Genomic DNA, 271,167 nt, shown 5'->3' on the forward strand with positions numbered 1-271,167 from the left:
GTCCCTTTTTACCATAAATCTCCACTTTCACCCCCCCCCCCCCCCCCAACACACACACACACTCACATTCTGAAAGTGAAAGTGGAGATTTATAGTAAAAAAGGATTATTGAAATATTGATCTGTTTCTCACCCAAAGGGACTGCATCGCTTAAGAATACATACTGTAAATTGAATCTCTGGAGTCATATGGATTAATTTTTATGTGATTTTTGGAGCTTCAAAGGTCTGTCCAACCATTCACTTGAAATGAAAGTATCGATAAACAACATGCAACATAGGCTATAAAATAATCAACAGTATTTGTCTAGAATGCATTTTACAACTCCTCCTCCTCCTCCTCCTCCTCCTACAAAGAAAAACAAAAAAATATTTTTTTAAAATTAAAAATGCTGTGGGGAAAAATGGAAAAGTTTCTGCAATGGTTGTTTTAGCAAAGAACCCTCTTTTAGCAAAGAGCCATTTTTAGCTGTATAGGGTTCTTGAGATAAAAAAGCTTTTGATGTTTCATTATAGGTTCTTCAGATCAGTGTATTGGTTTCTGGGTTCTTTAGAATAGCTACATAGAAGGTTTTCTAAAAAGCCAAACAATAAAAAGTTATTTGTGGAATTTCAAAAAGTAAAACCAACATTGGCATCAGATTGTACCACCAGTTGGCACCAAGAGTAGTACAGTGGTGAGTGACAACTCAAAAGAATCAATGAATCGTTTAAAAAACTGATTCATAGAAACGTACCGTCCGAATGAATCGATTCGCTAAAATGACTCGGACATCCCAATGCTAGTTAAAGGGATAGTTCACCCAAAAATGAAAATTCTCTCATCATTTACTCACCCTCATGCCATCCCAGATGTGTTTGAATTTCCCTTTAAAAGTGGATTTAATAAAAGAGCTCAAAGGGGGTTCAGCGCTACCATAGGCCAGAGGTTGGAGACACGAAGAACCTGTTATTACCCAGACAATACCATTTTGTATAGCATTATGAGTAGCTAGAATAGAATAGAATAGAATAGAATAGATCATCTACAGGATATACAGTCATGTACAACCATGTATTCTATATTGAAATATGGGGCCGGATTTAAAAAAATAAAATAAATAAAAACAAATTCATTGGAAGTTTATAAACTGATACATACAAAAATATCATAATTTTAAAGGTGACCATAAGGGGCTTTAAAATGAAATTCATCAGAGTCATTTCAGTCTCATAAAAAATAAGAAGGTTTAATTTGCAAGCAAACAAATAAATACAACATGCAGGTTAACAGCTATTGCCGCTCTTAAAGAACCTTTTAAAAAGAGCAATTTCATCTTTCTGAAATCTCTAATGTAAAAATTAAATCCCCAATTGGAATTTTTTTTACAAGATTGAGTTCAATACATATTTTACAGGCTACACGTAGCCTTTCAGTATTGATTTTCATTACCTGAAAACCATCATATTAACCTTTTCAACTCTGGTGCATTTTTTTGGCTGCCGCCTGCAATTTTTCACTCCAAAATTTAGAAGCTCCCCATACACACAGTGGACTAATTGCATAAAATTGGTCTCATTTTAAAGAAAACCCACCAAATTTTAAGAAAAGCTTCATAGGCAAGTAATTCTGGTTCTGTTTGCTCTATCATCCTGCAAAAAGTCTTATTTCATTCCACTAGATGGTAGCAAGTACTAGGAGAAAAAAAAAAAACATTTTCATTTATCACTTTCCATCACAATATACAGATCCGAAAAGTAGGTGGTGCTCTAACGCAGCTGAGCTCTCACACCAGCCAGTAATTTTGAATCACATGCATGTTTCCCACTGTTTTGTCATATATTTCGGCCTCTGAATGGACTAGAAGCTCAATCTAGGGGTCAGCTATGCAATGATATATAACATTTCATAAGCAATAGTTAATAACATACTTTGCCAATGATTTATCATGCATTTACTGCTGGACAGCAATTTTTTTTCAGGACATCTGAGATATAACACTAGGTTATTGTACCAAGCAAGCTCACAGACAAGTAAAAAATGGATAATTTTGACAACCTAAGGTAAAAGCTGATATAGAGTTTGTGGTTATTTGGGGCTTAAACCCAAAGTATGTTTCGGTCAGATGCGAAATCTGAGCGTTTGTCCCAACACCTATCAGAACACCATTGTGGTTATACTTATAATGACGACTACTAGGTTGGGAGTTTTTGTCAGAAATGTAATAACACTAGTACAGTAATGTGATGTGTTTAAAATAAAAACACTATGTAACAAATAGGCTAACCGTTAAATAACATTCTTAATGCAGCATACCCTAAATATCTTTGATATTAAAATATACTGTGAGGCTATTTAATCATTTATTGGTCTTGTGGCATGATTGATCGCATGCAGTCCCCAAAGTTCAAATGAACCTACACAACTGACTGGATCTGTAAGATGATTTTTTTTTTCTTTGAATGATGGACTTAAAAAAATAGAATAAACTGCAAATTTATCAGAACCAGTTTACTGAGTTTTACTGCTACACACTATTGTACAGCACTGCAGAAAAACTGTGAAAATGTTTGATGTGCTTGAGTTGTAAACTTGAGGACTGAGATAATCTAAGGCTGTTGGTAGCACTTTAAATTAATGTTCCATTTGTTAAGGGTTTATAAAGTGTTCATTAATAAATAATAAGCAATTTACATATGTATTATAAATAATTGATATGCGGTTAAAGCAACATGAATAAAAAGGGTGACTTTCATGCTAAACTTGCCTAATAGTGAGCATTTTAACTTACATGTTATAAATGCTTAATAAATACACTAATTCATACTTGTATTAAAAGTGCACTCAGTAACTTTTTGTTTGTAGTATAGTTTTCAGTTTTGGATGCGGTTTAAGTTTGTAATGTTGGCAACTCCTTAATTCAAATGTGTCCATTTTACAAGGTCCATTTTCGGTGCCTGGGTAGCTCAGCGAGAATTGACGCTGACTACCACCCCTAGAGTCGCGAGTTCGGATCCAGGGTGTGCTGAGTGACTCCAGCCAGGTCTCCTAAGCAACCAAATTGGCCTGGTTGCTAGGGTGGGTAGAGTCACATGGGATAACCTCCTCGTGGTCACTATAATGTGGTTCTCGCTCTCGGTGGGGTGCGTAGTGAGTTGTGCTTGGATGCCGTGGAGAATAGCGTGGGCCTCCACACGCGCTACGTCTCCACGGTTACGCGATCAACATGCCACGTGATAAGATGTGCGGATTTACTCAACTGAGATCCATCCTCCGCCACCCGGATTGAGGATATTGGGAATTGGGCATTTCAAATTGGGGAGAAAAGGGGAAAAAATTTTTTTTGTAAAATAATGTATATTTTCATAGGTTATTAATGTTGAATAATCGTTATTAAGCATTTATAACATGGGAGGTAAAACGGCTTAATTACTATTTGGCAAGTATTGCATGAAAGTCTACATTTTTATTCATGTTGTTATAACTGCATATCAATGATTTATAATGCATTTGGAAATGGCAAATAATATATTAATTAACCCCTGTATAAACCCTTAATAAAAGGAATATAATGTAAAGTGTTTCCAGGCTGTTATTTAAAAAAAGAGTTTAATGAGTGGTACCGTCAAATAAATAATTTGAAGAAAATATGCTCTATTCACTTTTTTATTAACAAGCAATTGCAATGTTCCAAGCACACAGACCCTTCCTAAATAATCCTTGTAGTAATAATGTCATTTTTTATGACGTGTCATATGTAATTGTGAGTGATAGTCCTGCAGTCTTCATTTAGGTCTTGTTGATCTGAATAATGCTGATAACGATGATTCAGGCATACCTGAGAAAGACAGAGAGAGATCACATTGCTTTAGCAGTTTTTGGGCTAACAGCTCTGAAAACATTTACAGCTTCATCTTAAATATATAAGTGATGTGAGTAATTTATGTTAAAATATTTCCTCCTACCCAAGGTTAATTGACAACTCTAAGTTGTAGAGACAACAATATGTAAGCTATTCATAGGCTGATTTTATCGAAAAGTGTAAACACTGTGTCACTTTCAGAATTACTCTATTTGAGCATCCTGACCAGCCAACATAGCAAAAAATATTTTTTACCCAAGTAATTATTTGATTCCTCAAGTTTCAGAGCTGCCTTGCTGTACTGTCTAAATAAGCAGCTGCCTTCTTCTTAGGCACCATCCTAACTGAAATGGAACCTCATAAGCGACCGATTTTGAGCGCTCTCTACATAGGGAGCAACTCTCCACGTCATACAAACAGCACTCCTCACCACAAAATGCACCAGGGACTTGACTTTCAATTGATTTCAATTATGCTTGGTGTCTGCAGATTGCTGTCAAGGATACATGCAATACTGCCTTAAGGCCGATTTATACTTCTGCGACGAACCTACACCGTGCATACAGTGCATCCGGAAAGTATTCACAGCGCTTCACTTTTTCCACATTTTATGTTACAGCCTTATTTCAAAATGGATTAAATTCATTATTTTCCTCAAAATTCTACAAACAATACCCCATAATGACAACGTGAAAGAAGTTTGTTTGAAATCTTTGCAAATTTATTAAATGTAAAAAACTGAAAAAAAAATCACATGTACATAAGTATTCACAGCCTTTGCTCAATACTTTGTTGAAGCACCTTTGGCACCAATTACAGCCTCAAGTCTTTTTGAGTATGATGCTACAAGCTTGGCACACCTATTTTTGGGCAGTTTCTCCCATTCTTCTTTGCAGGACCTCTCAAGCTCCATTGGGTTGGATGGGGAGCATCGGTGCGCAGCCATTTTCAGATCTCTCCAGAGATGGTCAATCGGGTTCAAGTCTGGGCTCTGGCTGGGCCACTCAAGGACATTCATAGAGTTGTCCCGTAGCCACACATTTGTTATCTTGGCTGTGTGCTTAGGGTCGTTGTCCTGTTGGAAGATGAACCTTCACCCCAGTCTGAGGTCCAGAGCGCTCTGGAGCAGGTTTTCATCAAGGATGTCTCTGTACATTGCTGCATTCATCTTTCCCTTGATGCTGACTAGTCTCCCAGTTCCTGCCCCTGAAAAACATCCCCACAGCATGATGCTGCCACCACCATGCTTCACTGTAGGGATGGTATTGGCCAGGTGATGAGCGGTGCCTGGTTTCCTCCAGGCATGACGCTTGCCATTCAGGCCAAAGAGTTCAATCTTTGTTTCTCATGCTCTGAGAGTCCTTCAGGTGCCTTTTGGCAAACTCCAGGCAGGCTGTCATGTGCCTTTTACTGAGGAGTGGCTTCCGTTTGGCCACTCTACCATACAGGCCTGATTGGTGGTGTGCTGCAGAGATGGTTGTTCTTCTGGAAGGTTCTCCTCTCTCCACAGAGAAACGCTGGAGCTCTGTCAGAGTGACCATCGGGTTCTTGGTCACCTCCCTGACTAAGGCCCTTCTCCCCCGATCGCTCAGTTTGGCCGGGTGGCCAGCTCTAGGAAGAGTCCTGGTGGTTCCAAACTTCTTCCATTTATGGATGATGGAGGCCATTGTGCTCATTGGGACCTTCAGTGCTGCAGAAATTTTTCTGTACCCTCCCCCAGATCTGTGCCTCGATACAATCCTGTCTCGGTGCTCTACAGACAATTCCTTGGACTTCATGGCTTGGTTTGTGCTCTGACATGCACTGTTAACTGTGGGACCTTATATAGACAGGTGTGTGCCTTTCCAAATCATGTCCAATCAACTGAAATTACCACAGGTGGACTCCAATCAAGTTGTAGAAACATCTCAAGGATGATCAGTGGAAACAGGATGCACCTGAGCTCAATTTTGAGTGTCATGGCAAAGGCTGTGAATACTTATGTACATGTGATTTTTTTCGTTTTTTATTTTTAATAAATTTGCAAAGATTTCAAACAAACTTCTTTCACGTTGTCATTATGGGGTATTTTTTGTAGAATTTTGAGGAAAATAATGAATTTAATCCATTTTGGAATAAGGCTGTAACATAACAAAATGTGGAAAAAGTGAAGCGCTGTGAATACTTTCCGGATGCACTGTATCTACAGTTACTATAGTTACAGCATAGCCTACGCCGTAGCCTAACGTGCACCTCTCCAAAAATGTAACGATGCGTAGCGTCGACGCAGGCCACAACTGCTATGATTGGTCTGCTTTGTAACCAGAGCTATCTGAGGTAGAATCAAATTTTCTCTAAGATCATTTTAAGACCTATACATCATATCACATTGTATTTGGACTTGGAATCATTGTTTTAATCGGGAGCATGTTTTTATATTCTGTTTGTCTCATGAAGTTACAAGCAAAAACACGAAAAAAAAAGCACATCTGTTTACAACTTGTAAACAGGGTTTGAGTTGAGGGGGGATGCGAGGGGATGCCATCCCCCTTGTTGCAAGAAATACCAAAAAGCATCACCCATGTAAAACCACCATTCCCCCTTACCATCCCCTTTAGATCAATTTTGTCATGTATTACTTAGTACTAATCTTGCAAGTAAAATATTAATTATTTAATTTTAATACGTTTGATAAATAATAGACTTTAAATAAGGGCGATTAGCCGGTCAGAATTAGATTTCGACATGTGTGAGTTTATCAGATTTCTATAGGTGAAATCCCCCAATCAGATCTGGACATTTGTACAATTTGGATATATGCTGGCAGGATGACGCTTTAGTCACGCAATCTGGCAACCTTGAATGCGCGAGCTCTCTCTCCACTGCGAAAAGACGCAGGTTATCTGAAAACACTGTAAAACATGTCGGAGTTGATTGGTCCTTCCTAGTGTTCACATGAAGCTCATTTCTGTCCAGATCTATTAAATAATAATAATAAAAAAAAAATGCAACTCACGCAATCCATTTACTTGAATACACCTCTTCTATGATGAACATTTTTCAATTGCTGAGTTTAAAGTCATATTAATATTTTTTCTGGGGCTTAAGTAAAAAATTTGATGTGGTGTCCAAAATCAAAGTCTCAAGCTGAAATTCCTGAAAAAATAAATGTTGGCATGACTGGTGCAGAATAATCTTTTATTGTTATTTCTTTAAAAAATAAGCAGTGAAACAATTGTGTTTTAAAATATGATTAAAAACGCTTTTGTCCACCAAATCAAAGTTATTGGGTGTAACCAACATGTAGGTTATTATTTTGTTGTTTATGTTGACCATAAAAACCATAAAACAAAGCGGACAACTTTAGACCCTCAAGACTGAGCGTGAAGTTTTAAAAACATCTGATAATTATTTTGACATCTTTATGAAAAGGCACATTTTGTTCAAGTCATGTGGTGTAACCCTGAGAAAACTTCTTGATATTTTTGACTTAAAAATTCATAATATTTATATAAAATATATTTGACCTTGAAAAATGTGTTTAAAAACTTTTTGGAAATTAAAGATTAAGTTGTTTATACTCTCATGTGTTCAAGGTGCAAATAAAGTATCATAATACATTTACTTAATGGTTACACTACATGACAATTTTAAATGTAGATTTGTTTTTATTTTATTTATTTTTTTGTAGAAAATGCTATAAAGGTTTTTCAAAAATGTATGAAACCAAATTGGACACAAAGATTACATTTCTGAGAACATGACAAGTGTTTTAAACTAGATTTTTTTAAAGAATTCTCATTATAACACCTTGTACAGCGTTATTTGTCAGTGACCCATAAGACCCAAAAACACTTTGACTACACCATCCCCCTTGAATTTGTTTTTACAAATTGACCACTGCTTGTAAGCTCTGTGCTTTTTTCTCAGGGCTTCTTCTTTATATATATTTGTTAAGTGAGTGACACAATAGGCATATTTGTTATATTCTACTTGAGAACTTTCCGATCTACATGATGTTTTAACCATATTTTTGACAGTATGGTGTACAGTAAAAAATAATAATATTTTATAAGTAATGAAATTGGAACAATTCTAATTTCTCAGCTAATTAAAACGCACTTGTTCAGAGTTGGTTATTTTACCTATATGCATTTTAAAATCCAGCTTTTATGCTTTAAAACAACACACATTTTATGTTGGTCAAGTGAGTTATTACTTAATTTGATGAATGAAGCTGGATGACATTTGTTTTCAGCATGGAGCCTCAAAAGTAGGCCAAAATATTTATTTATAATTTTTTTAAGTGACCCAAAAGCAAACATACAGTATATTGTCTGATTTATTTTCGCTCTGCATAGCGGACAACATATAACGGATAGTAAATAATATATATGTAAATCTGAACATATACATTGCTTTTGTTTATTTATGAAATGCATAATTATTTCAGAAATGAAGGCATTTTCTCTCAATACATTTTGGCTGTGTACTCGCAAAACAACGCAGACACACCAACGCAGAACTATAAACGCAAACCACCGTGTAGGTCACAATGCCATAGGTTCAACACAGAAGTACACAGATGAGCCAAAACATTATGACCACCTGCCTAATATGCTGTTTGTCCTCATGTCGCCAAAACAATGCCGACCCGCCAAGGCATGGACTCTACAAGACCCCTGAAGGTGTCCTGTGATATCTGGGACTAAGACATTAGCAGCAGATCCTTCAAGTCTTGTAAGTTGTGAGGTGGAGCATCTGTGGTATCATCCCACAGATGCTCAAATGGATTGAGATCTGGGGAATTTTGAGGCCAGGGCAACACCATGAACTCTTCATCATGTTCCTCAGACCATTCCAGAACAATGTGTGCAGTGTGGTAGTGTGCATTATCCTGCTGAAAGAGGCCACTGCCATCAGGGAATACCATTGCCATGAAGGGGTGTACCTGGTCTCCAATGATGTTTAGGTTGATGGCACATTGACATCCACATGAATAGCCAGGGTTATACAGCAGAACATTGCCCAGAGCATCACACTCCCTCCGCCGGCTTGTTATCTACCCAAAGTGCATCCAGGTGCCATCACTTCCCCAGGTAAACGGTGTGGTGGTGGCGTAGTGGGCTAAAGCATATAACTGGTAATCAGAAGGTTGCTAGTTCAATCCCCACAACCACCACCATTGTGTCCTTGAGCAAGGCACTTAACTCCAGGTTGCTCCAGGGGGATTGTCCCTGTAATAAGTGCACTGTAAGTCGGTTTGGATAAAAGCGTCTGCCAAATGCATAAATGTAAACGGTGCACACATACATGGCTGTCTACATGATGTAAAAAAAAAAAAAAAAACAGAACTCATCGGACCAGGCAACCTTCTTCCACTGCTCCAAGGTCCAGTTCTGATGCTTGCATGCCCATTGTAGGCCTTTTGACAATGGAGAGGGGTCCTCATGGTCACTCAGACCGGTCTGAGGTTGCGATGCACTGTGTTATGTGACAAATTTCTCCCGTAACCATCATTAAAATTTTCTGTGACTTGTGCCACAGTAGACCTTTCTTTGATTCATACCAGATGGATCGCCTTTGTTGCCCTTGCGCATCAATGAGCCTTGGGCGGCCAACACTCTGTCGTACCAGAGTTTGTGGTTTGTTCCTCCTCAGACCACTGTCGGTAGGTACTCACCACTGCTGACTGGGAGCACCCCACAAGCCTTGCCATTTCAGAGATGCTCTGACCCAGTCGTCTGGCCATAACAATTTGTCCCTTGTCAAAGTCACTCAGGTCTTTACTCCTGGCCACTTCTCCTGCATTCAACATGTTGACTACAAGAACTGATTGTTTGCTTACCATCTGATCTACCCCGACCTTGACATTTGGCCTTGTCAGGTGATGATCAACGTTATTCGCTTCACCTGTGAATGGTCATAATGTTTTGTCTCATCAGTGTATAAACCGACATTTAGAAGACAGCATTATTATGCTGCCTACCATGTGCAACAGCCTTTGCATCAGGAGTGCGCTTATGATGCCTTAAAATATGCCTTCTTTTAAGCTAAAAACTGCTGCGACATATGGCAGGTGTACTTTACCAAGCCTATAGTCCAAGGATGTCTTGTTTCCAGTGTTTGTGGCTCTGACTACACTTTACTTCCTTTTCCTGTTACATCTGCAGCCAAGCAGGCACCCTAAATAAGCACACACAAAAGACCAGAGGCCAGGAACACTCGCTTAGACAAGCAACAGCAGACTCTCTTTCTTACTTTCTCTGGATGCACCGACGATCTACATTAAAATGTGTTTTCAGGGTCTTCAAATAAACTTAAATGCACTGAAAGATATATATATATATATATATATATATATATATATATATATATATATATATATATATATATATATATACACACACACACACACACACACACACACACACACACACACCGATCAGCCACAACATTAAAACCACCAGCCTAATATTGTATAGGTCCCCCTGGTGCTTGCCAAAACAGCACCAACCTGCATCTCAGAATAGCATTCTGAGAAGCTATTCTTCTCAACACAATTGTACAGAGTGGTTATCTGAGTTACCGTAGACTCTGTCAGCTCGAACCAGTCTTCCATCCACAGAACTGGATGTTTTTTGTGTTTGTCACCATTCTGAGTAAATTCTAGAAACTGTTGTGCGTGAAAATCCCAGGAGCTTCAAACCAGCCCATCTGGCACCAACAATCATGCCACGGTTCAAATCACTGAGATCAAATTTTTTCCCCATTCTGATGGTTGATGTGAACATTAACTGAAGACCTGTATCTGCATGATTTTATGCACTGCTGCCACACGATAGGTTGATTAGATAAAAGCATGGATGATTGTTGGTGCCAGATGGGCTGGTTTGAGTATTTCTGTAACTGCTGATCTCCTGGGATTTTCTCACACAACAGTCTCTACAATTTACTCAGAATGGTGCCAAAAACATCCAGTGACAACAGTTCTGTGGACGGAAATGCCTGGTTGATGCGAGAGTTCAACATAGAATGACCAGAATGGTTTGAACTGACAAAGTCTACGGTAACTCAGATAACTGCTCTGTACAATTGTGGTAAGAAGAATGCTATTCTGAGATGCGGGTTGGTGCTGTTTTGGTGGCACGAGGGGGACCTACACAATATTAGGCAGGTGGTTTTAATGTTGTGGCTGATCAGTATGCATATATTAACTGAGTTGACACATGTTCTTAACACTCATAACTAACAATTTACATTACATCAATGTAAGACTGAATATTCTTGTTTTATCAGTCTTTGACAGCTACAGATGACTTTTTATGTTTTTGCAGATTTCTGTGGTGCTTACCGGAAAAAAAGATTTTTCAAATCCAGTGTGTTCCCAGATTTAAATCCAGACTGATCAACCACAGCGCTTATGTGAATGTCATAGCTCTGTCTGTGATGCAATACATAACAGATCTTAGGAACAAAATATTTTTACAATAAAGATTTGCTTTCAAAGGTTAAAAATGTGTCATAAACAATACTTTGTAAGTCATACCTCTTGTTGGCTATCAGTTGGACATGTCCAGATAATGTCTGTCCTTTTTTGGCAAACAGGGGCGTTTGCAGAAGACAGCGCACCTGATACCAATGAGTCAGAGGTTCATTAGGTGCAGTGGACAGCCATACTGTCATTCTGTACAAAAGGAGAACATGAGTTGAATAAAACAACAGAAAAACTAGCTTTGCATTTCATAAAGAAAAAAAGTGCTTGGGATAAAAGAATAGTGTTTAAGTTAAGTTTAGAGTTTGACTGAGGTGTAAATAAAATGCCGCTTCAGAGCTGCTTTGCAGTTGTGCATGAAAATTAATATATAAACATGACTTGTGTGACTTCTTTACATGGTTAAATTGATGCAAGAAAAAACAGACTAATAACAGTTCAGTATGCAAATAAATGCAAGAAGAAAGACCAATAGCAATTGAACACAACAGTCTGATTCCAGAAGTAAAAGTACCATTCATTTATTTCAATAGGGGAATTGATTTTAAACAACAACTTATAAACAGACCGACTGTGAGCTCCAAAATTGTTAATTAATGGTATATGCTTCTGTTGAAGCCATCAGTCTGCATTATTTCCATGTCTTTTAAAAAAATCTTGGTTACTTGTGGAATATCTGGTAAGAAACTACACTTCCCATGATTCTGAAGAGAAAGATCCACCAGTCAGGAAACTGCAACCAACAAAGCACTCCAAACAAGCTCAGAAGTGACCACAGCGACCATAAATGATGCAATCAAGTCTGTCTCCTTACACTACTTACAAATATCGAGATTTAATGGCAAATTTGTTCTTCTGGAACCAAACTTGCTGTAAATTCGCCACTGAATATTTTCACATACAAATGACACTTGCAGCAAACTGTCCATTGTTGCCAAAGGTTTGCTGCAGGTTCACCACTACAGGTGAAGAGCTGCAAACTTCTGGTGATCATTTGTGGTAAATCATAAGCTCATTTGCAGGTTAAAATAATGAGTGGCAAATTTGCGGCAAATTTTTTCGCAAGTTTGCAACTAGTTTGCCAGAACTCAGTCCACTTATATATTTGTTTATACAACAGTTAGTTCTGGTCTTCGAATCTCGAATCTTAACGGGAGGCGTTCCAAGAGTGCTGATGGCTCACACCATCAGCACTGGGACAATTTACTGTTTGTATCACTCCGCTTGTGTTCATGGCGTTCCAAACTAACGTGTAAGAGCAATGCAGATGTGTAAGAGCAGTTAGATGTTTACATTTTCATTCATCACAGTGGCGTTAAAGATTTGACAAAAGACTGTCTTGTGTGTGTTATGAGTGAGTTGAGCTGACGTTGACAAACTGTGTTGTCAGTCAGTGCGGAATCATCCGGAATTGTCTTTTAATCCATGATCCCTCTGATTTCTACTACACTATACAGTAACTGAAAAATAAGTTTCAGTTTAGTTAAAATCAGCAGTACTGCCAGTCACAACTGAGAGTTGCAACAGAATGACTAATCAAACACACTCAGGGCGCCTATCTGATACAAGTTTCTGAGGTGGGAGAAGATGTAAAATTTCAACATGGCAGAGGAGAAAACACTTTTTGTACCAGTGCCAAAATAAGAGTTCCCCAAGAAATATTCAAGAATGAAGCTGCCGTCTTGATGTTTTCTCTCCGACAACAAAACACTTGAACGTACTTAATAATACGTACTTAAGAAATACTTATAGGATAATTCCATTAGCACATATGGCAGTATCACTCCACGATCGAAGCGGATTACTATTACACTACAGCTGAGGAATAGAGTTAAACTAAAAGATGCAGGTAATCACACGCTCAGTCTCTCTCCCTCTGTCTCATACATACACACACGTCCTTGTTTCTCCAATAACTTGTTAGTAACAGCCCAAGCTGTCATTACTAGTTCTAAAGTGTGGTTATTTTAATTAGTAACGGAGGCTTGGTTGCATCTTTCGAACTAGCAGAGCAGTTCCACAAACAAGAGCTTTTTTTTGTGACAGTCCTACTTATTTATTTACTTGTTTGTAGAACTATTATATAAAAGCAATATCACACTCCAAATTGTGCTATATTGTCCATCTATCAGCACGGCTGTGATTACCTAAGGCACTCAGCCCACAGCCGTGTTGATAGCTGGACATACAGCACTCTTGCTCCTGCAATATTGCTTTAATAAATCTGAATAATTTGCTTTAAATTTAAAGTATATTGTTTCTATACTTTAATCAACAACTTAAAATCAATAGTTGTTTATTTCTTCTATAATTTTTTATTCGCTTACATCATTTGCAATGCTTCATGGGATTGTAGTTCATTCCCTTATTAAAGACGTTAAGTATTCAGTCTTGTACCTTCGTCTTTTGATTTTCAAATATTTTTTTGCTTCAAATCTAAGCTTGTAATCCTATGATTCACCTTAGAACTGATTGGTTTGGTTCATTGATTTTATGAAATCCCTATGGGAAAAAAATGAACGGGAAAAACATTTCTGGAACAAGGACGGCTGAAAAAGTGGCAGTGTTGCACTCTATTCAGCATGCATATACAGTATAATCATGTCATCGCTGTCGGTTAGATTTTGAATGGCGAAAATTCTAGCAGTGTTATAGACACCCTGTCTAAAAGCATCATTAATTATAATGGGAGCGATTTGCTTTTGTCGCGTAACATCTGTAGACAGGGTGTAAGTCAAGTGGAGATTTTAAAACTTTAAAGTTTACAATAAAAAACAATAGTGTTGACTTGCAAGCACTGTAGTTAAATGTGCTGTAAGTGATTTAAGACACACAGACACACAGAAGTGACACTTCTGCCATTTTGCTAACATCAGCCCACACGCCCTCTCTCCAAACCCTGCCCCTCAAAGACATTTCAAACAATCAACCTGATGTGAGAAAACTCAACGCATAAAATGAGCCACAAACAGGGAGCATTTCTGATTGGCTGGTTTCCTTGTAGCAGGCCACAATCAGAAGTGTTGTCACAGAGACAAGTGGGATTTCTCAAGACACATATTTTAGTGATATCTGTCAGGTAACTGGGATATTTTTATGTGTGGTATTTAAAAACAATCGCCTTTAATACATATTGCACTTTCTATCAGCATGTTGGAACAATTATTTATTTATTTATTTATTTATTTATTATTATTATATTTTTTTTATTTTTATTTTTTAAGTATTTTAGATTCTCACCTTGAGCCAACAAATGCCACATCAAACCAGAATACAAGTCCATGAATCAGTCCGGACTGCCGCATTTTGAACACAAAGGGAATTTCTATCCTGGAAATGTAAATAATATAAACTATAAATATCAATTCTATAACTGACTATTCTATTGTGAAAATCTGTTGTGTACTATATTTCTTCTAAAATCATGTGATAGCTTTGTGTGACAAACAGACCAAAATCTTTGTTATTATTATACAGTTGATGTTGAGTTATTATTATACAGAAAATCATCATACCTCTTTGGAATAACCACTTTTTTTGTCTTACAGCCTGAAATCAAAACCCACTACATTTTTTTTTTTTTCTTCCAAAAATGTATAAAAGATGAAAAACTAGGGTAACAGGGTTTGAAAAATGTTCATACCCCTGAATTTAATACTTCGTAGAGCTACCTTTTGCTTTAATGACAGCCATCAGTCTGTTTGGATATGTCTCTATTAGCTTTGCGCACCTAGATTGGGGAGTATTTGCCCATTCTTCCTTGCAGAATTGTTCGAGTTTAGTCAAATTGTGGGGTGAGCTGCGATTGACTTCTCCCTTCAAGTCCATCTACCAGTTTTCTATTGGATGCAGGTCAAGGCTCCGACTTGGCCACTCAAGGACTTTGGCCATCCTATCCTTAAGCCACTACACTGTTTTTCTGGCAGTATGTTAAGAGTCACTGTTGTGCTGAAAGTTGAACCCATCTTCAGTTGTCGAGCAGAGGGCCACAGATTTTCCTCAATAATTTGGGTGTACATGGCAGCATCCATTTTTTTGCCCAGTCCCTGCTGAAGAGAAACACCCCCACAACATAATGTTGCCACCACCATGCTTCATAGTAGGTATGGTATGTTCTGGGTGGTGTGATGTGTTTGGTTTTCTCCAAATATAGCACTTGAAGTTCTGTCCAAAACATTAAATTTTTGTCTCATCAGACCATAAAACCGTTTTCCACATGGCATCAGAATCCAGAAACTAAAAAGTGTTTTTATAGCAAAGTGGAAACGAGACTTAGTGTGCCACTTTTTCAGAAGAGGCTTCTTTCTTACCACCCTGCCACACAGGCCAGCTTTGTGTAAAGATTGGGAAATTGTTGTCACATTCACAGAACAATCAATCTCAGCCATAAGGGCTTGTAAATCCTTCAAAGTTGCCTTTGGCCTCTACATAGCTTCCCTGATCAATATCCTCCTGGCATGGTCATCCAATCTGGAGGGATGGCCCAATCTTGGCAAGGTTTTGGTGGTGCCATGCACTTTCAACTTCTTTATAATGCTCTGAATGGTACTCAAAGGGATAGTAGCATTTGAAATCTTTTTCTACCCTTCTCTTAACCTGTGCCACACCTGGGCAAGTTTTTTATTTTGATTAGTTATCTAAACCAATTTTTTTTTTTTTTGTATAATTGTTCAGAATTTTTTTTTACATATTATTTTCACTTTGATGCTGAAGGTAATAATGTATAAAGATTAGGATAAGGACTTTGACAAGGTATGATGACTTTCTATAGGCACTGACATCCGATCTAGCTCTTCTTGGCACATTCGTGAGAGTTCATGAGAGAAATAGTGATGTTTTATTCAAAAATTCAATCATTCTTTTGAGTCAGATCTTTTTAATGAAAAGGTTCACACTGAATCCAACTGATCTGTTCAACTAATTGACTTCATGATCCAGGTACAGCAGTTCTTAAATTAACAGCTCACTGGAGGGGAAGATTTTAAGTGAATACTGTTTCTCACACAAAGCTATTTTCTGTCTTCAGCAGACTTGGAATATATAGAATGAGACGTATGAATTACTTTTATGATAACTTTATGGTGCTTTTGCGTGGAGAAGTGCGACAAGTACATTATTCAAAATGTCTCCTTTTCACTTGCTCAGAAGAAGAAAGTCATACGGGCTTGGAACGACATGGCAGTGAGTAAATGGGAACATAATTTTCATTTTGAGGTGAACTATTCCCTTAAGACAATGCTCTGGGTTTTACGATTGGTCCACAATATATCTGTCCTTACCAGTGTAAATCTTCCTCTTTTGCCTCCAGAAAGTTGATACTGTATTTCACAGACCTGGCCATGAGAATCTGAATATCAAATGTGTCCTGAAACACAAAGAGAATGTGATCTTCTCAGACAACAATATTATGAAGCAACCTATGAACAAAAAAAGATGCATGAATGTTGAATATCGGAATAAGTGTGAAACACATGTTCTCACAACTATCGGCTGTTTGAAGAACTCATCCACAGCAGAAGAGTGAAGTCCACTCAAGTTCATACCATAGAAACAGCTCTGATTCCTGAGTAAAAAAATAAATAAAAAATTTGTGGTTAAACACATTTTTTCCAGCAATTCTATTCTTTTAATTTGACCTTGTCAGAATTCTCTGAATGGTTTAGATTAGTGTGAATGAATACAGTGTCCCCAAAAACTATTTAGACATTTAAAGGTGCTGTAAGCAATTTTTTTCATGGAAAGGTATGCAAAAAAGTCCTACTGTATGAAAGATATTAATGAAATAAGTGTTGTGAGATATCTTACTGGTCTCTGTGACAGCTCTAGACTCTGTAAACAACAAACAAAAATGTGTCGGCGGGCCGCGGTCTCTGACGCTTTCTGCATGTCAATCATTTTTTGCGTTCTGGTAGTGTAGTAGTTGCAGCGAATTATTGAGGCTTAATTCCATTTTTAAGGCATGCTACTCATAACAGTTGTCAGTTGAGGGCGCTATTTTGCTGCTGTTGTTTTTTGTTTTTTTTTGGTATCTTTAGAGTGCGTGGTTTCGTAAAGAGGGGGCGTGGCTAATCCAATTTGTGGAAATTCTAGAACGGCTAAAATCACTTACAGTATGTATGAATGTCAAATGAATGGCTACAAGATTATGGACGTAAAATGGGTTGTGAATGGTGTTTCATGTTGATAAAAAATAAGCAACCTGGTCTCATAGAATCAGGTACTATTGACCTGTTTCTTGTAACGTCACTGAACGACCGCGTTGCCATGTTTGTGACCAAAATTCCATATACTTAATTGTGCTGCTCTGTGGGATGTGGCAAAAGTCGATGACATTTTGGTTTCTATTTATAAATCTCGAAAAAGTGATACTGCTGTTTAATTACCAGTGCCAAAATGTAATTTTTCTTTCAATAAAGTTTTATCTTTTAAGAGACAGTGCTTAATTTCACCAAAGTCAATCAATGATGAAGTGAGAGAGCACGGACAAAAACAATTGTGGGACTTTGCTCATTTATTTAGACATGTCAGTTATCTGTACACGTGTCAGTTATATTTATAACACCATTGAATTGAATACAATGAAACTGGAAATGCACATAGTACGATGTTATTCATAACACCCATGCTGTATAAAGGTATTGTAACACACTGTAATAAATAAAGGACTATAATGTAAATATATAGTATATATTTAATATGTATATACTACTGTATGTCAATAAACAACACATCATAAGATTATGAATCACAGATTTTATTCACACCACCAGACCACAATGTTAACATATTAGTCTTATACACTAATATGTCTCTGTTTTGAGGTTTTTCTTGATATCGCTTTATGGGTGTTTTTCACCACCATTGTATCCTCCTGCTGATGGTCACAAATATGGCGGCTGAGGGGAAAAGTGACGTCACTGAAACTGGTCAATACCTACATATTTCGCACATGTTCGCATTACATTACCAATGTTGGGTGTAATCCAATTACAAAGTAATTAGTTACTGTAATCTTATTACTTTTAGTCAAAAAGTAGTGTAATGAATTACATTTTAAAATCTTGTAATCAGATTACAGTTACTGACTTTCAATACATTTAATTACTTTTAAGTATATTATAGGGTTATTATTATTTCTAATATATTATTTATGTAGAATACATGAATTATGGCCCCGTAATGAGTAATGAGTCATTGTGAAGGAGAAATGTGAGGTGCTGAGTGTATGATTTGTGTGTAATAATGAACAAGGAAGAAATATAGACATTATTTTGAAACTGTTGAGCAAAAAATTTTTTTAGAAAGTAACTTAAAAGTAAAGAAATTAGTAATGTAATTACTTTTTTCAACGAAGTAATCAGATTAACATTTTTGATAAATAATTAGTCATTTGTAATGGATTACTATTTTTAAGTAACTTACCCAACACTGTACATAACCAACTACGTGGTAGCTCAACTGGCAGAGCATTGCACTTGCGATTTAAAGGAAGGGGTACAAGTCCTGAAGAGCTCGCGAGTCGACACGTGAGCTGAAAGTGTCACAAAATGACATTGTTGCTACATAAATTGCATTTTTCATGTCACATTATCGATTAGGTTTAAGGTTAAGTGTTGTGAAGTAAGTTTTGTTTATTTAAAACTCAATAACCATTAACCTCATCTGTTTGTGAGAACATTTAACTCACTTTTACTGCCACACAATTGACATTTCACCTCAGAAATGCAGCGATATGGGTAATGAACCACGTAATATCACTTTGTTGCAAAAATGTCACCACGGTCATGTAATTTTGATGAGTTTAGGCTGTATTTAAGTCTATGTACAGTTGTGGGCAGGGTTACCCAGCCCTACACCACAGAAATAGCAACCAAGCGACTGACAAAATGCCCTGTCGTTCATTGCTTTGTTGCCACTGGCGGGTCCAAAGGGGGGCGCTGTATCACGAAAAAAGTTTACGTTTAAACATTCGCTTTAAAAATTAGGGCCCTATAGAGGTAATGTGGAAGAAATATTAATATGAAAATAAAGGTCCTTTCCATAGCACCTAAATGGACAAGTCATATATCAAATGAAATCTCTCATTCTCAGGAATGTGAGTGTATAGTTATTTATTTACCCTTATACCACAGTTCGAAAGATTTTCAAAAGAATCACAAAGTTAAATATTATTTCTGTAAGTCATTAAATACAAACGTCTCTTTATGCTCTGATAACCGCTGCTGTAAGCCCCAAATAGCCATACATTTATATCTACATTTACCTTAGGGAGGTAAAAAATTAGCCATTTTTACTTGTCTGTATAATCAAATAATCAAATTTGATATCTTAGATGTCCAGAACAAGATATGCCATCCAGAAGGAAAAGCATGCAAAACAAATCATCAGAAAAATATGTTTTCAACTACTGATAATAAAATGTTATATCTTCACAAAGAGGAGGATCTCTCTACTGACACCTAGATTGAGTTTCTAGTCCACTCAGAGGCTGAGATATTTGATAAAACAACGAGGGTGGTGCATGAACTGAAAATTAGACTGAATGTCTTTGGACAAGTACATCTGTGAGGGCTAAAATGCGTTAGAGCGCCACCTACATTTCAGATATGTATATTGTGGTGGAATGTGATAGAGAAAAAAAAAATGCTGCCATTTAGTGGAATAAAATGAGACTTTTCAAAGTGAGGTAGAGTGAACAAAACCAGAATTACATGTTTACAAAGTTAGGACAAAAAAAATACAACAAAAAAAACATTTATAATATTATAAACACATACAATATAATTTATGAATAATTGGAGTCTTTTTTAATTTTTATTTGAGGGGTTCTCTGAAAATGAGACCAATTTTTTGCAATTAGTCCACAGTATGTGTGAATGGTGAGCTTTTAAATTTGAGTGTGAAAAATTGCGGGCTGCAGCCCAAAAATGCACCAGAGTATAATGGGTTAAGAGAAAAAAAACCCAGATTGTTTCTTTATAGCGTCGCGCCATGTTAGGACATGGTGTAAGACTTATGTCATTACTACAGAAAGGCTGTTTAGCATTTAAGCCAAAATCAATAAGCTAAATTTCTCGGAGGTCACGTGACGCCATGCAAGAAGCAGACGTGTGAATGACGAGCTCTGCGCACTTTGCTAAATTTTTCATTATTTTCATGTTATAATCTGGTGAAATTCGATACACCCAGTTACACATTTGCTCTTTGAGGTAAAACATGACAAAGAAGTCAAAATCATCGGGCTCTGGAGACATTAAAAGACACTTATGTGTTCAGGATGAAAGCCCCGACAGACCTACAGACCGGGGACTCGATTTGGATGGCGCGGTGGGAGAGGAGATCCAGCGTCAGTTGTCCAACATATCGGTGATGATGACGAAGGTTCTTGCTGACTTGGAGGATCTCTGATCTCTAAAATTCTCTGAGTTAGTTACAAGAGTGTCGGATGCTGAGAAACGAATCGATTATTTGGAGTCTTCGGAGAGGGAATTAACCGCTAATCCACCTGCGACCAAAGCTGATCTGGAACATATTCTTGAAAAGCTTGAAGATCTTGAGAATAGAAGCCGCAGGAATAATGTCAGAATTGTTGGAATTCCTGAGCATGAAGAGGGCAGAGATATGGTGAAATTCCTAGACGAGCTCTTCCCGAGTGTGCTCGACATAACAGGCCACAAGCTGGAAATCGAGCGAGCTCACAGAGTCCCAGCTCACAGATCTGCTGAGGGAGACAGGCCCCGATCGATTCTGGCCAGATTTCTGAGGTCATCCGATAAAGATCTTGTGTTGCACCAGGCGACGAGCAAAGGAAAGCTTTCTTGGAAGATCTATAATATTTTCTTGTTCCCGGACTTTGCGAGTTCTACAAGAGAGAAACGCGATCGGTTCAAGGAATGTAAGAAACTCTTACATCAGCGAAAGATCACTTTTGCTCTGATGTTTCCGGCCAAACTGAGAATAGAAATGAAGGACGGTCGCAAAGTATTTACTTGTCCCAATCAGGCAATGTCTTTTATAGAATCAATGGCTGAATAAACCGTTGGTTGTTTCTCAGGTGAGTGGGTCGACTCGCTGTACTTAATCTGGCTTTTGAGGAAGCTGGGCATCATTTTGGTTTATTTTTGCGTTGGCTCCGCCGAGCGGCTGGAGCTTGTTTTGTGAATAACACTTTCCTTAAAGAAGCATTTGCATTGATGGAAGATTAATTTTGCATGGAAGTTCCCGGCCAGTTTGAGAGTTGACACTATGGATGACCGCAAAATATCTACATGCTCACACAAAGGATGTCTTTTATTAAGTTGACGGATTGAGTAAGTCATGGTATATACTTTTATGCGGCCTCCGAGTGAATTGACACGACCATCCGGGGAACCGGGATGCCGGTTTTGTTTCTTTTGAGTTGGCTCCACCTAGCGGCTGGAGCTTGTGCTGTTTACGGGACACTGGAATTATCACGTCATCCGCTGAACTCATAACAGCTGGCTCACTGAACATTCGTTTATCTATCTGTGAAACTGAACGGTTTTATATCAGCTGAAATTTGTTTTGTGGAGGATCACACCTTTAAAACAGTTCTGTGAATTTATCTACATGTTCTTTGTGTTCATTCTTCCTTTTGGCTGGGGGTTATTTTACAAAGTATTTTCTGTTATGCAATTTTGCTTCACAAATTTGTGAGGCAAAATTGAGCAAACCGATGGCAAAGTTGTCGTGGGGGCTCGTGGGCGTACATGGACCTTTTGAATTGAAAGGGATTGTCGCCGGTTGGCGCTTTCTTGTGCGGGGTTAATGCGCACGTTTTTCTTTTTTCTGTTTGTTTTGTTCGGTGGCAAGTTTGGGGTTTGATTGTTGCATTAATGGGGAATGTGGTCTGTATAATTTTGTTTTTGACACACAATTTATTTTTTCTACCATATCAAAATGTCAAATGTTAATATGAGTGTACTATCTCTCTCCACATGGAATGTAAATGGGTTGGGGCACCCCATAAAAAGAAGGAAGGTTATTTCTTTCTTAAACGTAAGAAATATGATATAGTGTTTCTTCAAGAAACGCATCTTTCCCCACAGGAAGCTGAAAAATTTGGGAAGATATGGGGTGGGCATGTTTTCTTTAGTGCTGGCTCAAGTTAGGACCCAGTTTTTCATGTGCTTATTCTCCAAATTAATGACTGTCCCATCTCCCAAGATACAGAGTCTGGGGCAAAATAAAATTTGAGAGGCCAAAACCTCACACATAAAACTCTGAATCCTCATCCAAAATTCTTGCATCTTAACACATCCCCAAATGACATGGGTTGTGTCTCCATCTTCTGATTGACATTGCCAGCAGGTGGGTGTGACTTTAAGACCAAGCCTATGCAATTGAGAGAGGGTCCAATAAACTCTATGTAAAATATTAAATTGCATGAGGTGAACCCTTGCGTCTCTGGCTGCAGATTTGACATTTTTTAGAATCCCAGCCCACTCTCCCTCCTCCAATACCAAATTTAGATCTTTCTCCCATAATCTCTTAAGAGAAGTTGAAGTTCCATCTCCCAGACTCTGAATTAGTAGGGAGTAATACACCGATGCCTCATGACCTTTTCCAAAAGCAGTAATCACCACTCCCAGAGTATCTGCCGCTTTAGGTGGGTGTAAACCACTCCCAAAAACAGTACAGAGCAGGTGGCGCAGCTGTAAATACTTATAGAACTGAGATCTAGGAATCCCAAAAAGTTGAATCAAATTTTGAAAGGATCTCAACACTCACACATTCTCATATAGGTCACCGAGTGTAGTAACCCCCCTCACAATCCACTCTGACCAGCAAAAAGGGGACTTGTTGATGCATAGTTTGGGGTTCAGCCATATGCTTGAGGCAACATTTAAAAAAATGTCAGAATTAAACAGTCTGAACACTTTTGTGCATACCGAGTTCAAGTGCGAGATAACGGGATATAACTTAGCTTCTCCGATTAATTTGATAGAAAGGCTCTGCAGTGGCGAAATAGGGGCAAGAACGTCCTGTTCTATACAGAACCAGGGAGGGGCTCTCTCAGGTGGAAGCGGCCAATGTGCCAAATGTCTGAGACCGAATGCATAATAATAAAATAAAATCTTGAGAGGCCTAGCCCACCTTTGTCAATCGGCCTATGTAACTTATTGAAATGTAATTTGGGATGCTTACCATGTACTTTGCTATGCTATCAAATTGCTTGAAATAAGGGAGGGGGACATCTACAGGGAGAGACTGCAGCAAGTAATTGAATTTTGGAATAAAATTAATTTTAATAACATTAACCTTCCCAATCATAGATAAATGTAAAGAAGCCCACCTGCCCACATCGCTCGAAAACCGTTTTATTAAGGGGTCAAAATTAACTCTAACTAAATCACACAAATTTGCTGGAAATAAAATACCCAAATACTTAATGCCCTGTTTGGGCCACTGGAAAGCACCCGGCTGGAAAGCCGTTTCTGTGCAGTACGCTATCAGAGCCAAAGCTTCGGATTTAGACCAATTGACTCTATATCCTGAAAACTTAGAAAAGGAATTAATAATTCTGTGGAGGCAAGGCATAGATCTACTGGGGTCAGAGACAAATAATAAAATATCATCTGCATAAAGCAAGAGTTTATGCGCCATACCTCCTGCCACCACCCCTGGAAAATCATCCTCCTTTCTTATCGCGGTTGGTAATGGTTCCAGGGCAAGACAGAACAATAATGGGGAATGAGAGCAACCCTGCCGGGTGCCCCTATCCAGAGTAAAATAATCTGAAATTAGTCCATTTGTTTGTACCGCCACTACTGGGTGTCTATAAAGTAACTTAATCCATCCAATAAACGTACTCCCGAACCCGTATATTTCCAAAACCTTAAAAAGATAATCCCATTCTACCATATCAAATGCCTTTTCGGCGTCAAGTGAGATGGCAGCGGCCGGAGATTGTTCATTCGTTACTGACCACATGATATTGATGAGACGCCTAATGTTATCAGAAGAGCTGCGGCCCCAAATAAATCCCACCTGATCTATATGTATAAGAGATGTCATAACTTAATCGGTTAGCCAGAATTTTTGACAACATTTTTACATCTAACTGGATCAGGGAAATTGGATGGTAACTTTTACATTCGCTTGGATCTTTGTCCTTTTTAAGAATCAGACTGATCCGGGCTTGTGTCATGGTTGGCGGAAGCTTTCCATTCTTTAATGATTCAGTATAAACTTCTAGCAAAACTGGAGCCAGTTCTGTAGCATAAGATTTGATAAACTCAGCAAAGCTGTCAGGCCCCGGAGCCTTGCCTGTAGGTAAGGCCTTAATAACCTCGCCAAGCTCCTCCAAGGTTATCTCAGAATCAAGAGAATTGTTTTGCTCAGTCGTCAGTTTAGGGAGATCTAATGGTTCCACAAAGTTTCTAATATCTTCATCAGCAGACGAAGACATGGAACTATAGAGATCAAAGTAGAATTCTTTAAAAGCATTATTAATATCAATGGCTGAGGTAAATATTTCACCACCAGCAGATTTCACTGAGGGAATGGTAGAAAAAGACTCTCTCTGCTTTATAAATCTAGCCAAAAGTTTTCCTGCTTTGTCCCCCGACTCCAAGTATGACTGCCTTGCCCTGAATAGCCAAAACTCCACTTTCCGCGACAAAATAGTATTATAGCTGTATTTCAATCGAGTCAATTCTCTGAGGCCATCGGATGACAAACGGCGCTTTAGCTCTGCTTCAGCATTGTTAATATTTCCTTCCAACTCCACGAGTTCTTGTGCTTTGGATTTTTTGATGAATGAGGCATACTGTATGATCCGGCCCCTAAGAACCGCCTTAAGTGCCTCCCAAGCCACGCCCACAGTGGATACTGAGGACCAACTGGTCTCCATATAAACACTGATTTCAGTCTTTAACATTTGTTGGAATTCAGGATTTTGCAAAAGGGACACATTAAGGCGCCAACTATATTTCTTTTTCTCCGTATGTGGCACCACCTCTAAACTCACAAGGGCATGATCTGAGACTAAGATATTTCCAATTGAACAGTCCACAACAGATGAAATGAGGGATTTGGATATAAAAAAAAAAATCTATTCTAGAATAAATCTTATAGACTGATGAATAAATTTATAGTTTCTACCAGATGGGTTCAAAAGTCTCCAAATATCTGTAAGACCAAGATTTTTACACATTTTGTGAAGCGTCAATGTTGCTCTAGGGGGTTTACACACTTTTGCTTCACTAAGATCAAGCACTGAGTCCATCAAAAGATTAAAGTCTCCTCCCAATATTATATCATGAGAGGTGCCAGCTGTTTGCATCATCCCTTCAAGATCTATAAAAAGCCCTGATCATCAGTGTTAGGTGCATAAATATTAGCCAAAATCAACCTTTGCCCCTGAATTAAAGCTAAAACAATAATGACTCTTCCTAATATATCTTTAACTGTTTGAGACAATTGAATTGTAGATGTTTATTAATCAATATAATGACTCCCTTGCTCTTACTAGTGTTATGATCGCCAGACAGATTACTTTGAGGAGTTGGAAGTCAGCTGGAGCGCCCCCGTTTCAGGAGTGGTGTTCAGAGATGGCCAGAGTGACAGCTCTTGAGGAGGGGGTATCCAGAAGACTGGGGAGTCTGGACATGTTTGTAAAGAAGTGGGGCAGATGTCTGTCTTTTTTGGAGGGCTCTCGGGGAGGAACAGTGGAGAGAGAGGTGTAGGTGTTTTATGTGTGTGATTGTTTTATTTATTTTCTTTTTTTAATTTATTAATTTATTTATCGATTATTGTTGTGTGTCTATGGTTGTGTGACCACTGGGGTGTTGTTGGGGGTCGGGGGGGGGGGGTTGTTGTATATTGATTCTGTATTTGTGTGTTCCTCTATTTATATTTAAAGGTTGAATCAATAAAAAAAAATGTTAATCGGAAAAATAAAGTTGTTCCCTCAAAAAAAAAGAAAAAGAAAAAAAAGCTAAATTTCTCACTTCAAAAGAATGAGCCAAATTTCTGTTCTAACATGTTGTTAGAATATGTTGGATATCAAACTTGACACATAGTAACAGTATCTGTGTATGTAATAAAATCTATTGTACAGTGAGATTGATGAGTTGATGATGTCATGTATTATTTTGAAGTATGTTCACACACAAGGTACCACAAGCAAGAAACTACTCACAATCAGTCAAGGTTAAAGGATAACTTAAAAAACAACCTAAATTTGTTCAGTTTCTCACACAAAGCTATTGTATGCCTTCAGAAGACTTGGAATATAGTGCACGAGTCGAAGGTGGTTTTCACAAGGTGTTTTTTTTGTGCTTTCTGGAGCCTGACAGACGTGGTAATTATGAAGTGTCGTTGTATGGAAAAGATGTGCTTAAAGATTCTTCAAAATTACTTCCAAAATAATAGCATACAGGATTGAAATGATATGAAGGTCATTTTTGGGTAAACTATTCCTTTAATCGCACAGACAGAGAGAAGAGAACTATGTGCCATGAGTCAGGTTTGGATTGAACTGAAGCATTTTACAGCAGAGGGAAGCTGCTTGTCTTTGGTTTGGTCACGGCATGGTGCACGTACAGCGCGAGCTGTGGGTGGTGGGACGATTACTGTCTTTCCATGCCAGCAAACCACAATCCCCTGTGGGCTAATGTAAAATAAACCATCATGAATGGAGCTGTAAACATTCATAGTGATGTCAGGGCCTGTTGAGAGGGTTTATGGGGGCATGATTGTGTTCACTCTGTTAAGACGCTTGTATTTCTCTCCACAGTGAAGAAAAATGGAATAAAATGAGCACATCCTTTAAAAAACACTTCAAAAGCAGATGTTGCAGTCCTAGATATACAAATGTTATTTCTCTAAAGGAAAATAGCTGGTTGGAGCATTGCTTTGAATTGTAAAGCCAGCAGATGAACTTTAGCATTATTACCAGAAGCTGGAGCGGGCGTGATGCTCCATGTAAAGCTGTTCATCACTGAATGGAGCCAGATGGATGTCACTGCTGGTAGGGAACATCGTTCCTGGCCAATAATAAAAAAAAAAATGATGAACGTGAACTCGTGTACTTTCTTAAAGTTCTAATGAAATGGCTTGACATGTGCAAATTTATTTTCTGTGTTAACGTTTTTCCTATTAAAAAAGGAATCTGGGGCAGGACATATCTTTTAGTTTACATCACTTCTGTTAAGCCATGAACATCATTTGCTGCTTGCTGTTGCTAGTCACTAGTTGCTAGTAGGTGCATTAGTAGGGACATTCTTGTCTAGAGAGCACTTGATTGGACAAAATGAGTGTGTGCAGTACGAGTCATCAATATTTTTGGTCTGTATTCCCTTATTAGAATCAGCTTAAAATGAATTTTGTCAACATTCAGGAGCACACTAGTTTATTTATGACCTCAAAAGACACAAAACCACAATTCTGCTCTGCCTCAAAAACGATTTTCCTTATCACCAAGCCAACTTTTTTTAACCCCTCTCCTCCAACCACCTGGCTCCATTCTGGTATGTAATGTTTTCACAAATTCAGTTCCCATTGAAAAAAAATCCCTCCCTGAATTTTTCTTGTCTAGAAAAACATAATGCAAGTAAATGTGTTTCATGGCTTGATGGCTTCATGTCTAGATGGTAACCCTCGTTCTTCAAAACTCTTGCAAGATTTGCATTTGCTGCTATTAAGGTTAGGTTTGAAGTTACTGCAGAATTCCTAATAAACACAATAATCATAGTGTATTAATGGACTTTTTGGAAAACAATATTTAATTTTAATAAAATAAAACACTTATCCGTGCAGAATGGACATAAACATTTGTGTTTAGCAGTGTATCAGTGTCTTAATCAAAGGGAAAATCAATGAGAATGTTTCAATTCACACGAATACACTGATAACTACCAAAAATCAGCTTTTTCAAAAAATCAGACAACTTACAGGGATAGTTCACTCAAAAAATGAAATTCTCTCTTCATGTACTCACCCTCGATCCATCCCAGATGTGTATGATTTTCTTTCTTCACAAAAATATTTAGAAGAATATCTCAGCTCTGTTGGTCCTTACAATGCAAGTGAATGGGTACCAACATTTTGAAGCTCCAAAAAGCACAAAAAGGCAGCAAAAATGTAATCCATAAGACTCCAGTGGTTTAATCCATGTCTTCAGAAGCGTTACGATAGGTGTGGGTGAGAAACTGATCAAGTCATTTTTTTACTATAAATGCTTCTCCCTGTGCAGTAGATGGCGATACTGTATGCACGAAGAATGCGAATTACCAAAAACAAAAGTGAAAGTGAAGGTTTATAGGAAAAAGGGACTTAAATTTTGATCTGTTTCTCACCCACGACTATCATATCGCTTCTCGAGATAGGGATTAAACCACTGGAGTCTTATGAATGACTTTTGTTACCAACAAAAATCTATGTGTGCGATTGTTTTTTGCAAAAACTATTTATGTACTTACCTCAATAAAGATTTATGGCATTTACATGACCTTACATGTTGTTGGTTTCTTAAGCATAATCGGTTTAGGAACATGCATGTAAACGTGAGGACGTTTACATGCCTGTTCTTAAACCATTTATGCTTAATAAGCCGGCAACATGTGTGGTCATAAAACACATTAAACAGCGTTCCTTTATCGGTGTAAGGTCATAAACTGCGTGAGAATAAACTGATTGACACGGGTAGATTTTTGCCCATTACACAGATTTCACGTTGCATGCCCCTTCGTGGTTTGACGTCAAAAGCATGGAATAACGCAATTATTTCATATGTTATGTAAAAACGGGTTTCTTTCTTTGTCTGATTTTTTAAATAAACTGATTTTTGGGAGTAAGCCTAATCAGCGAACTGATTCACTGTCGCAAGTGAGTCTTGCGAGACTTTTCGCAGAACAAGGTTAACCATCTAGATCTTTTTCATATTAACTTTATTACAAAAAATGCCCCTATAGTTCAGCAAAGTTTGAAGTAAACACATTCCCACACAGTATCTTTGTCTAAATCAACAGAACAGACCTGTGGGTTTTAACCAGTGTTTGGCGTGTAGATAGCTCTCTAACATCCTGTCGTTGAGAAGCATGTAGCCCATGGGCTCTGAGATGATCACATCCACTTTCTCTGGACAGGAAACCTCCTCAATCTTCCCTGACAGAACTGTGATTCTATCCGACATGTTATTGCTTTTCACAAGAATCTAAAGAGATAAGAATGACACTGATAATAACTCCTAATCATCAAACCCTTGTATGCATGAAGAATTCTGTGACATGCTGTCCATTACCACAGAATTAATTTCAACCCATCCCTCACTTTGTAAAAACAAACTAAAATTATGGTTACAGTGTTTTAAAAGTATCGCCACAAGACCCAAAAAATTTTGGTGATTGCAGGGACACAAGGGTCTGATAATAATAACCTTTCAAAAATAACACAATAGTTAATTTGTAGTCTCTACGTTAGTTGTTTTGCTTGGCACACTGGTTGTATAAATCAAGCGTAGCAGTAAAAACAGTATCACATGTGATAGAAGTCTAAAAAGTAATCTTTGAAACAACAATAGGAAAAATCAAGCTATTAATACTTTTAGGCAGGCATTTGTTATGCATGGAAATATGTGTCCTTGCCCTCTACACAAGTTTCCTGGCCAAATCTGTCTTCAAGTCATTTAGCAGCCAGAATGTCATGCATTCCAGTCATGCTGGAAACAATCTTTTGAAAGACCTCTTGAAGTCTTACCCTGTGAAAATGTTCCTGAAAACCTGGGTATTTTTCCACAAAACCCATAGCCCGGAGCTTAAGGGCCAAATGAGTGTGACAACACATATAGTGAGAAGTGATTTATCCTGCTAGACCATGCAACAGTTTGCCAAGAAAAACATATGAACTCATTATGCACTGATAGCTCTTTTTTTTTTTTTTTTTTTTTATTTTCTCCCCTTTTCTCCCCAATTTGGAATGCCCATTTCCCAGTGCACTCTAAGTCCTCGTGGTGGCGTAGTGACTCGCCTCAATCTGGGTGGCGGAGGACAAATCTCAGTTGCCTCCGTGTCTGAGACCGTCAGTCCGCGCATCTTATCATGTGGCTTGTTGAGCGCGTTACCGCGGAGACCTAGCGCGTGTGGAGGCTTCATGCTATTCTCTGCGGCATCCACGCACAACTCACCACGTGCCCCACTGAGAGCAAGAACCACATTACGACCATGAGGAGGTTAACCCAATGTGACTCTACCCACCCTAGCAACCAGGCCAATTGGTTGCTTAGGAAGCCTGACTGAAGTCACACAGCACGCCCTGGATTCAAACTTGCGACTCCAGGTGTGGTAGTCAGCGTCTTTACTTGCTGAGCTACCCAGGCTCCCCAATGATAGCTCTTTTTAACAGATTTACTAATGGCAAATTGTGATTTGTTTTAACTGTCATAAATGTTTGTTTTTTTTTCAAATATTATACTTAATGGGTTAATTCACACCAAAAAGACAATTCTGTAATCATATACTCACCCTCATGTCATTCCAAACCCGTTTACTATTATTTAGGTGATGTTTTGAAGAATTTTCATGCTGCTCTTATCCATATAATAAAAATGAATGCGGACAAGGCAGTTAAGCTCCATAAAAGAAAAAAATACAAACAATACACCGTAAAGTATCATAAAAGTATGACTTGTGTCTTTTAAAGTCATACGATGGCTTTGTGTGAGGGACAGGACCAAATTTAAGTCATTATTCACTGAAAATCTTCCCCATCAGCCCTCAAATTTCATTTGTGTTTGCAGGTAGATTCAGGCTGTCAATTTTAATGTTTTAATTCAGTGTGATTAATGTGTTAAAAATTATTGCGTGTCCCCTGGTCATACAGAAATTCTGCAATAAAGAATTTTCCTACCAACAGAACAATTCAAGCTAGAAGTACCACCTTCATGTTTTTGCAACTTGCAGTCAGCAGGGGGCAGTAAGCGCAAATCCAGCTGTACAGGCAACAAACCAACAGCTGTTCCAAGGCAACTAGACAGCCCTAATTTATATTTAAATATTGCACATATAGACCCGTCATGCCAAGTTTGACATCAATGATGGTAAATGGCCTTAGTTGTCTCATGTCTCATAACCGATCAAGACATGCCAAATTTGAATATGCAGAAATGAAATTTGAAAGTTGCAGCGAAGAGGATGAATATTAGTGAATAACGAACTCAGGCCTGGCTCCAGCTCTAAGATGTAAGGTGGGCACAGTTGGAGGGGTAGGTGTAGGTGTAATTCTCAAGGTGGACCAAGTTCATGATTGGGTGGGCCAGAACCACACAGGCCCCCCTATGGAGCCGGGCCTGAACGAACTTCCCTGCACAAAGCTATCGTGTGGCTTGAGAAGACTTCAAATATAGCACACAAGTCATGTTGACTATACTTTTATGGTACTATATATGGACAACAAAAGCTCAGACATTCTGCTAAACTTCTCATTTTGTGTTCCACAGAAGAAGAAAAAGTCATACGGGTTTGGAATTACATGAGGTTTCGTAAATGGATAAAATAATTTTAATTTTTGTGTGTACTATTCCATTAAAGACAGAAATTTAAAAGTAGAATTAAATTAAATGAGGTATAGATTGTTTGTACTTCAGCATATTTGGCTACAGAACTGGCCTCCACCGCGTACACTTTCTTAGCTCCTGCCTGAACGGCAAAGAAAGACAATATCCCTGTTCCACAGCCAACATCAAGAACCACCTACAAACAAATTAAATGAATAACATTTAACAAAGTATTCAGTTCAGGCAAACTTTTTATTGCTAGAGAAAAGTCCAGTTATTGTTTATTTCACTAAAAGTGCGTAAGATTTTTCTTTCAGAAATTAAAGGAAGAGTTCTAGCGTTTTATCTAGCAATTTTTAAGCAATAATGTTTTGTGTTTGAACATCTCCTCATGCAGCTCAGCTTCAATTTGACAACAGATTATAGTGACCAAAGGAGAAAAGACACCATAAAAGTATCGTGAAAGTAGTCCATAGGACCCCTGGGCTATAACTGAATTCTTAGAGCCATACCATAGCTTTGTGTGACAAACAGGCTGAAATGTAAAGGTGCACTCAGTTATTTTTTAAGTATGTCAAAGTGGCTTATACTGACACCTAGTGGCCTGGATGTTGCATCATTCAAACAGTTGTTTTCAGTTACCAATGCCATTGTAGAAATTCATTGTGCACAGTAAACCAGGATTAATTTAATCCATGAATGAAAGTGTCCAATAACAGAGCAGTTACTGAGATTAAGCAAGTAGTATTAAGCAGGTCATGTGATGCTAACATGGCTGCCCCTATGAGGTGCCCCTGCCCCATGTAGAATAAAAAAGCATTTATAAGGTTTCTGATATGAATGAGCTCTTCATCTCACATGAGTGGTTATGATTTTATACATATGTTTCAAAATTACTATTCGTATCTTTAGAAGTTAAAGTTTAGAAGGAAAAAAAATATTGAGTGAACCTTTAAGTCATTATTTACTAAAAATGTTGCCCTCCACCGAGGATCTAAAATATTATTTGCATCCATGTCAGATTCAAAAATGACACACTGAGTCATGGCAAGTTTGACATTAGCCGTTTTCCCACCATCGGGCTGAATGGTTCTCGTTGCAAAACAATGCTGTTCCGTGCTAATCCGGGCCAGTTGGCACGGTTACGTTTTTTTTCCCACTGTGGTGTTTGAATGTACATAACAAATACTTCAGCTGTCGACGGCGTGAGAGGTAAACAATGGAGCAAGTGCACTATGGAGGATAATGGCATATTCCAGTTTTTAGGACTGCTTTTCCCCCTGGTTTTTACTCTGCTAAAGCACAGTAAAAACATGGCTCATGTCGGAAAAAGGAAAGCAAAGATAAAAAGGTTTACCATCATTTGCTGAGGGGCTGTGCATGCCACCGGACACGAACGCACAGAAAGTTAAAAGTTCCAAGACTAAAATATTATACAAGTAATATAATGCTATATTCTGTGTATTCTTTATTCCTCGTCGTGCTCAGAACCGTTTGGCCCAATGGTGGAAAAGCAGCTATTGTTTATTCTGGAAGATTTTTAGTAAATAATGACTTCAATTTTGGTCTGTTCCTCACAAAAAGCTATCGTTTGGCATCAGAACACTTACAGCACATATGTCAAATGAACAACTATTATGATACTATATGGTGTTTCAGTGGACTGTTTTGGAGCTTGAGAGCTGTGGTCACCATAAACTTTCAAAGTTTGGAAAAGATCTGCATGAAGATTAAAAAGTCTCCTTTTTGCATGCACGTTTGGAACAACATGATAGTAAATAATAACAAAATTTTAATTTTGCGAGTGGACTATTTATTTGCATACAAATGATCAGGTAAATCAGAATAACTAACTGTCTAAACAACAAAACACATACTTTATCTTTGAAGTCAACATCATTGAGCAAAATGGCTTTTTGGTATGTTGCAATTCTGAGATAATCCTGTAGCATGTTCTGCTGCTGTGACAGACAGCCATAGAACTGAGAGAAAACACAAAATATCTTGTATTACATAAAATGGAAAGGAATAAGTTTCCAGGTTCATATAGGGTAATTCTTCAGCTTACCTGGAAGTACTGTAGTGCAGATGAATCATCTGTCCGCTGGTGAAACACAGACTGATTTCTCCTGGGGTCGTTCCACAAGCTCAGCATTGTGTGAAACATCTGAAACTCTGTGCAGAAGGGCAGAATGTTCCTTTTTTGAAGAGTAATGTTAGTACAATTTAGTCCAAAACAGTAATAAATTTAGTTAATTAATAAAGGGCCCACAGAAAATTTGAGAGAGAGAAAAAGATTACAAAATGTTCAGTATTAACAGTAAGAGATAAAAAAAATAAAATGCATTTACAGTGGCCCCAAAACATATTTGGCTCTAAATTCACAGTTAAAAATGTATGAATTTCATTGTATTAATTATAAAATAAATAAAAGCAAGCGGCATCATTCCACAATAGTTTGTATTTGTTTTGTAGGCCTATCTTTCTTTTTTCTCCTTGCCATAGCTGTTTTTGGCTTGCTCACTTGGGATTGAATGGCTTATTAAGGCACTATTAAGGTTCTCTGTAAATCTGTTATTGTGAAACTGGCTATACAATAAATTTGAAATGAAATTTCTTTTCATTTGGCCAGCTGACATAAATCACTGCCGTAGGTCCCTTCTTCATTCTCGATCTCTTCCATGTGAAGATCATTAGAAGCCTCAGCAGGGCTCGCAGGGGAGTGGTCGCTTAACTGTTCGTCAAACGAGCCGTCAGGCAGAACCGTCGACATTGACACTGTTGTTCTGTTTTAGCTTTATACTCTCCAGCACGCTGTGGTGGTGTAACGGATTGGCGGGTCTAGTCACATTATAAGGAGATTAACACTTGAAACTTGTTTAGTGTTTTTTAAGTTTGAGTCTCTGTTATGGTGACTGCAAGCTCTTTGAGCAGTGGAGCTTAGGAAAAGGACCCGTGCATGTGTGGATTGATGATTTCTCTGAAGAATTCCTAACCGCTATGTATCGCCTCTCAAGGGGTCAGACACTCGCAAGCGACACTTGCTAATCCCGAGTGTTGCCCGCACTGCTCTCAAATCATGTTACGCATTTTGGAAAGAAGAGTGGGGGGTCGCAGCCGTGAATAGTGGGGATCCCTATTTTTCTATGCTGTCCGTGAAGAAAGAGCCCCCACAGGAACAGCGTGATCTGATGGATGAAGTCTCTCCGGAGCTACCTCCTCTCTTTGAACCCCTCCTTTGCCAGGGGAAGAGAGGAGGAAGAGGAGTATGACAACGACAATAATATTTTGGAGGACGATCGGGAGGAGGATGAGGGGGATGCTATTCTCCCTGCTGATCCTCCTTCCTGACCGGACAGCACTCTGAATGAGTCCTACTCTCCTGTCCAGGGAGAGCTGGATCTTATTTAAAAGTGCATACATGCAGTGGCCAAGCTCTCCATTGACTGACCGTCACAACAGGCAGGCCAGGGCAAGGAGAGAGATCTGAACGATTGTAAATGGCTGCCGTCCGGTGTAATCAAGCAGCTTATTCCAGCCATGCCTCTGTGTGTTGCAGAGATGCAATGTTTTTGGGACAAGCCATTTTCAGGGTGCCTGTCAAAGCCTTCTCTAGAATGGATTTGCTCCCAGAAACCAGTGGTCCGGTTCAGGACATGGAGTAGGTGAACAGCATTTGGTACTGTCTCTGTGGCACATTTCCCTTCAGTAAAGAGTTTGGGGGGTTGATAATGTCTCCGTCCCATTCTAGATTTGCAGAACCTCAACAAACACCTCAGAAAATACAAATCCAAAATGCTCAGTCTCAGAACACTCTCTCAGTTTATTCTACCAAGAGACTGGTTTACATGAGTCGATCTGAAGGACACATATGTCCAAATAGGCAATTATCCTTACACAGGAAATTCCTGAGGTTTGCTTATCGTGGTGTATTCTACAATTTTTTTACGGTTCTTTATAATCTCTCATTAGAAAGTGTGCAGAAATGGCACTGATGCCACTGAGAATAACGAGTCTCAGAGTGTCGGATTATCTGGATGAAATAATCATCTGCACTCCGTCATGGAGATAGATATGAGAGCGGTGGTGTCGCACTCGGAGAGAGAGGTTTTAAATTAAATGAGGCGAAGAGCTTTCTAGTGCCCTCACGGCAAGTATTATATCTAGGTCTCAGATGGAATTACGATCTGTATCGAGCATTTCTGTCAGGGGAGCGCATTGGATCTATTCATGGTTGTTTGTCCCTTTTCAGAGAGAGTCCACATCTGTTGGGATTGATGGCCTTGACGGGGTCAGTCATTCCGTTAGGACTACTGCAACTGAGAGCTTCATCACTGGATAGCAGTGCTTGTGTCCTTGGCAGAACAGTGAAGTCAGAGGGCATGTGTGCTCTTCATCGTTAGAGAACCCCTTTGGGGCCGGTCTCTCTGAGAGTGACAACAGATGCATCACTCACAGGTTGAGGTGTGGTGTGCGAAGGCAGAATAGTGAATGGAGTTTTGCCTAAGCAACTACAAAACGTGCACAAACTTTCTGGAGTTACTGACCGTGTTTCTAGCAACAGTTCCTTTAAGGCCACCATGTCCTAGTCAGATCGTCTCAATACGGGTGACGCATGTTCCAGAAATGATGAATACCTGGGCAGATCTGCTGTCCAAAGGGAACACTCTGTGTGGAGAGTGGAGACTTCACCCTCAGGTGGTGATTCAGCTGTGGTAGATTTCTTTGCATCACACAAATCAATCATTGCCCTCTGTTCTCTCTCTGGCAAGAGACAGTGCTCCTATGGGTGTGGATGCCCAGTGTTGGGTGTAACGTATTACTGCAATTAAATAACTTTTTCCTTGAAAAGTAAAGTACAGGATTACTCTTCATTTTTTAGTAATTTAATTACAGATACTTATGATGTACTTGCATTACATACTTTATAGACTTTTAACAATTCTATATAAAACATTATTGAATTGAAAATTTTAATTTAATGTCTAATGTTAACATTCGTTTTCTAATTCAATGTGCCCCCTTTAAATGCATTGGCAAAATGCCAGCGCATGTGAGCTCGCGGCACTATGTTGGGAAATCGCTCAAGTGAAATGATGGTGGAAGATACGAGTGGCTGTTTTACTAAATGGAAATATCCCCATTACTACAAGTTTATGACAAATGCAGATAACAAGATAAATGCAGATCTGAAGCACAAGTACCTACTAAAGCACTTGAAATGGCAACATAGATATACACCTTTGAGAGATCGCAGGGGCTGTTCACACCGAATGTTTTTTTGCGCACATCTGCACAGTGTTTCATTTGTTTTCTAGTGTAGTTACACACTAGATGGACTTCTTTGACTGCTGCAGCGCATCTTGCTGTTTCTTTCAAGTCTTGCGCAGACGGATTTTAAACACGGTGTAAAGTTAAAAAGCTTCAATATTTAAAAATGCACCTCGAGATGGCTTGTGATGAGTGAATGGCTTGCACATGCTGCACGAGTCTGTTGGGTATACTGCATTCTCGTCACATTTTAACTTTTTGTTTAGTCTTCCATTCAGCTCATGAAAACACAGTGAGTGATCATGAGGAAGGATTACATCAAGATGTAGATTGGAAAGCAGGAGCAGAAATTATATAAATAAAATAGTCTATAGGTTGCCGACCCCTGTTCTATAGAATTTACTAGTTTTGGCTGCAGACATTTTGCCTGGACCCTGTTTACAGGTGGTTTTAAGACATGTTTCAGATGATCCGATTGCAAATGGTCAATGCGAAATAAAGTTGTAAACGGGGTGCCAAATGTTATGTGATTGGATAAAAAAAACAAAAAAACATACATAGGTAGACAAAAACGTCCTGGTTACTTTCATAACCTCCGTTCCCTGATGGAGGGAACGGAATGTTATGTCGATGTAGTGACACTATGGGTCACTCTTGGGAGCCCCAAACACCTCTGATCTTTGAAAAAAGGCCAGTGGGAATTGGCGAGTGGAATTTGCATGCCACTCCCCTGGACATATGGGTATAAAAGGAGCCGGTATGCAACCACTCATTCAGATTTTGTGCTGAGGAGCCGAGACAAAGTCCCAGTCATTTCAGCGGGTAGTTCAGTATTGTGGCAGGAGGGACACAATGTCTCGTTCCCTCCATCAGGGAATGGAGGTTACGAAAGTAACCAGGACATTCCCTATCTGTCACTCACTCAATGTTGTGTCGATGTAGTGACACTAGGGGTCCCTATTCGAAATGCCACAATAAGCTGAACTGTGTTACGTGGACTGGTGGTGCAAGACCGGCAGACCGCTGTGTGCCTCGTAGCCAGCACACCAGGCCATCACGTAACCTCCCCCAACGCTCTTATGAGCGTCGAACGGTCCTTCGGGAACAAGTCGATTGTCCAAAAAATAGGGACAGGCTAGCCCAGTCGTGGCCTCTTTTCCTCTCTTTTCTCCCCAAAAAGAGTGGAATTTGTTTACCAACTGGGGCCATAAGTGTCTACGTCAGGGGGGTGTCACTCCCAAGGGGAAGACACCGCAGAGACCACACCCCGCCCGGGGGGGGGGGTATTTTGAGTGGAAATACATCTCATGGTCTTACCGAGTCATGTTGGAAGTATGTCATGTGGAGAAGTCCCATGGTAGGTCCTAGGGGAGGAACTCTACAAACATGGTGACCGGTAAACACGGTGACCAAGGAAGACGCAGTTTACCAACAGGGAAACGATTTAGTGGCAGATATATATCACATGCGGCCACCTATGGGGAACCAGCACATGTGGAGCACCTACCCCAGTACAGGGCTTAGTTAGCACATGTACTGGGCTGGCAGCGAGTTTCTCTGCAACTCGTCTGCCACAGGGCTAAGGAGGAATGTCATCCAGGGATCACCACTTTGTGCACAATACTGGGAGTCAACAGCACACGTCTTCACCTCAAAGGAGGGAAAGGCGCTATGCACAAGTGGTACACCCGGCCAGCTGTCCCAGAACTTACCTGTTCGTACCTGACAAAACATGGGATGAAACCGGCTCAACCCAGAGATTGTAGAACCTCACAAAGGTGTTGGGTGTTGCCCAGCTCGCTGCTTTGCAGATGTCTGCTAGAGAGGTGCCATTGGTCAGGGCCCAGGAGGCCGCCACACTCCTGGTAGAATGGGCTCGTAGCCTTGCGGGGGGCGGCACTTGCTGAGCGTGATATGCCATCATGATGGCGTCAATGGCCCAATGGGAAATCCTCTGTTTGGAGACAGCGCTTCCTTTCCACTGTCCACCAAAGCAGACAAAGAGCTGCTCGGAATTTCTAAAGCTCTGCGTACGATCCAAATAGATGCGTAAACAGGACACAGCAATGCCAAGGCTGGGTCTGCCTCCTCCTGGGGCAGTACTTGCAGGTTCACCACCTGATCCCTAAATGGGGTCATGGGAACCTTGGGCACATAGCCCAGTCGGGGTCTCAGGATCACGTGAGAGTAGCCCGGACCGAACTCCAGGCATGTTTCACTGACAGAGAACGCCTACAGGTCCCCTACCCTCTTGATGGAAGTGAGTGCAGTCAGGAGGGCAGACTTCAGAGAGAGTGCCTTTAACTCGGCTGACTCCAACGGCTCGAATGGAGCTCCCCGTAGTCTCCGAAGGACTACAGAGAGATCCCATGAGGGAATGAGGTGCGGTCTGGGGGGGTGCAACCTCCGAGCCCCTCTCAGGAACCTGATGATCAAGTCGTGCTTCCCCAAACACTTACCATCCACTGCATTGTGATGTGCCGAAATGGCAGCTACATACACCTTCAAGGTGGAAGGGGACAGTCGCCCCCTCCAACCTCTCCTGCAGGAAGGAAAGCACCGATCCGACTGTGCATCTCTGGGGGTCTTCGCATTGGGAAGAACACCACTTAGCGAACAGACGCCACTTCAAGGCATTCAGGCGCCTCGTAGAGGGAGCCCTAGCCTGAGTGATTGTGTCTACCACCACGGGTGGTAGGCCACTTAGGTCTTCCGCATCCTGTCCAGAGGCCAGACATGGAGGTTCCAGAGGTCTGGTCGTGGGTGCCAGATGGTGCCCCATCCCTGAGAAAAAAGGTCCTTCCTCAGGGGAAATTGCCAGGGGGGGCTGTCGCATGGAGCGTGAGGTCCGAGAACCACGTCTGGATGGGCCAGTAGGGTGCTACCAGGATGACCTGCTCCTCATCCTCCCTGACCTTGCACTGGGTCTGTGCAAGTAGGCTCACTGGGGGAAAAGCATATTTTCGTAGACCTGGGGGCCAGCTGTGTGCCAGGGCGTACCAAATCGGGCAGTGGGAGGATTCCCGGGAAGCAAAAAGTGTGCTTGACCGAATCAACTCCAAATCAGCTGGACCACCTAGGGGTGGAGTTTCCACTCTCCCCTGAGCATAACCTGTCATGGCAGCGCATCCGCTGCGGTGTTGTGGTCGCCCGGGATGTGAGTGGCTCGCAGCGACTTGAGGTGCTGCTGACTCCAGAGGAGGAGACGCGGGCGAGTTGGCATTGTACGGGAGCGTAAGCCGCCTTGGCACATGCTTGCCCTGGATCAATGGCCGAAGCCTCCGCAGGGCAAGCAGTACTGCCAACAACTTGAGGCAGTTGATGTGCCAACATAGCTGCGGGCCAGTCCAGGAGTCGGCGGCTGCGTCCCCATTGCATACAGTGCCCCAGCCCGTCTTGGAGGCATCCGTCGTAACCACGATGCACCTGGAGACCTGTACTAGTGGAACCCCTGCCCGTAGAAATGTCAGGTCGGTCCAAGGGCTGAAGAGGTGGCGACACATTGGCATGACGACCACACAATGTGTCCCGCGGTGCCATGCCCATCTCGGGACTCGAGTCTGAAGCCAGTGCTGAAGTGGTCTCATATGCATCAACCCAAGTGGTGTGGCTTGGAGCCTCTGAAAGATTTTCAGTGGAACCGCTGTCTTCCGCCTGAATGCCTTCAGTCAGTTCAGCACCGACTGTGCGTGTCCAACACCAAGCCGAGAAAAGAGATGCTCTGAACCGGGGAGAGCTTGCTCTTTTCCCAGCTGACCTGAAGCCCCAGCCGGCTGAGGTGCCTGAGCACCAGGTCCCTGTGTGTGCACAGTAACTCTCGAGAGTGAGCTAAGATCAGCCAGTCATCGAGGTAGTTGAGTATGCAAATGGCCACTTCCCTTAGCAGAGCAAGGACTGCCTCTGCGACCTTCGTGAAGACGCGAGGGGATAAGGACAGGCTGAAGGGGAGGACCTTGTACTGGTACGCCCGGCCCTCGAAAGCAAACCGCAGGAAGGGTCTGTGTCGAGGTAAAACCGAGACATGGAAGTATGTGTCCTTCAGATCTACCGCTGCAAACCAATCTTGATGCCGGACACTCGCTAGAATGCGTTTTTGCATCAGTATCTTGAACGGGAGTCAATACTCTCAGGTCCAAGATTGGCCGCAACCCACTGCCTTTCTTCAGTACGATGAAGTAGGGGCTGTAAAACCCCTTCTTCATCTCGGCCGGAGGGACAGGCTTTATCGCACCCTTCCGTAGAAGGGTAGCGATTTCCACGCGCAAGGTAATGGCGTTCTCGCCCTTCACTGAGGTGAAGCGGATGCCGCTGAACCTGAGCAGATGCCTGGTGAACTGAATCGCATAGCCAAGTCAGACGGTCCTGATCAGCCATCGCGACGGGTTGGAAAGCGCGAGCCACGCGTCCAAGCTCCGGGCGAGGGGGACCAAGGGGACAATCTCGTCGGATGTTCCAGCGGGTGGGGCCTCACGGCACTTCGAAGCCTTTCTCGGGTTCTTTGCGGCCGGCCGTGGCGTCTGCTTCCTGCAGTTGGCTCCACGCCGGGGCCGGGCCGTGGGGGCAGGCTGCGGCGGAGCCGGTGCTGTTGCTGCAGAAGGATGCCCTTTGCGATGAGCAGATGGGGTGTGAGGTCTTGACTCACGCCGGGGAAGGATATGTTGAATGACCTTCGTCTGCTGCTTCACCGCCGAGAACTGCTGGGCAAAGTCCTTGACGGTGTCGTCGAACAGGCCAACCTGGGAGATGGGGGCATCAAGGAACCGTGCCTTGTCAGCCTCTCTCACCTCGACCAGGTTGAGCCAAATGTGGCGTTCCTGGACCACCAACGTGGACATCGCCTGCCCGAGAGTCCGCGCCATGACCTTCATCGCCCGAAGAGCAAGGTCGGTCGCTGAGCGCAGTTCCTGCATTAATCCTGGGTTGAAACTAAACACTAGAACTTCACTGCACTTCCTCAGAGTGTCTGTCTGATATCAACATGCAGGGTGACAAGATGACATGCACACACATCAGAAAGGTAGGCTACTCCACAAAAAAAAAAAAAAAATTATTTAGCTCGAAATGTTGAGTTTGTGCTTAGATTACACTTCAACTGCATCTGGGAGATACAGCACGTCGGTTTTGTTTGCACTTTCTTTGTCTTGAATGAAATTTTTGCACTTTATTATCATTCAGTAACACACTGACAAAGAGACTGATGTACAGTTTGTCTTCATGAAATCAGACACCCTCTCCTCAAAATCCCCAAACCACAATGAAAGAATGAATGAATGTACGCTGCAACAACAACTGTGTTTACTTGATAATGAAAGTAACACCCAGGAACGGATTATGATCATGCGAGGACCCTGGGCACCAGCTTCCTGGTGGACCCCCTCCTTCAACATAAGCATCAGCATTGGATGGAATTTTAGGCGAATCTAGAAATTCTATGACCGCTGTGCTTTTGTGTTGCATTTACCGGAGTTATTTATTGCATCATGTAAAACTTCAACTGTCTCATCGAGCCGCACTGCCGACAGCACATTTAGAGCAGCTCCTGAAGAGCGCCTGAAGATTAACCACGTCTGAAGTGCTCCAAATTGTGTGCCACCTGCTGATGTTCATGCCAAACTTGAGCAGAAATATAAGCAAGGATTTTGATAGGGACTGGTTTATCTTTAATTTAATGTTAGCATAATGACAAATGTTCTTGTTCATGGGTTCATACAGTGCACAGAATATTAAAGACACGCAGTGACACAGAGGAGGATACTCCTGCTTACTCTATTTCTGTGGAGATGACAGAATGAAGAAACATGTTATTACACAGAATCCCAATGGTCTTCCTCATGAAAAATAAAGACTGGTGGTTTTAATCAGAGAGCCTTAAAATAATGTGTGAAAGTGAAGAATATATAACACAGATATTACCAATTCATATAATATTTGGCTGGGTTCCAAAAACAACTGTGTAAATGTAGGCTCATAGTTGAAAAGGTATACACAAAATAAGAAGACTGTATACAATAAAAATACACTGTACCCCCCATGTAATAAGTGGAAATAAATATGAAGTGTTGTGTTGACAGTCAGCTGTCGGTTGATAGTCAGTTGCCAGTGTGTTATTAAGAGAAGTATAAAGAGAAGTATAAAATGTGAGTCCAGTCCAGCCCAGTCCACGTGATCAAAACAGTCTTGTAATGTAGAATCTGATTGGTCTGACCAGCATTGGATCGTTCTGAGAGTGGGTGCTTCCTGTTTCAGTTTCTGCCTGTAAGTGGGCAGAATGGAAGAGTGATCCGATTTGCCAAATGGTGGACAGGGGAGGGATTTGTAGCCATCGCGGAAGGGAGAGTAACAATGGTCCAAAACCCGGTCCCCACGTGTGTTGAAACTGATGTGTTGGTAGTATTTCGGTGCTATTGACTTGAAGTTGGCTTTGTTAAAGTCCCTGGTCACAATGAACGTAGCCACAGGGTGCATGGTTTCCTGTTCACTTATACTCCCATACAGTTCCTTGAGTGCCCAGTCTGTGTCGGCTTGTGGGGGGATGTACACAGCTGTAATAATGACTGCTGTGAATTCCCTCGGTAGCCAGAATGGCTGACACAGAAGTATGATAAATTCCAGATCAGGAGAGCAGAAAGACTTGATAGAATGTAGGTTCCTCTGATCACACCAGGATTTGTTGATCATAACACATACACCACCACATCTGCTTTTACCTGAGAGGTCTTTCACTCTGTCAGCTCGGTGCACTGAGAAACCCACGGGTCTGGAATCGCCGCAGACATCAAAGTTTCTGTTAATGCAGATAATACAGCAGTCCCTCGTCTCTCGTTGGAAAGAGATCCGCACTCAGAGCACACTATATATTTTACTCTGTGCAAGGGATATATAGCTGATAAATAATAAATTACACTTAAACTTTAGCAAATGTCCACTACTCGTTTTTCTTATGCTGAACATTTAAGGGAGGCTTTTTAGGGGACTTTTATTTAAAATTGTGGGCACAGGGAGAGATAATATGGCTGTCACACATTCAAGCACTTTTTGTATATTTATATCAATTTGACATTTATATAAATAAGGCCCCAAGTAGCCAGAGGCCCCAGGGCACTGGCCCCATTAACCCAGTCCATAATCCATCCTTGATAACACCCACATTTCACACAAAGCATCATGGGATGTAGGAAAAAGGTGGATATTGGGCTTTCAAGTTCTCCAATTCATTTTGTTACTGGTGCTCCATCTCAGTTTAAATAGTCTTTTATGCAGTCACATCTCATTCAAAAATATACATGCATAACGCATAAAACTATTATGAAATATGCAAAATTTGAAGTGAAGAGCGATGGCAAGAGGGGATTAAGCACATACTGACCTGACTGAGTGGTGAATCGGAGGACAATACTGAAACAACCCAGCGTTATGAGGAATGAACGGCTGGCCATACGACAACACTCGGTCTCCCTTGTGATGGAGAATTTAAAAACACAAACCCCATCACCTACAAAAGCAAATACACAAGACATACTGAATGGCATTGAAATATTATAATTCAGTGCTTCTCAAAGTTACCACCACTGAAAGGGTCCATCTAAAGTGGCATATACTGTATACACTATGAAAAGGTGCATTTACACAGACTGCATAGAGGCAGTAAAATGCATATACACAGAAATTTAATTTACAAAAATAATGAAATGAAATGAATGGTTTAAATATGAAATTATGAATATAGAAACAATAAATGATGAATGACAATTTGAAATTATAAATAGAAATATGAAATAGAATTATAAAATATAGCCACAAGCAGCAATCATTGGGGTCCAAGCAGTTTGGGAATGACCAAGAATTATACATTTTAACAAACAGATCCTGCTGATGCTGTGGATCCAGTTGTATTGGATGGAAATTTCAACATTCTTTATTTATTGTCCCCCCCTAGCATTATAAATTGACCAAATTTGGTATGTGTCACCAGAGTGTCCTGATGTCACTGTGTACCAAATTCTGTGAAGTTTGGACAATATATTCACAAGATACAGGCCAATTAATCATTATGGGCCATATATATATATATATATATATATATATATATATGCCTATATTTTCCAAACGACTTAATGAATTAAAATACTTTAAACGTATTTTTGGTCAGAACAGTCTCTAGATGATACATATATATATATACACTCTGTCATGACAACACAAAAGTTTAAGGCTGTACTGATGCTGTATTTAATTGTCAAAGAACCAAAGCAGCATCAGGGCCACTTTTGATACTAGAGGCTGAAGTGGGCCAGATCCAGCATATTTTACTATAGCTAAAAGTTAATGCTGAATTGGATCATTACACATGGAGCTGGCACAGAGCAGCCTTAATTCGGCTGTGTAAATATTCCTTTCTATATATTCTACATTCTTTCTTTTGCTATGCAAGATGGGAAAAAGGTGTTGACCAATCACAGGCTCTACCACAAATTTATTTTGTATTTTAATTTATTAGAGTTTTAAGATCAAAATCCACAATATATTTAGTATTAGGCTAATGTGTGTTTTAGTACTGGATAGGATCCTTCCACAGATATGCAGAACCAGTTAATGTAATGATAAAGGCTTAACTGTAATGTCCAGCATTCATGTGTATGTGCACTCATGCAAGAACAGCACTCGTGACTCGCAACAGCGGCTGTGTGTGAACGGTCAAAACCCTTACATAAATAGACAGTTCACTGCAAATTTGCCGCAAATTCGCCACTGAACATTTTCACATGCAAATTAGCTTTGTGGCAAACTTTAAATTGTCTATTGTTGTCAAAGGTTTGCTGTAGGTTCACCACTACCGGTAAAGAGCTGCAAATTTCTGGCAAACATTTGCAGCAAATCACAATCTCATGTGCATGTGAAAATAATGAGTTCTGCTAGTTTGGCAGAACTCTATAGTTTGCCAGAACCTCACATATACATTTAAACTTTTATTTTTAAGTTTTTTGAATTCCGATGTTTCATCAAAGGATGACCTAATACGTATACACGGAAGTGTGGGCTGAGCCCCGAATAACCACTGACCCTTGAATCGTCCCTGATTGAGATAAATCAAAATATGAAATTAATCTAGCACTTGCATAATCCTTAAGATTGCACTCTAAGAGATATTTGCTCAGTGTTGAACACTGGAACATTGTTGTGACAAGGTGGTATTTGTTTTCTGGATGGTTCGATAACACTTTACATTTTATTTGTTAACATTAGTTTATGTAGTAGTTAATATGAACTAACAATGAACAATATGTTTACAGTAATTATTAATCTTGGTTAATGTTAAATTCTATATACACTAATACATTTTTTACATTAAAAGATGTACACAGATGAGTCAAAACATTATGACCACCTGCCTAATATTCTGTTGTTCCTCCGCGTGCCGCCAAAACAGTGCCGATCCACCGAGGCATGGACTCTACAAGACCCCTGAAGGTGTCCTGTGGTATCTGGCACCAAGACATTAGCAGCAGCTCCTTCAAGTTGTGAGGTGGAGCTGCCATGGATCGGACTTGTTGGTCCAGCACATCCCACAGATACTCAATCGGATTCACATGGTGAATTTGGAGGCCAGGGCAACACCTTGAACTCTTCATCATGTTCCTCAAATCATTCCCGAACATTGTGTGCAGTGTGGCAGGGCGCATTATCCTGCTTAAAGAGGCCACTGCCATCAGGGAATACCATTGCCATGAAGGGGTGCACCTGGCCTGCAACCATGTTTAGGTAGGTGGCACGTGTCAACTTGATGTCCACATGAATGGCCAGACCCAGGGTTTGCCAGCAGAACATTGCCCAGAGCATCACACTCCCTCCACTGGCTTGTCGTCTTCCCACAGTGCATCCTGGTTCCATCACTTCTCCAGGTAAACGGTGCACACATACACACCCTTCCACGTTGTGTAAAAGAAAACGGGACTCATCGGTCCAGGCAACCTTCTTCCACTGCTCCAAGGTCCAGTTCCGACCATCGCCTGCCCATTGTAGGCGCTTTCAGTGGTGGACAGGGGTCATCATGGGAACTCTGACCAGTCTGCGTCTACGCAGCCCTAAATGCAGCAGGGTGCGATGCACTGTGTATTGTGACACATTCCTCCCGTAACCATCATTAAAATTTCTGTGACTTGTCCTACAGTAGACCTTCTGTTGGTTTGGACCAGACGGGATAGCCTTCATTGCCCTCGCGCATCGATGATCCTTGGGATTATGGTTTGTCCCTTCTCAGACCACTGTCGGTAGGAACTCACCACTGCTGACCAGGAGCACCCCACAAGCCTTGCCGTTTCAGAGATGCTCTGACCCAGTCGTCTGGCCATAACAATTTTGCCATTGTCAATGACGTTCAGGTCTTTACTCCTACCCATTTCTCCTGCATTCAACACGCTGACTAAAAGAATTGGTTGTTTGCTTACCATCTAATCTACCCAGACCTTGACATTTGGCCTTGTTTGGAGATGATAAACATAATTCGCTTCACCTGTGAGTGGTCATAATGATTTGGCTTATCAGTGTATATGTTAACATTAGTTAATGCATTATGAACTAACATGAATGAACGATTTCTTGGGTCATTCCTACAATTCGTTGGCATTACTGCTTTGAAACTTTTGAAAATAAATAAATAAATACTTTTATAAGGATCTCTATGTTATTAAAGGGACATGGTCAAGATTTTATCATTATTTTAAGTTGTACCGGTCAAGTTAACTGACTTGAACAATTCAGATGGGCACTTATTTTTGTCCAAGATGTTTGACGCACAGCTCTGGGGACATGAGGAAATGACACTAGTGCAATAAATTTAAAATGATTTAAATTATTATATATGTGACTTTTAGGACCCCAGCAGGGTGTATTTAACATTATAAATAAAATAAATATATATGTTTTTTCGTCTTTATTTTTTTTACCAAGCCAATTAAAATTGTAATGCGGTGAAATTAAACATTATAAATACCACAACTTGTTCTGTGGACTTAAATGTCACCAAATTGTAGAAATGACCCACTTATGATTTCACCATCACGCACTATCATTATGACTTATTATATCGGATAGCAATGAACATTTTTCATTGATTTGATCAAATGTGTTAGTTAGATCCAATGCTCTTATATAATGTCTTTCATATTTCTCTGTGATTGAAGCTGAAAAGATTTGCACTTTTTGTGACGACCACTATACCAGGTACAGCTTGCATATTTTGTAATGAAACTATATCATTAGCATTAATTTTGCCAATAGCTTGGCAGCCGAACAGTTTCTTGCTATGTGAGGTAAAACATTACTGCAAAGTGGTGCAGCTATCTGATTTTGGGCACCAGGAGGCAGAAAGTGCTGGCGGCCAAGGCCAGTGTACCATGTCAAAGAAAACAGTGTCCGGCGTAGGCGATGCTAAAACTCAAGAGCAGAACCACATCACCGCTCATGGAGCCTGCACAGCAATGCAGTAAATTCAAGCGAACTGTCAGTGCGGCCAGACCACACAATGAGAGCTAAGTAAATGTGTGGCACACCTGAATAAAGAGTCTCCATAAACATGACACTGCCATACAAAGAGCTATGGAAGAAATTGTTTGGTTGGACAAAGCAATTACAGTGAAAACTGTTGCATGCGGTTAACTGTAATTTGGAAAGCATTTTCACTTCCTTGTCGTCAAAATGTTCAGACAAGAGCAGATAATGAAAAGTTAACATTGCATGATCCTGTTTTCATTATTACTACTGCATTTGCAGTGATAATCTAGAGGTTGATCTCAAAGCACAAAACATATATAATACAAGCATGTGCATTCTGGTCTGATCATTTATTGTACAATTGTCATAGAGAAAAATATCTAAAGTTATTTTATAATATATGAAAAAGGCAAATAAAAAAAAAAAGAACTGAAATGACAAAGGTACAGGGAGCCACACGAAAAATCACAAACGAGATCTCAATTGTTTCTCCTAGACAGCAATGAGATTAAACTGAGGTCAAATGCAGAATTTTGAATAAATATCCTGCTTCTAAGAGTTTCCTCCCATATGTCTCCTCTGGAGTTTCATAAGAGATCTCAACTATGTCTCAAACTGTGCCCAGATTTGCCAAGATACCAAAGTCTGACATCAAAAGTTGGATATTTCAACATAACCTCAATTATTATTCATTAAATTCTCCCAAAACCAAATTATCTGACCTATGCAATAAAAATGATTTTATAGCCCTATAATCTTACTGTACATCAACAATAGTCTCATTTGTGTTTATTTTTCCAAAGGAATTTTAGCAGAATCATCTGAGACGAAGTTGATTCTTAAAACAAAACTGAGCATTTGAAAACATCTGAGCAATATTTGTATTTTATTTTTTATTATTTATGTCATGATACATTAATGGTCTACAATTTATGCATGACACATAAAGATCAGGACACATATAAGAACATGTAAAAGCAATATAGACAAACTTCTTGAGTTTCAACATGTAAAGTTACGTGTTAGTTACCATCATTAATGGTGAAAGAGATGTCCTCCAACTCTCTGTGGACTTTAAGTGTAAGTTCCTGATGTTGATTCTGTGTTGAAATCAGATCCTGGTTTATATCATTCTCATTCAGAAATATCAGCGTGACGGAGAAGCTGGTCTGATTGTCACCCATGATTGAATCAAGCTGTCATTGTAGGGTGGTGGAGCTCTCAATCCTTCTCGTATTAATCTTTTGACAGAGGTTGTGAACAAGTTCGAATGAGAGGAGGGTCTTTAACAGACTTGACACAAAGAGGGTGGAGTTAAACTGAAAGAATGTTTCAGATTTCACTATAACTTTTAATGGTATTAAAGCCCTACACAGATATAACATCGGGTGAAAACTGCATACTATAGGGGAGATGGGGGTAAAACGAGCCACAGGGTAAGATGAGAGCAGGGGTGGTTTCTAGACAACCATATACAAAAGGTTTGTGACAGCATTTTCAGGAAGATTTCAGAGACATTTGCACATTTGCCATTCTGTTATTCTTTCCTTTCATTCTACCATTTTCTCCTTTGCGATTAAATTCCATTTGTGGAAATTATGATGATGTAAAGAATAATCAAGTAGGTGAATTTTCAGGTACATTACAGTTTAATTTGTTACTCTCCAAAACTATGATGTAATAGCTAAACAAAAATGAGCTAAACATTAATTTAGCCAAATCTTCCTCCAAAATGGTGGGTGTGGGGTAAAGGCCTTTTCACACCAAACGCGACGCGATTATGAGGGGCGAATTGTTGGCGAATGGCCCTTTCCCATAGAAAGCGAAGCGAATGTTAGCTGTTAGCACATTCACGCCTTTACAATAGGTGGCGCTAATCGACAAGCAATTTTACGGTACGGTAGTTGGCTCAATGCACCTTTGAGCTGGTCCGCCCTCCACCCATCACCAGGTCAGAAGAAATAACCACTAGACAAGTTTGCAAAACATACAAGAAAAGCAAACTATTCTGTAGCGAGCAGATCGGAAAAATAAAACGCATCTCTCTACCAGCTGAAGCAGCGATGACGAGTGTGTTGTTGATTTGCTCAACGAGAACGAAAACTTTCGAGACACTTCACAAACTATTTCAGATTCACCTTCAAGAGTGCAAGCAATAAAACAGATCTCACCCAACAAAACCCATCTTCAGTCTGAAATATTATTAGACATTTAATGCTGCTATTGACAGACGAGGCTGTTAACGACTAATAATAATATTGCACAGCAATAACGATTTTTGTTTTGGTATTCAAAAGCACACAGAGTGCACTGCAATTCACAGCAATAGTATTAATATTATTAATATTTGTCGACAAAAAATGATCCGTAAATTTGTTTATTCAAAAAGCGATACAAAGGCAAAGATGTATATTAAGAGATGTAAGAGAACTCATGTAAGATTAAATGCAAAAGCAAAACAATGCAGCATTATGGAATAAATTATGAAGACTATCCACATAAGATCAGGTCATTTTTAAAGGGGATGCAAGGCAGTGATGCAGCAATACCATTTACATGTTAAGAGAACCCATATGAGAATTTTTTTTCTGATTTAAGGCATTTGATGCAAATATATTCACATCCTCACTGCTGGTTCAGGATTTCTTCCTCGTGTTACTTCAGCGTTTAATGTCAGTGGTGAACAGCTTTATGTGTTTTAGCACCATCAGTTGCTGTGGTTCTGGTAAATGCAATGGCTTCTGACATGTGATCTAAAGCTTATATATTATTGGTCAAGGCATTTATTCGCCGGGCGAAGAAAGAAAAATCGACATCCACCAACAGCTCCAATGTCGATACCTTTTTTGATAACCCTGCATTCTGTCTTATCAAAGCACCACTTTGAGCATCTGGAATGTGGATGAGACAGGTGTCAAAAAAGTACAGGCTCTGGAAAGGTTTTTGGCAACCAAAGGCAGCAGACAGGTGGGTGCCATGACCTCAGGGGAAAGGGGCAGACTGGTGACCATGACCTTGGCTGTTAATGTTATATGGAACATAATTCCACCTCATTTTATCTTACCACAAAGAAGTTATATCATTACTTCATCCTTGATGGACCATCAGGCTTCACTGACACAGCTAAAGGATGTGGCTGGATGCAGGAGGAAGATTTTTTTAGTGTTCCTGCAACATTTGGTGTGACACAAAAACCATCACCAGAATGTAAAGTCCTGCTACTGCTAGACAACCACTCCTCACATGTGCAATCAATGCAATTGACTTCTACAAACAGAATGGAGTAGTCATGCTAACATTCTTCCCTCACTATTTCCACAATATTCATTCATTTGACAGAAGCATGTATAGGCTTTTTAAGTGGTAGGTCAATGGAGCCATGTGGATAGGTGGGAAAATGCTACAATTTATAACCTCCCAATAACTGTGTCATGAGCTCTGCCACTTGCTGGCAAACCCCAAAAAATCTTCCGGTTGCCAGTGCACATCTGCCCCTACAATAACAGTATTTTTTGTTGATGCCAACTTTGCTCCCTGCTCTGTCACTGACAGGCCAGAGCCCCAGCCTTCAGCTGCCATCTCTTCACCTGGCTCTTCCTGTGCTTTGACCACTTTGCCTCCACCACTGACATGTTCCCCACTTGGTCCTTTGCCTCCGCCTCAGGCTATTTCCCCACTTGGGCCTTTGCCTCCACCACTGGCTATATCCTCACTCAGATCACTGTCTCCTCCACTGGCTTGTTATTCCCAACCACTTCAGCCCAGAGGATGTTCAGTCTTTTTCCAAGGCAGGGTTTAGGAAGGACGGAAAGAAAACCAAGAATCGTTAAGCCACTGCCTGCCCTACGAGTCACCCCTGTCAAATGAGCCCTGGAGGAAGAATACAACCTTTACGTGTTCAAGCTCTGGGAATTCCCATGTGTAGTTGATGCACTGTAATCAGTTTGTATGCCAAGAGTTGCCTCTGGTTAAGTTAATAAACGGACAGTTTCCATTACTAAAAGGGTGATTACTGACATGCTTTCATGAAAGTATACATTAAAAACTTTAAAAAAGTTATGAAAATAACCATAAAGTCACAATAACATTACAGTGCTGGTTGAATGCTGATAAAGATCAGGTTCATCAAATCTAAATCAATCAAGCCAGACAAAGTTTGAAATAACTGCTGTTGTCAGGTCAGTAATATAACACATCCACAATCCTTATATCAAAATGCAGAAACAATATATTTTCTATCATGTGATTTATTTCTTTGAAGTAAGTCACACAACAGATGCGTCAGGCAGACAACACACCATTGTCAACCACACACCAGATCAAAACCATTGTTTTCTATGAATGTACACACCCCAGCTTTCGCCACTCTGGCAGTGCTCAGTAATGACTTAGGAGGCTGCACAAAATTCTGCCGCAGCCCTGACATAATTTTAAAAAAAATATTACATTCAAATGTGACCCAAATCGTTATGAAGGGACATACCGCCTTTGGCCTAGGCTAGACAATACATTGTGTATAGGTCATTTTTTCATTAACAAGTTTATCTTTTTGTGGTTTGAAAGCTTGAATAAAGTCTAGGCTACATATTGAGAAATTACATAATAAACATTGCCCTTTTTAATCTTTCAGTTTGCACAGCTGCATAATTCTTTTTTCATACACCAACATACAAACTCATTGACATCCAAAATGATCATACAGGAACTCAACATGCTGCTACCAAATGTTCCGTACCTTGACATCGACCCCATTCTAACCAGTTACTGACAAGCACCATCTCCTATTAGACATCTTTGCATCAACACAAATGTCGTTTCCTGTAGTGCTACTGAGACATTGGTACTGGTGCAATGGAAACCATGAAGGAATTGCATTCACATAAACAATAATAAGCACATTCGGAGGTGGTATTTCTCCTCTAAGATAACATTTTTACTCATCTGATGGTTAGGTTTAGGGTTGGGGTTTGGGTTAATAAATATGCATTCCTGTTGACTGTATTTCATCATTTACAACTAAAAACACAACTAAAAAAACAGCTTTTGGTGCCACTCTGGACATTTCACCTGGAAACTGGAGCTTACACATTCCCATACAGTCAACAATACTGCCAGCTTCAGCCACTGGTGACAGTGGTTTGAATTTCGGTAAGCACAGACCGAGTTTAGCGGAAAAACATTTGACTTACTGTTGCCGAATTCACAGTGAAATCAGTCTTTGACATCACTTTGTTCTTCCTTGAAGAAGTGCAAAAAATGTTGTGTGTAACTTTTGTTTGCAGGGTCATTGGATTCACTGTTTTGGACTGCCACCTCTATTCACCGCACCAACATGTTCTGTACATGATACCTGTACCTTGCCGTACCCATGATGGGACGCGGGATGCAGGACACGCTTCTTGCCAAGGGTTCGACCCGCATAACACTTTTGCACGTTTGGATTTACTAAGGGTTTCTAACCTAACCCTAACTCTTATAGTTAAAAATGTGACTTGATGACTTTCGTTTACATTAATATAAGCTCCTAGACACATATTTAGTATATGTATGATGGCATTGTTACTTAAGTAATAACATTTCAATAATCACAAATAGGGGAAAATGGGGTAAGATGAGCTAATTTTTTACATATGTTGTCTCCTATAGAAGGAAAACTTTAGACAGAATTTAAATGAATAGAGCTACCTTTATTTTAAGTGTCTGATATCACTTGATATTATAAAGTATTCTGTGACAGACAGCCACAAACATATGGGCTTTAAAAAAAAATTATCAGTTGGCTCAACTTGCCTTAGGTTAGGGGTACGTTGATCCTGGTCAGTGGGTAAGATGAGCCATCTGAAGGTAAGTTGATCAATGTATTTTTTCCAGTGAAACTAATTTTGAAATAATTAATTCATTATTAATTTAATTAATTATAATACCCTTCTAAAGGACACACCCAGTTCTGAGTCTCCGCTCCAGGAGGCAATAACAGGAATACTACAGGTTCTGAGTCTCTGGCCGGAAAGCAAGAAAGAAACAGATCAACCAAGTTCTGTGTCTCCCATCAAGAGAGACACTAAAAGAATAACACTCCAAGTTCTGTGTCTCTGCTCCAGTGAGACAATAACAGACATAACCAACAACAAGGTGAAGCTTTTGTGAGCAAACCTTCTTTTCAAGTTTCCAGCATCTGCGTGTTCCAGATAAAGTAACTTCTACACCAAAATCAGGGCTTAATTTGCATGTTCGAGATTGCAAAGACCCTCTCTGTGCTCCAGGAGATCAGCATTCTTCAGCGCTTTGTGTTCAAGGCTGTTGAAACAGAATCCAGCTCCTTTTCTCACTGCAACATACCCCAGCACGACCAGTGGAAGATGTCGCCATCACCGAGCTCCTCACTCGATCAAGCAGAATGTAAATAACACTATCCAAACTTCTTTCGAGAGACCTTGGCATTGCCGTATATTACCAGTTTATGATTATCTAATGTTCTTTAAATTAAACAATGTTGTTGATTCTATATATAGCAAATAATCTTTGAGTTATTTGTTTTACTAGAAATAAGGTCTTCTCCTAATTAGTTAACAAAGAAACAGCTGTTTATCTTTCCATAAGATAATAGTCATACTCTGCCAGAGCAACATCCAAACACTTGCATCTTTCCATCCTATGCACTTTATTCTCTTCTCAATTCATATAATTCTTTAGCATATTAGTACCATTTTGTAGTTATTGTTGTTTATCTTTTTGTAAATATAATTCATTTTATTACAACTGTGTCTGCCTTGTGTTGATAAAACAGTAGGAGGCTCTAAAGGTTAGGCATAATTTCACGAAATCCTTCCAATTTTCCGATGACCAACTCACTCTAGTTTACATATTTTGAACATACTGAATGGTCCATTTGGATCATTCTTATTGTTAGGGTAAAATTCCTCAGCTGGTGCCCCGAGGAAAATGGAGGGAGGGGCTAGCTGACATTCATATATACACTTACACCTTAAGTGATGTGTGATCAAAAATCAACACATATTTATTGGTATCACTGCATCTGCGTTAAATAAGTCTCTGAAGCAAATGGTAGAGGAAGCTGAGAAAGGGAGCTTCTGGCTATGTTTAAGAATGAAAGATCAAAAAGTGGGGTGTACAGAAATGAGAAAGGTAGTAGGGAGAAAGTACGGATAGGGAAAAAAGAAAAGCTCACAAGCACACTGCTGAATTGTTCGGAGTGGTTACTTAATCGCCAACACGAACGGAATACTTTAAACACGGAAAATAAAGATTATGCTGGTTGCAGTGGATATTTATCTACAATCAATGAAAACCAAACCTGCAAATGTGTCCTATCATTTGCCAGTGATAAAGAAGGTCTTTAAATCTAATCTTTGATTGAGGACTCTGGTTAAAAAAATAAGGCTGGGCATAGAAATGCATCTATTCTTCGACCACAAACTCTTCAGATATCTTTATTAAGTTCTGTTCTCTGGTTTTTGTGCAGCTGTGTTGTGTTCTGTTGTCACTATCACTGTGGCGGACCTTTTTTAGATAAACAAAAGTTTTCGATTGAACACCCCATGTCGCGAGGCGGCTGCATCAACTGTTCTGCTCTCGTGCCCTATCATGAACACGCACAGAAGATCAAGGGTTGGTCAGCAGTTTCACTAAATAATACATTAGATTTAGTTTTTTGCTCACCAAAACTTATCCTATGCTTTCATATCAATCATCAGGGCTGCGAGAGGAGAGGGAGAGACACTGTGCTGCTATTTTCTCACTGATTTGTCTGAATAACTCGCTGCTGCACGGTGCTGCCTGCTCTGTCTTGTCTGTCTGTGCACTGTCAGTGTCCTCTTTGCTCCGCGATGTTATCACTGCGTGAGAAAAGGGGCATGTGGTGTGAGAGCATGAGAACAGTGTCAATTGCGTGACTCATGCTCAATGCGTGAGAGTTGGCAGCCCTGACAATCATGAGTCTCATGGAATAATGTCTTAGACTTCTGAATTATAATTTTGTATTCTTTTGAAGCTTGAAGAGGTAGTCACCATAAACTGCCATTGTATGACATCATTGAGCACACCATATTTGTACAATTTCTCCCTTTGTGTTAAGAAAAAGTCATATAGGGTTATAACAACACAAGGGTGAGTAAACTTAATTTAAATTTCTGGGTGAACTAATCCTTTAAGTGTCACCTCAGTTAGCACTTAAGAATCAGGCTTAAACTTTACTGAAAGTTTCTTTTAGCATCTTTATAAAAAGCTCCTATTCTTACACAAGTCTTACTTTTTGCTAAAAAAAATTTGACACTTAAGTCAAAGCTTAAGACTAGTCTTAAGATGTGCTCACACCCTCAAGGAATCTGGCCTCTGAACAGAAGCTTCCAGTACAGTACACACAGAAATACAACAGCTAGACACAAAAGATAAGATTAATAGTATATGTACAAAGGAAATTGTCTTCAAAACGTTTGGTAGAGGTTAGGGTTGCCACCCATCCCATAAAATACAGATTGTCCCATTTTTTAAAGATGAAATCATGCGTTCCATATCAAATCAGTATGGGACATGATTTGTCCAGTATTTCAGCTGGTCAAATGGCATTATGGTAAAATTGTTTCAGATCTCTAATTTAAGATTGATATAAGTTGGAAATTTTGCCTACTGTGGGTAAGGGACTGTCTGAAATGTCCACACATTGTGCTAAAACTTGCTAATACTGTGGAGGGTGTGATAAGGGACCATCTGAAAAGTCCACACATTGTACTAATACTGTGGATTTTTGTTCTGTATAAATGTTCAATAAGATGTACAAAATAACAGATCGAGTCATAAAGACAAAAAGTACAGATGATATAAATGAATAAAATAGAATAAATACAAATGATAAAAATGTACTGTATACATAAATAAGATAAAGAAAAATATATTTATATATTTTTATATATAAAAGATGTTTTTTTCTGGGGTCAGGAAAGTTCTCATTTTAGCATATAAGAAAGGATATACAAGTTTTATTATTAATAACTCAACACACTTATTGCTAAAACTGTGGAGGATGTGGTAAGGGGCTGTGATACAATGTGCTTGTCAATGCCAACACTGGGGGGCATTGACTAACACAGCCTTAGCCACCGGGCTGGTGCGTATGGTCGTGTGATTGTTATTCCATATGGAACCAAGGGCACAGAGCACACAATAACATGTCAATGGGGCTAGCACAGCCTTAGACACCTGGTTGGTGTGTTGGTCACATGATAGGTTATACGCAGCAGCAGCCATATCACCCTGTATTTCTAAACTGGTTGCCCACTGAAGCTAAGCAGGGTTGAGCCTGGTCAGTAACTGGATTGGAGACCTCCTTGGGAAAACTAAGGTTGCTGCTGGAAAAGGTATTAGGGAGGCCAGCAGGGGGTGCTCACACTGCGGTCTGTGTGGGTCCTAATGCCCCAGTATAGTGAAGGGGACATATATTGTAAAAAGGCACCGTCCTCCAAATGAGACGTTAAACTGAGGTCCTGACTAATTAAAATGAAAAATCCCAAGGCAATCTCGTAAAGAGTAGGGGTGTAACCCTGGTGTCCTGGCCAAATTTCCCCCATGGGCCCTTATTAGTCATGGCCTCCTAATAATCTCCATCCATAAATTGGCTATATCACTCTACTCTCTCCTCTCTACTAATAGCTGATGTGTGGTGAGTGTACTGGCACACTATGGCTGCCGTCGCATCATCCAGGTGGATGCTGCACACTGGTGGTGGTTGAGGAGAGTCCCCTATTCACAATGTAAAGCACTTTGAGTGTAGTGTCAGAAAAGCACTATATAAATGTAACTGTGGCAGGGAGGAGGGCGGGGCTGGGTCGAGATGCTGCACACCTGGCCCCTAATCAGGCTAATCAAGCCCTCGAGAGGGATAAAGGTGACCGGAGGCAGCAGTTCGAGAGAGAGAGAGAGTTACAGGCAGCTGCCCTGCATGTGTTTATGTTTGTGTCTTTTTGTTTTATTAAAAGATTATTTATATTGTCAAGCCGGTTCTCGCCTCCTCCTTTCCATTGAACTTTGGTACAGTAACGTTCATTCATTCATTCATTCATATGCTGTTATGGTATATGGGTATGGTATAGTATGTGCAGCCTTTTACAAAAATCGAGAGTTCTGGCAAACTTGCAACAAACAAAAATATTTGTGGTGAACTTCAAGCTCATTTGCATGTGAAAATAATGAGTGGGATGTTTGCAGCAAGTTTGTCAGAACGTTCAAGTTTTTGTAAGGGGCAGATGTCAGCATGGCAGAGACCGTGGAATGTAGGGAAGCATTTCTTTGTGGGGGAGTCATTGAACCTTGTCCGCATGTTAGGACCTGTAAAGGAGGAATGTCTTGATGAGAAGGCAAGAATTAGAGGCAATGGAAAGGATCAGGGGTCCAGCTACAGGGGGTGGCAGGGAGACGTCCCTGACCCCTGCCCCACCACAGCAAATAGCTTAGTACTTCAGGGATAATATTGTGTAATCAAATCATAGGTACACTCAATATACACCACCATGCATGATATGTAATTTTGTACATTGGCATAACTGTCAGTAAACCTAAAATATCATTTTTTGTATTACCAGCAAAAAACACTTTTGTTGTTGTTGTTGTTGTTGTTGTTGTTGTTGTTGTATAAAACATACTTACAATGTGTTTCTCCTCTTCACAGCCAGATAGAAATGATGGATGACAAAAAATATGTACAGTTGCCTAGACACAGGGGGTGGGTCAACTTATCGTACATACAGGCTCAGCCTACCCTACTCTCCCCTAATGCTAATGTAATTTACCTGTAGCAATTGATTAGCTAGCCTCTGTTTCTGTGTTAGTTGTATTAGCTAGTTTCTGACTTTTAGTTTTTTGCATTTGCACCTATAACTGGAACCCTGTGGTGACTCTTTTTCTTCTTTCGTTGTTTCTGTGCATGACACAACAGCAAAACAACAATGACTGCACTTTTATTACTCTTTGTATACTTTGTTGGTTTTATGTTATTAACATGGGTGTTGAAAAAGGCAACCTGCAAATCTGAATCATACGGTTGAAATAGCAAAGGAGAGGAGAGGCAAATCAAAATGGGAAACAGGAAGCGAGTACACAAGATCAAGATCTAGTGACCTCTACTGGCCACTGGGAAAAGTCCCATAGAAGACATTTTGATAAACAATTTAAAGGCGCACTCAGTAACTTTTGTCTTTGTGTCATCTTGGACTTACACTGATAACTAGAGACTTGGATGCAGCATCATTTAATTTATTTAATTTAATGCTGCTCAGACAATAAAGGCAGACTGGCAGTGAAGCAGCAGCACCGTGTTTAGTGTCATTCTTTTAACACTTAATATCTCCCCTCATCAGGTATGAACAAAGGCATAGATTTGGTTTGAGCATTGAGGGGGACCAAATGTGGGTCCGGTGGGGGGTTTCATTACAACACATTACACAATGCATAATAACAGTTCAAATGAATGCACAGATAAATAAATGTATACAGAAAATATGCCTTAGCATTATCTATAAAAGAAATTTAAAAAATCCTCATCCAGTAATAATAAATGACTGTGAGTGGCCCATCCTGGCCAGCGTTGAGAAAAGTAACAGGTACCACGTAACACTGCTGTCTAGTTGGGCAATACCAACTCGTACAACGGAGGGGGGACTTCAGTTTTTTGTCTCAATATGACAGACTCAAAGCCACACAATTGCAAAGTATCTCATACAAAATTATTTTCAGTGTTGATAAAACATGTGCCCCCATCTCCCCCAGTTCTACAGCAATAGGTATGAAACACACATAAATGAAATATATTCATACTTGTAAATTGTTGAAGGTATTAAGTCGGTACATGTCAGTGTTTAAGAAGTTCAAGAGTTTGTTTCAAGATCAGTGTACACACTAATCGTGCTAGTCACATTTACATGCTCTTTGCTAATGATGGAGACAACGTGGTCTAACAAGTAGTGCATTTACAGAGTGAAAACACAAATATAATGTGTCTTTTTGGGAAATAGTGTGACCAATATGGGTTATAAGTTACAAATGAGAGTTTTATAATTGTTTAATGAGCAAATTAAATGGAGTTTCATATATATCCCTGTATAAAAATGCAGATAGTGTCTAATGTGGGTCTAAAGTGAAAAATACATGAGTTAAATAGAGTGAATACGTTTATAATGCAGAGTAGAGGTCGACCGATAGTGGGTTTTGCAGATACCAATAACTAAGGTGGGAAAACAGGCCGATAGCTGATTAATCAGCCAATAGTTGTAATTTTTTAGAACATGAATGTAATGGGGTTCGGGAAAGGAGACAGGAACCGATTCAACACTCAGCAAGACTTTAATTATAACATAACATGAAACTGGAACATAACAGACGTCAACCATGAACACATACACACAGCTCCAAGTGTGTGTCTCTCTCTCGCTCTCTCTCTCCAGCACTCCCGACTCCTCCTCTTATCTCTCTCCCACTGATTGGGCCGCTCAGCACCAGGTGTGCACACTCACAGCCTAGCCATGCCCTCCTCCTCGTCACAATGAATGAAATCTTTCTACTCAATGTAAAACAGTGCTGAACTTGAGTAAGTGTCACTTTCAATGGCAATACTTTATACATTTCTCCCACACTGGTATCTTCTTTAACGTCTGTGGCATGGAGGGACGTGGTCATGTGTCTGTCTCCTGGAAACGCCATGTAGTCCTCTGCCAGCTGGACGGCCTCTTCCAGTGACGCCGGGTGGTGGCACTGGACCCACTCGGACATTCCTCGAGGAAATTGGGAGACGAACTGCTCCAGTACCACCAGATTGACAACCTCCACGGCGCCGCGGGTTCCCTCTGCCAGCAACCATTTCTGGCAGGCATCCCAGAGTTGTTGGACAAAAGCGAAAGGGCGGCTGTGCCTCCCGAAGCTCAGGGATCTAAAGAGCTGCCGACTCTGCTCGGGGCTACGACCCACCCATTGCTGGATGGCCTTCTTTAAGTGTTGGTAGTCAAGGAAGCTGGTGGTGGGAAGTTGTTGTGCCGCAAGCTGCACCTCCCCGGAGAGTAGGGGCCATAAGCGGGCCGCCCACTGGTCAGTAGTCCACTACCATACCTCCGTCATCTTCTCGAATAAATCTAAGAAGGCCTCCAGGTCATCATTCGGCCCCATCTTCATCAGGGCCGTGGGTGGGGTGGGCTCCAGGGAGGTTGCAGCACCAGCCCCCTCTCTGGCGACCTGCCGGTCCTCCGCTTGTGCCTGGAGCAGGACTTGGAAATGCTGCTCCTGCTCCAGGTGTATGTCCATGAGGGCTTGGTGTTGATTTTGCTGGATGCTGACAAGGGTCTTGAAGACTTCACACAGCGGTACGGACTCCATAATGGCGTTCTCCTCCAAAGCCGTGTTTTTGGCACCACTGTGAAAGATTTACGTCTGTGGGCAATGGAGGAGTCAGGAGACAGCGAACAGTTTGGGGGTGAGAATTTAATTCCTCCTCGCTCACATAAAACAAAAGAAACATGGCTCTCAGTGGAGAGTGTCTATAATTGTTGTATTTAATGTAAACATGTTTTTGTGTTCTATAAGATGAGAGACATTTTACAAAAATGTTTTTATAAAAACTAGGCAACTAAGTTTTGTCCCTCAGTCTGAACTCAACCCCATCACACCAACCATTTTCAGCCCATTAAAACTTTGGTTCCACCCATATGTGACATTATTAACCAGAAGTGACATAATTCAGCTTCCTTCACCAGTGTGCTGCAAAAACAAGTAAGACACATCACATTATTTTGTCATTTTTTTGAAGTGTATTATATTAAGATGGGTAGGGTCAAGCATAACAACTCAACCCCATCACAAGAAATTAAGATATTAAATCAGTATTAATAAAAATTATTTTTACATCCATAAATATATTTAAAATTGAATAATTTCATGCATGCTGTGTGGTCTTCTGTCCAACACCACACAAGGAACATTGGCCATTTTGAGCAAAATCCCTCAACTCCATCACACTCAACCCTGTCACATTTCTTCTCTGTCAACCTGTGACAGGGTTGAGTTTTTCCACTATATTTTTGAATATTGTGACAAAAATATGGATTAATCAATATATTAAACATTACAAACTCTTCTATATACATTCTTTGTATATATTCACTCGATTGAGATAAAAGTGACAATATTGGATAATTAAAATGGGAACACAATTAAAAATCAAAGTATTGTTTGCTGAGCATAGCCTGACATGTTGAGGACTACCATAAATGTTTAAAATTGTAGTTATTAAATTGGTATAAGGGACACATATGAGCAGTGAGTAGATATTAATTTTAAAAACAATATTATGTAGAATCATTTTCAAACCACTCCCATTACATCCGTGACATATTTTTTGGAGATTGAATATGTGCCTAATGTTTTCTGGGAATTAATCTGATGTAGTCAAAAAGTAATTATTTTCCACGTTGAAATGTTACCGAACCCCAGGAATGACCCAGTTGCCTAAAGAAGAGTTTGCTACCCATGATAAATGAATCTAAATAATGCATTGAAAGCCAGATGTTCTTTACCAACATATCAAATTACACAGGCAGCAAAGTACACGCACTGACAGAAGATGTTTAATTGCAGTTAGAGAATATTATATGCATGGTGGGTAACTGTAAGACATCTCGGATTTGGAATGACACAAGAAATGCTGTTAGACACAGACACACGCTTGAAGAAACACACTTTATTGTATTTTTAAGAACAGATGACAGAAAAGCCGTCTATGCACACTTCTAACGCGCTGTTTGTTCAGAGGCGTGCAGTCTCATGGAACGTGTATGTAACGGGTTCTCACTCTTTGTTTTAATCTTCTGAAATGTTTTTTTGCAAGAACAGTATCGTCTTTAAGAATGCTGCAAATAACCTCAGACCATCTCAGCTCAGGAGGTACTTTGAGTTCAGTTCACTTTATTTCCACTGAGCAGCATTTATAATTGTTTTTATGTCTTCATTTGTGTAAGTAATTTTCCGCCTGTTGTCATAGACGGATACTTGCGTGACGGTAAATGGAAAGGTGGTTATATATGATTTTCTCTTTTTTTTTTTTACTACTTTGTTATTTTAATTGCTTTTTCATATCGTTTGAAGTGCAATTTGAATTTAGAAATGTCTTTAGTTCGTTTTTTGTTTTTTAAATAAATGAATTTAATTTTCAATGCAAAATCAATAAAGCAAGACTATTCACGAATATTCCACGATGTAATTGGATATCATGATTTTTAAATTTTTTTTTTTAATAAAAATATCATGAACATATTTCTTGCATATCGCCGAGCCCTAGGAGGGAGCAAAAAAAAAAAAACGATTCACACACATTCAAAGTCATTATCCTTCTGAAGCAGCTAAACTGGGTCCTGGGATGAAAAATAAAACACCGACATCAAACACGCAACAACCCAAAATAAGTGATGTATTTGCCAGGACAATGAAATACCCGACCGGTAGCCCATGATGGAGAGAATGCACAATGAAGTAGGTTCGTTGCCAAAGAGATGTTGCCCTTTACAACTGTTGAAAAGCCATCTTCAAAAAGTTGAACAACACACATTTTAATTGCATTTAACTTTTTTCAGTTTCATTTGAATTTTAAGTTAAAATAAATAACAAATAAAGTTCTATGTTTGAAATCAAGCTGCCTTGCATTATTGTTTAGGCTATTGCTTAATGAAAATTACCCCATAGTACCACTTAGTGTCCAACCAGCGGTAATAACGGTGTAAGTCGGTTTGTGAAAATTATGATATCGTGGCAAGTCTTGGTCAAATGTGTTAGTTGTTCAGCAGTAAAGTGAAACTGCCCTACAAAGCCAAATACCAAATAACTTTGTACTAAAGCTAAAGTTAGCTTTAATGTTAGCATCCTCTCCACATTGTTGGCAATGCAGATCTCCAGTGCAGCGATTAGTTATAAACAAATTAATGATCAAACCAACTTTGGTTGTCTTAAATGGCTGATTTATTGTTCCATGACAATAATAATAATGTAAATTGTATACATACCTTGGCTTTTCTCTGTCAATGTTTCAAACCCGCTTCTGAAGCATCCGTCACTATGAATATCCTAGTCACATTGCACAACAAACTCCACGCGGAGTCACTGATTGTATTTATTTAACCTCTAGAGGGCGCCATTATATTGTTGAACCAGAAGTTCAGACTGTAGAACCCTCCAGCGCCGGCCACACAGAAATTAAATCAAAAATATCTATCGAAGTTTATTTTTTCTGATAGCCAATAGTTAAAAACGCAACTATCAGCCCTGATTAATCAGTAAATCCGATATATTGGTTGACCTTTAATGCAGAGTTTACTTTTGTATACATATTTAAATGCATTTAAGAGTTAATATATTAAATGTGGACATATAAAGTTCATGTAAGTCTAAAAATACCTGTGATAAAGAGAAAATTATGTGAAAATTATGATATCATGGCATGTCTAGGTCAGATGTGTTACTTTTTCAGCAGTAACATGAAACTGCCCTACAAAGCCAAATAGCGACTGTATGCTTCATCACTACTGACAATATTTATTATTTTATTTTATTGTCATATTAAATATATGAATGATGTACAAGAAAGGGAGAGAGAAAAAGGGATAGAAATAAAATCAACAAGTCTTTTTAAAGGTAATTTTAGAATGGCACTGTATATATTATATGGGCCCTCACATGAACACATTGTATTATATAACAATGTGCCCTCTCATAAATGTCACATGTATATTTCAGATGTATATATTTTACCATGCTCTTAAGTTTTGTTTTTTGTACATAACTATGTCATAAAATTAGGAAGCTTGGACAGAAGTTCATTTCGTCAGAATGGAGAAAAGTTTGGGAAAGTTTATAATAAAAAAACTATAAAACGTAAAACTATAAAACTGTTCTTGTGCGGGTCTCATTCACGCAATGTTATTTGCTAGTGCTTGGTCTTCTGAACATGACTGGAACATATTGGATGCCCCTCAACCTCAAAAAGTGGTCGATCGATATATCGCAAAGGCCGATAAATCGACCTATATTCTGATTTTTTAAAATATCGGCATCCACAGATACATTTTCCCGTTTGGCTGATTTGTTTCTTGAGGGCGCCGAGAATCTGAGACATGCAAACGACCTGTCACGGTTCATTTTGTTATTACATGCCATCATGTTACTACAATAATAGACCGGTGTGCAACAAAGTGTCATTTAAACGGTTCACATATCAGAGCCACGGCACATGCGTTTGAGCTCATAATGTTAAAGTGCTCGCCTGTTTCATTCTCTCTCCTCAACAGTTCCCTGTAACTTTTAACTGTCTTGTCTAATGAGAAAAATGCAAATATCAATAAAACTAATATCATATACCGTCTGCAAATATGCGCATATCTCGTTTAAACAGATGTAATAAATCAACCTCACACAACTTCAGCATCCTGTGGAATGCTCATAAATCTTCCTCTGAAGCACATATTCTAACAGTCTCTCCTCAACAGATCCCTGTAACATTTCTAATGATAAAAGGCAAATATCAATAAAACTTCTATCATATACAGTCTGCAAATGTACAGATATCTCATTTAAACAGATGTAATTCACGAACCTCACGAAAATCCAGTGTTTTCTTACCGTCGAGCGCTCATCTAATATCTTCCTCTGAAGTGCGTATTCTGTCAGCCAGAATCAAAACTTCAGGATCAGGATCAAAAGTTCCTCGGATTCATAAATCATGATGGTCAGTCCATGATAATCCAAGCAGGCGATCCAGGCTGTTTAAATTGTCAGGAGACTGCTGCTTGTGAATCCTCATGAGCGCATAAGTGCAACTTCAAAGTAAAAGCCCTTCACGTACGCAAAACAGCGAATTAAGGAAAGGTAAGCAGTTTCCATCCTTGACTTGTAACATTGTTCTAACCATTTGAAAAGCTAAAGTTAGCTTTAATGTTAGCATCCTCTCCACCTTGTCGGCAATGCAGATCTCCAGTGCAGCGATTAGTTATAAACAAATTAATGATCAAACCAACTTTGGTTGTCTTAAATGGCTGATTTATTGTTCCATGACAATAATAATAATGTAAATTGTATACATACCTTGGCTTTTCTCTGTCAGTGTTTCAAACCCGCTTCTGAAGCATCTGTCACTATAAATATCCTAGTCACATTGCACAACAAACTCCACGCGGAGTCACTGATTGTATTTATTTAACCTCTAGAGGGCGCCATTATATTTTTGAACCAGAAGTTCAGACTGTAGAACCCTCCAGCGCCGGCCACACAGAAATTAAACCAAAAATATCTATCAAAGTTTATTTTTTCCGATAGCCAATAGTTAAAAACGCAACTATCAGCCCTGATTAATCAGTAAATCCGATATATTGGTTGACCTCTAATGCAGAGTTTACTTTTGTGTACATATTTAAATGCATTTAAGAGAATACCTAAGATAAAGAGAGTTACATGTTTACACAAGATATAAAATGCTGAAATAATTGTATATTTAAATTGTTTAAAAGAAAACCTTACTCCAGAAAGAGAGAGAGAGAGATGCACGTGGCTGCTGTGTGTGTGTGTGTGTCAATGTGTCATTAAGGTTTAGTTCAGCATATTATATTAAAGTCTTGTTGATTGTTAATCTGGTTCCTGCTTCCTCCTTTCCCGACCGAACAAGAGGCTTGTCTGCCACATATGTTTTTAATTATTTATTTTATGTCAGACAATACAGAGACTGGCAGTGAAGCAACAGCTCAGTGTCTAGTGTCATCACAGGCACCGATTTATGTTACTACTGGTGGGTGCCCTAACGAACCCCCCCCCCAAATTCCCATTGGAATCTGATTACAATGGGAAGTCAGATTGGATTTTTATGTGTTTTTTTCATCATTGATTGTGCACGACGGGTTGTTTGTCAGGTGTTGCGACGAGAAGACATATACTGATGCCTTCACAGTGCACTTTGAAGGGAAAACTAGGCATCCTGTATGGGAAAAAAATAAGGGGTGTCTGGCAAAAATGGGACAGTTGTAAACCTTAGCAGCAATAAACATTGTATATGCCACCTCTCCTGTTTTTTAAACAGATTTATGTGAAGAATGTGTTAAAGAGCCCATATTATGCTCATTTACAGGTTCATAATTTTGTTTTGGGGGTCTACTAGAATAGGTTTACATGCTTTAATGTTCAAAAAACACATTATTTTTCTCATACTGTACATTTCTTCTAAACCTATTTTCATCCTCTGGCTCAAATGCTCTGAATTAGCTCATGTCTGTTTAAAGTCCCCCTTTCTGAAAAGCCCAGTCTGTTCTGATTGGTCAGCTGTCCTAGTCTGTTGTGATTGGTCAGCCGTATAGAGTGTGTGTCGGAAATGTAATGCCCCTTACCATAAGCGAGTTTCAGGCTTCATTAACAGTTGTAAACACTATTGTAACTATGGTAGCAATGGCATCGGTTTTTGACATACCAGTTTGAGTCCGATAATGAAAGTTTGGAAGAACAAGCTGATCGACCCGAACCACCTTCGCAAGCACGACTTTTGCAGGATGTTTCACAATGGTAAGTTTTAATTTAGTAGCTTTCTTACAAGTACACTGTTGATTATTGTGAACCTAACAAAGCTTCAAGTAAAAGACACATAGTGCATCTAAGTTAGTCATCTTTTGCTGGAATGGGTGTAGCTGAACTTTTTTCGCCCGAGCTATGAACGGAGAACAAAGGCTTACTCCTGGTTGGTCATTACCAGCGGTATTAGAGAGCTAGTGAGCAAGTTAGCCATGGACTACCGATAGCGGCCATAACATTATATAATTAAGCTTGTAATTATATAATTATATAAGACTCTTGAGATCGACCATTTTGATACACAGTTTTAGGTAAAAGCCGGCCCACAGCTCAACAGTAAACCCTTACCAAAACAATAACTTTACATAGCAAGTTAGCCGAGCACTACCGTGGATTGCATATGTAAAATTATCATTCATAAAAATAAATACATCTCCACACTTGATCACTATTCATGATAGTAAGAACGACAAACAATCTGCATAATTCTACACAATTGTAGGTAAAAGTGGGCCCGCACATGATTAGCAAAACTATTTCAACACAATAACATTAGCTAGCAGGTTAGGAGGCGTACAGCTGTGCACTGGGTGTACACCGTAGCTACAACACAAAACTCCGTATCTGAACTCTCTGTAGCAGATAAATCCACAAATAATCAAACATACTTACAGGTTGTGATCCTGAAGTGCCAGATTGTCCCAACAAAGTGGAAACTGCACCATCTTTCAGGAGTAACCATCTTGAAAATCCAGCATTGGTTGTGGTTGTACTGCTAAATAATTAAAATACATTTTAACCACTGATTCTTCAATTCGTCTGCCTTTGGAAGTCCAAACAAAGAGGTTTTGCTTTCGCAGTGAAGAAAACAGTGTCTTCTCGGCATGGCGACAACACTAACCCAACTCATCCTGGCCTCTGCTATAACTACGTTTGTTTGAGGGCGGGCCAATGTAGCCCTTAAGCGGACATTATGCAGATGTGTTACATAGTGTTGTAGATACTTTACGGAAGAAATGGCTGGACTACAATCCAGCCGTTTCTTGTAGTTCTTGAGCAGTGTTGTCTGTGGGAGTGAATAACTCCCTTTTGCATGGACTTTGTGCTTTGTAACTTTGCAGACCTTTTACATGCACAAACAGCAATATTACACACTAAAGGAAAGGTAAAATCCCAAAAAGCATAATAGGGCCTCTTTAATATTTGGATGCCCTCATAAAAAACATCCATAAACTCTCACACATGGTGAAAATATGCAAGTTTGCATCATTACTCTGACACCTAGTGGATGTGCTGGCAAAAGCGACTGCAGACAGAACAGAAAAAAATCAAATCTGTCCAGATATAACCTGCAGTTTGAACAGTCAGTCTAAAAAAAAATCAGATTTTCCTGCAGTGTGAACAAAGCAGTGTTTTGGGCTAAGCACGGTGTGTGCACGAACACTTCCACGCACGCAACAAATGCCCATCAACTATAAACATTTTTATCCTAAGTAAATGGAAGGAATATAAGATTGTGCATGCTCAGCCTGCTCAATTACAATGTTTTTTTCTCTGTGCGGCGGTGCGCTTGATGAATTAATTATTCAAGAATTCAATCTGCAATTGTGTCTCATAACATCCAATTAATAATTCCTCTGGGTCCAGATCTCCCACCGGAACCGCAATCCTTAAGTGAGATCCACTAATCAGAGAAATTCCCAATTACCAATCAATTTTTTCAATTTTTGAAAATGATTTGCTTCAAATCAAATGTTTTAATGTCGTTATTTAATAATAGAGCTTTCTGGTTTGGGTCAAGGCTGAGAAATATTTTTTATTTTTATTTTTTTATGCCTATTGAGAAAATTAATGCTTTTCTGTGGGTGCTCGGCCATTCCCATGGGTGCTCGAGCACCCGAGCGCCCACGGGATTGGCGCCTGTGAGTGTAATTCTTTTAACACTTTATATCATCAGGTGGTACACAATCAGCTCTGAAATTGCGCTCCGTCTCGAGTATTTAAATAAAGTTATTGTCATTCCTTTTCACGCAAACATACCTCTTTTCTATGCAAATTAGGCTCATTATACACAGGGGCGGAGCTAGGGGGTGGCCAGGGGTGGCCCCACTCGCAATTGCCGTTTTGGTCATTTTTTGTCTTGTGTACAAGTTTCCCTCTGTTTTTGTCTCCACGTGCCTCTGCTTTCTACACCAACAACATCTCCCTCCCCCCTGGATCACTGTGGTGAGTGATGCTGTTGGTGCAGTCCCACCAAAGTGTGTCAGATCACGGTGGTCTTCTGCATCCTCTGCTATACAGCGCTTAGAATTGGCACACAATAACGGAATTTCTCATGCGAATGACTTTTAGCACAGATTTTATGGGCATGTTTGCACCGTTGTCTGATCTGCATAACAGACAGTGTGTACAAATAACCAGAAGTGTAAGCATAAACTTTTGGGCCAAGAGATATTATCGATTACATACGATTTTTCAACTTTATTTTAATTTTATTTTTAGGTTTTTAATGTTTTGCTCATTGTCTCCAGGGGTGTTTTTAGGACATTTAGCTAATGTTGTCTACTTTAAGAATATTAAATGGTCAATCAACAATATTCGTGTTTGAGTACATTCAGACATTTGTTTATTTTTTTATTTTTATAAAACAATAAATAAATGCATAACATATGGAACCTTAGGAGGCCTTGTGAAAAGATATTAATTATTATATGGGGATTTGGGGGATTTAGCCTACCCAATACATTTTTTAAAATTTAAATTCACCATGAATTTAAAATTTTCTTATTTTCTTATTGGATGTTGCTCTTTTTATTAAAAACTATTAATACTTGCATGTTTTTTTTTCTTTTATCTTTTTCAATGGTTTGCCCTCTTAATTTTTAATAAAAAACAATAACTTGCCCCCCACTCAGAAAACTTTCTCTTCTCTGCTGACATATGTACCGGTGCGAGGGCTGGGCAATAAAGTTGACCAATAGCCAAATGAGTTTCATCCTCTCCCGTCCAGCCCCGTCATTCAAATGAAACAATCGCAGCAATTAGCAAACAACATGGTGATAAGGTGTATTTTATGTTGCTCCCCTCCCCAAACCCTCTTCCCTATTCCCAAACAAACCTGGCTGCGTGCTTGCTTGCTTGAATTTTTACACTTCGAAAGAGGAGGAATATCGGAGAATTTGCGTAGGTGTTGAGAGGACAAGTGGCTAGAGTTTATTTATATATATATATATATATATATATATATATATATATATATATATATATATATATATATATATATATATATATTTTTGTGCAGCTGGAGATTTCTTGGGACGTAAAGTTCGATTAAATGTTCTTTATTCATTATGTTTGGTGTATTGTGATAAAAAAATGTATATATAGTTTTTTACTTGCTTGTTTCTCATTCATCTGTATTGGCACAACGGCTCCCGTCTCATCGTGAGCAAAGATGTGCCGTGTGTGTTTGTGGGCTGGTTATGTAGTAATGTTGACAGTTAGAACATTCGGTTCTCAAAACCTTTGAAAAGCTGGCCGGTATTGAGATCGCTTCTCACATTTTCTCGGTAAGCAACTCTAACATGAGCAGCAAAATGGAAAGGGGTATGTGTGTGTGGCTGTAAACTAAAGCCTATTGGCTATTTTTTTTTTTAATTGGATGAGTCTCCAGCCAGGTCTCCTAAGCAACCAAATTGCCCGGTTGCTTGGGAGGGTAGAGTCACATGGGGTAATCTCCTCGTGGTCGCGATTAGTAGGTCTCACTCTCAATGGGGCGTGCGGTAAGTTGTGCGTGGATCGCGGAGAGTAGCATGAGCCTCCACATGCTGTGAGTCTCCACGGTGTCATGCACAGCAAGTCATGTGATAAGATGCGCGGATTGACTGTCTCGGAAGCAGAGGCAACTGAGACTTGTCCTCTGCCACCCGGATTGAGGTGTGTAACCGCGCCACCACGAGGACCTACTAAGTAGTGGGAATTGGGCATTCCAAGTTGGGAGAATCGACATGTCCCGTCCCCAACTCCTGTTTCAGTAGGAAATACTTCAAAAAAGAAAATCGAACAGCACTTGTCAAGGCACTTCAGTGCGACTTTAAAAACAGAACGGACATTTTAACCATAAAAATGGACCAATTTTGTTAATGTTTTTCTAGTACAATTTGCTGGCGTGTCTTTGGACCGACATAAATGGGTATTGTAGCTATGTCTCCGCTGGTGTACTGTCAATAAAATGACTTTTTTCTCTGATTGTGTCAATGCATCGCAACTCTACTATCATTAAAGTGGGAGAGAGAGATATCACTGCTGCAATAGCGAGGTAAGAGAGAAAAAGCATAAAGGAATCAGTTTCTGATGTAGAGAAAGATTTGGAGCTATCTACGCCTTTATGAATTTTTTTGTCATAAATTAGGGAAAAGGCTGTTTACCTAAGTTATGACAAAAATGTATTATCAATAAATTCACGCATATGATATTTGGAAATCGTCGTACTGGAAAAAAGAGGCTAAAGGTTTGAGAGAATATTTTATCATCCAAAATAATTTATTTCAGTGTAGCTTAATAATGCCTTCACAAGCTGCTTTTGATGCAAGGAATAGAATGCACTGTAGAATCAGTTCATTCATATGATATTTGTAATTAACATAATTTTATCTTAAATGTATCTTCATCTTATGTGAACTCAACTTGGTTTTGATAAACAAGTTAGAAGTTATTTAAATACATAGTCTAATTAATACAATTCATAGCAATCAATTTGCATATATGACATCTGTTACAAATATTTTATTAGACAGGAAAAATATAGTGGTTTGAGCCGCTGCACAATACGGGACCCCGTCAGCTGAACACACGTCTCATCGCTGCATCCGGTGTTTACAGTGTAAACAGCTTAGTTATAATGACAGCGATCTAGTTTTTTTTTTTTTCTTTGAGCAGTTGTTGTTTTGAAAGCTTAGATACCGACATTATTCCTGCTAACATCCTCTGATGTTAGCAGTTTGTGGCTCGAGGCCAGCAAGTTTTAGCTATAGGCCCTTTTCAAAATAACGTTAGTTAACTTCCGCCTTTCCGCAATGAAGTGTATCTGTACTTCCGTTTTTACCTTTGCACTGGAGACTTCTCAGGAAAATGCAGGAATGCTCAACAACTCGAATTACGAAAGGTAAAGTTAAGACTAATAATGTTTACGTATTTACAATCGGGTTCTTTTGGTAACGTTAATGATCATTTCCAATTTACCATTCTGTAACTGCCTTAGATGGTTGGGAAAGTAGGCTAGCTAGCAGCAACTTTAGCAACAGGAAAAATATGCATTGCTGCTGGCCTGTGCTGTAACAAGTTTACTTAACGCTTTATGTTAAGTGTTTACTTTTTATATTAACGTATAATCACTCACTTTTTCCAACACTGTTGTTTAGAATAGCTTGATAGATACTGACTCTTAATCAAAGCTAAATGCTAAACCATTTCCATATGCTGATGTGATTCATTGTTTTGCTCTATCCTTTCTCCCTGTGTCCATCTCTCAGCAGCCCACCCAATAAGCATGGCACAGTCATCAAGAAGATGCTATTGCAGTGTTCCTTGTTGTTCTAATAACTAATAAAAATTTTCCTGTGGACGCAGAAATACGTGCCTGTAGGGAGAGGGCAATCAAAAGAGATGAAGGGCCGAGTTTCAAAATCCATCATGGGAGCACCAACGTGTGTAGTCAACACTTTGCCCCAGAGGATATATACATCAGCCAGTGGACGAATCCGGATTAAACAAGGAGCAGTGCTGTCTAGATTCCACTGGAATGACTGGGGTAAAGGTAGGAGGACAGTGTTAAACCTCATAATACATTCCATTTAACAATAAAGGTCACAATAATTTGTTATATTAAGTTATAAGTATTACAGAGCCTTACAAATAATTATATTTGTTTGAAATACATAAAGAAAAAATAATTGTATGAAGGTTGAGTATTGAGCTTGTTTTGTATTTGCTTTTTAATACAACTTGTATTAATCCATACAAAAAATTATAGCATAATTAATCGTCCTGTTGCCATGTAAAGCATTTGTTTTTGTTTTTTGTTTTTCTTTTTTCTCCCCTTTTCTCCCCAGTTTGGAATGCCTCGTGGTCCTCGTGGTGGCCTAGTGACTCGCCTCAATCTGGGTGGCGGAGGACAAATCTCAGTTGTCTCCGCGTCTGAGACGATCAATCCGCGCAACTTATCACGTGGCTTGTAGAACGCATTACCATGGAGACCTAGCGCGTGTGGAGGCTTCACGCTATTCTCCGCGGCATCCACGCACAACTCACCACGTGCCCCACTGAGAGCGAGAACCACATTATAGCAACCACGAGGAGGTTACCCCATGTGACTCTACCCTCCCTAGCAACCGGGTCAATTTGGTTGCTTAGGAGACCTGGCTGGAGTCACTCAGCACGCCCTGGATTCGAACTCGCGACTCCAGGTGTGGTAGTCAGCGTCTTTACTCACTGAGCTACCCAACCCACCATGTAAAGCATTTGTGATGTTTTGTTACATTTTTTGATATTTTTGGGGACTGAAAAATGATTACCAAAAATGTATCATGACAATCAAGTGTATCAACATATTTCACACCTCTAGTAAGAGGCTCACAAGCTCAGGAGTCAGTTTACCAGCGAGCAAGAAAGTGTCTTAGTGCTGCTGTCCTGGACGACTCTCAGGAGATACCTATCCCAGTGGACAGCACAGAGGAGGCATTGCCTGCAGGTGCAGTGACAAAATATCATGATATGCCTGCCATCCTTCTCCTGGTTAGTATTACAAAAAAGAGCAACAGCTTTTTCTGTCTTGCAGAAAAAATACGTGGCAGTGAATTACATTGTAACTGTAGTGTAGTAGGATTCAGAGCAGCTGAACTTGCTGTGACAAGACTCGCTGCTCATCCAAGAAACTTCTGCAATTCTACTGACTGGTGGGGATGTCTCTCTGGGGTGACACACCGGTCAGACATCCCCACCAGTCAGTAGAACTGAAGAAGCTTCTTGGATGAGGATCAAAACTTATTCAAGTCTTTTCACAGCAAGCCCAGTTACTCTGAATATCACTACAAGATATGAGCATGACTTGGATGACTGAGAACCTCCACAGATATTACATTGTAAACTTAATCTAGTTTTAATGAAGCTTTATTAAATATATGTTTGCAAGCAACTGCTTCCACATCACAAGTGTTTTCTAAATTTGTATGCAGGTTTTACAACTTAAGACGTCCATGTAGATGTTATAAAAATTATCCAGCTTCTGTTGCACCAAGTTGATAATCTCCTCATCCCTAAAGATTCTCTCAACTGTGAAATCAGTGTGGGTATCTGTAATAAAATCAAACCACTGAAGTTCGCTTAAGGCCAGTTGGCCTTGAACCTGAAAATAGTACTTGTGGCTCTTCTTAAGGCAGAACTGGCCTTGAACTGTGATCAGGTGTTTAACTTGTGCAACATTTTCAACATTGCAACTCTTTACCTCAGCCAGCCCAAACGGCGGTGTTTCTCTTGGGTTGAAGACTTTAGCATCGGGGCTGGCTGCAAGGTGAGGTGCATCAGGGTGGATGATGATCCCACATTGTGTCACAGAGACATCACAAAAATCTGAATATTGCTTTAGTATCTCAGGTTCCAGATCCAACCCTCTTTTCATAGCGCCTGTCTGAGGAGTTCCTCTCAGAATGCGGGCTGCCAAGGCTTTGGCGGAAGACTCCCCGCGAACATGGAATATTTCACGGAATCTGCTGGCTGTAAGTCGGGGTTTGTGTACCTGGGTCTACAGCTGGCATTTTGACTGCAGTCGGGTTTCTGCCTCAATAGCAGCAGAGATCTCCCGTGACACCTTTAGGCTTTCCAATTGGCATTGTTGCTTGTTGTTGGACTCGAAATCTATTGGAAATTTCAAGTTGTAACCGTCAACAGGCAACTGAGGAAACTCAGGGGCACCAGGGTGTTTAATAATGTCTCTACTTATTTCAGGAGGGCACTGATAAGAGAGCACAGACCCAAATGGCACAGGGCCAAAATTAGAGTCCACCAAATTAAGGCCCTCAAGCCCATGCAGCAATTTGCATATCTGACCTGTGTCCTAGTCCAGTGCCAGGTCTGCTGTGAGCTGGTGCATGACAGAGGCAATGGCACCGTCTTGAAGCCCATGGTACTGTAGTGAGCAGTTTGAAATAGAAATGCCACTATGTGATTGCATAGTGCTTTTTTTACATTTCATTATACTATCTACAAAGAGTAATGGAATATAAACTTAAGGATTACAGTAAGTGTATAAGCTTTGAACATTATTTTTATTTTGACTTATCACACAGAATCTTTCTCAGTCTTTACTGTCCTCAAAAAACCCACTTCTGTTTTTAAAGATATGTACAAAGTTGTCTTTTGGAGTTTAGCGATACGAAATCATTGACGTCAGACTGAGAAACACACTGAACCACAGTGGAACTTCGTGGGATACTGCAAAGTCTCTGCAACTAGAGCAAAACACAACAAAAAGAAAACTTAACTCTCTAATCATAATGTTAGAGATCTATTCATCTGAGAAACTTGAAGGTGATGAGCCTCCTCATTTTTCCTCATGGACCTGTGACATCGCCCTCTCACTGTCACCTCATTGACAACTATGTTCAAACTGTGTTCCAGTTCAATGTTTTTGAGAAATGGTGTAACATTAACCATGAATATGTTACTTACTTTTATCTTTCAATCCAGAATCTGTAGCTAACAGCAGTATTATGGAAACGTGGTTGCAACAAGAGTTTGCGGTCTGTACTACAGTAACCTACACTGTTAGACCTAACTGGGCTTTTTTACAGTAATTAACTGGCAACACTGTTGCCTGGTAGTTACTGTAATTGAACTATTACACTGACTAACTGGCAACAGTGTTGCCAGTTAGTCACTGTAATGCAATCACTCACGGTATAATACTGCATACACATTTGACAGTATAGTCATACTGTTATTGTCTTATACCGTAAAAAAATACTGTAAAAATTATTCTTCACAGTTTGTTATTTCCTTTTAAAAAAGGGCAAGCATTTTAAATGTTCATAAAAAATTTATATTTTATTAGTGTGGCACACATATATACAATACATATAAAATAATTTAGAAAATTCATCAAATCATAACATAATAATATTACACAAAATTAAACATAACATTGCCACGGTATGACTTCAGGTAATTCATTAAACATATTTCCAATAGAATGGCCAATATAATAACATCATATATCAATAGCAGCAAAAAAAAAAAAAAAAAACCCTTAAAGGGATAGTCCAACAAAAAAAGACAAATCGGTCACCCTTGACTTTCATTATACGGACAAAAACAGCTGAAAATATTCTTCAAATATCTTCATTCGTTTTACAAAGATGAACAAAAGTCATACAGGATTGGAACGACATGAGTGTGAGTAAATGACGACAATTTTCATTTTTGGGGGGACTATCGCTTTAAGTTTATATTACTGCTTGCACTTACTTAATTAGATGTTCTCTGCTCAAATTCGGTGAGCCTCTGCAAAAATGTATAGACATGTAGATTAAAGCTTTGGCCCTTTCTTTTAACAGCTGACCCGGTTTTGCAGCAGGTTCCTGCTTTCAAAGCACACTTCGTACCCTCAGGATAAATCCTTACAAAGAACATGATGATCAAATCAGATACAACATCAATTTTAGAATTTTGTCAGTCAGTAACAAATCAAACACAGTTCCAGTTTTATGAAAAGTACAACAAACAGATAGAAAATAAAACAAGAAAAAAACACAAGAAAGAGAGGAAGAAAGAAAAAGCAGATGGGGAAGCAAAGTATATGGAGGACGTAAGAGAGAGGAAGCATAGCTACTGGAGGAAAGAGAGTCTTAAATATCCTACTACAAACAGTGCCAAAATGTGGCAAAACAGTACTTGTTCCCCGGGTGAAAGTATTGTTGTAGCAGTTATTCAAATAAAGCCATGGTTGGACATAAAAATGTTCTCAACACTCACCTTTGAATGAGCTCTAGTGTGTCACTGGCTGACTCCTGGTACTCTACCGGTGCATCTCAATAAATTAGAATGTCGTGGAAAAGTTCATTTATTTCAGTAATTCAACTCAAATTGTGAAACTCGTGTATTAAATAAATTCAGTGCACACAGACTGAAGTAGTTTAAGTCTTTGGTTCTTTTAATTGTGATGATTTTGGCTCACATTTAACAAAAACCCACCAATTCACTATCTCAAAAAATTAGAATATGGTGACATGCCAATCAGCTAATCAACTCAAAACACCTGCAAAGGTTTCCTGAGCCTTCAAAATGGTCTCTCAGTTTGGTTCACTAGGCTACACAATCATGGGGAAGACTGCTGATCTGACAGTTGTCCAGAAGACAATCATTGACACCCTTCACAAGGAGGGTAAGCCACAAACATTCATTGCCAAAGAAGCTGGCTGTTCACAGAGTGCTGTATCCAAGCATGTTAACAGAAAGTTGAGTGGAAGGAAAAAGTGTGGAAGAAAAAGATGCACAACCAACCGAGAGAACCGCAGCCTTATGATTGTCAAGCAAAATCGATTCAAGAATTTGGGTGAACTTCACAAGGAATGGACTGAGGCTGGGGTCAAGGCATCAAGAGCCACCACACACAGAAATGTCAAGGAATTTGGCTACAGTTGTCGTATTCCTCTTGTTAAGCCACTCCTGAACCACAGACAATGTCAGAGGCATCTTACCTGGGCTAAGGAGAAGAAGAACTGGACTGTTGCCCAGTGGTCCAAAGTCCTCTTTTCAGATGAGAGCAAGTTTTGTATTTCATTTGGAAACCAAGGTCCTAGAGTCTGGAGGAAGGGTGGAGAAGCTCATAGCCCAAGTTGCTTGAAGTCCAGTGTTAAGTTTCCACAGTCTGTGATGATTTGGGGTGCAATGTCATCTGCTGGTGTTGGTCCATTGTGTTTTTTGAAAACCAAAGTCACTGCACCCGTTTACCAAGAACTTTTGGAGCACTTCATGCTTCCTTCTGCTGACCAGCTTTTTAAAGATGCTGATTTCATTTTCCAGCAGGATTTGGCACCTGCCCACACTGCCAAAAGCACCAAAAGTTGGTTAAATGACCATGGTGTTGGTGTGCTTGACTGGCCAGCAAACTCACCAGACCTGAACCCTATAGAGAATCTATGGGGTATTGTCAAGAGGAAAATGAGAAACAAGAGACCAAAAAATGCAGATGAGCTGAAGGCCACTGTCAAAGAAACCTGGGCTTCCATACCACCTCAGCAGTGCCACAAACTGATCACCTCCATGCCACGCCAAATTGAGGCAGTAATTAAAGCAAAGGAGCCCCTACCAAGTATTGAGTACATATACAGTAAATGAACATACTTTCCAGAAGGCCAACAATTCACTAAAAATGTTTTTTTTTATTGGTCTTATGATGTATTCTAATTTTTTGAGATAGTGAATTGGTGGGTTTTTGTTAAATGTGAGCCAAAATCATCACAATTAAAAGAACCAAAGACTTAAACTACTTCAGTCTGTGTGCACTGAATTTATTTAATACACAAGTTTCACAATTTGAGTTGAATTACTGAAATAAATAAACTTTTCCACGACATTCTAATTTATTGAGATGCACCTGTATATTAAAAACATAAAAGCACCCAAAGAACACAGAGAGCACTGCAGCAAAATCCAGCTGGTTGTCCATGCAATGTGTGACTTTTCCCTCAGTGCTGACCAACCACTTGGATGAAGCTAGAAGTGTATCTCCTGAAATATGTAAAGTCACCATAAATACAAGTGCAAAGGAACATATGCATTGTTTATCATATAAATTCGATTTACCGAGCATGATACGCCTTGGTGTGGCTGGTAGGTTTAGCTCATTTTCTATAGACATGTTTGTGGAAGTTTCCTTGAAAACAAAAAAATGGTAAGATTACTCAGCTGCTTTAATTCAAGCAGTATCTCATGATATGGAGTAATCTTAGTTCTCCTTAAGATGACTGTCTTGTTCGTTTGATATAATTATTCAAATAAGTGCATTAAAGGGATAGTCCACCCAAAAATTTTAAATCTGTCATCATTTACTCTCCCTCATGTTGTTACAAACCCGTATGACTTTTGTTCATCTTCAGAACACAAATGAAGATATCTGAATAAAGTTTTCAGCCGTTTGTGTCTCCATAATGATAATGTCAGTGTAATCCATGTGACTCGTGTGGTTTATTTCTAGTCTTCTTAAGCAATTCAATTAAAGTTTAAACCATGCATTAGAGAGCAGAGCAGGAGTGATTATATTTTGCTAATAAACACTAAATTATTGTTTTTTATTGCACAAAAAGGAATTAAATTGCTTAAGAAGACTTGGATTAAACCACACGAGTCACATGGATTACACTGACGATGCCTTTGTATCTTTTTTGGAGTATCAAAGTCTTACTCCCCATTACACTTCATTATTTGGACACAAACAGCTGAAAACGTTCTTCAAATATCTTCATTTGTGTTCAGAAGATAAACAAAAGTCATACGAGTTTGGATGGAATGTCATGAAGTGAGTAAATGATGACAATTTTCATTTTTCGGTTTACCATTCCTTTAACTTTTTCACAAACTTGTAACACTACTAAGAGAGCCACCACAGCCATTTGCTTTACTGCTCAGAAAGAAAAGGAGCATGCTGAATTAATTTGAACATGATCACTAAAAAAGCTGAGGGTGTTTCTTTATATGAATTTAATATATAAATAACCAAAAAATAATACTTTACATTTATTATTTTAAGTATTTACTCTACTAGCGCTGTAGCATCATAATTACTTACATCTGCTACGATGAAGAGAGAGTTTTCTTTTTCCTAGAAGTATTTCGTAATCAGCAGGATGACTGATATGGCACTCTTGTCATTGCTTGATGTTGTGGTGTCATCAATCTCTTTTAGGAGAGCTTGAATCTCTCCATTCCATTTCAGTCTCTGTCTTTGGAAGAAGTTCACAATCCTATTGCTTTTGCCAATCAGGGATTTCACTAAGGCGACTGCTGATGTCAATACCAATCAGGGTTTCGAAATGCTTACAGAGGCCTCTTTTGGTGAACAGGAATGGCCACTGAAGTTCAATTTCAATGATGACAGGAGGGGGGCATGAGTTAATCATGTGGCACTTATAAATATAAGTCTGCTGCATTAAGTCACCCACATCAGGCAACTCTGCAGACCTTGAGCCTCCAGACTGAAACATTTCCGCTACAACTTTTCTCTTCATTTCAAGAGAATCTGATCCATTTCTTATCCACGGACCACTTTACATCAAACCTTTTTCACTGTGCAGCTTTGGTTGATGAATCTTGTGTGCAATATTGTCTCTGTTTACATGTTCTACCCTAGTTTTTAGCTGTCTTTGTAAGGAACTGAAGCCTTTTCCCAGTTGTTCCCATTCCTCAGAAAATGTCTCAAAATGTCAAGGGATATGTAGACACAATGTTTCTTGCAACTTCCCCACAGGTGGCTAAGTTTGGGTTTGGGCAATGTTCTCTCATGGCTGCCACAATAATTCTTACAAAATCTCTCCTTGGTCTAAGTGGAGCCCTCTCCTTATTGGATGCTGCACGAAAAAGAGTGCAGGCATGTGGTTCCAAGGATACTGGAACATACTGAGCCAGTCAGAATTTGCAGGAGTGTAAGAAATTGATGGCTGTTCAGGAACGGACTGGGGTGGTGATAATGGGGTGACTGTGATCTCAATTGGCATTTCATCCACTTGGCCACTAGAAGATTATTTCTCTGTTATTAATGTTCTACAAAAAAAAAAAAAAAAAAAAAAACAGCATACAAATTTGAAACATCATGAAGGTGAAAATAACATTTTATCTTAACACTTCAATTAAATTCCATCATTAGTTTTTGACATTGTATAGGGAACAAGAACTCCTGAAGATCTATCACCTCTACTAGGGAAAGGTCCTGTGTCTTCTCAACACCCACCACAAAACAAAGATGAATGACCATGGTTTGCAGTTTGTTAAAGTCCAGTTCTGGTAGAATTCTTTTCATTTCTTTTTTAATCACCTCTGTGTCTGTAGTTAAGAATGATGTAATGACACTACAGAAAGGCCTGCCACCTTATACACTGGAAGTGGATAGTAATCCAAGAGACTGTCAGCATTAACACACATATTTCAGATCAGAGTTGTGCAAAGGGTGAACTCCAAGGTCAGACAAACACACAGAATCGTACAGCTCAACAACAAAGTAGACATCAATTTGACTAATAAGTATCAGTGATATTTTTCCAAATATATGCCCACAGCTGTTGTGGTCTACAACAACAACAAGGCCATTGGTATATTTGGTTCCTTTATAAACAACCCCTGATACCTCTGAACTACTCTGAGTGACACAGTTAGCTGTCCATTGCATTTTGTATTTCTGTATTGTATAACTGGTCATTGTGTTCATGCACTTCACTGACAGATTGAATTTTAGGAGGAAATAACTGGCCACAAACTAGATAGGACTGGAGCAACTGGTGCCTTTCTACCAGAGTTTTACAAAGATGCACAAAGTTATGCAGTTTCCTTGCACAGTTCTTAAAATAGGAATGCTTACTTTCAAACCTGAGGGTCCACAAGTGGATCAATGGTCCAAACCGTAACATAAGGTCTGCATAGTGCAACACGTAATCACGTTTTGCTTTCAGACTCTCATCAGGGAACATAGTACTTCTCAAAGAGACATATTCTTCTGTTAGAAACTTGAGGTAGGCAGTCTCATAATGGCTAATTTTGGGAGCACAAATCAGCTCAACAATTTCCTTCAGTTTAAGGCACAATTGCCAAACCTTACTATCCGTGGGGTTTTTAAGTTTGCTCCCCACATAAAGTGGTAAGTCTCTCAAGAGACACCAGTTCTGTGCTGCAGAACCTCCAAGTCGTTTGCCATCTGCTCTAACCGCACATGGTGCATTGTGAGAGTCACTTCCTAAATGCCTGAATTGTGTAATGGCTCTATTCAGCTCATTGTAAGTGAAGTGATTTTCAACTGTAACCAAATGTTTAATGTAAACTGCCAAGTCATTAGCCATGATTCCTTCAAATAAATCATGGCTTAAGCATGGAGGGAGTCCACCACAAACTTAATTTAATTTGATGCCATCTATCATGGATTGATCAGTGGTTGTGAGCTGATCAACACTCTCTGCATAATTTCTGTCTGTTCTTTTTAGGCCAAGATTTAAAGGTTGTTGGCAAAATGTGTCTCTGTCAATTAGACAGTACTGACAGAAATACTTGTTGCTGCTGACATTTTCAGAAAAACCACCTATACAGTAATGGGACCCAAGATTATCCCCAGAGATGGCAATCAACCCTGCTCTAAAAATAGTGCCATCTACAGACTGAAAGCCAGAATCCTCTAAATCGTTCAGATCAACAACAACGCTGTAAAAGACCTTCTCCTGACCAAACTGTTTAAAGTCCTCATCTCTGCACAGTAAAACAAGCTGCAATGTATCAACTAAGGAGCAGTTGTGTGGCAGAATCTCACCCAGGGTCATGTACACTGCCAGGATTTTATGTTTCGTTTTACCTGAGCCAAGTGGATTTACAACTTCAAATGCATCCTGGTACAAGATAATTGATAATGATGAAGGATGCTCGTGAAAGATGCCATTTTGCTTGATGCATGTGCCATACTTTACGTCCTCCATCATCTTGTCACCAGAATCATGCACTTTTGACTGGTTGTACTGTTCTCTCACTGATGACTGCCTAAACAGGGATGCTAGCGTTTCTTTTGACAAAATTGTTCTTTACCAGCTTTGTCAGTGCCCAGATATATCTGTTTTGGCTCAACAAAGTTGAAATTGTGTTTGAAGAAGTTTTTTTCTGGTTTTGTCAGTCCTCAACTGACCTTCAAAGTTAATAGATCTTGTTTAGACAGTTCATCAATAAGGTTGTCTATATCACATGGTGGTATATCTGATGATAATGACAGCTTTTCTTTCAGTCTAACAAGCATGGCCTGCATTCCTTGAACATGAACTGCTTGAAAATTCTCTATAATTGATTGAATTGTACTGGCAGGCAACAACATTTTGGCCTGCATCTTCAGGTAAAACAGTTATGAAAAAAAGCCTCTTCATCTACAGTATTTCTATGACTTTCAAAAGACTGATATGTAGATGGTAGCTCACTATTAAGAGATGGATCTGTAGGAGGTAGTTGACTATCAAGAGACAGATCTGTAGGTGTTCCTGTCTCACACTGTTCATGGAGAAAAGACTGCTGCACTGGACCTGGCTGCTTATGCTTCTGTGATAAATGGGTGGTGAATGATATCCTCACTCTAAAATATTTCAAGCAGCCTTCAACTGGACAGCACACCTTTCTACCATCTCTAATATGAATTCACAGGTGGAGGCACAGCTCTGGAACCTGACAGTGGAGGTTAGCCGGTGGAAGCCTATCCTGTTTTTGTGACTGTCTGTGATTTCTGTACATATATGACCTAAATGTGGAGAATCTCTCGAACGTGCAAGGGCACTGCTGTATTCCACAGACAAATTTAAAATTTGCTCTATGTTGGTGTCTTTTCACGTGTGCATAAAAAACTTTTAGTTGGCAGAAGTCGCAGAATTTGCATCTGAACATTGTATGTGGCTAATTTTGACGAACCAATAAAATTGAACAAACTAAGTTTAGTGGTCAGTTATTGACAAATGTAGTTATATGAAGAAAATCTTACCCTAAGGGCTGTTAGTGAAAGTTGTGAGGAGAGGTTACTAGCTAGCGAGCTATCTGGAGCTGAGTGGGTCCAAGACGCATAATAACGATTTAACGTTACATCATATTTTTAAACCCTCACCAATATTTTAACAATTTACTTACTAGTTGTTGGACGCTCCATTATGAGGCAAAAAGCATGAAAACGCAACAACTGACTGAAGACTGGACACTGAAATGCAGACAAACTCTGGCTGACTTAAAGGCACAATCACCTCCTCTTTTGGGATAAGAAAGTCAGCCAGTGTGTGTGTGTGTTAATGCCTAAATCCCTGTTTTCTGCCTGAAGATTTATACACTTTTCAAAGAAAAGTTGTTATGAGGGTCGGGCCAGTTTAGAATGACAGTAATTTACTGTTTAATGTTACAGTTGGTCGCTGTAATGGTTTCATAGAGTAATTTACTGTAATTTATTGTTCACGCCACATCAATTTCTAACGATGCCCCTCATATTACAGTAAAGTACTGTTTATTGATATTACAGTAATATACTGGCCATTTTACAGTTATTTACCCTGTAATTTACAGCAAGGGTTAACAGTGTAATCAAGAATAGGGCCTAAAGACTTTCTATTTGCAAAACAGAAAGCTAACAGATTGATAATATCAACTACCGTTATCCTAGCACCTTCGCTAACGTAAGGGCTAGAAAAGACAAAAACACGTACTTTCATAATCAAACAGGTACTGCTCAATGAAGAATTTGTAACCTTTATCAAGTTTGGAATGTGTCGTAAGAGAAAATGTGTCTGCAAGTCATTGTACATTGTCTAGCCGTATTTGTGGCAGATGTACAAGGGACTGGGTGAACTCCATGCTGATGGTGCTAGCATTCCACTATGCTGGTGGAAGTATACATACACCATTTCGAGTCAGAACGGAAGTTGCTTGATGCTATGTGAAAAGGGCCTATTGATGGAATAGGGGCATAATGTAAGACAGTGATTTGGTGGGCCTGAATGCTAGAGTCATTTTTACCTCATTGAGCATTCTGTGGTGTGCCCTTTGAGTCATCTTGGCTGGATGGCCATTTCTAGGGAGAGTAGCCACAGTACTAAACTGTCTCCATTTATAGAAAGTGTGTCTAACTGTGGACAGATAAATATCGTATTCCAGCTTTATGCAAAGCAACAATTCTTGATCGTAGGTCTTCTGAAATCTCTTTTTTACAAGGCATGGTCCATGTCAGCAGATGCTTATTGTGAATAGCAAACTCAAAATGTTTGAGTGCTTTTTATAAGTCAAAGTAGCTCTAACCCACACCTCCAATCTCGTTTCATTAATTGGATGCCAGGTTTGCCAGCTCCTTACTCTAATTAGCTTTTTTTGTCATCTTTAGCCTAGGGATTCACTTACTTTTTCCACAGCACTGTTTATGTTTAATGGGATGTGTTTAATAAAGACATGAAAGATTATAATCATTTGTATGTTTAAATGGCAATTATAGGTTAATTTCCCACACCTGTGGCTTTTTAAATTGCAATTAGTGTCTGTGTATAAATAGTCAATGAGTTTGTTAGCTCTCACATGGATGCAATGAGCAGGCTAGATACTGAGCCATGGGGAGCAGAAAAGAACTCTCAAAAGACCTGCGTAACAAGGTAATGGAACTTTATAAAGATGGAAAAGGATATAAAAAGATATCCAAAGCCTTGAAAATGCCAGTCAGTACTGTTCCATCACTTATTAAGAAGTGGAAAATACAGGGATCTCTTGATACCAAGCCAAGGTCAGGTAGACCAAGAAAGATTTCAGCCACAACTGCCAGAAGAATTGTTTGGGATACAAAGAAAAACCCACAGGTAACCTCAGGAGAAATACAGGTTGCTCTGGAAAAAGACGGTGTGGTTGTTTTAAGGAGCACAATACGATGATACTTGAACAAAGATGAGCTGCATGGTCAAGTTGCCAGAAAGAAGCCTTTACTGCGTCAATGCCACAAAAAAGCCCGGTTACAATATGCCCAACAACACCTTGACACGCCTCACAGCTTCTGGCACACTGTAATTTGGAGTGACGAGATCAAAATACAGCTTTATGGTCACAACCATAAGCGCTGTGTTTGGAAAGGGGTCAACAAGTCTTATAATGAAAAGAATACCATCCCCACTGTGAAGCATGGTGGTGGCTCACTGATGTTTTGGGAGTGTGTGAGCTCTAAAGGCACGTGGAATCTTGTGAAAACTGATGGCAAGATGAATGCAGCAGTTATCAGAAAATACTGGCAGACAATTTGCATTCTTCTGCACGAAAGCTGCAGATGGGACGCTCTTGGAATTCCAGCACGACAATGACCCTAAGCACAAGGCCGAGTTGACCCTCCAGTGGTTACAGCAGAAAAAGATGAAGGTTCTGGAGTGGCCATCACAGTCTCCTGACCTTAATATCATCGAGCCACTCTGGGGAGATTTCAAACGTGCGGTTCATGCAAGACGACCAAAGACTTTGCATGACCTGGAGGCATTTTGCCAAGACGAATGGGCAGCTATACCACCTGCAAGAATTTGGGGCCTCATAGACAACTATTACGAAAGACTGCACGCTGTCATTGATGCTAAAGGGGGCAATACACAGTATTAAGAACTAAGAGTATGCAGACTTTTGAACAGGGGTCATTTCATTTTTATCTTTGTTGCCATGTTTTTATTTTATAATTGTGCCATTCTGTTATAACCTACAGTTGAATATGAATCCCAAAAGAAATGTGTTTTGCCTGATCACTCATGTTTTCTTTAAAAAATGGTACATATATTACCAATTCTCCAGGGGTATGCAGACGTTTGAGCACAACTGTATAAACACAGATAAAACTAACTGTACAGCAATGTTGATAATTTGTTGTGTACATAATGTACATAAAGAGTAGTGATGCACCAAAATGAAAATTCTTGGCTGAAACCGAAAATTAAGGACACACTGGGTCGAAAACTGAAACCGAATTAAACTCATTTTAAAAGGACTGACATTTTGTATAATTGTATTAATATTGTACATTTTAAAAATTATTCATGATTTTGAATGAATCTGAATTGAGAATGCTTGAATTGACCCATGCTTTTTCTCCCTGTCGCTGTTATATCCAGTATGCTGCGCTGACTCAGCACTCCGTCATTCACAGCCAAATGCAGTGTATGTGTCATGCATGGTATGCAACTGAGACCGCTGTCCTCCATAGCTTTCGGCATATTCTGTGCATTATCCCTGACAATCAGATCCACTTTTGCCTGGTCAATGTACCAAGTTTCAAGCAGGGTAGCTAAAGCCTCGGAGATCCCTGCTGCAGTGTGTGATCCAACAAACTCCTGTGCATGAAGCAACATTTTTTGCAATTTAAAGTTTGTCTATCCACTGGGCAGTTAAGCTAAGCATGCTAGTGGGGCTAATCTCTGAGCTCCAAATGTCCGTAGTAAAACAGCTGAAATGTCTGTGGCCAGGAACATTTCAGGTAGGCACGTTTCTGCACAAAAGCGTCTGCTGAGAATTGTGTAAGGTGGCTCAATGTATTCTATGAGCTTACGAAATCCAAAGTCCTCCACAACAAAGAAAGGCTGATCATCTAAGGCAATTAATTCCATTATTTTCTGTGATATGTCATGTACTTTGGCTCAGTCTCTTGCAAAAAAAAAAAAAAAAAGAAATTGCCTTTTCAAAGACAGATGATGTCGGTGTGGTAGTTGGGATACTTTTAAGCTTTGTTGCTTTTCTGTACTCTGTATATTGAATTGGAAGTAGTGCTTTTTGGTGGTGTATCAAACCTGTCGTTGAAAATTGCTTTGGCGATGTACCCCCTCTTGAAACTTCAGCTGAGCAAAGACTGCAAATTTCTGCCCTTTGTTGATAAATGAACATGTATTTTGTTTTCCTATGCCTCCTGAAAATTTTACTGTTTTCTCTTCTTAATTTATGATGAAATGAATATTCTCTGTTTAAAGATACAGTATACTATAAATGTGTTATTGAAGCAATAAACAAAGTATTGCTCCCAAAGTAAGTCTTATTACACCATGTAAGACATTTTTTGTTCCTGGGTAGTAAGTGTTATTTCCTAATTGCTTATGCCTCAAAAGTATAGAAAATGGCTATTATTCCCCACAAACCTTGCTTTTGTGACCAGGACTGTGATATTTTGAAATGTGCCTATTTCCAATGAGAAAACGGGCAAATTTGTGTCTTTTCGTTCACATAAAGTCAGAAAAAAACAACATATGAATCCAAATTAACATGTATTTATACTAAAGTAATACAAAAATGACTACAAAAGATTTAGAAGTGAGTAGTTTTTCGAGATTTACGATTATACTGTAAATCACTTTCACGAATCAGCCCCCAAATGTACTTATCATACTTCAAGGCGTCCAGCAAGGTCTTGATGCTGTTGTAATCCTCTTTGTGGTGCACCGAGTGAGCCAGGGGAAGAGACGGGTACTTGTTACCATTATGGAGCAGCACGGCTTTGAGGCTCCTGGATGAGCTGTCAATGAAGAGGCGCCACTCATTCTGGATACAGGCGATTCCGATTGCCTTGAACAGACTGGTCACATTGTGGCAGAAGCAGAGCCCATCTTGAAGGGTGAAGAAGCTGGAAAAAAGTTGGTGACGCTTCCTCTGATCTGCAACTTGCACACTTTCATCCAACAAGTTCCACTGCTTGAGCGTAGAAGTCAAAAGCTCGGCATTGGACTTGGTGAGACCAAGATCTATAATCAAGTTGTTGAGGTCTTTTTTGTTGGGGTAGTATGGGTTTCTCTCCTTAGCTCCACCTCTGAAATTGTCATCTGGATCTACAACACCTTCCTCGCTCTCTGACTTGCTGTTCTCTTCTAAAGACGGCTGCTCTCTCTCCGGAGGAGTGGGTACGGGGTGCTCATGGCAGTGTGGCACCAGGGCGATGGAGGAATGAAGGTCCGGATACGTGATAGCAGGTGCATTCTTGCCAGTCCGACGTTTGGAAGGGTCCACCACGCAGAAGTAGCAATTGCTTGAGTGGTCAGTGGGTTCCTGCAAAATTGTTGTGATGGCTGTACCATCCTACAAAAATACATTTATTTCACCCATGACTAATGTATAAGAGATTCTCGCAACATTTTTCATATATGATATATTTTTTCAATAACATTGAAAATTGTAAAACATTTTAAAATTAAAAACTTTTACAATTTTAAAAATTAACAAATTTTATAACATAAAATTCCAAGCAACAATTGTGCATCTTACCTTCCAGAATTTTTTTGCAGTGCTCGTAGGTGAAATGAGGTGCCCAGGGTTTGTCTTGATCCCTGACAGGCATGCCGAAATATGCCTTGTAGGCCTCACACATCTTAGCAGATGCTTCCACGGAGTACTTTTTCGCTCTTATCTTGATTATTTGGCCGCAGACATAGCAAAATGCGTCTGCCAGATGCTTGCAGCCTCTGATCTGTTAAGTATTATATAATGTTTGTAAATGATTTATTAATAAAAGTTATTATAAAGCGTTACCAAATCGATCTTACAAAGTTTAAAGATCACCATATAAACATTTGCTTTAAGAGTAAATTGTCTGAGCAACAGTTGACGAACATTTTTCGGCCAATCAGTTTGCAATGTACCTGGTTGCCACACCAACAACTTTACCCATTTGAAGTTACTTAGTGTTGTCCTCAGAGCAAGCGGCTTCTAAAGTTCTTGGAGACATGCATGCTGAAAGAAAAATGTGTATTTTCAACAACAATCTGAAATAAGCATATCCATTTCTTTGTGGATCACCTGAAAATGCAAGCCAAGTATATTGCTGTCACAGTAAAGAGGGTTACCTGGCTGAAGTGAAATTTTTATGACATGGAGTGCATTAATCTTTAATTTTAACATCACAACCCATCTATTATAACTCTGGAATGTAACTACAACAATGATCAATTTTTTTTTTTTTTTTTTTTTTTTTTTTTTTTGTGCTCATTTACACCAGTGTACCTGGCATTCACATTTTAAAAACACACATACACTATGGCACAACCAGGGTCCAAAAATGGTCTTCAGTGGTGGCTGAGGTTCATGTCATCCACACACTCAAAGTTGGTTGGTCACATAATTACAATTAATTAACAAAATTACTTAATTACATTTCATGTTTACATTGGATATATTGGAGTTTTTTGATTCACCAGGCTCTTAGTAATTTACAGGAAGTCATCTCTTGAAATATCTGAAGGCAAACATGGCAAGTTTGTTGAATATCAAACATCATAGAACAGAAGGAAAACACTGTCCACAATTTCTAAAAAAATTCATGGAGGTCCAGACTTTAAACCCCATCTTTCTACATTGGCATGGATTTCATCTCTATCATGATGGATGCCTCCCAAGAGAAAAGAGGTAAAGCCCATCCCCATTTTCATCAGATACCTCATGATCAAAAAGGGAGTGATGGTCAGAATTTTGGATCTGTAGAGAGATCAAATATTATTTTGGGAGAAATAGAGAGAAGCCTGAATGCTGCTGAGTTGATGGACAAAGTGATCCACCTTTGTGCAGACAACACCAATACTAACTTAACTTGGTTGTAAAGCAAGAAGAGGGGACAGTTATGTTTTTACCAAGCTGAATCAAGCTACCCCAAATACTCTAGTTGGTGTTGGATATGCTGCACATATTGTTCACAGTGCCCTCCAAACTGCTACTGACACCCTGCCCTTTGAAATTGAGGGCATTGTCTTAAAGGTATACAAGCATTTTCACATTTTCACTGTACAGAACAACTGAAAGATTTCTGTAGGTTTGTTGATCTAAAGAGTATCAGCATCTCTTGGGATCAAGTTCAATTGTCTGGCTGTCACTCATGCCTGCACTGGTGCTCAAGCTTTATCCTTCACTCCACATTTCAAAAAAATGCACCAAGAGACATTCTACAGTCCTTGAAGTATTCAGAGTTTGAAATGTGGATGTGGATTCACTGAAATCAGCTAACCTTGGGAAACAAAAGTTCTCCGCCAATCACTCAGCATAATTTTTGACCAGCCAAAAGACAAAAGATGGCAGAGAGACAGCCTGCATGCTTCAATCAAGCATAGCGTCAGTTCAGGCAGGTCACGCTAGTCAGCTCGCAATCAGCTGACGCTCAGCTGATCAAGACATCTACCAATTCAATTCAGACGCTCATCAGTGTGGTTCTTAAGTCAGAGTTCTCATCAGAGTGGACCGTATTGGACATGTTTAAATTTTCTGTATTCTCAATTCTTCACTGCATAGACGCCGTTACCAGTATTGCCAAGGCAGTACTATAACTTTAAGTATTTCTCGGCAATACTACTTTCTCCGTTCCTACAGCTTTATTAACCTGCATTTTGTAGCTCTGGTAAAGCGGCTCAACCGTGTGTCTCTCTCTCTCTCTCTCTGTCTCTCTCTCTCTCTCTCTCGTGCAGCATTCCGCAGCTCATTGGGTGCTTGTCGAGTTTAGTGTGTGTGCACAGTGAGCAAAGAATTTGCATATTTGCTAAACTAAAAATTAAACCTATATGATGAATGTGGACAGATGATTTTCTTTATTTTAATGTTGGAGTTGTCAACACTATATAAACCTGTTAATTCGACATGAAATTACGTTATACTGGGTCTCTGCAAGCAAGTTACATGATAAAACAATCGCTCCTTTGTTTACAGTGCAAGCGTGCAACATTGGAACGATCTAGTTTTGTCTTGTCACATCATGGCGCTCCCTTATGTAAACGCACCTTTGACAAAAAGGCAGAAACAGCAAATGCTTTGTGTGTAATGCTACCTGAATTACTTAGAGTGAAGAGAAAAGCTTAAAAACCGAATCATCACCCTGCTTAACACCTGCTACATCCCTCATCTCCATCATCTGACTGCGGATTAGTTTGTTTTTCATGTCAACATGCTTGAATAACATAGCATTTCCTTTTTTATAAAGATCAAGTCAAGTCTTTTGCGCTTAATTTGTCATTACAGATGCTGCTCCCTGAATACAAATGTTAAGCGAAATGGTTCATTGCAGCGACCACAGCTAAATCTCCTTACAATGTTCAACTTGCTCAGCTCGACTTTGTTCTATTTCGCAATTGTGTTTGCTGTAATTTCATAATAGGCCCTATGTGCATTTTATGCATTGTCACTCATCTCATATTACACAGCCTTCCTCCATTAAGTCATGCATTCAGTCTTTTAAGATGCTTGGATCACCCATCGGCAGCATGCCAGTCATCTAACTGTCTGCGCTAGAATGTGTCTACAAACAAGGCAATTGGCTTCCTAGTACACTCCCATTTAATTGGGTGTTTTAATTCTCTTGTGGACTCATAATAAGCTGTCTATGTGAATCTAATGTTTTAGAGCTGGAATTTATACTTTATTTTAATGAATTCATATGATCAAATGAATCTCACTTTGTCAAACATCCCCTTTGGAAATTTATGGTAGACTAAATGTGTGTGGGTAGATGACATGTATTGTGGACTAAATGTGTGTTGCTCTTCTAATACTGATTTTGATTTGGTTCCATATCCTGATGAGTTTTCAAATGTATGCATGCTTTGATGATACTCCTCATGGAGGAGAGATGCCAGAGGTCTGGATCCTGGTTGCTTATGACACACACAATCAAACAAGAATGAAAATAGGCAAAGAGGGCAGTCACAAATATAGTCAGAGAATAGTTTCCTTTGGCATAAGCACCGTCCTATGGTTCAGCGCTTGCCTTCCAAAGATAGCAAGGGAGAGGAGCTTGCCCCTATAGCAGGATGGGCAGTAGCTGTTTTAACCATCATGCAAACCACACAATTGCGTGGGGCCCTGAGCGTTGGGGGGCCCCCCCCCCATAGGAAAACCGCTTGAGGGATGACGTTGTTCAGGTTACAGGTGCTGTTGTCACTGTTGTCAGCACTCTCAGAGAAGTTCACGTTAGAAGGCACCAGATTTTTGGTTCGTATGTGCGAGGAACGGCAGCCGGTGGAGTTTCTGGTGCCCCCCTAGGGTAAGATGGTGCCCCTGTAGGGAGTAGGTGCACTACGCAGACTGCATAATATGCATATAGGGAGTGGCAATACCAGTCAGAAATACCACACTGAAGATTAATAATACATAATGTATTCAGATACATTCCCTTACCACATCCTAGACAGTTTTAGGAATAAATGCTTTTTAAGCTATTAATAATAAAAAGTGTATATCCTTATATGCTGAGAACTCTCCTGACCCATGACATAAAAAAAAAAAAAAAAAAACATAAAAAACAAAAATATTTCTTCAATTATTTATCTTCTTTATCTTATTTATGTATACATCTATGTTGGTTTATGTGTATTTTTATGTTTTTTCCCCCTTCACCTGTACTTCTTGTCTTTATGATGCAGTAATTGTATTCATACATTGTTGGATCTGTGTCATTTTGTACATCTTATTGAACATTTAACCTTTTTTCAATATAAAATATCCACCATTTTGCACAATGTTTGGACTTTTCAGATGGTCCCTTACTCACCTTATAAACAGTTTCCAACTTATATTAATGTTAAATTAACGATCTGGAACAATTTCGCCGTGACGCCATCTCAACAGCTTATGGGATAAATTGTGTCCCGTATTGATTCGATATGGGATGCATAATTTCATATTTAAATATGAGTCGATCCTGTATTTGACGGGAAGGTGGCTACCAACCCTACCTAGAGGTCAAATACATTCTCATTAGCAAAGTGTGGATGCATTGAATGAATGAATGAATGACGTAATGCTTCCAATGAGTCTTACTGACAGAACTATGAATGTTGAATGTTATATATAGCTTTTTCTGACACTACACACAAAGCGCTTTACATACAGAACAGGGGACTCTCCTCACCCATCACCAAACTATGGCTTATGCTTTAATTTCTCTCAAATTATACCATCTAAAAAGTAAGTGAAATTGTATTTACCATAATATTTTTTACTAAAGTAGACCCACATAGTGAAGGTATATTAATGTGCAATTAGACTACAAATTTAGTCATTTGTCTGACTAGTGATTATATTCTTGGCTGGAGTTCGTTTTCGATGTACTGCCTAACAAGATAACTTTTTCTAATTCAGGAAAATGTAATGTTTTTCCCTCAGACAGAAAATGATCCATGACAGTGTGTCCACCTTTTACGACACTATCCTCAGGTACTAGGATGAATGGGAAGTGCCCAGTGGTGTAGTAGTTACTGAAGAGATGGGCATTCTGTGAATTTTATCAAGGACCCCCCACCCCCCATTTGATTGGTTAGCAAAAATCCAATTGCACTGAGAGCAAAACGTTCCAATTGGTTGCTCAACTGAGTCGGACTGTCTGTCTTGCCCGTGCCTTCAGTTTCCCTCCATCTGCTCTGTGCGCATTTAGAAAGAATCTCTGTACACTTAAAAAATAATCACAATTCACTCATTCATATTAGTACTCATTTTAGGAGTGCATTCGCAAAATCCTTAGAAAGATAGGTGGGTGTATGCTTGCGTATGCCCTAGACTACACAACTGGAAGTCCAATCCAGTGAGCTTAAGATCCTGACACCCGATTCACATATACTCTGTGACTGCCCGTCGCTGTTGTTAAAGCAATAATTTACCTCATTCAGATTTGCAAGGCCACAATCAGGCCTTATGCTGCATTCCATTCTGGGGCGGCGCCAGCAAATTTTGTTTGCTAGTGCTGAAGAGGTGCTAAATCATTGACAGGGGAGCTGAGCTTTGGTCACCAAATATGTGCAAAACCCGGCATGGCCAAGCAATTTTATTAATATCAGTTTGCATGTGGTGACAACAGAAATGAAATCTCTTTGCTGCAGCCTCAATAAAACAGGCAACAATTTAACTATGGCCTACAAATTATTGTTAAAAGACTTATTCACACAATACATCCAGCACTAGTTAAAGTTTCTCAAAATCAGATACCTTAAAAAAATAGCCTGCTGTGGCAGGACCATGATATTGTGTTGGAATCAGATGGTAAAACTGCGGTGCACTGATGTACACCATGGTATTTACATAGTACTCCAATGTACATGTAAAAAACATGCAATGATACTTTTTGATACCTGTTTGGTGGGAAAAATGGCTTTACCTTGAGTTGATCAAAAGCTGCACACACAGGCATTGAAAGACATTATTCATCGCTGTCAAATGAAGGATGCATTTGCAGGTTTTGATTCAAAATATTACTGTCACTGTATGAAAAGGAAGAGCCATAAACTGACACCTATTTCTAGAGTCACGTGAAGCTATGCGAGGATCGGACGTGTGAACGGTGAGCTCTGCTCACTTTGCTAGTTTTAAAACTTTTAATGACATAAACCAGTGAGGTTCGATACTCTCTGTTCCATAACTGTTCTAGGAGGGCAATATGTCAAAGAATTCACAATCTTCGGGCTTGGTCAGGGAGGTGCGGGAAATGTGGCAAGGGATGCCGAGTGTGTCAACGGTACTTACGGGGGTCGATGCTGACTTGGAGGATCTTGCTGTGGTGCATCGATCGATCACTGCCATGGAGACGATGTTCACTGAAGTGGTTACAAGAGTGGGGGATGTTGAAAAATGGATCGATTATCTGGAGTCATCGGAGAGGGAATTACCTGCTAATCCGCTAGTGACCAAGGTGGATTTGGAACATGTCTGGGAGAAGTTGGAGGACATGGAGGACCGCAGCCGGTGGAATAACGTCCGTATCATCGGAATTCCTGAGGCAGAGGAGGGACAGGATATGGTGAAATTCCTGGATGGGCTCCTTCCGAATCTGCTCGATATAGCAGGCCATAAGCTGGAAATCGAGCGAACTCACAGGGTTCCTGCTCGGTGATCCACTGTGGGAGACAAGCCCTGATCAATTCTGGCCAAATTTCTGAGATCATCCGATAAAGATATTGTGTTACGTGAGGCGAGGAGTAAAGGAAGGCTTTCTTGGAAAAACCACAGCATTTTCTTGTTCCCAGACTATGTGAATTCGACAAGAGAGAAACGTGATCGATTCAAGGAATGCAAAAAACTTTTACATCAATGGAAGGTCGCTTTTGCACTGATATTCCCAGCCAAATTGAGAATAGATGCTAAGAATGGCCATAAAACATTCACATGCCCACAGCAAGTGATGTCCTTCATAAAGTCAATGGCATGAGTAAGTCATCTTGTGGTACTCACATTGCAGCCGAGTGGACCGGCTCACTGAATATTCACTTGACTGTTTGAGGAAACTGAGCGCTTTTTTTTGTGCTGGTTCCACCTAATGGCTGGAGTTTATTTTGTAGAGTAACACACCTTCAGGACAGTTTTATGGATGAATCTACACACTCTTTGTACTTATTCCTCCTATTGGCTGGAGTTTGTTTTGTGGAGTATTTCTTGCAAAGACATTCGTGTGATTAAGTCATTTGTTTGCACTCATGTTGCAGCTGAGTGGATCAGCTCACTGAATATTCGTTTTACTGTTTGATGAATCTGCACGCTATTTTGTGCTGGTTACGCCTAGTGGCTGGAGTTTATTTTGTAGAGTAACACACTTTCAGGACAGTTTTATGGATAAATATACATGCTCTTTGTGTTTATTCCACCTATTGGCTGGGGTTTGTCTTACAGATTATCTTTTGCCATGTAATTTTGTCTCACAAAATCTGTATAGACAACACAAGTTGTCGCAGGGGCACTTGTGGGCGTGCATGGAGTGTTTGAGTTTGGAGGGATGGACACCAGTTGGCGCTGTCGTGTGCGGGGTTAATGCGCATGTTTTTCTTTTTTCTGTTTGTTTTGTTCTGGGGGATGTTCGAGTTTTGATGGGTGCACTAATGTTGCAATGTGGTCTTTATAATCTTGTTTTTGGCCCATGATCTATTTTTTCATATATGTCAAAATTTCAAATGTTAATATGAGTGGATTGTCTCTCTCCACGTGGAATGTTAATGGACTGGGACATCCCATAAAAAGAAGGAAGGTTATTTCTCTTCTTAAGTGTAAGAAATATGATATAGTGTTTCTTCAAGAAACGCACCTTTCGCCACAGGAATATGAAAAATTTGGGAAGATATGGGGTGGGAATTTTTTTTATAGTGCTGGTTCGAGTAAGAGCAGGGGAGTCATTAAGCTGATAAGTAAACATCTACAATTCAAATGTCTCAAACAGAGTAAAGATAAATTAGGAAGAGTCATTATTGTTTTAACTTAAATTCAGGGACAAAGTCTTATTTTGGATAATATTTATGCACCTAACGTTGATGATCAAGGCTTTTTTATATATCTTGAAGGGATGTTGCAAGCTGCTGGTGCCCCTCATGATATAATATTGGGAGGAGACTTTAATCTTTTGATGGAATCAGTCCTTGATCATAGTGAAGCAAATGTGTGCAAGCCACCTAGAGCAAAACTGATGCTTCATAGGATGTGTACAAATATTGGTCTTACAGATATTTGGGGACTTTTGAACCCATCTGGTAGGGACTATACATTTTTTTCATCAGTCCATAAGATTTATTCTAGAATAGATTTATATATATATATATATATATATATAAGTCCCTCATTTCATCTGTTGTTGATTGCTCAATTGGAAACATTTTTGTCTAAGATCACACCGTGGTGTGTTTAGAGGTGTTGCCACATACGGAGAAAAAGAAATCATATAGTTGGCGCTTTAATGTATCCTTTTTGCAAAATCCTAAATTCCAAAAATGCTAAAGGCTGAAATCAATGTCTATATGGAGACCAACTGGTCCTCAATATCCTCTGTGGGCATGGCATGGGAGGCACTTAAAGCAGCTCTTAGGGGCCAGATCATACAGTATGCCTCATTCACCAAAAAATCCAAAGAACAAGAACTTGTGGAATTGGAAGGGGATATTAAAAGAGCTGAGGCAGAGCTGAAGCTCCGCATGTCATCTAATGGCCTCAGGGAATTGACCCGATTGAAATACAGATATAATACTATCTTGTCACGGAAGGTGGAGTTTTAGCTATTCAGGGCAAGACAGTCATACTTTGAGTGGGGGGACAAAGTAGGGAAACTCTGGCTAGATATATAAAACAGAGAGAGTCTTTTTCTACCATTCCCTCAGTGAAATCTGCTGGTGGTGAAATATTTACCTCAGCCATAGATATTAATAATGCTTTTAAAGTATTCTATCTTGATCTCTATAGTTCCACATCTTTGTCTACTGATGAAGATATTAGAAACTTTGTGGAACCATTAGAACTTCCTAAACTGATGACTGAGCAAAAAACATTCTTGATTCTGAGATAACCTTGGAGGAGCTTGGCGAGGTAATTAAGGCCTTGCCTACAGGCAAGGCTCCGGGGCCAGATGGCTTTGCTGCTGAATTTTTTAGATCTTATGCTACAGAACTGGCTCCACTTTGGCTAGAAGTTTATACAGAATCATTAAAGAATGGAAAGCTTCCACCAACATTTCTTATACATATAGATCAGGTGTGGTTTATTCAGGGTCATAGCTCTTCTGATAACATTAGGTGTTTCATCAATATCATGTGGTCAGTGGCGAATGATCAGACTCCGGTTGCTGCCATCACACTTGACGCTGAAAAGGCATTTGATATGGTAGAATGGGATTATCTTTTTAAGATTTTGGAAATGTACGGGTTTGTGAATACTTTTATTGGATGGATTAAGCTACTTTATAGACACCAGGTAGCGGCGGTACAAACAAATGGATTAATTTCAGATTATTTTACTTTGGATATGGGCACCTGGCAGGGTTGCCCATTTTCCCCATTATTGTTCTGTCTTGCCCTGGAACCATTAGCAGCCGTGATAAGAAGGGAGGATGATTTTCCAGGGGTGGTGGCGGGAGCTGTGGCGCATAAGCTTTTGCTTTACGCAGATGATATTTTATTATGCGTCTTCGACCCTACTAGATCAATGCCTTGCATCCACAGAATTATTCATTCATTTTCTAAGTTCTCAGGATACAGAGTTAATTGGTCTAAATCTGAAGCTTTGGCTCTGACAGCGTACTGCCCGGTAACAGCTTTTCAGCCGGGCGCCTTCCAGTGGCCCAAACAGGGCATTAAGTATTTGGGTATTTTATTCCCAGCAAATAGGTGTGATTTAGTTAGAGTTAATTTTGACCCTTTAATAAAAAGGTTTTCGAGCGATGTGGGCAGGTGGGCTTCATTATATTAATCTATGATTGGGAAGGTTAACGTTATTAAAATGAATTGTATTCCAAAATTCAAATACCTGCTACAATCTCTCCCTGTAGATGTCCCCCTGTCTTATTTCAAGCAATTTGAAAGCATAGCGAAGTCCCAGATAACATTTCAATAAATTGCATAGGCCGACTGACAAAAGTGGGCTAGGCCTACCCAAGATTTTGTTTTATTATTATGCATTTGGTCTCAGACATTTGGCTCATTGGTCACTTCCACCTGAGACAGCCCCTCCCTGGTTTTGTACTGAACAGGAAGTTCTTGCTCCTATTTTGCCATTGCAAAGCCTTTCTATCAAACTAACCTGAGAAGTTAAGTTGCACCCCGTTATCTCGCATTTGTATGCGGTATGGACAAAAGCGTCCAGAGTGTTTAATTCAGACATTTATTTAAATGTTTCTTCAAGCATATGGCTGAACCCAAAGTTATGTATTAATAAGTCCATTTTCTGTTAGACAGAGTGGATTGTGAGGGAGGTTAATACGCTCGGTGACCTATATGAGAGTGGAGTGTTGAGATCCTTTGAAAATATGGTTCAGTATTTTGGGATTCCCAGATCTCAATTCTTTAGGTATATGCACCTATGCCACCTGCTTTGTACTATTTTTGGGAGTAGCATACATCCCCTAAAATGGCAGATACTCTGGAAGTGGTGATTACTGCTTTTGGAAAAGGTCATGAGGCATCAGTATATTACTCCCTGATAATTCAGAGTCTGGGGGACAGAGCTTCAACTTCTCTCAAGAGGTTATGGGAGAAGGATTTAAACTTGGTACTGGAGGAGGGAGTGTGGGCTAGGATTCTAAAAAACATCAAGTCTACATCTAGAGATGCAAGGGTGTGCCTTATGCAATTTGAGGTTTTACATAGATTGTATTGGACCCCCTCTAGATTGTATAGGCTTGGTCTTAAAGACACACCCACCTGCTGGCGATGCCAATCAGAAGATGGGGACACAACCCATGTTTTTTTGGTGGTGTGTTAAGTTCCAAGACTTTTTTATTGAGGGTTCAGAGTTTTATGTGTGACGTATTGGGCACTCAAAATTCATTTTGCCCCAGACTCTGTATTTTAGGCAATGGGGCGGTCATTAATATAGGGGATAAGTACAGGGTGGAAGCATTTGAGAAGGTGTCGTATAGAAGGCTAGGCAACCGGGAGTTGTTTGATAAAAAGTGGGGCAGCTATTTGGCATTTCTGGAGGACTCTCTGGGAGGGGCAGTGGAGAGGGACTTATAGTTTTAAATGTGTGTGTTTATTATTGTTATTATATATATATATATATATATATATATATATATATATATATATATATATATATATATATATATATTTTTGTTTTTTTTATCTGTGTGTGTACTCAGGCTTTGGCCACAGGGATGTTTGTTGGGGGTGGGGTTGGGGATTGGGAGGGGGGAAGGGAAATAATGGGGCTTAAGGGGGATAATGGTTGACTCTGTACATGAATGTTTTGCTTTGTTATGTGTCACACTTGAGGAGCAACTAATAAAAATGTTAATCTGAAAACTTATTTCATTTCTGTTGTTATGGAGTGAGAAACACTCCAAACGATACAGTGCATGAGCTGTCTGAACAATTCAGACCATTTTGTTAAACCGTTTGACTTATTTGAAGGGATTGACTCAAAAGAGTTATTCATTTGTAAATCGGGCATCACTAGTTCTGATTCTAAACAGGCGACAGATATACAGGACACACGGCATGATTGCAAAAATATTGTCAGGGAAAATGTTTCTTCATACAATCTTTATACAGAGGATAATCTGCTGGGTGTTAAAAACATTTGCTGGGGGAGCTACAGGGGTGCTATGGACTTTCTTGGGGAGGCTGAAGCACACGCTAGCCCCTCCCTAGTGCCGCCTCTGGTTCCATTCAACTCTGAAAGTCTGATTTTGTGCAGACATTTTCAACTCCAATTTCCCCGAGATGCAGGTGCATCACACAAACATGTCGGCACCCAGGGAGATATACAAAGTAAGTGGTAAATATTCACTTTTATTAAGTAATGTTGTGTATCTGCCCTTTATGTGATTTTGAGTTAATTCTACTTAATTAAACCAGTCACACACTTGATAGCATTTCTCAACTTTTTCCTTTACTTCCACTTCGACACTGACTCATGCATAGTAATGTCCCGTCTTAAAGGCACAGACCATCATTCTAGTACATGACAAGTAATATCAATAAATGAGTTCAAGTTTCCACATTACATGATATTAAAGCTTGTTTAAAAAATGCCTGCAGAAACAGGTGTATAATTTTGCTTTTGACACTCGTACACCTGTAGCACAAATGCTAGCGCTGCAGCATTGTTTATCAGTTGGACTGCTAGGAGACATCTCTGGTAACAGCCGAACCCCTGCTAAGCTAATGGGAGCATTGCAGTTTTGTTTCCTGGAACGCCATCTTCCAAATATTGGGCAATGAAATGCATTTATGGTTGGAGATCAGAGATATCAAGTGGAATATCCCACACACAACGCAGCATTTGGTGGACTCTTCTTGAGGATGTACCTCACTGGGAATAGGTGAGGAAACAAATTACCAGAACTGCATTACACTGTAAACTCAGATTCAGTTCTGGCTCCATTCTGGTATGGAATGACTACATTTCACATCAATCAATTCCCGCCCTACATTTCTTCCTCATTGAATATCCTGTTCCACTCTGAAATATGTCACACAAGAAAGCAAATTGGGTTGCTAATGCTAATGTTTCATGTTGACTTTAATATTGCCCAAAATAGAGGAGAGCAAATGAAAGAGAAGAAAAATGAATAAACCTGCTAGAGAAAATATTGAGGAGATGAGGTAATGTTGTATGCGTTGTATCCCATATTTACATTCAAGCTAAACAAGAAAACTTAGAAATGCTGCTCCCAAACTCATTAAAATCACATGTTTTGGTGCTGCTCTTTAAAAAAAAATAATAATAATTCACCTACACCTACAAATAATACGTTTATTTCTATGCATTCATAGCTTATGGTTGGATATTCTTAGCACCTGATGATTTGGCCTCAGCCCCTGCTGGTTTCAAACCCTAGAAACGCCCCTGATGTGAAGGCTTTGAAAGTGATGTTGCACCACGTTGTTTTCATGATCCCTATCAAGACCTCTCAATGATACTTTGTACCTTTGAATGGGGACAGTTAAATCTGGCTTGCGAAGGACTTGTTACTAACTGCCTGAATGAAATTATTACATAGATCAGTTGAAACAAGGCAGTGTTGGAGAAGCTACACTTCAAAACTTTTTCAAGTGTTGGGCCTCATGTATTCAGATAGAGGACAAAGGTAGGCCTAACAGTCGTAAAACCTAACTCAGCCCCCACACATTCCATGTCGTTAATTTTTCTGATAAAAATCGCACCAAAATCAAACAAAGGGAGTCCAAAACAGACTACAAATCCAGGAAGCCTTGCTCACTAAAGGATCGAGCTCTCAACTCCTATTGGATGAGGCACACAACAGAACGTCCCTCAAACATGACATCATCAGGAGTTCAAATAATTCTGAAATGCTAAAATATTTTGCTTCCAGCGACTTCGTTCACCGAATAAAGACGTAGCTTTTGCTGCTCTCTGGTGCAACCTCGTGGCACAAGGGAGTAATGTCCGACTTGAAACTGTAGCCATACAATCTCCATCTCACTGGACAAGTTGAGATTACTCTGTGTTCAACCGAACACTCTAACAGATCCGAAGGAGACCGCCGAGCAATTCGCATCAACATCCGTTGGCCTACAGAAGTGAAGAGATTAAAGATTTCTCTTCCATCTTCAATCAAGTCGATATTTCTGAGTTCTCCGCCAGCCCGCCGAGAATCAACAGCTGTACCGCCCACCGACAATCAACAGCCGTACCGCCCACCGACAGAGCGAGGAAACGGCCTCCCATCATCACACGAGCCTCAAGGAACCGGGTCAAAGTTAAAGGACGGAGGAAAACACATTCTACCTGTGTCCTCATGCGATTCAAGTAAGAGGTTTACGTCTGGGCAGAGATAGAATATTACAGTGTGTTATTCTTGTGTTTCAAGGTTTTTGCTTGTACAGTTTACGGACCGCCATGTCCGCTCATTATTAATACTCAGGGTATTAATTATCACAAATTTGTTTTGCTGTATTGTGGTCCAACCAAATTGGATTGTTGTGCATTTTCGCCATCGCGGGTGAGACAGAAACTGAGTTCATCCATTAAAGAGTCAAATAACGCAGGACTTTTACGAGCCCCGCTCGTAAAACCGCGTCTCTGAGTGATGAGCACAGCTGCTTTCTCTCCAGCTATCGCAAAATCAGCTTTCGGCTGTCACTTAATCATCTCTCTCTCTCTCTCTCTCACTAACCACACTGACACACACACACACACACACACACACACACACACACACTGTCACACACACACCTTATGTGTTATAGGATTATTTTTATTTCCATATCTAATCATGTCACTGTTTAGTTTGTAGTTGTAAGTCGGAAGTTTATTGACTGCATTGTATTAATTATTAGTTGATATTACTGCATAAATAAACTTTGTTTATATTACAAAGAGAAGTGTTTTGGTTTGTTTTGCATACGCCTGTGTCATGCTAACGGGATGTCAGTGCTCGGATTCAAACCTTCATTCATTGTTTTTTTCCCGAAAATCGTTATTCTTCGGATGTCGATTTTCCTAAGAAAACAATCTAATATTGAGACTGTTTTACTATTTGGTTATTAGTCCCTGATTCCAGGGTGGTGCCCCATCAATGTTAATCCTTATTAATATTCTATTGATTTTTGATAATTGATAATTATCTTTGATTGAATTTGAATGATCAATAAGCTAGTGTTAATTTTAATTAATGTTTCATCGATGTTAACAATTAACGACTATCTTTGATAATTGTTGATTTAAAGGATTAAAAAAAGCTAACACTGATTCTCATCAATGTTCTATTGATTTGAATAATTAATAATTATCTTTGATAAACTTGCTCCTAAACGTAGCACACTACATTTACTGGAGTCCCATATGAGGTTTTAATGAGTTAGATCCAATTAATTAATTTAAATATTGATTAATAACTACAGAAATAATTATTAATTATTTCTGATAGTAACACTGATCTAAACAACCAGTAAAGCCCTACACAAGCTACAAGTTAATCCCCAACACTAATACAGGGATACTCACCATCCAAAAGGATCAAAAAGGTCTCAGGTTGGTAAAGCTGCATGAACAGATCCAGGGTAGCCTACAAAGATGGCTACAAACTTGCCACGGTGATATACAGTGTTCTATATAGAAGTCTTGTTTGTTGAAACACCTGATGCACTCAGAATCAGAATGAGCTTTATTGCCAAGTATGCTTACACAGGAATTTGTCTTGGTGACAGAAGCTTCCAGTGCACAAACAATACAACAACAAGACAGAGATAATAAAAAATAGAATAGAAATGCATTTTCTAGCAAGCTAACAAATAAATGTTACAATTAGTAACATTTTTACGTTTTTCACACACACAAAAGTACTTCAGCAAACTAGCAAGCTAGTTAACAAACGAGAAAATAATCACACTCACCATTGCTATTGAAGAGATATCCCACATGAAATCATTTTGAACCCCATTTTGGCTGTTGATTTTTTTGTAATTAAAATATTATCAATAATCCTGGGGATGTCAGTAAAACCAGTCTGGGGAAGGTTGTGCATTGACACTGTAAACTATATTGCAGAAGAGTTGATTAGTTTGTTAAAGGTGAAGTATGTAACTTTTTTATGTCAAAATACATTCTACTAGTTTATTGATCATTGACAACTATAAGTAAGCCATTCGTGGGTTTACCTCCCCCAAAAGTATAAACACTCAGCTCCACCCATCCCTTTCTAGCGCAACCTATAGCATAAGTTTGGGGAGTGGCTATTTGTTCAGCTGAGGGAATATGAACATCCATGGCAGATGTGTACACAGGAAAAGAAATTTAGTGATGGAGAGTTGTTTAGTAGTGACGCTACTAACATAACTACATTTTTCAGTACCGTGACTGTAGTACAGCTATTTTCACAATAGTGTAGCTTTTCCAGGAACAAGCTACAGTGTACTGATGTACATCACAAAACGCAAAATTTTCACACTGCATTGCGAATGTATTAATGGAGAAGATGAAGTAATCAAATGCGCTCACCTAAACCGTCATCCCTCTATCTCATATGTACAGCTGGAAAACCAGACCAGTTCTTTTGGACAGTTTATATAAATGAAGCAACCAATTGGCCCGGTTGCTAGGGTGGGTAGAGTCACGTTGGGTTAACCTCCACATGGTCGCTATAATGTGGCTCTCGCTCTCAGTTGGGCATGTGGTGAGCTGTGCGTGGATGCCACAGAGAATAGCGTGAGCCTCCACACGTGCTAGGTTTCTGCGGTAACGCGCTCAACATGCCACGTGTTAAGATGCACGGACTGACTGTCTCAGATGCGGAGGCAACTGAGATTCGTCCTCCACCACATGGATTGAGGCTAGTAACTACGCCACCACGAGGACTTAGAGCGCATTGGGAATTGGGCAAGCCAAAATTGGGGAGAAAAGGAGAGAAAATCCACACAAAAAAATAAAAACAAATATTTAGGGGTGAATTAACAAAACAGTTGCCCAACTTTAGTGTGTGATTTTCCAGCACAGCAACCTGCGTCTTATTCACTCAAACCATCAGGCCCTACCAGAAGGCGATGATGGCAGAGGAGAGGAGCTTACCCCAAAAGGAATTAAAACCTCACCCATACAAAAACCAAGAGTTCATGGCAAATTTGCCACAAACTTGTGGCAAATTTGCCAGTGATCATTTTCATATGCAAATGAGCCTCGCGGTAAATTGCGGTAAATTGTCTATTGTTGCCAAAAGTTTGCCAGAAGTTGACCACTACCGGTATGCTTCTGGAAAATATTTGAGGCAAATCAAAAACTCATTTGAAAATAATGAGCAGCAAATTTGCTTCTAATTTGCGGCAAGTTAGCAGCTAGTTTAGATTTTTTGTAAGGGCAATATACTAATAGACAGCACAAGTCTCTAGGTCTTTGAAAATGAATGATCAACAGCAAGATCTCCAAGATTCTGTTTTAAGAAGAGACTTACCCCCTTATGCAGAACACAAAAGGAGAAATTTCAGTGAATATTACGGTCCATCTTCTCAATACACTAACAATTGGTAGGGACTCACTTTAAAGCTTTAAAAAAGACCCAAAAGTATCATTCAAGTAATCCATGCAACTTGTGCATCATGTTCCAAATCTTCTGAAGGCATACAAAATGTAGAAATGTTTCAGTCTAAATTTTGACAGCTGCTGTTTGTTCATGAAAACAATGAGTTATGTTATGCAAATGTTTCCCCCCATGAGAGCTCTGACTGACTGGCATGAGCACTGCTTTGTCTGCCTGGGACAAGCTCATGCAGAAGTAACATTTGATTGCATTCACTGTGAGCATATGAATCTCAAGACACTTTGCTCTCAGCTTGCTTTCTTTCTGAGATGACACCGATCCCCTCTCCTCCTGCCATACTCCTGGGGGTAGGTGTGCTAGGCTGGGATATAGAGCCCAGAGGATGATTTTTCACTGGTTCAGGCCTTGCATGCATCCTCTTATCTATATCAAGTGGCTTTGTCCATTCAGTACACCCATGACTATCTGTGCCAGTGAGATTCGATACACCCTGTTCCATAACTGTTCTATGAAGACAATATGTCAAAGAATTCAAAATCCTCAGGCTCTGGAGACATTAAAAGACACTTACGTGGGGGCCTGGGTAGCTCAGTGGTAAAGACGCTGGCTACTACCCCTGGAGTTCACTAGTTCGAATCCCAGGGCATGCTGAGTGACTCCAGCCAGGTCTCCTAAGCAACCAAATTGGCCCGGTTGCTAGGGAGGATAGAGTCACATGGGGTAACCTCCTCGTGATTGCTATAATGTGGTTCGTTCTCGGTGGGGCACGTGGTGAGTTGAGCGTGGATGCCGCGGTGGGTGGCGTGAAGCCTCCCACACTATGTCTCTGTGGCAACGTGCTCAACAAGCCACGTGATAAGATAAGTTGACGATCTCAGACGCGGAGGCAACTGAGATTTGTCCTCCACCACCTGGACTGAGGCGAATCACTACGTGACCATGAGGACTTAAAAGAACATTGGGAATTGGCCATTCCCAATTGGGAGAAAAAAAAAGACACTTACATGTTTAAGCAGACTGGACACTCAGTTTGGACAGTGTGGTGGGAGAGATTCAGCGTAAACTGTCAAGCGAAGGTCATTGCTGACTTGAGGATCTTTCTGTAATACATCGATCAATCACTGCCATGGAGATGAAATTCTCTGAGTTGGTTACAAGAGTGGGGGATCGATTATCTGGAGTCATCGGAGAGGGAATTATCTGCTAATCCAGTAGCGAACAAGGTGGACTTGGAACGCATTTAGGAAAAGTTGGAAGACCTTGAGAATTGTAACCGGCGATACAATGTCCGAATTGTTGGAATTCCTGAGAACAAAGAAGGCAGAGATATGGTGAAATTCCTAGACGAGCTCTTCTCGAGTCTGCTCGACATAACAGGCCATAAGCTAGAAATCGAGCTAGCTCACAGAGTTCCGGCTCGGAGATCCAAGGAGGGAGACAGGCCCTGATCAATTCTGGACAAATTTCTGAGATCATCTGATAAAGATCTTGTGTTATGCGAGGCGAGGAGTAAAGGAAGGCTTTCTTGGAAGAACCACAGAATTTTCTTTTTCCCAGACTTTGCAAATTTGACAAGAGGGAAATGTGATCGATTCAGGGAATACAAGAAACTCTTACATCAACAGAAGGTCGCTTTTGCACTGATGTTCCTGGCCAAATTGAGAATAGATTTTGTTTTTGACACACAATATATTTTTTCTAATATGTCAAAATGTAAAATGTTAATATGAGTGGATTGTTTCTCTCCATGTGGAATGTGAATGGGTTGGGGCACCCCATAAAAAGAAGGAAAGTTATTTCTTTTCTTAAACGTAAGAAATATGATGTAGTGTTTCTTCAAGAAATGCATTTTTCCCCACAGGAAGCTGAAAAATTTGGGAAGATATGGGGTGGACGTGTTTTCTTTAATGCTGGCTCAAGTAAGAGCAGGGTAGTCATTGCATTGATAAGTAAACATCTAGAGAGGTGATTACTGCTTTTGGAAAAGGTCATGAGGCATCAGTATATTACTCCCTGCTAATTCAGAGTCTGGGGGACAGAGCTTCAACTTCTCTCAAGAGATTATGGGAGAAAGATTTAAGTTTGGTGTTGGAGGAAGGAGTGTGGGCTAGGATTCTAAAAAATGTCAAGTCTGGATCTAGAGATGCAAGGGTTCACCTTATGCAATTCAAGATTTTACATAGATTTTATTGGACCCCCTCTAGATTGTATAGGCTTGGTCTTAAAGACACACCCACCTGCTGGCGATGCCAATCAGAAGATGGAGACACAACCCATGTTTTTTAGGGGTGTGTTAAGATCCAAGAATTTTGGTTGAAGGTTCAGAGTTGTGTGACGTTTTGGGCACTCAAATTTTACTTTGCCCCAGACTCTGTGTTTTGGGTGATGGGGCGGTCATAAATTTGGGGAAAAACATATAAAAAATTGGGTTCTGACCAGTATCATGATTGGCAGACAAATAATTTTAAGGGGATGGAAGTCGGATGGAGCGCCATAATTTCTGGAGTGGTGTGCGGAGATGGGGAGGGTGGCAACTTTCGAGGAGGTGGCAAGTAGAAGGCTGGGGTTTGGGGACTTGTTTGTTAGGAAATGTGGTAATCATTTAGCATTTTTGTGGGACTCTTGGGGAGGGGATGGGGAGAGGGAAGTTCAGTTTAATTATGTATGTTTATTAAATATTTTTTTTTGTGTGTATATGTGTATTATTATATGTGACCTCAGGGGTGTTCGTTGGGGGTCAGGGTGGGGTTGGTGATTGGGGAGGGATATTAGTGGGGGTTAAATGTTAAATGTTGATTCAATGTGTATGTGGTGTTTTTCTCTGTTGTATATTTTTGAATCAATAAAAAAATGCTAATTGAAAAAAATAAATAAGAGGGAGTCGCGGCCAAGTTGTGCCTCTCCTCTAAGCTGGTGCATCCATCCAAGCCATATAGGCTCATGTCCAAAATAGTGGGTAAGGCTTACATTGAGGCAGGCCAGGCTGGTTCGGCCAACCAAGCTGACCTACTAAAGTACATGGACGAAAATGGAAGCTGTGTCGCACCACAGATCTGGCACTCCAGCCTACCAAAGCTTTGGCAGATCTATGGGAAGCCTGGTGTCTACTGAGTATCAGATCTGGTTTAATTAGTCAGAGCTTCACAACAAGGACAAAGTCATTCTGCTCGATGCTCCGGTGTCGCAGCAGGGATTCTTTGATGATGTTATGAATGCTTTCACTGAGAGGCTCAAATCAGCTAAGCAGCAATTGCTGGCCTACCAGCACATCTTGCCGAGGCGAGGTGACTCTGCAGTGCAGCCAGTTCGCTCGCGCTCTTCCTCGGGGCAGCGTCCGGCAAAGTAGAGTCGCTTCAGGGGCCTGATGTATAAACGTTGCATACACACAAAATGTGTGTATGCAATTTCCCACACAAACATCTGGGTTTATAAAAAATAAACTTTCCATAAATATGTGTGCATCATTCACACACTCTTCACTATGCATATGCAGACTTTTACTTCTGTATGTGAATTGACGACTCCAAATTGACAAGTAATGAACTGAACAGGCTGATTATAAACTCTGTTTTTCATTTACTATGCTGCATTTAGAATAAAAAGGTAGTTAAGCACTTGAATCTGAAGTAATCGTTATCCAGACGATATTAGGCTATATACATTTTATGTAACTCTGAAAAGGCATTCAAATATAAGCTATAAATAGAAAATATTGGTAATGGATGCGCTGCTTTTGGAAGACTTTCCCATGGTATCATAAAGAGGGAATGCACTTTTAATGTCAGCGAGTATCCCACTTCATCCCGACCCGAATCACAATTAAAAAAACCCTGTTTGTAGTCTTAGAAAAATACATTTGCCTTTCAGCTGTTTTTTGAAAATAAAATATCAGTCAAATATTAAAAAAAATTTAAGCTTGCACATTTTATTTTTTAAAAAGCTCATATTGTACAGTTTTCTAAATCAGAATTTTTTTTGTACATATGCAAAATCTTACTTTTATGCGGACGCACACTTTTAGTATGAAATCTACGCAGTTTTATACATGAGGCCCCAGCTCTCCCCCAAAAGGCGGAGACTGAGCCAATGGTGAGTCCCCAGTGGCCATGGCCTTAATTCAGGATTGCGCTCTCTTGCTCTCCCCACTGTTCCATGCCGGGACCAAGCACATATTCACAGTGTTATTACTGTTTGTGTTTCTGTTTGCAGCATGCCAGATATTTTCCACATTTCAATAAAGTGTTCTCATTGCAGTTGCTTGAGAATCAAACATAAGTACAAAAATTAGCAAAAATCCAGCTTTCAGCTAATTTTCTGGGAGTCTCCAGCTGGTTGCTGAGCTAGTAGAGCACGGCTATGTGCTTCAGTTTTTGAAGTGGCCGCCTTCAACAGAGTTCTCTCCTCCACCATGATGGTGCAGGACACGTCGATCTTACGCTCAGAGGTACAGGGTCTCCTCGTCAAATATGTGATAGAGAGCATACTGTGTGCAACGTATAGAAAGTTCCAGCAGGCATTAGGGTTGATGGCAGCGGCCGCTGTCACCCCTCTGGGCTTGTTATATAAAAGGCATCCAGTGTTGGGTCAGCTTGAGAGCTCCTCATCGCATGTGGCGACATGGTCAATTACGTCTCCTAATGGCACACTGCTGTCTAGCTGCACTTGCTATTTGAAGAATGCCCACGTTCAATCAGAAGGGTGTTGCGTTCTGTCGCAAAGCTGCTGGGGAGCTCTGTGCGATGGCCATACTGATTTTGTCACCTGGACAGGTTTGCGAACTACATTACTTACAACTGCTTGCAGCTTGCAAAGAGCCTTTCAGACAAAAAAACAGGGCTTTCATGTTCAGATCCACACAGACAACATTGCAGTTGTGGTGCACATAAATCAACAGGAAGGAGTGAAGTCACACCTGATTTTGGCTCTGCCGGATTCTCTGGAGCAAATCTCATCTTCTGTAGATACATGCGACACATGTCCCCAGACACCTGAACTGCACAGCAGATTTGCTCTCGTGTCAGGGATTCAGGGGAATGGAGACTTCATCCTCTGGCATTTCAGAGGATTTTTGAGGTATTCTTGGAAGACGTGGTATACCCACACACTGTTGCCTCTGGTACTCCATGACTCAGGCTCTGCTGGGCTTGGGCACCCAAGCTCAGAAATTGCTTGCGAAATGCAAATATGCATTCCCTCCTGTCCACTTGCTACTGTGCTGTGTAAGGTTCGGGAAGACAGAGAAACCATGTTGCTGGTTGCACCAGAGTGGCCCAACCGTCCTTGGTTCCTGGAGCTTGTAGAGCTGTTGGATGCTCCCCCGTGAGAGATTACCTGGAGGGATCTGCTCTAGCATCCCCAGCCGGAGCTGTGAAAACTTCATGTTTGGCCCCTGAATGGGGCTTGTCTGACAAACAAGGGTTGTGGCAGCCACTGCTTGACACCATACTACAGGCCAGGGTCACCTCAATGAGGTGGCTGTATGCCTTGAAGTGGCGACTTTCTTCTCAGTGTGAGGACCCAGGGCATTGCCCTGTGCAGATGGTACTCCGTTTTTACAAGAACATTTGGATTCAGGACTTACTCCTACGCTTAAGGTGTATAGCGACAGACCACTACCTCCTAGGTGATTTGTCTGTGGGCAAACACCCTCTGATCAGTAAGTTCCTTCATTGTGCTAGACGACTGAGACCCTCCCGCCCCGCTACCATCTTGGTTTGGGACTGGTACTAAAAGCATTTACAGGTTCCCTGTTTGAACCACTATGCATACTCTCATTGAAGACTGTGTTACCACTTGCTTTGGCTTCAGTCAAATTTGTCAGGGACCTTCAGGCCTTGTTGGAAAATAGCTCCTGCTTAAGGATTGACCAGGCTTATTAAAAGCTCAAAATTCTGGCCACCACCTTAAGGGCTCAGGGCTGTTTCCTTTGAGTTGGACGAGGTTAAGACATTGCACATGCTGTGCCCTGTGAGGACATTAAGCATGAATATTGACCAAACGAGTCAATTCAGGCTATCTAAACAGCTCTTTGCTTGGAGACAGCCAAACCTTATGAGCAGCCAAACCATTAGAGCTGCCTCCAAAGCAGACAAAGGCTTTCTAACTGGGTTGTGGTTGCCAGTTTGCAAGCATACAGTGTCCCATAGGTGTTAGGGCTCATTCCACCAGGTGCATAGCCTCATTCTGGGTGTGGGCAAAGGGCTTGTCCTTGGAGGACATCTGTCTGCTGCAGGCTGGGCTTCCCCTAACACCTTTGCCAAGTTTTATAGCTGAGATGCTTCCTCCCTCTCTTCCCAGATTTTGACTGCGAAGGAGGGTTGATTTGTCAATGTGGTGTGGCTAGAGTCTTTTATTTTATTATTAGCCTGGTCTTATGACCATGCCATCCTCTCTCTTCCAATTTTGTTTGCAAAGAGGAGTCATTTTCAATGCTTGTCAATATATTATGTTCCTGGTCTATTCCCACTGTGGTGTGTAGAAGATTTTCTGAACATTGTTTTTTACCTGAAATGGGTAGTGTCATTGTCATACTATTTTACCATAAATTATTTATTTATTCTCCCTCTTCCTTCCTATTTTTCAATATGAAGGGGAGGCTATTTCAATGCTTTTTCACTACCCTTTTGGCTAGTGGGCATTGCTTTGGCACATGTGAATCAGTAGCACAGTGTTATGGTATACAATTCCCATAGCGTCAGCTACTGACTCATCGTCAAAGTGACTGACTTAAAATGGAATGTCTCTATTACGACTGTAACCTTGGCTCCTTGAAACGAGGATATGAGACGCTACATAGCTTTGTCGCACTACTGATTTCTTGCTGTTAAGGGACAGAGAGATGTCTCTAATCCCTTCAGTTAAAAAATCATGAAATAGCGCTATGCTCCATGTCCGTGATGACTTACGCATGAGAGGCGGCGCACCAAGTGCCATCTGCCAATCCAGATTGCCGTAATTTTCAAGGGTTTCAGAGATCTTTACTCCTTGGAGGAGTTCTCATAGTGTCAGCTACTGAGGCAGCGTCCCCCTCTTTCAGGGAACCAAGATTTCAGTCGTAACAGAGACGTTCTTGTCTGAACATGGAGCCACTGTGAATGAGCTTCTCTCATAGAACACATAAACTCACAACAAAATAATAAAGTTGTCCTTCCACTTGTATATCAGTAGCATACAAATTGCTTTATTTAAGTGCTAAATTTAATTTCAGTTCTAATTAAAGGAATAGTTCACTCAAAAGTTACAAATTCTGTCATTATTTTTGTGTTTTTGGTTCCATGGAGAGAGAGAGAGAGAAAAAAAACAGCAGATTGGTAAGGAATGGTGATGAGTAATTTTATTTTCTGGCTGAACTTTTCCTTTAAAAGTTTCACATTTAAGGCAAGTATTATTTTTTTTATGTAATACTGTAGTTAAAGACAAATTATAAAACCATTTTGGTGGTTTTCATATCAGGATATTACTGAATAGATATTTTTTTGTTGGCTATTAATTTAAAGTGACCATTTATATAGAAAATACATTATTTGATAAATAGCAAGCTTTACAAATAAGCCACAAATGTCCTAAAAAGCAGCAAAATTAACATGGAAAAATTAGGTATTGAAAGACCACTTAAGTCACGCAATGTTTTGGTGAATTTAAAATTGATAAGTACAAAATATTTAACAGCAAATTTTCGGTGTACAACACAAATTGCCAGATTGTAAAATATGCTGAAATCCGCATCTCTCTGTGTGCATTCCCGTCTTGATTTGCTTCGGTTGTAAATGCTACTGGCTCGTCAAGCACTCCCGTCACCTGTCCTGAGTTTACGGGCTTTTATAATTTCTGGTGTGGCTTTCTTGCGGTTACTGGCAAGGCCAAACCAACACATGAGGTCGATGAAGCAGGTGGTGGGGTTCAAACGCAGGCCAAACTCACTGGTTGAGTAATCAAATGGAAACGTGTGATGGAAGTTGTGGAAACCTTCACCTGTGAAATAATAATAATAATAGATTTACCACTTTCAGCAAATTCAGATGCCTGGATCACAGTGGGGGAGAAAGAACAATGTTCACAATCCATTTTACTTCCATAAAGTGAAGTATTTCTGAGTGAAAAAGCGTATTCAACTAGAAGTAATGTAGTGGTGTAGGACTTGTATTATGTTTTGGGAAAGACCATAATTGGATTGTGAAAGTGTGCATTACATGCCAGATAGAGCTCTCAAATGCATCTCACTGGACATCAATAAAGAGCAAAAAAAATAAATAAATGCTGTCCTTTGATGTTGTTCAGAATGCATCAGGATGTATTAGCTTTTATGCTACAAATCAAATTTGGTTTCGGTTATTTGATCACAAAATGCTCAAAAAGGCCAAAGCAAAATTTGAATGACATACCCATTGCTCCAAAAGTGACAAAGCGATTTTCCCGAGGGCTGATGTGCTTGTCGTAGGGGCGGTTTCCATACATGTGAGCAGCACTGTTGACTAACCAAGTCACATTGAGAGAAATGGTGTAGCGCAGGATAGAGGCCAGGAAATATGAGTTCCACATGCTCTCTCCCCAGAAGTACCATGGTACCACCGTGGGCAACAGGAAACACATCACCACAACGGATGTCTTATAATACCTGTATCAAATATATAAAATACTTTAATGTGTGAAAGGCATGCAATTTCACAGTTTTTATTACACATCTAACTGAGCCTGTTTATTATAGAGTTAGGGTGAGTGTTAGGCTAAAAATAGTTGGTGCCATTACATATTCATGGTGGACTTACTTTCTCTGAAATACAACAACAGGATCAGCCAACAGGTCACTGAAGTCCAGTCTGCGGCCTCTCTCAATAACATCCACGTGCTTCCGCACAAACAGCCAGCCAACATGTGCGAAGAAGAATCCTCGCTTTGCATTGTGAGGGTCTGCATCTGTCTCCGAGTACTTATGGTGCACTCGATGATCTCGCGACCATTCATAGATGTCATTCTGTTGGAAAGAACATGACACCTTCATAAAGTTCTGCAATGTTATTCTTCTGGAGTGGCAACAGGTGAAAAAGTGACAAACTGAGCATTATGTCAACCATCGCAATTTCATGAATAACTCCTTAAATCTGTACAAACACAGAATGCTAAAAAAGATTTAAACGATTTTTTTAAAGATTTTGTTGGGGTTGGAATGACATGAGAGCGAGAATTTGTATTTTTATGTTTCATTCAACCCACAAAGATTTTTTAAATTGACACTTTCCTGAAATCGATTATTTCATTGGCCAACACTTACATCATGCTGGATTGAGACTAATTGTACAATAATACACATGTGTTTTGTCTTGTCCTCACCTGAAAGGCCATCGAGTTTGCAGCAGCCAGAAAGATCCTGAGAGGCAGTTTGGCTTTATAAGACCTGTGGCTCCATAACCGATGGGCACCTGCAGTAATGCCCAGTGCTGTGACTATGAAACACACGTATGCTGCAGAAACACAGTACACAGCAGTGTAGTCAGCATGCACTTGCTACACAATTCTGTTATAAGAAAGAGCATGCTGGGAGAAAATTAGAGTACATTAGCTATAAATAGGCGACCTGGAGTATATTAATAAAACAAAGTGCCTAGGGCATCAGACCCACTGACTAAACCCAACTGTACAGTAATAATTAAAGATTGATTCAGACTGCACACACGCCCTGGTGACCCAATGCAGGCATGATGCATGCACATGCAAATATAAACATGGGTGCTTACAAAAGTTTGTATCCACTTCAAACGGTGAGAGATGTTTGTGCACGTCTAGAACACTTAGGTTTACGTGCTCTGAATCTCCATAGCAACTAGACTCTTGAAGTTTCCTCATTTAAAAATTCATTGTTTTCACACCTGATGTTTCTGACATGCACCACCAGCTGCCTCAGTAATATATTTCCTTGTACACTGTTACAATTAAAGAAGTCACAGGAGGTTTGTACTATCTATCTATCTATCTATCTATCTATCTATCTATCTATCTATCTATCTATCTATCTATCTATCTATCTATCTATCTATCTATCTATCTATCTATCTATCTATCTATCTATCTATCTATCTATCTATCTATCTATCTATCTATCTATCTATTGGCAGTGGTGGCTCAGCGGTTAAGGCTCTGGGTTACTGACCAGAAGGGTAGGGGTTCAAGTCCCAGCACTGCCAAGATGCTACTCTTTGCTCCTGGGGCACTGTATCATGGCTGACCCTGCCCTCTGACCCCCAGCTTAGCTGGGATATGTGAAAACAAATACATGTCACTGTATATAAGCAAAAATGTATGTATAATGTGTGACTAAAATAAAGGCTTCTTATCTATTAATATTTAAAATGTTGCAACTTTTACATTTAAATTATCAATATATTAATATATATTTATTCATTATTATGCTATTGATTATTATAATTATATTTATATTAAAAACATCAATTATTATAACGTATATTCATATAAATAATAATTATTAAATAACTATAAATCTGCTACATCTATAGGTATTTTAGTGCCTAAATGTATAAAGTCAGTAAACGTCTATCATACAGAACATCACAACTGCCTATTTAATGTGTGTACTGTATGTTCATTTAATGATGTTAAATGCCCTAAAAAGGACAAGATGCATTTGAATGTGCATTTAAACATGCACATTTTTGTATTTTTTGAATAATAATAATAATAATAATAATAAAATAATATATTAATAATTTTTTTAATAATGAATTAATCAACTGCATTTACCAAAATCTTTTAATAAGAATATTTAACAATAATTGTTATTTATTATTAGTTTTACTGACAACATATCTTACCAGTATAATATTATTATAATTATTATTAATTTAAAATAATTTGTTAATACATAACATTTGTAAATATATATTTGTATTGTTCATTATTATTGTTAAAAAAGTATTATTTTTTAATAATTATGTTATTTATTGTAATTGATTTTACAGACAGCAACTCTCACAAGTATATTAGTAATATTATTATAATTATTAATTTTAATTAAGGTAAATTGTAGTAATTATTTATTCATATTTATTAAAATGTATTGTTATTATTATTATTATTATTATTATTATTTTGACAATCTGCACATTTCAGCCATTTTTAAGATTTAGGCATTTAAATGTCAAATTACAAATTGAACTGTGTAATGTTTAACTAAATTAAATTAATTAAATGTAAAATACTTGGATTTTTAGTTTAGTGAAGATTACTCAATTCAGTTTAATTGAATTTAGTTATGAAATTAAAATGCGTAAATGCACCAAATCACAACTGCATATTGCATGTGGTCTAATGTGCTGCTGAAAAAGACAGATACATTGATTTAAATGCACATTTGAACCCACGAGCAGGTCCAGTAGATCAGTGATCATATTCTTACCCCAGATCCAGGTGAATGGATGCGCTGTGGGGATGAGGAGGATGGAGTAGAGCGCGCTCATATGGAGCACGAGCATCAGCAACACATTTCTCCACACGATCACCTGCTTTCCTCTAATATCAGCGCTCTTCATCATCGCGTCTGATGATATCTGTCTCTGATCGAGCATCTTCTCTGAGAGTCTGATGATTGTATTCTCCGTCAAGCCACCGGATGTAGATCGGTGCTCGTCCACGAGCGTGTGTGCAGCAGCGGAACGTGCTGAACGTGATTTTAAGAGTATCTCGTAATGAAGCTGTGACCTCACGAGAGATTCTATTTTTATTCTTTAGCTATTTGTTATTTTAATTTTCATTAATTCTAACTAATTATAATGATATGTGCGTAAGAATAAATACGTTTTTGAAAAATATATTTCATTCTTATTTTATTATGTTATAGGCTTTTATTAAATACAGTAAACTATGCAAAAACTGGACCGTTTTTGGCAGGTTCACCATTAAATGATGGCACAACCCTCCTAAATGTAAATATTTCAAAACAATATTTACTGTAATTCATTTCTAGGGACTATTCCTATGGGACAGTAATCTTAAAGGAATATTCACACTAAAATCATCTTAACGCACATATTGTTTATGTCTTGCGGCTATACTTTTGAAATAGTATTTTAACGTTTATGGATCGGCCCCATTCACTTCCATTGTAAATGCCTCACTGGAACTTAGATTTATTGATTTTTTTTAATCCCCTTTTTCTCCCAATTTGGAATGCCCAATTCCCACTACTTACTAGGTCCTCGTGGTGGCGTGGTTACTCACCTCAATCCAGGTGGTGGAGGACAAGTCTCAGTTGCCTCCGCTTCTGAGACAGTCAATCTGCGCATCTTATCACATGGCTCTCTGTGCATGACACCATGGAGACTCACAGCATGTGGAGGCTCATGCTACTCTCCGCGATCCACGCACAACTTACCATGCGCCCCATTGAGAGCGAGAGCCACTAATCGCGACCACGAGGAGGGTACCCCATGTGACTCTACCCTCCCTAGCAACCGGGCCAATTTGGTTGCTTAGGAGACATGGCTGGAGTCACTTAGCATGCCATGGATTTGATCTCCAGGCCCCCTCTAGATTTTTGCTTTTTAAGGAGGGACCAGTCAAAATTTATTTTTTGTGGTAATCAGAATTATGTCACAAATGCTGCCGATTGATTTTAACTTGCATTGAACCTAGAATATTCCTTTAATTTCAGAAAATGTATATTTTCTGTAATTGAAGAACTGCAAAAAATATTTATTCAATTATTTGATTGCCTTCTGATAATGAAATGGCAATCAATCATACAACTTTTTTTGTCCTACTTTTTTGCTGAACCCTAAATTGTTTTGTAGTTATCAAATACATATTGATAAAATTCAAATAATTGATCAAATTAGTATAATAAATATAATTATTGTACTGTCAATTTTATAAATATATTTATATTTTTTTTATCTAGTCATAATATAAATCTATGGCATTACATATCCATTACCAGTCAAAAACTTGGGCACAATTCGTTGAATTTACACTGGTGGCTAAAAGTTTGGAATAATGTACAGATTTTGGTCTTATGGAAAGAAATTGGTACTTTTATTCACCAAAGTGGCATTCAACTGATCACAATGTATAGTCAGGTCATTAATAACATGAAAAATTACTATTACAATTTGAAAATAATTTGAAAAAAATCCTGATGACAGCTTTGCAGATCCTTGGCATTCTAGCTGTCAGTTTGTCCAGATACTCAGGTGATATTTCACCCCACACTTCCTGTAGCACTTGCCATAGATGTGGCTGTCTTGTCGGGCACTTCTTACACACCTTACAGTCTAGCTGATCCCACAAAAGCTCAATGGGGTTAAGATCCATAACACTCTTTTCCAATTATCTGTTGTCCAATGTCTGTGTTTCTTTGCCCACTCTAACCTTTTCTTTTTGTATTCTGTTTCAAAAGAGGCTTTTTCTTTGCAATTCTTCCCATAAGGCCTGCACCCCTGAGTCTGCTCTTTACTGTTGTACATGAAACTGGTGTTGAGCGGGTAGAATTCAATGAAGCTGTCAGCTGAGAACATGTGAGGTGTCTATTTCTCAAACTAGAGACTCTGATGTACTTATCCTCTTGTTTAGTTGTACATCTGGCCTTCCACATCTCTTTCTGTCCTTGTTAGAGCCAGTTGTCCTTTGTCTTTGAAGACTGTCGTGTACACCTTTGTGTGAAATCTTCAGTTTTTTGGCAATTTCAAGCATTGTATAGCCTTCATTCCTCAAAACAATGATTGACTGATGAGTTTCTAGAGAAAGCTGTTTCTTTTTTGCCATTTTTGACCTAATATTGACCTTAAGACATGCCAGTCTATTGCATACTGTGTCAACTCAAAAACAAACACAAAGACACTGTTAAGCTTCATTTAACAAACCAAATAGCTTTCAACTGTGTTTGATATAATGGCAAGTGATTTTCTAGCACCAAATGATCAATTTAGCATGATTACTCAAGGATAAGGTGTTGGAGTGATGGCTGCAGTCTAGATTTGATTAAAAATGACTTTTTTCAAATAGTGATGGTGCTGTTTTTTTTTTTACATCAGTAATGTCCTAACTATACTTTGATCAGTTGAATGCAACTTTGGTGAATTAAAGTACCAATTTCCTTCAGAAACAGCACAATCTGTACATTATTCCAAACTTCTGGCCGCCAGTGTATGTACAACACAATTAGATTTTACAGTGCTCTCCACTAATATTGGCACCCTTGGTAAAACGAGTAAAGTAAGCTGTGAAAAATTTCTTTATTGTTTACCGTTTTGATCTTCATTAAAAATATTCACAAAATTCTAACCTTTAATTGAAGTAAAATAATTTAAATGGGGAAAAATCTCATAAATGGATATTTTTCTCCAAAACACGTTTGCCACAATTAGTGGCACCCATTGAAATTCTTATGAGTAAAATATATCTGAAGTATATTCCCATTAATATTTTACATTTACATGGGAAAGACCAAAGAATAAAGTTATGTGTGGCAAAATGTTGAGCTTCACAAAATGGGAAGTGGCTATAAGAAAATAGCTAAAGCATTGAAAATACCCATTTCTACCATCAGGGCAATAATTAACAAGTTCCAATCACCTGGAGATGTTAAGAATCAGCCTGGAAGAGGACATGTGTCTATATTGTCTCCATGCACAGTGAGGATGGTTTAAGTAGCCAAAAATTCTCCAAGGATCACAGCTGAAGAATTGCAGTTGGGTCTTGGTGTCCGAAAGTCTCTAAAACTACAATCAGACATCACAAGTTGTTTGGGAGGGTAAAAAAAAAGAAAAGAAAAAAAAAAGCCTCTGCTCTCATCCAACAACAAACTCAAGCGTCTTCAGTTTGCCAGACACTACCGGAACTTCAAATGGGACCGGATTCTATGGTGAGATAAAACTAAAATTGAGCTTTTTGGCAGCAAACACCAGAGATGGGTTTGGTGCACACAGAGAGATAGACATATGGAAAAGTACCCCATGCCCACGGTTAAATATGGTGGTGGATCTTTAATGTTGTGTGGCTGTATTTCTGCCATAGGTCCTGGACATCTTGCTTGGATACATGGCATCATGGACTCTATCAAATACCAACAGATAAATCAAAACATGATTGCATCAAAAACCAATTTTTACACAAAAATGGTTCACCGACCACAAAATCAAGGCCCTGCCATTGCCATCCCAGTCCCCTGACCTGAACCTCATAGAAAACCTGTGGGGTGAACTGAAGAGAAGAGTCCACCAACATGTACCTCTGAATTTGAAGGAGGTATGGAGGAACGGTCTCAGATCCCTTGCCATGTGTTCTCCAACCTCATTAGGCATTATAGGAGAAGTGGTTGCACAAGGGAGGTTGCACATAGTATTGAATAAAAGGGTGGCAATAATTGTGCCACACACATATTTGACAAAAATATTTTTTTTTTGTTAAAACATTTGTGCTTGCAATTCTTTATCAATTAGAGAATAGATTTTTGTGAATATTTTTGAATGATAGATCAAAAGGATAAACAACAGACATTTTTCACAGTCTTCTTGCTCATATTAACCAAGGGTGCCAATATAAGTGGAGGACACTGTATAACAGAAAATTATCTTTTGTACATTTAGTTATACATTTCATGAAACTGATTTAACTAGATTATCTTCTACTACATTTTATTTTAATGTAAAACAAACAAAAGAAAACGAAATTAGCAGTGCGGCAAAGCATTCCAAATTCCGGACAAGCCCCCAATTTTGTCTCCAACATAATTGGTCCAAATATCTGAATAATGAAGGTAAAACATTCACTGGTCTGTTAAGCATTACAGGTTTGTAAATGAATTATTAGTGGCAAGAGTGTAATAATTGATTAGCTATCCAGCTAATCCAGTGTTATCACTCATTAATTTCAATATATAACACCAACCCAGATGAGCATTTCTGAAATTTAAAATAAAACAAACATCTATACAAAGAAACATGTAACCAGTAGCCACAAATTGTTTTTTAATAAAACAGATCAAACTGCAAAACAGTCATCAAATGTACAGTACAACCTCAATTACTGAGACAGTACAGATAGAGCAAGCCTCAAAACTTTTGTACAGCCATATGCGAAACATCTCGCTCAAAACAGACTTAATGACAGAATGCAAGGCTGGCTGCGATTGTGTAGCGAAATAAAACAAAAATGACTAGAGATGATAAAAATAACATTCCCTTTTTTGTAGCCTGGCTTCAGTTTTATCCTTTGGAAAAAGTATTATAAAATAATTCTGCACATCAGATCTGGTTTGTTTAGCCACTTAAAATTAGAACCAGGGTATTGTTACCATTATCAGCCTAAGGAAAAAATGGTGCATGTCTTTAAGACTCTAAATTAGAAATTTAGTGACATACAATAAAGACAGGCAGCATTATCATCATACAAACATAAGTCAAGATATATTTCTAAATTTCCAATTGTATGAGCACCAAATACTGAATCAAACTGTTCAAATAAATAGAATTTATTGCAAATATTTTTTTGCTTGTTACCACATTGTCATATTAAACCTGCTTCTGCAGAAGTCATGCCATTCAATAATCAGTGAATATATCCAGAAATTAAACAACTGAAATGACATGATTTCGTAACTGTAAACACCAGTTTTCCTAAAAATCAAACATGAAAGATTGTTTAATTAAAAAAAATGTTTAAAAATTAAATAAAATACTTCTACAGAATAATGCACAGTGTACTTAATGCAACTATGATCTCACTCAGACTACTCTTCACTTAAAAGCATGAAACATGCATTTCATTTTATGAAGTTCATTTCCCGTTAAAAGTAATTTCTTTTATACAGAAATAAAAATGGGGAGGGCCCTATTGCACTCTGCTCTGTCATGATTACAAATATATAATAACAACATAAAAATACATGATGAAGAATCTGAAGAAGACAATAAAAAAACAAATGGCCCTGGTATTCGAAACATTGCCATATCACAGACATGTTAAGACTGGCAAAATATATGCACAACTGGTCCTTAATGATGGCTTGAGGATTTGTGAGAATACTGGTTTGTGTGTGTGCGTTTGAGGCTTTTCAGGATATCAAACCCCCAGTTTGCTGGCCTGTGTTAGTACCACCTTCAGGACTGGCATGAAGGCGGAGGTCTCGCTGAAGTTGCTGTTGCTAACGATGTGTGTGTGGATGTTGAGTCCGTCGGTGTAGGAGCGGCACTCAATGCTGTGGGCCATATTATGAAGACCACCTACAATAGCTGGAGAAAGCTGGAGAAAAGAAACTAAGTCTAAATTTGTGTCTTAAAGGGACAGTTCATTCATCATTTACTTACCCTCATATGCCATCCCAGATGTTTAGAGCTTTCTTCTGCTGAACACAAATGAAGATTTTTAGAAGAATATTTCAGCTCTGTAGGTCCTTACAATGCCAGTGAATGGGTACCAAACTTTGAAGCTCCAAAAAGCACAAAGGCAGCATAAAAGTAATCCATAAGACTCCAGTGGTTAAATTCATATCTTCAGAAGCGTTATGAAAGGTGTGGGTGAGAAACAGATATAAATTCTATAAATATAAATTAAAAACTATAAATCTAAAAACTATAAATTCTCCTCCCTGCCCAGTAGGCGGCGATGTGCATGAAGAATGCGAATCGGCAAAAAACAAAAGAATAATGTGAAAGTGGCGATTGATAGCAAAAAAGGACTTGCATATTGATCCGTTTCTCACCCACACATATCATATCGCTTCTGAAGATGTAGATTTAACCACTGGAGTCATATGGATTACTTTTATGCTGCTTTTATATGCTTTTTGGACCTTCAAAGTTCTGGCCACCATTCACTTGCACTGTATGGACCTACAGAGCTGAGATATTCTTCTAAAAATCTTTGTGTTCTGCAGAAGAAAAAGTCACACACATCTGGGATGGCATGAGGGTGAGAAAAAGATGAGAATTTTCATTTTTTGGTGAACTATCCCTTTAAGAAGCCACATGCTTTTGTAATAGTATACATTGGGTGAAATGAAAACGAGTGTTAGTTAACAGTAAAATACTCACAGTTTGTTCTCTTAGCTTATCATAGAGGAACTCAAGCCTCTTATGGGCATCATCCAACTTCCTCTTTGTTTGCTGTTAGGACAATGGGAAAAATGAACCAATGTGATTATTTGAAATGCCGGTGAATTGAAAATCGATTCTAAATACTGTAGACTGAATAAAAGTTTATCTACATTTAGTCGTATGAAAACGAAAACTAGGAACGCACGAATATACAAATTTTGGTCAACAGCAATAACATTAACTGATATTATGGCCAAAATTAGAAATCTATACGCTCTTCTCACAAAGTTTCAATCTAGAATTAAATGTGCTTCAAGTAAAACAGGACTTAAATCATTATAATACACAGCAGAAAAGATTAATAGTAGCGTTTCATTGGCTAGCATGAACACACCGGGTCTGAGGCTGCAGCCAAGCACTTCTGGATCAGTCCCTCAAACGTGGTCTTCAGAACCATGTGCTCCTCAGGGATTGGCTTCTTAGTGATCTTCTCAGTGGGTATGGACTGAAGTGGCTGAGACAAAATAAAGTTTAGTATAATTTAGCATGATTACTCAAGGATAAGGTGTTGGAGTGATGACTGCTGGAAATGGGGCCTGTCTAGATTTGATCAAAAATGACTTTTTTCAAATAGTGATGGTGCTGTTTTTTACATCTGTAATGTCCTGACTATATTTTGTGATCAGCTGAATGCCACTTTGGTAAATTAAAGTACCAATTTCCTTCCAAAATAGCAAAATCTGTACATTATTCCAAACGTTTGGCTGCCAGTGTATATCATAAAAAATATATTCAGATAATTAAAATGCATTACATTATTGTGGCAAATGAGTAAAGAAGTGATAAGACAATACAAAAATTGGCTTTAGAATCCAATATATTGTTTATTTCCATATTATTAAGCCAATCATTGGCCTACAGTTCACAGCAATCCATTTTGCAACTGAATTCATCAACAGTCTGAGATTTATTAAAAGGGCTTTTCTAAGGATGCGTCAATGTACACCTGCATCAAACAGATGCTTTGGAGCATCTCACTTTGGTTGTGTTGCGTCATAAACATCATTTTTAGGTTGCTGTGTCAAATTAAACGTAGATTAGAACTTAGAAAAACACATCTTGAGATCCCTGCATTCGGATTTGCGCTCATAAAGCTGTGTTTGAAAGCAAGAACGCGTTCTTATCTTGTGCCGTCTGCTGTCGGTGAGTGTGGTTTGTTCTCTGTATAAGCTGCATGTTGCCTATATAGCTGGAGTTTTGCTTACTGCCCCCTGGAGAAAACAGGTGGTACTTCAAGATTAAATTGCTATGATGGTAGGAATATTCAGGGACATGATTCATTGCGGTAATCTTTTTTTTGTGTGTTATTTTTTTATATAATTAATCTCACTTAATTAATGTGATAAATCGGTAGCCCTAATTATTAGACACTGTACATACAGATATAAAACAAATTCTATGCTGAAGTATAAAATCTTAAAACTATTATTTTCTCTGGCTACTGTTCAGTCTGTATCGCACACACACTGGATCTCTCTCGTGCATTTTGGGCTTGGTTATGTCTCCATTCAGTAAATCCGCTCCAGTGTTTATTATTCCTGGGACATGTGTCGCATGTAATAAATAAGCTCGCACTGCCCACACAATCAGTTTCTGTGCTAGAATGTGAAGTCGAGTTGAGCTTGTACTGCCTGAAAATTTAAATTTGCCAATTTTAGCTACAGGAAGTGGGGAAGATACGGAAAGTTTAAAAAAAACAAAAAAACAAAGACAAAAAAACAATGCATTAATTGCGTAAATTTAACGCATTAAACACTTACCTATTAATTGCAGAAATTAACGTGTTAAATTTCCCAGTCCTAGGAAATATATGAATCAAAGTCTCGTGAAATATCTAATTGTGAATGTACATTAATGATCTAATGATTACAGAACTTAATGTTTACTGATGTTACTGTAACCGAGAAAATATAGTTTGTTTCATATTATGGGTCTGTGAATGTTAAAAACCCCTCCTTTACACAAAGAGAGATCAATCTGTTATGTAAACTGATACCTTTATGAGGTCTCCAATTGGTGCTCCAGGCGCACCTTCCATATGCACCTGAGGCAGGTGGGGATTTTGGGTTGGTGGCCCCATTGACTGCTGTTGGGTGGGATTAAAGGGGGCGGGGGCCACAGGCTGATCTGGGACCTGCTGTTGAGGGTGATGGGTCTGTGTACCAGGGGCCGCCAGGGCCTGAGGGTCCCCTAGAGGCGTCATTATGGGTGCTGTGATGGGGGCTGGTGGAGTGTAGTTTTCTGGAATCTGGAGACCAAAACAGACACAGTTTTCTTGAAATCAGCGTATCTCCATGTACACATTAAGAAGATGAATTTAAATGAAACTCACCTTCTTCTTCTTGGGTGCTCTGTTAAGACTGGGGGGATCATTCCATCCGTTTTGGGGTCCTGAAGCAGAACATGGAACACATCATCTCATTTATTTCTATAGGGGACACAGCACAGCCAAACCTACCTCTTATAGGCCAATACCAGATGGATATTAAAGGAATAGTTCAACAAAAATGAATTGTGTCATTTACTCATCCACATGTCTTTTCCCAACCAAAAGTGACTTTTTCTTCCACGGAACACGTGGAAATGTTCACGAATATTCACACTGCTCTTTTCCATATAATGCAAGTGGATTGGGACTGAGGTTGTCGAAAATCTAATTTCTGTTGTTGTTCTTTCAAATATGCCATGTCAGTGTTGCACAAGGTTTAAAGTCAATGACTAGACACAAGAGAATCATTACCGAGATGCCTCTTGATGTGACATGTTTCAATATATGCAGGCACAAATGAGATTTGAGAACTAGGGAGAAAGGGAAGATTTCAGTGAATAACAACATACATACATTTTGGTCTGTTTCTCACAAAAACCTATTATATAGCTTCAGAAGTGCACAAGTCGCATGGACTACTTTTATGGTGCTTTTTCGTAAATTTTGGAGCTTAATAGCCTCAATCACCATTCACTTTATGGTATGGAAAAGAGCAGCCTGAAGATTCTGTTTTGGAATGTTTGGAATGACATGTTGGTGAGTAAATTATGCCAGAATTAGTATTTATGGGTAAACTGACCCCTTAACCATTTAACTCTCAAAATAAGCTGTATATCATTGTATATTACATCATACTGATTACCACAGCTATTATGAATTCAAGAGCAGAAGGATACATCTAATGATTGCAGCGCTCTCTGAATCAAAGACAAGCTGTGATGCTTATAAACTATTTTAGTACTTCTTAGAGATGAACATTTGTAAATAAGAACATTTATAAAATGTTTTAATCACTGAGCAAAATCACTTCTAGAAAATGCTAGACTTAAAAAGTTGATGCCTGATTGATTTTTGCAATTATTTATTAATAATTAAAGCTGGACAATTATGGTCCACAATATTAGATTGTTGTAGCTCTTTGTATGAATTCACCTTCCAAAGACCAGGCTGTGTCTTGGTTTAATCCTCCTGTGAATAAATAATAGCAAGTTCTAGACAATTTCTGGTATGCATAATGACTATAGAACCAGACTGAACAATAAAAGCACTGAGACTATTATATATATATATATATATATGTATATATACACACACACACACACATATACACACACACACGCATATATATATATATATATATATATATATATATGCGTGTGTTTGTGTGTGTGTATATATATTATATATTAGTTATCATGCACACAACTCAGACAAATCTGTGTGTTAATTAGGGGTGGGCAATGTAAGTAAAAATTTGGTTGATATATATATATATATATATATATATATATATATATATATATATATATATTTTTTTTAAAGAAAACAGAGGATTGTCTCTTTTTAGTTGACCAGGTTAAGCAGTGTTCACAATATATTCAATTAAAAATTTATTTTTTTTATGTAAAATTGACCAGTATTGACAATATCGCAATTATTTTAATGTGCATTTAATTTGGTCATTAAGTTTCCTAAAAACATTGACAGTAAGCCATTTTGAGAGCGTCAAGACAGAAATGTTTTAATAGTTTCTCTGAGTGAACCCTCAAATGTTCATTGAAGTCTCATTGTAATTTTTCATTTATAAAATGTTAGTAAAAGCTGCAAAAAATAAATAAATAAATATTTTATATATATATATATATATATATATATATATATATATATATATATATATATATATATGAAAGTAAATATTGCTGTTTATGTACTGTAATAATGTATTGTTAAATTGATAAATGTTATTAATATTGATGCAGATAAACTAGGTTTTTTCTATATTTTACTTATTGCTTTTAATAATTTGAATCAACTTGACAACAATGGCTTTTTTGTTGCAATGATAGTTTCCCTGAAGTGAAACAAACAAAACAAAACACAAAAAAAAAAATAAAAAAAATATTAAAAAACAAAAAGGCTTTTTGGTTAAAAAGATAGTTACTCTTTTAGAACATTAAAAAAAAAAAAGAAAAAAAAAAAAAAAAAAAAAACCTTTCATGCCATTTCAGAGCAAATATTATTCTGAATTTCGTCTAAAGGCTGAAAAATATCTAGATCAAGCTTTACTGCCCGGCCCTAAACGTGAACTACACATATTTTTCAGCCTGTATGTTTACAGACAGAGGTTTTTAATCGAAAGCTTTGTTTTTGCTCTAGATTAATCAATGGGTTTCATCAGTCATGGCTTTATGTTTATGAGCTTGTACTGTGGTGCAGACCTGTTTTCTGTGAGGCTGGGATCAGGGCAGGTGCAATCTCAGTACCTGAAGCTCTGCGCACTGCAGGAGGAAGATAGGCTGTGGGCGAGCCCGGCCCACCATGCTGGAAAGACACTCCAGAGGAAAGATGAGGAGGAGAGAAAGGCTGACCTCCCTGAGGAGGAGGCTGAGAGACAGCAGGGTGCATGAACTGTGGAGGATAGACGGAAGCGGCAGAGGAGGAAGGTGGAGGAGGAAGACAAGAAGCCGCAGAGGAAGAGTAATGGACAGGTTGATAGATGCCTGGTGTGAACTGCTGAACAGGAGTGTAGTCTAGAATTCATGTGGACACAGAACAGGCATTTAGCAGTTAGTCATGTATAAAGTTATTTCACATTTCAGCAGCAAGTTATGAGAGTGTAAATGTTAATCCAACACAATTAAAACAGCTCCAGTGAAAGGATCTTTAACAAAGTTAACATATATTTACGTTCATACTTGAGATCTTGCAGAGGGTTCATGCAAAGATTTTACAGCAGCCATCATTCGTACAAAATTCATGCTTTGCTTAAGTTTTCATTTTGCTATGATCTTTAATGATAAAGTGTGTATGGCAAAGAAAGTTTTAAAACATCCAGTTCAATTACACACCTCACTTTTAAGGTCTTATAGTTACAGAACACAAACACTCTTAGGATGTTTGATGGCAAAAACGAGAAAAGCTACAGTCAAGTAATTTCTCTGTAGGGTCTCTGTATACTTACTCTGGTACTGCTGGGAATACATGAATGGAGCAGAGGAAGGTACACTCGCATTCACTGCAGACTGAAGACCAAAGGCTGGAGGTGTTGGCTCGGCCTGAGAACAGAAGACATAAGAGATATTCATTCAGATCGCATTGTGTGTTGAGGGAAAGACAGCTTGATCTAATGATTCAGGTAGCCACCTGGGATGTGCAAAACTACAAAATTGACAAGTAGGTGTGTTATTTGAAGGACTGGGTCTGTAATTCTTGTATAATTAAGCTACATAAGGTCTCAACCACATTTCTTAAGGGACATCGAACGAATCCTTGAGCTAAAAAAAAAAGTTGGAAGTAGCACCAATAGAACAGAAAATGGCTGTCTAAAGATGTGTTTTTAACAAGCTGAAGTTCGAAGTGGGGCCTGGGTAGCTCAGTGGTAAAGACGCTGACTACCACCCCTGGAGTCGCTAGTTCGAATCCCATGTGCTGAGTGATTCCAGCCATGTCTCCTAAGCAACCAAATTGGCCCGGTTGCTAGGGAGGGTAAAGTCACATGGGGTAACCTCCTTGTGATCGCCATAACGTGGTTCGTTCTTGGTGGGGCGCGTGGCGAGTTGAGCTTGGTTGCCGTGGTGGATGGCGTGAAGCCTCCATACGCGCTATGTCTCCGTGGCAACGCGCTCAACAAGCCACGTGATAAGATGCGTGGGTTGACGGTCTCAGACGCGGAGGCAACTGGGATTCGTCCTCTGCCACCCGGACTGAGGCGAATCACTACGCGACCACGAGGACTTAAAAAGCACATTGGGAATTTGGCATTCCATATTGGGAGAAAAAGAAAAAAAAACAAATTGGAAATGGAAAGCAACTGAAAAACAGCGCAGATGGACACAAAAACACGTTCATTGTAAACGGCCCCATTAGGCACATATGGACGCCAGCCCTGCTGTCTACGAGTTGCTGCCTATGTAGATTATTCCAAATCAGTCATTTTATGAGGTTCCATGACAGTTATGGATGTAATCTCCAAGACTGTTAACAGATATGATGGATTTTTCAATTACTGACTCATGGAAAACAAACAACAACTGAGGATGTCTGCAGCTGCATCTCAGCTGCACTGTATGATTCAGGACAGAAGACAAACATGCAGAACATAATCAGGAATGTAAAAGTTGAGCGGGGTGTGCTTCATGCTGTAATCCTCACACGACTGGACTTCATTAGGGGAATGGAAGAGATTTAATTATTGGTGACACTAGGAATTAATAACATAGTACTGTATGTTAACACTACAGTAAAATCATGCCACAGTAGCAAGAGACAAGTGAGATTATCTGCAGAAGTCTCAAAAAGCAGTAATGCATTTACAATGATCTATAGTGCAATGCTTTCCACAATCGGGCCAAATGAGTGCGTGCTAGTGTGTGCCAGGGCCAGCTGTGTTCCCACGGTCACTTCCGGGGCTTCACTGTGCCTCCTCTGGGTTTTCTCTGGGCCAACGGCCAATGGCCCGCCAATTACCCTTGGGCTAAACACCACCAACTGTGGATTGAGGCGAGGTCAATGTCAAAGAAGGAGTATCACTGAGTACGGTCAGAAGGTCACACCAAGATCGCTGAACTTGCCAAGTTGTGTATCCAGTGCACAACTGTACAGGTTCGGGAAAAATAAAAATTGCGGGCACAGTACAAATTTGTTAAAATGCACAATGGACAAAGCGGTGCCCAAAGGAAGAACTTTCAATGGTTCGAGATCATGGACAGAGTGCTAGGACATCGTCCCGCTGTTAGTGGAGAGACCACTCGGGACACCCTGACAGTTATGGTCGGCGAGTTGTCAAGGCTAACTTATCTTGCTAGCTAGATAATGTTTACAATCGATATAAACTTGATATTCTAGATAACATGATACCTCAGCTTGAGCTTCTTTCTTGCTTGTGAAATGGGCGGAGTGTGTGACGTTGGCACCAAGGCGGCGTGTTAAGGGTGAGTTTTAGGGTAACGCTGTGGGGCTATTGGCCCAATGGTGGGAATGCAGATCGATTTTGGTCTCGCAGCTCGAGGTCCGAGGCTATTGGCCATGGCTGGCCAGTTGATAGCCCTGGCTCACACTGGCTCAATAGTGGAAAAGTGGCTCGTGATGCAATGGTGTTGCTGGGTGCCAATTATGTTAAGCAGAAAAGTGTGAATTTCTGTAAATAATCTCGTTAAAACCGATGATTGGTCCATCTCTAAACTCCAAGACCAATCAAGTTTCATCCACCTAGAAATTTACCATTTCAACAACATTACAAGTCCGATAACACACATTTTTGTATGGAAAAAATGTATATAAGCTGCACACTTTTGCATTTAAAACCTCCGGTACAATTGTCCCATAGACGTCTAATGTAAGTGCATTACCATATAAGTGGGGTTTTGTTTATTTTTACAAACTGAGGGACTTCTGTGGTAAGCTTAATTTATATTGAACCCAGAATATTTTTAATGCTGCAGTGCAGAAAATTCTGAAATTATATTCTCTGGAGAGATGTCATGTTTTTGAAGAGGAACACAACAGATGTGTGTTAAGAAAACGTAAGAATATGAGAGGCTTCAACATTTAGCAGCGGTACAGTGTTGCTTGTGTGGTATGTTTGTATCTGTAAGTTTGAGTGGCACAGGCACAGGTCTGACTGTCTGTACTGTACCTGCGGGTCAGCAGCGGGCACGAATGGGCGAGGGACACTGGGCAGAGCTGTTGGGGTTTGGTTACTCCAGGACGTGACAGTAGTGGCAGATCTACCCTGAACACAACAAACACACACACACTGGTATTGGCCACTTAATGGGTGGGGGGGGGGGGGTAATAGAATGAAAGGAAGGTGAATATGTAAAGCCTGTCCATGAAGTTCAAGGTGGCTTTTAGAAAAAGACATTAAAAAAAAATATCTGATCCCACCTAGACAACAACATTTATGTATACGTTTCTTCATTTCAAGTGTTTGAAGGGTGATAAAGTGGTAACACCGTGCATATTGTGTAAAGGAACATTCCAGGTTCAATACAAGTTCTATGGACAGCATTTGTGGCATAATGTTGATTACCACAGACATTTTTTTTATCCATTTCTTTAAAACAAAAATGTCTCCGTTATGACTGTAGCCTTGGTTCCCTGAAAGTAGGGAACGAGATGCTGTGTCAGTAGCTGACACTATGAGAACTCCTCCCAGGAGCGATGATCTCTGAAGCCCATAAGGAATTAAGGCAATCTTATTGGTAGATGGTGCTTGGCGGTCCACCCCGTTATGCGTGCGTCATTGCTGACATATAAACTGGAGCACAGCGCAATTTTGTCAGGATTTTTCGAGTGAAGGGAGGAGCCATTAACAGCGAGAATCAAGTAGTGTGGCAAGCTATGCAGCATCTTGTTACCTTCTTTCAGGGAATCAAATTTATAGTCATATAAGAGACATTCCCTTTGGGTCACTTCAACGCTGTGTCAGCTGCTGACGCTATGGGAATCGTATACCGTAAAGCAAAAGTGAAAAGAAATTCTCAAACTTGTTCTATTGCAGAACATGCCCACATTGTATCGGCAACAGTTGCTGTCCCCCATGTTGCTGGAAATCAGCAACTCTCATTAAAAATAAATAAGTATTGACCGCTTTGTTGCTGCAGATCTCTGTATGTGTGAATGCCCCGTAAGACTGTGTTATTCAGCTGTTTGTGTGTGTGTGTTTTACCTGTTGGTAATACTGAGGAGGTACAGCAGGAGCAGTGGGCTGTGTGGGGACCTGTGAAGGTTGAGGTTGGACTGGTGTGTATGTTTGCACTGATGCTGCAGCTGGAATCGCTGGCTGTGTGTTCTGCATTACAGCTGCAGACTGCTCCTGACCCAAAGCTCTGCGCAGACGATCTCGCAACTGCTGCACAGCAACCTACAACAAATGTTAAAACAGAAAAATTAGATTGAACCTAATAAGACACCTTAGAAACCAGTTTATCTAATTCAGACCTTGTCAAAAGTTTGAGTTTTATTGGAAATAAACATGTACAGTATTATTTGCAATGACTCTGGCAATAACAGTTCACTATCTGGGAAACAACTCCCTCTTGTATGACTCCCTATGGAACATATGGAAAGAATATCCATAGATATAGAACATAGACTCTTACCTGTTCAGTGTTGCTGGGCAGGTATGATATGGCAGTCTGTAAGTTGCCCTGTGATGCCAGCAGACTGGCATATTGATTCATTTTCTCTGCCAGCAGTGTGCCCACATCAGGAGAAACACCACCCTGAGCCTTCTGGACAGCTCTCTGCAGGATCACTACCTTCTCCACCAGCTCCTACACATACACACAAATGAGAACAATACAATTAAATCAATTTGAAAAATAGTTGTGTGATTGTGTCATGTACTAATGTATAATGTCAACGCTGAATGGTCGAAAAACACTGAACTATACATTTTTCTGACCAACAGCACAGAATGCAGGAACATGCATCATCCCTACTAGAGGTAGACCGATATATAGGTTTTACAGATTAATCGGTGCAGATAGGTACTTTATGGAAATATCGGTTATCTGCAAAAATCTATGCCGAATGTTGCAGACATTTTTTTTGTTTTTTATATTCCTCATCAATAAACCTCAACTGGTGAAATATATAGGCAATAAAAACCTTAATTTGGTAAATACTTACATACAGAGCATTGTAATTGAGCCAAGACTCTGTCATTCCAAAATGAGAGTCCCTTGTGTGCTTCAGGCTCATTTATAGTTAAAAATCCTGCATTATGCACCAAATCTTCATTTTTCTAGTTATTATTGGGATTCTGGTTGCACAATAAACTGCTTTTGGGATTTTATTTATTTTGGACTCTTGTAGCCTCTATGTCTATTCCCTTTTTAGTAAGAAAAGACGGTTTAAAAAAATAAAATAAAATAAAATAAATCGGCTATCTACCTTTTGCAATACCTTAGTTATCGGTATCTGCAAAATCTACTATCGGTCAACCTCTAATCCCTACAGTCAGGATCATACATTACTGCTGTCCTAAATTTATTAAAACTAACATGTGAGATGGTTTGTGGCATTTTGAATTGATTTTACAGTATGGATGCACCGATACTACTTTTTCTCTCCCGATCCGATTCCGATACCTGAACTCTCAGTATCGGCCGATACCGATCCAGATTCAATACCAGTGTTGTTTTTTCTTAATCATCCTCACTGTATGGAACTGATTGTGGGTACTCTTTTATATGTAAAGAAACAAAAGCATAAAACTAAACATTATTTCATTATAAAAAAGAAAGAAAAAAAAAAAAGATTATAAAAAATTAGTAGCCTACTAAGAAAAAATATATTTTTAAATAGTCTACTAGATAATGCAGCAGCAAAATCAATAGTACATGAAAGTCTTCAGTAGAACAGAAGCCAGTTCTCTTTACATCTTTTTTAACTTGTATCTGGACTGAAATGGATTTAGACCTCTTTTTTGTTCACTTTAGTTGTAAAAGGGTTAGTGGTCGACCGATACAGGTTTTTTAATAGACGATGCCGATATCCAGAGAGCAGGGTGGCCGATACAATACCGATATATCACACAATTTAATATAGTATAACAAACTTAAAATCTTATTTAGCACTATATTTAGTCCATTTTACTCAAAACATTAACTAAAAACAATCTTTAAAAAAAACATTTTAAAATGGTAAACAGCAGTTTCTCCTGATTTTTGTTTAGTCATCAAATTTTTGTAATTTATTTGCACATGAAGAAACTGATAATATATTAGGAAGAAGGTAATAACTGTACACACAGTAGTTCAGCAACCATGGATGGCATGTGTACATTAGTAATCGCATTTTCTCACAAAAGGCTGAATCAAACCCATTGTACATACACTCACATCGCACGGAAAGCACTTTTACTTTCAGCTTGCACTCACGTGACAGTTTAAATGGGCTGAATCACTTGCTTGGATTGTCACGAACTGGCCATTATGATATGTGAATTAGAGGAACTTTTGATCCTAATCCTTAAGTTTTGATTCTGGCTGATATGATATGTGCTTCAGAGGAAGATATTAGATGCGTTGGATTTGAGAGGTTCGTGAATTACATCTGTTTAAACGAGACATCCATTTGCAGATGGTATATAATAGAAGTTTAATTGATATTTGCCTTTTATCATTAGACAAGACAGTTCAAAGTTACAGGGAAATGCTGAGGAGAGGCTGACAGAAAACATGCTTTAGAGGAAGAAATACTGTATGAGTGCTTCACAGGACACTGGATTTTCTAATGTTTTGAGAGCATCTGTTTGTACAAGATATCTGCATATTTGCAGACAGTATATTATTAGTTTCATTGATATTTGCCTTTTTATCATTAGACAAGACAGTTAAAAGTTACAGGGAACTGTTGAGGATATTAATCACGGGAGGGAGGGAGAATGAAACACGGGAGCACTTAAACATTATGAGCTCAAACACATCTGCCGCGGCTCTGATATGTGAACCGTTTAAATGACACTGGTTGCACACCAGTCTATTATTAAAGTAACACGAAGGTACGTAAAAAAAAACTTAATAAAAAAAAAAAACTTTGAGGAGTGGGGATTTTATTTTGATAAAACATTTCATGAAGACTGTGACCTTAGCCTTAGACGGCGACATATCCTACCTCTTCTGCCATACATTCCCCTGCATCTGTATATAACAGATTTGTATTTGTACATGTATATACAGTTGTGCTCAAAAGTTTGCATACCCTTGCAGAAATGGTCAAATTTTGGCATTGCTTTTGAAAATGTGACTGATAATGCTAAAAAACTGTCTTTTATTTAAGGATAGTGATCATATGAAGCCATTTATTATCACATAGTTGTTTGGCTCCTTTTTAAATCATAATGGTAACAAAAATCACCCAAATGGCCCTGATCAAAAGTTTACACGCCCTTGAATGTTTGGCCTTGTTACAGACACACAAGGTGACACACAGGTTCAAATGGCAATTAAAGGTTAATTTCCCACACCTGTGGCTTTTTAAATTGCAATTAGTGTCTGTGTATAAATAGTCAATGAGTTTGTTAGCTCTCACGTGGATGCATTGAGCAGGCTAGATACTGAGCCATGGGGAGCAGAAAAGAACTGTCAAAAGACCTGCGTAACAAGGTAATGGAACTTTATAAAGATGGAAAAGGATATAAAAAGATATCCAAAGCCTTGAAAATGCCAGTCAGAACTGTTCAATCACTTATTAAAAAGTGGAAAATATGGGGATCTCTTGATACCAAGCCAAGGTCAGGTAGACCAAGAAAGATTTCAGCCACAACTGCCAGAAGAATTGTTCAGGATACAAAGAAAAATCCACAGGTAACCTCAGGAGAAATACAGGCTGCTCTGGAAAAAGATGGTGTGGTTGTTTCAAGGAGCACAATACGACGATACTTGAACAAAAATTAGCTGCATGGTCGAGTTGCCAGAAAGAAGCCTTTACTGCGCCAATGCCACAAAAAAGCCCAGTTACAACATGCCCGACAACACCTTGACACGCCTCACAGCTTCTGGCAGACTGTAATTTGGAGTGACGAGACCAAAATTGAGCTTTATGGTCACAACCATAAGCGCTATGTTTGGAGAGGGGTCAACAAGTATTGTGCTCCTTGATGAAATCTTCATTCCCAATGGATGAAATCAAGTCCCACTCTAAATCTTATATATATATTCTGTTTACTCTGAAATACAACACATTGCGTAAGTAAATGGTGAATCTGCATTTCATGTTGACTTGATCATAAGTAGTCAAATCAGCACTGACTGCAGCCCACACTGCAGGGTTTGCTGTGAAACTCTGATGAATGATGAACTGCAGTCGTGAATCATTGGTTTTGTGTAGTCTCATCTTACCTGCAGTAAAAGCGGGCTGTTAGAGTCCTGAGCTTTAGCCCAATATGCGACCAGCTGCTCTACTGCGCCTGCGCAGATGTAACAGAGACACGCCTGCGCCTGCAGTTCAGTATCTTCAGCAGATTCCAGCCTGGAGCCCAGCAGACCTGCACAAGCAAGAATCAGACATTTATGCTTAAAAGGTATGAAATCAAATGTACAGAACTGTAGAATTCATATTTCATTTGAAAATATCTTTGGATATAGTACAAAAAATGTTTGTCTCGCTTTTCAGTAAAAATATCCAAACGTCCTAAAACATGACACATTCAGTTCAAAAGCAAAATTTTGGAAGGTACTACGACTTTGATATATAAATTTCAAGTTAATTTGATATGCGAGTGGTGACTGATGGTCAGGTGAACAAAAGACAATCCTGTTTCAAGATTAAGTCATGCTTGATTCAGGAAATTTGAACAAATGGATATATTTGATTGGAAACATCTAAAAATTCAATTCTATCTAGTTTTAATATACATTAATAGCTTTACTGGCAAGACATTTATGTTAGTTGGTTAGTTAAAATTCTTAGCAAGGTGCACATATCCCACTGGCCGATCTGTTTTGCTTGATGTTAAATTTGTTTGCCATATTTAAGTGTGTTTTGTCTGTTTCAATAGGGGCATTTACTGTAGTGTAATAAAGATGTAAATGTGACCTCTCTGTCCAGAAGACATGCTGTAAAAGATGCTAGACTCACCGCAGAGAGAGGAGAACTCCTCTGGTTTGGCATAGGTCATGACTGCAGCTAAAGCTTCCTTCCAGTTCTGAAGGTCACATGTCTCCAAAATGTCCAACCAGTCTTTCATTAACACTGCACAAATGAGCTAAAATACATGGAGATCCTTCGTTACTTTGGTAGAAAACATGGCCGGGTCTTAAAGACACCGCGTATATGCTAGTGTTCTCCTAAAAGTTGACAAAATAAACAATTAAAATGTACAACCTTTCTCCCAAAAATATTGATGACATCATTTTGCATTCACAGGTTTATCCAAATATCATCAAATCAAATGCTCTCTAGAATGAGAACGTCCCTCCCCCCACCCATCTCTGACTAGCAACAGCTAGTAGTAAATCATCGTTCATTACGGTGATGAAAAAAAGTATAACTTAAAAAAGGGAATTAAACAATCTTCATTATACACATTTCATTCAGCAGTTCGTTTTAGAGCACACTGAGAGATTGACAGGAAAATAAACATTTTATTTACACCCATTACTTTCTATATGTTTTGTAAGAAAATATGCAGAAAAAAATAAAACTACAAAAAAGAAAACGGAACAGTTCCTTGTAAATAGAAGTCGATCGATAGTGGATTTTGCCAATACGATTACTAAGGTGGTGGAAAAGGCCGATAAAAGATTAATCGTCCGATAGTTTTTTTTTTTTCTTGATTTATAGAATGATAAAAAAATAAAAAAAAAAGTTCCTTACTATGAAGGGAACAGACACTGAGGCTACAAGTGTCTCCAAAATGAATAAAATCCCAAAAGCAGTTTATTGTACAACTACATCTTCAATAATAACCACAAAAATGACTTAACTATAGACAAGCCTGAAACACACAGGGACTCTTATTTTGAAATGACAGAGAATTGGCTCTGTTACAATGCTCCATATGTAAGTATATACAAAATGAATCTTTTTATAGACAAAATAGTCACCAGATGAAGAGTTTTTTCGCAATAACCAATAGTAAAAAAACTATCGGCACCGATTAATCGGCAAAACTAATATATCGGTCTACCTCTATTTGTAATCTGGTGCAAAATAATAAATAAAAAATGGCAAGTACAAGTCTCACTTATGAATAGTTGTGGTGGTAACATATCAGCAATAGGTCAGTTTTATTGTGGCCTCACCTTGGATATTTTACTCTGCGTTTTGGTGAAGTATTTCTTCTGAGTCTTCGCCAGAAGCTCTGGACCACCTGCAATAGCCAGAATGATGCCATCCGCCATTCGGTTGTCATGAAGGCAGAGATTGACAGCAGCTTCATAATCCCCAGTGAGCAGTGCTTGAGTGATCAGTCCATCAATATCTGATAGAAAAGAAAACATAATATGAATTATAAAATGTAATTCTAACTCTTAATATAATGGGTCAAATGCTAAATAAATAGAATTACTAGAATTTTTACAATAATTACGTAATATTGAGGTAAATTTATGTGTGAATACCTGCCAAAAATAGCCATAACGTTTAAGAAGAACATAAAATAGTAATAGCATAAGGAGAAACTTGCCCTGGCTGACTTTAAGGTTAACAACATCGAAGGCTGGGGCTGTAACATGGTCTAAGGCAGGAGCTGGAGAATCTTCAGTGATGGACGTCTCCTCAACAACAGGTTCGTCATCATCAACAGGAATCTCGTCTAGGTCAGACGTCTCTGCTGCAGGCAGTTCTGCTTTTTCCTCTGCAGAGCTATTCTCCTCAACCTGGATGAAGCAGCAGCATAACTTCCTTACATGATATCTGGTTAATTTTGTAATTTTCAACATCTGGTGAATTTTGGATCTTTCACAATTTACTGCATGCCTTTCCAAACATCCCATAGAGAATATTTGGCAAGAAACCACAAGAACCTAAATTAGGAAGGAAACCTAAAATCAAAGGAATAGTGATGATCCTAGGTTAACAATACAGTTATTAAAACTGTCATCAAGAACATTAGCCTTGTCAAAAAAAAAAAACTTTGTACCAAATTCACTTTATATATATATATAAAAAAAAACAATTACTAAAAAAAAGAAATCAATAACTGAATTTACAATAATAATTAAAAAAATAAACTAAATAAACCCAACCAATGTCAAGCATTTGAAAACCCATTAAACAAAGACTTTGCTATTGTAAAAGATCCATTACTTGTATCATCTTACTTAAATCACAAAAGATGTTAAACAACTGCTGACAATCTGAGGGGTTGTGTGTATTAAACTGAAGTGTGTAATTTTTGCACCACTAGCGGAAAAACTTTATTGCAAAAATAAACGTTGTTTTCAAACTGCTTTCCCAAACACTCCCCCATCTGCTGTTGATCGAACAAACAGATTGTCTTGCCCAAAACTCACCATTGGCTGAGTCAATGTTCCTGAGTCTGGCTAGACTAGAAGCTCAAACAAATCTTTATAGTGCCATAGAGTAGGAAATCAATCTACGAATAGCGTACTTCTAGTTGTCTCTGCATTTTAAGCTGGCGAAACCCTAGCCGACTCCAAACGGTCAAGGGATTAACAACCTCTTGCTGGCAGATGCCAATCCAAGCTCGGTCCCTAACCTACTGGCAGGCAATTAAGCAAATGGAGGTTACACCTGAACATTTTTCAAGCGTGACGCCGGCTTTAAGTTGGCATACAAGAAAGTATTTTAACATAAAAAAAAAAATTACACACTTCAGATTTAACAAGAAAATAAAAGGTACAACAAGGCTCATATTACTATACTTGTTAGCAAACTACCACCAAGTGCAATAAAATCATGCATAATATACATACATTCTCCATGTCCAAAATAGCTTTGAAAACAATCACAGTACCACTGGCAGAACAAGTCTACCACACAACTATGGTCTACTGTACTTTAAGGCTTGGTTGAGGTTAGTCAAATCTACTACTTTGCCAGCATTCCTGTGTGAGACTCAAGGTTTCAGAAGGAGTACAGCTAAAAAAAATGTTTTTAATGTTTTCAGAGATTTTTTTATTGTTTTACCAAAAACATTGCAGATTTTGAGGTATTTTTTTTTCACACAGGGATGCAGCAGAACACACTAGCAGGTCTATTGCTGGGCCGAGTGAAGGTACCTCCTCCAATGCGGTCTCCTTTTTAACCCTGGTTTCTTTTGGGACAGCATCACCAGAAACCTCTTGGATCTGTGGTCTTGGCTGACAATCACCGGCATTCACATGATCAGTCTCAGAAAAAAGTTGTGGTACAATCAGGTCAGATTCTTGTGCAGGTTGTTGGGGGTCAATTGGGAAAGCTTTCATAGACATGGCCTCTTGAGGTACGACGTCTGATGAAGGGGCAAGAGCAGCCCCAGATACTGGTTGAGGGTCAAATAGTTGCACTGCATTAAGTGCTGGTTGTTGTAGATCAACAAAAGATGTTTGTACTGACACAGGATACTGCAAATCAGCAGGTAAATTTAGAACTAGAACTGATTCTTCCAATTCAAGTAGAGGAGCTAAATCAGACTGATGAGGATCAAATTGTGGAGTCAACGCTGTTCCAGATAGTTGATGATCTGCTAGCACAGAATATTGAAAGTGAACTGGTGGTGGAAATGATGGAAGAGACTCTTGTGTCACCAATGCAGTGGTAGGTAACTGTAAGTTTGAATTTTCCAGATCATACACTGACTGTTGGTGATCAGTTGGAGGTACAGGCTGCTGTCCAGAAGGCAGATCAACCTGTAGTGTCATGTTAAGAGAGGAAGCAAAGTCAATTGAAGGTGTCTGATCAAAGGAGGTGGTGGGATCAACTGGAGGTGTCTGCTCAAAAGAGGCAGTGGGATCAACTTGAGGTGTCTGATCCAAGGAAGTGAGATCTACTGGAGGTATCTGGTCAAAGAAGGTGGTGTGATCAACTGGAGGTTTCTGTTCCAAGGAGTAAGTGATATCAACCAGAGGTGTCTGGTCAAAGGAGGTGGTGGGATCTACCGGAGGTGTCTGGTCAAAGCAGGTGAGATCAACTGAAGGTGTCTGGTCAAAGGAGGAGGTGGGATCAATTGGAGGTTTCCTGTCAAAGGAGGTGGTGGGATCAACTGGAGGTGTCTGTTCCAAGGAGTAAGTGATATCAACCAGAGGTGTCTGGTCAAAGGAGGTGGTGGGATCTACCAGAGGTGTCTGGTCAAAGCAGGTGAGATCAACTGAAGGTGTCTGGTCAAAGGAGGAGGTGGGATCAATTGGAGGTTTCCTGTCAAAGGAGGTGGTGGGATCAACTGGAGGTGTCTGGTTAAAGGAGGTGGTGGGATCAACTGGAGGTGTCTGGTCAAAGGAGGTGGTGGGATCAACCTGGAGACGTCTGGTCAAAGGAGGTGGTGGGATCAACCTGGAGGTGTCTGGTCAAAGGAGGTGGTGGGATCAACCTGAGATGTCTGGTCCAAGGAGAAGGCTAGACCAAATGGAGAGGTCTTATCCAAGGAGGAGGTGAGATCAACTAGAGGTGTCAGGTCAAAGGAGGTGGTAAGGTCAATTGGTGAGATAAAGTCCACTAAGGGTTCTGACTCAGGTTTCACCTCAAGCTTTGGTTCTGCACTAGGGGCAAGTGTGGGATTAAACAAAGATTCGTTCACAGACTGAAGATTTAGCTCGAGGGTTGGAGGATGTTCAGGTTCAAAACCAAGTTGAGACTGAGTGGCAGCCACCACAGCAATAGGTGCAGGTTTTGGTTGAGCTTCAGATAACATTTCAGGTTTAACAATATGATTGGTGTCTGACCCAAGGACAGGGGCAGGTGTGGGGTGATGGTTGGTTACCAGAGCAGAGTTTGAGGAATGCTTCACACACCACAGTTAGGATGAGATGGAATGAAAGCAGTGAAATATTAATCAAACAAAATGATTACAATGCAGAAATGGTGATGTGAGAAAAGCCAACGAAACCTTGTTTTTTGTTTTTTTTAGCAGATGTAAAAGATCCAGTTTCTCCAATGCTAGTCAATTGGGTTCAAATAATAGGTCAGGAAAAAAATAAAAAATGAGCCGAAGACAGATTCTTTGTAATTTTCACTGATGGCCAACTTTGCTGTAATTTGTTACACATTTGTAAGTAAATGTTGTATTACACAACCCAATAAAAATAATGACCAAATCCATTTTTTACAATGTTGTTGTCCACTGACCACGTTAACAAAAAGTAATCAGTGTTTGTAATCAATTAAAATAACTCAACTTCTTCTTTGGCTCTTAAAAACCAATTACAAAGTCAAACATACAGATGTGGCCTTTAAAAACACATGAAAAAGATAAACGGATTTCACATGGTATTTCACACACCTTCAGGCAGCGCAGGAGATACATGATCAGTAGGGGGAAGTCATGTCTCATTCTATGAACAAACATTGATTTCTAATGGTTTAGTCAGCCCATAATTTTCTGGGTTTGGAATTAATGAAAACATAATTTCTGTGGCTGGCAAAAGTTAAAGTGTTAACGCATGTGAAATGATTTAAATATGTTTAATGCCATTAAGGCATTTACTTTCTATCAGCCTTCTAAGAACTGGGAGGAACAACAGGGTGTTGAGTACACACATGCAACAGTCAGGCGTGCTTCCGGATCAGTATATGATCAGAAAATTATTGTAATCTGTACAAACGTTTAATTATTATTAATTTTACTTAAATATTAATAAATTATACACATTATTAAATTAATAAATATTAAATATTACAGTTACTTTGTTGTTACTTCCCTCATCTGTAATCAATAAATACATTTATAAATGTAAATGCAAGAATGAATGACAATAAAGTTTTAATAGCCAATCACATGAATCATGATCATGCTGCTCTGGGATGACTGTGGCACTTTAAGCATACCAGACACATCTGTACAGCAAGACAAAAGAATAAATAGTGCTTAGAAAAGTCAGTGTCTGGTATGAAGTTTAACCAAGCCCTTATCATCTTCCAGTTATGTGGTGTAAGGCCGTAAAATTTCGAACCGTTTTGAGATTTTTCCACTTCAAACATATGATCAAACACAAACAGTATTTTTTTTTTTCATTAAATAAGACAATAACAAAATGTAAACCAAAGGGCCCTTTTATACCTGTCATTACCGCCGTGGCGGAATGATCCGTCCCTCCGGCTCGTCATCGTCGCCTCGCCTCTTAGGGCCGCCTTTCAGCCAGGCTCACGATGGGAGTTGGTCAGGAGAGCGAGAAGAGGTGCATAATTAATAAGCCTCGTTCTGACAGCGGTGAATGAAGCACACCTGATGGGAATAATGCTTCATCACCGCTGTCTTTAAAACGCAGAGCGCACCTTTTCTCCGGAAGCTGGCTTCAAATCTTCACGCGCGCACACACTGGCATCCTCGCACGCCCAGGACCAGAGCTGGGAGGGTTCGGAGTTGGACGCGCTGCCGGACCTGTTCCTTGGACCCCCGGACGCATTAATGAGTCACCGGGGGTGAACAGCTCACGTCGCCACCGACGGGCTAGATGCCGGGCCCCCTTCCCCTCACAGCTGCCGTGGGCCTGGGAAGACAGGCCGCCAAGAACGCTGCCGCCGCCAACGCCGCCGCCCCTCGTGCGGTGGACCCTGAAGGGGAGCGTGAGCGGCCGACGGACCCAGCTCATGCCTGGGCCATTCTGTGGACACTACCCCGCCCTTCACGGAGCCCCGTCTCACCGCGAGGATGCCAGATTCCCCCTTTAATATGAACACAATTCCCCCTTGGACACTTTATTACTCCTTTTATGGACATGTTTATTATTATTTCCCATATATGCCTCTGAGTCTTGACACCACACCCACTGTGTCGGTCTCTTGCTCACCCCACCACATCACCTAATAAAGAGTTTAAAATTTGCCAGTTCTGTGCGGATTTTAAGGGAAATAACAGTCTGTAAAAAGCGAATACATGTATATGCACAAGAACTTGGGTTGTTATGCTATTTTACAGATACATGTCATAAAAGGTATATAATAAATGTATAAATTGATTTTGAATCCTCTGATGCTATTGTAGGAAAGAACCCCCTATGAATAAAATGTAATAGTATCAATAAAAAACTAAATAAATTCCCCCTATATTTACATTGTTATTTTTAAACGATTGTAAAAATTGTTTAAACTAATAATTTATCATGATAAATTATTTCAGGCAAATGCGTGTTGTTAGTTTGGTTTAAAACAAAAATTTTCATCTTTTCTATATGTTGTTCATGCTGTTTTATTCTGAGTGTGAATTATTCCAAGCATATTTTTAAAGAGCTGACAGCCAGAGAAGCCCGCCAGACCAATCCTGCGCAAGATTGTGTGGAACCGTCTGAAAAAGTGCATGTTTTTAAAGGCCACCTCTGTACTGAAATTAAATCCAGTGCAGTTGACAACTTTAGCATTAACATCATGGCCAGTGCACTTACCACATTGTCCTTATCAGATTTGCAGTCTCCTTCTAATGCTGATGCAATCTGAAAACCACAAACAGAACTGGTTAAGATCTACAATCTTAGAAAGTTTGTGCTCAAAAGTTTGCATGGAGAATTGGTAATATATGTACCATTTTTAAAGAAAACAAGAGTGAGCAGGCAAAACACATTTCTTTTATTTCTTATGGGATTCATATTCAACTGTAGGTTATAACAGAATGGCACAATCATAAAACAAAACATGGCAACAAAGAAAAAAATGAAATGACCCCTGTTCAAAAGTCTGCATACCCTTAGTTCTTAATACTGTGTATTGCCCCCTTTAGCATCAATGACAGTGTGCAGTCTTTTGTAATAGTTGTCTATGAGGCCCCAAATTCTTGCAGGTGGTATAGCTGCCCATTCGTCTTGGCAGAATGCCTCCAAGTCATGCAAAGTCTTTGGTCGTCTTGCATGAATCACACGTTTGAGATCTCCCCAGAGCGGCTCGATGATATTAAGGTCAAGAGATGTGATGGCCACTCCAGAACCTTCACATTTTCTGCTGTAACCACTGGAGGGTCAGCTTGGCCTTGTGCTTAGGGTCATTGTCGTGCTGGAAAGTCAAAGAGCATCCCATGCACAGCTTTCGTGCAGAAGAATGAAAATTGTCTGCCAGTATTTTCTGATAACATGCTGCATTCATCTTGCCATCAATTTTCACAAGATTCCCCGTGTCTTTAGAGCTCACACACCCCCAAAACATCAGTGAGCCACCACCATGCTTCACAGTGGGGATGGTATTCTTTTCACTATTGGCCATGTTGACCCCCTCTCCAAACATAGCGCTTATGGTTGTGACCATAAAGCTCTATTTTGGTCTCGTCACTCCAAATTACAGTGTGCCAGAAGCTGTGAGGCGTGTCAAGGTGTTTTCGGGCATATTGTAACCGGGCTTTTTTGTGGCATTGGCGCAGTAAAGGCTTCTTTCTGGCAACTCGACCATGCAGCTAATTTTGTTCAAGTATCGTCGTATTGTGCTCCTTGAAACAACCACACCATCTTTTTCCAGAGCAGCCTGTATTTCTCCTGAGGTTACCTGTGGGTATTTCTTTGTATCCCGAACAATTCTTCTGGCAGTTGTGGCTGAAATCTTTCTTGGTCTACCTGACCTTGGCTTGGTATCAAGAGATCCCTGAATTTTCCACTTCTTAATAAGTGATTGAACAGTACTGACTGGCATTTTCAAGGCTTTGGATATCTTTTTATATCCTTTTCCATCTTTATAAAGTTCCATTACCTTGTTACACAGGTCTTTTGACAGTTCTTTTCTGCTCCCCATGGCTCAGTATCTAGCCTGCTCGGTGCATCCACGTGAGAGCTAATTTAAAAAGCCACAGGTGTGGGAAATTAACCTTTAATTGCCATTTAAACCTGTGTGTGTCACGTTGTGTGTCTGTAACAAGGCCAAACATTCAAGGGTATGTAAATTTTTGATCAGGGCCATTTGGGTGATTTCTGTTATTATGATTTAAAAAGGAGCCAAACAACTTTGTGATAATAAATGGCTTCATATGATCACTATCCTTAAATACGACAAAATTTCACAATTTCTGCCAGGGTATGCAAATCTTTGAGAGCAACTGTAATGCTGATTCCCACTGCACCTTGTGAGAAAAGTATAAAACACACCTTTATGGCTAATTCCTCCTCCTTGTATCCCAGCAGTTCCAAATATTTCCCTCGTGCATCATCTTCAAAGTTGACCTAGAATAGAAATATCTATTGGTTCCATGAAACATGCAAGTGTTACAAGAACAGCAGACGATTTAAGTATTTTCATTTTTTACCTTTAGAAAAGACCATACAGTTTTCTCAAACTCATTCTGAGCAGCTTCAATCTTTGTCTGGCAGTACTCCAGAAAGTTTCCTGCAGTGAGGGTTGTCTGAAGTTGGTTTGAACGATCCAGGAAATCTGTTTCTGTCACAACCTGACTAATATGAACAACATGGGCGGCAGTTTGCTGGGGCTGCTGGGCCGTTGACTTGATGTTGTCCAAAGTGACTAGTTTTCCACCAAACTGTATGAAAAGCAAAAAACAATGTTTAGTGTGTCTAAAATGTCAAGATGCTGAGGTAGACTTCTATTGCAAACTTGCCACTTACAGCAAAAGATGCTCCGACTGGTCTACGAATCCATTTGGGGGGTTTCTTCAGAGGTGTGATGGTACTTTGGGTGTTAGTGGGTTGAGGCAGTTGCAATGGAGGTAGTGTCTTCCCCGTGCCAAAGGGATCCATATTTCCAAATGAGCTACTTAACTGGAGACCCAAGGAACATCATGAGTAATTGTGAGAGGACCAGACTAACAAGTTAATGTCTGTGCTTGTGTTCGGAGTTCAGTTGTACCTGATCAGCCTGGGCATTAATTGCATTATCATTGCTTCCTCCCATGATGGAATAGATACTGATGTGTCCATCAAAGGCCGCAGCAGAAAGCACAGCTGGGTTTCTTGGGCACCACTGGATATCGAAACACCACTGAGCACTGGTGGGCAGCTCATACAGGACCTGAAATGTACCATGTTTGAAATGAAAGTAGGAAAGGTTTTTATTAGAGAACTTTAATTCATTAAAATATGTATTGGAATTGCTAAATGTTTGGGCTGAAGCATTCAGTTCTTGTTAAAAGGTCAGTTCACCCAAAATTGAAAATTCTCTCATCATTTACTCACCCTCATTCCATCCCAGGTGTATGAATTTCTATTGTACTGAATATTTTTAGATGAACATTTCAGTTCTTCAGGGCCTCACAATGCAAGTGAATGAGTACCAACATTTGGAGCTTGAAAAAGCACAAAGAAAGTAATCCATAAGACTCCAGTAGTTAAATCTATATCTTCAGAAGCGATATCATAGGTGTGGGTGAGAAACCACAGTGCTTTGGATCATGAAAAAACCTTTAACTAAATAGTACATGAATAAACAGCAATGGTGTTGATGTCGGAGTTGTTGTTGTGTTCATTCGACAGCTGTATTGCATTGTCAGTGCTGTCTTGGTCAGGACACAATGATTTCATTTTAGCCGGATAGCTTGATAGCATCTATGCTCAATATTTAAGTCCTTTCTTTACTATAAATTCTATTCTCTGCCCAGTAGGTGGCGATATGCACAAAGAATGCAAATCGCCAAAAACAAAAGAAGAAGAATGTGAAAGTATAAGGGGAGATTTATAGTAGAAAATGACTTAAATATTGATCCGTTTCTCACCCACACTTATCATCTAGCTTCAGAAGACATGGATGTAACCACTGGAGTCGTGTCGATTACCTTTATGTGCTTTTGGAGCTTCAAAGTTTTGTATTGACCAACACAGCTGACAAATTCTTCTGAAAATCTTTGTGTTCAGCAGAAGAAAGAAAATCATTCACATCTGGGATGGCATGAGGGTGAGTAAATGATAAGAGAATTTTCATTTTTGGGTGAACTATCCCTTTAAGGAAGTTATAATGGACAGAGGTAGATTTCTTACAGGAATGTTCCAGGTTCAATTCAAGTGAAGCTCAATCGACAGCATTTGTTGCATAATTTACATTACCACAAAAAATGTAGTTACAGTGAGACACTTACAATGGTGTCAATCCGTAAACATTAAAATACTCATGGTTTCAAAGGTTTAGCCACGAGACATAAACAATATGCATGTTAACATGAATTTAGTGTGATAGAATCACTTAGTTTTTCTGTGCAAAGTTATAGCCAATTTTACAACTTTGTTGCCATGATGACATAGCGCTACAACCCCTAAAACCATTACAATACCAATAAACAACTTTACAGCTCAGATAACACAACGGTTTTAACAGAAGAATTAATGCAAGTGCTTTTATGAAATAATAAGCTTCTCATTACTGCCTTTGAACCCTCCAAAAATTGGCCTCATTCACTTCTATTGTAAATGTCTTTTTTTTTTTTTTAAAGAAAAGGCCGGAATTCGAAATTAAGTCGAAATAATTTTTTGTTGTGTTCAACATTATGCCACAAATGCTGCCGAATGGTAGCATTTCTGCAAATGGTAGTATTGTAAACTCTCACCTCAGCCGTGTTTGGGTTCCAGCACAGTATTCTGTTATCTTTCCCACAGCTCAAGAGCAGCTCTGGATCTGCTACACTCCACGCTATGGCCAGCACACCTCTGATAACACATATGCACACATGAGGATACAGAAATACTCAAGGCCAGTGAGGATTTCTGTTGATACACTGATGAAATTACCTCGTGTGGTTCTCCAGCACTTTGAGAGGAGAGGTGGCAAAGCGCAGGTCCCACATTTGGATGACGGGCATTCGGTCATCTTCAGAAGCCAGAACCAACTGAGTGGCCACCTCTGGGTTCCAGGCCAGACCAGAACAATGCATCTAAACCACAACGCAAACACTCCCATTTAACATCACAAACATCTTTTTGAGCATATCAAATCTGAGCTAAATCAATCAGGTATTCTGGACAAGCGTGACAATGTGGCGAATGCACATGTCCTGAAAATCACATGCGCTGTGCCTTTGACGTCACATCTCAGATACTACACAAGCAAAGAAGTGAAAGAAAACTCTTTTGGGCTCAGTACTGTTATGGTTAGAATTAGGTTTAGGGTTAAGAGTATATTAATGAAATTACTAAAGTGTTTATGAAAATTGGACACGCTTTGCCTTTCTTCATTTAAAGTACTTCGTTCTTGCACTTGTCAAGTGCATCGCAACTGTAGTTCCAGCTTTGGGCACTTGGAGGCGCAGTTCGGTCATTCGGAAACCATACAACAATTTTGGCTGACAACATTCAACCTTGTTTTTTTTTGTGAGATCAGTCTGGATGGTATCAGATGGTAATATGGCTAATTGACATATAGCCTAATGCATCCATGGACTTTTTTTGAAATCGATATCAAGATTTTGTGTTAAAACGTATATTAATGTATAAGGGAACGTGTATATTTTAGGTCCTGTAATTTTTTCTCTATTACTTTCCATCACAATATACAGAAGGGTAGGTGCTGTAACAAAAAAAAAAAAAAAAATCACTCAGACCATAGACATCCAGTCAATTTTGGATGGCATGCATGTTTCCCCACTGTATCGTCGAATATCTTGGCCTCTGAATGAACTAGAAGCTCAATCTAGGGGTCACTGAAAAGCAGAGATCCTGATTTATAATATTTCATCATTAATAGTTGGTAACATACTTTGCCATTGGTTTTCTTATCATGCTTTTTCTGATGGACTGTAGTTTTTTTTCTGGACATCTGAGATTTAACATTGGATTATTTAACCAAGCAAGCTCACAGACATGTAAGCAATGGCTCATTTGAAAGAAAACAGCCTAAGGAAAGAGTTGATATAGAGTTTGTGGCTATTTGGGGCTTACAGAAGCAGTAATAAGGGAAGACATGAGACCTTTGTTGCCTTACAGAGATCATGTTTCACTTTGTGATTCTTTGATAATCATTCGAACTGTGGTATTAGGGCAACAAAATAATCTATACAGCCACATTCCTAAGAGATCTTTCATTTGATATATGACTTGCATTTTTAAGTGCTATGTGAAAAACTTTTATATTCATACTCATTTCTACACCATCACCTCTAGGTGGCGCTCATTTGTGACTTCAAATCTTTATTTTGTTATTTTATGTAACAAATGCAGAAGTAATGGCATTCAATGAAAAGTTAAGATTCTAAGCTTTAAAATGGTACCACGAGGGACTTCTGTATCCGGGGACTTTTTCAATTTAAGCGTAAACGTATTGCCTGCTTCTGGCCACGCCCACAGAGTAGCCCATAGAGTTTAAGGAGTTAAAATGACTTTGAACATGAAAAAAAATAAAATATATATATATTACTTTTTTGATAGTGAAAAATTAGACCAAGATTTAACTTACTATTCTTATTTCAAGTTATCAGTTATTATTCAAAGTTTAATCAAGGCTGTTCAAAAGCAGAATTCTTCCACAAACCCTGTTGCTGTGATCGCTGACTTTGATGATTAGGTCGTTTTTTCTTAGATCCCACACTGAGGCTTTTCCGCTGGGACTGGCCGAAGCCAAGATGTGCTGCACCTGTCTGTTCCACGCAACACAGCTGATGTCCTCTAGAGGCTAAAACAACAACAACTACAGTCAACACCAGAAACGGAAAGTTCATCAAGTCAAACTTTGAATGTTTAATACTGTTTGTTCAAATCACTGTGATAGCAATTACCACCAATCACATTCAGAAAAACAGATTAAAACATAAGCACCATGCATATACACTATCTGTATCAAAATGAAAGAACTAAAGCAGACTTTTTTTTGAGTGGTGTGTAAGACCTGTACCTGTGTTTTGGGTCCTGGTGTCATCGGGGAGCTGAAGCTGTTCAAATCCCAAATGTAAATTTCTGACTCATTTCCTCCAGATGCCACAAGGTTTGTCTAAAAAAGGAAAAGTCTACTACTAACTATTAACTATATAAAAAATCATAATTCTTGTACACAGTGACAGAAGTCAAGGATGAAAGCTTGGTTTGTGTGATTACCTGAAATGAGTTCACGTCAAGAGCTCTGACTGGCCCTGTGTGCTTCTCGCTCTGTGAAATGATCACTTCACTGTCACCAGCAATGATTTTAGAGGCATCATAGAGGATAATGTTTCCATTCTCCCCTCCAGCAATGAGAACTCCTGATGGCAAACCCTCGGATTCAATGCCATGAGCACCCCACACAAGCTTGTGGTATCTGGCGACAGAAAAGAAGGGTTACTGGATTAGTTTATGTTAAAGGAATAGTTCACCTAAACGTTACATTTCTGTCATTATTTACTTATCCATCCTCATGTCATTTCTAACCCAGGCAGTATGACTTTTTCCGTGGAACACAAAAGGAGAAGTTTTGAAGAATCTCAGAGCTGCTCTTTTCCATACAAAGAAAGTGAATGGTGACTTACACGGTCAAGCTCCAAAAATGACAAAAAAGTACCATAAGTGTAGTTCATTCGATTTATGTACTATATTCCAAGCATTCTGAAGCCATATGATAACTATGTGTGAGAAACAGACCAAAATTTAAGTTATTATTTTCCAAAAAATCTTGTTGTGGCTCAATTAAAAAGAAAAAGGGCATCGACACAAGGGGTGGGTAAAATATTGATTTCCCAATCCATTGTTCAAACAAAGATTGCAATCTCGATATTGATTCTTAAATCCCCAGATCGATCTTTTACTCTATGCACAACCCTCCACTACAATGAGAGGAAATCACTAACATTTGCAAACAAATTTCATTCTATGTGACTAAAAATGTATATATTTGGAAACTGGCTGATAAATGTTTAGATTTCACTCACCAGTGAATGAATTGTTTAGTATAGTATAGAGTATTCAGCAGTGAGATCCTTTTACTGTGTGTTGAGTGTAAAAGTTGTTCCGTGTAATGTGTGTCCAAAGACAAGATCCACGCAACCGATTTGTCACTGAATAAGATCTATTATACCCTTTCGGTTCTTTACAGTCAGATGGAAATCAAATTAATAAAAAAAAGAAACATTTAATTCTAATTACTCATAGCAGGGATGAGATAAAGCCATTCGAGTTTCTCTCGTTAACATACGCTTATTTACATATGCTCTTTACAGAAATGCCTGTTTTCTTAAAGAGACAGTACTGGTTTAACAGTGATTAACAACTTAAATTTCAGCCTGTTAGGGGGCCTGGGCAGCTCAGCGAGTATTGACGTTGACTACCACCCCTGAAGTCACGAGTTCGAATCCAGGGCATGCTGAGTGACTCCAGCCAGGTCCCCTAAGCAACCAAATTGGCACGGTTGCTAGGGAGGGTAGAGTCACATGGGGTAACCTCCTCGTGGTCGCGATTAGTGGTTCTCACTCTCAATGGGGCACGTGGCAATATGTGCGTGGATCGTGGAGAGTAGCATGAATCTCCACACGCTGTGAGTCTCCGCGGTGTCATGTACAGCAAGCCACATAAGATGCGAGGCACATGATCCTCCGCCACCCGGACTGAGGTGAGTAACTGCGCCACCATGAGGACCTACTAAGTAGTGGGACTTGGGCATTCCAAATTGGGGAGAAAAAGAGGATCAAATAAAATAAAAATGTCAGCCTGTTCCTCAAACATAGCTATTTAAAGGCTTCAAATAACGATGTAACATGCAGTAGTTATACGGACTACTTTTATGATAGTTTTATAGTGTTTTTATCTTTTCTGGAGCTTGACAGACCTGGTTATAATAAACTGTCTTTGTATGGAAAAGAGCTGCATAAAGATTGTTCACAACTGTGAAGTGACAAAAGTGATGAATTACAAATAAATCAATGTTTTCATAGAGAAACTCTAAAATGCAATCGAAGTTGCAGTAAGTCACACTAAAAGATCCAATAAATAAATACATAAATCTAAGAACTTATGAAAAAATAAGCATTTAAAAGTCATCAAGGTTCAAGTTGTCAATCCATACATTTTCTAAAATATAAACCTCTGTACAAGGGTACACGGTAACATTTTTTTGGGTGTCATTTGCATGAGATGCCAGTGTAAATTGTTACCATACAGTGAGATCTGATGTCAGTACCTGTGCGGAGAGGAGAAAGAGCCACATGATTTCATGGCCAACGTGGGCTCAGCCAGATCCAATTCAAAGATCTCCAGTGATGCATTGGTGCTGAAAGTCGCATCGAGCTGCTGAGCCGAGGTACCTGAACACAGAAACATCCATCAATAAGTTGAATAAGACAAAGATTTTAAACCCGGTTTTCCAACTTTTTGACCAATACATTTAAATGACTTTTACATGACCTTTCCAGTCATTTGTGATTACTAGATAAGCGTTTTTAAAATCATTTTGATACAGATCCATTTGCTTATGAACCATAATAAACCTGTTTGATAAATTCATTGAAAAGAACCGATTCAACAGAATGATTCACTTCCAGCAATCAAATTGGACATCACTATTATTTCCAAGCTAGTTGAACTCAAATAACATTAACAAACATTACATAATGATTAACAGATCGTTATTAGCACATTCAAAGAGGTTGAAATGTTGTGGAACTTTGATTAAAAATGTTTACATTCAAATTTGAAAGCAGGGCCCTTTTTACGCCATACGTAATGCTCAAGTTCTTCCCAAACAATTCAACCTTGGATTTATCAGACGGCAAAACATTTTCCGAATAGCGTTGTGGAGTATCAAGTTGGTCTTTGGCAAACTTTAGGCACGCATCAATGTGTTTTTTTTTTTTTTTTTGGAAAGCAGTTGCTTCATTCGTGGTGTCAAATGTTTTCCATATAGTAGACCCATGAACAGAGATGTTAACCAGTTCCAATGAGTTCTTCAAATCTTTAGCAGTCACTCTTTTCGTTTTTTTACCTCATTGAGCATTATGTGACGTGCCCTTTGAGTCATCTTGGCTGGACGGCCACTTCTAGGGAGAGTAGCCACAGTACTTATTGGTCTCCACATATAGACAATAGGGCTGAAACGATTAGTTGACGTTATTGACAACGTCGACAATGAAAAAAATTGTCGACAAACATTTTCGTTGTCGAATAGTTGTTTGATCTCATTTAACGTAACATGAGATCACATTAAACACCAATGATGATGTGCAAGAGCAGCACTGCAGTTCGCACCTGACTGAGGAGGGGAAGAAAACAGCTCACAGTCCAGATGCACTCTAAACTTTCCAAATAGCTTCAGGTGATGTATATCGCAAAGTATGAGGGAATTGTAATGTAAAAATAAAAAAATAAGTAAATACAGAAGCACTCTCATTGTGGAATAAGTGGAGCTGGAGCTGCTGTTCTGTGAAGCAAAACTTTCGTGTTGAGCGTCTTTAAAGGAAAAACCCCGGCGTTACATTTTTAATGCAGTTATATTTAATGCATTATAGCTTTATTAAAGTTCAAATAATACGGAAGCAGGTCATGTAAATAACTACGAACTCGCAAACTGGCATTCCTCTGTGCAGTCAGCGCCTCTTCTATGAGTTGCATGAATGTCCTAATCTAAGGGGGAAGAGATTGAAAATGCACCAGTCTGAGGCACACTCTATCGCAGCCCCAATCACCCCCTGCGGAGCAAACATAATCGCAGCCCCCCAGCTCCAACCTCCACAGTGATGGCCATGCCTCCCTGCATGACTGTGATGATCGGCCAGGTTAGGAGACAGCTGGAGAGACTTCATCAAGGCAAGGCTGCAGGCCTTGATTGTATTAGTCCCAGGGTCCTTAAGTCCTGTGCTACCCAGCTGTCTGGTATCTTGCAATACATCTTTAACCCTTTGTGCTACTCCATCTGACCTCAACGACTTCAGACTAATTGCCCTAATGTCATATGTCATGAAAGTACTGGAAAGACTGATTCTGGCCTACCTTGGACCACAGGTAAACCTTGCTTTAGACCTTCTTCAGTTTGCTTATCAGCCTTATGTGGGTGTGGACTTATGTGGGGCTGTCATCTACCTGCTGCAGCGTGCTCACTCTTACTTGAATGGTAGGAGGCACTGTGGGAGTCATATTTTTTTATTTCTCCAGTGCCTTTAATACCATCCAACAACTTCTACTGAGTGAGAAGCTGCTCGGGATGGGTGCCAGTCAGCGCGTCTACTGTCTCCTGGATTGCTGACTATCTGTCCAACAGACCCCAGTTTGTGTGGCTGGGGAGCTCCTTGCCTGATATGGTGGTTAATAACACTGGAGCACCACAGGGGACTGTACACCTCAGATTTCCAGTACAACTCTGAATTATGCCACCTGCAGAAGTTCTCTGATGATTCTGCAGTGGTGGGGTGTATTAGAGACGGATGGGAGTTGGATTACAGGGAACTGGTGGATAACTTTGTGGAGTGGAGCAGCAGGAATCATCTGCTCAATGTAATCAAGACCAAGGAGATGGTGGTTGATTTTGGACCAAGCCCATAGACATTATGAGTGAGGGGGTTGAAATTGTTGAGCACTACAGGTACTTGGGTGTTTACTTGAACAACAGACTGGACTGGAGGACCAACATTGACATTGTGCACAAGAAGGGGATGAGCAGACTCTATTTTTTTGTGGAGGCTCAAATCATTCAGTGCATGCACAAAGATACTGGAGATCTTCTACCAGTCTGTGGTCGTGAGTGCCATCTACTGGGCTGTGGTATGTTGGGGGTGTAGCATCAGTGCCAGAGATGCCAGCAGGATTAATAAACTCATTTGCAAGGCCGGATCTACCATTGGTCAAAACCTGGAGGTGTTTGAGTCAGTGAGGAGCAGAAGGTCACTGAATAAACTGCTTTCTATCATGGAAAATCCATCCCATCCCATCTATAAAACACTACAAAGACAGCGGAACTCATTTTCTAACAGACTTATTCAGCTCCACTATCATAATGAATGTTATAGGAAAACATTCATACTTTTCACCATAAAACTTTATAATAGCTCACCTTTGTGTGACAGGTGAATACACTATTTTACTACCTTCTGAACATATTGTTTTTATTACTATAATTTATATATTGCACAGATCTTATTTGATATTCAGTGTTTGTTATGTGGATCTGCAATCTGCTTTTTGTATTATTGTTATTCTTTTTTTTTTTAATCCCCTTTTTCTCCCAATTTGGAATGCCCAATTCCCACTACTTAGTAGGTCATCGTGGTGGCACGGTTACTCACTTCAATCCGTGTGGCGGAGGACAAGTCTCAGTTGCCTCCACTTCTGAGACCGTCAATCCACGCATTTTATCACGTGGTTCCCTGTGCATGACACCGCGAAACTCACAGTATGTGGAGGCTCATGCTATCCTCCATGATCCACACACAACTTACCATGAGCCCCACTGAGAGCGAGAACCACTAATCGCGACCACTAGGTGTTTACCCCATGTGACTCTACCCTCCCTAGCAACCAGGCCAATTTGGTTGCTTAGGAGACCTGGTATTATTGTTATTCTTAATCTATGCTGCTGTAACACAACAATTTCCCTCGTGGGATCAATAAAGTATATTTAACCTAATCGCGGGGGCGCGATTTGGAATGCAGCTAGATTATAACGTGATGGATCACCACTTACTGAATCATAATATATGTGTCACTGTGAAGAAATTTGCCAATATAAGAGAGAGAGTTTGTTTTTTGTGAGTTAAAGATGGATTGTGAACAGAAAGGTGAGAGAGGGTAGTCTTCGCCCCATTATACACTGCAACAAAATACGTTTTTGATTTGTTTTTGTTTGGCTTGCTTTCCAATATAAATATCTAAAACTCCTTTAAAACAACGTACATTTTCTTTAGCAGCTATACAGTAGAAGAAAAAATTGTTATCTGAGAATGTTGAATATAATATTAAAAATACTAATATTTTTAAATATATAAAAATCCCTTAAAAAAAGATGCATTCACCTGAGAAGCAGCATATCAGATATTTAGACTTGCTTTTAGAGAATAGATCTTGAATATAAGTGTATTTTGTCTTTACTGCATTCGCAGAAGTATAACCAAGTGAAAAAATACACTTATATACAAAATACACTTCTATTTAAGATACATTCTCTTAAAGCAAGTCTAAATATCTTATGTTACTTCTCAAGTAAATGTATCTTGTTTTAAATATTTTTAGACAATTTTAAATGGAAAACAAGACAAATACACTTGATAACAATAGGATTTTTTGCAGTGAATTTCTTTACTTAAACTTAATAAAAAGTATTTTTTTCCCCTTTAATTCAATGAATGTCATTTAGAGGTATTTTTAAAAGATGATTTTGTCCTCTTTATTGTTAGCAAGCACGTTTAATACAACCTATTAAGTCAGGCACAAGCTGAATAATTGGTTAAGAGCTAATGATTAATCGCCGAATAGTCGAAAAATCGTTAGATTAATCGATTACCAAAATAATCGTTAGTTTGTCAATTTGTCTAACTGTGGACAGATGAATATCTAAGCTCTTCAAGATAATTTTGTAACCCTTTCCAGCTTTATGCAAAGCAACAATTCTTGATCATAGGACTTTTGAAATCTCTTTTGCGAGGCATGGTCCACGTCAGCAGATGCTTCTTGTGAATAGCAAACCCAAAATGTTTGATTGCTTTTTATATGTCAAAGTAGCTCTAACCCACACCTCCAATCCGGTTTCATTAATTGGATGCCAGGTTTGCCAACTCCTGACTCTAATGAGCTTTTTTTGGTCATCTTTAGCCTAAGGGTTCACTTACTTTATTCCACAGCACTGTGAATGTTTAATGGTATGTGTTCAATAAAAACATGACATTTTAATTTGTTGTGTTTTGTTGGCTTAAGCACAATGTGCTTTGTCTATACTTGTAACTTTAATGAAGATGAGATCACATTTTATGACCAATTAATGCAGAAAACCAGCCAATTCCATAGGGTTCACATACTTTTTCTTGCCACATATATATATATATATATATATATATATATATATATATATATATATATATACACATATATATATAGTTCATGTTATATTTAAGGAATGGCCATGTTCAATACAAGTGAAGCTCAATCAACAAAATTTGTGGGATATTCTTGATTACCATGAAAAACAATTGTGATTACAGTAAGGCACTTACAATAGAGGTGAATGGGACCTTAACATAAACATTAAAATACACACGGTTTCAAAAGTATAGCCACAAGATGTACATTTTATACATGATTTTACCATGATAAAATCCCAAACTAACCTTATCAGTGTAAAGTTATATCCAATATCGGGATTACAGGGGTTTGTTTTCATGACTACAGTGTTATTAGATACACCTTTACACTGATGAGTTATTTTGTCACACTAAATTCATGTTAACATGTATAATGTTTACATCCTGTGACTACACTTTTATCGACTGGCCCCATTCACTTCCATTGTAATGGTCTTTCTTTTAACACGAATTTTGCATCTTTTTTTTTCTCTTTTCTTTGTGGAAATCAACGTTATGCCACAAATGCTGTTAATTGGAGCCTGGTAGCTCAGCAAGTATTGACGCCGACTACCACCCCTGGAGTCACGAGTTGTGCTGAGTGACTCCAGCTGGGTCTCCTAAGCAACCAAATTGGCCCGGTTGCTAGGGAGGGTAGAGTCACATGGGGTAACCTCCTCGTGGTCATGATTAGTGGCAAGTTGTGCGTGGATCGTGGAGAGTAGCACGAGCCTCCACATGCTGCGAGTCTCCGCAGTGTCATGTACAGCGAACCACGTGATAAAATGTGTGGATTGACCATCTCAGAAGCAACTGAGACTTGTCCTCCGCCACCCGGACTGAGGTGAGTAACCGCGCCACCATGAGGACCTAGTAAGTAGTGGGAATTGGGCATTCCAAACTGCTGTTAATTGAGCTTAACTTGTACTGAACCCGGAACATTCATTTAAGCATTAGCTATACAATGTTTATTAATGACTTATTAAAAATATTGTACTAAAACATAGAAACAAACACTTGTGTTTATCTCTTGACTTGATGGGCTGATACAAGTCAAATTTCTCAGTTCTACTGGACCATATGATTGGAATACTTGTGCAATGTCTGGAGGCATTAGTGCAGCAAATAACCAGTTAGTTACCTGCTGCCAGATATACAGGGTGTTGCTGCACTGGACTCCACGCCTGAATGGCTGTTCGGTTAATTTCTTTTAGCTTCATCCTATGACACAAAAACACCACAGAGTTATTATTGAGCCAATACATGTGTTATGAGCTATGATTACATGAACAGCTTCAAATATATATTTTCTCTAAAACTCTATACACAAATCTAGTACTCCAAGACAATTAAAAATGCAGTATAGAGATTAACTGAAAGAACCTCCTGAAGATAATGCATTAATAACTCATAACCCTAATCAAACATTTTATTATATCATAGCAGCAAGTAAACAAGTGGCTCTGACATGTAGGAAATATTCAGGAAGCAGCAAGCTTGGAATGCCAATAATATCCTCATGATAAATCATTTAAGACATCAGATAACACATTCACAATATAGTTTCAGGCTGTTCTGCAGTTACTTAACAGGCGATTAATTCATTTCTTGTTATAATACATTGCAATGCATTAGAAGAAACAGCATGTAACAATCAATTTATTGAAGTAAATGCCTATTTGTGATATCTATATACTTACTTTCCATTTAAAACAAATAATACTGTAGCAGAGAGGCTAATGCAGCAATCCACAAAGGGATTTTCATAGTTTTTAAAGTGTTTACCTTCACTTTTCGTGCTTCCACCACTCAAACACAGTCTCTTCCACGCATAAACCACTAGTGTTAACGTGAATTAACGGTATAACTTTATAAGATCCGTGTGTTTGTGTTGGAGGTACGTCCCGGCTGCCGATGGACTGAATTCCACGTCTCCACTGCTATACATCAACGTGGCACAGTAAGGTCCGCCCACCGCCGTGACGACTTCCGTCAACAACTCCCTCCCCCTCAGGCGACGAATTCCGGCGGAAGAACTCTTTGTTGTCTAGTGTTTAGTTGCTGTGGTGTTTGCGCTGCTCAAATCACAATTAGTGATGCTAAGAGCATCTTCAAAATGTTTATTTGCGGGTTGTAATATTATTTTTATATGTACGTGCGTTTTCATGTATGAAATCCTTTTGACATACATGTGGGCATATTGATCACATTAATATCAGTGTACACTCCCTTACAAAAAAAGCATGGTATAGTCAGATGGCAATGCCATGGTACTTTGATATACAGTATATTATGGTAAATAATGAACTGAATAATTACCATATTCAGAAACCATAGTATTTCCATGGTACTTCAGGTTACCTCATAGAACACCATGCTATTAACCATAGTGCATGCATAATTCCATAAATATGCCAACCTCCCACTCACATTCACTAACATTAATAACAATGTGATAGCGGGTGGCAAATAAGACATAGCTCAACAAACTGTAAATAATTGGAAGTGGAAATTGATGTCAGTTTGTAGGCAAACTTGGAAGGCTAATTCGCTAGTATTATTTTTCATTTTATCCCCTTTTCTCCCTAATTTTGCATGCCCAATTCCCACTACTTACTAGGTCCTCGTGGTGGCGTGGTTACTCACCTCAATCCGGGTGGCGGAGGACAAGTCTCAGTTGCCTCTGCTTCTGAGACAGTCAATCTGTGCATCTTATCACGTGGCTCGCTGTGCATGACACCGTGAAGACTCACAGCATGTGGAGGCTCATGCTACTCTCCGCGATCCACGCACAACTTACCACGCGCACTACTGAGAGCGAGAACCACTAATTGTGACCACGAATAGGTTACCCCATGTGACTCTACCCTCCCTAGCAACCGGGCCAATTTGGTTGCTTAGGAGACCTGGCTGGAGTCACTCAACACATCCTGGATTCGAACTCACGACTCCAGGGGTGCTAGTCAGTGTCAATACTCACTGAGCTACCCAGGCCCCTTATAATGGCAGTTTTGGATGTATTAGTAAAATGAGGTCTGTGGTAAACACTTGAAGATACTATGATTATTTTATTTTTTCTACGATTTGTTCTTGCATTAGCAAATGTAAAAAAAAACTAGTTTGACAGAACTGTTAAGTGCTCCAGTGACTAAATTAAAACTAAATAAAACTAAGTTAGCGATTTGAGATTTCTTGTTGTAGGTATGTACCATTTCTGTGTCAAGTAAATTTGACTTACTTGGGCTACACCTTTAGAAGCTTCAACAATATTATTTCTTCTCTCAGAGTACATCACCTGGACTAAAGACTGTCAGCCTGCATTGCTGTATTCATTGGTGAAATAGAAAATAGAAATAGAAAGTTGAACACGGGTGAATGGGTAAGATGAGCCAGTGGGTAAGTTGAGACACCCCTGTTTCTAGGCAACTGTGCAATGTTTTGGTGAGTTTGTTGTCACAACAAATGAGAAAAATTGACCATGGATCATTCAAAATGGCAAACCTCTGGGGAATCACCGGTTGTAAAAACAAAGAAACCCCGAACAGAGCAGAGTCTACAAGCAAAAAGGGAAAGCGACAAGAGTCCGTAATAAAACCCGAATCAAAATCGGCTTGGTTTTTCAGAGGTGGTGACAACTCCAAGATCTGAAAGGATTTAAAAGCGACCCAGAGATGGCTTTTTTTTCTTTCTCAACAGGTAAGATATTTTATTGATATGGTTTATGTATAGTTGTGTAATCACACTCACACACACACACACACACACGTCTGTGTGTGTAGTGAAATCTAATTATACTGTAATCGGTGCAGAACTTTTCACTTGCTAGCACACGTGTGTATTTTTTTTAATAATGGCAATAATTTATATAAATAAATCCTTTAGTCCTAGGTTTGCCAAGGACATGTGAGTCTTGAAATGATGTTGACCACTGTTTGGTAACAATGACAATCTATAAATTAGTTACTACTGTGGTCTATTTGGACAGAATATCCTGCAGTTAAAAAAACTTTACAACATTTGACCTTATCAGACTAGCAATCATTATGTCTAATGTTAATGAACGTTGCCTAACTTTTGTAACGTCATTTATTTCAAAACATCAATGTTTCCAATAGGTCAAAACAACAGCAGAAGATATGGCACTTACCTGCTCAGATGACATGATTTCGGATATCTGTCTTTTCCTTTCTTTCGTTATTTATTTGTCCATTTGCTCTGATAAGATGTCCTGTATCCATGTGTACACCAGTGCCTCGAACCACATTCATCCGCGCAGAGTACTTTTGCAAGTACAACCAAAACAATGTTCTTCCGCAAGACGTATGCAGTTTTATGTTTTTTACCGCTAGAGGGCCAAAAGTTACATAGTGTAGCTTTAAATAACTTAAAACATAAGATCAACATACAGTACACTCTTAGAAGGAAAGGTTCCATATAGAACCCTAAAGAGTTCTATCACTCGCTTCATATTTGGAACCCCTAAAAGGTTCAATATAGAACCCTTTATAAGGGTTCTTTGAGCCAGGTGGAAAGGTTCTATATATAACCTTTTAGGGGTTCCCAAAATGCAAACATAATATTTGGTTTTTGTTTAGTTTTTAAATATTTTGTTTGTTTTATTACCAGAAGAACATTTAATATACGAATTGAATAGTCCATATACTATATAACTAAGAAAGTGAAATAACCATATAAAAGTCATTTAAGTATCATTTAGTAAAGTATTTTTAATAGTTTGTATTTACAACAACACACACAATAATTAGCACAATTCATACTGCAATAGTTATGAGTTATGAGAATAAATCCACAGGTTTGTAATAATAAGCTAAAAATTAATTAGTAGTAATATTATTTATATCAAAATCCTAAACATTAAATCATTTAAAATTAACTAAGAGTTTACATTATAATCATAAGAAAGATTAATAAACAAGTAAAAAACTAAGTGTCAGGATCCTGTCACTTTGTCAGTCATGTTCGGCCTGGTTCGGTTTCTCTTCTGGTTCGGGATCCGGACACTCACGCTCCATGTCTTGTCTTTTTCAGGTTCGGTCCTCTTCCCATGTGCTCTTTTGTCAGTCTTGTGTGTTGTGTGAGTGCACATGGCTGTGTTTAGTCCTTCATCACCATGGTAGGGTTGCACCAGCTGTGCGTAAGGTCATGTAAGTTGGGACGTAAAGTTCACACTAAGGGCTTAGTTACAAACTATCTAGTAGTTACTAAGTCAGTGCTTAATTTAGTTGCACCACCTGTTCTTAAGGCAAGACTTAACTAGTAGGTCGTAACCTCTCCGTAAAGTAATGCGTAGTCGCATAATAAGATGTTTACCTGTATTTATCCAATAAACAGCCTTCAAATGTGTACACAAGTGTTAAAAAGCTGTGAATTTCAGTTTGATCTTGTTACGGTTGAAGTTCAAAACTTGTTTGCTCACAACTCTCAGCTGTAATAAATTATATCCCCATTAAAATAGGATACGTAATAAAAGTAGATTTGATAAATCGTATATTTGCCCTGTGTAAATAACAATATGTAGGAACTGTATCTAAAATATTAACTGGTGATAAATCAATACTAATACAACAGGCTAGAAAAATAGACATTTATTAATTTTAATATCCTATAAATATTTTGAAAGTGTTGAAACTTGAATCCGGGTGACGCATCCTGAAAACTGCACCGTTAGATTGGCTTCATGCTGAAGAGCCGCTTCCAAGTGTTTTTTTTTTTCATTCTCTCTCATAAATGTAAACGAGTGTAAATGTCAACATCATACTGTATGTCGAAAGGATTGATGCCTGTCGTGCACAACATGAGCTCATTGATGTCATTAAATGAGTCTGACTTTTTTATTCCAACCTTTACTCCTGGTCAGACGCTGCTGTAAATATTTAGTTTATACGTAGGGTTACGTCCTACATAAGTTTAATGGTGCAATGCTCAAATATTTAGTAGTGCATAAATAGTGACTTATTGCTCATAGTGTGCCACAACTAACCTAAGTTGTAACTTACATATAGCTGGTGCAACCGTCTCCATGTGCACTCGTGTCTGTTTTAGTCTGTGTGTTAGCACATGGCTTTGTGTTTGTGTGCCATGTGCTTCCCTGACTCTGCCTCCTTGTTACCCTTATCACTCTCCCTCATTTAGTCCTTGTTATGTTAATTGTCTTCACCTGTTCCTCATGTGCCCTACCTGTATATATTGTACTCCTTTTCCCATTTGAGTTTGTTGGATTGTTTTGTTCTCATGTTCAGTCAGTGGTTTGTTGTGCTGGCTTCAGTTTGGTTTGTAATTGTTTTTTCCTCTTTAGTTGGTTTCTCCCTTGAGAGTGTTTTGGTTTCCCTGTTTGTATTACTTATTTAATAAGTGTTTATTTTTTGCCTCATTCCTGCTTTTGGGTCCTCATTCCTGAAGCAGTTCGTGATATATACCTTTTATGATGTTGTTTTGAAGTCAAATGTCCCCTTTGACTTCCAATTGTCGTGGCTCTGATGTTGATGTCCAGAGCTTCAGAAGTAGGGTGAAGGTCTTTGCTAAAACCCATGTCAAATTAATATGGCATCTTCAATAAAAAAAATTAAAAACAATTACAATATTTTTGTAGGCTACATGACAATAAGACTACAAACACTGAATACTCACAAGTTGAGAAATTGAAACCTTTCCATCACTTTCTCTCGTTGACTTGGAACATTTAACATATTCACGCTCTTGAACAGAGCTTGATTAATCTCTTTATTATCAGTGCAGTATGCTTGTAGTACTAGGCTGGTCATGTGATTCTCACATGGCAGCCCCCACATTCAATGCTGTGATGTGGTCCTGGAAACTTGTTTAGTTTTTCCCATGTCTTCTAGATGCAAAAAAGTAAAACAAATTATAACATAACTTGGTATCAGGATTACTAGTCAATCCACAACAGAGATTTTAGTGATTCAAGTTTGAAATTACTTGCCTCCTGGCGGAGAATATCCTGGACAAAACAGTTTTGTTGACATTTATTCTTTGTGCTTGCTGAAATAAATGTGTAAGTCATAAATAAGGAGTTAGGTCAAAATAAATAAAAATAACATAACATTAATCAACAAATTAATTTATTTCTCTTACTTACCAGGGTAACGTCACCCTCAAGCTTTCAGCTCAACCAACTTTCCGTGACAGTTAAAATTTGAAATAAACTCAGCAAAAAAGAAACATCCCTTTTTCAGGACACTGTATTTTAAAGATAATTTCGTAAAAATCCAAATAACTTTACAGATCTTTATTGTAAAGGGTTTAAACAACGTTTTCCATGCTTGTTCAATGAACCATAAACAATTAATGAACATGCACCTGTGGAACGGTCATTAAGACACTAACAGCTTACAGATGGTAGGCAATTAAGGTCACAGTTATAAAAACTTAGGACACTAAAGAGACCTTTCTACTGACTCTGAAAAACACCAAAAGAAAGATGCCCAGGGTCCCTGCTCATCTGCGTGAACATGCCTTAGGCATGCTGCATGGAGGCATGAGGACTGCAGATATGGCCAGGGCAATAAATTGCAATGTCCGTACTGTGAGACGCCTAAGACAGTGCTACAGGGAGACAGGAAGGACAGCTGATCGTCCTCGCAGTGGCAGACCACATGTAACAACACCTGCACAGGATTAGTACATCTGAATATCACACCTGCAGGACAGGTGCAGGATGGCAACAACAACTGCCTGAGTTACACCAGGAACACACAATCCCTCCATCAGTGCTCAGACTGTCCGCAATAGGCTGAGAGAGGCTGGACTGAGGGCTTGTAGGCCTGTTGTAAGGCAGGTCCTTACCAGACATCACCGGCAACAACGTCGCCTATGGGCACAAACCCACCTTCGCTGGACCAGACAGGACTGGCAAAAAGTGCTCTTCACTGACGAGTCACGGTTTTGTCTCACCAGGGGTGATGGTCGGACTCGCTTTTATCGTCGAAGAAATGAGCGTTACACCAAGGCCTGTACTCTGGAGCGGGATCGATTTGGAGGTGGAGGGTCCGTCATGGTCCGGGGCAGTGTGTCACAGCATCATTGGACTGAGCTTGTTGTCATTGCAGGCAATCTAAACGCTGTGCGTTACAGGGAAGACATCCTCCTCCCTCATGTGGTACCCTTCCTGCAGGCTCATCCTGACATGACCCTCCAGCATGACAATGCCACCAGCCATACTGCTCGTTCTATGTATGATTTCCTGCAGGTAGGAATGTCAGTGTTCTGCCATGGCCAGCAAAGAGCCCAGATCTCAATCCCATTGAGCACGTCTGGGACCTGTTGGATCAGAGGGTGAGGGCTAGGGCCATTCCCGCCAGAAATGTCCGGGAACTTACAAGTGCCTTGGTGGAAGAATGGTGTAACATGTCACGGCAAGAACTGGCAAATCTGGTGCAGTCCATGAGGAGGGGATGCACTGCAGTACTTAATGCAGCTGGTGGCCACACCAGATCCTGACTCTTACTTTTTGATTTTGACCCCACCCCCCTTTGTTCATGGACACATTATTCCATTTCTGTTAGTCATATGTCTCTCAAACTTTTTCAGTTTGTCTTAGTTGTTGAATCTTTTTATGTTCATACAAATATTTAAACATGTTAAGTTTGCTGTAAATAAAAGCAGTCAAAAGTGAGAGGACATTTCTTTGTTGCTGAGTTTAGAACCCCAAAAGAGTGTAGCATGAAAAGCAGCTAGTTTTAAACACATCAGATGTCTGTAGCGCCCCTTAAAATTAGGATTTTGCCCTGTCCCACCCTGGAGGCATTGACCTTCTACAACATTTATACTTCACAACTGTTTTTAAATATTGTAGGAAAACTATCATGCCACAGAACTATATTCGAAAAACTGACTGGGGCTCAGCAACCTATGAGGAGCTGGAGAAAGCATTCGTTGAAGTTATGCATGGCAAATCCATCAGAACAGTGGCAAAAGAGAGAAACATTGGCAGGTCCACCCTGCAGAGGTACATAAAAAAAAAAGCAGAAGAAAAGACAGTTGGGTACAGAGGAACAGCAGAATCCAAAAGGGTCTTGTCTGAGGAATTAGAGAAGAAGCTGGCAGAAAACATCAGGTCATTGGCAGAACAATGCATTGCAAGGGGGGTGTTGTGCTTAGCGATATTTAGGGGCGCAGTCGGTGTTCAGGTTGATAAAACTGGTAATGTATCACAACAGAACATGCATGCATTAAAAATTACTACAGAATTCATTAACAAAAGATTCTTCATACATGACAAAGGACGTCTTCTCTGATAAACCTTTTTCAAATTATTATTTCTTAAATTAACCTTACAGGCAGCACCAAACTACATCACTTACACATAAATTGTTTTAGGTCGAGATTGGTTCAATAGTTTTGCAGCCCACCACAGTCTCTACTCCTATTTAATTGAGGCAACAGCTTTGGGGAGTCATGGACAGGTGACACATTTGAAGTAGTAAACAGGGTTCCCACGCTCATGGAAAACCTGGAAAAATATGGGAATTTTAACATAGTTATTTCCAGACCATAAACAAGTATGGTAAATTTTTCTTCAAGACGATCAGCTCTAAAATATTTCATGTTATGATTTTTGTTCTTGCTCTCTTTGATATTAATCGCTTGTGTTGTATTCCTCACTTGTAAACTGCTGCACAATGGCTGGATGTAAGTCAAAGTCAAGTTTATTTATAAAGCATGGAATAAAACATTTCCAAACATAAAACCAAATGTAATGTAATTGAAACACTTTGCACATAGAAGCCTCACACAATAAGACAGCAGTGCTTGGCCGTTCTGCAAGCTTCATATGTATTAAAACGTATTTCTTCCAGAAACTGTTGAATTCAAAACTTTTTACTATATCCCCATACACTACCAGTGTCAGGATCCTGTCATCAGTCTAGTCTTGTTTTTTTATTTTGTGGCAGGATCCTGACACTCTTGTTGTTTTTGTTATTTTGGGATGTTCTGTTTCTCTTTCCCTGCTTGTTTCTGTTCCAGCTCATGTCATGGCCCCGCCCCCTCGTTTTGCTGATCTTCTGTTAATTTGCTTCACCTGCCTCTCTCTATTGCCTGCCTGATTTCCCTCCTGTGCTGGATTCTTCCTTTAGTTTCAGATGTGTTTGGTCCTTGTTGGTTTTGTATTTCTGTTTATTGATAGTTCTCTGTGTTTTCTTTTATTTTTAGTTTCGCCCTCTCGTGGGTAGCTTTTGTTGATATTTTCTTTAAAGTATTTTTGAAGAACTGACTGTCTGCAATTGGGTTCTTCCTGACACAAACCAGTTAAAAATTTGGACTCACTGCGTTATTCACTATCTCCAAGTCCATTAAAAAACAAAATCAAATGTCAAAATTAACATTATCCAAGATAAGTGCTGAAAAAGTACTGTTCTTTGTGAGTTTATGTTAACTAATGTAATTAATTAATGTTAACAGATACTACTACTACTAATGTTAAGTGTTACTTAAATAGATTTTTGTGGGTTTTAATTTTTTCAGCTGCTGTCTTTGAAACTTGTTCTGAAATTATGGAACTGTGCACTCAGTAATTTTTTCCTAATTAAAAAAGTTTAACACCTAAAGACATGAATTGTAATTTTGCAATATATGTAGGAAATCAAGACCACTCACATTAAAATGGAACCTTATAAAAGCTGTTTTATTCTACATGGAGAGGGTCCGCTTGTGGGGGCTTCCATGTGAGAATCACATGACCAGCTGAATACTACAAGCTTAATCTCAGTAACCGTCCTGTTATTTGACACTTTCACTCATTGATTAAAGTAATCATGGCTGACTGTGAATACTACATTTCTACAATGGCATCTGAAACTGAAAACGATTGATTTTAAATGATGCTGCATCCAAGCCACTAGGTGTCAGTGTAAGTCCAAGATGACACAAAGACAAAAGTGACTGAGTGAACCTTAAATGTTTGTTTAAAATGTTATGCTAAAACCATTTAAAATGGATTTTAATGTATATTCCCAAAAACATACATTAAAGTTCTCTGTGGGGTCTGAGAGACATTGATAAATGAGCACTGAACATAAGCAACATTTCAACTTGATCAAACATGCATTAAACGTCCTGCATGAATTATTATTATTATTATTATTTTACATAGGTTTATTGTTTCTACAGCGTGATTTTGCTGGTGTCAGATTGATACTGGATTGATGTTGGAAACAACAGACAGTGTTAATATAATGAATAGCAGTCACGTTTCTGAAAAGAACATGTATACGTATTGATACAACAGAGGGTGAAAGCTTCATTAACATGTCTGCTGGGTTTTGATTAGGTCAGACTAACAAAATAATTTGACTGGGAAATAATCTGTTAAATTTCACCCATTAAAAATAATAAATTTGAGTTTTCACCTACAGTATTGTGGTCTCTTGTGAAAAATAAGATCAATTTAAACGAGAAGGACCTGTCTGCAGGTTTTTTGTGTTTGGTGCTCATGCATCGGTGCATCAGTACAGTATTAACAGTTATAGCCTGTACGCCTCATGCAATATTCTTTATTGTCTGCTGTAATGGACTATTTATTGACTGGCGTTGGTTTCTGTGTGCATGTCAATTTGAAAGTAATTTTTAGGCCGACGAGATAACGGAGCTCACATTTTTGGGGCAAGGAGAGATAATCGTTTACAATCCTTCAAATAAATTAATATGAATCAATATAGAATACGAGTGAAAGCACCGTAACTATCTCAAGAATGGCATTGCAATTTTCATCAGTTCATCAGCATCTTGTTTGCTATAATTGAAGGCATAAATTAAAATGACTAAATTCCTAAAATGCAGAGTAATCAATAAATCGAGCAGATGCAGACGGCGTGCATAAAGCAAACTTGTTCAATGAAAGAATCTATTATTAATCATGCAAAATATTCACTCATGATGATGAGCTGTTATGGCAGAAACCGGGAGACTAAAAGTAGTTTTTTTTCTAGAATTGCCCATTAGCTGTTGCATACATGCAATTATCTACAGATAATTTACTATAGACGGCGCTGTTGGTTTTCATAACCCATATGTTGGGTTATAAACTTAAAATGTTTATATAACAACAACACTGATACACTTTTTTCTATTTCTCTCTATGGTGATATTAAAAATGTAACATATTTTATAATTAATTAAAAAGAGGTTCAGCACAATTTCATATTACTTATGAGCCACAGCACTATAATAATAATTATCGGGCTTCACTATTTTAAAACGCATCTCCTATCATGTACGTGACCCAAAGACCTTATTCACGCTAGCGCCATCTTTGACAACAACGCTACAAGGGATAGACTTACCGTCTCTTCGATGGCATGAACAGCATAAAGCTGTATAAAGCTCCTTGATCACATCTGAATTTCCACAATTCATATTGTCTGGAGTTCTTTGTATACTGAGTGTTCTTGGACAGATATTTTATCAATGTTTTGTCCCTGGAACGATCCAAAAACACTTTAAACTGTAGTACAGCCCATTGAAGAGACTGTGTCTATCCCTCACAGCCTCGTTGTCATTTCCATTAAAAATCAAAGATGGCGCAAGCGTGAATAAGGCCAATGAGAGTAAGTCATGGGCGAGGCGACACGTGTAGCCACGCCCCCAATGTGTTGCCCGCCCCGTTCTGCAAGCTGCAGCCAGGGATACTTGGCTGAAACAGTAAATGAGGGTTAGTTTTATTTTTGTATATTGACCCACAGGCGGCGCTGTTGCGATGATTTTTTTTTTTCCTTTTTTTTGGGGGTGGGGGGGGGGGGGGGGTGGTTTGTCCACTAAATGCAGTGGGAGTGTTTCGTGTCATCCGAGTGTTCTTCTCTAACACTGCCCCTTTACAAACGGAAAAAGACACAAAAAAGATCATTTACGCTCACTGCATGCCAGTGCTGGATGTATATTGGTCTTCGTTGTGTGTATGTTGCTGGAGCTCATCGGATCTCGAGCGCAGGTGGAGGATCATTTACCGCATTGATCAGCTGAGCCGCGGAGTTCAGCATCAGCATCACTGATCATCGGTAAGACAACTGTTCATACAAATGATGCATATGAACAGTTCACATTAATGCACTTAAAATCTGAAACATCTCAATAGACCTTTTTATTTATTTATTTATTTATTTATAAGCACCTGGGATGAAATCGCTTTATTCTGAACATGGGTTTTAATCCCATATTTTTTTTTTTTTTTTTTTTTTTTTTTTTTAAATGGTAACCGGTTTACAAGCTGGTAATGCAACACATTTTCCATAACCCTTGAAGAATTGGTGTTTTAGTCGTAAACACGAATCACCCTGCAAGATATGTAGTCAATACATGTACTATGCTGCCTATAGCACAGGCGTATGTATGTAAGGTGGAACATTGTGATCTACACACTGTAAATTGTGCTACAAGCCGCAGCCTGGAAAAAAAAATGCTGTACAAACTGTTGAATACAAATGGGTGTTTTTTATTTAGGCAAAATCCGATGACAGTGTCGACTTTTATTTTAACGTGGCAAATGTGAATTGAGTCGTCTAAAGTGTAAGTTGTCTAGTTAAGGTGTTTTAAAATAGTAGAATTTCTTTTCTTTCTTTCTTTTTTTTTTTTTTTTTAATGACAGATGACCAGTTACAGGACATCCACTTATACAGTCATACATTTTAACCATGGATACATTATAGACTGATCACACTGAATTCTACAACAGGAGGTCGAAAGTTCTTTAGCTGAAACTGGTCTGTGCTTACCAAAATTCGAATCAGTGCCCCCAGTGGCCGAAGCTGGAAGTGTTGTTGCACGTGTGAGTAAAGAGTATCTGGCTGTGTCCGAAAACTAGAAAATGCAGCCTTCAGAGGCTGTATAGGAAGGTAGGTTGAAAATAAGGTGCTTTTCTAACTGTTCTGAGACCAGTTTCCTTAAAGGAATAGTTCACCCAAAAATGAAAATTCTCTCATTATTCACTTACCGTGATGCCATCCCAGATGTGTATGTCTGTCTTTCTTCAGCAGAACACAAATGAAGATTTTTAGAAGAATATAGAGCTCTGTCAGATCCTTATAATGCAAGTACACGGGTGCCAGCACTTTTACAGGCCAAAAGTCTCATTTAGGCAGCATAAAAGTAATCCATGCGACTCCAGTCAATCAGTGAATATCATCTGAAACGAACTGATTGGTTTATGTAAGAAACAAGTCGATAATTATAATGTAATTGATAATGTATTTTCGTTTAATCGTCTAATCTGTCAAATCTAACACAACAGGGGGGGGGGGTATTTTCTCCACTTTTCTCCCCAATTTGGCATGCCCAATTCCCAATATGCTCTAGGTCCTCGTGGTGGCATAGTGACTCACCTCAATCCGGATGGTGGAGGATGAATCTCAGTTGCCTCTGAGACCGTCAATCCGCGCATCTTATCATGTGGCTGGTTGAGAGCGTTACCGCGGAGACCTAGCACATGGGAGGCTCACGCTATTCTCCACTGCATCCATGCACAACTCACCACGTGCCCCACCGAGAACCACATTATAGTGACCATGAGGAGGTTAACCCAACGTGACTCTACCCACCCTAGCAACTGGGCCAATTGGTTGCTTAGGAAGCCTGACTGGAGTCACTCAACACGCCCTGGATTCGAACTTGTGACTCCAGGTGTGGTAGTCAGTGTCTTTACTTGATGAGCTACCCAGGCCCCCAGAATGCATATTTCTTTAACCAGGCTCCCTAACCCAAACCCCAACTCTAAACCTAACCATCAGTGAAGGAAAAATTCCAAAGGTTGCTAAAATGCAACCTCTGGATCGGGCTTATCACTGTTTATGTGAATGTGATTACTTCTTGGTTTCCATGGGATTAGAACCTGTGACTTAGAGGTCTCTCGCGCAATATGCTAACAGTAGTGCCAGAGGGAAAGGTAAACATTTTTGAATTGATGCAAAAATGTGTGATGGACAATGCCGCTTATCAGTATTTTTGAAGAATGGGGTCGATTTCAGGGCATTGTTTGTATAGTAATTTTACCAGGCACTCCATTTTGAGTCATAATACTTGTGGTAAAGTTGCAGGATGTAAGCATACTCAGATTCTAGTATGTATCCAAACTCAGATTCCAGAATGTATGCATACTTAGTGTGATAGGGACAGGAGCAGTCACAAGGAGAATCACACCAGAGAGATGGAATGGCATTCCAAAAAGATGTTTAATTCATCAGAGGTGCAAAATGTGCAAATAAAGTGTTTAAAAGCAATCATAAAAGCAAGGTTACCTAAAAAAAAAACGTCTAAAAACTAGGCCTGTTTTAGTTACTAACAGCATTACTCCCCTCTCTAAACAATGGAGGCTGGAGTATATTGCGCTCAAGCAGCGCTAGCAGCCTTGTTCATGTGCTCCCAAACACTCATCGTCCATCTTGCCATCCCTCTAGTGGCGGCGAGGTTAAAAATCAAAATTTTCCTGCCTTTTCCAGTTGGAACATACCATTATTTTAAAATGAACCCTTACCTCCCCATTCTTGTACAAAAAGTCACCTTAAATAAGAGTGAGAGATAAAATGATAGTTAAAACACCAATAGATACAATAAATAGGATGGATAAAAATATTTGCACAACAAAACCCCAATATATATTGAAAATGGGTGAGTAAAACAAGAAACGTCCTTTAGACACATTAAAATCCTATGATTGAGACTGACTCGCAGGCTCTCCATCACACTCAGATTGCAGCATCCTACTGTACATCTGCACACTCAGGCAGTGGTCTATGCTGTTGATATTGTGCCAAATTTGGGCCTGCTTCAGATTGTGCTATTGTTGGCATCATTTAAAATCTACATTGAGAATGCTCTCACATTTTTAGATCCAGAATCTTGATTAAAATGGAATATATTCACATGGCAAATATGTACGAGAGAGATACTTAAATTATACTTATTTTACTTGGTCGACTTGGTGAACAACCCTGCCAAGAACTGACGAAGTCTTCAGATCGATCGCATTCTTGCGCCAAAAAAGGCTAGACACAGCACAACAAATACAGTTTAACAGAAAGCAGGTGTCTCAAGATGCTTTTTAAAGTTCTTTTAATTAGAAACAGCATATAAAAAACAGCACCCCTGCACAAGATGCTGAATAAATGAAAACAAAGCGAAACAAAGACATTCGTCTAGCACGTGTTTACATAGAAAAACAAATGTATGTTTGCAAAAGCGTTCGTTGTGAACAGCCCCTTACAGTTGGTGGAGGTACTTGGCCTGTGCTCATTGTCTGAGCCACTTCACCAGTCCAGCCGAATACCTCTGCTGTCTGGGAATATTGCTACCCTACATGCAACTGTAATGAATAAACTGTTATTATAGCTTGAGTCTGGGGTAGTATACTGTGGCATCAGTGCAAGTGTAACACCATGTGGTCTGCCTACTGAAGCGCCCCCCCCCCCCCCATTTTACTTTTGACATAATGTTTGAGAATATGGACTGACTGAAACTTTTTATTTATTTTATTTATGCATATTAGGTGAAAATGAAATGCTCTTTTTTAGCAGCCAGGAATGTTCTTTGCAATAATTTAATGGTGCTGTATGGTTTTTGTATTTATTGTGCCCTCTTGTGGACTAAGGAAACAACATCAATTAAAAAATCAACTGACTTTAAAATTAGAATATTATTAGAATTTTGAAAATATTTAAGGTAAAAATTATAATTTAGTTTCCCTGCTCAATTGACAGCCCAACTGCCCTAAAACCCGCCCTTAATACGCTCTCCTGTACCAACGTTACACACCCCGCCCAAGCTCAAGCTGAGGTATCCTGTTATCTAGTTATCTAGAATATCGAGTTTATATCATATGCAAACATTAGCTAGCAAGATAAGTTAGCGTTGACAACTCACCGCCATGGTGCCATGGTGTCCCGAGTGGTCTCTCAACTAACAGCGGGACGATGTCCCAGCATACCATATATGAAAGTTCACTAAACCATGGAAAGTAATTTCTTTGGCCACCGCTTTGTCCATTGTGCGTTTTAACAGATTTGTACGGTGTGGGCCGGATACACAACCTGGCAAGTTCGGCAAAACTCCGCCTTTGACATTGAATCTGCCTCAATCCCTGGTTAGCCTTGTTTGGCCCAAGGGTAATCGACAGGCCAAAAGCCACTGGCCCCGAGAAAGCCCAGAGGAGGCACAATGAAGCCCTCGAAAGTGACAGTGGGAACGCAATTGGCCCTGGCACAAACTAGCACACCCTCATTTAGCCCGATAGTGGAAACGCGACTAATGATTTATTGCTCAGCGCTGACTGGAATGACTGGCAACACATAATGACGTAATTTGTCAGTTTGACTGCTCAAAAGAAACAATTCATGGAAATTACTTGGACATCCCATCACTATAGTTCACCTAAAATAAAAATTCTGTCAGACAAAAATAAATCCTTTAAAGAATGTCCAGAGTTGTTTTCCCACATGCATGCTACAACTGTTATGAGACACCGGACTTTCTCTTCAGGAGTCTTATATTCCTTCAGAGTCATACAAATGCCTCCTACACACACGCGCTGTTGACTTGCACATCCACTGTTGTTGTTTTTACCTTTATCTCCTTATGTTTAGCAATAAGTACATTTTCTTCTAGTTCTTCTTTGTGACAGCAATGGCTCAAAATGTAAGTGTTGCCACCTTGTGGACCCACTAATTAATGCAAATAACTCCAGGTGGATGCGCATTCTGTGCGTTCAAAAGTGCGCGGTTAGAAAAATCAGGCTGCACGCGTTCAGTGCTCGCGCACTCTACTGATGACGAGATTTGCGTCACATGTCCTGTACGCGGACGCTCAACTTTTTGCGTCTGACCGAAGTTTACTTTGGGCTTAACTGTGTGCGCATACACAGGCGGTTGGTGCATGCACGCTATGACTGTTATGAGACACCAGACTATTTCTCTTCAGGAGTTTATATAAAGATGCCTTTATATTCCTTTAGACTCGAGTTCTACAAATGCAGGTATCTCCTGACCTCCTCACACATGCACTCTTGACTTGTACATCCACTGTTGTTGTTTTTACCTTCATCACCTGATATTTAGCGGTGATTACATCCTTTTATAGCAGTTCTTCGTGACAGCATTACAGGTTAAAATGTAAGTGTTGCCACTTGGTGAACCCAAAAATTAGTGCAAATAACATAAGGCGCATATGCATTCTGCTTGTTCAAAGACGCACGGTTAGAAAAATCGGGCTACGCGTGTTGTGCTTGCGCACTGTATGCAGACGCTCAGCATTTGTGTCTCACTGAAATATACTTTGGGCTTGAGGCTATCAAGCTACAAAAAGTACAAAAAAGCACTCAAAGATAGCTTTGTATGGGGAACCAAAAGGTGTGAGGGCCAGACCGAAATTCAAGTTGTTATTTGCTGAAAATCGTCCCCTGCACTGAAGCTCTCAATTTTTTTATTCAATTAAAATATTGCGCATCATGACATGTCATGCCAGGTTTAGCATAAATACAAGACAAGCAAGAATTAATGACATTTGACATCATGACGTCATGACGTCAAACCAACCACAATACCTCTTGAAGCACTATATTAGAATTGAACAAGATTCGCAAAAAAGATATGAGAACTAAGGCAGACAGGAAGACTTACAGCGAATAATGGCTTTAATTTCGGTCTGTTCCTCAAACAAAGCTTTAAAATGGCTTGAGATGGTTTGAACAAGTCATATATATTTATGTATTTTATTTTATTTTATTTATTTTTTTTGGAGCTCGACAGCCCCAGGCCCCATTTATTTTCATTGTATGGAAAAGAGCACTCTGAACATGCTGCATTATATCTTCTTTTATGTTCCATAGAAGAAAGAAAGTCATACGGTTTTGGAAAATAAGTCTTATGGTCTGGTCTCATCTGGACTGCAATAAACGTCTGTATATCTGCCTGCCAATCAGATAAAAGTTGTTTTCTTGCAGATTTGACAGTTCCTGTATTTACAGAGGGTTTTTCCTCATTTCTTTAAGTGCTTATAGTCAGATCAGTAGATCAGAACTCAAGACTTAAATTATGTCTTAATCAGCATGTTTGTGTATCACCAGTCTGCCTTGCATATAAAAGAACATACAATTTGAATCATGTTGGAGTACATTTAAAAGTTGAAATAATCAAATCGTGAATCGCCCAAAAGTTTGATAAAAATCGAGATTAAATGTTTTTGCCATATCGCCCAGCCCTAACGAAACATCCGCTGAATTCTGTTAAAATGAGCCAAGCTGCAGCATTGCTCGGCAACTGTAACCAACTAAACTCTGCTTTTTGTTGTGCCGAGCAATACGTTTGGAGAATTACCCATTCTGTATTTTCATATAACTATGTTTCTTCATCACACTTACATATAAATAAAATAAACTGGTCTTCAAACTAATTTCGTCCATCTCACGGACTGCAAGCTTTTGTGTGAGCTGTTGCTATTTTTCGGATAGTTCCCTAATTATATGATCTAAGAGCAAAACAAATTATCTTTATTTTGTGCTAAGCACAGAATTCCGGCTAAATTCTCATTTGAGAGAGATAGTACTATTGTTGTTCAAGACAAAACAAGAGTGTATTCGAGGATTAGTTTAATGCCTAGATGGTGAGATAGCATTTTTTACTCAAGCCATCACATTTTCTTGTAAGCATTTGACACGCTGTTAAGCCACGTGTTTGCAGTCAACACTGCAGAATGCTCTGGAGTGTCCTAATCTAATCTAGACTCCATATGTTTCTCTTTAAGAGATCCTCCCATGCTGAAGACCTCTCCTCTGTGCGATGGTAAGAAATTCCTAGAGTTATTGTACCTTGGCATTCGGCCCTGAGAGTTTGTGGCATTGCACCTTTAATTAAATTTTGCCCTTTGCAGAAGAACCGAACATACTTCAGTTTATAACATTATACAGTATTAATTTGAGCCTGAATTTATGTGACTGATACTAACCAATGTACAATATTCAGTGGTGTTTTACCTTGGGGTTAGGGAACTCCTAACAAACTTAACCGGCACCTTTCCAAGGTGGTGAGATTTATGATTTACAAAGAATAGTTACAAGTTACAAGTTACAAGTTAAAAGTAAGTTAAGTGAATGTGAGCTGAACCAGAAGGCTCTTTTCTACACCATTTTCCTTCGAACACTGAAAAAATGTGTAAAAGCATATCACTGATGTTATTTCAATCACTTTCATGAAAGTGTAGACATTTTACCCACCGGTTCATTACAGCATGACGTGTGTTTTAAAATCAGCTCCAGTGAGAGTATCTGGGAACAGGATTAAGAGGAAGTAGTTTTTAACTTCAGACACTCATGTCTGGAGGCCCACACTAGAAAAATACTCTGGAAATTAGATGAATTCACACCTTGTCAATCAAATCAGCTATAAACCAGACACCAGGCAAATTTGGTCTGTGTTGGTATGCTTTAGAAACTGTATTTCAGATCATAAGGGACATGCTAAATGGTTTACATGATTTGTATGTGCAGTATATCATGATTTTGAAGATGATTTTGAAGTTAAAATGGAAGACAGAAGCTCTGTTCCAAATCATAGTTAGCTGCCTACATAGGCAGTATTTTAAGGCATCATAGGTCAGACTAATCTCACAGTGAAATCGGAAACAGTATGTCGACTTTTCTTTAGATAAAATCGGTTTGTGCTTACCAAAATGAGAAACACTGCCCCCAGTGGCCAAAGTGGTAAGTGTTGTTGGGATTATGGCCAGTTTTGAGCTCTATTTTCCAGGTGAAATGTCCACGGAGGGGCGCCAAAAGCGAGTTGTGAAGCGAGTTATTTTCAGCTGTACAGGCTGTAATACAGTGAAGAGAATGCATATTTTATAAAATGTATCCCCCAACCCAAACCTCAAACCTAAACCTAACCAACAGTGGAGTAAAATTTAGGGTTACAGTGGAAAATGCAACCTCAGAATCGCTTTAGTCACTGATTATGCAAACGTAATTACTTCCTGGTTTCAATGCGAGATCCGAACCTAGGTCTCCCATGCTGCTGATGCAATGCGCTTCTGGTTGCACCTCAGGGGAAGGTAAACACACTGGAGCCGATGCAAAAATATCTGATATCAGATGGTGCTTGTCAAGGAGTTGGCATAATGTGGCTGATCTACTGGAACTCTCGGAAACAACATGCCGACTTCTTATGTGATCATGTTGTATAGGTGCATTCTGCATGTGAACTTTGTTTTAAATGATAGTAAGAATGATTATTGCCTTCTAAGATACCTATTTTTAAACCAAATTACAAGTCAGCATTGTTTGAATCCTTTGCAAAGAAGGCAATCCTATAATGCATTGCATCAAGCTCAGTGAAAAAATCCATCCAAGATGGTGGACAAAGAAATACTGATTATAAATATAATTCATTTAATACTGAAAAGTAGCAAGTAGTACTACAACTGAATAGTAGTTCAGACTAATTTTTTGTTTCTTGTTTGGGTGTGCTATGTATTTGTATGCGTATTAGAGTATTGCATCATTAGCTTAGCAACTTGCTAATACCAAACTTTACTGAAATTAGTGTTGCAATGAAATTAAAATTCTTGTCCGAAACCGAAATGTGTGGACACACTGGACCGGAAACCAAAACCCGAAAATGATTATTTTAAATTAGACATTGTTTGGAATAATTGAACAAATTCTAGGCTAAATGTTATTATTAGGGATGCACCGAAACCACTTTTTCTATTATGAAATGTTTTATTATAAAATAGAGTTGACAGAAAAAAATAACATAAAAATTGTTTTAGCCTATTAAGAAAACCTTTATTGTTAACTATTCTACTGGATTATGCAGCAACAAAATTAACAGTAATTCCAGTGAAAATCATTAGTGGACATGAATCCAGTTCTGTTGGCAATTTGTTTTTCCACATATGTGGAGCTGGAATGTGGAATGGCTACTTTAATGAATCTATTTTGTGTTCACTTTAGTTGTGATAGGATATAACATTACTCCATCAATTTAAATATCATTGAAATTTGTAATATATTATTACAAAATGTGAACGCTGCTCTGTTAGTGAGCGCTCCACACTAACCCCATCTCAGATATAGGTGCTTGATTGTTTGGATCGCTTAAAACATGCATTGAGAACAGCATGCTAGATGGTGGAGGACTTCTCACCTCCTGAAACACAGCAGACATCCACTTTTGAGGAAACATTTTGACCAGACGTGCATTTTCGGTTTCGGTTTTCAGCCCAGTATGTCCAGACATTTCGGTTTCAGCCAAACATTTTCAGAACCGATGAGATCTGATACTGATACTGTTCTCAATACATGTTTTAAGTGAACTGAATGATCAAGCACCTACATCTGAGATGGGGTTAGTGTGGACACTCACATATTGCAAACCACAGCTCTGCAAACAGCAGCGTGACTAGATATTTACTTTTTAAACGCATCCTTTGCAATTCACAAAACTACTGTATGGCTTCAAGAGACTTTGAATATAATGCATAGTCATATGGTATACTTTAATGGTGCTTTTATATTTCTTTTATGTTGTATAGGAGCTTGACAGGAATGACAATGACACACAATAACACACTTTATCGGAGCACTGGAAAACACTCTTTATTAATGTGCTAATGACCAACAGAATGATCACTTCACTTCTGGAGATGTGGGCTTTAATGTACAACATAAACAGTAATTTTTTTTCCACCAGAGTGTTTCTGTTATCGAATTTTAAGTGGAGTCAAATTCAAAAATTCTAAATCTTATAAGCTTAACATTCCTTTTATTTTATTACAAATATATAATAATTAAAATAATTATAAATATAGTATACTTAATAAAAATAATATTCATTTGCTCCGATGGTTGGAAAAAATCCTTATTTTGGAATTTACATAAGGTCAAGGGGCTTGATTAATTGTGTAATTTTTTAACACTTTTTTATAATTAATCGCACTGAATTAAATTGACATTATTACATTGTTTATTTGATTTTTAATTTTGGTTGCTATTTTTGTTGTTTTTCATTGCAAAAATAGTTACTTGTGAGCAAATGATGGCAGAGTTATAGTACTCTAATTGAAGAACAGTCCCCCAGACCTGGAGGGCACAGTGGTTATGAAGATTTCTTCACAACCCAGAAATGGCAAATATTCAGGAATATAATTGATAAATCTGCATAAACTGATGTTTTGAGACATGTAAGTGTTTCAGAATTCCTTTGAGAAATCACATTGTCATCGTGCCTAGATCTTCGCGCAGACAGTAATGGCTTTATTAAGCAACTGGTCAATAGTTGAAGTATCTGAGTCATTGCCTTAAGGTGAGATGAGACATTGATGTTGACTTTGCCAGTTTTCTGTAATGGCAGTGCAAGGCAGGGCTTTGTACCACTTTCTTTGCAAAGGGAAATAAACCCTCTACCATTGGTGCAGTCATGCAAACATGTCATGCCAGACTTGGTGACATTTGTGGTCAAAGAACATCCTTTCATGCATGCTGCAAGGTGTAATGCATCAGATACATCATGCTATATCTTTACACTGAGTTGTGAAAGCTTCTTAGATCTGCAATATTCTGCAAACCACTCACACTGATACCATATCACCACAGTTTTGCTTAACCTAACAGTTTATCAAAACGTGCAGTCTATCTGTCTGTCTGTTCATCCGTCTGTCCGTCCATCCATCCATCCATCCATCCATCCATCCATCTACTGTGTCTATCCATCCATCCATCCATCCATCCAGCTGCTGTATCTATCCATCCGTCCATCCATCTATATGCTCCATCCATCCATCCATCCATCCATCCATCCATCTATAGAGAAATAAACCCTCTACCATTGGTGCTGTAATACAAACATATCATGCCAGACTTGGTGACATTTGTGGTCAAAGAACATCCTTTCATTCATGCTGCAAGATGTGATGCATCAGATACATCATGCTATATATTTGCATTGAGTTGAAAATGCTTCTTAGATCTGCAATGTTCTGCAAACTACTCACACAGATACCATATCACTACAGTTTTGCTAAACCTAACAGTTTATCAAAACATGCAGTCTATCTGCCTGTCTGTCTTTCTGTCTCAGTCCGTCTGTCTGTCCATCCATCCGCTGTGTCTATTAAGGGTGTAACGGTTCTCGGTAAAAGGCAGGAACAGTTACAACCTCTGCTAATGCACCTGAATGGATCTGTAAATGGATACACTCCACCTGTGTTTCATGTGGGTCAACTTGATGACATCACTGTTCTGCAAGCGTTGTGTGTAGTTGAAAATGGCAAGTGGAGAAAACAAAATGCTGATAGAGAAGCCCCCTGCCTTTCTCCTTTCTGGGAACATTTTGTTTTTGCAGTCAATTACAACAGTGATGGTCAAAAGACGTTTACAATACAGGCACTGTTTGCAGACATCGCTCGACACGAGTGTTGTATAATGGAAATACATGTCAGTAATGTGGGTGAGGGTTTATTTAAAACACGCACCCAAGTTCTTTCTGTTTCCTCACGTGGCTGTAATCTATCACGAGCGTCAATAATGCGCTTTGATTAATGGGATTAAGATGCCGTTATAGTAATACATTGATACATGATTAATAATTTACGCCGACATCACCCAGGGAAAGAGCCGCAGGTGAGCCGAAACTGCACACACTCCCTTCCATTTTTAAGCAGGCACTCAGTGCTAATTCGGACAGACATGAAACAATAAGTAAAGCGCTTGGGGTGTTCATGTGAGATTTCCATGTATGATTAAAATACTCAAGCAGCATTATCACAACATCCCTTCTCGTATGCATTCTGATAGCAAGGTTATTCCTTTTAAAGTGATGTACAGCTTCCTAATATCATGGTTTTGATACAATTAACCATGGTTTTGTAACAGTAACCTCGACCCTTAAACCGTGAAACAAACCAAACTGTGAGAAATGCGAACCGTTACACCCCTAGTGTCTGTACATCCATTCATCCATCCATCCACTATATCATCCATCCATCTATCTGCTGTATCCATCCATCATCCTATCCATCCATCCTTCCATCCATCCTGTATAATATACTGTATATCTGTCTATCTGGCTTTCTGCCAATTTATTTATTTATTTATTTTCTCCCCTTTTTCTCCCCAATTTGGAATGCCCAATTCCCAATGCACTCTTAAGTCCTCGTGGTGGCGTAGTGACTCGCCTCAATCCAAGTGTTGGAGGATCAATCTTAGTTGCCTTCATGTCTGAGACCATCAATCCGCACATCTTATTACGTGGCTTGTTGAGCGCGTTACCGCGGAGACATAGCACAACTCACCACACGCCCCACCGAGAGCAAACCACAGTATAGCAACCACGAGGAGGTTACCCCATATGACTCTACCCTCCCTAGCAACCAGGCCATTTTGGTTGCTTAGTAGACCTGGCTAGAGTCACTCAGCACGCCCTGGGATTCGAACTCGCAACTCCAGGGGTGGTAGTCAGTGTCTTTACTCGCTGAGCAACCCAGGCCCCCTTTCTGCCAATTTATTAATTTATTTAGTTTGCTTTCATAGTCAGACAGGGGATAATGATTTATTAATGATTAAAGAGGTGTAAGACAATGTAAAACGTACCCCCCGAAACAGACTTTATCTAATAATTTCTCAATAATTTATTTAAATTTCTCATGCCAAGACAGGATGCTAATGTGTATGTGCACACTGAAAATGACAGTTCAAACTTGTATGAAAAGGGAAATATTCACACTGTACTTGGTCTACCATATTATTATTATATCATTTCGATCTATCCTCATTATTTTAAAGGGAAAGCACTGCTCTGTTATGTACTTATAAAAGCAAAGGAACAGTCATGGAATCAGGGAAATCTTATTTATTGTTAATTTCATCTGTCTGGGAGATGTGAGATAAGCAATCAGTTGTTTTTAAAGGCTATCTGACAGTTAAAGGAGACCAGCTAATGAGTCTACGGAGGCCTGAGAGGATGTGATCTTGTGATCTGGTTCACAAAAGAAGGTCTTGTCTAGCGGTTATCGAGAGAAAGCATGATTACGTCAGAATGTGCTGCTGGCACAGTGGAGAGAAAATTATGTAAATTGTGACAAGGTTCTTAACTCTTTCCAAAGGAGGAAGCGAGAGCCGGATAACAATCCAACGTGAGTCTCTTTAGTTTCACAAAAACTTGTTGTTTTTCAGCCAACACTCAAACACACACACACACACACACAGTTTCGTGCGTCTCTCTCTCTCTCCCCCTGGCAGTCTGGACTTCCCATTTCAATCCCTCTTCGCTCAAACAGCTGTTAGAGGTGATTTCTCACAGGTGTCAATCCTTACCATACTCACTCTCTCTGCCTCGCTTTCCACAGCTGTCGCTCGGCCACACCCCTATCACCACATGCCCCCCTTACCCGACTCAGGCTGGGGAGCCATCTGGCATGTCACTTACTCAACCCCCCCCCCCCCATTTCTGGAGAGGAAATCCACAACAACCATCTGCATCACTGGCCAGTGGACCACCTTGAACTTAAATGGCTGGAGAGCTAGATACTAGCGGGTAATCCTCACATTGGCATCCTTCATGTGATGGAGCCACTGGAGTGGGGCATAGTCCGAACAGAGGGTGAAAGCATGTCCCAACAGATAGTACCGGAGGGTGAGGACTGCCCACTTGATGGCCAAACACTCCTTCTCGATTGTGCAGTACCTAGTTTCTCTCATTGAGAGCTTGTGAATAATGTACAGCACAGGGTGCTCCCCCCCCCCAACATCTGGGACAGTACCACTCCCAACCCCCTGTCCGATGCGTCCGTCTGCAAGATAGAAGGGAGAGAGAAGTCAGGAGAGTGCAATAATGGCCCACCACCAAGTGCAGCTTTATGACACGGCCCAGTCCACTGGACCGGATCTGGTGGCCCCTTTTTAGTAAGATCAGTCAGCAGGCTGGTGACAGTCCAATAATTTAGCACAAACCTATGATAATAGCTAGCCAGCCCTAGGAACTGTCTCACCTCCTTTTTGGTCTTAGGTCTCGGGCAGGCTGCAATCGCTGCGGTCTTATCAATTTGGGGCCGCACCTGTCCATGACCCAAGTGAAAGCCCATATACTGTACTTCCACCCATCCAATTGCACACTTCTTAGGGTTTGCCGTGAGTCTTGCCCATCTCAATGACTTCAGGACAGCCCTCAGATGCTGCAGGTGCCGCTGCAAATCGTTACTGTAAATAATGATGTCATCCAGATAGGCAGCGTCGTAAGTGGCGTGCGGTCTTAGGATTCTGTCCATGAGCTGCTGAAATGTAGCCGGGGCCCCGACAAACCAAAAGGAATGAGTGACAAATTGGTGTAAGCCAAATGGTGTGGAAAATGCAGTTTTTTTCACAGGACATGGGAGTTAAGGGGATCTGCCAATATCCCTTCATTAAATCCAGTGTTGAATAAAAGCGAGCCTGCACCTAGCCGATCGAGCCGTTCATAAATCTGAGGCATCGGGTATGCATCAGATTTAGACACCGCATTGACTTTTCTATAATCCACACAGAACCGGATCGAGCCGTCACTCTTCGGAACCAACACCACCAGGCTGGCCCAGTCACTGTGGGTTTCTTCTATTACCCCCATGTCTAGCATGGCCTTTAATTCTTTCCAAACTACTTTTTTTTGTGCTCGGGTAACCGGTAGGGATGACTGCATACACTACCCCTGGGGTCATTTCGAAATGGTGCTCTATGAGATTCGTATGACCGGGAAGAGGTGTGAACATGTCGGAGAACTCTCCTTGCAACCTGGCAACCTCCCTGACTTGTGACGGTGAGAGGAGGTCTCCGCGAGTGTGACGTTCGGGTGACTCGAACGGTGGCTTTTAAGTTCACCCGGTCCGAGTTCCTCTCCATAACCACTGTCGCCAAAGTCACGGGGACCACCTCTCTCCACAGTTTTAGGAGACATAGGTGGTAAATCTGACATGCTCCACCTCTATTCGTTTGTTTAACCTCATAATAAATTTCCTCGACTCGCCGTGTGACCTCAAAAGGCCCTTGCCACTTGGCGAGTAATTTAGAGCTCGATGTGGGGAGTAATCCAAGAACTTTATCTCCCGGTGCAAATTCCTGTAGCCGAGTACCCCTATTATATAGCCGGCTTTCGTTTTTGTCACCATTCTGAATAAACTCTAGAGACTGTTGTGCGTGAAAATTGCAGGAGATTAGCAGTTACAGAGATACTCAAACCAGCCCATCTGGCACCTACAATCATGCCACGGTTGATATCACTGAGATCACATTTTTTCCCCTGATGGTTAATGTGAACATTAACTGAAACTCCTGACCTGTATCTGCATGATTTTATGCATTGCATTACTGCTACATGATTAACTGATTAGATAATTGTATAAATAAGTTGGTGTAAGGTGTTCCTAACAAAGTGCTCCGTGAGTGTATATATAGGTTGTCCCAACCACACAATACACACACACTCCTACCCAAGCTTGTGGCTACCATGGCAACAAGCCCAAGGATGGAGGAATTAAAAGCCCCCAGCAACAATGGAAGCAATTGTCCTGCATAGTGCTTTGGCTATTGAGATTTGAAAGCTTCTGGATTACCCCCCCCCCCCCCCCACCCACAAAAAATATTCTCTAATCAGCCATTTTTGCTGAGTTGCATTTCCTCATGTTGTATATTCATCTCAAGTTCATGTGTCTTAAGTCAGTATTCCAACATTAGCACTTTTGTTTTTGTTTTTAGACAAAAATCCAGGACTGAGAACATGAAGTCAAGTCCTAATGCTCTTATGTAGAACTGTGAACATGATGAGCTATTTTTATTTATTTTTTTATTTTTTTGTCTCTAGTTCTCTAGATCGGTGGTTATCAGCTGGTGGAATACAGGTCTGTTCTCATAGGGTCTTGGACAGCATGGGAAAAAATCAATGCTAAATGCAAATAATTAAATGCAACTAACCATATAATCATGCTTAGTGAACGATATATTTTATTGTTTATGTCAATGGCTGTGTGTCAAATAAAAAATCTAGGGTTTTTGGGTTCAAATGTATCTGTCACATGGTAGAAGCTAGCCAAATTTGTTTCTTGTCAACATGGACAGGTTGCTTGACAACCTCAAAAACAATTTTAGTACTGTTTTGGGTTGCAACTTTATGTCCAGTGTAAAATTGGGTCTTCAAATAAGAACCAGTTGAGAACCAAGGGGCTTATTTACACATTAGTTACTTCATGTGTTTTGATCGATCATGTTGCTGATCAGGTCTGATTGGGTATGCACATGCCATTTAAACTTGGCCACATAAATGTGTCTCTCCAAAACAGATACAAATCTGATCTACTGCTCCTGTGCTATACAGAAGTATAACAAGTTTCACTTCTGTGACAATAATAATGCAGGGCAGCGAAAGTTTGCTGCACTTGATACAGCTAACAAAAAACGTAGGTGGTTAGCATTATGATACGGCAAAAGCTGTAATGTGCTGCATTTTATTTGTCCTTTAGGGGCTCCCAAACTTCCATTAACGTATACTGATGTAGATCCGTTTGGGAGGAGTAAAGTTTACGTATGTGGCCTTAGTTTGAATTTTTGAGTCACATCTTGTATACAGTTGAGTGATCGGATTGCTATCTGTCTCGAATGCATACTTGGTCTTCATGATCCGATAGCTATTTAGTGACCAAGTGTAAATACTCCCTAGATTTCTTTAGAAGCCAGCACATTTTCATTGGAGCTAGATTTGCGAGCGTTTATCCTTCCTGGCATTGCTTACGTAATCTGCACCAGTGTGGAAAACTCTTGTTTAGTTGGAGGATGGTGCTTACATAAAAACCTCTAGTGTGGTGGGTCCGTCGGGGTGGTTGGGGGTGGAGCTTAGATCAGGAGCGCGCACGAGCCCTGGGTTGGGGCGGGAGTCAGTGATGCAATGAATGAATGCCACTTGCCCACTGATCCGTAACTGAGTGAGAGACAAAGGCCTCCTGGAGAGCGGAGCGCAGTCGGAGCTCAAGGCTCCTTAGTCCTGCTCACACTGGGGGGGAAATACACCGAGGCTGCATCTCGCCTCTCTGCCCAGTTCATCATTGGAGCGGCCCGGGATGGTGAGTAAAGATTGGTTTGAATTCCTTTTAAAGATTGTAGTTAGTTGGTCTCTTTGAGCATTGTTGCATTTGTACTGTATGTGATTTATATGTTGTATATGATTATATGAGATCAGTTATGTCTTTCTTGGAGTCACAGACCGAATTATTTTAGGGTTTAGTGTTATTAATCTAATGAGGTTGCTAGTCAGTCTGTTTTATTTGTCGCTGGCTTGTTAATAGTTTCTAGTGTAGTGTTCAACTGGTGGATCGTGACCCAAAAATGGGGCAGGTCTGTGCTGATAGATCCCTCGACCGGCAGACAGCTGTGAAAAAAAAGGTAAATGTGAATATCAAGAAAAGGATAGTTAAAACTCTAAATTCTGATTGAATGAGCTGCATTTAGAAGCCATAGTAAAATAACAATAGCCTAAATGCACCTATAAACCTGTGATTGCACATTCTATGTAAATGCACCAAGCTGCTACGTTGCTTAGCAACTGTAAATAGCCTATTTATAAGATACCGAATTATGGTACTTGGCAAATAATAATTCTTAATTTCAGTAATTAATCATAATTAATCTAACTTTTTATTGAACATTGGTGTCTTATATCCAGGGATGGGAGGGTTACTTTTAAAATGTAATTCGTTACAAATACAGATTACTATGTTAAAAAAAATTATTCAGTAACTTAATCCAGTTACCTCAATAAGAAGGTAATGTAATCGAATTACTTTTAGTTACTTTTTGATTATCTCAAGATCGCATATGTGAATAAAGTCAAGAGAAAATCTATATTTTCTCAAAGACTTTTAATTATGCTTTCTGAATGCAAACAAACCATATTTGAATAATGCTATGAGTGATGTGCTATTATTATATGCAGTATAAGAAAAAACATGAAAAACAGGGACACTGCCTCCTTAATAGGAAAACAAAATATTTTCAAATGTAGAACAACTCAAATCAGGTGATGTGTTACAGAAAACAATTTATTTTCTCATCAAGCAAATACAGTTTGAACAGATGCACTGAATTATATCTTGGTTAACATTAAACAAAATATGACAGGATATACAGTACCTCTGATTCAAAAACACTACAAAGTTGAATTCTGCCATGTATTGCAGTTAGCATGTAGACTGACCATTCATTAACTTCCAACTGCAATAAGTAGATCACAGGCTTCTTTATCATCATCATCATCATTATTATCAATGCCTCCAGTGCCTGTCCTCTGCTTGCTCATGATCCACAGTCAAACATCACCAGCCAACGTTTATGGGTGATTCTATGTTTATGTTTAAGTGTGTGTCTTGATTTACTTAATCCTATTTTCTATGAGTTTTCAAATGTTACATTTGCCAGTATTTCTCCCTCACCAATACTTTTGAACTTCTTAACAATACATTTATAATAAGTATCAACATCAGATAGATTATCCATTGCACTTTTCCCCCAAGAACTTAATAACAGTTTCAGTTCGTTTGGTATTCATGTGTACAATTTTGATTTTTTTCAACAAAGAAAAAAAGAAATGTTGTCCCAATTTTAGAGTTTCAACTGAAGTAAGGATGGAAATGAGAAGTCACAATAAAGTTTCGACAGTAGGTGCCCCATGTACCGAAATACTGGCCGTTCATGGGGCAAGTGGTCGTTTCTCCGCTTCTGTTCCTGCTCCCGTGAAAACAATCAAAAGACGGTCTGACGGCGAAATTATGGAACACTTATGACTAATTTTAGCTATCCTAGCTAACATGATTTTCATATGGGTCTTACCTTTAAATGCTTCTTTAAATTATGTATCGGGTCCTTGGAAAAACACTGGGCTGTAATGTTGTTTCCCTTTTCTCCACTGAAGTGACAAGAATGTTGGAATTTTCATCAGAAATTATAAGATTTCTCCAGTGGCCATTATGATGAAACAGCCCTTTTAATGGTTTGACCTCATTTGAAGAGCAGTGTTGATGTGAGACCGGTGTTATTTGCGCATGCAACAGTAAGTGGCAGCAGATTCACGTGAGTCACGAGAGAGAACCAGAAGAGATCTCTAATGCGCATCTGATCATATCTGTACCACTCTAAAGCAAGCAGCGGTTTTTATCATTTTATGTCAGGAGGATCTTTTATTTTTTTATATATTGAAACTTGTAATCCTGCTAGTAATCCCAATTTTTAAGAAATGTAACTGTAATCTGAATACATAGATTTTTTTTATGTAACTGGAACAGATTACAGTTACACATTTTTTGTATCCTGATTACGTAACACCATTACCGCCATTGTGGCTCACCGCTAATGGAGTGTTTTCTATGTGGATCCCATTTTGTCATCCTGCCCAGTAGAATGTAATTCTTCCCACTGAAATCTTCCCTCTTTCCTACAAGATGAACTGGAGATGTTTTTGCAGTGGTTTCATGTGTTGTTTGCTCATTCAAATTTTGAGCTATACATCCAAAAGGACAATTCATATTGGCCTGGGCATTTGTGTTGTTGTAATCTGAGTGGTTGAGCTCAATGCGTCTTTTCTAGAGGTCGACTGGTATTGGATTTTGACAATACCGATAATTAAGGTGGAAAAAAATGATAAACGATTTGTCAGCCGATAGTTTTTAAAATAAACTATTGGAAAGCTATCAACGAAGTATCGTTGTCAATTTCTGATGAAAATCGATATTTCCAAAAGTAGCTATCGACACCAATTAATCTGCAAAACCAATATATCATCGATCTCTAGGCTTTTCCCTGTACATTCAAGACAAAATGAAATCAAAATTCCATAAAAAATTGACTTTTTATTTTATTTTTTACTTTTTCTCCCAATTTGGAATGCCCAATTTTCATTACTTAGTAGGTCCTCCTGGTGGCGCGGTTACTCACCTCAATCCAGGTGGTGGAGGACAAGTCTCAGTTGCCTCCGCTTCTGAGACAGTCAATCCGCACATCTTATCACGAGGCTCGTTGTGAATGACACCGCGGATACTCACAGCACGGGAGACTCATGCTACTCTCCGCTATCCACGCACAACTTACCACATGCCCCATTGAGAGCGAGAACCCCTAATAGCGACCGTGAGGAGGTTACCCCATGTGACTCTACCTTCCCTAGCAACCGGGCCAATTTGGTTGCTTAGGAGACCTGGCTGGAGTCACTCAGCACACCCTGGGTTCGAACTCGCGACTCCAGGGGTGGTAGTCAGTGTTAATACTTGCTGAGCTACCAAGGCCCCCTCAAAATGGACTTTTGATGCTTTTAGTTCATGTCTGTTAGCTGTGAGGGCATTTATATGCTAGTGTTGATGTGAAAGCTGACAAAATAAATGTTTAAGATTTTGTCTTCCAGATTTTTCTTTTCTATTCCAAGAAAATGGATAAAAAAAATATTTATGACATCATCTTACATTAAGTTTTTATCCAATTTAAAGGATAGTTCACCCAAAAATTATAATTCTCTCAGTTATTCACCCTCATGCCAGATGTACATGACTTTCTTCTGCAGAACACAAACAAAGATTTTTAGAAGAATGTCTCAGCTCTGTTGGTCCTTACAATGCAAGTGAATGGTGACCAGACCTTTAAAGCTCTAAAAGTTACATAACGGCCACATTAAAGTAATCCATATAATCCAAAATGAGAATTTTCATTTTTGGGTGAACTATCCCTTTAAATGCTCTATAGAATGAGAATGTCCTGCGCCTAACACCACCTGCTCAAATTACTGTTAACTCTTATGTAAAATGAAGGCGATTTGCTATTTAAAAATGGCCCTTTTGTTATGTCAAACCCTTTGATATTCTGCCAAATGTTTTGTTTAAAAAAAATAAATAAAAAGGAAAAAAAAAACATTTGCCAACAAAAATTTAATTATATTATAGTATATGTGTTACAAATGTCCACATTTTTTTAGACTTCTTAAAAGCAAGAAATAAACTTTGATATGAAAATGTAATGTACAATTTAATGAAAATTGACAGTACAGCTTGATTCTTGGTTCATTTCACCATCTTGAACATATTCTGGTGATTGGTCATGTTCAGCCACATTATTATAATCTAATTGTGGGCTGCAGTCTTGTGTCTTTAAAGGTGATTAAGGGTCAAGCCCAGCATGTGGTGGATCCAGTTCATCTTGAAATTATCTCACATCCTGTCCACTCTTAGATCTTCTATTGATTAGTCCAAGATGAAGAGACTGTGTTGAAACCAGACACTGTCACATCAGTGAAGAAATCAAAGGAGATAAAAATACATGGATAATTTTAGCAGCGGAAGACAGCACACAGAGAGCCGCTCTGTTCCAGTGCTCATTTCCATACACATTTGGCTCATGGATTTTAGTCCTGATCCTCAGCACAGGATGTGCCTCTTAGCTGCATTTGTCTGCCACCTTTCCTACAGTCATATGAATAACACATTTTAAAATCATAAGAATAGAACATCTTGTGTTGAAATTCTACTGAAATAATGTTCGTTTCATTAAGATATGAAGTTTAAATGGTCAGTTCTTCCAAAAATTACAGTTCTTTCATCATTTACTCTCCCTTATATACATGGTTTTGGCTAATGCACTTCAACCCTATAAGCTTGAATTTGCCTGCCGGCGAGCCCACGAGACAAATATTAAAATATTAATAACTACAGTCTTGACCAACACAAAATAGGTATCGTTTGAAGCTTAGAAGCTGTACTTTAAAATGCAAGTAGGCATTATGACCGACTTAACAAGTGCTTTGAAATTTTTGTAGAAAAATCAGAAGTGTTCCATTTTGATAATTTATATTTAAAAAAATTACACTGTACATATTATTGCAATCGATAAAAACATCAAGCTCATCAAATAGCCATGTGTCATATGTTGTTGGAAAGCTCTCAAAGAGGAGAATACAACCAGCCTATCTGTTTTACTCATGGATAACAATATATTGAGGAATAGCTAAGTATATGTCTTTGACCATTATGTTGGTGATACTTATATGCTGTGTTTTCACTTATAACTTCATGAGAAATAAATGGAACATAAAATATACCCACACACAACGTAATCGGATGCATAGATCATTAGATAATCCACATAAAGCACAATGTTACATATGGCCACCAGGAGATGGCGCCAAGTAAATGACACAGACACAATAATGACTCAAATGGCACAGAACGAAACTCACTCTGTGAAATCTCATTACTAAAATAATGTCTGCATGCTATGTATACCTTTAGTCATTGTTGTGTTTGCATGTGTAATTAGTTCCTATGTACAATTATTATGTGTTTTTTGTTTGGAGAGGCTTTTGGACACATGGAGATGTTTTTGTAAACTAGGATAAATTATTTTTGTAATGTTAGAACTTTTGATTGCTTTGTCATATCAACACAAATTGTTTCTCATATACAGTTGACATGATTGGGAACAAAACAAAAGCAGTTTCTCAGAGCCACTTTATTTACACCCAGAGATATTTTAATGTCAAATCAGAAAAACAAGAAAAAAAATTAAAATTTTTGGCTAATTTGTCTTTTCATTTTTCAGTAGTTTCTTAGGCTGTCTCAGAATTTATCATAATCTATATCATTACATTTTTTTCTTTCCAATGATAACAAATACTTGACCCTCCTTCTTTCTTTTTTTTTTTTTTTTTCTCGAGTTATAAGACTTTAATTTTAGGTATGCCATTGAAACAGGAAATCTCTAAAACACCTTCAGAGCTTAAAAGGTTAATTATAGCAATTATATATGTACTTATATATGCTGAAATTTAACAAACACTTTTGTATTAACTAAAATATTTGAAAACAAACAACTTAGAATTCGATCTGAGCACGAATGTTACATTTCAAGCAGAATACTCATTGGGGAACCTGTATTAACTGAGCTTCAGATGTAAAATAAACAGATGCTGAGGTGCACTTTTGGCGTCTATATAGTGACTAAGTGGTCATATTTCATTCCTTGGGAGTGAGAACTTGTTGCATTTCCTTTCTAGGTTATATTTTAGTTAACCATTGCACCTCTTCAATAGAGGTTTGCCATGTTGTGCCAATGTTCCCCTAATTTTTATGTTTGTCAGGTGTTCACTGCACCTGCTTTTGACTGTAAGCATTTCAAGTGTGTTCTAGTTTATAAATGGATTGTTAATTGTGTAATAACAGTTCAGCTTAAGGAAAGTGGCCTGTGTTTAGAGGTAAAACACAGGCAATTTCAGGTAAATTATCTGCAAAAGGATCTATCTGTGTTGAAATGATCTAACAGAATCTTCCTGTGTCCTGCAGGTGTGAGTGTTTGTTCAGTGTAGTGAGCCGTATTGAAGCTTCCTGTCTGGATCTCTGCCACCCCTCACCCCCCGCTGTTCTCTGCCACTGTTCAGCACCACAGGCTGAATAACTCCACCATCATCACAGATTGGACCCTTGAGACCTGCCAGCTCAGATCAAGATACTTCAGGAACTAAGACCCAGTGAGCACTTGTGCCCCATCCAGCCCCCCAGAGCGCCTCTGGGCACACTGGCACAGCTGCACTGTAGGACTAGTCATGAGTGAATTCTGGTTGTGCTTCAACTGCTGTATCGCCGAGCAGCCGCAGCCGGTAAGAAGAACAATGATTGTGCTCATGACATTCAGAGTCCAAGCTAAATGAACCGGGGAGAAATTTTAGGGTCTGTTCTAAAACATAGTGAGCTACCTCCTTCCTGCATAGGCAGCTGTCTAAGACCACATCCACACTAATCCATTTTCGTTTAAAAAGCAATTGATTTCTGTACATTTACGGCTCTCATCCTTCTTAAAACAGCAATTTCCTTCACCCAAAAAATGCCCTCCATTACCGCATACTTTGAAAAACAAAATGACATTAGGAAACTCAAAAAAGGTATAAGTGTGGATTCAGGATCTTAAATGACACGGACCCCATAAGTGACTGATTTGCAACGCTCTACATAGGCAGCAACACTGCGCGCCACACAAAGAGTTTCAACTCACACAAAGCACTCAAGAGTTTCGACTCATAATTGATTTCAAGATACACATACTGTATTTTGGGTAAAATATTGAGTATTCTGTTGTTTTGAACTATTTTTATTAATGCCTTTGAGTATTAAATGAATAATAAGTATATTTATAATCAAAATTTCTCTTACTTTGTCTGCCATCTTGGATTTATTTTCAAACCAAGCCTTCTCCGTGATGTGATGCTGCCTCAAGGCGGCAATATAGTATGTCTAGCGAAATCAAAGAAAGAACGTCTGTGCTGACATTTAGAACTAAATCCGGCCATAAATAAGGCATTTTTGAGTTTGTTTCGGTGGTTTGAAACAGCTAGCAAAATTTGTGCTTGTTGTTAAACACCTTCTTACTACCATTGGCTCACGCAATCACTGAGTGCTCCACATACTTTGATGCCAGCATCTTTTGCTGGTTGATTTCTTCACTCAGTTGAGATTAGTCAACATAAATACAGTGGAGTGCAGAGTTACAACCATTTACACCCATCTTTGCAATAGTATTGATGTCTTTCATTAGAAAACAATTATAAAAACCTTTTTCGTGATCTTACGTGGATTATTTTCACAAAATACATATAACAATAACAAATTGTAATATTGTAATATTGCATATTATGACCACATATCCCAAATTATAATTTGCAGCAAATTTGCCACTCATTATTTTCACATGCAAATGAGCATTTGATTCACCGCAAATGTTTGCCAGAAGTTTGCAGTTCTTTGCTGGTAGTGGTGAACCCTTGGCAAACCATAGGCATCAGTGGACAATTTGCCGCAAGTTTTCTGCAAAGCTCATTTGCATGTGAAAATTATCAGTGGCGAATTTGCTGCAAGTTTGTGGCAAATTTGCCATGAACTCTTGATTTTCGTAAGGGATAGCGTGTTAGCATTAGTATTAGTGCCATGAATGCAGAATGTAAACATATTAAAGTCTTCATAATTTGGCTTTATATGAGGTATCTTATAAGGTTGCATAATTTAGTTATCAACTTTTTGGAACAACCTTTGTATTGGAAGTGCCTCTGATGCCTTAAAATGCTGCCTCCAGAGGCAGCTCACTAGGTTTTTGGAACAGAACCATTGTGTTGTTCCATCCTTGTTACCTGTCTGCTTATAATATTGGTTAAGGTTTCTAGCTCCAAAAACATTTGGGTTTTCACCCTCTTTCTCACTCTTAGGCCCAAAACATACTCAACATATGCAAGTATGTGAACTCAAATGCTTATATCTTACATAAGCTTGATTTTGTGAGTTGTTACATACTAAAATATGTCTGAACGCAGTTCAATACACAACGCAAGTACCCTTACTGAAAAAACAATAGAAATTTGAATGGTTTCCACTAGGGATGTCCCGATACCGATATTGGTATCAGAAATGGGGTCAGATACATGTACGTGTACTCATGCTCGTAAAAATGCTCCGATACCAAAAACCGATACCATCTGACATACGAATGTCATTCCGTAAACATTCAGCACATAAATTAAAATCACATTATGTCCTAGTGTAATTATTAAATGCAAAGGCTGCGATTTAATGAGCTAAGTATATAGTTTGCATGTGCTGCACTCTTCAAAGTGAATGTGTGGAGCAAGGTATGGTGTTGATACCTTTTGGAGCTCTTTGGCTCATACACAGAAAACACCATCATGAGCATTGCGTGCTCTGTTTATAACAGCAAGCAGAGCACTAATTCACATTGTGGCACGAGGCACGCTGGGTCATGCAGCAACTTGCTTTTCCGGAGGTGAGAAGCTACCGTCAAAAACACAGAAACAGAAAGGGCTTCACTCCACAACAAAAGCTTCCACCAAAATGAAAGCTCAATTTAAATGGAAAAAAGTACAACAGAAATAAATCACTACTATATAGATATGTAATGTTCACTTTAATACTACTACTACTACTACTACTACTAATAAAAATCATCATAATAAATCAATACTAATTGTATTATATTTAAGCAATTTTGCACATCTATGATGCTCTTATTTGACAAAATTTGACAGAATTTTGGATTGTGATGTGAGGTTCTGTATAAAATCACTTAATTTTAAAGTCAATATTTTGTTGAAACTTATTGTTCTATTTTAATTTGATTACAGTTTGAATTTATTAAATTATGTAGACACCATTTTGATGAAAAAAATGTAATGTTGATTTGTAATTAAAATAAATAAATAAATAAAAAGTATAGCTGCAAGCAGCAATTACTGGGCCAAGCACCAGGATGGCAACCACTGCACATTCCAAAGACCACATTGTCCCTGGATGGATTTGAACCCATGACTTTCCATTCCAGTTTACTGTGCTATCCACTGCACAACTAGGGATGTGCACTATGATTAATTTGACTGTCATTTAAACGGAAGTTTTGTAACCGACTAGTCGACTAGTCTAAAGAGTGCACACAGAATAAAATATAGTTTAACACGTTAAGCAGTCGGCACCTCGTTGAAAATAGCCTTCTTAATCAGCAGATTAAAAAAATGGCATACCTAGTCTAAAACAGTTATTTTCTAGGCTACTTACTCAAAAGCATAAATTTCTTGAGGAGTAAAATTAACACTTCGACATGGTCCGGTGAAAGTGGGGACTTGACTCACCTGAGGCGGCTATCCTGCGCTTGAAAAAGCCCGCTCAGCGGAAAAATAACATCCAACCATGCACAGACGTAAAGAAGACTCAAATGTGAAAACATCCATAGGGACTTTCAAACATTTGGAAAGCCGATTCCTGCACCGCCGAAGTGATTTCATAACTACTTTGCTGAGTTTGCTTGTCTAGTGAGAGGACATTTTCCTGTGCACGCCACGAGTGAGAGAGGGAAGAAGCACGTGCAGCCTGAGGTGAAATTAAACTCTGTATCTGCTCCAGAAATCCTCTTTTTTTTATATATAATATTTGTATTATTAATTCTATTTAAAATATGTAACATTAATATGACAGTAATTTAAGTGCAGCCTCTGTAAAAATATAAAGCCAAACGTAAATGTGTACAAATTATTATCAGTACCGACTAGTAATTCCAGTGTCGTCTAGCAGCATCAGAACCGTTTAGTCGACTAGTCGACTAGTCTCGCACATCCCTATGCACCACACAGTGAACAAATGGACAATCGGAGCACAGCTGTCAACTTTATATTCATGTAACTATGCAAATGAACAATCAACATTTGATTGGGGAAAAGCTCTGACTCCATTCAGTAAGCACAATACAAAAATCACAAACACATTCTAATGCATGACTTGCTGAGGTGGGTATCAAACAGGAACCTTCCGTTTGACATTTTATGGTTCTAACCACTGCTCCACTTGGCTGACAGTTTTTTTATAGCAAAGCACACAAGTCACCATGATCAACTTTGCATTGTTAAACTTTTCAACAGAGATCAAATTCAGAATTTGATTGTGGAAAAGCCCAGCTACTATTCAGTAAGCACATTACAAAAATCAATAGAACTACAATACTTGTTACAGATTGGCTTGCAGAAGTGGGGAGTTGAACCCACAACCCTTGAAACAATAAAGCCTTCTTTTTAGACGAGCGCTTCAAACTCTCAAGCGCTTCAGTTGAGGGAGATGATCGGGCTGCGAGTGTTCAAGACTGCAAGGCTTCGGGGGCCTGGGTAGCTCAGCGAGTATTGCCAAATTGGCCCGGTTGCTAGGGAGGGTAGAGTCACATGGAGTAACCTCCTCGTGGTCGCTATAATGTGTGGATCTCGCTCTCGGTAGGGCACGTGGTGAGTTGTGCGTGGATGCCGCGGAGAATAGTGTGGGCCTCCACATGCGCTACGTTTCTGCGGTAACGCGCTCAACAAGCCACATGATAAGATGTGCGGATTGACGGTCTCAGACGCGGAGGCAACTGAGATTCGTCCTCCGCCACCCGGATTGAGGAGAGTCACTACGCCGCCATGAGGACTTAGAGCGCACTGGGAATTGGGCATTACAAATTTGGGAGAAAAAAAAAAAAAAGACTGCGCGGCTTCCCCGTGATTCTGAAAGAGGGACAGGACAGGCTTTTAAATGTTTACACAACATGCATTTATTGATGCAAGTGTTTCAAGATATGCGGAGAAGTGGACCTAGGCTCGTTTGAGTCGCGATTTACACTGATAGATTCAGACACAAACGCTGTCATCCTTAATGTGAGTGTGTTAACCCATCTAAGCACTTACATTATATTTGTGAATCAGCATCTTGGAATAAGTCTAAAAAATTTCAAAATACAAAACATGTATAGAGCATTCATATATTTTCAGTGCAGAGGCTTGGCATGTATTTGCGTATTAAATCACAGATATAAAATGACCAGTGTGTTTCTGTGGAATGTATAGTGAGCTTACAAAACAGTGTATAATTTATTTGTTCATTTTTTTAACGAGCAATTGTAAGAATCTCTGATGCTGTTAACTGCATTAACTAGCATCATTAAGCTGAGTGACTGGATCAAGCAGTTGTTGTGTTCCCTCCCCTGTTCTCGTAAAGTGTTTCATGACCCTTTAATAATGTAGTTTTGAGAGTCACAGTCACTGTTTATTAGGTACATGTATGCAGGGTTGACAATCTCATACTTTGATAGTGGTATCTTCTTATTTACATCAGGTGTTTCAAACAAGAAATATATCAACGCAAACAATGCAAAGCGGAAACTGCACTGCGCTGCGATATCAGCATGCAGTTGTGGGGGACTTCATAAAAATAAAATACTTCTCTCTCTGTCTTGTGCCAGTGATTACCTCTGTCCATGCCAGTGGTGTCCAGAATCCACGTTATGATCATGAAAAAGTTTTTTTTTCTAGATCACTCCCCCACTGTCACAGACACACATTTTTTCCTACTACAATAACTGAACTAGTAACGGAAGTTTGGGCTGTTTCTATGGCTGCTTTTACACTGCAAATCTTAATGCACAGATCCGATCTTTTGATCGTATTTTCAAAAGTAGGCAAAATTGCACGCGATTGCAATTAATTCGGCAAAAAAGGTGAAGCGACTTTTCACTGCTGCCATGTAAAGTAGTTATTACTGCAGACGTCTGTAATATTTACCGTCAGTTCGCACGGGATAAGCGATGTCTGTAAAAATAGCAGACATGGGTGTGTCTGTTGCGTTTACACACTGCTGTCACGTGTAACTGACCTATTAGAAAATGCATACTATGCTGAATAATTATGCAGGAAATATTAAACATGAGCATATACTCTATCTGTGATTATTAGAAGAAATTGATTGGAATATCTGGCTAAATACAACAGAACTGGTGACAACCCTCTAACAACCCTGTAATCTTGTATTGCACTCTTAAATTAAAAACATGGACAATCCCTTCACATTATGTAATTTTATGTTCCGAAACGCGGGGCTCAATACAATTTCTCGCACTCACTCTGCTCAAATCATAATCAAAAACTGCTAGTTTTACTTTACATGGGCAAATATTTAATTTTTAAAGGGCTCAAGTGCTGGATAGTGCAGATATATGGACTTTTTATGAACATGTCAATTTGCACTGGATTCATATTACCAGGGGTTATTTTTACAGGCCATGATATAGTAGGTAAACACGCTGTAATATTTACCAGCGCGGGAACGCGCAGTCTGGAAAAAGTCTGGGAAAATGACTGATATTACCGATTTGCACAGGATTAAAATTACTGAGAAGCTCTGGTAAGAAATAATTACAGTACCCCACGTCCCCAAATAGAACTAATCCCTTCCAAATAGGAGTCAGGAGTGGTGGACCAAGTCCAAATGTTTGACGACAGAGAGTGGGTACAAATTTCCGCCTCAACAAGAGAAGCTTTGAGTCTGCTTCATAAGGACATGCAGTTAAGAAAAGCCAGGGGGAATCAGATATACGTGTTTAGACGTAGGTCAGATGTCCAGATATCGGATATGTATCTGATTTAAAACCACATTTGGAAGTGGCTCAGATTGGATACAAAAAAAATCCATTCTCCTGTGGATTTTTCTGTTTACACATGTGCAACTATATCTGATCTGTGTCAGATATGTGTAAAAAATCAGATTTTTTGTGACAGTGTAAACACAGCCATGAAGGATGCTTAAACAGTGGTATAAAAAATTTGTTCAACGCACAAAAGCGTTTATGGGCGAAACGCTGAAAATTGTTTGAGTTAAAAACATGTACATGTTCTGTACACTCGTCATAGCAAAATCTTACCTTCTGTTCTCTTCTTTTTAAAGAAAGACAAAATATTTTCTTGAACTGTTCTCTTGGCCATTTTTGAAAGTGCGTGAAACTGTTGAAAACTTGCATTACTTTCAGTGGCGTAAGTTTCATGTGAACACTAGGAAAGACAAGTCAGCCCATCGCTAAACTCTGACTTACCTGTTTGCCGGTGCTTTCAGAAAACTGCCGTCTTTTCACGGTGGAGAGAGTGCTTGCGCACTCAAGGTTGCTAGATTGCGTGACTAAAGCGTCATCCTGCCAGAATATATCCAAACTGTACAAGTGTCAAGATCTGATTGGGGGATTTCTCCTATAGAAATATGGCTACCTCACACATCGAAATATAATTCTGACCGGCTAATCACCCTTATTTAAAATCTGTTATTTATCAAATATAATTTTACTTAGTTCTAAATAATACATGATAAAGGGGGATGGTGGTTTTACAAGGGGGATGCTTTGTGATATATCTTGTAACAAGGGGGATGTCCCCCTCAACTTGAACCCTGCTTGAGGGGAACTGACTTCATACAGCCACTAAAAATCAAGTTGACACCATTTGTTTGCAAGTCATTGCATATACATTGGTGGCCAAAAGTTTGGAATAATGTACAGATTTTGCTTTTATGGAAAGATATTAGTACTTTTATTCATCAAAGTGGCATTCAACTGATCACAATATATAGTCAGGACATTAATAACATGAAAAATTACTATTACAATTTGAAAAAAATGTTCAGAACTTCTTAAACTACTTCAAAGAGTTCTCATCAAAAAATCCTCCATGTGCAGCAATGACAGCTTTGCAGATCCTTGGCATTCTAGCTGTCAGCTGTCAGATACTCAGGTGCATTTCACCCCACGCTTCCTGTAACACTTGCCATAGATGTGGCTGTCTTGTCGGGCACTTCTTACACACCTTACAGTCTAGCTGCTCCCACAAAAGCTCAATGGGGTTAAGATCCATAACACTCTTTTCCAATTATCTGTTGTCCAATGTCTGTGTTTCTTTGCCCACTCTAACCTTTTCTTTTTGTTTTTCTGTTTCAAAAGTGGCTTTTTCTTTGCAATTCTTCCCATAAGGCCTGCACCCCTGAGTCTTCTCTTTACTGTTGTACATGAAACTGGTGTTGAGCGGGTAGAATTCAATGAAGCTGTCAGCTGAGGACATGTGAGGTGTCTATTTCTCAAACTAGAGACTGATGTACTTATCCTCTTGTTTAGTTGTACATCTGGCCTTCCACATCTCTTTCTGTCCTTGTTAGAGCCAGTTGTCCTTTGTCTTTGAAGACTGTAGTGTACACCTTTGTATGAAATATTACATTTTTTGGCAATTTCAAGCATTGTATAGCCTTTATTCCTCAAAACAATGATTGACTGACGAGTTTCTAGAGAAACTGTTTATTTTTTTGCCATTTTTGACCTAATATTGCCCTTAAGACATGCCAGTCTATTGCATAATGTAGCAACTCAAAAACAAACACAAAGACAATGTTAAGCTTCAATTAACGAACCAAATAGCTTTCAGCAGTGTTTAATATAATGGCAAGTGATTTTCTAGTACCAAATTAGCAATTTAGCATGATTACTCAAGGATAAGGTGTTGGAGTGATGGCTGCTGGAAATGGGGCCTGTCTAGATTTGATCAAAAATGACTTTTTTCAAATAGTGATGGTGCTGTTTTTTACATCAGTAATGTCCTAACTATACTTTGTGATCAGTTGAATGCCACTTTGGTAAATTAAAGTACAAATTTCCTACCGAAAAAGCAAAATCTGTACATTATTCCAAACTTTTGACCGCCAGTGTATTTATAAAGGCTTTTGGATATTTCATGAAATGTCATCATATAATGCAAAGTTAGGTATTGTACATAAACAGATTTAAAGATATGTGATATATAACCATGTAGCAACCATTACAACCGCTTCTACACAAAGTAACATTTCAGTACTTTCTTAATACTGTGAATAATAACATTAGTGCAAAAAGTTAGTTTCTGTTGAACTTGGGACGTTACAATAAAGGCATCTAAATTACTGATGCAAATCGACACCTTGCTTCTTTGTGCATTGATATCCCCTGATCTTAAATCAGTGTGTAGTTTAGAAAGATGGGTGTTTATTAAATTAGGTCACATTTTCCCTAGAGCAAAGAGTGTGTGTCCCAAATACAAGCTGTCATCAATCCTGTAATGTGAACACTGAAACCTGCTTACAGACTGAGAGGATCTACTAATCTACTAATCTACACCTTACTAAACTGAGACCTTTGACTTTAAGCCTAAAAGCGTGATGAACAAAACCTACATCAGTGAGCTGCCTTGCTGTCTGCGGTCTACAAAGGAAACTGCCTTTTATTTTACTGAATAATAATACGTTTTTTAAATGTATTTTCTAGAGGCAGACCGATATATCGGTTTTACAGATTAATCGGTGCCAATCGGTTATCTGCAAAAATCTGTTGATAGTTGCAGATCATTTTGCAACTCATCATTTTGTAATTTAAAAATAAGAGTCCCCAGTGTGTTTTGGGCTTGTTTATATTTAAAAGTCCCATGTTATGTTCCAAATGTAATCATTTTCTTGTTATTTTTAGGATTTTGGTTGAACAAAAAACTGCATCTGGGATTTTATTCAATTTGAACTCTTTTTCTTTGCCTTCTGTAGTAAGAAAGAATATTTTTTTTTTTTACATTCTATAAATCAATTTGAAAAACTATCAGCCAAATAATCGATTATCAGCCTTTCCCACCACCTTAGTTATCGGTATCGGCGAAATCCACTATTTCCTCTAGAGTTTTGCATAGACTTTTTGTCATTTATTTAAAGTCAACTAGGAAATTTTTTTTTTGTTTTAGCTGAGCTGTGTTTGAAGAAGTGGCTCTTGCACCCAAATGATTAATTATGTGGGCCCGGGTAAGGTATGGGGGCTAATGTGGAGTGTTAAGTGTGACCCATGCTGTTTTGTGTTCAATTATGGTGTTTTATTTAAAGTCTGGAGATGAGTGTTACCTCCTAACTAAGGTAAACCTTGTTCCTAAACAATGTAACACTTGTTGTTTGAACATGTAATCAGCGTAGTGAAACAAATACTATAGCTCTAATAGTATCCGAAAGAAGGATATTGAGACGATTTAATTGCCCTTCATGATCAGCTACATGTAATGAACATGTAATGAAGTCGAAGAATACTGGCATAAACTAAAAAGATAATATGGGGGGCCTGGGTAGCTCAGCGAGTACCTTGTGGTCATTATAATGTGGTTCTCGCTCTCGGTGGGGCACGTGGTGAGTTGTGCGTGGATGACGTGGAGAATAGTGTGAAGCCTCTATGTCTGCGCGGATTGATGGTCTCAGACGCAGAGGCAACTGAGATTCGTCCTCCACCACCCGGATTGAGGCGAGTCAGTACACCACCACGAGGACCTAGATCGCATTTGGAATTGGACATTCTAAATTGGGAGACAATAGGAGAAAAAAAAAGATAATATGAAGCCTCATATACATATTTTAATTAAGTTGAATGAACATGATTAGATTTTGTATGATTTACTCAATATAATTGTGCTGTTTTTACTGAAAAATAATACGTATTTTCTGAAATGTAGATAAATCAGTTATGAGCAACAACGTACCTTAATTCTTTTTTTAAAAACCTTTTTGCAGCATGTGTCTACTTATTTATTAAGGCCATTATTTTATCAATTTATTCTAATAATTATTTTAACATAAAAAAGTAGCATAATACTTTTTCTCACTGGCTTCTGTTTGTTTCCCTCTGAACAGCTTAGGCCAGTGAGGAAAACAGGTTAAAGTTATAGGACACAGATGTTTGAACTAGATAGTATCAGGTGATCAAAATGATGTAATTTGGTGTGTAAAATAATATGCATTCTTTCATCATTCAATGTATGTAACTGTCTAATGTGCAGTAATATGAGTGTGCCATCAACTGAGCTATTTACATTATTTACATTACACTGCAGTGAAGATTGGACAAGTGTTTGCCCTTGAATATGCCCTGCTGACTAATTGAGATGCCATCACTTGGATAGAGTTACCAGTGTTCCAACAGAATTCAGTTTTTGCTGCAAAGTTTAGAGTTTGACGTTAGTATAGGTAAGCTAATGAAATGATACTCTAATAAGAAATCAAAACCACAGCCCCTACAAATATAGGGTAAAATGGTCCATTTTAATTAGATTTAACTATTTTGTTTTTCATTACATTTGAGTACTGAATGAATTAGAAGTATCTTTATATCAGCACTTCTCTAGCTGCGTACGCCATTTGAATGGCATCTTAGAGGAGTAACCATGCTGACTATCTCATGGAAATGCCTTCGCATCTGGAATAAGACTATGATGCTTTTTATTGCTGTCCACAGGCAGCTCACTAGGCTTTGGAACAGACCCTTAATGTTGACAGTATATGGATTGTTAAATCTTCACTTCATTCATGAGTTCAGAAGGTAAATAAAATGGGGTGTACAACTCCAGCGGTTAAATGGCTGACCTTTCTCTGTCATGCAGTTCCTTACAGCTGACCGGCTGTTTAGAGCTGGGCTGTGAAATTGCAGTAATGAGGTTGTGTCCAGTGCAGTGATTTCTGCTGACAGAACCTGAGGGCCACATGCTGGCCTGACACCAACTAACATGATCGACACAAAACAATTAGAACAGTTAATACAACAACACAGGATTTAATGCTTAATGATTTTCCTGTGGAAAAAAAGCACAGCCGCAATGCCGGACCCGTATTTACACGTGTCGGTGGAGGAATAGCTTAAAACGACCTTAGAATCATTATATATGAGTTACTCATGTTCACTGTAGTAATAGCTGTAATGACTGTCAAATAATGGAATGCCTCAATGCAGAAAATTACTTGCACTATTTTTTTTAAACATATAGATAATATAAACCAGGGGCGATTCTCGGATTTCAGTCTTATGACACTGTAATATGTGTGCATTTAATGTATTCCACTCTGTTGCATATATGGTGTTTTGTTTTTTAAACTGTGTTTTTTCATCATTTAAGCTAGCCAGCTAATATTCATTCAGAATATGGTTATTTTCTATACTGAACATTTATATTGAAGAATACAGATAAACCATAAATTATTGGAACTGTTTATTTATTGGCAGTACATTTCATCTGTCCTAATCATTCCTTTTTGTTTTCCATTTATAAATGTATATATCAGAAAGTATAGTCAGGACATTACTGATGTATAGACCCTGATCACAAAGTATAGTCAGGACATTACTGATGTAAAAAACAGCACATCACTATTTGAAAAAAGTCATTTTTGATCAAATCTAGACAGACCCCATTTCCAGCAGCCATCACTCCAACACCTTATCCTTGAGTAATCATGCTAAATTGCTAATTTGGTACTAGAAAATCACTTGCCATTATATCAAACACAGTTGAAAGCTATTTTATTCATTAAATTAAGCTTAACATTGTCTTTGTGTTTGTTTTTGAGTTGCCACAATATACAATAGACTGGCATGTCTTAAGGTCAATATTAGGTCAAAAATGGCAAAAAAGAAACAGCTTTCTTTAGTAACTCATCAGTCAATCATTGTTTTGAGAAATGAAGGCCATACAATGCTTGAAATTGCCAAAAAACTGAAGATTTCACACAAAGGTGTACACTACAGTCTTCAAAAACAAAGGACAACTGACTCTAACAAGGACAGAAAGAGATGTGGAAGGCCAGATGTACAACTAAACAAGAGGATAAGTACATCAGAGTCTCTAGTTTGAGAAATAGACGCCTCACATGTCCTCAGCTGACAGCTTCATTGAATTCTACCTGCTCAACACCAGTTTTATGTACAACAGTAAAGAGCAGACTCAGGGGTGCAGGCCTTATGGGAAGAATTGCATAAAAAAAGCCACTTTTGAAACAGAAAAACAAAAAGAAAAGGTTAGAGTGGGCAAAGAAACACAGACATTGGACAACAGATAATTGGAAAAGAGTGTTATGGATCTTAACCCCATTGAGCTTTTGTGGGATCAGCTAGACTGTAAGGTGTGTAAGAAGTGCCCGACAAGACAGCCACATCTATGGCAAGTGCTACAGGAAGTGTGGGGTGAAATATCACCTGAGTATCTGGACAAACTGACAGCTAGAATGCCAAGGATCTGCAAAGCTGTCATTGCTGCACATGGAGGATTTTTTTTATGAGAACTCTTTGAAGTAGTTTAAGAAGTTCTGAATTTTTTTTTCAAATTGTAATAGTCATTTTTCACGTTATTAATGTCCTGACTATATATTGTGATCAGTTGAATGCCACTTTGGTGAAAGTGTTTTACCAATTTCTTATATTTATATTTATATATATATATATATATATATATATATATATATATATATATATATATATATATATATATATATATATACATACACAGTATATATATATATATATATATATATATATATATATATATATATATATATATATATATATATATATATATGTATATATATAACATGAATCAATCATTTCACAACTTCTATAGTTTAAAGTTATATCAAACACCACAAAAATGTATAACCACACTAAATATGACATTTATTTAGTCGAGTAAATTAACTCTATGATGTTTCTCTGTCTGTCATTCAGATTTGTTCACTGATTCGTTCAGTGACAATTTTTGTAAATCACACCTTAAGATGGCATCAAATGAATGTAGTTTATGTGTTTTGAGAGAGTCATTAAACCATTGATAAAGCACTGAGTCGTTCACAACCGAAACAAGTCTAATTATTCTTTATTCAAATTGGCGTATCTACAAATCTAAGAGAATACATACTGTATAAAAGTAAATCTGTTGCAAAACTCGAGAGCTTGCAGATTTGAATTTGAGAACTTGTACAATAAACATTTGTATTCATAAGCCGAAATGTACACTCACAGCTCGATGTGAAAACTTGTAAAACAAAAATCAGTTAAAAAAAGTTGAATGTTGCAATCTGAACTCAAACAACTATAATTAAAAAAAAAAGTGTTTTGAATTCAGAGTTGCAGACAAATAGTCAAAAATTTGTAAAATGACATTTATATAAATACAGCGACTGACACAAACTTGTATTATATATTTACTTTTGTACTTTAATTCACTTTGCAGTACAACTATGAAATCGGCACTTACAACTTCTCAAATCTGCCAAAGTAACTTCAAATCTTCACGCCTTGACTTTTGCTACAACGTTAGTGAAAAACATGTAGCAAAACTCTGGTGAAGCTGCTGGTGTTGGACCAGTGAAGTCATGACCAATCACAAAAGCTGGAACAATTGATACCAAACCGATCAAAACGGGTCATAGTACTTACTCGATGGAAGCATGAGTAAGTACTAAATCATAGCTATTAGTTTGTGAACTGCTGAGCATGACTATACAATAAGATAATATTAGCCTAAAAATAATTATAAGTGAATCAATTACTTGATTCATGTGATTCATGACTATACAAAAAGACAATATTAACATAAAAATAATTATAAGTGATTCATTGTAATGTCATCAGTCATTTTTACTCATAATTCATCCACCATTTCCTCTCCTTGTTTAACGAGATTACCGAGGCAAACAAATGACATACCACTTCCTCTCCTTCCATCCGTCAGCACATCCTGATCATCAGTCGTTCAGTGAAGGGGTGTATTCATTCAATGGGTCAAACCAAAGATATGCTCCTTCACAGCCCACACTTGAATGCTACTGGCTCGTGCTATAATTGGTCTTTGCAGGCATGAATAGCCACCAAAACAGTCTCGCACTTCAAACTAGATCTCATTGGCTTCGAAAAGGAGAGATGTCAGGGAATAAGAAATATGAGTCAGTGTATGGAGGTGAACAAGAATGATTTGTTCATTTAAAAAATTTGTTCAAAAAGACTGATTTGTTCACAAACCAAACAATCACACTGCGTGCAGCTGACAGGCTAGTAAACGTAACGTTTCTTCAATAATATTAATGAACCATGTGAAATGTCAGCAGCGGTGCTTATAATTTAGCAGCGGCAGTTGTCAATTTATTGTCTTCGTATTATTTTGTGCAACACAGTCTTTCTCATCAACATTACTAAACATTACAAAAAAAAAATGGAACTACAGCTGAATGCATGTGCACAACTTCACGCGATACACTGCGCAAGTGCAAAAGAAGAACCCTAACAGTACAGAGACCAAAACAGCCAAATTAACTGTCACGGCATGGTGGCATTTGTCCGAAATTCAGCACATTGGGTCTGAATTTGAATGAGAAGAATTTGAACAAACATGCTTCTGCGAGATCACGTTGTTTCAGTTTCCAACCCTACTGTCAAGTCAAGCTCCAACATTTAACTACAGAAATCCCACACAGAATGCAATTATCATACATGGTCTCCTCAAGAATATAGCAGTAGATTTACCACATTACCACATGTCCCATTCCAGGACAAAATTTCTAGCCATCAACCAGTGGAAAATATTTCCGCCATATCATTATATCAGTTGTGAATTGTTATGGAGAATCGAGCTATTACTTCCTGACACTAATCACAGAGCGCTCGTCCACAACATTGCTTTCACATTGGTTTCGATGCACTGGAATGTTCCAACATCAACATTTATTTTATACTATTTATTTCAGACTGTGTTCTAGACCTCAATTTGATGCAAGATTGAGAATGTTGGAACAGAGTGATCCCACCGTGAATTCGGCGACAGCATGTCGAAAGTTCTTCAGCCAAAATTAGTCGGTGCCTACCGAAATTTAAAGCACTGCCCCTGGCAGTGGCATAAGCTGGAAGTTTGATGAAAGTATTGGCACGTGTGTGCTCCAGTTTTTCAGGGTACTGGAACATTCGGTAGCAACATGCCGACTTCCTGTGTAATCATGTTGGCTGGATAAGGGGAAATATTTTTCGGAAACGTTTGTGCTTGCTCAAGTTGTCAAAAGCTCAGTTCTCTTCTCTGTAAAACATGTACACCAGAACAATGCTTCACTGTACAATTCACATGTGCACACTTCCCAAAGCAGGCAAACACTGTTTTAATGGTGATCTCAAGCACAACTTTATGGCTTGAATAAAACAGGGATTTAGCAGTGTAGTAAATCCTCTGTTATTGAGGTAATGTGTGAGACAGACCGTGCACTCAGTTTGGGACCAAATCTGAGGTAAAAAAAATGGCTTGGAATGGTTTTGGGACATCTGCCTGAGGTCATTACTTTGATTTATCAGTTCTTAAATCAACATCATTAAAATGAAAGCGATACTCTGATGTTACAGAACATGCAGCATTTAGAGGAAATAAAACTGGAAGCATTTGCAACAGAGTAGTTACGAATGTATTATATGAAGTCCTTTTGAGGCAATTCAGCTGGCTTGGCATCCATCTTGGCAACGCCCTAGGCAGCTGTTTTTTTCAGCTATATATGTACAGTAATATTTTAAATATGAAATACTAAATATGGCAATTGTAACACTTTGCTCAAACAGACTGTTACTCTGATGTGAACGGTGTTTTGTACAGATGAATATCTACAGGTTTCATCATTGCAGATGTAGTGAGCTGTGAAATGCCACCTCCTTTATCACAGTCCAGTTGTCATAGCAACTGCCATATGTAATGTCTGACTTGATACACAGTAACAGAAGGGTAAAGGTTTCATTGAGAACAGTGACTGACTTTGAATCTGTTAGCAAATGAGCCGAAGCCAAGCAGGCATTTCCCTTTACTGGGCCTACGTTTTGACTGTGATTAAACGCATAGTCATGTGTTAAATCGATTAATGTTTGGCTGCACAAAGCTAATTCATGCATTGCCAAAGTGTTTCTTTATAAAGTGAGTAAAGGGAATACATTTGTATTTACAGAGTAAACCCGCCTGAAACTAATGTCAATATTAATTTTATTTTCAAAGATCCTGACTTGCAGTCTACCTTTCTCATAGTTAGCAAATAGCTCTAAGCTAGCTTATTTATTGTTAAAGGAATATTCCAGTTTCAATACAAGTTAAGCTCAATTGACATCATTTTTGGCATAATGTTGATTACCACAAAAAATTATTTTGACTCATCAATCCGTTACAGTGAGACACTTTCAACAGAAGTGAATGGGGCCAATTTTTGGAGGGGTTAAAGGCAGAAATGTGAAGCTTATAATTTTATAAAATCACTTACATTCATTGTTCTGTTAAAATAATGTATTATTTCAGCTGTAAAGGTGTTTAAATCATAATTCTTACAGTCATTTTAGGGTTTTAGGGTTTGTTGACATCACATTGTCATGGCAACAAAGTTGTAAAATTGCAGATAATTTAACACAGAAAAGGTTAGTAAGTGATTTTATCACACTTAAACCATGTTAACACGCGTCTTGTGGCTATAATTTTGAAATAGTGAGTATTTTAATGTTTACAGATTGACCCCATATACTCCCATTGTAAGTGTCTCACTGTCACCCAGATTTTTCTTTTTTTAAAGAAAAGGAGGGGCAGGTCAATATAAATTTTTGTGGTAATCAATATTATGCCACAAATGCTGTCGATTGAGCTTAACTTGTATTGAACCTGGAGTATTCCTTTAATATTATGGGATGCTACATTTAAAGTCAACATGAAATTAAATTTGACCTTGAACTTTTTTTCTTTCTTTTTTTGGACTCTGTATTGGATAAGATCGAATTTATGACAAAAAGTTCTGATGAAACTAATGTTACAATTTTACACAAAATTGGATTTAAAGGTGCACTCAGTTTGGATATGTCGTCTTAGACTTACACTGACACCTAGCGGCTTGGATGCTGCATAATTTAAACGCAATAGTTTTAAATACTGTAGACAGTCATTACACCATTGTAGGAATTCACTATTCACAGTCAGCCAGGATTAATATAATCCCTGAGAGAAAATGTCCAATAACAGGGCGGTTACTGAGATTAAGCGAGTAGTATTCGGCTGGTCATGTGATTCTAACATGGCAGCCCCCATGAGGACCCTAAAACAGTTTTTATATGGTTACTGCTATAACTGGAGTCTTCCTTTTATATAAGTGGTCATGATATTATACATGTTTCAAAATTACAATTCATTTCTTTAGAAGTAAAATAAGAACATTAAAAAGTAAATGAAGAAAAAAACAACTGAGTGCACCTTTAAAAAAATATGTAGAATAGAAAGATGATAACTGGTTCTGACGCTTGCTGAATTAAACATTAATGAGGTCATAGCCCCTTTTACTTTTTTAACCCCTCACTGCCACGATATGCCATTCCCACTTTTCACAATCCAAGTCGTGTTTTACTCCAAAATCAAAAGGAACAAATAAGAAATGGAGCCTATTTTTAGGGCCATTAAGATTTTGTACATTGTGACATTAATTTATGACAGTTATGCACATTTTAGCTCCCAATTCTCATTACCGTAATGCAAAAAAAAAAAAAAAAGATGGTCATTATGATATACTCATTACCATAACATAATTGTTTTTAAAAATATCTTTTATTTAAATTGTAGTTATACATTATAGTAATACTCCCTTGGTACTGCCTTTCATTTTTGTTCATTTTAAATTAAGATTAACAAATACTGTACTGTAATACAGTTTTAAAAAAATATTGTGTTACTGCAATGAGAATCATCATTGAAAACAATGGGAATAGTAAAAGTAAAATATGCGGACACATTACAGTAATGAGACCGGGCGGTAAAATGTGTGTAACAGTCCTGAAAATAATATCACACTGCAAAATATCTTTATGGTCATTAACTCTTTAAGCTTTGAAGGTAATTTTAAAGATTTCCTGTTTTAGTGGCATACCCAAAATTAAAGGCTTATAACTTGACCAAAAAACAAACAAAACAAAAATCAAGGAGAGTCAAGTATTTGGTATCATTGTAATGAAAACTTTTCAAAGTTTCTAATAATATAGATTATTATACATTCTGAGACTCTCAGCCTAAGAAACTGCTGAAAATCACAAACAAATTGAGCCAAAAATGTACTTTTTTCTTATTTTTCTTATTTGACATTTTATATCTCTGGGGGTAAATAAGGTGGCTCAGAAAAACTGCTTTTGTTTTGTTCCCAATAATGTCAACTGTATCTGAGAAAATGTTTGTGTTGATACGACAAAGCAATCAAAAGTTATATCATTACAAAAATAATATATCCTAGTGTCCAAAAACGTCTCTCCACGTGTCCAAAAGCCTCTCCAAACAAATAAAACATAATAATTGTACGTAAGAACTAATTATTTGTGTTGTCAGTCGATTGCAATTTTTCATTGCGATTAATCGCATAATATTTTGCAGTTAATCGCGATTAATCGCAGATTTTTAAACGCTGAAATTTGACACTATATATACTTCTTTTCTTGTCAAAATTAATTTATTTCCATCTTAGGAAAGAAAACAAAACAATATGTAACAATATAATGCTTTATTAACATTTTCCAAACAAAGCTTTCCACAAGAAATTCACTAAAATAGCACCAATTTGAGTAACATTAACATTTCCCAGAGTCTAAGTGGGAGTTTGACTAATTGAAAGAACTATTTTCCTCATAGGTTGCATATTCATTGCAATGGGCATTAAATCTCTTAAACTCTCATGCTGCACGATATTAATCTGCTGGCAGACTGTGGCTATTCACTTTGTTATAGCAACCGTGAAGCTGCGTTCATGATTTTAGCATCAGAGTGTCAACGCCAGGGTCAATCTTTGAACTCACCATGAAAAGTGCTTCCAGACAAAAATGTCTCATGGTGCAATTTGGTGATAGTTAAGACTTGACTTGCTTCTGTGGTAATTAAAATGCACTGTACAAGTCCCACCTGGGCTTGTTTTGTACATCAAATATCACTAAGAGCTCATTTCTCCATTATTTTATCATTTACAGGGAAGCACTGTCAGAGATTCTTTTATTTACTTAGATAACAATCTCCTCAGCACTATCATAGGAGAGTATTACGACAGTACCGCCCATAGAATGTAAATGGGAAAGCCGCGTTATGCTATTTTATGCTAAGCTTGTAGGCTCATCTTGTTATAAGGGCTCTGGTGGTGTGTCTCTTTGTGCAGTGTGTGTCAGTGTAATGACTCCGGGCGGACACGTTACAAAGGTTCCGCCCTTCACACAAGTGTTTATGCCATATTAATGGTTAATCGCGGTAATCGCGATTAAGAAAAATGTACGCATTAGATTTTTTAATTAATCTCATGCGTTAACGCGTTAATTCTGAAGCTCTACTAATTATACATAACAATGACTAAAAGTATGCATAGCATGGAGACATGATTTTAGTTCTTAGATTAATGAGTCTGCATAATTGAGTCTGTGTCATTTACTTGGCGCCATCTCCTGGTGGCCATTTGTAACATTGTGCTTCGTGTGGATTATCTAATGATCTATGCATCTGATTACATTGTGTGTGGGCTCGTTTGAAAGATCATCGCCTCCTCTAAGTAATGGTATGTGATATGAGCATTTGTGAAGTTATAAGCAAAAACGCGCATATAAACAACACCAACATAATTGTCAAAGGCATATACTTAGCTATTACTCCATATGCTTTTGTCTGTGAGTAAAACAAATAAACTGGTTGTATTCTACTCTTTGAGAGCTTTCCAACAACATATGACACATGGCTATTTGATCAGTTTTATGTTTTTACTAATTACAATAATATGTACAGTGCAAATTTTTATGTATAAATTATCAAAATGGAACACTTCTGAATTGTCTGCAAACTTTTTGGTCATAATGCCTGCATGCATTGTAAAGTACAGCTTCTAAGCATTCAAACGATACCTATTTTGTGTTGGTTAAGACTGTAGTTATTAATATTTTTACGGTATTTTTTTTCTCACGGGTTAATATAGGCTTAATTTTCTTTATGCAAAATATAATTTATAATTTATAACATATATATATATATATATATATATATATAGCTACTGATTTGGGGTTAAATATGGCCAGGACATTTTCTTGACAAGTTTCATGATAATCACTCGAAATGGGTTAGTGATGACTTTATTGTACACAGTAAATGAAGATATGAAAGAAAAGGGACACTTTGAATAATTTTTCAAAAGGTTTTGAATAACCGAACTTGTTTAGATGTGTCTTCAGTTATGATTGTGTTTCTTTGCAGAAGAGGCGGAGACGAATAGATCGGAGTATGATCGGCAAGCCAACCAATTTTGTCCACACGGCGCACGTAGGGTCTGGAGATGTCTTCAGTGGCATGAACTCTGTAAGTACAGCTGATGCTGATTTGTTTGGTCCAGAATCATCTCATTCTAATTAAGTCCAGGGGTGTGAATCTTTAGACACCTCTTGATTTAGTTTGTTTTTGATTCAGAGATTGAGCGTTCTGTGTACTGAATTGGATCTGTGTCTGTAATGTGTTGACCTGCGTATGGATCTTTTAACCAAAAATGGCAAAATGATTCATAATTAATTTAAACTTTAGTTATGAATGTATTTTTTATTTTTATTTTTTTGCTTCATTTTGCCATTAATAACCTGCTTTGTATTTTTTTAAGTTTAATAATTAGTGTGGAGCCGAAACAATGTTTGTATAAGAAGTGGCTTTAATGTACTTTGATTTGATTTTGTTATAATCCTATGAACTGTGTCCAGGTGAACTCAATTCAGAATCAAATGCAGTCAAAGGGCGGGTATGGAGGAGAGGCCATGCCTGTTAATGTACAAATGCAGCTGGTGGATACAAAAGCAGGATAATATGTTCTTGGAAGGGGTGAGTTATTTCTTTACCATAAACTGTTTCTGGACTGCAATAATTAAAAAAGACATATTTTCTATAAAGTTCACTACCCCTTGTTTGTGGGTGGTGTGGTTTTGTAATTAAAGATCTGTGCTGGAAAATAAAAGGTTGTAGATTTAGACCTCTGACGATCTTTATGAGATTATTGTGTCCTTGAGTAATGCTGCCTTCACGTGCTAAAGGAATGATCGTAAATGTGAGTTTCCCACTCAGAAGTTGCACATTAACGACCCCTCAAGTCGTAATTACGACTGGGAAACTCAGAGATAATTTTGATACTTGAGTTTCCGAGTTGGGAGGAGACGTAAACATTTAACATGGCGGAGATGGGTACAGTTTCTGTAGTGAATGATTCTAAATACAGCTAATTGTTAGCGCTTGCCATTTCAGTCATATTCATTTATGTATATCGGCAACAATTTGATGCATGTTTTAAAATTTGTACAATGTGAAAATAGCTTGTATTTGACCAAAATTCCATTATTGTCAGTAAGCTAACTAATATGTATGTATTATTTAATATGTATTAACTTTAATATAGTGTGAGCGGACGACATGGAGCGTTCTAAAATTAGAAACATTTATTTATTTTTACAAAGGTACGCACACATCATCAACGCTCTGCGTCAACATTCTGCAGCACCACTGAGCGCAACTCGCATAGTTTTCCATTAAATTCGACCCAAATCATTATCAAAGGACAAAGATTATTTACTCTAGCCATCACTGGATGATCTGTTGTGAACATGTATCTTTCATAGAGCCTACACATTGTATTTTCAGTTACAAGTATGTCGTTTTGTGGTTAGACAACTTAAATGAAAGACCTATTCAAGGCTACATACAGAGAAATTGCATAATAAACATCGCCATTTGTAACTGTTCAGTTTGCGCAGTTACAACAGATTCAATAACCTGCAAACTCATCAACGTCACTTTGTTCATTCTTTTTTTTATATATTTTTCTTCCAATTTGGAATGCCCAATTCCCACTGCTTAGTAGGTCCTCGTGGTGGTGTGGTTACTCACCTCAATCCGGGTGGCAGAGGACAAGTCTCAGTTGCCTCTGCTTCTGAGACCGTCAATCTGCGCATCTTATCACGTGGCTTGTTGTGCATGACACCGCAGAGACTCACAGCACGTGGAGGCTCATGCTACTCTCCGCGATTCACGCACAACATACCATGCACCCCATTGAGAGCGAGAACCACTAATCGTGACCATGAGGGGGTTACCCCATGTAAATCTACCCTCCCTAGCAACCGGGCCAATTTGGTTGCTTAGGAGACCTGGCAGGAGTCACTCAGCACACCCTGGATTAGAACTCGCGACTCCAGGGGTGGTAGTCAGCGTCAATACTTACTGAGCTACCCAGCCCCCCCCGCCACCCACCAATTTGTTCATTCTTAAAGACGTACCAAAACTTTTGTAATTTTGGACCACCATCTCCTGTGCCACTTCAGCTCATCATGTGTGCGTGTGTGTGTGCTTCAGTAAATGTTATATCACCCTCTTGTGGTCTCCCAATGCTATTATGCCAGACTGTTAAACAGAGGTCAACTGAGTGAATTGGAAAGCATGCAAAATAAGCTTCTAACTTTAATGTTGGCTAATTGTAATATATCGATGCCTCAAAAATCATGCTGGTCAATAATCGATATATCAATATTTTATGACATCCTTAGTTATATGTATTATGGTATCAAAATTAATTTAAAGATTCTCAAGAAATATGCACGAATGAACATGGTGTCGTCCATGTTTCCTGTTCTTTCTGACAACAAAGCACTTGTAATTACCACTTCAGAAGTGGGAAATAGGGTAATTCTGACTGCACATGAAGGCAGCAACATTTAAAGCACTTATTGATCTTGGTTAAATGTTAATTTCAACATATATTAATATATTTTTTAATTAAATGTTTGTATATGTTAGCATTAGTTAATATATTAGGAACTAACAATGAACAATAATATTTTTTTATAAATTAGCATTAACAATGATTAATAAATGCTGAAAAAATATATGGTTCGTTGTTTTTTCATGATGCATAATGCATGAACTAATTTTAACAAATGGAATCTTATTGTAAAGTGTTACCAAAAAATAAGCAGAAGCTTGCACCCCTTTGTAAATAGTACCGAATACTATTTACATTTTGTCTTATAACATACAGTAAAATAGTATATTAACTGTAAGCGATTTCATTTTTTTTTAGTGAATTCACTCGTAACATAAAATATGCTCATTTGTCTACTGGAGTGAAGATGCAATTGCATAAACCGTCACTGAACAAATCATGAAATAAATCTAAATAAATGATGAATCAGAATCCCCACCACTATTTGAAAAGCTGCGAACACAGAGAAGTGAACAGACTGATCTCACAGTGAAATCAGAAACAATAGGTTGGCATTTCTTTAGCAAAAATCGGTCATTGCTTACCGAAATTCAAAACACTGCCCCAAGTGGCCAAAGCAGTAAGTGTTGTTGAGTGTTTTGGCACGTGTGAGCTATTTTCCAGGTGAAATGTCCATAGAGGTCCAATGCGAGTTATGAAGCTAATTGTTTTCAGCTGTACAGGATGTAATACAGTGAAGAGGAATGCGTATTTTATAAACTGTACACCCCAAACCGATCCCCCAAACCTAAACCAAACCATCAGTGGAGTAAAAATGGTATGTTATAGGGGAAAATGTAACCTCCGAATCACACTTGTCACTGAGAATGCGAATGCGATTACTTCCTGGTTTCAATGCGGAACCCGAACCTGGGTCTCCCACGCTGCTGATGCAATGCACTTTAGGTCATGCCACAGGGAAAGTAAACATTCTGGAGCAAATGCAAAAATGTCTGATAGGAGATGGTGCTTGTCAGTGAGTTAGCATAATGTGGCCGATCCTAGGGTAACGGAACTCTGGGAAACAATATGCCGACTTTCCTTGTGATCATGCTGAAGCAGAGTGATACAAACAGTGAAGCGTCTCAGTGCTGTAGGACTTTATGTCAGCCCTCTTGTAATGCCTATCGGACCAGAACTAATTTGTACAAAATATAACTGTGGCTATAACAGGTCCCTTTTTTCTCAGGTTCTGTGATGTCACCAGTACCCCTCCAGCATCTCTCCACATGCCCCCAATGGCGACTTCACACCTCATTCTTTCGCAGCAAAAGCATGGACAGTTGCACACAGTAAAGAGGTTGTCCTGACCGTCAGACAGCAGGACCCCACAGCTCTTCAATGTTGCGTCTGATACTGCTCCATAACAGACACTCAAATACCCCTCAATATCCAACAGCATAAACGTGCAAATTGTGTTTCATCGCTTCCTCTGTGGTTAGCCGTCAACAGTTGCTCTTTCATTGTGCAAAGTTGTGGGTCTGGAACCAGTAAGAACAATTATTTTGTTTTGGTCCTGTTTTGTTTCCTCATTTTGTCATGAAAGGACTGCTTTGTAATTTCAGTTTAATAATCAGAGTGGAGCCGACAACAATGTTTGTATAGAGGTGGCTAGCTATGCTCATGTGGTGCCAAACTGCTCAGTGCAATGAAACGACAAGAAGTACTTTCTGTTTAAATGTAGACACAACGAATGCCATTTTTTGAAGGAAATGTGATTGTTATTTGGCTGTGATGTGATCTCATTAGTATTTGTAGGTATTTGTCCGAAAAGTGTGGTTCTAGCTGGTACATTTGTACATTTGGATGGATAATAAAATGATCAATATCAACCTACTGATGGCATCTAAAACATTAAAGGGACAGTTCACCCAAAAATGAAAATTCTCTCATGTACTCACCCTCATGCCGTCCCAGATGTGTGACTTTCTTTCTTCTGCAGAACACAAATTAAGATTTTTAGAAGAATATCTCAGCTCTGTTGGTCCGTACAATGCAAGTGAATGGTGGCCAGAACTTTGAAGGTCCAAAAAGCACATAAAGGCAACATAAAATTAATCCATACGACTCCAGTAGTTAAATCCATATTTTCAGAAGCAATATGATAGTTGTGGGTGAAAAAACAGATCCATATTTAAGTCCTTTTTTCCTATAAAGCTTCACAATTTCACTTCTTCTTTTGTTTTTGGCAACTTGCATTCTTTGCGCATATCGCCACTTACTGGGAAGTGAGAATAATTTATGTAAAAAAGGACTTAAATATTGATCTGTTTATCACCTACACTTCTAAAGCTATGCATTTAACAACTGGAGTCGTATGGATTACTTTTTTGCTACCTTTATGTGCTTTTTGGACCTTCAAAGTTCTGGCCACCATTCACTTGCATTGTATGGACCTACAGAGCTGAAATATTCTTCTAAAGATCTTCATTTTTGTGTTCAGCAGAAGAAAGAAAGTCATTCAAATCTGGGATGGCATGAGGGTGAATAAATGATGAGAGAGTTTTAATTTTGGGGTGAACTGTCCCTTTAAGCCATTTACACATACAACTTAGAGACATACAGATATTTACAAATCTAGTTACAGGATTTGTAAAGCTTCGAACGTCTCTTAAGTTGTTCATATGTTAAAGCGTGTACATATACTGTAAGATGCTATCAGTATATTGATATTGTACAGTTTTAGTGTATATCCAAATGTACAAAAACGTGTAAACATTTATGTAAAAATGCCTACCAATTCAAATGAGATTACCCTAGAATAATAACTGATGTTGAAATGCATGAGTGGCATTTCACCCTCTGCTGTGCTGTCTGTTGTGTCAATGTTCATTTGTTACTTGATGTAAAGGGACTCAAGCTATAGATACTGTACAGATAATGTGTAAAAAAGACAAATTAGTTCAGTTTTTCTAATGCTCTTTATTGATGTATCTTCCATTACAAGGGGAATTTTGATAAATATGGTAACAATATATGTTATTTAAGTAACCTATTTAACTATTTAATCAAAATATCCCACCATGTCTGATTAGGTAGAACACTGCTTCCTCTCAAGGCCAACAGACAGCACCACCCATTGGCCATCAGGTCCACTTTCATGATGGTGTGGATTCAACATCATATAATGAAAGTAAAAAAAATAGGCAGCCATGTTAAGGCTCTTATATGGGTTGTACTTAAACCTGGGGCCATTCCACTCACTCTTGTAAGTTGTTTTTGAACTGCTTCTTTCCCACAGAAAGCATGGACAGGCCCACCTCTGTGGTTTCAACAATAAAAGTGCACAAAGTTTTCTCAAACGGAATAAAATCCACATTGAGAATTGCCAGTCCTCTGTCAAAATGCTAAATTTTTAGTGGTTTAAGATGAAAAACGTAGTACTGTACAGTATTACTGTCAGATAAAAAGTTTAGTACTGTATATTTGGGTATATACTGTACGTTCCCTTACGTTTTCACCCAGTTTGGCACTTTGTGAAATTGTGATCTTACACATGAATTTTCATGAAGTGCAATGGCATTTTAGTTGTTCAGTATATAGTGCTATTCAAGGCCTACTATGCCATTGTGAATATTAGCCAGATAAAATGTGGAATCTTCAAACAATGGCTTCAGTATTTGAGATAAATACAGGTAAATTCCCATGTAGGATTTAAGATGGTATGCTAAATGTATATGTGCTTAGGCCCATTTGAATGTTTGTATATACTTGCTCTATGTTCGCCATGACCTACCCTTAAATTATTTGCCCCGTTTTGCAACTGTTGTGTTTTGTTGTTTACCGCTGTCTCTGTCTAAAGGTGTGCTCACAATAGGCTTTGAACATGTGAAATTACTGCGGACAACGAATATCAGCATATAATGTCAAACACTAGGGATTCTGTTTTTAATAGATATAATAAAAAACACTGTAACAACACTGCAAGCAATACAACATTGAAGTTTGTATTCTTTATAATGAGCCAAGGGGTCTTTATTTCACAAAACTGGAGTAAAATGGCTACAAAATTCACATTTGTGTGCAATTTATGTTGAAGAATAAAACATGATAGTGTCTTCAATGTATGTTAGCCATATAGCTACCTTATTTTACCTCATAAATTGAAAACCGCTATTCTAAAAACCCAATGGAAATTCCAAAGGGAAAATGGTGATTCTCTTCTGGGTTTTAAGACTCGCCAAACTTGAACTTTGGAAGTTTTAGTAGCTGGCCAAATTTGTGCTTTGGTTCGTAATGGGAGACGAAACTTCTTTGCAAGAGTTAGTGTTTCTATTCTTCTGCATTTACATGCATATAAATGAAAGTGAATGGAGTGAAAAGTTTAGTGTGAGTACACCTTTCGCTTTCTGCCATTTTGGCACTTTTTCTTTGACACATGGTGTGTACTGAACTGAAATGGATCTTTAGTTATTTTTGGCAGAAATCAGAGCGGATCTGTAATGTTATGATGATGAAGATATTTGAGAAGCACAATTTGATAGATTGGTAATTATTGTTTTATTGCAATATGATTTAAAGTGTGGCCAAAGTGTTTTCAACCAACATATGACAATAAATGTACTGTCTGCCTTTGTTTACCATGAATGGATTTCAGCATCAGGGAAACAAACTCGTATCAGATGTAAAAGCTCATTTGTGTGCATTATTTTACAATGTATATCAGCTGATAAATACCAAATGTGTTCTGTTGAAATAAATATTTTTTACATGCTGCATGATCTAATTTGATCACATTTCTGATTTTACACTGATCAGATGTAAAACAAAAACAAAAAAACTGACATTTCTGATCTAACTACTCGTGGGTATATATAAATCCCATACAATTAAATTACAATTTGGGTGACAAAGTTCACATAGCATTGTGACACCGAAAATCTAAGTATGATTATATAAATGTATAAAAAAAGTGTGACCTTGTTGACCACATAGCATGTGAAATATGGAAAGTACTTTGATCACAGAAAATTTTTATGATGGTTACAGGAGGAATGTGTCACAACATACAGTGCATTGCACACTGCTATGCATGGGGCTGCGTAGCTGCAGACCGGTCAAAGTGCCCATGATGACCCCTGTCCACCATCAAAAGCGCCTACAATGGGCACGCGAGCATTGGAACTGGACCTTGGACCAGTGGAAGAAGGTCACCTGGTCTGATGAGTCCCGTTTTCTTTTACATCATGTGGACGGCTGTGTATGTCTGCGCAGTGTACCTGGGAAAGTGATGGCACCAGGATGCACTGTGGGAAGACGACAAGCAGGTGGAGGCAGTGTGATGCTCTGGGCAATGTTCTGCTGGGAAACCATGGGTTTGGCCATTCATGTGGACATCAATTTGACATGTGCCACCTACCTAAACATTGTTGCAGGCCAGGTACACCCCTTCATGGCAATGGTATTCCCTGATGGCAGTGACCTCTTTCAGCAGGATAATGCGCCCTGCTACACTGCACACATTGTTAAGGAATGGTTTGAGGAACATAATGAAGAGTTCATGGTGTTGCCCTGGCCTCCAAATTCCCCAGATCTCAATCTGATTGAGCATCTGTGGGAGGTGCTGGATCAACAAGTCCGATTCACGCCGGCTCTGCCTCGCAACTTACAGGACTTGAAGGATCTGCTGCTAATGTCTTGGTGCCAGATACCATAGGACACCTTCAGGGGTCTTGTAGAGTCCATGCCTCTACAAAATATTTTTTGGAACTGTGTGTGTGTGTGTGTGTGTGTGTGTGTGTGTGTGTGTGTTGTACTGCTGGGTCAGTGTGTCATGTGTTCATTATTTAACCTCAGGCAACACGCAGCCAATCTAAGTACACTGCAAAAAATGTGAGAAGAGACAGGTAAAGATATGCAGCATCAGTCAGTAAAGAAAATGTTACTAGTACTGCAATGGCAATCAGATAAAGATAATGTATGTGGCATTGATTCTTGAGATATGGGACAAAAACATGTTTTACAGCTTTTTTCATACTTTTTGTCAACACCATCATACACTGATAAGGCAGTGCCCCCTCAGCCAGACCACTGTGCCCCCTCTGTCAAAATGTTGTATTTGAACCAATTTCTATAGTTTAGTTATTATTTTTTAAATGTGTTTTATTCATTTTTTTTGCAAGCCTAAATATATAAACTAAATAAAATAAATAAAGCAAATTAATCTTTAAACTATTTGTAGTGAGTAATTGAACATTTCATGTGGAAGGTGCGGATAGGAGTTACGCTGTCTGGCCAATTGACTGCTCTCTTCTTAATTAGAAAAATGTTTTCTGCCATGTAGTTCAGTCAGGTAAGGATGAATGAACGATGTAAATGATGTAACTAAAAAGTGCAAGCATAAGTGGAGAGATGTGGTCCTCAAGACCAGAGTTTTAACACCAGCACTCGGTGCATTCAGTTGTTCTAATTGTGAGAACGTCCTGGTTACTTTCGTAACCTCCATTCCCTGATGGAGGGAACGAGACGTTGTGTCGATGTAGTGACACTAGGGGACACTAGTGGTCACCCTTGGGAGCCCCAAACTCCTCTGATCTTTGATAAAAGGCCAATGGGAATTGGTGAGTGGAATTTGCATGCCACTCCCCCGGACATACGGGAATATAAGGAGCTGGCTCGCAACCACTCATTCAGGTTTTGTGCTGAGGAGCTGAGACAGAGACCCGGCCATTTCAGTGGGTAGTTCAGTGTTGTGGCAGGAGGGACACAACGTCTCGTTCCCTCCATCAGGGAATGGACTCAAGAATTTCACACACCATTGCACTTGTGTATATGGCTGTGTGACAATAAAGTGATTTGATTTGATTTGATTTGAAAGTAACCAGGAAGTTCCCTATCTGTCACTCACTTGACGTTGTGTCGATGTAGTGACACTAGGGGTCCCTATATGAAATGCCACAACTAGCTGAACTGTGTTACGTGGATTGGCGGTGTGAGACGGGCAAGCCATTGCGTGCCCTGTAGCCAGCGCACCTGGCCATCATGTAACCTCCCCCAACGCTCCTATGAGTGTCATATGGTCCCCTGCACCTCGGGGACAAGTTGACAGCCCAAAATGGGGACAGGCCACCCCAGCCATGGCCTCTTCTTTTTTCTCCCCAAAAAAGAATGGAAATCATTCAGCTGGGGGCCATAATTGTCCGTGTTAGAGGGGGTGTCCATTCCCAAGGGGAAGACACCGCAGAGACCTCATCCTGCCCGAAGGGGAGGCAGTTGTGTGGAAATACGACACGTGGTCTTACTGAGTCTTGTCGGCAGTGTCGCATGTGGAAAAGTCCCCGTGGTAGGTCCTGCCCAGAGGGGATGAGCTCTACAACATGGTGACTGGTGGCAGAGGGGACTCTGCCCAAGGAAGACGTGAGTTTACCAATGGGGAAACCGTCTCGTGGAAGATACATCACACGGGGTTACATAAAGGCAACCAGCGCATGTGGAGCACCTACCCCAGTACAGGGCCTATTAGCACACGTTTCTCCGTGAATTCGCCTGCCACAGGGCTAAGGAGGAAGGACATCCAGGGCACATCTCCCCCTCCCAGAGGGGAAAGGTGCTATACGCAAGCACTACACCTGGCCAGTTGTCCTGCCAACTTACCTGTTTGTACCTGACAGCACACGGGATGAACCAGCTTAACCCGGAGATTGAGGAACCTTGCGAAGGTATTGGATGTTGCCCAGCCTGCTGCTCTGCCGATGTCTACCAAAGAGGCCAAAAACAGGGTAAACAGTCCAGGATAATACACAGGAAATGCAACATACACAGGAAATGCAACATACACAGGAAATGCTCAGAAATGTCAGCATGGGCAAAACAAGACTTCGCAATGACAGCGAGTGAGAGTGAGACTTAAATAGCTGCATGAATTGGAAACAGGTGAACAGGTAATCATTGACAGGTATGAGGATTATGGGAAATGGAGTCCATAGAGTTAAAGTCAATCCCGAGGTGATGGAGCCCTCTGGTGGTGAGCGGGAGGAACAAGAAAGGCGGGATTCATGACAGCTTTGTTGGATCACTTTAATTTTTGATATACATACAGTATGTGCTTCTTATGCTGACATGAAGGAATTATTTATAATATTTACATGAATACAAGTGATATTTACAACATAATAATTACATAATTTTTTGCTTTATTAATGTAAGATAAATAAAAATTCTTACAGCAATTACAGAACAAAACTAAATAAATTACAAACAAAAAGAAAAGAACAAGTGCCAGAGTGAAACGCATATATGAGGTTGTAGAATGCAATATTTGTTAACATTTCAGGGATTTTCCTTTTTTTTTTTTTTTTTTTTTGTGCTTAAAAGATGTTACATATAGGAATAATAATTTACCAAAAAAAAAAAAAAAAAAAAAAAAATGGAAAATAGCAGCATCTTATGACATTAACCCTTTAAGCTCTGGAGGTGTTTTTAAAGATTTCCTGTTTCAGTGGCATACCCAAAATTAAAGGCTTATAACTCGACAAAAAAAAAAAAACAAAAAAAAAAACAAACCAAAAAAAACAAAAAAAAAAAAAAAAAAAAAAACAAGGAGGGTCAAGTGTTTAGTATCATTATAAAGAAATTTCTTTCTTTTTTTTTTTTTTTTTTAAATGTTTTTTTGAATGATATAGATTATGATACAGCCTTAGAAACAGCTGAAAAATAAAAAAAATAAAAACTTTTTTTTCTCTCTGATTTGACATTATATATCTTTGGGTGTAAATAAAATGGCTCCAAAAAGCTACTTTTGTTTTGTTCCCAATAATGTCAACTGTATCTGAAATTAGTTTTTGTGTTGATATGACAAAGCAATCAAAAGTTCTAGCATTACAAAATAATTTATCCTAGTGTCCAAAAACGCCTTCATGTGTCCAAAAGCCTCTCCAAACAAATAAAACATAGTAATTGTACATAAGAACTACTTACACATATGTAAACACAACAATGATTATAGGTTTGCATAGCATACAGACATGATTTTAGTAATGAGATTTCAGAGAATGAGTTTCGTTCAGTGCCATTTGAGTCATCACTGAGTCTGTATAATTTACTTGGCGCCATCTCCTGGTGGCCATATGTAACATTGTGCTTTGTGTGGATTATCTAATGATCTATGCATCCGATAACCTTGTATGTGGGATCGTTTGAAAGATAATCACCTCCTCTAAGTAATGGTATGTGATAATTTCACGAAACGTGGCATACAAGCAAAATGTGGCATACAAGCAACACCAACATAATTGTCAAATTATATACTAAGCTAATACTCTCTATGTTTTTTTTTTTTTTTTTTTTTTTTTTGTGAGTAAAACGAATAGGCTGGTTGTATTCTATATTACACATGGCTATTTGATGAGTTTGATGTTTTTACCGATTGCAATAATATGTACAGTGTAATTTTTAATATAATTTATCAAAATGGAACACTTCTGATTTGTCTGCAAATATCAAAGCACCTGTTAAGATGTGGTCATAATGCCTACATGCATTGTAAAGTAGAGCTTCTAAGCTTAAACGATACCTATTTTGTGTTGGTCAAGACTGTGGTTATTAATATTTTGACAATTATATTTTTTTCTCTCCTATCTGAGCTTAAAGGGTTAATGCATAAACAACTTACCAAGAATAATTAATAAATTAACAAAATACTGTATCTAACAGTTAATATTATCAAAGAAAAAATACTGAAAGTGTATTTGTCAGCATTGTATTGTTGTTGTTGCTGTTTTTTCAGAGATAAGTACATGTCTGAGGTATGTGTCTTCATTCATTCATATCTTCCAGTCTGTCTCTCTCCACTGCAGTTTCTCTCATCAGCCCTGCTGTCTCGGGGTAACCTTTACATTACAGTCCAGAGCACATGTGCTGTTTAATAACTGATTTTTTTATCTTTAAATTCAAAAGCTTGTAATAAAGGCTTTGTTTGCACTATCTCTCTACTTTTAGTCTTAGATAATTCCACATGGTTCAGCATCACACAACAGATATGTTTAAAAAAAATAAGATATATTACATAATGTCTCCAAAACAGCTCCACGTGAGGCATTATCTGGCATATAGATCCACGTTTAAAAATAAATAATAATTAAAAAAAAACCATCCCCAACACTACACCGCTGCCTACCCCTGGTTGCTATTGCTAGGATAATTTTGGACTTTGTCATTGTTCAATAATACAGTTTAATTACAAAACAAAATAAATACAAAATAAATAAATAAATAGAAATCCCCCCACTGTCTGAATGTTTGACAAGTTCAATTAGTGATACCTAAATGATTAGTAGTTAAATACTAATTGTTAAATCATTAGTTCAATAATATAATAAAAAATAAAATAAAATAAAAAAATTCTACACCTTTAAATAATTACCATAGCTCTTTACGCCAATTAATTTACATATGTAAATTTGACGTCTTACGCAATAAATGACGACATCACGTGATTTAGCTACTTTTAGCGACATTTCAGCAAGCCTTTGGTGACTTCCCATGAGAAATAGTTGGCAGCACTGACTCGTTCATTCAGTCATTGCGTTAAACAAGGAGAGATGGGTGAAATGCATTTAAGACAAGTTTATAGGTTTACACAAAACAGAATCCCCAATTTATGAATGTGTAAAAATGACTGAAGATGTATAGTAAAAATGACATGAATTACAGATGGAAATGTTGTGCTTTGATGCACAGTGTAAAATATTTAGGCTTTTCTTAAACTTTTTCTTTGTCTTGGTAATAATTAAACCCAGCATTTGACAAAAAAAAAAAGGGAACAGAAGACCTGCCATTTGTGGTGAAAATGGTTATGGTGTTAAACTCTATTTTTAAAGTATCTTCATTCATTTGTAGACATGCAAATTCCATTTGTCTACCTATGTTGCACTTTTAAATACTGACTATAGCGTGAGCCAATAGTTTTTGAGAGTGGGAAGGAGTATATCATTGGTTGGACCAACTGAATGAATACATCTCTTCGGTGAACTGGTCAGTCATTTCATTCGTGACGTGAACAAACTGAATGAACTGGTAAATGGCAAGCCGATTTAGCTTTTAAGGCATCCAGTGTTACTCGTTGTAATTGTATTTGTACTAGTAATATTTCAATTAAAGAGCTCTACAATATATTTTCTACTAGTAAGAATTCTTATTACAGAGCTCTATAACGGATTTTTAACTAGTAAGAATTCCAATTACAGAGCTCTCTAATTGCATTTCTACTAGTAAGAATTACAAAGCTCTGCGATGGCATTTCACTAGTAAAAACTCCAATTAAAGAGATCTACAATTGATTTTTTACTAGTAAGAATTATAAGAGCTCTGTAATGACTTTGTTACTAGTAAGACTGCAACTGCAGAGCTCTACAATTGAATTACAGAGCTCTGCAGTTGCATTTTTACTAGTAATAATTCCAATTAAAGAGCTCTGCAATTCAGTTCTTACTAGTAAAAATGGGATTACAATGCTCTCTCATTAAATTTTCACTAGAAAGAATTTCAGTTACAGAGCTCTACAATTGCATTCTTACTTGTAAAAACTTGTATTAGTTGCAAAACAGAAGTGATTACACCCATTTCACTTTTCAAATGGTAAGATATTAGTATTAAATATTTTTACAAGCTTATTTTGCAAACATATTGATTGCATTCACATAGTGTCAGAATTATTGAGAATACTGAGATGAAAATACGAATATGCTTTTGTTATTGAAGGATAATATTTAATCACTATATTAATTCACCTCTGTATTCTCTTGAAAAAAGTTCAAAGAGGTTTTACACATGTCAGAAACTCATACGGTCCACTGCGGTCTGCAGCATCTACAGTAAAGTTTTTAGAAACCTGTCAGTCAGACGACAAATGACAGTTTTTTTTTTTACAACGTTTTGAATGTGTAGATTGTGTGAAAGTTTGCAGAGTACAGAGGTGTACGTGCAAAACAGTAGAAAGACAAGTAGTTTTAATGTTTGTTTTTTTCATCAGAAAGGAGGATAGACATTTTTTTTTCGTGTTTTGTATAATTGAATAATTTTTTCATTTACCCTGTCATTGTTTTTCCTTCATTCACAAGTTGTGCCTAATGTACGAAATACCTGACAAAAATATTTTTTATAACAGAATTTGTAATGATTTTAACCTTTTTAATAAATGTATAATAATATATGATATAATATAATATATAATAATATATAATCATATACTGTATATTCATAATACATTTTATTATGAATAAAATTGAAACAAACATATTTATATAAATTTTTCCACCTGCCAATGTATACAAGCCAGATGAATATGAATATGCATGAGGCTCCATTACCATAATGAGATGGCACTGAATAGTAAGAATCACTATTGTAGAGCTCTAAAATTACATTTATACTAGTAAATATTCAATTACAGAGCTCTAAAATTGCATTCTTACAAGTAAGCATTCCGATTACAGAGCACTGCAATTGCATTCTTACTAGTAAGAATTGCCATAAAAGAGCACTACAATTATATTCTTACTAGTAATAATGTAATTGCAGAGCTCTATAATCGAATTACAGAGCTCTGCAATTACATTATTACTAGAAAGAATTCCAATTACAGAGCTCTTCGATTGCATTCTTACTAGTAAGCATGTAATTGCAGAGCTCTGTAATTAAATTAAACAGCTCTGCAATCAAACATATCTTTAATGCAATTTTTCACTAGTAACAATTCAATTAGAGATCTCTCTAATTGGAATTTTTACTAGTAAAAATTAAATTATAGAGCTCTCTAATTGGATTTCTTACTAGTAACAATTAGAGAGCTCTCTAATTGGAATATTTACTATTAACAATTCAATTAGAGAGCTCTGTTATTAAAAATGAATGGGAGTCAATGGAAACATATGACAAGTAAAGATTCAATTAGAGATCTCTCTAATTGGAATTTTTACTAGTAAAAATTAAATTATAGAGCTCTCTAATTGGATTTCTTACTAGTAACAATTAGAGAGCTCTCTAATTGGAATATTTACTATTAACAATTCAATTAGAGAGCTCTGTTATTAAAAATGAATGGGAGTCAATGGAAACATATGACAAGTAAAGATTCAATTAGAGAGCTCTATAATTGGAATTCTTACTAGTGAAAATTAAATTATATAGCTCTGTAATTGGAATTATTACTAGAAAAATGCAAATAGTGAGCTCTGTATTTGGAATTCTTACTAATGAAAATTAAATTATATAGCTCTGTAACTGGAATTATTATTAGTAAAAATGCAAATAGAGAGCTCTGTAATTGGAATTCATACTAGTAAAAAATGCATTTATGATGAGTAACGCTGGGAACATTAAAATATCATTTGGCCTTCCATACTGGTAAACTCGTTCTTGACTGACATGAACGAATCAGTCATCATGAACCATGATTTGCTGACCGGGAGGAGGAGCTGCATGTCGTTCATTCATATTGTCAATCTCGTTCAACAAGAAAAGGGGCCGGATGAATTATGAATAAAAGTTAGTGATGACCAGGCATTACAATGACATCTACAGACATTATTGAAACTCAATTATTTTTAGGCTAGTATTGTTATCCTTTTTTTTTTTTATATATAGATTAATAAAAAGTCATGCTCAGCAGTTCACAGTATGATAGATATGCTTTGTTGTCATTTGTGGGGAAAAGCTTATAATGCCTTAACAATCTGCAGTGCTGAAGTCTCTTAGTAGAATTTTAATAAAGGATAATTGTACTTGCAGACTGCTTTCGGTTCAATGCAATTACTTAAAAGATGGATATTTGGCACTATCTGCAAGCGCAAAGGCGTAACTTGAAGATCTGGTCAGTGAATGAATCAATGAACGAATCTGAACTAATATTTTTGGTGACCGGAATCAAAAGAATTGAGTCAATAAAATGAATCAAAATCACCACCACTATCGCGCTCAAATATCTCAAAAGACCTAGTAATGCACATGTAGCTCATTTTATAACTAATAAATCACAAAAACAGTGGCAACAAAAAACAACATAGTAAGAATAAGATGAGCTCTGAATAATCACAAACTGACAAATAACTGCAAGTTACAACCAATACAATTACAACAAACACATAAATCAGCAAAATGTAAAATTATAAACAGTACACAGTAATTTGGATAATTTATTTGCACCACAATGCATTACTGGGAACGTGTTGGTTATTGTTGTAACCTCCGTTCCCTGATGTAGGGAACGAGACGTTGTGTCAATGTAGTGACACTAGGGGTTGCTCTTGGGAGCCCCAAACACCTCTGATCTTTGAAAAATGTCCAATGGGAATTGGCGAGTGGAATTTGCATGCCACTCCCTCAGACATATGGGTATAAAAGGAGCTGGCTCGCAACCACTCATTCGGCTGAGGAGCCGAGACAGGGTACCGGCCATTTCAGCGGGTAGTACAGCGTTGTGGCAAGAGGGACACAGTGTCTTGTTCCCTCCATCATGGAATGGAGGTTATAACAGTAACCAAGACGTTCCCTATCTGTCACTCACTCGACGTTGTGTCGATGTAGTGACACTAGGGGTCCCTATACGAAATGCCACAACCAGCTGAACTGTGTTATGTGGACTGACGGTGCAGGTGCAGGCAAGCCGCTGCTTGCCAAATAGCAGGTGTACCCGGTCTGCACGTAGCCTCCCCCAAAGCCCCAAGAACGTCACACAGTCACTCACATCAAGGGGGGGACAAGACGTATCTACAAGGGGAACAGGCCGTGCCATCTGCTGCCTTTTCTCTCTTTTTTATCCCCACAGAGTGAATTTTTTTCGGCTGGGGCCATATGTACTCGCGTCGGGGAAGGTGTTCTTTCCCCAGGAGGAAAAGACACTGTGGAGACCACATCCTGCCCAAAGGTGAGGTTAACATGTGGCAAATATGTCAAAAGAAGCCCCGCGGTAGGTCCTACCTGGAGGGGAGGAACTCTACAGCATGGCGACCGGAGGCAGGGGAGGACCCTGCCGAAGGGAGACACAGATTTGCCCTCAGGGAAACCATACCGTGGAAAATACATCACAAGTGGTTACCACAGGTAACCAGCACATGTGGAGCACCTACCCCAGTACAGGGCATACTAGCACATGTACTGGGCCCAGCTACGAATTCCTCTGCCAAATTCGCCAGCCGTAGGACTAAGAAGGAAGAACATCCAGGGTTCACTGTCTCGTGAACTCGCATGGGGGAAAAAGCACACGTCTTCCCCTCAGGGAGGGGAAAGGCACTATGCACAAGTGGTACACCCAGCCAGCTGCCCGCACACTTACCTGCTCGTACCTGTCAACACACGGGACAAAACCGGCTCAACCTGGGGATTATAAAATCTCGCAAAGGTATTGGGTGTTGCCCAGTCCGCTGCTCTACAGATGTCTGCTAGAGAGGCACCACTGGCTAGTGTCCAGGAGGATGCCACACTCCTCGTGTAGTGTGCTCGTAATCCCAAAGTGGAGGGCACACCCTGGACCTGGTATGCCAAAGCGATGGCATTCATGACCCAGTGGGCAAGCCTCTGTTTGGAGACAGCGTTCCCTTTCCGCTGTTCCAAGTAGATGCGCAAAGCACGCACCGGACACCGCAACGACAAGGCTGGGTCTGCCTCCTCCTGGGGCAGCGCTTGCAGGCTCACCACCTGATCCCTAAAAGGGGTCATGGGAACCTTGGGCACATAGCCCGGTCGGGGTCTCAAGACCACGTGAGAGTGCTCCGGACCAAACTCCAGGCAGGTGTCACTGACAGAGAATGCCTGCAGGTCCCCAACCCTCTTGATGGACGTGAGCGCAGTCAGGAGGGCAGTCTTCAGGAGGGGAGCCTTTAGCTCAACTGACTCTAGGGGCTCAAACGGGGCTCTCCGCAGGCCCAGCAGGCCCATAGAGAGATCCCATGAGGGAATGAGGCGCGGCCTAGGAGGATTCAACCTCCTAGCACCTCTAAGGAACCTGATGATCAGGTTGTGTTTCCCCAGGGACTTACCATCCACCGCGTCGTGGTGCGCCGCTATAGCGGTCACATACACCTTCAAGGTGGAGGGGGAAAGCCACCCCTCCAACCTCTTCTGCAGGAAGGAAAGCACCGACCTGAATGCGCATCTCTGGGGGTCTTCGCCTCAGGAAGAACAACAATTTGCGAACAAACGGCACTTCAAGGCATACAGGTGCCTCGTCGATGGAGCCCTGGCCTGAGTGATCATGTCTACCACTGCCGGTGGTAGGCGACTTAGGTCTTCTGCGTCCCGTCCAGGGGCCAGACATAGCCACGCCTCCAAACTCCGAGCGAGGGGTACCAAGGGGACAACCGCATTTGACGTGCCTGCGGGTGGGGCCTTGCAGCGGGGAGGAGCAGCAACTGCCACGTCGAGGAGCCTCGCATCCCAAGTTCATGACTGTGCTGAGGGAAACATCAAAGCACTTACCTCCCTCCGCATACCCACCATAGGACCGGTCAGCGACGGGCGAGGAGTCTGAGCATCCTCGCAGCTCATCATGACTGCCTAGCCATGGGTGTGTGTGTGCTGCGGCCGTGTGCACGAAGGCGGGGGACCTACGTTCGTAGCATCCTGGCCGCGAGTGTTCGGTGTATGGCCATCGTGACAACGACGGCCGTAAACATCAGGTGTATGACCCAGGGAGTGAGGAAACCACTCTTTTTTTGAAAATGTGGGTACCACAGCCCCTGGTCGCAGGCAAAATAAAAAAAGGGAACAAAGGATTCTCCTCCCGGGAGACGGAGTCGTCTGTACACCAGCTCCGAGGTTCCAGCGGGCCTCTTCCTCCCTGGGTCGTCCATCTCAGAGGTGCTTGGAGGCCTTCCTGGGGCTCTTAGCGCCAGATCATGAGACGGGGGCATCAGCATCCTGGGAGGGGCTCTACGCTGGGGCTGAGTGGTTGAGCTGCTGCCGCAGGGGGACGCCCTTGTCGGCGAGCAGACGGGGTGCGGGACCTTGAACTGTGCCGGGGCAGGATGTGTTGGATGGCCTCCGTCTGCTTCTTCACTGCTGAGAACTGCTGGGCAAAGTCCTCAACGGTGTTGCCGAATAGGCCATTCTGGGAGCATTGAGGAAACGGACCTTGTCGGCGTCCTTCATCTCAACCAGATTAAGCCTGACTCCTGGACCACCAAGGTAGACATCACCTGCCCGAGTGCCCGCACCATAACCTTCGTTGCCCAGATGGCGAGATCGGTCGCTGAGCGCAGCTCCTGCATCACTTCGGTGTCAGGACTATCCATGTGCAGCTCTTTCAATGTCTTGGTCTGGTGTACTTTCAGGAGGGCCATAGCATGCAGGGCGGAGGCGGCCTATCCAGCGGCACTATAAGCCTTGGCCGCCAGGGACGACATAGACTTACAGGCCCTGGATGGGAGTCTCGGGCGATTCTGCCAGGTGGCGGAATTTTGCGGGTACAAGTGCACTGCAACCGCCTTATCCACCTGAGGAATCTCCGTATACCCCTGGCCAACCCACCGTCGAGGGTAGTGAGAGAGAGGGAATCCAGAAGTCGGATCCAGGCAGTAAAAGGTGCCCGCCATGACTTTGTGAGTTCCTCGTGCACCTCCAGGAAGAATGGAACCAGGCGCTCCGAACCCAGGAACCAATCATCAAGCTGCGAGGGCTCAGGGCAGGGTGGAGGGTTCCACTCCAGCCCAACACTCACGGCAGCCCGGGCAAGTGTGACGGTCAGCTCTGTGTCAGCCTCAGACTGGGCAACCACACCTGAAGGTGGGAACCCAGTCAAGTCCTCAGCATCCGACTGCGCCAACCCGCTCTCCGATGCTATGATCGAGAGCTCATCTTGCTCTCGAGCCCCGAACGAGACATTAAACTCGCCCTGAGGCGAACTGCCTGTCTCATCCCAGAACTCGACTGGGGCAAATGAGCATACTGGGGAATGGGAGGTCCATGGGGGATTACCCAGCGGAACCACTCCCATTGGGGTCCCCAAATCGCCCCCAGCACTAAACGACCCAGCCTCGTACCCGTAGGTAGAAGGACCGGGGCGGGGAACGGCTGGAGTGGCTTTCCCCCGGAAGAAGGAAAGCTGTGACCGCAATGTTGCCATGGCCATCCACGAATGCTGCCTCAACGTGACTACAACCCAGACATGTGAGACAGCGATCGTGGCCGTCAGAGGCAGAGAGATAGCGACCGCATCCAGGAACTACATACAGATGGAAAGGCATCTTTAAAAGACGCTCTCCATCAGTGCAAAGTCTTTTAGAAGAAAATATACTCTTTTTTGTAAGAAAATATACTCTTTCAGCTGTCGAAGCGCCCAGGGGTGTACTCTGCACTAGTCGTGCACGAGGGGGAGAAAGCCGCTGAAATGCGCCATATATCCAACAGCAAACGCTTCTCGTGTGTGAGGTGAATGGAATGGCAGTGGAACTCGCTGCTCAACATCGCTCGGCTCCGAAGAAAAAATCTGAATGAGTGGTTGCGAGCCAGCTCCTTTTATACCCATATGTCTGGGGGAGTGGCATGCAAATTCCACTTGCCAATTCCCACGGGCCTTTTCTCAAAGATCAGAGGTGTTTGGGGCTCCCAAGAGCGACCCCTAGTGTCACTACATCGACACAACGTCGAGTGATTGACAGATAGAGAACTTAAGTACCAGTTTTTATCAAAGTATTATTAGACACAGATGGAACACCTTGCTGAATAATGAATGGAAAATATAAGCAATTCATCTGGATAATAACAAAACTATCCTATCTGCAAAGACCTGCTCTCTAGGAGGTGTTTATACTTTACATATATTTATTTGTGTTTATTTTTATACATTTTGTGAGGTGTTGTGTTTATATTCCTTATTTAAAATATGTAGGCCTAATTTTATTTATAAATCATTTTTCCATACATTGCTGTTGCTATCTGATTTTCAATGGCATTTTAACATTCACTTTCGCACTTATTCTGTTCAACTTTTTGCTTTCATTGTTTTGTTTTTTGTTTTTTGTTTTTTCGCACTAAATAAACATTTACACATATTTATATATATAGTTGATATGAAATTCCAATCGTTGTCTGCAGTGTCCTGTGGTGACATATTAAAGTATCTTACTTAAAGTATCTAAAAGTACTTTAAACAGCATTTTGCAATAATTTTGTTTACTGTAATTATTAAACTTGCAGTTTCCATGACCTTGACCTTATATTAACTGAGACTAGTTTATTTGTACTTCTAGAAAAAAGTTAAAAGGCGATTAAAATTGTGAAAAAAATCAAGAAAATTGTGAAAAATGCTGACTTAGGTCACAGCACCTAAATACACACTTTACCTTATACATTCATGTACATTTTAACCTAACTTATTCTTCTTGGGAAAAAGTTATTGGACACATTATTTGTCCTCTATCAAGCAGTGTGCTTTTTTTTTTTTTTTAAATCCACTCATCACGTTTGCAGTGGTTCTATGAATGTTTAAAAGCTGTATCAAATTTCAAATCGGTGGGGCCCATTTTCATGATTTCACTTACGGCCCCGCAAACCCACAGGCTGGCCCTGCAGGTGATACTGATCCCAATCATTTTAATATTTTACTAGTATTGTTCTTAACCAATATGACTTTCTTTTTCAGTACACAAAGGGAGAAATTTTGAAAAACAATTCTGCTCAGTGATGTCATACAATGGCAGTGGATGGTGACCACCTCTTCAAGCTTCAAAAGCATGCAAAACTATACTTCAGAAGTCTAATAAATGATTCAGTATGACTTATGCCTTGTTCTCAAGGCACACGATAAGGTTTAGTGAACCCCCCAGAAATCTAATTGACTATTTAGTAAAAATCTTGACCGACCATCGCACTTCTGTGCGCTTTCATGAGATTGCACGGGAGCAGCAGTTTCGCTGCCCCTGCTGGTGAGAAGGGGCGTTCAAGCAAGACACTGCTTATTTGGTACAATCGGACCACCACAGAGATATTAAAATCAGAACACACAACACAGCTGCACACAAATCAGTGAACCAATCTTATAAAACATGTCACGCAATAGAAGGTATATTTTCTATGTCAATCAGATTTTTATGTCCTAACCAGCCTTGACGAGCGACAGGACATTTTGCCGAGTGCTTGGTGGTTTCTATTTGCGGCGTCACGCCTGGAGCCACATCTGCTATGAACTGGCACTGGTCCAAAATCTTTGTCATAACAATACAGTATATTGAAGCCAGCATCTCACTATTCTTCTAAAAACAACTTGATTTTGGCTGAGGGTGTCACACATACTAACTGTTCTGCTAAAGTCTTGCTCTCTTCAGTCGGAGGGCTGTCACACACACACAGGTTCAGAAAGGAAAAAGACGTAACACATACCGGCCTTTCACTCAGATTCTTCTAGTTCACTTTTGGTAAGCGAAACATCCAAAACCTCAAAAAAACTGCAGTCTCCTGTACTCTCTGTCTGACTGTGGCTTCTTTGTGTATGTGCGGCTCTTCAATTTCTCTCAGTTTGATTTCCGAATACTCCAGTTCATACAAATATGGTCGGGCATAGAAATGCATCGCCAAACTCTTCAGACATGTTTTATACATTTTGGTTCTCTGGTTTGTGTGCAGCTGTGTTGTGTCTTCTGATTTTAATATCTCTGTGTTGTCCGATTGTACCAAACAAGCAGTTTCTTGCTTGAACGCCTCTTCTCACTAGCAGGGGCAGCGAAACTGCTGCTCTCGTGCACTCTCAGGAACGTGCACAGGAGAGTGAGGGTCGGTCAAGATTTTTACTAAATGGTAAATTAGATTTCAGTTTTTTTTTCACTAAACCTTATCGACAGGTCATGTCAACACAGGTGAGTGGGAAACACTGGCCGAATGTTGTAATACAACAAACTATATTTTGCAGTAAATGATGCATTGAAAGAGGCTTGGTGAATGTGAAAAACGTACACTGAACGGACTAAAACTAAAACGGACAATTTCAGGGTCCTGTTTCATTTTGTCCGCAGCAACCTCTTTGTCTCCACAGGACAGGGTTTGGTAGATTACTTCTGAAATATAATCCAGTACTGATTACATATTACATGACAATGAAAATTTCTAATCAGTAACATAATCTTTTAGATTTCACTTTAAAGTAATCTAATCTGATTACTTTTTAATTACTTTCAGATTACTCATTGCATTTTTTGATGAAAGTCTAATTATTAATTTTAAATGTATTAAGAACCAATCAACACTCCTTTTATTAAACATTAGTAAACATGAAAACAAAAATCTACTTCTGATTTGTCAGTTGCTGAGTAAGACAAATATGTTTTGATGTTAATGAAAAACTAACACTATGTTACACAAGAGGGAAGGCAATGAGAACAAGCATGAATTTCTAATTTCAATAAAAAATTTGTTATTTAGTTAATTATGAATAGGGATTGGTTTATTTTTAATATATAACCAATAAATATTAGTATATAATATATATATAAATATATAAATGATAAAACATTGAATTATTAAATGAAATTGTGACAATTAATAAATAACCAAAACTGTCACATTAAATTGAATTACTGTACAGTAATTCAATTTAATGTGACAGTTTTGGTTATTTATTTAGTTTTTTGTAATTTATTATACAGTTCGACTTCAGTTTAGAGGTCTTCACGGGTACGGATTCGGATCCATGCTTTATACAGTCAGCCGGGTCCAGGTCAGATCCCATTCTATTGCTGCAGGTCCCGGGTCTGTTTAACATTATGTGTAATACCCGAGTCAATCTGAGAAGACCTGGCCGTGATCAGACAGCGCTGATGATGAAGGTGCTGTGTGTGTGTGTTGTGACTTGCAAAATTGTAAAATTAGGATGAGAAAGTGCGGGCGGGAAATAAGGTGAAAAACAGAGCGGAGCCACAATGAGCTGAGTGACGTCAGAGGCAGAGCAGAGTTAAGGCAAACATTAGTAAATTAGCAATGCTAATGTTAGCAGCCATGGCAATGAACGAGCAGTCATTATTATTGTGCAAAAGGGCAAAAAGTCAAAGTTATCTTATGTGAGATAGGCCTACAAAAAACTGCAAAGCTGATTCTAAACAAGTCGTGTATGTCATCCGTCACCGTGACAGCAAGTGAACTTTTGAAGCTGAAATAATGAGTGGATTAGCTATGCTGTTTCAATCAGCAAGAGAGGAATCACAGAAAACCTGAATGTATTTTACCAATTTTCTTGGCAAGGAGGATGGATTATATGTGTCACGGCCAGGCACAGGGGAGAAGGCTACTAACGTTACATTAGGTAAGACACAAAGTTTTGTTTTCAAAACTTGTAAATTAACTTGTTAACAGCAATCAGCTGTGAAATCAGTGTCGATCGGGTCTGTGTCTCCCGGCCGGGTCCGGGTCCCAGCTTTCAAATAATAGACGGGTCCGTTTCGGGTCGGGGTCCAGCATTTCTCGGTTCTGCATGGGTACGGGTCCAAGCTTTCAAATAATAGGCGGGTCTGGTTCAGGCCCGGGTAGTACATTTCTGGGTCTCTTTGGGTTTGGGCACGAATTTTTGGACCTGTGAAGACCTCTACTTCAGTTTGACACCAAGCCTTGTTCCTTATAGATCTATGTATCCTAATATATGTTATATTTTTTGACTTTCTTTTTTTTCTTTTGGTAGACAAAAGAAGAAATTTTGAAAAAATAAAATAAAATCTGCTCAGTGATGTCATACAATGGCAATGGATGGTGAAAAACTCTTTAAGCTTTAAAAGGACACAAAACTATAATAATAATTCTTTCAATGTGACTCATTCCTTGTTCTGAAGGCATACAATAAGGTTTGGTAAGAAACAAGCCAAAATTGAATGTATTATTTTGTGAAAATCTTGACCGACCATTGCTCTCATGTGTGCGTTCATGGGACTGCACGAAAGCAGTAGTTCACGCAGACCCTGCGCACGAGATGGAGTGTTCAAGTGAAAACTCGCTTATTTGGTGCAATCGGACCATTCAGAGAGATATTAAAAACAAAAAACACAAACCAGAGAACCAAACTTACAAAACATGTCTAAAGAGTTATAAAGCGTGCCCGTTGTATACAGCGCCCCAGCCCATTTTGGAGGCGTCCGTCGTGACCACGACGCGCCTGGAGACCAGTTCTAGGGGAACACCTGCCCGTAGAAATGAGAGGTCGGTCCATGGGCTGAAAAGGTGGTGACAGACTGGCGTGATGACCACGCGATGTATCCCGCGGCGCCATGCCCATCTCGGGACTCGAGTCTGAAGCCAGTGCTGAAGCGGTCGCGTATGCATCAACCCGAGCGGGGTGGCCACTGGTGAAGATTGGCCGCAACCCACTGCCTTTTGTCGGTACGATGAAGTAGGGGCTGTAAAACCCCTTCTTCATCTCTGCCGGAGGGACAGGTTCTATCGCACCCTTCCATAGGAGGGTAGCGATCTCCGTGCGCAAGGTAGCAGTGTTTTCGCTCTTGACCAAGGTGAAGTGAATACCACTGAACCTGGGTGGGCACCTGGTGAACTGAATCGCGTAGCCGAGTCGGACGGTCCGGATCAGCCATCGCGACGGATTGGAAAGTGCAAGCCACGCGTCCAAGTTCCAAGGGGACAACGTCGTCGGACGTACCGGCAGGTGGGGCCTCGCGGTGGGGCGGAGCTTGAGGTGCCACACCACGTTGTGGCTGTGCTGAGTCTAGGGACATCGAAGCACTTACCTGGCTCCTTGTGACCACCCCCGGAACAGCCTGGGACGGGGGAGGAAGAGGCCTGTCCTCGTAACCTGTGGAGACTACCACATCGGGGCGGCTGTGTGCCACAGCAGGGTGCACAGGGGCGGAAATACCACCGCTGGGGCACCAATCCTGCAAGAAAAAACCCGTGGATGGTAGTCGTGATGACTACCGTGCACACTGGGTATGTGACCCAGGGAGGAAGGAATCCGCTCTTTTGCTGAACTGTTGGGTACCGCAGCCACTTGGGCATGCGGCGAAATCAAACAAAAAGGCAACAAAATTTTTTCCGCCCGGCCCTCCACCGGGGGATGGAGTGGTCTTCTTACCAGCTCCAGGTGAGTGGGTTTCTTCATCCCTGGGTCGCCAGTCTCAGGGGCGTTTTGACGATCTCCGTGGGTTCTTAGGCGCTCACTGTGAGATGGGTGGTGTCTGCTTCCTGCGGTGGGCTCCACGCTGGGGCCGGGCCGAAGGGGCGGGCTGCGGCGGAGCCAGTGCAGTCACCGCAAGGGGGTGCGGGATCTTGAGCCATGCCGGGGCAGGTTGTGCCGGATTGCCTCCGTCTGCTGCTTCACCGCCGAGAACTGCTGGGCAAAGTCCTCGGCGGTGTCGCCGAATAGGCCAGCCTGGGAAATGGGGGCAGCAAGAAACCGTGTCTTGTCGGCCTCACCCATCTCGACCAGGTTGAGCCAAAGGTGGCGCTCCTGGACTACTAGTGTGGCCATCGTCCGCCCGAGAGACTGCGCCGTGACCTTCGTTGCTTGGAGAGCGAGGTCGGTCGCCGAGCGCAGTTCCTGCATCAAATCTGGGGTGGAACTACCCTCGTACAGTTCTTTCAACGCCTTGGCTTGATGGACCTGCAGGAGAGCAATGGCGTGCAGGGCAGAGGTGGCTTGTCCAGCAGCGCTGTAGGCTTTAGCCATCAGGGATGACGTGAGCCTACAGGGCTTGGATAGGAGCTTAGGGCGTCTGCGCCAGGTGGCGCGCTCTGCGGGCATAGGTGCACCGCGTGCCTTTTATCCACCGGGGGAATCGCCATAAAGCCCCTGGCTGCCCCGCCATCGAGGGTAGTGAGAGCAGGGGAACTGCGGAATCGGGGCCGGGCAGTAAAAGGTGCCTCCCACGATTTGTCAGCTCCTCATGCACTTCCGGGAAGAATGGCACTGGAGCGGGGCGTGGCTGCTTTGAGCGGTGCTGCGAGCCCAGGAACCAATCACCAAGCTGTAAGGGTTCAGGGGAGAGCGGAGGGTTCCACTCTAACCCGACGCTCGCGGCTGCCCGGGAATGTATGTCCGTTATTTCGGCATCGGCCTGTGACTGGGCAATCGTTCCCGAGGGGGGAAGACCAGCTGAGGTTTCTGCGTCCGACTGGACAAGCCCGCTCTCCGATGTTGCGCTCGAGAGCTCATCGTGAGACGAACCGGTGAACTCATCTGGAAGCCCGATTGGGGCAGACGAGCATGCTGGGGAATGGGAGGTCCGAGGGGATACCCAGCGGAGACGATCCCATTGGGGTCCCCAAATCTTACGAAAGCATGCCGCGACCGCAACGTTGCCATGGTCATGTTCTCGCAATGAAAACATGAACCATCCACAAACGCTGCCTCTGTGTGGGTCGTGCCCAGACACGAAAGACAGTGATCATGACCATCCGAAGTTGAGAGATAACGATCACAACCAGGAATAACACACAATCGGAAAGGCATCTTTAAAATGACGCGTCTTTAAAAAGACGTTCCATGTGTGCCGCTCTTTTAGAGAAATATATATTCTTTTACAGGCAGAAACTGAAACAGGAAGCACCCACCCTCAGAACGATCCAGTGCTGGTCGGACCAATTAGACTCTACGCTAAAAGACTGTTTTGATCACACGGACTGGGAGATGTTCCGGTCCATCTCTGATGACGACATCGAGCTTTACGCTGATAGCGTAATGTGTTTTATCAGAAAGTGCGTAGAGGACATCGTTCCGACAGGAACAATACGGATCTTTCTGAACCAGAAGCCATGGATAAATAGCGATGTTCGCACGACACTTAATGTGCGGACCTCCGCTTTTAATTCTGGGAATGCGGAGGAGCATAAACAAGCAAGTTATGCCCTCCGAAAAATAATCAGTACAGCAAAACGCCAGTACAGGAACAAGATTGAAGGACAGTTTAACACCACCAACTCTAGAAGCATGTGGCAGGGTATTAACATCATCATGGACTTTAAAGGGAATAAGAACTCCGCCATGAACACCACTGCCTCTCTCCCGGATGAGCTAAATACTTTTTATGCTCGTTTTGAGGGAAATAACACTGCCCTCGTGGAGAGAGTTCTCGCGGCCGAAGCTACAGAGGTTAGTTCACTCTCCGTCTCTGTAGCGGATGTAACCCGATCCTTCCGACGGGTGAATATCCGCTAAGCCGCGGGCCCAGATGGCATTCCGGGCCATGTCATCAGAGCGTGCGCGAACCAGCTGGCTGGTGTTTTTACGGACATTTTCAACCTTTCCCTCTCTTTGTCTGTAGTTCCCACATGCTTTAAAACATCCACCATTGTGCCTGTTCCAAAGCAATCAAAAATCACTTGCTTAAATGACTGGTGTCCTGTTGCTCTGACCCCCACCATCAGCAAATGCTTTGAGAACTAATCAGAGATTACATCTGCTCTGTGCTGCCTCGCTCTCTAGACCCATTGCAGTTTGCTTACCGCAACAACCGCTCCACTGATGATGCCATTGCATCTACAATACACACTGCTCTTTCCCACCTGGAAAAAAAGAACACTTATGTGAGAATGTTGTTTGTAGACTACAGCTCAGCATTCAACACCATAGTGCCCTCCAAGCTAGATGAGAAACTCCGGGCTCTGGGCTTAAACAGCTCGCTGTGCAACTGGATCCTGGACTTCCTGTCAAGCAGACGCCAGGTGGTTAGAATAGGCAGCAACATCTCCTCATCACTGACCCTCAACACTGGAGCCCCACTGGGCTGTGTTCTCAGCCCACTCTTGTATTCCTTGTACACACATGACTGTGTGGCAACACATAGCTCCAATGCCATCATTAAGTTTGCTGATGACACAACGGTGGTAGGTCTGATCACTGACAATGATGAAACAGCCTACAGAGAGGAGGTGCACACTCTGACACACTGGTGTCAGGAGCACAACCTCTCCCTCAACGTCAGTAAGACAAAGGAGCTTGTGGAGGACTTCAGAAGAAAAGACAGAGAATATCCCAGCACCAGTGGAGAGAGTCAGCAGCTTCAAGTTCCTGGGTGTCCACATCACTGAGGAACTCACATGGTCCATCCACACTGAAGTCGTTGTGAAGAAGGCTCATCAGCGCCTCTTCTTCCTGAGACGGCTGAGGAAGTTTGGAATGAACCACCACATCCTCACACGGTTCTACACCTGCACTGTAGAGAGCATCCTGACTGGCTGCATCTCCACCTGGTACGGCAATAGCACAGCCCACAACCACAAAGCACTGCAAAGGGTGGTGCGAACTGCCAGACACATCATCGGAGGTGAGCTTCCCTCCCTCCAGGACATATATACCAGGCGGTGTGTGAAAAAAGCTTGGAGGATCAACAGAGACTCCAGCCACCTGGGCCATGGGCTGTTCTCACTGCTACCATCAGGCAGGCGGTATCGCAGCATCAGGACCCGCACCAGCCGACTTCATGATAGCTTCTTCCCCCAAGCAATCAGACTTTTGAACTCTTGATCTCCCACGATCAAAATACATCAGCACTGCACTTTATTACTCTTACTCTTATATCTCACACCGGACTGTCATACATTATATTATTATTATATTATATTCTCTCTTAACAACTTACTATCAACTGACAGCCTGAATGTCAATACAGTACAATACAACCTACTGTACATTCTATATATACTATATATACTTCTTTTATTGAATAATGTGTATCTATATTGTGTGTATTGTATACTGTACAGTGTATGTTATTATTTGTATATTGTGTTGTGTGTAATTATGTGTATATTAGACTTTAAATTGTGTTGTGTTAATTTGATGTTATTGTAAATTGGTATATGTCTCATCACTGTCACGACTGCTATGTTGATCGGAACTGCACCCAAGAATTTCACACATCATTGCACTTGTGTATATGGCTGTGTGACAATAAAAGTGATTTGATTTTATTTGATTTGAAGGCTATGGTGCTGGAAATGTGCGTTCGTGCAGAGTAGGGCCAACGCCCGTTTTAACCAGCTGGTAATGCAGCTCAGGGAAAATGACACCAGGCGGCGGGATGTGGATTTGCAGCAACCCGGTTGGAACAATTCATTAAGACAAGTGCGTTCAGGCACACTTGGAGAAGGTCACTGAAGCTGGAGCTCTTAGACTGGGGGGCAAGCAAGGCTTGTGCCAGTGACAAATCCTACTAAAACTCTCTGCGCTCTATATCCTGGCCTCACATGCCTCCCGCATGTGGTCCCTCAGGAGCCGCAGAATAAGTATGGTGGGAGGGAGAGGGACTGCCATCATCCTTCAGAAAAAGAAGAGCTGAGAGCGAAGCATCTTGAGTTTCATGTGCTCACAGTGAGCTTAATTAGTCTCACAGAGCACTGCTTCTACATGAGCTTGGCCCAGGCATATAAAGCAGTGATTGTGCCTGTCAGACAGAGGGATATAATGCTCAGAAGTTGGAAATAATTTGCTAAAAACAAAAGGCTCTTTTATGTGCTTTGTATACAATAAAACACACAACACAATCACAATGCAATAGTGTTTCAATCCCATAAGTGATCAAGTATATGTTGTCCATTAGAGCACAATCAGGGAAGTAGAAAATAATCCACTCACTGAGAAGGTGTGCAGTATCAACAAAGAAGCAAAGATTTGGGCGTCCAGAGCAAGAGAGATGAAATCATAACCCTGAAGAAGAAAATTCTGAAGCTGTGCTCCAGTTTAGATGCCTGCGATGATACACACATCAGGGGTGGAGCGTCAAACCCCATCTGCCAATAGATTGGTGTGAATCTAAAGTTCTTCAGAATTCGTCATTCCTGGGAGGAGCTTCCCAAAGCATCAGTTACTGATGCAGTGTCGAAGTGAACGACTTAAAAGGTAACTCACATTTACAGCTCAACATAATAACAATGTTCAAGATTCAAATATTGTAATAGTCATTCAAATTTATATATATATATATATATATATATATATATATATATATATATATATATATATATATATAATGTTACTCTTTTCCATTCAAGATAAAACAAGATTTGAATGGGTCAGTCTTGAAAGTAGATGTGGAATGTGTGAATTTCATTCAGTGAACTACTGTATGTATCACTAATAACCACTCATGCTAGAGCTTACTCAAAGATAAAGGATTGTGTGGGCATATAAAAACAAAGGTCAGAACAAAGTTCAGAATAAAAAGACATGTCTGTGAAAATGACGACATATGGTCACCCAGTGCAGTAGGTCATCCAGGTATTGCTTGATGATTGACAGTCATGCCTATATGATAACCCTCATTCAGTGATACAGAGAGAGAGAGAGAGAGAGAGAGAGAGAGAGAGAGAGAGAGAGAGAGAGAGAGAGAAGTAGAGATATTAGACACTCTGATAAAAAAACATTTACTCAAGTTTCTCTAATTTACAATGTGGAACTTTCAGTACATCAGAGAGCAGTATTATTCCTGAATCTCCTGGTTTATTATAGTTCTGATTGAGTTCTCTATGTTGTGAGAATTTTGATCTCAGAGCTGAAGCCAGAACAGCACAACCTTCATCTGTTTTGTGTAACAGATTTTGTATAACAAGTATAGAGTTCAGCACTTGAAACAGTATCCAGCCAAAACTAGGCTATATTAATTTTATGAAACTAATTGAAAAGGCATTAAAATTTAAGCTGAAAAAAAGAAATATTTGAATGGATGTGCTTCTTTGGATGCCCGTTGCATCATACGGAGGAAGCGTGCTTTTAATGACAGCGAGGATTTCTTGGCTCCTTATAATTTATTTTCGATTCCCGAAGGCCATCTGTTTGGTAAAAGACAACATTCAAATAAAGAGGATCTATGATGCACACTTGACTCTGACTGACGTGGAATGAGCATCTGTGCTGGTCCTACCTATTAAGCTACATAAGCGGCTGCATAGGGCCCTCGTGGTCACCAGGGGGCCCCCTATCACTGATTCAGTATAGCCAAATAATTATTTCCAATAAGGGTAAATAGCACTGCCCTCACAGCCTGGAAACTTTCAAAACTTTTAAGAAAATACATGGAAAGAAGTATGCAAATTTGAGATCTAGTGTGGGTGACATTAGTATGACAGTTGATTAGTAATGTGGAAGATCTGGGTTCAAGTCCGTTTTTTGCCAAATTCACTCACTTATCGATCCCATGTAAACAAAGACAGACACTGGCTGTACGCCATCGGTAAGTCATTTATTTTACATAAAAATTAATGCAAAAGGTGTAAATAATGGGAGCGTGATATCATTGAAAGTAAATGTTGTGTTCTCGTCATGATCGAGGGGCTCACTGAAGGTTGGGCAGTGCAGAGAAGGCTTTGGTTTTGGTAGGGAGGGGGCGGCTTCACACACGCCTTTCCTGGTCGTGGTCACGTGGGTGGCGGCTTTTTTCCAGCAGCTTGGCATTTCACGGGCCAGCAAAGAGCGAGGGTCATGATGGGTCATTTATTTAAAATCAAAATGAACACAAAAGGTATAAAGAAAGCATCTAAGTGGAGTGTGATATCACTGAAAGTAGCCTAAACGCAGTGATCTCGTCATAATCGTGGGGCTCACTAAATGTTGGGCAGTACAAAGAAGGGGGTGCTTTCCCAGTCTGGAACGCATGGTTGGCGGCTTTTTCCAGTGGCTCTGCATTTCACGGGCCGGCTGAATGCGAGGGTCATGGAGGTGACTCGGTTACCTGTTTCCTGGACCTAAAGAGACCGTTCTAAAGCCTCGCTTGGCATTTAAAAACAGCAGTGACAAGGTACTGTTATGTGACACATCAAGTGCGTTTCTTCCCACTGCCAGCAATGTAGTTAAAAGTAGTTAAGTTCAATCACAATACTTATACTACATACACTGATATTGTTAGATTATAAACTGTTTTATTATACACCATTGTGGAAATAGCATATACCACTATATACAGCAAGTGTAAATATCATCTACTGTAGCCTACCATACCTTAATTTGGTAATTTAATTCTGTCTTACTCATTTCCACACAACTTCATTAAATCTGTTTATTAATTTGTGCATGTGATATTTTTGTTTGATATGATAGTTTGTTTAAAAAAAACTTTTTTTTGTTGTTGTTTTCTTTTTTGTACTTCTGAAGTAGATATACCTGTGCTGGTAAACTGCAGTTGATAGTTTTGCATTTTTAAGATTTGTGCTTTTGAATAAATAGACTTAGTTATTGATGTTGGGTGTGTAAGGATGGGTGTACGTGTAGGTTGGAGGGGCCCATTTTGAAAATCTTCTTCGGGCCCCTAAAATACTAGGGCTGGCCCTGGTTTTGCATTTTTAAGCTTTATGCTTTTGAATAAATAGATTTGCTTCTTTGCACAATTTTAAGCTTGCGTAGTTATTGATGTTGGGTGTGTTTTGATAGGTTTTTGATAGATTCACTACCTCTGAGCTTACGGTATGATAAAATGCTAATTGTTAATTGGAAATTGTTTCCAGCCTGTTAAATTCCAGTGCATGCCCAATATTTAGGGGGCTGTCGCACTGGCAGTTTAGTCTGAAACAGAGCATTATTCACATGAAAAATTGGTAATATGAAAGCTGTTTTGCAAGCCGGGGAGCGGACGATGGTACCGAACCCGAGACTACCAGTCTCCATTTTGCTGAGACAGTGCTGAACAATTTTCTCTGTGAGGTTACAGGCACTGAGACTGGAAGAGAAATAGAAATATTTACATGTATTAAAGAACATACAGCTTTAAATTAAGTACAAACTTTATTTTATGTATTTTATTTATGTAATCTAATATTTGCAATTTCATAAAGTTCAACATTAAAATAAATAACGAAGTAAAACATTTTGTCTTGTAAATTACTCACTCAGATTTAGTAGATGCTTTGACCACTGACATACTCAGGAGGGATCTGATTGGCTGCTGTTATCCAGAGGAGAGCAGAAGGAAGCAGATTACCCTTGATGAGGTTGGTCAACAGCACATCTACTGAGGCTGATTCTGTCACATCAGACAAGCTCTGAAAGTTTTGGAAATTTAGATGTAGTGAACACTCATCCAGACCATCAAATATGAACAACACTTTGTAGTCATTATAATCTGTTAGATCTTTCATTTCTGAGAACAAATGACTAAAAAGCTCTATTAGACTAAGATTTGTCTCCATCGAATTCATCTCTCTGAAAGCAAGTGGAAATATGAAGTGAACATCCTGTTCCCTATCTGTCACTCACTCGATGTTGTGTCGATGTAGTGACACTAGGGGTCACTCTTGGGAGCCCGAGACACTTCTGGTCTTTGATAAAAGGCCAATGAAAATTGGCGAGTGGTATTTGCATGCCACTCCCCCGGACATACGGGTATAAAAGTAGCTGGTATGCAACCACTCATTCAGATTTTCTCTTCGGAGCCAAACGGTCATGCTCACTGAGCTGAGTTCACACGACTGTTCATTCACCTCTGCTGGATCTGACGGCGCATTTCAGCGGCTTCTCCCCCTTCTGCACTGGTGCACTGCAGAGAATGCCCCTGGGCACTTCGGCAGAAATAAAAGAATATATATCTCTAAAAGAGTATATTTCTCTAAAAGAGTGGCACACACGGAACGTCTTTTTAAAGACGCGTCTTTCTAAAGATGCTTTTCCGATTGTGTGTTATTCCTGGTTGCGCTCATTATCTCTCGCCTTCTGATGGTCACGATCACTGTCTTTCATGTCTGGGCACTGCTCACGTGGAGACAGCGTTCGTGGATGGTCATGTTCTCATTGCAAGGACATGTCCATGGCAACGTTGCGGTCGTGGCTCGCCTTCGTAAGAAAGCAAGCCACCCCAGAGGCTCCCCGCCTCGGTCTTTTTACCCACGGGTATGAGGCCAGCGCGGCTAGCACTGGGGGCGATTTGGGGACCCCAATGGGACCGCCTCCGCCGGGTATCCCCCGCGGACCTCCCATTCCCCAGCACGCTTGTCTGCCCCGATCGGGCTTCCGGATGAGTCCGCCGGCTCATCTCACGGCGAGTTCGACCTCTTATTCGGAGCCCGCGAAAGTGATGAGCTCTCGAGCGCAGCTTCGGAGAGCGGGCTCATCCAGTCGGAAGCCTCAACTGGGCTCCTCACTTCGGGGACGATTGCCTAGTCACAGGCTGACGCGGAGATGACGACATGCTTTCCCGGGCAGCCGCGAGCGTCAGCTAGAGTGGAACCCTCTGCTCTTCCCTGAACCCTCGCGGCTCGTGATTGGTTCCTGGGCTCGCGGCACCACACAAAGCCATGCCCCGCCCCCGTTCCTTTCTTCCCTGAAGTGCATGAAGAGCTGACAAGGTCGCTGGAGGCACTTTTTACTGCCCGATCCCGATCTTTTCACTACCCTCGATGGTGGGGCGGCCAAGGGCTATTCAGCAATCCCCTGGTGGATAAAGGCGCTCGCAGTGCACCTATGCCCAAAACCCCCGTCCAAGGCCTGTAGGTTTACGTTGTCTCTGACGGCCAAGGCCTACGGTGCCACTGGACAAGCCGCCTCCGCCCTGCACGCCAAGGCTCTCCTGCAAGTCCGCCAAGGCGCTAAAGGAACTGCACGAGGGTAGTTCCGCCCCGGGATTGATGCAGGAACTGCGCTCGGCGACCAACCTCGCTCTCCGAGCAACGGAGGTCATGGCGCGGTCTCTCGGGCAGACGATGGCCACACTAGTGGTCCAGGAGCGCCACCTTTGGCTAAACCTGGTCGAGATGGGCGAGGCCGACAAGACACGGTTCCTTGCTGCCCCCATTTCCCAGGCAGGCCTATTCAGCAACACCATCGAGGACTTTGCCCAGCAGTTCTCAATGGTGGAGCAGTAGACGGATACTAGCCGGCATATCCTGCCCCGGCACGGCTCAAGATCCCGCACCCCGTCTACTCATTGCCAAGGGCATCCCCCTGCAGTGACTGCACCGGCTCCGCCACAGCCCGCCCCTCCGGCCCGGCCCCGGCGTGGAGCCCACTGCAGGAAGCAGACACCACCCGTCTCGCGGCCGCCCAGAACCCGTGAAAGGCTACAAAGCGCCCTTGAGACGGCCGACCCAGGGACAACGAAACCCGCTGCTCTGGAGCTGGTAAGCAGATCTCTCCATCTTTTTGTTACCTTTTGCATTTAATTGTGCTGCATGCCCAAGTGGCTGCAGTACTCAAGAGCTCAGCAAGAGCGGTTTCCTTGTTCCCTGGGTCACATATCCGGTGTGCACGGCCGTCATCACGACCACCGTCCACCACTCTATTTGGCAGGTTTGGCGCTCCAGCGGCGGTCTCCCGCCCCTAAGCGCCCAGCTGTGGCACAAATCCGCCCCCGATGTGACAGTCTCCACGGACCACGAGGACAGGCCTCTTTCTCCCCCATCCCAGGCTGTTCCAGGGGTGGTCACAAGGAGCCAGGTAAGTGCTTCGATGTCCTTAGACTCAGCACGGCCATGACGTTGTGTGGCACCTCGAGCTCTGCCCCGCCGCGAGGCCCCACCTGCCGGTACGTCCGATGACATTGTCACTTTGGTCCCCCTTGCGCGGAACTTGGACATATGGCTTGCGCTTTCCAATCCGTCGCGAGGGCTGGTCCGGACCTTCCGACTCGCCTATGAGATTCACTTCGCCGGGCGTCCGCCCAGGTTCAGCGGTGTCCACTTCACCTTGGTGAAGGACGAAAACGCTGCTACCTTGCGTGGAGATCGCTACCCTCCTACGGAAGGGCGTGATAGAACCTGTCCCTCCAGCCGAGATGAAGAAGGGGTTTTTCAGCCCCTACTTCATCGTACCGAAAAAAGGCAGTGGGCTGTGGCCAATCTTGGACCTGTGAGTACTGAACTAGGCTTTACACAGACTCCCGTTCAAGATGCTGACGCAAAAACGCATTCTGGCGAGCGTCCGGCATCAAGATTGGTTCGCGGCGGTAGACCTGAAGGATGCGTACTTCCACGTCTCGATCCTTCCTCGACACAGACCCTTCCTGCGGTTTGCGTCCGAGAGTCAGGCGTATCAGTACAAAGTCCTCCCTTTCAGCCTGTCCCTGTCTCCGCGTCTTTACGAAGGTCGCAGAGGCTGCCCTTGCCCCGTTAAGGGAGGTGGGCATTCGCATTCTCAACTATCTCGATGACTGGCTAATCCTAGCTCATTCTCGAGACATGTTGTGCGCACACAGGGACCTGGTGCTCTCACACCTCAGCCGACTAGGGCTTCGGGTCAACTGGGAAAAGAGCAAGCTCCTCCCGGTTCAGAGCATCTCTTTTCTTGGTTTGGAGTTGGACTCAGTCTCCTTGATGGCGCGACTTACGAACGAGCACGCCCAGTCAGTGCTGGCCTGTTTGAAGGCATTCAGACAGAAAACAGTGGTTCCACTGAAACTTTTTCAGAGGCTCCTGGGGCATATGGCATCCTCAGCGGAGGCCACCCCGCTCGGGTTGATGCATATGAGGCCGCTTCAGCACTGGCTCCAGACTCGAGTCCCGAGATGGGCATGGCGCCACGGGACACATTGTGTGGTCATCACGCCGGTCTGCCACCGTCTTTTCAGCCCTTGGACCGACCTCTCATTTCTACGGTCAGGCGTTCCTCTAGATCTGGTCTCCAGGCACATCGTGGTCATGACAGACGCCTCCAAAACAGGCTGGGGTGCTGTTTGCAATGGGCACGCAGCCGCCGGCCTCTGGACGGGTCCACGACACATCAACTGCCTCGAGTTGTTGGCAATTCTGCTCGCTCTGCGGAGGTTTCGGCCGTTGATCCAGGGCAAGCACGTGTTAGTTCAGACAGACAGCACGACAACGGTAGCAAATGTCAACCGCCAAGGCGGTCTGCACTCTCGTTGTATGTCACAACTCGCCCGCCGTCTCCTCCTCTGGAGTCAGCAGCACTTTAAGTCGCTGCAAGCCACTCACATCCTGGGCAACCTCAACACTACAACGGACACGCTGTCATGACAGGTTACCCTCAGGGGAGAGTGGAGACTCCACCCTCAGGTGGTCCAGCTGACTCGCAGTCGATTCGACAGGCACAGGTGCACCTGTTCGCCTCCCAAGAATCCTCCCCACTGCCCGCTCTGGTATGCCCTGACCAAGACCCCCTCGGCATAAACGCACTGGCACACAGCTGGCCCCCTGGCATGCGCAAATATGCGTTTTCCCCCAGTAAGCCTACTTGCACAGACCCTGTGCAAGGTCAGGGAGGATGAGGAGCAGGTCATCCTGGTAGCACCCTACTGGCCCGCCCAGGCGTGGTTCTCGGATCTCACACTCCTCGCATCTCACGATCACTCAGGCTAGGGCCCCCTCTACGAGGTGCCTGTATGCCTTTAAGTGGCGTCTGTTCGGTAAATGGTGTTCTTCCCATCATGAAGACCCCCAGAGATGTGCAGTCGGATCAGTGCTTTCCTTCCTGCAGGAGAGGTTGGAAGGGAGGCTGTCCCCTTCCACCTTGAAGGTGTACATTGCCGCCATAGCAGCACACCATGACGCAGTCGACGGTAAGTCCTTAGGGAAGCACGACCTGATCATCAGGTTCCTAAGAGGAGCCAGGAGGCTGAATCCCTCCAGACCACGCCTCGTTCCCTCATCGGACCTCTCTGTAGTTCTTCAGGTTCTACAGAGAGCCCCCTTTGAGCCTTTGCAGTCAGCCGAGCTTAAGGCACTCTTCTTGAAGACTGCCCTCTTGACGGCGCTCACTTCCATCAAGAGGGTAGGTGACCTGCAAGCATTCTCTGTCAGCGAAATGTGCCTGGAGTTCGGTCCGGGTTACTCTCATGTGATCCTGAGACCCTGACCGGGCTATGTGCCCAAGGTTCCCACCACTCCTTTAGGGACCTGGTGGTGAACCTGCAAGCACTGCCCCAGGGGGAGGCAGACCCAGCCCTGTCATCGCTGTGTCCGGTGCGTGCTTTACGCATCTAAATCGAACGCAGAGCTTTAGAATCTCTGAGCAGCTCTTTGTCTGCTTTGGTGCACAGCAGAAAGGAAGCGCTGTCTCCAAGCAGAGGATCGCCCACTGGCTCATTGACGCCATAACTATGGCATATGTCGCCCAGGACATGCCGCCCCCGGTAGGGCTACAAGCCCATTCTACCAGGGGTGTAGCGGCTCCCTGGACCCTGGCCAGGGGTACCTCTCTAACAGACATTTGCAGAGCAGCGGGCTGGGCAACACCCAACACCTGTGCAAGGTTCTGCAACCTCTGGATGGAACTGGTTTCGTCCCAGGTAGTGGCACGCAACACAAGCGGATAAGCCTGGGAGAGCTGGCCAGGTGTATCGCTTGCACATAGCGCTTTCCACCTCCCTTGGAGTTGAAGATGTGCGCCATTCATTCCCAGTAGTGTTCACAAACTTTGTTCCCTGGTTGACTTCCTCCGAGCCCTGTGGCAGTCGAGTTTTTGGAGAGATTTGCTGCCGGCCCAGTACATGCACTAACTAAGAGCCCGGTTCTGGGGTAGGTGCCCCGCATGTGGCGGTTCCCTGTAAGGCTAACCCCATGCGATTATATATCTTCTGCTAATTCGTTTCCCTGTTGGCAAACTGCGTCTACCTTGGGTAGAGCCCCTCTGCCCCAGTCTCCATGTTTGTAGTAACTCCTCCCCATTGGGCAGGAACTACCTTGAAGACTCTCCACATGGTTGGAAAGACCATGTGACATATTTTTCCACTTAAATATCCCCCCCTCTCTTTAGGTGTCTCGGGCTCCCAAGAGTGACCCCTAGTGTCACTACATCGACACAACGTCTCGTTCCTCCATCAGGGAATGGAGGTTACACAAGTAACCATGACGATTTGCTTTTCCTTCAGCCCAATCCAGAATAAACGTCTGCACAGAGACTGTTTTTCCAATTCCAGCAACTCCTTTAGTCAGCACAGTTCTAATGGGTTTGTTTTCTCCAGGTAAGGCTTTAAAGATGTCATTGCATTTTATTGGTGTTTCCTGTGTCTCTGTTCTCCAGGTAGCCATCTCAATCTGTCTCACGTCATGTTCATTATTGACCTCTCCACTCCCTCCCTCTGTGATAGCTCTGTGTAGATCTCATTCAGAGATGCTGAACAACTTTGATTTGATATTCCTTCATTAATTCTCTCAAATTTCTTCTATACCCTGCATTTGAGTTTTTGCTGATACACAGAATTCAGTTCTGATGGGCAGAAGAAATACAATAGTCCTCAGAATTTAAGTTATTATTCACACACACACACACACACACACAACTAGAATTTATTGATCAATATGGAAATTCATCAATCCCATGTAATATGAAAAAAAGTAATGGAACCTGTTTAATCCTATTTCAGTCATGTCAGCTCTCTGAAAGATTTAGCATGTTAAAGTGGGTATGACGTATTGATAGGATATTGGTCTTGGCAGACTAGATCTGCTACGCTGCTGCTGCTGCAGAGCAAGTACGGAGACTTGCTACTGCTAGAACAAGACTACTGCAAGACATGCTGCTACACAAATAGACATATATGCAATCCCTCAACAAAGCACGGAAGCTGCACAAATGCATAACACATAAACACGAAACACATCCCCCCAACAAAGCAGATCCAAGACTTGTGTTCTGCTGCTGCTCCGAAGAGCCATGTGCACAGAGTGTATGCTAGCTAGGTGTGCCATAGCCACTGGCAAAATTGCGTAACGCTATTGAACTTAATTTATATGTGTGCCTTGGCCTGCTTGGCCGAAAAGTTTAAACGGCTAGTGACCTGACTCATAATGTGTACCTGGACCTGGAAAGCCCAGAGCTTATTTAACTAGTGACTTAGCCTAGCTATATGTGGATTAATTTAAAATAATGACCAACGATAGGGATGTGTGCCAGTCCAGATGTGGCTAAGGCTTACCTTGTTAAAGAAGCGCTTCTATGTGTCATGACCAAAAGCAGACCTTACTGTGCAAGCTGGTAGAAGAAAAAGCACCAGCAACCACCTGAGCAAATAGCATTCTCAGAGAAAAACTCTCGCAGCACGCTGCAGTGAAACTGGCTTATCAGCAAAACTGAGCTATTTAAATGTTAGACAAAGAGAGAAACACACAAGGTGAGTGGCTACTCGATTACAGTCAAAGAACAAATCAGCTTACACCATGCGAGCTGATTAGTTTAACATGTCACGTGAGAGAGCCGACTGGCTAAAAGATAACAAGTTCAAAGAACCTATCAGCTTGCGCCACATAGAGTTACATGGCTGAACTTCAGTCACAACCACAGAAATACAGCAGCCTAGTGAACAATATAACTAACTGCCTTGATGATTTTCACTTTATGTGAAAAGGACGATAGTCCCTTTAAAACAAGTTGAATATTTTTCAGACCTGTTTTTAAGGTATCATAATATCTTAATATATTTTCTTAATCTCATGTCACACTACTGACCAAGCACAAAAGGTTATTAATCATATGCTGTCAATTATCTATCTATCTATCTATATATATATATATATATATATATATATATATATATATATAATCAGTGAAAACCGACACTTGGTCTTTCATCTGAAATTAATGTGTTGTAATATGTACTATTATATTATATGTATTAATCACATGACTCACATGTGTGTTAGCGAGGTCTGTCTGGTTCATTTTCCTCAGGATGTGCAGTGTGATCTTCAGGATCCCCCCTCTGACTCTGCTCTGACCTTCATCATCCTACTTCTCTCTCTCAGAGCAAGCTGAGTAATCTGGGCTCAGTAGTGTCTTGAATCTCTGCAGCTCCTTCTTCATCATCAAGATGATTTTGTGCTCAAGCTCCTGAAATACAGTGAATCAGTGAACAGTTGGTATGTAAGATTAATTTGCAACTTGTCTGTGTGAGAATGTGTGTATATTTGTGTATTTTATATCTGCATCACCTTTGTCTATTGATGGACTACACTCTTGAAATGGAATACATAGACTATCATTTAATTAAAAAGCCTTCATCAGCCAACTAACAAAGGACAATGCATCTATGTAAATTTATGCAGTTAATCCAGGATGGACTTCAAAGACATTTGTCATTAATCTTAAAGTTCATAAAAAAATATTTTCTTTTACTTTTTAAAACACTGGACCTTAACGCTTACTTAATTTACAAATTTAAAACCATGACTTGCAATGCACACATATAACTAATATTGGCATTATATTCATGTTGTTTAGCCAGAGGGGAACTGGCCCCACAGTGAGCCTGGTTTACCCCCAAGGTTATTGTTCTCCATTAACCAACATCTTTTTGAGCAGAGTTTTGTGTTCCTTGCCACAGTCACCTTAAGCTTGCTCACAGGGGTTCTAAATACAATTCATATTTAATTATTTAATTTCTATACAATTTAACCATAATATTTAATCAAACTACACAATGATCACTGTAAGACATTATAGATATTACAGTTTAATTTGTTTTTGTTAATGCATGATTTCCTGTAAAGCTGCTTTGAAACGATATGTGTTGTGAAAAGCACTATACAAATAAAAATGACTTGACTTGACTTAACAGCCTATGATTGGATCATTATTGCAGTGATTAATCAAACATGTACCACTGCAATGGGTAGACCATCAAATGAGGCTACTGCTGCAATAGAGTTGATCTGACAGTATACCTATGGTACAACTCCCTATTGTCGTACACAGTCTAAACCTTCCACCCGGATCGGGCCCTTTCGTGAGGTTGCCTCCATAAGCTGGCTGATTAGATGCAATATATCAATGGTACAGCCCCTATAGCTGCATAAATGCCCTTCGTCTAAACCTTCCACCCAGAGCAGGCCCTTGCGTGAGGCTGCCACCGCAAGCTGGCTGATTAGATGCAATATATCAACGCCACAGCCCCTATAGCTGCACAAATGTCCTTCATCTAAACCTTCCATCCAGAGCAGGCCCTTGCATGAGGCTGCCTCCGCAAGCTGGCTGTTTCAGTGCAGTTTACCAAAATCTAGCTCCTGTAGACCACCCTCCTAGACAACTCCACACCCTATCTATGGGTTCAGTACTAAAAGCCATCTCTCCCAGAACATTCGAAACTTACTGGACAGCTTGGAGTTCCTTCAAACTTCCACAGAGCATAAAACGTAGTTTTCCAGAATTTACCCTCCTCTCCATATCCTCCGTCATATCCCACCTCCATAATACCAAACAGCCATCCACCCACCTTCTTCGACCTTCAGATCTTAAACCATGACACAATCCGTTTCTACATCAAACAAAGTCAAAACCGATCAATTGAATCGTGGTCATTCAGTTTTCATTTTCAATCTGCCAACCCCAATTCAGCCATACCAGTCCCTGGCCATTTTTTTCTACTCCAGAGAAACTCCCAAATCACCTCTCCGCTCAACCCTCTATTTGTTGATGACCCCCCCGCATCTAAAAATAAAAAATTATCCTCAACAGATCCGGCATTCCTACCAAACATTTCCCTTCCCATTCATTCCGCATAGGGGCCGTTACTAACAGCCGCCAGAAAGGTCTATCCAAGCACCAATTTAAATGCTCGGCCGGTGGTCATCCCACACCTTCGAAACATACATTCAATCCAACCTCTATCACATCAGACAAGCACACCAAACACTCGCATATTTTTAGGCTCGGACCATGCCTCCCTACTATTATGGACCTCGCTCCTAACCGAGCCCCGCCGGGCTCGTATCCATCTGGACGCTGCGAGGGCCCTCCCGTTCGAGTGCGCGTGAGCTACCACGCCTGGCATGGACTCTCCCATTCAAATCGCCGTGTGGGCCCTCCCGACCAGATGCAACGAGGGCTCTCCCGTTTGAATTGCAGTGTGGGCTCCCCCGTTCGATCGCAGAGTGAGCTTTCCTGTTTATATATCAGGGGCTCTCCCTTTTGAAGCGCAGCAGGAGCTCTCCCGTTCGAATCGCAGTCTGGGCCCTCCTATCTGAACAGCGGGTTGGAGGTACCATGATTCGTTTGTCCCCAAAGTGCAGTGGGCCCCCCATTCTCCTTATGCGATCCAGGCCCTTGTGTCGGAAGGATTGTAGCTCTGTGTCTTATCTATATACCGTAGGCTCCCTCCTTCTGATACCGGGAGGTTTTGCTTTAGATATCGTTCGGCCCACTCCACTGGGGACGAGGACCTCCTTCTCCGTCTGCATCATTTGAGAGCCCATGCACTTTTGACTCATGGGCTCCATGTCATGGACGCTGCGGTGGGACGTGTTCCAGCTCTACTACTTTAAACCCTCCAGTCCAAACGCTGCTCCCGCAGGAGCATTTTCAGAGTGTCACTGCCGCAGCAGTGCTCTCTCACGACACTTGGTCGATAAATGCAGCAGCGAGACACATCCCAGCGCTAAGCTAAATCCTAATGCAGCCCCTTGAGCTTCTTGCCTTTCACACTGCCGCAGCAGTACCTCAGTCACAGCTTTCACCACAAACGCATCACTGGGACATGCTTTCCAAATGTAGCTCCCGCCGGAGCCCCTTTCAAAATTATACTGCTGCAGCAGTACCCAACTCATAGCTCCACATGGTGGACATAGTAGAGAGACGTCGGTCCAGCCTAAGCAGCAGCATCGCCTACTCACGACTCCAGGTCGATGAACACCGTGGCAAGATGCGTTAGCCTTTCAAATTAACGCATCCCCAGTTGACACTGCCACTGCAGTACAAACTCCCGCAATAACTACCGCCAATGTGCAACAGTTGCCCCGCTCACAGCTCCTGCAGAAACTAGGCAACCACCATCCCTCATCATTTATCTTCATCCCTTTCATTTCACTCTTTTTTTTTTGGGGGGGGGGGGTCCTTCCGTACTACCAAGTCTAATGATCATGTACATCAATTCAATCTCTAAGCATCCAACTTGCTCTCCTAAACTCCTCCTCCTTGAGTTGAAGCTGCTTCATCGAGCCCCTCCTCCGTGGACAGCAAGCCAAATAAGTTTAACCTTAATTGCTTAAAGATTATATAGGCAAACGAACTCGTGAAATTAAGTTCCTAAACATAAGTTCGAGAGGAGCGAGTCCATCTAATCTTTCAATTAACAGCCAGAGTATATAAACAGCTGTTTACCTCTCTTTGGTCTCAGCTGTTTCCAGCATCCCTCCACTTCCCCAACTCCACCTTTACCCTAGGCATCTTGCCCAACTTAATCATCTCCTATTAATAGTCCCAGGGGGGATAATTCAGAGCTTGTGTTGAAGCTGCTTCATCGAGCCCCTCCTCTGTGGACAGTAAGCCAAATAAATTTAACCTTAATAGCTTAAAGATTAAATGGGCAAACGAACTTGTGATATATATTTTTGTATTTTATTTTTATTTTTTTACAATTGCTTACTTGCTTTTCTCAATGCATAGTATACCTTTTTGAGAATCTTCATGATATCAACACAACATCAGTGTCTGTGGACTGAACTGTGGCTAATTTTTGTCAGTGCTTTGTTACATAATACATTTAATGACCACATCTTTCAAAATTCATGAAATCTTTTCTCACTCAAACCCTACCATTTGTTAAACTCTGTCTATTACAATTTTTTCTCTTACAAAATTCACTAACACCACCAAAACAATTTATGCATTTCTCAAAATCAGCGCATTCACACAGAGAAAACACAGTTTGTCATTCATAACACGATGACCTTGATTATTATTTATTTCTTTATTTTTTGCCAAGCATCTTTGATTTTATTTTGATGAATGAATAAATGTATTTATTTTTGTATTTTTATTTCAGAAACCAACATTTACAAAAATTTGCCAGAATGTGCAGGATGTGCTGCAGTGCATATTACATTAACAAATCATAAGTTACTGTATGTGCTGATTCAATATGCTTACATGCATAAATACAGATATGGGTCTTCAGTCCTCTCAATTGCCTTGCACCTCACATATGCACTTTTTCTCTTTCACCTCCTCTTCCTCATGCTTCCAGTCTACCTGCTCTGTCAGCCATGTTTGCATAATGCAATCATTTTAAAGTTGGACACTTTCGTATAGATTGCAACAATATTGATAAAGTTAAACAGCTGAGGTTGTCAGCTAAAAGAGAAATCAGCTGTGGTAAGTTTTACTATTTGTTTTACATCTTATTTATCTTGAGTCCTCTTCAATATGATATTATGGTAGAAATAGCCTAAAGCATATGTTTTGAATGTAAATTAAACAAGTTTGGACATTTTTTTTTATTTATTTTTTTACATTGGCTGTTACTACAATAAAGAACGATGATTAAAACTCACTGGAACTACCTGTGCATTAAATTGTTTTAACGCACACATTCCAGCCAATCAGGCTTGAGTATATATATATATATATATACTGTATGAATGGACTTTGAATATCATAGGTTATGTATTATTATAGGTTTTTTTTTTCTTTTTTTACAATTGGTTACGTGCTGTTCTCAGTACTGAGTATCCATTTTGCAAACACTTCACACTTCACACACTTGTCTTATGCAACATGCATCTTGACACATCAGTTAATTTCTCTCACATAGTTCACTAACACCACCAAAACATTTCATACATGTCTCAAAATCAGCTCATTCTATAATAAAATAGCAAACATTCTCACCCAGCAAACACAGTTTGTCATTCATCACACAATGACCTTAAAAACACTAAATACTGGTAACATATGATGTATAATATATGTATATATATATATATATATATATATATATATATATATATATATATATATATATATATATATATATACACACACACTACCGGTCAAAAGTTTTGAAACACTTATTCATTCTTTATTATAATTTTTTTTTTCTTCACATTTTAGAATAATAATAAAGTCATCAAAACTATGGAATAACATAAATGGAACTATGGGAATTATGTTGTGACTAAACAAAATCCAAAATAAATCAAAATTGTGTTATATTTTAGCATCTTCAAAGTACTCACCCTTTGCCTAGATTTTGCAGACATGTACTCTTGACATTTTCTCAACCAACTTCTTGAGGTATCACCCTGGGATGCTTTTTAAACAGTATTGAAGGAGTTCCCATCTATATGTTGGGCACTTATTGGATGCCTTTCTTTATTATTTGGTCCAAGTCATCAATTTCAAAAACTTTTTTTTTTTTTTTGTAATTACATTTTAGTTTTATAATTAAATAAATTAATATGGTGGCACAATTATATTTTTGTGTAAGTGTTTCAAAACTTTTGACCGGAAGTGTATATATATATATATATATATATTATTATTATTATTTTCTTTTTTTTTTTTTGGAATGAATGAATGAATGAATGTTACATTTATATAGCGCTTTTTCTGACACTACACTCAAAGTGCTTTACACAGTGAACAGGGGATTCTCCTCAACCACCACCAGTGTGCAACATCCAACATTTTTGGCCAAACATCTTGGAAACATTTACAAACTTTCACAGGATTTGCAGCATATACTGCAGTGCAGGTTATATGAATAAAACACAAATGTGATGATTCAGTAAGGCTTTATTTGTCTTTTCTGAATAGAGTACGCCAACAATGTCGACACACAACAAATAAAGCTAAATACTCAATTCAAAAGGGTAATTACTAGCAGTACTAGTCAATGCAGTACATTGCATTTGGATACAAGTTCTTAATCTGTATCACATCGAATGTGTTCTCTGATGTGTGTGTGTGTGTGTGTGTGTGTGTGTGTATAGAGGCCCTCCTCCTCCTCCTCCTCCTTGGTTTAAGACTTAAATAATCTGCTCACCCTAACTACTGTATATATCAACCACTGCACAGGAAGATCCATGACAAAATGTTTAAATTGGCTGCATACTACTGTAGTTTCTCTGGTGCATAAGGTCAATAGAAAACATCCCGTTGCATATGTATCAGATGTTAGGTTATCTTGTTAATTTCACACAAAATCTCTGCCCTTTTTCTTTGGTGGTATACAAAACTATATATATATATGATCAGCATTCATGGTGTCTATATTCGTTCATTCTTTTTCACAACGCAGAGTGAAGGGAGACCCGTCACACATAAATAAATAAATAAACAAATAAATAAATATTAGAAATGTGCAGCACAATGCATACAATTTATTCACTTTTAGATGCAATTAGTGTGTGAGACTAAATATGCCAGACAGAAGAAGATTTGTGTGGTAAAACTTACTGACATTTACATGAAGTAAACAAACCCTGCACAAATAACCTGCTATGGAGCATGTTAGGTTAAGAGTTAGTTGCTATGGTTACTAACATACCCTGAAAATTATGTTTTTGGAACTGAAAGTTGAGACTAAAGGGTCATGAAGAATAAACTACATTTTCTAAAATGTTAACAGGTATGTATGTGTTGCACATTAAAGAAGACAATGGTAGCATCCACAGATTTTAATTTTAGGTGGAAAGTGATCAATTTAGGGATTTGTTTTTTAAGCTATTTTAGTCTTTCAGTTTTAAAATCGACATTGAGTCAACGTCACAGGACACAATAGTGCATTAGATATTAGTGTCTTATAATAAGGCTCGACTGAGATGCCAAATGCCTCACCTGTAAGGTAGATAAGAGTAGGTGGCTGCAGTCAGGGGAGATGTGAAATAAGTGCTGTCAAGTCGGACAGTTCTCACTTCTCGCATTTGTAATGTATATGGTGTCTTTTGTGTGAACTCTTATTTTTAAGTCCTGTGTTTCCTGTTCCTGTTTCCTGTCATTATGTTGCCCAGGTGTGTATAGTTAGTCAATTGGCTTCATGTCTATTTATGCCCTGTTTCCTGTGTTCCTTGTTTGGTCATGTCCACTTCTGGCTGTTTCATTTGCTGAGTGTTGTTTAGTTCTTGTTTTTGTTGCATCTTGGCATTCTTTTATTTAATAAATGCTGCATTTGGATCCTCAACACCTCTCTCTCTCTGAGTCCCATTGTTACAGAAGACCAGACCTTTTATAATACGGATCCAGCAGGGAACCTCACGCAAGAAGATGAATCCATAGAGCAGGGATGGGCAACTGGCGGTCCGCGTGCCTTATACGGCCCTCTGTATTGTTGAATACGGCCCATCGGACAAGACTGAGGATTGATTTTATTTCTTTGAAAAATGGATTATGTAAAGATTGCATTCAGTTTATGATGTTATCACAACTATTGACTTTAAGAGGTCGCTTGTTCTTAGCAGGCCTGCTGATCACTCCAGGATTCTAGCATGCAACATCTTACACTTGCTCATCATTCATAAGGTAAACTGAGCTAAAGTTTACCTCAGCTTGTCAGCGACAGTGCGCACTATTGTTAATGCAGGTGGAACCCATGTCTTTTGTTTGCCTGGATACGAAATCTGTCATTAAAGATTTGATTCGCAAATACTCCACTGATCAAGTGATCAAAGAGGCGTACAGTATTAGAGATGCATACACCAGAGCTGCTCTCATCACAGATGTAAAGGGTAAATAAAATACAAGAGTAAAATCCGTGACAGTGCGGGAATCACCAAAGACATCTAATGCTGTTTCGCTCGTGCTTATGAAAAACGAAAAAGTTGTTATAAGAGGGAGAAACTTTGAAGATATGTGCGATTGAGAACCTGACTGATTGTTGAAAAGTCTTGCGAACAGAGAGAATGTTCTCTGATGCACGGGACTGTTCGGTCCGTGCGTGTATGTTGTGGTGCTGAAATGTTTTGTTTTAATGCACTGAAATGTTATGTTCTTGTATCCATTATTGTTATTGATGATAATATTTAGATTTTAACTAATACCTATAAGCTGTTTTATGAGGTGGGGTTGAAAATGTTGTCTGTTCATTTGTCTGTTGCAAATGTGAGAAAGCAAATGAGATACATTTTCTTGAAAATGTAAGTCTGAAGTATATTGCTTGTCAATTGAACATGAATTTGTACATGTGAACGGCATGTTTTAGTAAAAACACAAGTTACAAAATAATTATATTAATTTTTATAAATATTGTTAAATAAAATTGTTAATATAGGTTACAAAATCTTTAAAAGAAAATTGCATTAGTTGTGCATAGATTATCCAAAATAATGAGGAAATTGAGTAAAGGGGTGAACATTGTTAGAGTGCAGATATGAAATACAGCCCCTTGGTAGAGTGGAGAAAAAATTTTGGCCCTTGCCCTCTTCAAAATTGCCCATCCCTGCCATAGAGGAATGTACAGAACTTTTCTGTGTCCTTGATGGCTGTGTAGATTGTGGAGATGTTGAACTGATGGACATTTATATGTTTGGACTGAATGAGCCTATTAAAAGCTGTCTGCCAGGTGGCAGATGTAATCTCCCCTTGCTGCAGTTTATTGACATAATGCTCAGAGGTCGCTTGCTTGAGGCGGCACCCAACATTTTCACTGGAGGTGGCAAGCGGTAAGAGGAGGAGAAGGAGGGAAAGAACGGCATCGGCATCGATCGTGATGGTGGAGATGTCTTCTCTACTCTCCACGGCCGCAGTGGTTCTCGTGGTCCCAGCTTCGGTGGTTGCAGCCTCAGTGGTCCCAACATCAGTGGTCTCGGTGGTCCCAGCCTCGGTGGTCTCAGCCTAAGTGGTCCCAGTATTGGTGGTCTCTGTTGTCCCAGCCTCTATGGTCCCAACCTCAGTGGTCCCAGCATCGGTGGTCCCAGCCTCAGTAGTCCCTGCCTTCACATGCCCAGCCGCCCAGACCACTGTGTTCCACCCTCTGAGTCCTCTGTTGCCCTGACCCTGTCCGAGTCCCCAGCATTGGTGGTCTCTGTGGTCCCAGCCTCGCTGGTCCCAATCTAGGTAGTCCCGGCAGTCCCAACCACAGTGGTTCCAGACTTGGTGGTTACTGCCTGAGTCCCAGCAGCCCTGACCTCCGTGTCCCCAGCCACCCTGAACCTCCATGTCCCCAGCCGCTCAGACCTCCATGTTCCCAGCTGGCTCCGCCCTCTGAGTCCCCTGTTGCCCTGACCCTGCCTAAGTCCCCTGATGTGCCGGATCTTCCCAAGTCCCTGGTTGCATCCCCTAATGCCCAAGTCCCCGGATGCCCCAACCCTGTGCAAGTCTTCAGTTGCCCCAACCATGCCCGAGTCCCCTGTTGCCCTGACCCTGCCCAAGTTCCCTGTTGCCCCAACCCTGCCCGAGACCCTGGTTGTGTCCCCTAGTGCCCCAACCCTGCCCGAGCCCCCGGTTGCCTTGACCCTGCCCGAGACCCCGGTTGCATCCCCTAGTGCCCCAACTCTGCCCAAGTTCCTGGTTGCGTCCCCTAGTGCCCCGACCCTGCCCAAGTCACTGGTTGCCTCGCCTGGTCCACTGCCAGCTCTGCCCTGGTCTTCAGCTCACCCGCCGCATCCTCCGTTGCCTCCAGCTGATCCATTTGGCTCTGTCTGGGCTTCCTGGTCACCCGCTTGCACCTCCTGATTCCCTATGGTCACCGCCACTCCTAATTCCCAGTGGTCTACGCCCACTCCTGACCCCTCGTTATATCCCGCTCATCCCTCAGCACAGACTCTTTAGTTCCTGTGTTTTGGGTTTCAGGAGCTGCCTTTTTTGGGGGGGGACTATTTAATATATATGGGGTCATTTGTGTGAACCCTTATTTGAAGACCTTTGTTTCCTGTTTCCAGCCGTTATGTTGCCCAGGTGTGTATAGTTAATCAATTAGCTTCACGTGTATTTAAGCACTCTTGTTTCCTGTGTTCCTTGTTGCCCCGTCCCTGCCCGAGTCCCTGGTTGCGTCCCCTTGTGCCCCGACCCTCCCCTTCTGCACCTGAGGTCTTTTGTGTGAACTCTTATTTAAAGATTTTTGGTTCCTATTTCCACTCGTTATGTTGCCCAGGTGTGTATAGTTAGTCAATTAGCTTCATGTGTATTTAATTCACTGAGTGTTCAGTTATTGTTTTTGTTGCTTCTTGGCATTCTTTAATTTAATAAAATGCTTTTGGATCCTCAACACCTCTCTCTCAGAGTCCTGTTGTTACAATAGTTGATCAGCTACCAATGAGATCAAAGGCGTATCTCGTGTGATTCACGTTCATAATTCCTTTTTTTGCTGATAAAGTGGATGTAATTTAAATTCTGTTGCTTTCAAACGAAAATGAACTTGAGCAAGTCACCTGTTTTTTAATTCTACACAAAAGCTGTGTCTTTCTCATTTATTACTAGTTTAATAAAGACATGTATTTTATATATTTATACATTGTGATAACAATCACATATCCCATACAGAGGTTACACTGTTAGAGTGTTAGGAATATTCAGACATAATTTATACAGAATTGTTTATCAGAGTTTTAAAAAATCTAACATTTTAGCAAAGAACAAAACACGGTTATTTAAGCCAATGAGCAATAAGCTGTGTCATCAGCAAGTTGTTTCCCGTTGTGCTTGCAGTTTGCACAGCTGGTAGAAAGCAACTGTGCCACCTGGCTCCAAAGACTGCAGCTGCCTCGCTCTCACAAGTGTATTTTTGACACATATCGCCGTGACATCACAGAAAGTCAGACAGATTTCTAACCAGCATGCACCTGCAGGTGATCACTGGTGATCGGTTCTGCGCAGAACTTGTTCATCTCAAGAATTAATTTGAGATTTGTGGTGAGGTGGACTGGGGCTCATTTGAGACGAAGTGGTGATTGTTATACTCAAACAGCATGACGCATAATGGGGGTCTCCTTTTAATAGCTATAATTTGACATTGCATCTTTTAAAAGTGGCACGAGATGCATGATAACAGTTGAATCAGTTAGTACAGGGTTTCCCAAACGGGGGTTCGCGAACCTCTAGAGGTTCTTGAGGGAACTACAGTGGGTTTGTGACAGAGTGTAGAGATTGCTTATGAAAATATGTCCGCCATTTACTAATTTTTAAAAACGGATGATTCCTAAAGGTTTAAGTGGTTTACGAGGACTTTTTTTTTAGGTTACAAACTGGTAACTACAAGGGTATTATGCTATAAATGTGGTTTATGAGGACATTTCTAGTGTCCCCATCATTTAAATTGCTTAAAAAACATACTAAACGATGTTTTAT

At 39.8% G+C, this 271,167-nt stretch overlaps 4 protein-coding genes and 1 pseudogene across 18 annotated transcripts; 1 reads left to right on the forward strand and 4 right to left on the reverse strand.

Annotated features, from left to right (window-relative positions):
* Positions 1-3,540: 3,540 nt before the first annotated feature.
* carm1l (coactivator-associated arginine methyltransferase 1, like) lies at positions 3,541-49,830 on the reverse strand. 4 transcript variants are annotated; one of them, XR_007895970.1, is made up of 14 exons: positions 49,625-49,830; positions 44,471-44,596; positions 33,902-34,008; positions 33,711-33,815; positions 31,919-32,029; positions 29,319-29,496; positions 27,238-27,328; positions 16,797-16,878; positions 16,595-16,680; positions 14,556-14,645; positions 11,370-11,507; positions 11,175-11,264; positions 9,911-10,006; positions 3,541-3,817 (listed from the first exon to the last, which is right to left on the reverse strand). XR_007895970.1 is itself a non-coding variant. In XM_051686492.1 (13 exons), the coding sequence occupies exons 1-13, from the start codon at positions 49,776-49,778 to the stop codon at positions 3,808-3,810; spliced, it is 1,368 nt and encodes a 455-aa protein (XP_051542452.1). In that variant the 5' UTR covers positions 49,779-49,830; the 3' UTR covers positions 3,541-3,807. The 4 variants fall into 4 exon arrangements, 2 of the variants coding, with proteins under 2 accessions (XP_051542452.1, XP_051542453.1); XM_051686492.1 differs by lacking the exon at positions 9,911-10,006; XR_007895971.1 differs by lacking the exons at positions 31,919-32,029; positions 33,711-33,815.
* Positions 49,831-77,703: 27,873 nt separating this feature from the next.
* On the reverse strand, positions 77,704-83,909 carry LOC127433211 (uncharacterized; annotated as a pseudogene).
* Positions 83,910-114,658: 30,749 nt separating this feature from the next.
* Positions 114,659-119,000, reverse strand: LOC127434052 (stearoyl-CoA desaturase 5-like). The gene is made up of 5 exons (XM_051686502.1): positions 118,767-119,000; positions 116,687-116,817; positions 116,125-116,330; positions 115,741-115,973; positions 114,659-115,330 (listed from the first exon to the last, which is right to left on the reverse strand). The coding sequence occupies exons 1-5, from the start codon at positions 118,933-118,935 to the stop codon at positions 115,140-115,142; spliced, it is 930 nt and encodes a 309-aa protein (XP_051542462.1). The 5' UTR covers positions 118,936-119,000; the 3' UTR covers positions 114,659-115,139.
* Positions 119,001-123,311: 4,311 nt separating this feature from the next.
* LOC127434045 (protein transport protein Sec31A-like) lies at positions 123,312-162,350 on the reverse strand. 11 transcript variants are annotated; one of them, XM_051686490.1, is made up of 30 exons: positions 162,189-162,350; positions 161,545-161,624; positions 155,543-155,666; positions 153,493-153,691; positions 153,293-153,388; positions 152,933-153,073; positions 151,198-151,340; positions 151,017-151,116; positions 149,330-149,491; positions 149,089-149,241; positions 148,773-149,003; positions 148,615-148,689; positions 146,938-146,985; positions 143,894-144,341; positions 142,645-143,324; positions 141,087-141,279; positions 140,704-140,882; positions 139,538-139,664; positions 138,799-138,944; positions 135,052-135,225; positions 134,619-134,813; positions 133,584-133,679; positions 130,911-131,004; positions 130,168-130,479; positions 128,882-128,917; positions 127,793-127,851; positions 127,457-127,708; positions 125,795-125,914; positions 125,398-125,469; positions 123,312-124,606 (listed from the first exon to the last, which is right to left on the reverse strand). In XM_051686490.1, exons 2-30 carry the CDS (start codon positions 161,621-161,623, stop codon positions 124,427-124,429), a joined length of 4,914 nt encoding a protein of 1,637 aa, XP_051542450.1. In that variant the 5' UTR covers position 161,624; positions 162,189-162,350; the 3' UTR covers positions 123,312-124,426. The 11 variants fall into 11 exon arrangements, with proteins under 11 accessions (XP_051542450.1, XP_051542449.1, XP_051542442.1 ...); XM_051686489.1 differs by having other exon boundaries at positions 142,645-143,360; XM_051686482.1 differs by having other exon boundaries at positions 142,645-143,783.
* Positions 162,351-173,190: 10,840 nt separating this feature from the next.
* LOC127434057 (CDC42 small effector protein 2-like) lies at positions 173,191-225,098 on the forward strand. 2 transcript variants are annotated; one of them, XM_051686509.1, is made up of 5 exons: positions 173,191-173,434; positions 196,743-197,056; positions 217,847-217,948; positions 218,338-218,455; positions 221,572-225,098. In XM_051686509.1, the coding sequence occupies exons 2-4, from the start codon at positions 197,003-197,005 to the stop codon at positions 218,437-218,439; spliced, it is 258 nt and encodes an 85-aa protein (XP_051542469.1). In that variant the 5' UTR covers positions 173,191-173,434; positions 196,743-197,002; the 3' UTR covers positions 218,440-218,455; positions 221,572-225,098. The 2 variants fall into 2 exon arrangements, with proteins under 2 accessions (XP_051542469.1, XP_051542470.1); XM_051686510.1 differs by lacking the exon at positions 173,191-173,434 and adding an exon at positions 190,304-190,493.
* Positions 225,099-271,167: the final 46,069 nt, after the last annotated feature.

Source organism: Myxocyprinus asiaticus, chromosome 43, assembly GCF_019703515.2.
Source record: "Myxocyprinus asiaticus isolate MX2 ecotype Aquarium Trade chromosome 43, UBuf_Myxa_2, whole genome shotgun sequence".
Classification (NCBI taxonomy): Eukaryota; Metazoa; Chordata; class Actinopteri; order Cypriniformes; family Catostomidae; genus Myxocyprinus; species Myxocyprinus asiaticus.

What these genes read in the sequence shown, in the direction of transcription:
- carm1l (XM_051686492.1), bottom strand. Translation starts at nt 49,778, where the DNA reads ATGGGTGACAATCAGACCAGCTTCTCCGTCACGCTGATATTTCTGAAT. An exon ending in CACGCCCGCTCCAGCTTCTG is followed by an intron (nt 16,879 to 27,237) that starts GTAATAATGCTA and finishes TTTTTTACTCAG; the next exon opens with GAATCAGAGCTGTTTCTATG. An exon ending in GTGGCATTTGTTGGCTCAAG is followed by an intron (nt 11,508 to 14,555) that starts GTGAGAATCTAA and finishes CCTTTTGTACAG; the next exon opens with AATGACAGTATGGCTGTCCA.
- LOC127434052 (XM_051686502.1), bottom strand. Translation starts at nt 118,935, where the DNA reads ATGCTCGATCAGAGACAGATATCATCAGACGCGATGATGAAGAGCGCT. An exon ending in TCCATTCACCTGGATCTGGG is followed by an intron (nt 116,818 to 118,766) that starts GTAAGAATATGA and finishes GTGTTTCTGCAG; the next exon opens with CATACGTGTGTTTCATAGTC. An exon ending in GTTGTTGTATTTCAGAGAAA is followed by an intron (nt 115,974 to 116,124) that starts GTAAGTCCACCA and finishes TATTTGATACAG; the next exon opens with GTATTATAAGACATCCGTTG.
- LOC127434045 (XM_051686479.1), bottom strand. Translation starts at nt 161,623, where the DNA reads ATGAAGCTAAAAGAAATTAACCGAACAGCCATTCAGGCGTGGAGTCCA. An exon ending in ACAGCCCGCTTTTACTGCAG is followed by an intron (nt 135,226 to 138,798) that starts GTAAGATGAGAC and finishes GTGTATGTGTAG; the next exon opens with GAGCTGGTGGAGAAGGTAGT. An exon ending in CAATTGGAGACCTCATAAAG is followed by an intron (nt 125,915 to 127,456) that starts GTATCAGTTTAC and finishes ATTTTGTCTCAG; the next exon opens with CCACTTCAGTCCATACCCAC.
- LOC127434057 (XM_051686509.1), top strand. Translation starts at nt 197,003, where the DNA reads ATGAGTGAATTCTGGTTGTGCTTCAACTGCTGTATCGCCGAGCAGCCG. An exon ending in TCGCCGAGCAGCCGCAGCCG is followed by an intron (nt 197,057 to 217,846) that starts GTAAGAAGAACA and finishes GTTTCTTTGCAG; the next exon opens with AAGAGGCGGAGACGAATAGA. An exon ending in TCTTCAGTGGCATGAACTCT is followed by an intron (nt 217,949 to 218,337) that starts GTAAGTACAGCT and finishes AACTGTGTCCAG; the next exon opens with GTGAACTCAATTCAGAATCA.